Source organism: Phacochoerus africanus, chromosome 2 (assembly GCF_016906955.1).
Source record: "Phacochoerus africanus isolate WHEZ1 chromosome 2, ROS_Pafr_v1, whole genome shotgun sequence".
Taxonomy (NCBI): Eukaryota; Metazoa; Chordata; class Mammalia; order Artiodactyla; family Suidae; genus Phacochoerus; species Phacochoerus africanus.
This window is the reverse complement of record NC_062545.1, coordinates 268,592,638-268,852,515: the sequence shown is the minus strand read 5'-3', so window position 1 is coordinate 268,852,515 and position 259,878 is coordinate 268,592,638. Positions and strand designations below refer to the sequence as shown.

Below are 259,878 nucleotides of genomic sequence, written 5' to 3'. Positions count from 1 at the left end.
TTGCACAAAAGGATGGTCTCCAGGAGCTTCTTCCAGGACCGAAGCTGGGAAACACTGTAGCCCTGGTGAGCTGGGAGGGGGCGGGGGGGAGGGCAGCAGTAAGCAGTCCACTGGCCGCAAAGGGTGGAAACAAAGCGAGGGTCTCCTGGGGTGGGGGTGGGGGGCTGGGATGGTTCCGGGGGGGGGGGGGCGGGGAGAGCACCGGGCCCAGCTTCCTCATATTCTTTGGGCTTCTCAGCTTGGCATTCAAGGCTCTGTGCTGTCACATCTCTGCTGTCCATCATTCCCCCATGCAGCCACCTCGTCCCTTGCTCCCCAAGCTGTTCCCATTTCCCCAGGCAGCATTCCTTCTCCAGACCTTTGGCCATTCTGTCCCTCCTGCCGAGACTGGCCTCCCGCGCCCTCAGTTTGCCATCGCTTCATCCACCCAGCACTTAGGGCAGACCCGCCACCGCCAGGAGCCACGGAAGCTGAGGAGACCCAAATCACAGGTGATTTGGGGGTTGCTTTTGGCAGCCTGGGGGAGCTTCAGGCTGGGAAAGAGCCCTGGTCAGGCACACATGGGTCTCAGAACACCCTAGAAGTGAAATAAAGCCCCACTTGTGTCCTCTTGGCCAGCCTCATGCCACCTGGAAGTCTGGAACCATCACTGATGACAATTTACACCACCCTTTGCGCTCTCACAGATAAAGTCTATGAGCATGAAAATCAGACTCATCCCAGCCCGGGAGGATATGGAGAGTCACACTTTTTGGACTCTATAAAAGCACCAATTTATGGTCCCTTTTCCCCGCTTGAGTCTGGTCCAGGGCCCAAAGTAACTGCTGACTGCCCCATCCCTCTGTCATGTTTGCCAGTATTTGCCTCCTGCAAAATCCTGGGCACCCACCTTCCCTGCTCACCAGACTGGCATTCAAGAGAGATGCGAAGTTTGGCCGCCAGGGCCGGTCCCTTCTCCCCAGGGGGCCAGTGAGGAGTCCCTTTGAGGCTGACGGGCCGGGCTCAAAGGGTTCCCCTCCAGCCGCGCTGATCCCGCCCCGGTTCCCAGCCCGGGTCCTCACCGGCTTCGCTTGGCCTGGAGCCTGTGATCAACCCAACCTCTGCGAAGAGTTTCGAGGATGGAGTCCGGAGTCGGCGGCGGCATCGGCGGCGGCATCTGTGTGCTGCCTGCCTGCCTGCCGGCGGCTCTCAGCCGCACCGACCGGGGCGGGGCGATGGTAGGAGGCCCCGCCCCTCGGCCCCAGGCCATCGGTGCCAGACCCCTGCCAGCCAGCGCGCTCTCGGCTGGGCAGGGGGAGCAGCCGGACCGCGGGGAGTGGGGGGTCTTCAGTCTCTGGAGGGGACCTGTGTCACATATCTCCCTACAACACCCAGGAAAGTCACCCTATTAGAAAGGGCCACCTTATGAGGCCCAGATCCCAAGTAAGTTTGGGAAAACTCAAGGATCCTTGGCTCCCCGGCCCTTCTTAGGCCAGGATGAGGGAGCACCCAGAACCTAGCCTACTATGTGCTCTGAGTTGGTCCCTTCCAGGCCTCATCTCTTTTGCCTTCAACCAGATAGGAGGAAGGGCGGGCATGCCCATTTTCCAGATGAAGACTGAGGGTTTTTATCCCAAGTGAGACAGCTGGCCAGTGGCAGAGCTTGGCCTTGAACTGGGGGCTCTGGGTCTTCATCCAGGTCATTCAAAGGGTAGCACGGGGAGCAGGGGAGAGGCCCTGTTTGGAGGGAAGGGAATAGAAGGGTTTTGGCTTCTAAGGGCAGAGCCTGGGCCAGGGGGAGGGGTGCAGAGGGAGGAGCTCCCAGTATCCCAGCGTGAGAGCTGTGCCCCTGGGATTGGAGGGAGCTGTCCCACCTTGGTGGCGGGGATTCCTGCTGGGGAGGGAGGTCAGACATCCAAGTTCATCTTGACACTGACCTGAGGCATGTTGCATAATTTCTCTGAGCCTCGGTTTCCCCATCTGTAGTGTGTGGATGATAAACAGTACACAACTCCTGGGCCTGCTGTGCAGTTGAAACAACTTTGACTCCATATGTACAAAGCCTGTGGCTTGTACCTGGTGCCTGGCACACAGTCCATTTAGCATTCTTGTCAAAACTTAATCTACACTTGTAATAGCCAGCCCCCAACACAAGGGTTTATTGGGGTTTTTTTTCTCATTTTTTTTCTTGTAAAATATACATAACCAAATTATGTAAGTACACGTAACAAAATTTACCCTTTTGTGATGGTTTTTAAAATTTTTTTAAAGAAAGAGGAGGGGAATCCTCTTTTATTTTATTTTATTCTTTATTCTTTTTTAGAGCTACACCTGGGGCATATGGAAGTTCCCAGGCTAGGGGTTGAATCAGAACTGCAGCTGCTGGCCTGTGCCACAGCCACAGCAACTTGGGGTCCAAGCCATATCTGTGACCTATGCTGCAGATTGTGGCAATGCTGGATCTTTAACCACTGAGCAAGGCCAGATATCAAGCCTGCATCTTCATGGACATTGGTTGGGTTCTTAACTGAGCCACAATGGGAACTCCCTCTTTTTTTGGGGGGGTTGTGCCTGCCGCATATGGAAGTTCCCAGGCCAGGGGTCGAATTGGAGCTGCAGCTCTGGGCCTATACCACAGGCACAGCCACATGGGATCTGAGCCGCATCTGCAACCTACACCACAGCTCCCAACAATGCTGGATCCTTAACCCACTGAGCAAGGCCAGGGATTGAACCCGCATCCTTATGGATCCTAATTTTGTTCATTAACCACTGAGCCACAAAGGGAACTCTCTCCCCTCTTTTTAAAGAAAGAGAGATGATGATACATGGGTGCTCAGTGTGCTCATCGGTCAGCTTTTCTCTAGGTTTGAGAATTTCCAAAATAAAAACCATGGTATGAGAGGTCCCCACTTGGGGCAAAGCTCTGAGCATTTCCCAGGTTCCTGGGCCAGCAGGTCTTGGCTCTCCCATGTCTGCAACCCACGCATCCTCACCCAGCCCAGACTCAGAAGCTGGTGGGAAGGAAAAGGGGGCGACAGAGCCCTTGCAGACTGTGCCAGGAGAGAAGATAGGACTCACTCAAGATAACACAGCGAGGAGCAGGTGGATCCCAGGTCTGCCTCCTAAGCTGGGCAATTTCTCTCTATGAGTGGGCGGGCTTTGTGTGAACCTCAACTCTCCCAGCCTCCTTTGTATGTCTTCTGGGCCTCCCTGCCTCCCTGCCCTACCCCAGATCTGTCCCCTGTAACCAGTTATGACTTTCTCATCAGTGGCAACACCCCTGCCTCTGGGGCCCTCATCCCAGCTCCCTCCCTTCCTTGGGGTCACATGTCCCAGGAGTACCATGGGGTGTGTGTGTATGTGTGTATGTGTGTGTGTGTGTGTGTGTGTGTGTGTGTGTTCCATGGATCCTGAGCAGTTGGGACTGGCTTGGGCCATGGCCCTGCCTAATCTCTCCTTTCCAGAGCCTGGGTATTGTCTGACTGGCAGCCAAGAGCCATTCATTGGCTTTATGGGCAGGTGGCTCTGACAGGCCCCTTGTCTCCATAGACAAGGCCCGGAGGCCGTGGGTGGGTGATAGTCATGGGGTCCCTTGGGCTCATTGTCTGTGTTGACCAGGGAGGGGGCAGCAGGTGGCTGGAGCAGGCAGGGCAGGTGAGGACAGCCAGCATCCTCCTCCCAGGGTCCTGGCCCTGTGCCAGCCCCTCAGCCAAACTGACCACAGTCCAGGGCTGGGAACTTCGGAAGGAGGAAGCCAGCAGCTGGAATGTGTCCACTTTGGAGTCAACACAAATCCCACAAAACTGGAATTTGGCCATCAACCAACTTTTATGTCACCCACCACGTCTCTGTCCTTCATGTCTTCTTGCACCAAAGGTGGGAGACTCTTACCCTCCTTTTGGGGACATCGAAGGTGGCTGTGAGAAGAGCTGTGTGAGTATCGGGGTGGGGGAGCCCCACAACCTGGGCCTATTGTCATTTTTCTCTGGGGAGGACTGGCTTCTGCTCTCCAGGCAGAGTCCCTCCCCCCTCCCCCAACCCCTGCACACCCTGGGTCCTTAGAAACCAGACCAGCCCAGAACCAGCCCTGCCTCCCCTCCTACCTACCCTGCCCTCTTTTCCACTGGGCAGCCAGAGCGTTCGCTGCAAAATTTCCTTCCGCTCCTGGCCCTCCCCTGCTCAGAATCCTTCTGTGGCTCCCTGGTGCTCCAGGAGAAAGTCCAGCCTTGGGCACATGGCTAATATGACCCATCTCTGCCCTCCTTCCTCCCTCACTGTGTCTCTGCCCCCTCACTCGGTAGCCCAGTCTGTGGCCAGAGTGAACATTTTTCCATTCTCACCCCTGGGCCTTTGCACGTGCTGTTTCCCCTGCCTAGGATTAGGGGGACCTGCCCACCACCAGGTCCTTTCTGACTCATTTGTATTCCTCCTTCAGGCATCCCCATAGATCTTCTTGAATGCTTTCCCTGCATCTGAAACTGTTTCAGGAACCTTCTCCCCATGCCCCTGGCCCCCTGGGAAGAGCTCCACAGAGCAAGCACTTTGTGTGGGTTGGAAGGACTGAGGAAGACTCCTGCAGATCTAGACAGCCCCAGACAGACACCTTGTGACTCTAAGGTTTGTGTGTGAGGGTGTGTATGGGGGGGGGGGGCAGTGGGAAGAGGACTCAGCTTAATGGGCTCCCAGGGCCTGACAGTGGTACCCCCAGTTGCGGCCACCTGAGGGTGAAGCAACTATTTAGTGCCAAGCTGTTTAGGGCCCTCATCAGCCAGTGCACAAAGCAGTGCCCCTCCTGCCCCCCACCGCCCACGCCTGTCCCCACCTGTCTCTGGGGCAGCTCCAGAAAGGGGAGCTGGAGACAGCTGAGGCAGTGGCCTTGAACTGGGAGTCAGACCCTCCCTCTCCCCGCCCCCACCCCTCCCCCCTCCCCCCAGGCCCCTCTCTGACACCAACCAGCACAAGGGCGTGAATGACTTCATGTCTCTGCTCTTGGTCTGGGTTTCTGTCTCCTATAACGCGGGGCTCCTCACCCCACTTTAGAGAGAGCGATAGTGAACATCTGGACACAGCAGGTGCTCAGTAAATACCTATTTGTATTAGGTGGGGAAGTGACCTGAGTCTACAGGGCACGTCCACGGCGAGGCCCCAGTCTGCTCTGCTTTCCTCGCACAGCCCGCCCCCACCCACCCCTTTGCTCCAAGCCTAGAAATGTTTTTCCCTTTACCTGATGTGGGAGTGAATAGCTAGTGGGTTCAGATTTTCTCTTGGGGGTGATGAAACAGAGAGAAGAATGCATCAGAGTCCCTGTGGTGTTAAAGGGAAAGAGAGAAAGAGGGGGAGCTGCAGGTAAGAGAGAGCAGGACCAGACCAGCAGCCAGCGCCCTGGCCCTGGAGTGCAGGTGGATGGAGCAGGCAGACCCCAACACATGGCCTGGGACCCCTGAGGCAGGGAAATGGACACGGCCCAGAGTGGGCCTGCCCTCCCCCTGCCAGGTCAGCCTCGGGCGCTCCCCCACCAGCTGGCCCTCTGCAGTGCCCTCGGTTCACTGCATGGCGAGGGTCCTGCTAGAACTCTGCCCACCCCACGAAGCCTCTGATCATGACGGCTCCTCCGAGGGGTGATGAAATGCTCTCAAATGGACTGTGGCGATGGCTGCACAGTTCTGTGAATGTACTAAAAGCAGTTGCATTTGCACTGAGTGAATCGTATGGTATATGAATTACATCTCAGTAAAGCATTTTTTTTTTTTAAGAGCCATATTGTGCAAGAAAAAGTGCTGGGCTCAGAGATGGAGGCTCTGCCTCTTAGGAGCTGCATGGACTTTACGAGCCCAGTTTCCTCATCTGTGACTCGGATCCTGTTCCCCACCCTGCCTTCCTCCAGGAACTGGTAGGACCATAGGAGTAAGTCAGCTTGTAATATGACCTAGAGGTAATTGTAATATGTAATGGTCATATGTAATATGTAATTATAATATGTAATATGTAATTGTAATCTGTAAATATAATATGTAATTGTAATATGACCATTTGCAGTATGGCCATTCCTCTAAAAATGGGTTTCTGACTCTAGATGATGACTGGATAAATCAATGAATACAGACATCACCAGCGATGAAATACAAAGCGAAAGATATAGGGGGAAAATGTTTCTCCTCCCATGTAATTAAAGGAATAAAAACAGCAACTTTTGGGGGCGGGGCTGCACCTGCAGCATATGGAAGTTCCCAGGCTAGGGGTCGAATCGGAGCTGCAGCTGCCAGCCTATGCCACAGCCACAGCAATGCAGGATCTGAGTCAAGTCTGCAACACCTGCACTGCAACTCACGGCAGCGCTGGACCCTTAACCCACTGAGCGAGGCCAGGGATTGAACCTGCATCCTCACAGACACTATGTTGGGTTCTTAGCCTGCTGAGCCACAATGGGAATGCCGACAACAACTTTAAGGTATCATTTTATGATACTAATTCGGTAAAAACCTTTAAAAAGTGGTAAAATGCTCTGCGGGCAGTGTGCATTGTGGTAAAATCGATATATCCCAGATATTGTTACATAGTATAAAATAGCACAATCCTCTTGGAAATCGTTAGGTAATATATTAAGATCAGAAATAAAGAGTTATATATTAACCAAAAATGTTAACATTATTTTTTGGCCATGTCCACGGCATTCGGGAGTTCCTCCAGGGATTAAACCCATGCCACAGCAATGATGATGCTAAATCCTTAGCCGCTAGGCCACCAGGGAACTCCCCAAAATGTTAACATCTTTGATTCAAGTAATTCTACCCTATGGAATTTACGCTTCGGCAGCACCCAACTGAATGCGTGTGAAGATGTTCCTTCTGCTATAATAGATGATACCGAAAACACTGGAAGCTTCCTATGTCCAGCAAATACGTGATGACTTATCCACTTGAAGAAATACTATTATCATTAAAAATGAGAATTATGGAGTTCCTGTTGTGGCGCAGCGGAAACGAATCCGACTAGGAACCATGAGATCGTGGGTTCAATCCCTGGCCTCGCTCAGTGGGTTTAAGGATCCGGCGTTGCCAGGAGCTGTGGTGTAGGTCGCAGCTGCAGCCCAGATCCCGAGTTGCTGTGGCTGTGGTGTAGGCCGGCAGCGACAGCTCCGATTGGACCCCTAGCCTGGGAACCTCCCTCTGCCGAGGGTGCAGCCCTGAAAAGACAAAGACAAAGACAAAAAAAAAAAAATGAGCATTATAAAAACGACATAGGGATGAGGAAACTGCAAATGACCTAACAATAAAAGAAAAAAGAGGGAAGCAAAAATATGTGTGATATAATCGCAACGAACTAAGTGAAACTCTGTGTAGACTGTGGCAGATACTGTTGGGGACCGACATGGCCCTTGTTCCCATTGCCCTTCTCCTTTGTCCTCCAAATATTTGCTTTCTCAGCATCCCTGGAGCTGCGGGTAGCCGTTTTACCATGAAGATGTAAATCAAAATATCCTGGAAGAATTCCAGGAAACATTGCTTTACTGATAAATGGGATTGTGACAGCGTTCATCATCCCCTCCCTCTATCCTCCTTCTGCCTTGAATATAAGGAAGATGCTCAGAGCTGCCGCAGCCCTTTTGTGACCATGAGGCAGCAAGCATGTCAAAAGGCAACCTAGCTGGGATGATGGAGCCACAAGATTGAAAGACCCTGGGTCCTTGACATCATTGTGCTGCCTCCCAATTTAAAAACCACCTGCTGCCAGTCTTTTATATACAAGGAAAATAAACCCGCATTTCTTTTAAAGCATCGTGGTCATTAGTTGTTGCTGACAGCATTGCTAACTGATACGTGGACAAAGACTTGAAAAGACAATGGATGCTGTACAAGATTTGAACTGGGGTTCACATCCTATCTCTGTGTGATTTCAGGCAAGCCACTCCCCCCCTCCCCAGCCTCAGTTTCCTCAGCGGTAAGATGGAGCTAATGATGTCCACGTGTCGGGCTTTGCCAGGCTAGAGGGACGGCTTTGGAAATGCTTCATTAACAGTCAACTGGTATCAGGGTTTAGTCCCTTCAAACTAAAAATCAGAGGAAAGACAAAAAGAGCTAGCGTGTTAGCGGAGGGGAACTAGTTATAAAATTTTTTCCTCTTTTTTCCTCTCAGATATTCCTCAAGGCTGCTCTGGCTCTCTCTCCTCCAGGCAGTGACCCCACTGTGGCGTGGAAGGGTCTAGACCCGAGGCAGGGGGCTGGTTCTCGGTCCCGCGTGGAGGTGGCAGTAGGTGGAGCTCGAGGCTCGCGGCAGAGCTGGGCCCGGGCTCGGGCACTTCACCTGGCCCTGGCAGGCGGGCGGGCGCTGGGGAGGCTCGGCATCAGCGGCTGTGACTCGAGGTAAAAATAATCAGGGAAGGACAGCTGCTTCCTTGTCAGCAACCAAGAGGGAAATAAAGCTCACGTCCCCTCCAGCGAAAACCTGCTCTCCGATTCCCCTGGCTCCTGCCACCAACTGCTCGACGTCTGTGTGCCAATCCAATTTGAACGCCTGCGAGTCACCCCAGAGAGGGCTTATTTTAACTTCATCAAGCGCAGAGAAAAACATCCAGGCTGGAGCAAGTGGCAGAGGAGGTGTAGCTGCTGGGGGCCCAGGCAGGGGCTGGGATCCCGGGCCTGCTGCCCCCTCCGGTGCTTGGACTCGGGTCTCCGCCTTCTAACCTGGTTCAGCTCAAGGCTTGGGGAGCGTGCTTCCCCTGAAATCAAGAGGATAACGTGCCAGCTCAGGAAGTCCTTTCCCAGGTCCTCAGCCTCTCCTATCTCCTCTCTTCTCCAAAACCCTCTGCCAGGGCTGTCCCGGGCTTCCCACAAAGGCCCAGTGGGCGGCTTCTCTTACGGCTCCATGCCTTTGCACACAGCCTGCCTTCCCTTTGTTTCTCTGCCTGGGGGATGTCTGCACATTCTAGAAAGTTCCTAGCCATGCTTCAAGACTCAGCTTAGTGTCAGTGGCTGCCTCCCCCCACCCCCCTTGACCCCCGGCCGGCCAGGCACAGTGAGATGTTCTGTGGGTCCCCCACGATTGGCTATGTCCCTCTTTTCACAGGGAAGTGGGGATCTCCCTACTTCCTTCCCTGTTCCCCACAGATGCACTGAGCCCTGCTCCCCGCCAGGCCCTGTGCTGGGTGCCAGACAGGTGTGACTCCCAGCCAGTCCCCACCCACGTGCAGCACCGCCAAGGACAGTGTTAGCACGAGGAAAGTGTCTGAGGCCACAGGGACAGTGCAGCAACCCAGCTGCCTCCAAATGACAAAGTAAGGAATCACTTTTGTTTGTTTCTTTATTCTTCTTTATTTTATTTATTTATTTTCTGTCTTTTTGCCTTTTCTAGGGCTGCTCCTGCAGCATATGGAGGTTCCCAGGCTAGGGGTCGAAACGGAGCTGTAGCCGCCGGCCTTCGCCACAGCCACAGCAATGTGGGATCCGAGCTGCAGGTTCAATTCCTGGCCTCGCTCAATGGGTTGAGGATCTGGCATTGCCGTGAGCTGTGGTATAGGTTGAAGACATGGCTCAGATCCCGCTGTGGCTGTGGCTGTGGCTGTGGTGTAGGCTGGCAGCTGCAGCTCTGATTCGACCCCTAGCCTGGGACCTTCCCTATGCCATGGGTATGGCTGTAAAAAGAAAGCAAAGAAAGAAAATATAAATGTTTAACTGAAAAAAATGAAAATGATGACAGTAGTTTTTAAATGAATATTTACTTCTTTGCCCGGCTCAGTCTCTGCGCCCTGCCACCTCAGGGGGTCATTTTCATTTGCCTGCACCCTTAGGAGAGAGCAGAGTGTCCCGGGCAGTCTGGAGCTGGGATGAAGAACAAGGACTTTGGGACACGGCTCCCTCCCTGTCCCTGAGTGGGAACAGGGGTGGGTGCTGCCCACCTGTGACCCCCGCCCCTTCCCGAGTCGGTGTGGGGGGGCGGGGGTGGTCTGTCCTGCAGGGGCCGGGCTCTGAATTGGGTGGAGGTAGTTGGTTTTGTGTTGTTTGCATTTGTTGGGGGATTTGGAAAATCTGAAAGTGGCATTGTTTCTTAGGCCACATGAGAGCATCCTGGCATCAGGGAGGCGGGGCCAACATGTCCCAGGCTAAGTCTCCGGCTGGGTGTGGCAAGAGCTGTTGAGGTGGGCCTTTTGGAGGTGGATGGGGAGATGAAGGAAGAGGAAGAAGAGGGGATTCTAGATGTGTGCAGGGCTGGGAGGGAGGGAGTGAAGACAGGCCTGGAGACAAAAATGGGGCCATTAGCATGGTGGCTCAGAGAGGCAGAGCCACTATCCCAAGGCCCCACAGCTGGAGCAGCCAAGATGGGCTTTGACCTGGGCTCTGTCTGCCTCTGACACTCACACTGGTTTCCCACAAGGACCTGGCAGGGCTGACTTGAGACATGCTCCCTGAAGTTGACCTTGGAGCCCTCCACCCTGGTGTCCTTGGGACCCCACACACTGTGGCCTCTAGATAGACTTTTCTTTTCTTTTCTTTCTTTTTTTTTTTTTGTCTTTTCGCCTTTTCTAGGGCCGTACCCATGGCAAACAGAGGTTCCCAGGCTAGGCATCCAATCAGAGCTGTAGCCACCGGCCTATGCCACAGCCACAGCAACGCCAGATCCGAGCCACATCTGTGACCTACACCACAGCTCACGGCCATGCCAGATCCTTAACCCACTGAGCGAGGCCAGGGATTGAACCCACAACCTCATGGTTCCTAGTCAGGTTCGTTTCCACTGTGCCATGATGGGAACTCCCAGGTGGACTTTCTTGAGAGAGGCTGCACCATCTTGCATCCGAGAGGACAGGTAGGGAAGGCCTTCTGTTAAGACTGAAATATTGCAGAGTAGGTGGGGAGTGCCCAGCCTGGGAGTCAGGCAATCTGGGGTTCTCCACTCACTTCCTGGGTGTCCAGCACACCCTCTTCCTATGGAGAATTCTCCTCTGCACCATTTGTGTGATTCCCCTCTGGCTGTCTCTCCTCAAAAGCAAACAGATGAGCAACACCAAGCACGTGAAGAGGAGGCCTGGGGTATGGTTTGGCCATTCCTCTCATGATGTGTGTGTGACCCTAGCTGTGCCATTTGAAGCTCACTAGACGCCTTGTGAGTGAGAAGAGCAGGGCTCCTGGGAGGTGTTGTGGTCACATGTCATGGGGTTGTTTGGCTGCATATAACAAAAAACTCCAACCAAGAATGAGTTAAATTTGCATATTTATTTATTTTTTGGCACGTAAAGGCAGTCTGATGGTGGCCAGTCCCAGGCTCATATAACTGGTGCTGGCATTCAGCCTCACCTCATGGCCCAAAATGGCTGCCAGAGCTCCGGCCATTGCATTTTAGGCAAAAGGAAGGCAGAAAGTGGAGACGAGCAGAAGAGATGTTCTTTCCAGCTGATGACTCCTTGCCTCCTTCCCCCCACTTAGGGAACCTTCCCAGAATTACTATATAATATTTCTATTTACATGCCACTGTTTGCACAGGAGTTTGAGAAAGCTCGTTTGTCACCTGGGCACTTTGCTGCCTCAAATAAAACTGGCCTTCTGTCTCTGTCACAGGCTACATTTTCTGTCCTGTCCATACACAGTGAGAGGGAATAAAGCCACCCGAGAGGAGGACACTCATGGGATAGGAGACAGAATGGAGAGAACCAGAGAGAGGGAGGGGGAGAGAAAAAGAGGCAGAGGCAGGAAGAGATGTAGGGACAGAGAGACGGGGGGAGAGGGGGACCTCGCCGAGTCCTTGAGCAGAAGGGCGCCACCCCTCCACCTCCAGGTTGGGCAGATCAGCACATGCTTCCTTTTCTCAAGCCAGGTTGAGTTGGGGTTCTGTCCCTTGTAACTGGGAGGGTGTGCTGACCCTTAGACAAAGATTTGCCGCCTTTGAGCCCTGATTTTTCCTTCTGAGAAAGAGGGCCCTTTTGCCCACCAGGTGGCGCTGTGATAAGGACTACGTGTGTTAATACCCACCTGCTCTTCCTCCTGGTCCTTCCTCTGGTCCAGCTTCAGGGATTCTGGTCCATAATTGCTGGGGGTTTTTGTGGGCTGAATGCCAAGTTTGACCCAGGGGGCTGACCAGGTTCAGGGGAGTTTTCTGGACACCTGAGTAGTGGGGTGAAAACTGAAGAAGCCCCCAAAGGGAGGCAGGAGTGGAGGAAGAGCTGGAGAAATTCCTGGAGCAAAACCCACAAACAACTACCATCCTGTCAGAGGGGGCTGTGGCCATGGGCACAAGCAGAGGGGCTAAGACCCCTCACCTAAGTGGGCCTGAAACTTGGGGTGGGACCCTGACCCTGGTGGTGACTGCGTGATGGGCAATGGAGAATCAATTTTCAGCTTGGACGCTGTGGTCAGCTCTGCCCAGGCCCCCTCTCCTGCTCCTTCTGGGACCAGCACCTGATGTTCCTTAGGGGAGCCTGCCTTCCCAGATTTGTCCCTGTGGTGTTGGGAGGGGCTGACTCCCCCTCTTGCTCCGGGGGGGGGTGTATGTGCATTTGTTTTCTATTAGTCATAGCAAATGAGCACAAATGTAGCAGCTTGCCACCACACGAATCAATTATCTCACAATTTTGTAGATCAGAAGTCCAGGCTGGCTCAATGGGTTTCTCTGCTCTGGGTCTCATGAGGTTGAAAGTAAGGTGTTGACAAGGCTGCCTACCTTTCTGGTGGTGCTGAGGGTAAATTGCTAGTAAGCCCAGTCAGGCTGTTGGCCAGATTCTGCTCCTGAGTCCCCCATTTCCTTGCAGGCTGCCATTCAGGGGCTAGTCTGTGTCCTATAGGCTGCTTGCATTCCTTCTCATGCTTCTCCTGTGGCCTCCTCCAGCAAGGCAGGTCAATCCCTCTCCTGCTTCATGTCTCTCCATCTTTCCTTTCTGCCTCATTTCTTTGTCTTCTTCTTCTGTCTTCCTCTTCTGTTTTAGGGGCTTGTTTGATTATGTTGGTCCATCTTGATAATCCAGTCTAACTTTATTTTAAAGTCAGCTGATTAGTAACCTGAATTACATCTACAAATTCCATATATCAAGGTGAGAGGGCGATTTTTTGTTTGTTTGTTTTTTTGCCTTTTCTAGGGCCGCTCTCACGGCATATGGAGGTTCCCAGGCTAGGGGTCCAATCAGAGCTGTAGCCGGTGGCCTACACCAGAGCCACAGCAACGCGGGATCCAAGCCACGTCTGTGACCTACACCACAGCTCACGGCAACGCCGGATCCCCAACCCACTGAGCAAGGCCAGGGATTGAACCCGCAACTTCGTGGTTCCTAGTTGGATTCGTTAACCACTGCGCCAAGACGGGAACTCTGGGACTTTTTTTTTTTTTTAAATTAAAGTGCAGTTGATTTACAATGTTCCTTCCATTGTACAGTAAAGTGACCCAGTCACCCATTTTTTTTTTTTTTTTGCCATTTTCTATCAGGTTCTTACCCAAGAGACTGGTTACAGCTCCTTGTGCTGCATAGCAGGTCCCCATCCCCCATCCGTTCTAAATGTAACAGTTGATATCCACCAACCCCAAACTCTCCATCAGCTCCTCCTCTCCCCTCTCCCCTCCAGCAAACACAAGTCTCCCTTCCATGTCCATGATCTGTTTCTGTTCTGTAGATAGGTCATTTGTGCCATATTTTAGACTCAGCATATAGGTGATACCATATGGTGATTGTCCTCTGAAGGTGAAGTGACTTCACTTAGTATGAGAGTCTCTTGTTCCATCCATGTTGCTGCAAAGGACATTAGTTTGTCTTTTTTATGGCTGAATAGTATTCCATTGTATATATGCACCACATCTTCTTAATCCATTCATCTGTCGATGGATATTTAGGTTGTTTCCACATCTTGGCTATTGTGAATAGTGCTGCAGTGAACAGAGGGGTGCGTGTAGCTTTTTTGATGCAAGTTTTTTTTCTGGATATATGCCCAGGAGTGGGATTCCTGGATCATATGGTAGTTCTATATTTAGTTTTCTGAGGTACTTCCATACTGTTTTCCGTAGTGGTTGTACCAATTTACATTCCCATCAATAATGAGGGAGGTTCCCTTTTCTCCGCTCCTCTCCAGTATTTGTGGTTTGTTGACTTGTAATGATGGCATAGGGGAACAGATTTTAAAGATTCACTAAAAAATTTTTAAAGTGGTTCACATGTTTGTAGAGGCTTGGTAAATCTGACATCTGCAGGGCAGGCCAGAAGACTGGAAACCCAGGAAAGAGTTGTAGTTCAAGTCCAAAGTCAGTCTGCTGGTGAAATTCCTTCTTGTTCTGGGGAGGTCAGTCTTCTGTTCCATTAAGGCCTTCACCTGATTGGATGAGGCCCACCCATATTACAGAGGGAAATCTGCTTCACTCAGAGTCCACCAATTTAAATTTTAATCTCTTGGAGTTCCTATTGTTGGCTCAGTGGGTTAAGAACCCGACATAGTATCTATAAGGATACAGGTTTGATCCCGGGCCTCACTCAGTGGGTTAAGGATCTGGCCTTGCTACAAACTATGGCACAGGTGGCAAATGTGGCTTGAATCTCCTGTTGCCATGGCTGTGGTATAGGCTGGCAGCTGCAGCTCCAATTTGACCCCTAGCCTGGGAACCTCCATATGCCACAGGTGTGGCCGTAAAAAAAAAAAAAAATGTTAATCTCATCCAGAATAATATTTTACCAAGCATGTGGGTACTATGGCCCAACCAAGGTGACACATAAAATCAATCATCACACAGTGCTTAGGTGAGTGGTTGAATAACCAACAACAGAAATCAGGAGGGGGTGTCTTTAGAGTTCTGCCTCCCATACATGGGCATATAGGTCAGGCTTATCCACTCGGGGTGTTCCACACGCCTGGCCAAGGAGAGTCATTCTAGGATGGGCACATGACTCAGGTAGCCAATTACTGGGAAAGCCATGCTCTTCCAGCGACGGCAGCCACATCCGAGGAATGGTGGCCATCTCTGCCACAATTTATTATTTATTTATTTATTTATTTATTTATTTAGTCTTTTTGTCTTTTCTAGGGCTACACCCACGGCATATGGAGGTTCCCAGGCTAGGGGTTGAATTAGAGCTGCAGCCGCCTGCCTACGCCGGAGCCACAGCAACACAGGATCTGAGCTGCCTCTATGACCTACACCACAGCTCACGGCAACGCCCGATCCTTAACCCACTGAGCGAGGGATCGAACCCGCAACCTCATGGTTCCCAGTCGGATTCGTTAACCACTGAGCCACGACGGAAACTCCCATCTGCCATAATTTAGAGAGGAGTCAAATGAAAGCAAGACCAGCCCATAGAGAGCAAATCCAAGCATGGGGAAGAGTTCTTGAAGCCATTCTTGTACCTTAAACTAGCCAGCTCTCAAGTCAGCATTGACCAATATTGCTAAAAAACCAATTCTCCAAAAGCCAGTTCAATTTAAAATTATGGTCGGCATTCCCATCGTGGCTCAGTGGTTAAGGAATCTGACTAACATTCATGAGGATGCAGGTTCGATCCCTGGCCTTGCTCAGTGGGTTAAGGATTGGTGTTGCTGTGAGCTGTGGTGCAGGTGGCAGATGTAGCTCAGATCCTGCGTGGCTGTGGCTGTGGCTGTGGCCAGTGGCTGCAGCTCTAATTCGAGTCCTAGCCTGAGAACATCCATATGCTGTGGGTGTGGCCCTGAAAAAAAAATTATGGTCACTTAAGAAATGGGCAGTTTGTCAAATGAATCAAAAGTATCTATGAAGAATTGTTTTTTTTTCTTTTTAGGGCCGCACTCACGGCATATGGAGGTTCCCAGGCTAGGGGTCGAATCAGAGCTGCAGCTGACAGTCTACACCACAGCCACAGCCACTCGGGATCCGAGATGCATCTGCAACCTACACCAAAGCTCATGGCAACGCTGGATCCTTAACCAACTGAGTGAGGCCAGGGACCGAACCCATGTCCTCATGGATACTAGTTGGGTTTGTAACCTGCTGAGCCACAATGGGAACTTCCAAGAATTATTTCTTTTAACTAGGTTTAGAAGCAAGTCCATGACTTCTGCGGCAGAGAGCTACTCATCCATAGACAATCTGTGCCTGGTGCCTAACTGGACCCTAATAGAGACTAGTGACCATGGGACATCGAGTGCTTATGAGATCTGAGCTGTCCCTCGTGAGCTGGTATTTTCTGGTCCTCCCATCATAAGGTCAGTGGGCCCAGCAGTTCATCCTATGGTGAAAATAGTACATTGGCCTTTGGGCCCAAACAGGTCCCAGAGTTGTGGGCCTTGATGTCACTTAAGTCCATTGCAGCTGCTTTTCCCTCAACTCTGGCTCAGGCCTGGACTCTGAGCTTCCTGCCTCCCTCATAAGAACCCGTCTGATGACACTGGGCCCACCTGGATAATCGGGCTAACCTTCCCATTTCAAGTTCCTTAACTTGGGAGTTCCTGTCATGGCTCAGTTGTTAACGAATCTGACTAGGAACCATGAGGTTGCAGGTTCGATCCCTGGCCTTGCTCAGTGGGTTAAGGATTGGCATTGCCGTGAGCTGTGGTGTAGGTCACAGACGCAGCTTGGATCCCACGTTGCTGTGGCTGTGGCTGTGGTGTAGGCTGGCAGCTACAGCTCCGATTGGACCCCTAGCCTGGGAACCTCCATATGCCACAGGTGCGGCCCTAGAAAAGGCAAAAAGACAAAAAAAAAAAAAAAAAAGATCCTTAGCTTGATCTATCTGCAGAGTCTGTTTTTGCATGTAAGGTGTCACTGTCACATGTTGGAGGGAACATCTGTAAGGGGTCTTTATTCTGCCTACCGTGTCTTCCAGGGATGTGACATTCACCTGTTAGTTCCATCCACTGGTTCTGTGATCAGTCAGAGCCTTGCTGGAGGTGGTACAAGTCCGCATGCTCTATATGTCTGTCCACACCCCCAGACCCTCCAGCTGCAGCTCCACTCCGCCTGATCTTGTGGCTCGACCACCGCCTTACTCGGGATGTAGGCACACACTGGGGGCACTCAGAGCTCATTTCTCTCTTGGCTGAAGAATGAAATAAATATAACCTGCTTCGGATGCAGCAACACTCACAGAGTGTAGCATCTGTTCTGCGCTGGCATTTCATTTACTTTTCGCCAACCCAAGGAGTGGGCTTCTGTCTCCTTTATGGACGTGGAAGGCTCAGAGAGGCCAAGAGGCTTGCCCAAGGTCACACAGCATGGAATTGGCAGCTTGGATCTGAGGTCCAGGGACTCCAGTTTCCACCTCCTCCCCCTTCATGAAGCCATAGACGGACCCCAAGTGTGGCAGCCTCTCTTATGTCTGAGTCATTCTTCCCTCGGCCCAAAAGTTTGAGTTCTAGCTAGGTTCCCTTCAAGTTCAACAGGAGTTGGCTGGTGGCTCTTGGGAACAGAAGACATTAGGCTTCCTGTACCGGGGGCCCCCCGGCCCCCCAAACTGCTGTCACCTTTTAATAGATTTCTTGGGGAACGAGTAATTTGTTGCTGGTGCCGGCTCGGCATTCAGCAGGAAGTCCCTGCAGGCCTGGAAGGTCAGCATGGAGCCACTCAAAGACGATGCTGAGGAGGATGCTGGGTCCGTGCTGGCCGCTGAGCACAATCGTGCTGCCAATTACCGCCTGGCCTGCTTCCTGCCGTGGACGCGCCCAGGGCCAGGGCTTTGAACCCTGGCAGGGAGGCCAGCTTCCAGTAAACAACCCAGGGCAGTGGGCAGATTGACAGCAGAGTTGCAGGAGGCTGGCTGGTTGGCTGGCCACTGGTGCTGCTCACTGCTCCTGCTGCCAGATGGATGGGAGCACAGCACCCCCCAGGAGTCCCAGAGTTGGGGCTCAGGGCTGTCTGTGTGTCTGAGCCTCATTCCTGGGTAGAGAGCCTCCTGCCATGTCCAGCAGGGTTTCTAGGCTATCGTTTCTGGGCCACAGAAGATGATTTTTTTTCTGGGTGGGGGCTTGAGTCTGGTCTGGGCCCCTTTCTTGGTCACCAGTCTGGGAGCAAGGATTTGGAGAGAGACCCTACAGAGGGACATCCGTGTCCTGCCTCGTCCTCGCTCCCCAGGAAAGCCTCGGAACTATTGGGGGGGCCAGTATTTTTTGGGTGCCACTGCCAGGCTTCCCACCACCATTTTATTTGGCAGGTAAAAGAAAAGAGGTGTTGGGAGTTCCCGTTGCGGCCCAACAGGTTAAGAACCTAACCTGCTGTATCCTTGTATCCTTGAGGATGTGAGTTCGATCCCTGGCCTTGCTCAGTGGGTTAAGGATCTGGTGTTGCTATGAGCTGTGGTGTAGATCACAGATGCAGCTGGGATCCCACGTTGCTGTGGCTGTGGCGTAGACCGGCAAGTGCAGCTCTGATTTGATCCCCTAGCCTGGGAACCTCCATATGCCGCGGGTGTGGCCCTAAAAAGAAGAAAAGGAGGTGTGGCCCCTGGATGATTTCTTTTGGGTGACGTTCTGGAATCCCGAGGGATTAGAAAGTGGTTGCCTTATGAGGGATCGACTGGAGGAAGCATGGGAGATCTTTCCTGGGCTCGGTGGAAATGTATCGTGGCTGAGTGCGGATTACACAGTTATCGAAACCCACTGTCTCCTTCCAATCTGTTCATTTTACTGTTTGCAAACTCTACATCTGCCGGAAAAGGAGTCAGATTAAAGAAAAAAAAAAGGGGGGTTGCAGGGGCCTGGAGAACCTGGGGACACACACACACACACGCACGCACGCACAGACGCTTGCAGGCCCATGTGCTTTTCCCTCCTAAAATTCCTCAGCAAATTTGTAAAAGGACACAGGGTTTCCCTCCTCTTTGTACAATAACTGACATCCTTCCACATGCAAGGAGAAAATGACAGGATGTGTGATGAGGTGCCCGAGTGGGCTGGTGCCCTGTTCCTAAGTTCAAGGCCACTGGCCCAGTGCCCCTGGAGGGGGGCCATCAATGAAAGCATGGACTGTACCTGCACCTCCTTCAAGCCCTCTGTGGACCCAGAGGGGCATGGCTGTTTCTGTGGCCTGGAAGGCTGGAGGGACCCAGAAAAGGCTACAGTCCATGCCGGGGACCTCTCATGGTGCCAGAAAGCAAAGAAGATCTCAAACAAAGCCCTTCATAATGGGAGGTTGATTTCCTTGCAAGGCACGCCAGCCCTGGATGGGGCGAAGGGAAGATGCCCATTCCTGCTGCCCATCAGCTGGGCGGGCCGACTCAGGGCTCATCTCATCTGCGGCGGTGAAGTAGTTAAACTCCCATCTCAGGCCCCGCTTGCAATGATTGGGATTCTATGGGTCTCGTCAGGGCCCCAGAATTTTCTATGTGCCCCAGGAGGGTCTGGAGAGAGAGGAGGAACCCACGCTGCCCTGCTGCTGTGGCCTCCCCCTGGAGCTGTGTTTCTGTCGCCTGTGCAGCAAGCCTTGGCATCTGGGTGCCCTGGCAGGGCCCTGGTGCCTGGAGCAGCTGCTCTAATTCATGCAAAGGAAGGCGCCCAGGTTTGCCTTGTCTATTTATAGCTTATTTATGAAGAAGGAAAAACAAGGGCCCAGTTGCCTTAGCAACCGAGAGCATCATGGGCTGCTTTCCCTGCAATGGGAAGATGGCCAAGTCTCTTTGTGGGGGGCACCCCCGGATGTGTGTGTATCCTGCTAGAGGATGGGGGTGAGCCTTCCAGGGCCATCCCACGCTGGGCTTCTGGCTGGGGGAGGGAACTGGCCAGGCCCTTGGAAAATCCAGGCTGGAACAGGGGCCATGCGTGGTGGGACCCTCCATTTGGGACACACCCTCCAGGCTCCTGGTGGCAGCGCTAACTCCTGTCCTCTGGGTGCTTACTCTGCCACCTCAGGATGTTTCCTGGCTGTGCTCTGGCACATGCCACTTAGGGCGTTTAGCACAGTGAACTGGAGATGCTGTTCCCAGACCAGAGCCCTTTAAGGCTATGATCTGGCCCAGAGCCTGGCACCAAGGGAGGGTTCGATAAATATTGAACGAACAAATGAATGAAAGGTACGTTACAGGTTACATGCCTATTCTTACTTGGGATGCACAAGGCAAGAGAAACACTGTCACATGCTCTCATGCTACAGATAAGGAAACAGAATAGATGAAGAAACCAGATGAAGAGCCCACAGCTGGGAACTAGATGAGCCTTGCTTTTGGCAAAGCCCCAGGGAACATGGGAACATGGGAATTGGGTTCCAGCTGGACCATCATTGCCAGGGGTCGGGGAAGCTGGACCATCATTGCCAGGGGTTGGGGAAGCTGGACTGTCATTGCCAGGGGTCAGGGAAGCTGGATCATCATTGCTAAATGCTGTATCTGGTCTGGGACTGGGAGACCTGTGATTTGAATTGTGACGCTGCCACTTAGCTAGGCGTGTATCACCTTGAGCCAGTGACATCATTTCCCTGGGCCTCAGTTGCCTCATTATTTATTTATTTATTTTTTAATTTTTAGGGCTGCACCCGCGGCATATGGAGGTTCCCAGGCTAGGGGGTCTAATTGGAGCTGTAGCTGCCGGCCTACGCCACAGCCACAGCAACATGTGATCCAAGCCGTGTCTGCGATCTGTACCACAGCTCACGGCAAAGCCAGATCCTTAACCCACTGAGCAAGGCCAGGGATCGGACCTGCGTCCTCGCGGATGCCAGTCATTCATTTCCACGGAGCCGTGAAGGGAACTCTGGTTGCTTCATCTTTAAAGTGGATCAGTGATGCCTCATCCTTAGGGACTGCCAGCTCCCTGAGAGCAGCACTGGGTCTGTCTCTTGATCCTCTGTTTTCCTGGAGGTTGGCACGTTCTAAGTGCTTAGAATGACCAGGAGATCCTGTATGTAAAGTGGGTTGGAGTGGAGCCTGGTCATGGGGGGCATGCAAGGAATGTTAGCTCTTAACTTTATTATTAGGAAACTGGTGCACCGAGAGCTTCATGGCTCCTCCGAGGTCATACAGCTAAATCCAGAGCGGAAGTGGTAGTTTTACTAGTCGGTCAAGTTTGGTGGTGTTGCGGGATTAGTGGGACTGTGTCCAGGCCCCGGTTCTAGACCAGGGGGCAGCAGTCATATTGGACAGTGAGGCTGAAGCAGGATCTCTGGGTGCCAGGGAGCTGCCTTCCCTACAGCTGGAGGTCGGGAGGCCCTGCCCCAGGCTAAGTGGAGTTCAGGGGTCTTTGGGCTGGGAAGCTCAGGGGCAGATCCAGGCTGCCTGAGGCTCTCTGTCGCCCTCTGCTGGGCTCCAGCTGCCTCTGCTGGGCCACCTCCAGAGGCAGAGGACCCACAGCGCCAACTCCTCAGCTCAGTCTGGGTGTGAAAACCAGACTAAAGAGACCCAGTTAGGAAGACCGATGCCCTGGGGCAAACAGATCCTTCCCTGGCTCCTCCAGCTCCTGCCCAGACCGGAAGGCTGGACACAGGTGCCCCACCACCATCTTCAGAGTGGCCACAGGCTGCCTACTTCCTTTCCTGGGAGCCCCATCAGACTCATCACTATTTCCTGAAACAAAACCTGCCAGGGCTTTTTGTCTGGTTTTGTTTGTTTCACACCCCAAGCTTTTGCTTGTGTGTCTGTCCCTTCTGCCTTTTCACCGCATGTGCTCACACTCTGTCCTTCTGAGCCTCTCGGCTTCTGCAGCATCCTGGCTCCACCCAGCCCTGGGCACCCTGGGCTGTGAGTCCTTCTGGGGACTTCTCTCCTCCCCGACTGTGCACCATGAAGTGTATTAGTTTCTTAGTGCTGCTATAACAGAGTATCATAAATTGGGTGGCTTAAGTAACAGATAACAGAAATTTATCGTCTCACAGCTCTGGAGGCTGGAAGTCTGAAATCAAGGTGTTGGCAGGTTGGTGCTTTCTGAGGGCTGTTCCAGGCCTCTTGCCTCACTCCTGCTGGTTTGCTGCCAATCTTTGGTGTTCCTTGGCTTCATCTCTGCCTTCACATTCCCATGGTGTCGTGCAAATGTCTATGTCTAAATTTCCCCCTTTAAAAGGACCTCGGGGAGTTCCCATTGTGGCTCAACAGAAATGAATCTGATGAGTATCCATGGAGACCCAGGTTTGATCCCTGGCCTCACTCAGTGGGTTAAGGATCAGGCCTTGCTGTGAGCTGTGGTGTTGGTCACAGACAAGGCTCAGATCCCGTGTTGCTGTGGCTGTGGCACAGGTCAGCAGCTACCGTTCCAATTCAACCCCTAGCCTCGGCACCTCCATAGGCTGTGGGTGTGACCCTAAACACACACACACACACACACACACACACACACACACACACACACGGATCTTGGAGTTCCCATTGAGGCTCAGCAGGTTAAGAACCCAACTAGTATCCATGAGGATTTGGGTTTGATCCCTGGCCTCGCTCAGTGCATTAAGGATCTGGCATTGCCACAACCTGCAGCACAGGTCACGGATTCAGCTCAGATCTGGTGTTGCTGTGGCTGTGGTATAGGCCAAGCAGCTGCAGCTCTGATTTGACCCCTAGCCTGGAAACTTCCATATACTGCGGGTGTGGCCTTAAAAAGAAAAAGAAAGAAAAAAAAGAAAAAAAAGGACCTCGATCATACTGGATTAGGATCTACCCTAATTGTTTTAACTTGATTACCTTTGTCAAGGCCTGATCTCCAGACGAGATCAGGTGCATTCAGGGTGGTATGGCTCTAGGCAAGACCCTATCTCCAAATAAGGTCACCTTCTGAGGTACTAGGGACTTTAATATACCAGTTTGGGGGGGGGAGGGAGGACACAATTCAACATATACCTTAAGGAGAGGCAGTTCATCTGATTCATCTTTGTGTTCGATCCCCCAGTGCTGAGCCCAGAGCAGGCATGAGAGAGGCTGATGAATGCTGGAAAGGCATTGCTTCCTTCTGTAATTACTTCCTGACCCCCACAGCAGCCAGGGCACATTGAATTATAACTTTCCTTGTCCAGGTCTGGTCAAGTTGGGACGCTCTCCTCAGGAAGTGGACATCTCTAGAGCAGAACTCATCTTTTTACTTTTTTTTTTGTCTTTTTGCTATTTCTTGGGCCGCTCCCGCGGCACATGGAGGTTCCCAGGCTAGGGGTCGAATCAGAGCTGTAGCCACTGGCCTACGCCAGAGCCACAGCAACGCGGGATCCGAGTCGCGTCTGCGACCTATACCACAGCTCATGGCAACGCCGGATCATTAACCCACTGAGCAAGGGCAGGGACCGAACCCGCAACCTCATGATTCCTAGTCGGGTTCGTTAACCACTGCGCCACGACGGGAACTCCATCTTTTTACTTTTTGACATTCAGCAAAGCAGAAACTTGGTGACCCAGGAGCTACTCAAACTTTTTCATTGGAGAGTCCTGTGGAGGCAGGTGGGTGAGGCTTTATTTTCCTCATTTCACACTCAAGGCCCAGAGAGGTAATGAAAAGGAATTGAACCTTCGGCAAATATTTATTGAACACACAGTTGTGCCAGGCACTGGTTCCGGCTGATTGGAACGCCCTTCAGTCATTCATTCTTCCATTCCTGGTAACAGAGTAGGTGCTGAGTGAATAAGTGAATTAAATAATTTAAATATTTGCTGAAGGAGTAAATGAATTCATCCCATAGTAATTGGGGCTGTGATTTACTTGCTATATAAATTTGAACATGTTACTTTACTTCAATTAACCTTGATTTCCACTGACAAAATGAGTTGAATTGCCTAGGTACCTGTGAGGTTTGTTGGCAGGATGAAAAATGGATGTGCTATTAATAATCATAGCTATTTATTGAGAAGCTGCTACATGCCAGGAGAGACGCTCTCCATGTACAATTTTCAACTCTCATAGCAGCTTTTAGAAGACTCAAATAAGCATAACAAAATTCATCATTTAAAAATATGCAGTTTGGGAGTTCCCGTTGTGGCTCAGTGGTTAACGAAGCTGACTAGCATCCATGAGGACTTGGGTTCGATCCCTGGCCTCGCTCAGTGGGTTAAGGATCTGGTGTTGTGATGAGCTGTGGTGTAGGTCGCAGATGCGGCTCAGATCTGGCGTTGCTGTGGCTGTGGTGTAGGCTGGTGGCTACAGCTTTGATTCAGCCCCTAGCCAGGGAACCTCCATATGCTGTGGGTGGGGCCCTAAAAAGACCAAAAAAAAAAAAAAAATGCAATTCGGTTGCTTTTAGTATATTCACAATGTAGTGTGACCATTACAATTACATACTTTCAGAACATTTTCATCATCCCTAAAAGAGACTGTGTATCTGTTACATTGTCACTCCCTACTATCTCCTCCCCCCATCTTCCAGTAACCACTAATCTATTTTCTGGATGTATGGATTATCCAGAACGGACATTTCACAAACACAGAACAGTACTTTTTATGGCTTTTTATGGCTTTTGTCTCCCTGAGCACAACGTTTTCAAAGTTCATCCCTGTTGTAATGTGCCAATGCTTCATTGTTTTTTATGGCTGAATAAATATTCTGTTGCATGAATGTAGCACGTTTTGCTTATCCATTCATCAAGTTGATGGACACTTGAGTTGTTTCCATTATTTGGCTATTATGAATGATGCTGCTATAAATATTTGTGTGCAAGTTTTTGTGAACATCTGTTTCCAATTCTCTTGGGCATATACTGATGAGACAATTGCTGGGTCTATGTTTAACTTTTGGGGAACTGCCAAATTGTTTTCAAATGGAGCAATTGCACCATTTTACATTCCCACCAGCCACCTATGAGGGTTCCAATTTCTCCACATCTCTGCCAACACTTGTTACTTTCTATCTTTTCGATTACAGCCATCCTAGTGGGTGCCGTGGTATGGCACTATGGTTTTGATTTGCATTTTTCTAATGATGGATGATGGTGAACATCTTTTTTTACAGGCTTCTTGTTCATTTCACAACAACCTTTTGAGGCATCTGTTATCTCCATTTGACAGCAGAGGAAACAAATTCAGAGAGTTGAGAGGATTTGCCCCTTGACGGCAGGTGGTGAGGCTCTGCCTAGAAATTGAGTGTGTGAGAGGATTTGCTCCTTGAAGGCAGGTGGTGAGGCTCTGCCTAGAAATTGAGTGTGTCTGTCTGCGAAGCCTCCTGTAGCCCATTTAGCGGTAGAAACCGCTCTGGTCTGGTGAGCTGGAGGCTTGGTCTCTGCTTGTGTCCTCCTTGGAAAAGTCCTTTTCCCCCACCTTCTCCGGGCGTCAGTTTTTCCTTCCTGCCACTTGGGGCGCTAGACTCCAAACATCTCCGGGCTCCTCTAGGAATCCGTAACTCGAAGATCAATACCTTTAGCGCGAAATTTGCCCCGCCCCTTCAGCTCGAGGTCGCCGGCGGCGCCGGAAGTACTGGGCTCTTTTTGTTTGCTCCCGCCCCCGACCCGGAAGTACCTTTTCAGGAAGATGGCGGCTGTGTCAGTGTATGAGCGACCCGTTGGAGGTTTCTCTTTTGATAACTGCCGCAGGTGAGGCCATGCTCGGGTCGGATTTCGGGCGGGAGCAGGAGTTCGGTACCTGGGTGGGGTTGGGCTGAGGTCTGAGCCGCGAAGTCCTAAGGAAGGGTGGACGGCCGGGCCTGAGGCCCGCGCCCCGTGTGACTCAGGGGAATCAGGGCCTGAACGTGGGTTTCTTCTGAGGCGGGCTCTGCTTTTCCGCTTTACCTGCGCACCTGGACACCTCCATCTCTCTCTCCTTTGGCGAGGTGTGGACCCTCTCAGACGCTCTCTTCACTGAAACATGGGACAGTAGTCTTGTTGGGAGGAGTCAGTGAACAGATGGGTGTGAAAACAAATGCTAGTTATTTTTAATTTTCCTGAGTTACCTATCAGATACTCTTCGTGTCAGGACGGCTTAATATGGACCTGCTCCTCACAGCTTTATTCTCTCATTTGCTCTTAGAAATGCTATCTTGGAAGCTGACTTTGCAAAGAAAGGATACAAGCTTCCAACGGCTCGTAAAACTGGGACGACCATCGCGGGGGTGGTCTATAAGGTAAGCGGGGACAGGATGAGAGCAGCAGCGACTGGAACTAATTACAGGAACCAAGCCGCTTGGCGGCCTTTACTTCTCTGGGCTATGTGAGGAAGGGTTCATATTACGGAGCATTACATCAGGGAAAGGTCTTTTAGGAGAGACTCTTCATCAGTTTTGTGCACTTATCAGCTCTCACTCTGCAGAGTTTTTGAGAGGGCCAGTTTCTTTTCTGTCTTAGGTTATTACTTTAGGAAGCAGGATGAAGTAATGGGAGAACACAAGATTAGTTAAACCATTTAACTTCTTTGCTGCCTCTATTTTGGGCAGGTCACTTTCCTTCTCATGGCCACATTTTCTTATCCATCGAAGGGACATAATAACTCCTGCCCTAAATTGGCGTGAGGGTGAAAAAAAGTAATGGTTGTTGTTGAAGTAGAGAGTGATATCTCTGACAGGAGTTTTCGTTGTGGTGCAGTGGGTTCAGAATCCGATTGCAGTAGCTGTGGTTGCTGCTGAGGTGGGGGTTGGATCGACAGTGGGTGCAGTGGTTTAAAGGATTTAGCTTTGCCAAATCTGTGGCTCAGATTCAGTCCTTGGCGCTGAGAACTTCCATATGCCCCAGGTACAGCCATTAAAAAAAAGAGAAAAAAAAATGACAGAGGTGTCTATTTTAAGGGAAGGATTTCTGCATATTAATCCAAACTTTTCCCATGTTGGCTCTGTAATTTGTAAGGAATTCACTGAATGTCTGAGCCTCATTTGAAAAACAGGAATGATAGTTCCTACCACCTATTGAAGGTTCAACTAATATTTATTAATCGAGCCTTTTCTTGAATTTTGAAAGTATAGCACAATATTTTTAATATGAGTTTTGGCAGGTGGTAAGTAGTTGAGGGAGCAGAGGGTGGTTGGTATTGTTTTTCCTAGATTGTGGTTTGTATATGTCAACTTGTTTAAAAGTATATATATTTTTTAAAATAGGACGGCATAGTTCTTGGAGCAGATACAAGGGCAACTGAAGGGATGGTTGTTGCTGACAAGAACTGCTCAAAAATACACTTCATATCTCCTAACATTTAGTAAGTATTGGTTAGTTTGAATAACTTATATTTTCAAACATCTCAGGGCTAAAATTGAATTTACTATTTGTCCCTTTAAAACCTGTTGTTCAGCCTGTCTTTCCTTTTTGTCTCCCTTAAATGGCATTTCCATCCACCTAAGTTAGCCGTCGTCAAGTTCTCTTTCTCCTTTAGTCATTCAGTTCACTTGGTACCCAGTTCCGCCTTTTGTGTGCCTCTTGAATCCACTCCCTCTTACCCTTCCCTCTGCTAAGGCCTTAGTTCAGATTCTGTTTTCTCAGCTGGACTATTGCAGTTGTCATTTAAATGGCCTCTCTGCCTTTGGTCGTTTCTCTTTTTCTGTTGTTCATTCTTCTGTTACATTGGGTTTGGTAAAATACAGATCTGATTTTGTCTGTTTCCTCTTTAAAACTTTTCAAGAGATTATTCACATTTCCACATTACTTTCAGGATAAAAAAAAAAACTCTAGCATGGTATAAACTTTTGCACAGTCTCACAGGAAACTTTTCATCCTATTTAGCTGCCATCACCCTGTGTTCAGTTATACCTGGACTGTTCCTGTTTCCCTCATGTCCCCTTGCCCCTCATCTCCAAGCTCTCTCACCTCTGCTTTTGCCAGCCCCTCTGCTTAGAAATGCCCTTTCGGGAGTTCTCATTGTGGCACAGCGGTTAAAGAATCCGACTAGGAACCATGGGGTTGTGGGTTCGATCCCTGGCCTTGCTCAGTGGGTTAAGGATCCGGTGTTGCCATAAGCTGTGGTGTAGGTCAAGGACGCAGCTTGGATCCCGCGTTGCTGTGGCTCTGGCGTAGGCTTTTGGCTACAGCTTGGATTAGACCCCTAGCCACGGGAGAGGCCCTATAAAAGGCAAAGAGACAAAAAAAAAAAAAAAGAAAAGCCCTTTCTTCTCTACTCGTACAGTGATTTTACTCTGTTCTTCTTTTTTTTGTGTGTGTGTCTTTTGTCTTTGTTGTTGTTGTTGTTGTTGCTATTTCTTGGGCCGCTCCCGCGGCATATGGAGGTTCCCAGGCTAGAGGTTGAATCGGAGCTGTAGCCACCGGCCTACGCCAGAGCCACAGCAACGCGGGATCCAAGCTGAGTCTGCAACCTACACCACAGCTCACGGCAACGCCAGATCGTTAACCCGCTGAGCAAGGGCAGGGACCGAACCCGCAACCTCATGGTTCCTAGTCGGATTCGTTAACCACTGCGCCACGACGGGAACTCCTACTCTGTTCTTCTAAACCTAACTCATATGAAATCTTTTCTCAAAGATGAGAATTAATTGCCCTCTCCTCCAATTTCCTATGGCATTTTGTACCTATGCAACTATCTTATATTCTCTGAGATCCTGAATTTTTGTCTACCTGTGTCTCCACTCAACTCTGAAATCAAGTGCTGTTGCCGTGTTATATTTTCTTCATTCTCATCACTTTGGAATGATTGGTATCTGATAGTAAATACTTGGTAAATGTTAAACGGCAAGACTTTTAACATGCCTTGCTCTGCCTGTACAGCTTGGCTATATTTCTAGAATTAGTAAAATGTACTCTCTGTTAGAAACATGGAAACTAAATAACTCATGATTTGAAAAGTTCCATCAGCCCCAGAAAATATACTTGCGTATAATTAGATGTGCATCCTTAGTTTCATGTTCACTTAAGATTGGTTAGAATAATAACAGTGCAGATATACTCAAAAACTTCTCTGTACCTGAACATTGTGGACGTTATCCAAGACGCTCCACTTCTAATTGAGTTCTTTGGTCATTAAATTCCAGCTCAGTTTCTAATTGTACTTTTTAGTTGTTGTGGTGCTGGGACAGCTGCGGACACAGACATGACAACCCAACTCATTTCCTCCAACTTGGAGCTCCACTCGCTCTCCACTGGCCGCCTTCCTAGGGTTGTGACGGCCAATCGCATGCTGAAGCAGATGCTTTTCAGGTGAGGTTCCAGGATGGGGATTTCTGTAGCATGTTTTTCTCATGTTTTAGATTTTCTGTCCGGGGAAGCCTGGAAGCTCAAGAAAAAGCATTCAGAAATAACACATTTTATTCCAGGAATCAGTTAGTACTAAAAAGCCATTTTAATTTCATAAAGCTTTTGATAATGCATTTGAATTTATGGGGTCTTTTTTTTTTTTTTTCCCATGAGTGAATACATGTGACTGATTGAGTCATTTCCTGAGGCTTATGGTATTACTGGATAAAAAAACCTTTTTTGTTCATAGTAAGAAAGTTAGAGCTGGAAGGAACCTTTGAGTTCATTTTGTGAACACACACAAACACACATGATTGTTTTTCCTCCCTCTTTTAGGGGCAAGATAAAAATGAAATGAAAAATGCTGTTTGTAGTTGGCTGTCAGTGGGTATAATAACATTAATACCAGGCAGCATTTATCTCTGTCTTTGTACCAGGCCCTGTTCTCAGTATGTGTGCATGATCTCATTTTATCCTTTTAATTCTGAGATGGGGCTTGTAACGTCTCTGATTTTTTTTTTTTTTTTTGCCTTTTAGGGCTGCAGGTACAGCATATGAAAGTTCCCAGGCTAGGGGTCAAATCGGAGCTACAGCTGCCGGCCTGCACCACAGCCACAGCAACACCAGATCTAAGCGTCTATAGCTTACACCACAGCTCATGGCAATGCTGGATCCCCAATCCACTGAGTGAGGCCAGGGATCGAACCTGCGTCCTCATGGATACTAGTTGGGTTTGTTGCTGCTGACCCACTGTGGGAACTCCAACATCTCTGATTTATAAGTTGAACAGAGGTTTGAAGAGGTGCAGTCATTGGCCTGACCTAACCTTCATTCCCTGCTGACTCCTACAGAGTTCCTCCTACTAGTTTTGTTTCTCTTTCTTCCTTAATCACATCATCACTTTGTGTTTGTGTAGGTCTAGATAGTTTTCAGATTTTAAATCCATTTTCTCATTTGCTCCTCATAAAGAGAAGCGAGGCAATGTAGTATGGTGGAAATGGCTTGGACATTTAGTCTTGAGTTGAAATACTGGCTTCTTTTGTGATCTGTCTTACATGTAATAACTACCCTTTCTTTATAGAATGCACATCATGATAATTTTTATTTATTATTCTTATTATTTTTTTGGTCTTTCTCTCTCTTTAGGGCCGAACCCATGGCATATGGAGGTTCCCAGGCTAGGAGTCAAATTGAACCTGTAGCCACCGGCCTATACCAGAGCCACAGCCACACACGATCTGAGCCGCATCTGCAACCTACATCACAGCTCACAACAACACCGGATCCTTAACCCACTGAGCGAGGCCAGGGATCGAACCTGCATCGTCATGGGTGCTAGCTGGGTGCATTAACCATTGAGCCATGATGAGAACTCCGACCTTTTAAAATTTTCTTAGAAAGTTGATCAGAGGCCTTTATTCTGGTAGTCATCATTCATTAAGCAACCTACATGAGACATTTTCTTTTTCTCTGACCCAGGGCCAGCAGCTGCATCCAGGCCTGTGAGAATTAAAGGGCAGCTGGAATAGAAAGCAAAGATTATAAGCTGACAGCTCACAGGCCATATTCAGCTTGTAGAGAAATTTCATTTGGGTCTGTTTTATTTTGTTTTTTGCTTTTTAGGGCTGTACCAGTGGCATATGGAAGTTCCCAGACTAGGGGTCGAATTGGAATTATAACTGCCGGCCTACACCACAGCCACATGGTATCTGAGCCATTTCGGTGACCCACACCACAGCTCAGGGCATCGCCAGATCCTTAACCCACTGAATGAGGCTAGGGTTCGAACCTGCATCTCCATGGATCCTAGTCTGGTTCGTTAACTTCTGAACCACCAAGGGAACTCCCCACTTGGGTCTATTTTAAAAATAGTGGCAGAGTGGAGTTCCCGTCGTGGCACACTGGTTAACGAATCTGACTAGGAACCATGAGGTTGCGGGTTCGGTCCCTGCCTTTGCTCAGTGGGTTAACGATCTTGCGTTGCCGTGAGCTGTGGTGTGGGTCGAAGACGTGGCTCTGATCCAGCGTTGCTGTAGCTCTGGTGTAGGCTGGTGGCTGCAGTTCTGATTCGACCCCTAGCCTGGGAACCTCCATATGCCACGCAGCGGCCCAAGAAATAGCAAAAAGACAAAAAAAAAAATAGTGGCAGAGTTTCCATCGTGGCTCAGCGGAAACGAATCTGACTAGTATCCATGAGGATGTGGGTTATATCCCTGGCCTTGCTCAGTGGGTAAAGGATCTGCTGTTGCTGTGAGCGGTAATATAGGTCATAGATGCAGTCTGGATTCCACGTGGCTGTGGCTGAGGCTGGCAGCTGAAGCTCCAATTCGACGCCTAGCCTAGGAACGTCCATATGCTGCAAGTATGGCCCTAAAAAGCAAAAAAAAAAAAAAAAAGTAGTGGCCAATAATTATAAATTGGGAGCTTTGAATTTAAAATGTGGATTTCCGGCGTCTTTGATAAAATTCATCAAGTAGGTGGAATAACGGGGCAGTAATCTGGAACCAAGTGATGGATGTTGCTTTTAGAAGTGGAAATATGGTTCCGGTCATTCAGTCCTTGCCTGAGTCACTTCCCTGTTTCCTGTCTGGCCCTTGCCTTCCTATGAAATTGTAGGTCTTCACCTGCAAGTGTGGCATGGCCCCTGGGCCCTCAGAAGTGATTATTAGGTGAAATGTAGCTGTGCGAGAAGACTAGTACCATAGATCCCCATGTTACAGCAGAGGATACAAGGGTTAATGAGTCATATGGGCAGGAAGCCCAGTCATGTCTACCCAACTGCTGCTCTGGCTGTACTGAGCCTTTATGTCAGCGATTTCCATTTATTTATGTACGGAGTCATCCTAATCCTGGAGAATTATCACCTATCAAATAAATTCTTCCAGTGCAGTGTGAGAACTTGTAAAAGCACATCTGTTGTCAAGATAATCTGAAGACATTTGTGATTTTGATTTTAAACACAAGGCTCCCTCTGGTGGTTTGCATGGTGCATTACATTTAAAACAATTTTTAAACTGTAAAATTGCAGTAAATTGCATACTTCAAAATTGCTTGCAGTGTCGTTTAAAGCATTTAGCTCAATCTAGCAGATGTTTCTGTTTATCTCTTTAGAATGTTTTAGGAATTCTAAATTCTCTTTTTTCAGTGTTTTATTATTTTTAGTTTAATATACTTTATGAAAGTTAAATTTTATCAAGGTTTTGAGAAGAACACTTAAAAACTTAAACCAAGGTAAATATGGTTCTTTATGTGTTTTGACATTTTTGTTGTTACATAAAGTTAGTCATTAGTATAGGGGAGAGAACTATAGGATTTGACTTTAGAACTTTGGTTCAGATCATCTCTATAGCACTTAAAGTTGTGTGACCTTGGGCTGTTCACCTCACTTTTCTTAGCCTTAGTTTCTTTCTCAATAAAATGAGGAGGATAGTTCTGTCTTGAACTTTTGAGGAGGAAATGAATAAAGAAACAAGGTTTATGGAGTTCCTTTCGTGGCTCAGTGGTTAATGACCACAACTAAGATCCATGAGGACGTGGGTTCTATCCCTGGCCTTGCTCAGTGGGTTAAGGATCTGGCATTGCTGTGGCTGTGGCATAGGCTGACAGCTGTAGCTCCGATTCGACCCCTAGCGTGGGAACCTCCGTATGCTGCAGCTACAACCCTGAAAAGACAAAAAAGACAAAGGGGAAAAAAAAAAAAAAAGAAGGTTTATGACAGTGCCTAGTACAGGGCCTAGATTCCCATTCAGAGGCTGAAAGGAATACAAGGAGGTACTATTTTTGTTATTATTGTACGTTCTCCCCCCCCGCATTAATCCATTTCCTTGTGTGTGAGTCAGCAAGAAGAGAGAGTTTGGTAAATGGAGGTAGACATCTTTTTCCTTATTTAAGCATTACTTTCATCTCTGTAATGGCTAGATGTTGAGGATGTAAGTGATACATGTTCCTTTTGAAGATTGAGTCTCCTTATTGAGTCTAGCAGAAATCTTTTTTTTTTCCCCCAATGGCCACTATTGTGGCATATGGAAATTCCTAGGGCAGGGATTGAATCTGAGCCACACGTGTGACCTGTGACACAGCTGTAGCAACACTGGATCCTTTAACCCACTATGCTGGGCTGGGGTTTGAACCTGCATCTCTGCGGTGACCCGAGCCACCACAGTTGGATTCTAAACCCATTGTACCACAGTGGGAACTGCTAGCAGAAATCTCTATGATGGACTATTCTTTGTTTTAGAAACTGTTTTTATTTATTTTATTTTATTTTATTAAACTTGTTTTTTCTTATGAAATTAATATATAGTCATTGCAGAAAATTTAGAAAATACAGAAAAATCCAAAGAAAAAAATTAAAATTTTGCCATTCAGGGAGAATCATTATTTTGGTTGGGTGTATATACTTCTGGTCTTTTAAATTTATGTATTTGTTCATTCATTCATTCAATCTTTCCTTCCATATTATAAGTGAATATTCACAGTGAAAAAGCTAGGAAGTATAGAAAAACAAAAAAGTAAAGGGATTATTTGAATTTCTGTCACCCATAGGCAGTTTGTGCTAACAGATTACACTATTCAAGATTTTTTCTGTGTTTAATAATACAATTTTGTTCTACAAAAATGAGGTCATAGTTGTGCTTTCTATCCCATAATATAACCTAATATTGTCACCTACCAGTGCATCTCAGATAGTTTCCATGTTGGAGTATTTCAAATAGAAAATAACCTTTTTGTAAATTATAAAAGTAATATATATGGATCATTGTAAAAAAATTCAGACACTAGAAATGAGGAAAGACGGATGTAGATTGCAGCAGACGTTCTGCCACTTAAGCACATACACTGCATCTCTGAGATCTATGATTTTCAGACCTTTTCTGCTATATATATATACTCATTTATGCATTCCCAAAATTGGAATCCTACTGTGTGTTTTTTTGTAACTGACTCTATTCACATAGCAGCATATCGTGAGTGTTGTTCCAATCAGTAGACAAGCTCATCATCCAGGGATTTTACTTTGAGCCTATGGAGGACTTCTGGAGACCTGTAACTCCTGAAATAGTGGGGAAAAAAAAAAATTGTACTATTGACTGGCAAGGGTCCCACAATTTTAATATTTTTTTCTGAGGGATCTGTTCCCTGTAAAAGTTTAAGAACCATTGATGAACATCATAGTTTTGGGTGGACCATAGTAATCTATTTTATTAACCAATTTTTGAACATTGACAATATTGCCTGTTTTAAGGTATTTAAGTTATTATAAGGTATTCTGTGAACCTTTGGAATGTAAACCTTTAGGTGCTTTTGTTATTAATTCTTTAGACTATATTCTTTTTCTTTGTGGTGGTTGTTGTTTGTTTTTTAGGGCCCCATTCGCGGCATATGGAGGTTCCCAGGCTAGGGGTTGAATCAGAGCTGTAGCTGCTGGCCTACACCACAGCCACAGCCATGGCAACATCAGACCTGAGCCGTGTCTGCCATCTACACCACAGCTCACTGCAACGCCGGATCCTTAACCTGCTGAGTGAGGCCAGGGATCGAACCTGCAACCTCATGGTTCCTAGTTGCCATGATGGGAAATCCTAGACTGTATTCTAAAATAAATTTCTAGAAGTGGAATTGCTGGGTCAGAGATACGCACATTTAACATTTTGATGCATATTGTCAAAATTGTCCTTGAGAAGGATTGCACTAAGTTGTACTACCATCAATAGTGTATGAACAGTGTAGCATGGTAGTAAATGATTGGGTAGTGTTCTGCTGTATAGCTTTATTGGCTAACATTGAACAGTTACTGCATTAAACATTCTTGTGCATTCATTTCTTCATATTTGTCTTCTTATATCTTAGAATTAGTTTCCTGGAAGTAGAATTTCTGGGTCAGTTTTTAAGGATTTCGTTAACTTGCCAAAAATGTCTGATTCTTTACGTTTTAGGGCTGCACCTGCAGCATATGGAAGTTCCCAGGCTAGGGGTTGAATTGGAGCTGCAGCTGCTGGCCTGCACCACAGTCACAGCTACATGGGATCCAAGCCGTGTCTGTGATCTGCACCACGGCTCACAGCAATGCTGGATCCCCAGCCCACTGAGTGAGGCCAGGGATAGAACCCGCATCCTCATGGATCCCAGTTGGGTTTGTTAACTGCTGAGCCACGAAGGGAACTCCCCCAGACTCTTTTAAAGGCATTAAACAGAGATTATGTTGTAGCTTGGAACGGAATTAACTGGTAATTACTGATTTAATCTGAACAATCTGTTTGGCAGGCAGTTGGTGTAGTGGATCAGGCATTGGACTAGGGTGGGAGTGGTGGGCCTGGTGATTGTGGCTTCTTAGCTGAGGGATCTAAGCTTGACCCTGCTGCTGGCTCATGTGGCCTAGGACCACTTTCTTCCCTCTTCTGGGCCTCTGTTCTCTCTTAAGGCTGCTTCTAAAATCCTTTCCTGCTCTTTATTTTTTCACTTGTAAATGAAAGATTTGAAGTAATTAATTGGTAATCAGGGGACGTGGGAATTACTGGACTTGATTTGAAGTACTTCCTGATGGGTAGCTATTGTGTCAGACAATCTAAAATTATGACTTTGGTTCTTGTGTTAATTTATTTATATCAGTTTTAATGCTTATATCATCAGGCAAATTCACCATGGATTGGTTTCGTTTTTCTTCCCCCAAAGCTGAAGGCTCACAGTGGAGAACTTTAGATCCAGCCTGTTTATCTAGCATAGCAGTTCTACTGGTAAAAAATTGAACCAAATACAGGGAAATCAATGTAGAGAAGTGGAAAACCAACCAAGTAGAAGGTCCAAAGGAACAAATACCTCTAGAATTCATATCTGTCATAATTTTGTGGATTTACTCGAGGGAAAGGTGTTTTGACACTAGCCGTTTTCCTGTGAGTTTAGGGGTGAGGTTAATAATGTGAACAGCTTTGGTTTAGCAACTCCTCATTGTTGACTTGGAAGGGACCTTATCTGCTAACCCACAAAGAGGTATGACGGGAGGGTACTGATGCTCTTGGGGTAAGCCAGGCTTGGCTCTGTGAGTTCTGGATGTCTTTGGGTTGGTTTTCTCTTCTCTACAGGGAGATTGTAGTGGCCTCTTTTAAAGGAGGCTGTGAGACGAAGATGATATAAAGTACCTCACACGATTTACACTTTTTATTGGTGAATAGTAGATGTTCAAGTGTGTTTGCTCCATTTCCTATTTTTTTCCCATCAGAACAGTAACTCCTTAGTGAAGCAGTAGTAATATAAGAAAAGCTTTCTGTTGTCTGACTCCTCATAACAGCTTTTGGTTAAGTTATCGTGATGCAATGTAGACTCATTTTTTTTTTCTTATGCATGCTCTGATCACCAGGTATCAAGGTTACATTGGTGCAGCCCTAGTTTTGGGGGGAGTAGATGTTACTGGACCTCACCTCTACAGCATCTATCCTCACGGATCAACTGATAAGTTGCCTTATGTCACCATGGGTGAGTGTAACATTTCCCTACTGTTTGAGCATCCTCTTATGTAGCGCAGTGGTCTCTTAGAGATCTAGTCTATTTCCGGCTAGCAGAGGCAGTGCAATACGCTGCTATGATTACTTCTGCAAATACTGACTGAGTTCCTCCTAGGAATTAGGCCCTGTTCTCTGTGCATGGGATACAGCTGTGAACAACATTTAGTTAACAGAGATTCTTGTCTACAAGGAGTTTGTACTTTAGTGGGGGTTGGCAGACAATAACAACTATTATAAATACATTTATAATATGTTAGAAAGTGATAAATCCTAGGAGGAAAAATGAATGCAGGTGATCCTATACTACAGTTACGCAAAATACTAACTTTGGGGGAAACTGAGGCAAGGGTGTATTAAAAATTTGTATTATTTCTTTCATCTGCGTGTGAATTTACAGTTATCTCAAAATAAAAAATTAAACATGGGAGTTCCCATGCATGGCTCAGCGGAAACGAATCTGACTAGTATCCATAAGGATGCGGATTGGATCCCTGGCCTTGTTCAGTGGGTTAAGGACCCAGCATTGCTGTGAGCTGTGGTGTAGGCAGGCAGCTGCAGCTCCAGTTCGACCCCTAGCCTGGGAACCTCCATGTGCCACAGGTGCGGCCCTAAAAAAAAAAAAAAAAAAAAAAATTAATGCCCACGTAAGAGGACTTGAGAGTGTGGGGGCTGGAAGGCAGATTGTGGTGCTGAACAGGAAGGTCAAGGTAGGCTCATGAAGAAGGTGAGGTTTGAGTGGCAGAGGGAAGGCTAGAGAGGACCCTCACTGTGCAAGCAGGCCTGGTACATGCAGATGTTTTTTTTTTTAAGCTAGAGTGACCAGAGGGACCTGACCAGAGGGACTGGAGTCCCTCTTTACCACTTTATCTCTGAGAGATCCTGGGCATTTACTTCCTCTCTGAACCTTGATTGCTTCACCTGCGAAATGGCATCAGTCATACCCACCGTACATCCCCTGGTATAATGGTTAGAAATAATGTGTATTAAGCTCCTGGTCCAGCGCCTGGCCTATAAGTAGTCATTGTGCTTTTTAGATCAGCCTTGTACATTTGTATTTTAGCTCTAAATGCTAGATAAGAGTATTTTTTAAATGACCAAAAAAAGTGATAAAATTATATTGAGAAGAATTGATACTTTCAAGTTCAACTTCCGTGTTAAGTTTCTGGGTGAAGTTGTGTATGTCCAGAAATTCAAACAGGTCATGTGTAGGTGGCCTTTTTCCAGCTATTGCTTACCTTTTTTATTTTTGGCTGCACCCACAGCACATGGAAGTTCCCAGGCCAGTGATCAGGTCCCAGCTGCAGCTGTGACCTCTGCCACCGCCACAGCAATGCCAGGTCCTTAACCTGCTGCACCACAGCAGGAGCTCTCAACCTCTTACATTTTTTGTCTTGGGATCTTGGCTCTGCAGAGCCAGGAATAACTGCTGCCTTGAATAGTTTGGAAATTGCTAGTTGGAGACTTCGTGACACCATTCCATGTAATACACAAGCTTCTTCGGAGATTTGTGTACAGCAGATGTTCCCTGTTTGTGAGAATGATTTCCCCTAGATACCATATGGAGAAAAATTATTTTAAAATGAATATATAGTAATTTTAGAATTGTTCTGAATTGCTTTGTTCCACTGTATTTGTTATCTCCATCAAAGTACTGCTTTTTGTTTGTTTTGTTTTGCTTTTTGGTCACAGCTGCAGCATGCGAAAGTTTCTGGGCCAGGGATTAAACCTGTGCCACGGCAGTGACCCAGGCCGCTGCAGTAACAATACCAGATCCCTAACCCATTGTACCACAAGAGAACTCCTGAAAGTACAGTTTTTATGTCTTCCCATCTCATGTCTTTAAATAGGAATAAAGGCGGAATGGCCTTTTCTCTTAAGTAGTTAATATTCCTTTTTTTAACTTAAAAAATTTCGTATTTGCAGGAAAGTAGCAGTAATGTACAATGAACAGTCTTGTGTACCCTTTACTCATGTATGTTGATTGTTAACATTTTACCACATTTTTGCTTGCTCTCTCATACGTTATTAAATTTTTGTATATGGAACAATTTAAGAGTAAATAGCAGATACCATAACCCTCCACCTCTAAACCCTTTAGGATATTCTCTTGTATTACCTTGATAAAAATCATCAAAATCAGGAAATTTAACTTTATTTCTTTATTTTTGTCTTTTGTCTTTTTAGGGCTGCTCCCATGGCATACGGTTCCCAGGCTAGGGGTCAAATTGGAGCTGTAGCTGCCGGCCTACACCACAGCCACAGCGACGGCAGGTCTGAGCCACGTCTGCGACCTACACCACAGCTCACGGCAATGCCCGATCCTTAACCCAATGAGCAAGGCCAGGAATTGAAATGCAACCTCATGGTTTCCAGTCAGATTTGTTAACCATTGCACCACCATGGGAACTCCTTTTTTGCTTTCAAATGGTAGTAATTTGCCTTAGTATTATCCTGAATTTAGGAAAAGTTGCTCAAAGTGAGTAAAGCAGATTTGTGTCTGGTGCTTCATTCCTGTACCTCTGCTTTGTGCTCTGCCCTGGGGGACAGTGGTCTTGCTTCCCTCCAAGTCCAGTGTTAGTCCAGGGTGATGGCTCCACAGCTTTGAGTTCATAGCGCACTTCTGTTTAGAAATCAGCGCTCTATGCAGTCTGGTTTTAATTCTATGAAAGGTTAGGAAGATTAAGACGAGCAAGACTCAGTAACACCTGATTTTAATACACAAGTAAATTGTTGCTTTGAGGTTTAGTTTGACTGTTCATGTGTTCATTTATTAGCTGTTTCTTGAGTGCCTTTTGTGTAAAAGTACCGTAGCAAACTCTACAGATAGAGGTGAATGTCCAGATCCTTGGTTTCTGCACATTCACACTGTAACGGTGGAGACAGATGTATAAACTGACAAGGGCAGCAGGTACAAAGGCCAGTGGAGGCCCAAGGTAAAAGGGATCACAACTAAACTGAAAGATTTCAGGAAATCCTTCATTCACTTCCTCTGAGCTGAGTCTCGAAGGAAGGATAAGTTACTTTATTCATTTCTCATTTATTTAGCATCTTCTATGTGCTAGGGCCCGTGCTAGGCACAGGGAATATAGTGGTCAGCATAGTGCCTGTCCTCAGAGATGAGAGCCTCATGGGGGAGACAGGAATTAAACAAGTAAATACACATCAGTCTAAAAGAATGCACTGTGCTAAGAGTCCTGGAGGGAAAGGACAGTAATAAGAGAAATAGCAGGAAGGAGTATATGGATAATGGGTATTGGGAAAGTCCTTCATGGGCAAGTGACATGAGAACATTATCTTTTATTTTTTTATTTTTATTTTTTGCTTTTTGTCTTTTTGGGGCTGCACTCGTGACATATGGAATTTCCCAGGCTAGGGGTCCAATCGGAGCTGTAGCTGCCGGCCTACACCATAGCCACAGCAACTCAAGATCTGAGCCGCGTCTGTGACCTACACCACAGCTCATGGCAACGCTGGATCCTTAACCCGCTGAGCAAGGCCAGGGATCAAACCCGCATCCTCATGGATCCTAATGGGGTGTTAACCACCGAGCCACGACGGGAACGCCTTTTTTTTGGGGGGGTCTTTTTAGAGCCACACCTATGGCATACGGAGGTTCCCACGCTAGGGGTTGAATTGGAGCTGCAGCTGCCAGCCTCTTTGACAGCCACAGCCACATGGGATCTGAGTTGTGTCTGTGACTTATACCGCAGCTTATGGCAACACTGAATCCTTAACCCACTAAGCGAGCCCAGGGATTGAACCTGTGTCCTCACGGATACTGGTCCGGCTCGTTTCCACTGAGCCTCCACGGGAACTCTCGAAAAAGTTTTTGTATCAGTGCTTGTAGATCAATATCAAATCTATAGTATAACCTTCATAGTATTACATTATATGAGTGTATCATGATTTAGTGACCCATTCTCCTGTTGATGAGTATTTTAGTTTTCAGATTTTGGTGTACTTATGTAAGTACATCAGATAAATTCCTAGTAGTGGAAATTCTGGGTTAGGGTGTGTGTGTGTGTGGATTGCTTGGAATTCTCTGTTGCAGGCAAGAGAATCGTTGGATGATTTAGGAAAGGAGGACTTAAAAAAAAAAAAAAGATAGGTAGGTGGCTCACTGAATGGTAGGGCAAGACTGGGTGTGAGGCCAAGAGCAGCATCAGAAATAATGCTGCGGGAGTTCCCGTCGTGGCGCAGTGGTTAACGAATCCGACTAGGAACCATGAGGTTGCGGGTTCGGTCCCTGCCCTTGCTCAGCGGGTTAACGATCCGGCGTTGCCGTGAGCTGTGGTGTAGGTTGCAGATGCGGCTCGGATCCTGCGTTGCTGTGGCTCTGGTGTAGGCCAGTGGCTACAGCTCCAATTAGACCCCTAGCCTGGGCACCTCCATATGCCGCGGGAGTGGTCCAAGAAATAGCAACAGCAACAACAACAACAACTACAACAACAAAAGACAAAAAAAAAAGACAAAAAAAAAAAGAAATAATGCTGCGGACAGGGCAGAATGCTGCTGGCTGTACTGGAGCAGGGCCCTGGCTTGCTGCTCGCTCTGCTGCTCAGGCCACCTCTCCTGGAACTGAGTCTTCTTGCCATTGCCTTCCCTGTCATTTCCTTATATGGAAGGGTGGGTGCTTGACTGGGGATGATTGATGAAACTCCCACATCCATTCATAAGGTGGTGGGCTTCCCCAGACGTAGAAAGGAAGTATAGCCACTGGGCAGCCCCCCAAAGTGACAAATGACTGGCTGTACAGTGTGTCTTACCTTTTGAGAGCTGTTGCCAAATTGCCCTCCGCAAAGATTGCACTGGTTTATATTCTGCCAAGAGAACATGAGAATGCCTTTCTCTTACAACCTCACCTCCACTGGGCATTCTTGCCAGTCTGGGAGGTGAAAGATGGGAAAAAGTAACACTTAAGCTGATGATAAGTGGGCATTTGCCACCCTACTCCCTACCCCCAACGGAAGACTTTTCAGGCCCTGTGGTGCACAAGGACCAAGGACCTGAAAGGCCAGAGTTTGCTGAATGGGGGAGGCAAGTCTAGGGGGTGGGGGCAGTGTTCCGTGCTGGGGGCACAGCAGAAGCAATGACATAGAGGGACGAAGATGTATGGATGTTCAGGAGGGTGGAGCAGAGGCAAGACTGGAAAGCTAGGCTGAGAGAGCCCGGGTGATAACGGCAGAGTTGTTTGCTTTTGTTCTGGAGGTTCCCACCTACTGTTTTCAAGCCGGGGTGATAGGCTAAGACTCACTTGTTGGAGCCTCCTGACAGCTGTGGGAAGGGGGATTGGCATGGGGGTAGTCAGGAGGCAGAGAGGGACATTGCACCTGGCTAGAAATGTTGAGGAGTGGATGGGCCCGTTGGCATAGGGGTGTCCTGGTCGTCAGAGGGCACTCAGCCCGGGTTTCTGATCCGTCCTCCCCTGTCGACTTCCCCAGTGCCAGTTCCTTCCTGGCTCTTGAGCGCACTGTTGCAGTAGCTCCTGCACTGGGGTCACCTCCCTCTTGGTCCAGCTCTGAGACCCTTTTCTCCATTTCAGTTCCTCCTTCTCCTGTACCCTAGGCTCTGTGGCAACAGGCCCCTCGCCCTCCCCTGAACTGGCTTTCACACCCCACTCCTGCCGAGCTGCCTCCCTTCAGAACTGTGTTTTCTGCTTGGAGTGTTCCTACTTGTCATCCAAGGTCTAGCCCAGAAGCCATTCCCTCGTGACCGCCTCAGGCTGTTAGCAAGTCCCTCTCCCGGCATTTGGTGTGAAACTTGGTTCTAGGATTTCAGCCTTGTCCACATTTCTGCTTTCCCCGGCCCTTGTCCTTTCTGCCCCTCCACAAATCTGAGATCTCTATCAGTAGAATCTGTGTCTTACTCCCAGAGATTCACGGAGTCCTTTGTGACTCAGGGTATTTTTGAAGGTGAATTAATTTTCTGATTTTCCTAACTTGCTTGTGCCAAAAAATATGTGAAACCTAAACTGCTGTTTATTGTTTGTGACCCAGCAGTTTACAATACCCGTGGAACAGAGTTGGTTTAGATTGTGTGATTGTGTTCCATTTGTGTGACCCCCAGTTGAGCCATAAGAGAACAGCACAAAGCATTGTATATGTGATAGGTCCTTTTTTTTTTTTTTTTTTTTTTTTTAAAGCTTAGAATTATTTTACATTTAAAACAAATTTGGCAGTATTTGCTGGTGCTGTCACATTATTTTCAATGGAAATTCTATGCAAGGGATGCTGTCCTTGCCATTTTATTGATGAGAAACCTGGAACTTAGTTTAGTAACCTGCCTGTTACTGTTGTGCCTGTAAGTGGCAAAGCTGGGATTTGAACCCTTGTCTTTCAGCTCAAGCGAGCCCTAGCTCATCGCAGCTGCTTTGATTTTTATCATCTTACAGATGTTACTTTGTTAAGTTATTAAGCCTTGCTTCTGAATTCTAAAAATATTTATACAAATTCCCGAGGGGCACTTATTTGTTTGGCATATTTTTGACTGCTCTTTGTGCAGATTTTCTATCCTGCATGTTAAAAACAGTATTTACTGAAACAGCTTTATAGTATCAAAGGAGATTTTAGAAAATTATACACAGTTCTGCCTCCTGAAGACAACACGATTTTTGTATTTTGTTTCTTTCTAATCTAAGTCTGTTGTGAAGAGGAGCCCTTTTATCAGAGAATGTGAAGTAAAATACAGTTTTTGTGCTGCCCTGGTTTTGTCTCTGTCATTCTTTGAGTTTCTTTTAGCCATTGTTCACTTGGGAGCAGGGCTTGATGCCTCTCTCCCAGTGGTGGGAGTTGTGCTGGGCTGCCTTTCTTCCCCATGAAGGAGTTCTGGCTTCCCGTGCTGGAGGTGGCTTTTCTTTCTCTCCCCCGCCCCCCCCTTTTTTTTAATTTTTGTCCAGGGTGGTGGTGGCGGTGTGTGTGGGGAGAGCTGGATATTGAGAGAGAACCTGAGAAGTGCCAACATTTGGTGGTTTTTGTTCTAATTCAGGTGACTTATTTTGGGTGAACTACAAACCAAACCTCCAACTATAGATAAAATAGAGGCCCTCGGAACTGAAATGGGCCCAGAACATTCACATTCCCTGTGGGATTGAGACTTTCTGTTAAGTGTGGCACAAGTGAGAAAATGAATATTTAATGTAAATTCTCATGTTTTAGTGCAATTAGGAGTTTTTTAGTATGAGAAATAAAAACAAAACTCTGTAATGAATCTCCCCCCCCCCCCCCGAGTGATTTGACAGTAAGAGCTGGAAGCTACAAATTACCCATAAGACAAGGGTGTCTAAATTTTGTCTACCCATGGGCCTGTGTTGGCCATTAGCCAGGTGCCCGAAGGCTACTCTTAATTTACATAGAATTGAAGACACCTGTCTTGTCTTGCGCGTCTCTAACCTGCTGGCACAGCTCCTTGAGCACAGGGGGCCAGGGGCCTCCTCGCTGAGGGCGTGGCTTCCTGACGGTTTGCTTGAGAGAGGAATGTATCACACTCCTCCTGGTGTGGCCCTCAGATGGCTTCTGTCCTAAAACCTCCTTGTGGATGGGATGTTGACCATGATGACAGCATTGTTCGTCTTTGGAGCAGCTTTGCTGCAGCGCCAGCAGCTGTCGTGTGGTGCTTTACTGGTCTGATCTGCACCGAGGTGCGGTGGGGGCTATCATCCCATCTTAGGGGTGAGGGAATTGAGGCGCAGGGAGGTGCGCGATCTCGCCCTGTGGCTTTCCCCCCTTGACTTTGTTATTGCTGTGACTCGTGTGTGGCATGTGGCCCAGACCAAATGTGATTTGGTCCATTCTCAAAAAAGAAGAACCCCTTAGGTTTCATTTAATTATTTCTTTTTTAAGAAAATAATTTGCCGGAGGCTGCAGGTGATGGATTAGTGTGATGGCATAAAGCCGGGCAAGGCTCTGAGTTTTATTTATTAAGAAAGGGAAAAGGGTTATGAAGTTTTTTTTTTTTTTAATAGACAAAATGTGGGCTCTTTTAATTCTCAGATTAATTAGCTTATTCTTTTAACTTGCCAGCTTTTCTTTATTAGGCAAACTGAAGTAGTGTCAGGAGAAGCTCGGGGACCATCTTTTGCTATTAGTTTGGCAGTGTTCCTTGTAGCAGCATTGGCAATGTATATAAAATTTTTATTTTGCCCACTTATTCACACAGAGAATTAATATGAATGAAATTTCAAGCACGACATTCCTGGCAATGAGGCCCTTGGACAATTTAGGAATACTAACTTAAGGAATAAACATTGATATGCACCATTAGGGAAGGCTTGGGGTCATTGTCAGGGCCGTCCAGGTAAAACTCTATCTCCAGATAAACTGGTTATACAATCTCCTAATTACTGGAATGTACCTCTTAAGTCCCAGTTTACAGAGCCCCCTAGCAATTAGAAAGATTCGGGACAGAGGAGTAAACATACCAGGCATCTCACCTTGTGGGCAAAGACTTGTCTCAGAATTAAGTTGGAACTTGGGAGCATCAGTAGGGAATTCAGACCTGCCATTTTCTCCATATTTTTTATACTAAAGTACAACCTTTGTGCAGACATTTTGTTAGCTCCGCATGACTTGATTTAAAAATTTTTCTGAGCTGGATCAAATTAGTGTGCTACAAGGTGGCAAGTATTTCTTCCACGTCCATTTCCAACTCTGAAATCAGGTGTGAACTGAACAGCACTCTGTTTGGTTCGTAAGTGCGTGTAAGAAGCCTTCGCAAAGGGCGCACGACCTCGTCGCTCTGCTGTTGCGGGAATTCTCTTTCCTGACCGGGGTGGGCTGGGAGACTCTGTGCGGGGTTCTCCAAGTATGTGTCTCCATCAGAACTAGCGTGAGTCTCCGCCCCTGCTCTCTGTGGGTCAGGGGCCGTGCAGTGGTGGGAACCCCGTTCTGGTGGAAGCTTTGTCCATCCAGAGCCGGCTCTTTTGTAACCACCTGATGTATTAACCTGGACGTCTAGAGAAAGAGAGAGAAGCCCTGGCCTCAGTCCCAGCCCTGCTTGACCACCTAAACTCTCTGAGCCTCAAATCCCTCATTTCTAAAAAGAAACAGTGTTTTTTTGTTTTGTTTTGTTTTCTTTTTTTACCTGAAGGTCACAAGGTCATTGAGAGGCTGCGTTGTCAGGTGTGTGAACACACTCTGTGAAAACACCGTGTGCTTTTTCCCTGGGCGTATGTTGCTCTGGCTTCATTTTTTAATTTTTGAGGTAGGGTGGGTGCTGAAAAGAGCTGGTCTTTGCAGTCAGGCTGGTTCAGATCTAAGTCCAGCATGTATTAGCTGTTTGACTGTGAGCGTTGATTTCTCTTTCAGGAGAATGCGTATCTGTTCCATGGGAAATGTGCAATGATTAAGAGAGATACCACATGTAAAAATCTTTGTGTGTAGAACATCGTAGATGTTTGGTGCATGGTGTTTTGATAATTTCAGTGCTGACACATTCTGTGTGTGCAGTTCTGTGTACTAAGATTTCTCTGGCAGGTTCCCCTGCTTTGATTAGTATAAATAAGACGAATTTCAGAAGATTTAAAATGTGCGATGCATGGATTTTGTATCTTAAAATTTATACCACTATGGAATGCCAGGAATAAAGCAACTGGGAACCAAAAGCCCATGAAAGTTGGATTGCACATACTGATTCCTGGTTGTTGCAAAGGTGGTACCAAGCCAATAGATGGTGCCGTTATGTTAGGAAATGAGAAAACATTTACTTCCGCCATTCATCGTGTTGTTTCAGGGAATGTAATAGAGCCAGCCCTTGCCAATTCTTAATCTGTTCTAATTAGAGTGGACTTTGTTCTTGATTCTCTGTAAGAAATATTAAATGTTTCTCTTGTAGATAAACTAGTGAGATATTGAATTCATGCTAGGGTCTTCTTCCTCCTGTTTTTTTTTTTTTTTCCTGTTCTGACATTTTACCGTGAAGTCTTTTCTGACTTGAGCTCAACCTTTAATCTACAACTGGGGAAAAGTCCTTGCCAGGAGTATGTTTCAGAAGTTAAATGCAGTGCACATAGTTTCTAGTCCTTTGCCTTCAACCCTATTTCAGAGAGTGGGTCAGTTAGTTCCTCTTCACCTGCTTTTGTTTCAGAATTGACCTTACTACAAAATGTGCCTTTAGGAGCTCTGTTGTGATTGAGGATCCAGTGTTGTCATTGCAACAGCTTGGGTCACTGCTTTGGCAAGTGTTTGATCCCTGGCCTGGGAACTTCCATGTGCTGGGTGGGGGCAAAAAAAGTGCCTTTATATTCTTTTTTTTTTTTGGTCTTTTTAGGGCTGCACTCGCTGCACATGGAAATTCCCAGGCTAGGGGTCTAATCGAGCTGTAGTCACCGACCTGCACAAGAGCCACAGCAACTCAGGATCCAAGCCACATTTTTGACTTACACCACAGCTCACGGCAACCCCAGATCCTTAACCCACTGAGCAAGGCCAGAGATTGAACCCTCATCCTCATGGATGCTAGTTGGGTTCATTCGCCACTGAGCCACGACGGGAACTCTGAAAGTGCCTTTATATTCTTGATTCTTGTAACCTAGTGCTTTACTGCTTGAAAATCTTTTACTTTCTTCTTCTTCTTTTTTTTTTTCCTCTTTTTTGGCTATACTCTTGGCATGCAGAAATTCCTAGGCCAGGGATCGAACCCGACCTGTTGCAGTGACAATGCCGGATCCTTAACCCGTTGAGCCACAAGACAACTCCAGTCTTGTGCTTTCTTATTGGACATAACCAACTGGAGAGTCGTTTTATGCATCAGAAGACTTTTCATATGGTGGTCGTAGAACTAGGAATTTGCTGGCAGCCAGATCTAGCATTGTTAGCTGTGTGGTTTTGTTTAGATTCCTTTACCTCTCTGGTCTTAGTTTTTTTTTTTTTTTTTTCCCCCTGTCTATAAAAGGAGATAATACTATCTAGTCCACAGATGAATAAAGTGAAAACTATATGTAACAGTGCTTTTGTACATTTTTTTCAGTAAGTAGGATTTATTGCTTGCATATAGGCTCTGTGGACAAGATAAACCTTTACTTAAAATTAAGACCAGATGTGTTTTTTATAAATTTTAAACTCTGTGATCCTTTGTCCTTGAGGGTTGAGGGACAGGAAAACCTGGAAAAGGCCTGCAAAGTGGATTAGCTTGCAATTTGGGAAGTTATTTTGAAATGTGGACCAGAATAAAGGGTGCCTTTGAGGAGTTCCCTTTGTGGCTCAGCGGTTAATGAGCCCAGCTGGGATCCATGAGGATGTGGGTGCAGTCCCTGGCCTTGCTCAGAGAGTTAAGGATCCGGCGCTGCCGTGAGCTGTGGTGTAGGTTGCAGACTAGGCTCGGATCCTGCGTTGCATGGCTGTGGCTATGGCATAGGCTGGCTGCCACAGATCCAATTGGACCCCTAGCTTGGGAACCTCCATATGCCTTGGGTGCAGCCCTAAAATAACAACAACAAAAAAAGGGTGCTTTTGAAAGACCTGTCAGCTCAGATTGCCTTGATCCTGCAGCAGCAGAGAGAAGTGTGCACGCACGCTCCACAGAGGGCCCAGGGAGAGCTAGGTTCCTCGAGGGGCCTGATGATTGTGGGAGACTGATTAAGAGGCATTTTTCATCTTCCATCTTATCCTCCAAACATGGTGTTAGGTGACTCTTATGTTTGAAAGAGAATAGTTTTCTGTCCTCCTACTTTGTGGCATTTCATAAAATACATTCATAAAACACAGCTTTTACTTTTAGGCCTAGATGCCCCAAATGTTAGTCATTTCTTAAGAATAAGTGTTTGTAACCTGTCAGGTCAAGGAGATGTTGCATTTACAATTATAAGAAAAAATCCCTGTTCCCTTCCAGTGGTGTTTTAGATTATTTACTTAGTGTAAAATTTAACTCCTTTTTGACTATATTACATTTAGAAAAGCATCTGCATTTTTTGAGAAGTTAGTTTCTGAATGAAAATGTCGTCAGAAACATTTTAAAATGTTTAAAAATCTATTTCTTAGCAAATTAAATGGACTATTTGTTTTTATTCACTGGGAATAAAAGCTAGACTCTGACATTGAGGTACATTTGCTGATGAAAAGGAGGCATTCTTTCCCCTCACGAGGGGTTTAAATGTAATACTTGGTGCTTACTCAGGAGTGAAAACATCAAATTAAAGTGTTTATGCTGACAAAGGACAAATCTGGATTTCAGCAACCCATGCAAGATTGTCTGATTGCTTAGCCTGCCTTGCCTAGAAGCTCTTGGCCAACCAAGACTTATAATGAAATGCGTGCATACAATTAAACCATTTCCAGTCGGTGTCGGAGTTTTCCGAGCCCGAGAGGAGTTCCACTGCTCTCTAGTGGCTGGATGGGGTCCCCCGGCACCAACATTTGTTTTCTTTTCATAAATCAGCTCTTCACACATTGGCAGTGTTGGCCTCCAGAGTCCACACTAACACCAGGAGACCAGGCCCTGTAGACGGGAGCAGAGTGAAAAATGATCCCTGTCCTTGGGTCTGAGGAGAAACCAGATTTTTGTCCAGGATGAGTGGCCAGTTGACTAACAATGAGCAATTGTGAGTAAGCACTCTGTCAGGGAGAGCGGACACTGATGGATGAGAAAGTTCTCTGTGTTACTCTTTTATCGCTGCATACGTCTTACACCTTGGCAGTTCACGGTGGCAAACAGGTCCTTGGGTGGTTAAGATGGACCACTCCTTAGCAGAAGGAGCAGCTCCTTTCCTGAAAAGATCTGGTTAAATTGATTTGGGGAAAAAGCAGTAGAAATCCATTTCCTGCTGCCTCTCAGAACTTCATGACTTTGAGAAAAGAAATTTTAAGGACCTCTATTTCTGTTAAAGCTGCCAACCCTGAGACTTGTTGAGAATGATTGTATAAAAGAGCCCCTGGAGGACTGGGACCTGTTACTGAACACAAGTTCGTGTGCCTGAAGCACAGACCAGACCAAAACGTCAGAGTCTGGAGCAGAGAGAGGTTCGTTGCAGGGCCATGCAGAGGAAACTTGAAACCCTGAACTCCCTGATGGTTTTCAGGCAGAGGGTTTTGTTTTTTGTTTTTTTGTTTTTTGCTTTTTAGGGCCATACCCAAGGCATATGGAGGTTCCCAGGCTAGGGGTCTAATCAGAGCTACAGCTGCCAGCCTACACCACAGCCACAGCAACCTGGGATCTTTAACCCACTGAGCAAGGCCAGGGAGCGAACCTGCAATCTCATAGTTCCTAGTTGGATTCGTTTCTGCTGTGCCACAATGGGAACCCCAGGGACAGTTTTTTATAGGCAAAATTTGGTGTGAGGGCTTCGGGGCATGTGACTTTCTTCTCATTAGTTGATGGTGAAGTAACAGGGTGATGTTTTAGGGATCTTGCGCTCAGCCTGAGGTTACCATTCTCTGTTAGTGTGAGGGCCTTAGTTCCTGCAGAACTCAAAGATAAGGTTTTGTATATCCTTTAAGGAGGAACCAGTGGCTCAGTGGTTAACAAATCTAACTAGGAACCATGAGATTGTGGGTTTGATCCCTGGCCTTGCTCAGTGGGTTAAGGATCCGGTGTTGCCGTGAGCTGTGGTGTAGGTTGCAGATGCGGCTCGGATCCTGCGTTGCTGTGGTTCTGGCGTAGGCCGGCGGCTATAGCTCCAATTGGACCCCTAGCCTGGGAACCTCCATAGGCTGCGGGAGCGGCCCAAGAAATGGCAAAAAGAAAAAAAAAAAAAAAAGGAGGAACCAGGATCCCGCTTTGATGCTGTTGCTTGATTGCTCCTCCTTTGTTTCTTCTTGCCTTTATTTCCCTGATTAGCAGATGTTTGAATCTGCTCTTTGGTATTCTGGAAGGTCTAGGAGGCTGAAGCCTTTACCCTGCAAATGAGAAATGGGACACGGGAAGATGTATCGTCCTCCCCTTTGTGCAGGGAGGTAGCCAGGGCAGTAGGGCTGCTGTTCTGCACTTTCTGGGGGCATCATTCACCTTGTGCTTGATGTGGTGGTGCCTCCTGGAGCAGCGTGGCAGCCTTGAGGGCTCAGAGGGCCTGAGTGATGTGCTGTGAGAAAACAGAGGAAACAGCGCCGTGCCTCATCCTGTGCATCTGTACATCGCAGTGGGCACTTGGGATGGTTTGTTTGAAGGAATGAGTGGAAAGTTGTCCTTTGGAAAGGTGCATGGGCTAAAGAGCCACAAGACCTAAGTTGGGATCTTGGTCCCCCTTATTGCCTTTGAATTAGCCACACCATGGTTTCTTTATCTGTAAAATGAGGAAATTTTACACCAGGATTTAGGGTCCTGGACCGGAAAGACTCTGAATAAATATTTTCTTGTCCCCAATCTGAGAATTTGTAAGCCTAGACCTTATTAGAAAAAGTGAATTTCTACCTGCTGGCTTTCGGGCCCTTCCTAGAGTGTGACTTAGAGCAGTGGGTTTTAGAAAATGACTTGTCTTTTATAGTTTCTTCAGCTTGTCTGATAACGTAGATATCCTAGAATTGCTAGGTTTGATTGCATACTTTAGTGAACTCTGACATATAAAAACAACATGTTTCATGTTTAAAAAAAATCCCATATCCTTAAGCCTTATTAATACAGGTGTTTTTTTAAATATAGAGCAAGTAAAAGCAGTATCTTAGTAAATTTTTCTTGATACATTTCAAATTTTGTCCTGAATTGTTTTGAGAAGTTAGGTTCAAATTGAACAACTAACGCTAATGTTGATAAACTAAAAGCAAAAACACCCTCAGAGGGTTTAGAAAATGGAGACTGTGTTCACTGTTTTATTTTATTGAGTGGGGCTATTAAAAAATAAATACTTGGAGGAGTTCCCGTTGTGGCTCAGTGGTTGGCGAATCCGACTGGGAACCATGGGGTTGTGGGTTCGATCCCTGGCCTTGCTCAGTGGGTTAAGGATCAGGCGTTGCTGTGAGCTGTGGTGTAGATTGCAGACGCAGCTCGGATCCTGTGTTGCTGTGGCTCTGGCGTAGGCTGGCGGCTATGGCTCCGATTCGGCCCCTAGCCTGGGAGCCTCCACATGCCATGGGAGGGCCCTAGAAAAGGCAAAAAAAAGACAAAATAAATAAATAAAAAATAAATAAATACTTGGATACTTGAATGGCATTGCTGAACAGTGAATGACATCTGTTTAGTCGTTTAAAGTGTTTAACTAAAATCCCAGTCTCATTTGAATTTCTAAGCAAAACGGCACAAATTAACTGTGTCCAGATGTGTGGAAACTGTTCTGCTGAAATGTGAGCAAAAAGTAAGTTAGAAAGCATGCTTTTGAGAGGTGGGGAGTTAAGAAAATAGAGCTGCTTCCATGCTTGCTTGCTAATCTTGATTTCAAGTGTTTACCTTTGTAGTTTAAGAGGCAGCACATGCAACAGAAGCAGTGCTGGACTCTTAAAATTTAGGATGATCAGGGCTGACATTCCCAGATGTGCTTCTTAGCAGCTGTGTGATCTGGACAAGTTCTTTATCTCCAAGATGGAATCTTCTCCTTCTATGAAATGGGACTGCACTTACCTGCTGTGTCTGAAGAGCAAACAGAACTCACGTGACTGTGCTTTGAAATTTTATAAACACCATGTGGACTATGTCTCTTGTGGTCTTTTCAGTAATTTGTTGCCACAGAGTAGACTTCTGGATAGGCGAGATTGGGCTTGGTGCTGACAGGCTCAAAGGACTTCGTTGTTAAGGTTATTTTACTTCTTTTAAAAAATTTTTGGTGCCTGTCCTAAGGAAGCCCTCCTAAGGTGGTAGAGAGACATGGTGTATTTATTTGTGATATTTGATGGCTGTTGTTCCTTGGGACTGTTGACTCATGTGTGGATTGACCTTCTGGCCCCTATATTCAGATTTCAGGAATAAGCTCCTTGCTGCTGCTCTTATACAGCAAGACTGTGGTGGCTGGCAGGGTCTTAGTCTCCCCCTGCCCCCCAATCCCTTCACAATGTTGAATTCTTATTTTCTCCAAGTGTATATTACTTTTTTTTTTTTTTCCTTTTTAGAGCTGCACCCACAGCATGTGGAGGTTCCCAGGCTAGGGGTCTAATCGGAGCTACAGCTGCCTGCATAAGCCATGGCAACGCAGGCTCCAAGCCGCGTCTGCGACCTACACCACAGCTCATGGCAACGCCGGATCCTTGACCCACTGAGCAAGGCCAGGGATCGAACCCACAACCTCATGGTTCCTAGCCGGATTTGTTTCCTCTGTGCCATGGTGGGAACTCCTCCAAGTGTATAGCTTAAAAAATTGTAAATAACGCATGATCTTCGAAGAAAAGAAAACACAGATAAAACAATATATAGCACCACCTACAAATAAGAATAGTTTAAAAAAACTTTCTTCCAGATTTGTGCAATATGTAGTATATAAGCATAGCTGTTAATTTTGCTTTGGAACATGGTTTTCCCTCAGCATATATTATATCATGGACGTCTTTCTTTGCCAAAAAAAAAAAAAGTCACGTTTAATGACCATATATACAGTATTTATTCTCCGTATCTCCTGATTGTTGGTGCTGGATCTTTACATCTACCTCCAGGGTTTTTTCTTTGTTGTTGTTATTTTTGTTTTTTTTTCCTAATTGAAACAATGATCATAATGTAATTTGGACACTAATCTATTTATTTCTTTAGAATATCACTCTAGCAGTAGAATTGCTGGCTTGTGTGTTTGTATAGCTTTGTGCTTTCTGATTGGTGTTTCTAAACTGCCCATTAAAAAAGTTCTATCCATCTGTGCTGCTGCAGGAGTATTAAATTGCCCTTTTTACTACATCGTTGTCAGCACTGGGTGCTAATCTAAAAGCCAAGAAAAAAATGGCTATTTCCTTTTTTTTTATTTTATTTTTTTGGTCTCTTTTCCTTTTCTAGGGCCGCTCCCGCAGCATATGGAGGTTCCCAGGCTAGGGGTCTAATCAGAGCTGTAGCCACTGGCCTACGCCAGAGCCACAGCAACTCGGGATCCAAGCCGCATCTGCAACCTACACCACAGCTCACGGCAACACCGGATCGTTAACCCACTGAGCAAGGGCAGGGACCGAACCCACAACCTCATGGTTCCTAGTCGGTTTCACTAACCACTGCGCCACAACAGGAACTCCACTGTTTCCTTTTTTGCCCCAGTCAAGGCATAAGGAAGTTCCCAGGCTAGAGATTGAATCTGAGCCACAGCTGCAACCTATGCCAGTCACCCGCCATTGTACCAGGCTGGGCATCAAACTCACATCTTGGCAGCTGTCTTAGCTGTGGTAGAGACAACCGCCAGATCCTTCACCCACTGTGCCACAGCAGAAATTAATGGCTGTTTAGTTTCAATTTGTATTTCTTTGATGACTAGTGAATTTGAACATTGTTTCTAAATGTATACATGTCTCAGCTCTGCCTGTTTTTTTTTTTTTTTTTTTTGTAAACTGCTGTGTCCTTTTTCCCTGTTGGTGTATTGGTGTTATTTATCTCTGAGCTCTTTTTAGTTATTAATGACCTGCATGTTGCACATATTTTTCTGAGTTTCAGGGCTTACATTTTACATTTGTTACAGGTGTTAGTCTTTTTTTTTTTTAGCCAGTGGTCTGTCATTAATAAGACAGTTCATTTTAGGAGTGCCTGGAGATGTGGCTTTTGTGGTGTTTGGGCCTGCGCCCCCCCCCCCCCTTGTCCCCAGTGTGGGTGCCCCTCAGAGTCATCTTGAAGGGCTGTGGGTGAGTCAGGCCCTGGCAGTCAGAGATGGGGAGCAGACCGTGCTTTCCGGGACTCACGGGGCTGTCTGTTGAATTCTTTTAATGAGCACTAAACCTGGACAGCCAGGGTGAGGTGGTGCCCTCCCAGGTGGCTGCAGTGGATAGGGGAGGGCAGAGCAGTTTCTGGGCCCCGTGGTGGAAAGAGGGCTGGGTTGAGTACCCGTCCCCCATCCCTGTCTCTTGCCAGTCTGGCTGCTGGGTGGTTTGGGAGTTGCTGGTGGTTGAGCAGCAGATATGTGTGGATGGCGGGAGTGAGCTTGGGGGAGGCGGGGGAGGCAGTGGATGCAGAGGTGAGTCAGAGGGTAACTTGGTAGCCATGACAGCATCTTGCGCAGCCGTCTCTAAATGCCGGTCACCGAATTGTACCTCGTTTTTCTGTTTTAAAGAGCTTTGTTCTGGGAGCAACACTGGCAACTCAGGAACTGTGGGTGGGCTGAAAAAGGCAGACTTGGTGGAGGTTGCTAAGGAGCAGCTACCTGGAAACTACTGATGAGACAGAGCTTTGGTAGAAAAGTGCAGAAATCCAACAAGGGCATTTCACTCCTGTGATACCATAGAGTTCAGACCAGACTAGGATGTATATAAATAGGATATGGTTTCGTGGGTTTCAAGCCTTTCTCCTTTCTGAAAATTGAACTTCCTTTACATTTGAGTTTGTCTTCTATTCAGCCTGGTGTGGTAAGTTAGGCAATAAATGTTCTCTTATACTTTACCAAGGCTTTTACTGCTGTTGTCACTCCTTCAGGGCCAGCTCAGTTTTCCCAGCTCCTACGTTTGGTCAGGTGTACTCACATCAGCCCTGTTCATTCAGTGCTTTGCCCTGTGCCAGAGCCTGCTGGCTATGGGGGATGCAGATGTGAAGGATGGGCAAGTTGGCAGGGAGAGCGATCAGCTCTCGTGGGGGTGCAGTGGTCAAGGAAGGCTTCTGGGAGGAAGTCAGCTGGAGTTCGACAGTTGACTAGGATTCCTGTGCACTGTCAGGAGGGCAAAGGTAGTAGCATGTGCCAAGGTGGGTTAGGCTGGAAATGGCCTGGGCATTTAGGAAATTATTGTTAGTTTGGTGTAGGTAAAATGTCAGGTGTGTGTATACTGGGGAGGAAGAGAGACTGAGGGACCAGAGACCTGTCATGGAAGGTCATGCATGTCTGCTCTGAACTTTATTGTGGCCCATAGAACTTTCTGCTTGAGAGAGTGACATAGGGTCACACCTGAGACGGGAATCCTGCCCTGTGCTTGTTAGTCCTCTAATCCTAGACATGAATGACATAACGTATGATGCGTGACCTTGGTGGGTGCTCAGACAGAATGCTCTCCTTCCTCCCCCTTGGCTGCCTCCTCTCTGCTATGAGAGAAATTCTTTGAGGGCAGGCCTCGTACTCCTTGCTCCTGGAGCTCATCCTGCCTTTGTGGGAAGTCTCTTCCCTCTGATACCCATTTCCTTCCCCTGACCTGCCTGCTGTTGAAAACAGCGGCCCCTGTCTCTTCTGTTTATTCTTTAATGGGAAGCCAGACCATTCAGTCTAAGGTGGCCTTGTCTTTGGAATAAAAAATCAGGGTAAATGTTCCTTCAGAGGATTTCTGCCTTGGTTTGGGGTATGAGTGCCAGATTAGTAGGTTAATGCTGAAATAATGAAATGGCTGAAAGCCTAAATTTGGTATATGGGGAAAATGGGATATGGTATTTAAATGTTTTGTGAGTGACATGGCTGCTGTAATAACTCAGAATTTTGTGGTTTATTGTATATAGTTTTAAGTGGCATTGGGACAATCTGGGAAACTTGAATGGAATTATTTTAAAAAGTCCTGTCTCATTGAGTTTACCGTCTTTTTTCTCTTCATCGGGCCACCTCCTTTTTCCTTTCCCCGGTTACATTGCCTTGAAGTTATGTGAGGATTGGCGTCTTGTTCTCATGCCATTTTAGATGATTGCAGTCATATTTGAAATTCTAACTTTGCTTTTCTAAATAATAGACACACATTCGGAGTTTACTAGAAACCTGTTGACGAAGTCAGTTGGACTCCATTTCCTAGCACTTCTGTGTATTTCTGAAAAGGGGGCGCCAAAGTCCTCCTTTCCTAAAAAGCTAGGAGCAGGAGCTAATTTGCAAGTGATTTAGAAATTGTTTTCAGGAGTTCTCATTGCTCAGTGGTAACGAATCCGACTAGGAACCATGAGGTTGCGGGTTTGATCCCTGCCCTTGCTCAGTGGGTTAAGGATCTGGCGTTGCCATGAACTGTGGTGTAGGCTGCAGACGCAGCTCGGATCCCGCGTTGCTGTGGCTTTGGTGTAGGCCAGTGGCTACAGCTCCATTTAGACCCCTAGCCTGGGAACCTCCATGTGCCGTGGGAGTGGCCCAAGAAATGGCAAAAAGACAAAAAAAAAATTGTTTTCAATGTTGAATTTCCCTTTTTTTCAAGTTTATTGGAGTCCACTTATCTTTGATCTCAGGGGAAGCAGAATCCGGCAGTTTAGCAAGCTCTTGTTTTCCAGAAAACTCCTCGACACTGTGCATGTGCGTGCGTGCAAGTTGGAGTGTGTTGGGGGTTGTGAGGTAAAAGGGGAAGCAGAAATATAATGTAATACGGACCCCTGTGTCCTTTCTTTGTTTACCTCTCCTATACCTTCCAGATCCTTAAAAAAAAAAAAAAAAAAAGAGTCACTGTCTCTGATAATAAGAGAAGCATCGCTACATTAGATAGACACTTTGTACTAAGAGTTTAGATTTAGTATGTATTTCTACTTAAAGAAATTCTGCCTGCAGCATTGTTTCTGAAGGAAAAAGCTTTCGAAAAAGAAGAATTATTGTTTGGGGAGGGAAATACCTTTCATAAAATATAGGATGAAGCTAAGCAGAAGGAAATATATGTGCCTAGGAAAAATAAGAGTAAAATTAATTTACTGTGAAACTGCCAAAAAAAGGATGACCTAGGAGAAAATACAGGGCTAGTGATCTTTAGGGGAAAGATGGCTTTAAGGTAAGTCGGGTTTTCCCTTTTTCAGTAATTGATTACAGTTTTCCACCAAGTTGTTGGTGTTGGGTGAATTGCTGCCTTCCCCTGACCTTTTATAAGGTGTCTTTCTGGCCTCTGGTGTTTTTACCCCTGGCTCTTCACAGAGAGGTATTCTTGGACCAGGTTGAGAAAAGGCAAGCCAGCTGATGGTTTCTCTGCAGGAGCATTTTGTATCTTTTTCCTGGCTTTCCCTTATTTGCAATTTTCTTGTTTCTTTATGACAGAGCTTCCTTTGTTTTACCCGCAAAACCAGTTCGTTTTTTTACTATGAAGTCCAAAGTCCGAGGCTGGTTCTCACCCGTGCCTTAAAACAGAAACTTAGGTTTCTTTTCCCCCTTGAGCCCTAAAACTCTGAGTGTGTGGCTCACAAAACATTGGTGGACTTTGACTCTAAATTCAGACTTTCTAGGATACATATGCTGTGAAATCCCAAGGTTTGATTTTGGTGAATTTGTGTATGTATATATCTGGTCTTATTTGGGTGCACTGGTATTATATCTGTTTAATTTCTGTCTCCTTTCCAAAGGGCTTTTAATATCTTTTTAGCCCCCACCCCCCTTTAAGGAGAAAAAACTGTGAGGAGGGAAAATGGGGTTGCCTTTTTGCTCCCAAAGCCTGAATGAATAGTCATTGCCTGTAATGCCATCTCCCCTCGTCGCTTCCCACTGCTTTAGATGTGATGTATCCGGTGCTGCGAAGGTAATGATCCTCAGCCGCAGCGATATTCCCTCACAGGAGTATCTGTCCTAGTCATCGGGATTACCACGCTCATTGATTTGTGTCTGTAAATCTGCTGTTTCTACCCTTTAAATTTGATCTATAATTGGACCTCCTTAAATGGTTCAGATAAGGTAGTCTGTATTTTCTCAATGCAGCGATGCTGTCAGCTTCTCCTTTTTCATTATACATTCAGCAGACTTGATAAAATCAGCAGGACACCTCATTTGAAACTGTTTAATCGCTGCCTTTTTCCTTTGCTAAACCATTGAGGTGGTCAAGCGATGTACACAAATCATTTTAAATAGAAAATATGGTTTTCTCTGTGACCCAGCTAAATAGATAGTGTTATGCAAAACAAGTTAAAAAGTAATAAATGCCAAAAAAATCTTCTAATTGGAGTAAAAAATTGTGGGCAACTCTATCCTCTCTCCAAAAGTAGCGTATCCTGAAATATCGCCAGGACCCTGTAAAGACAAGATGATGGTTTTCTAAAGATTCTCTGGTTTCTGAACAAAGCAGGTTTACATTTTCAGATAGTGCTGAGCTGCCTTTTACATCCATTCAGAGAGAGGCCATACTTATTTGTAATACCTTTGCATCCTACTTTTGTAGGGAGAAATTCGCTATCTGTTAATATCTATGCAACATAACCTTTCAGCCATTTGCTATTGTGATAATAAATTTTTGTTTCTTTGTCTGCCATTTTGTCTACTCAGCTGTTACTCTTCAAAGTACAAACTAAAAATAATAGCTCCAAATAAATGCCACATAATAAAGTGTTTTACAGTTGTAGCTGGAATAGCCTGGTGGCTGCACTCGCAGTCCTATTACCATTGCTGGTGCTGTAGTTTCTTCCCTGTGTGTCAAGGTGACTTTACCAGGGCCAGCTCATTAAAACAATCTCTTCTTTCTAACTGGCTTGGTATAGTGCTCTATACCCAGCCGCCTGCCAAGGCACAGTTGTGGGGCACCAGAGTCACAGCACTGGGTATATGAAATAATGTGGCATTCACTTTTTGAACAAATACAAATTATCCATAACCTCATTTTCATCCTTCAGGATTTCATGGTGAATAATTTACAGTTACTCTCGTCAGTAGTAGAAGTAGGGCCAGTTGCGGGTTTACCCAGGATAGTGGTAAGTGACTCCGGGCTTTTGAAGAGCAGTGTTTGCCTGCTTTTCGTGGCCCTGCAGTATCAATATTTGCGCTGTACTTGAATGTGGCATTGGGCGTGTTTTGCCGTTTTTGCTGCCCCGAGGTAGACTTGAGGTGGAGAAGCTGGGAGTTGGTAAATATGCTAAAAGCGCATCTTTGTCTTAACAGGTTCTGGCTCTTTGGCAGCAATGGCGGTGTTTGAAGATAAATTTAGGCCAGAGATGGAGGTACGTAAGTCTCTAAGGTTTTATTCTCTTTCAGATATCTTTCTCGTTGTCTGTTGGACCTTGACGGATTGATTACTGATTCCTCCAGAGCTTGTTCAGCCCTCTTGTTGGAAGGTTCTTTGGCTGTGTTTTATACTAAGTTTGCTGAGAAGACTGGTTACCTGGGAAAGCTTCATTTTGGAGTGGCCCTTGCTGTGCCCTTCCTCAGGCTTGAGGAGCCAGCGCTATTCAGCTTTTTGCTCTGGCCTTCTGGCTGGCTGGGAATCTTCTTGGCCTTAAAAGCTGCTGCAGTGTAGATTCTTTCCTGATGCCCCAGCTTTCTGTGTCACGATACCTCAAAACGACAGGTTTTTTTTTGTTTCCTCGCTAAGAACAGAGGAACTGCGTATGTCTTTTCATGTCACACGGACCTGGCCTGAAAATGGGGGCAGTTTGAAAAATCTGGCAGACCGTGGGGACAGTATCATGTGTATAGTGGATTATGCTCAGAGTGTGATGGAACTAGTGTCTCACATATATTTATAAGAGGTTCCTTCATTATGCTTTTCTTGGTGGTGCATGGGGTGGTTTCTTCTGAATGCCATTCCGTGCGAGTCTATTTTAATGAGAGATGAACTTCCATTAAGCAGCCCCCACCCCCACCCCATCTCCAAGAACAAGTTCACTGGTCTTTCGCTGTCATTTTGAAGGAGTGCTCAATATTCCTAAATACTTTTTGGTGCCACATTATTCCTCCGCTGTGCTTTATCCCCACTGCTGAGCCAGCTTGTAGCCACATTACGTCCTGAAGGCAGCCCTTGTCTTCTGTGCTTAGTTTTTGGATAGATGTTAATGTCTTGATGGCAGTATCAATTTGTTTTCAACAGCTATAAAGCTGTTTATGAGTGGTTTACCCTATTCATTTGCAGTAGTGTTTTGTTTAGGTAGCAGAGTGTTCCTGGGAATTACTTTTTGACAGTGCTTTATGCCTGATCATCTTTTTAAGAGATTGCGTATTTAAAAATTTTGTTCTTCTCTAGCTCATTGTCGTTGGAACTCTGAAGGTCTCCGATCTTTAAGTTTGGCCACGTTGCCAGGAGAGCAGAGCATGTAGCGTTGTGGATACCGCTCAGCCAGGAGAGGGGTCTCCTGCCAGAAGCCACTGGGTACTTGAGGACAGCAGACATAAGTGACTTGGTCACTGACGGCTAGTTTTCTTCTTTTTGTTTTTGGCCGTGCCTGTGGCATGCAGAAGTTCCGGGGCCAGGGATCAAACCCGCGACACAGCTGCCACCTGAGCCACAGCAGTGACAGTGCCTAATCCTTGATCCGCTGTGCCACCAGGGAACTCCATTCTTCCCTTTCTTGAATATTTGCAGGAATTAAAACGTGACTAAAGATAGAATATTTAGCTAGGTGTTGTGTACTAGAAACAGTAGTGTCTTGCTCCAATTAAGAACCGTAAACAAGTCCAAGTATCAACTATAAATGAGATTCGGATTCTGTTCTCATTTCTCAATGTGGAAATATAGTCCCACATCAGCATTATTTTCTGTTTGGAGTTCTTATGTACAGAGGAAAAATAAGATATACTAGGTCACTTAAAAAGAAAGAGAAAAAACGATGTCCCAGTCTTCACACTAAGGGAGAGGAAGTCCTAAGTCTCTACAAATCCATTAGAATTAACGAAGGTGCAGGGAGAAAGACTGACGATTTTCATTTAGAAAATCATCTCAGTAATGCCACCTCCTCCTTTAACCACATTAATCTTCTCAAATTTTCTTGAAAGCTTTGTCTATTTCCAATTGATCGGGACATCCATATGTTAAAGAAAAATGAGAATTGCCGAAAAAGTTGAAAGCGTGAGGTATATTAGAAGGGACGTAACAGGGCTGAAGTAGTAGTATTTACTTAGAGTTTGGATTGGAAGTGATTCACAGGCCCATGCATTTCACATTGTGATGCAGGGAAGTAAAGGGAGTGTGATCGTCCCTCCAGTAAACCACCTGATACTGTCAAGCTGAAGATTGTCCCTTCAGTCAGTTTTGTCTGTAACTCAGACCACTTAATGTTCTGTGTTAGCTGGAGACCTTACAACAGGTTGACCAGATTCCCATTTTAGATCGATTGATTAAATTTACAACTTCAAGTGAATGTTTTTTATTCACTGAAGTTGACATAGACTATCAACAACAAAAGTCACCTTTGAAGGAGACGATAGAACTTGCCTCTTCTAAAGTGTGTTTAAAAGTAAATGGAAGGCACAGGTAATACTTTAAAAGTCTGAAAGGATGTTAATAGATAACAAAACTACTGTGAAGACAGGCCACCCTGTTCTCTTTTGGTGAAGATTAAATGAGGTGGTTTCATTGGAAGGTGGAGACTGCTTAGCACAGTTGAAAGGACGTCATTTTTAGTGACTTTGTTGTAAAAGAGAATTCGGTCAGGGTGTCTGAATTTCTGAATTTCTGGTCCCGCATTTGCATAGAGCTCCTGGATACACTCTGGTTTCAAATTTCCAACCTTTTTATTTTCCTTCTTTTCAGGGAGGCTTGCTTTCTTTCTGTGGGAAGAACCCTCCATGACGTTTCTTTCTTGCCTGTTTTGAGCCTGCAGGGCTGGGTGACTAAGGCTGCTTTTTCCCTTCAGTAGGGACAGGATTCTGGCCATGTCTCACACAGCAACCCAGCAGAGCAATTGTGCCTCTCAGATCTTGCATGGATTGCCAGGACAGTAACTGCTACTCACTTCACTGAGAACTGCATTGGGAGGGGGCAGTTTTAGGCTATCGTAATTACGAATTGTTTGCCAAACAGTAATTTTTGGCCAGACTCATGAAACAAGCCTTGGCTTTATTGTTAAATCAATTAGAGAAAGCCCAGTCTTTTTTTTTTTTTTTAACCACAAACCTGTGCCTTGGACAGTGCTGGGCCTGGACTATAGCATTTATGAAATGAAAACTTCCTCTCTCCTTAAAAACCTTTAATGTTTTCTCGTTGTCTTCAGCTGCTCAGTCTGGTATGGTAGCCGCCAACCACGTGTGGCTGGCTATTGAGCACTTGCGCGTGGCTAGTCTGAATTGGAGATGCTGCAAGTAGAAAACACATGCCAGATTGCAGACACGTGGTAACAAAAAATTACGAAATACATCTTGTTAATATTTACATTGATCACGTGTTGAAACAATACAATTTTAACTATATTGGGTTACATAAAAACATTATTAAAATTATTTTCATTTTTTTTAAATGTAGCTACTAGAAAATTCAAAACTACATATGTGGTTCACATATTTCTGTGGGACAAGGCTCATCTTGAACTTGTCATTTGCACACCACATTTAAGGATTCTGCCATGTCTGGGTGCCACCTGTACTGTTATTTTTCTTGAACATTTTCTTTTACATCAGCTCACTGTTTTATAAATTGAGTGATCATTTACATAGAAGAAAATGCACAGATCTGAAGTGTACAGTACAGTGGATCTTGGCATTTGTAATTATCCAAGTAACCATCAGTCCACTCGAGACAGAACATTTCCTTCATCACGGAAGTGCTCCTTCCCGGTCAGTTCCCTGTCCTCTCTTTCCTCCGGCCACTCAGGTTCACCTTTTTAATTTAAATCTATTTTTAAAATACAGTTTGTATCTATGAAATCCTGGGTTTGATGTGTTGGTTATTTTTTCTTTCCCCAAGACACGTGAAAATGAGTGCATACTATTAGTATAAATACGGAATATATTCATGTATCACCATCATGTGTAAGCCCAGGGCTATGCATATGAAGCTTTAGGAAACAGGTCTGCATTCCTGCTCTGCTCCAGCCGCTTTCACCTGCTTGCTGTTCTTTGAATACAGTGTGTGCTTTCTTGCTCTCGAATCCTTGGTGCTGGTGTCTGCCAGCAGTGCTCCCGGTGGCTTCTTCATTTATTCGTGTTCCTGTACTCCACTGTACAAACCTGTCCCATTGTTTCATGACTGTTTTCAGGGGCCTCTCCCCCACTTGCTGAGAGAGGGAGGCCTTTCAGGGCAGAGGTCATGAAATCATCTCTCTTCTTCAGCTCCTGATGTTCAGTACGTGTTTGTTGAGTTGAGACAGGATAACCCTGTGCTGAAGCACAATCTGAGTCATCAAAAACCACCTGGGAAATGGAGGGGACTTTCTCTTCTTCCCATCTGGAAAGTGCTGAACTTTTTTTTTTTTTTTTTTTTTTTGAGGTTACAGAGGAAGATAACTAGTACATTGCTCAAATAATACACAGTATTGGGGCAGAGTCAACAAAGCAAACACCCTGCTAAGTACATAAGAGAAACAAAGATGGGCCAAAGGGCAAATGCTCATCTGGAAGTTATAGGCCAAAAAGCAGGACAGTGAAACCTAGCCTGGGATTCATAAATGGCTAAGATGGGCCTCCACTGTTTCAGTCTGAACCAGTGATTTGCCTCAAGTAAAAGCCTTGCTTCAAGGTTGCAGAGAACCTGCCGGCTATCCAGCTGAACTTGAGGCCCATTAAAAATCTTTAAAAATTCTCATCCACTTGTGGCCTTAACACTGCCTTTCCTAGTTTTGGGATGTTCGTTTTCTTGTTTTCGTCCGTGCCATCAGCCTGGAAGTTCCCTGAAGGCACTTCTCTCTGTGCTTACCTGTTTTTGTTTGCTCATGCCTAGCCTCTTAACTGGTGCATAGTAGGTAGTCAGCCAGTATTTGTCGAACGAGTGGATAAAAAGGTGTCAGAAGCACCTTTCCTTAGTTGTTGCCAGATTTGCCTGCCTTTGAGACAATTTGATAACTTCACCCTCAGTGTTCATAGTACTCAGATTGATAAGAAGGCATAAAGTAATTATACTACTAACTGCTGAAAAATCTCGCTGTGTTTTTATCAGCAGACGTGCTTATTCAGACATTGTACTTGTACATTAGAATAGTCGATTTTGAAATTGTGCATTGACCTAATGACAAGGGGTCAGGTATATTAGAGGGGTTTTTTTTTTGGTGATGATGAATTGCATAGAGCCATTCCCTTAGAATTTTTTTCTCCATTGTTAAGGCTGGCATAAGAACTGAGCCCCCTGCCCTGGTTATTTAGCCATAGGCCAGCTAGATAGGAAATGAATGATACACAGATGGTGGTCTTCTGAGTTCATTTTCCAGTTAAGTATAAGGAGTTTGACCATCGTACCGTAGATGGGGCGTTAGCTTCATGAGAGTATGTATCTTGAAGATTGCTGAAATAAAAATTGTTATTTTTTAGGGTAGGGAGGGAATTAAGGAAATGAATCTGATAACTTAGGATAGTTTTCCTTCCATTCCATTTCTTTGTGAGAAGGAATGTTTTCATTTGGCCCCAGTGAGGAATTTAAACTCTTGAAGATTATAATTCATTAAAATGGGTAGAAGATTAATATTTAGTCTGTCAAGATCAATACTGTCCCCTCTTTGCACTAATTGTCAGAAAGCGTGCGAGGGCCGCTGAAGGGTAGTGGCGTGCGGCAGGACCCTCACATCACAGGGAGATGATTCAAAGGCAAACTGTCCTGCACCCTCTGGTATCGACTTGCAAATTAGCATCTGGAATCTAATTAAACAAGCTTAATGAAAGTAGCAGCTGAATGCTGCTGAAAAAGACAATCAGCTTTTTCCCCCCTCTCTGATACATATTCTGTACTATTGAAGTTGGTCACCAAACACATCATGTGAGCACAGTTAAAAAAATTAGCATTTATTTGAAGAATAGAAACTGTTTTTCATTCTGTTATGCATTTGGCATGCTCTGGCGTCCCAGGAGAGCCATGCCACAGCAGATAGTGCACAATATTTATAAATCTGTGACAGGCAATAATAGCAACTTGAAAAATTCTTTTGCTAGAATCTCAAGTTGAGAGCTGCCAAAAGCTGAGAGGATCAGATCTGCAGTGGCAGCTGCTGTGCCCTACAGTTAGAATTCTAGACTTTGAAGATGCTCAACTTAAAGAAATGAAGACTGCAGGCTTAGCCAATTTTTGCAGGTTTCTAGAGCTCTGGCTCTCTGCCTTTTGAAGATGAGTTGCTGAAGCTTCTACCACTGCCTGAGGCGTGCGAACACCAGCAGGATCTCCCCGCCCCCCCGCGCCCCCCAGTCTTAGTGTGTCTTCAGTTTTAAGTAGCACATGCTTAGTCGGTGCCAACTCCGATGGTCCTTTCTGTGGTCACAGTGCCGGGGGATGAGCTCTTACCCTGTACCCTTCAGAGAGAAGCTCCGAGGATAGACGGTGACGTACACAAGTGCCACTTCAGCTGTCTGATTTACGGAGTCATATTTCATCACTCGGCAAGTGCTGGCCTCCAGAGAAGCCCTTATAGATTGCTGAGGATGTGAGCAGCGATCGCCCTAAAGGCTTGTGGTTACCTTACAAACGTGATGCCAAACATCTAGCTACGGAGGAAACACAACTAATCTGTCATTGCAGGCAGCTATAGATCCACTTTAAATAACGAAAGAGTTGATACCAATATGGTGTTCTGACAGCACATCTTAGAAGTAAGTGTGGCTGTGTGTTTGTTTGAAGTCTAGTAGTAGAAAGGCGCAGAGTTTCAGATTTATTTGTGCCTTGCAGATGGACGGTAGTGTCAGAGATCTGTATTATTTTGATTTAAAGAACATAATCTGTTGAGTTTGGCACCAAGACTGGTTTCCAAAGGGAAACACGGAGGCTGAGTTGAGTGTGGTCAGATGGAAAGGGCCGTGGGAGCTAAGGAGCTAGAGGGTTGGGCTGTGAGTCCCTTTCCCCTGAACTCGCAGCACGACTCTGAGCAGGCCACAGCCCGGCACTCTTCATCCAGAGGATGGGGATCCAGAGACCTGCCTGCAGGTTGCTGTCTGGGGTAGGTGTGGTCTGTAAAACACTTCATACAGTGGCTCCACAAAATTGGCTCTAGAATATGGCTGCTGCTTCTCTTTTTTTAGTAATTCATTAGTAGGATGCAAACACCACATAGCAACGACTAACTTGGTTATTGGTTCTTGCATCGTCTTGGTGATTTATAGCATGATAGAGATGGGTATGATTCTTCTTTCCCGTCTGAAAGCTTAAAATCAGAGATAGGCCTAGCTAGTGGTCAGAGTGACAGTAGGAAAAGCCTATGGAACACATAGCACAGGCTGCAGAAGTATTTGCCTTTTTGCCATGGGGAGAAGATAGTGAAAACACAGTAATCATGATAGCTGATGCTTTTTGAGTGCTTACACCGTGCCAAGCTCAGTTCTAATAGCTTTCTCTGCATTATCTCGTTGACTTTTCAACAATCATGTGGGGTCTGTACTTTGTTATTCTCATTTTTGTAGAGAAGAAAAACAGGGTGTGGGGAGGTCAAATGTCTTGCCTGAGGTCACACAGGCAGGTAGTGCCGGAATCAAGGGTTGAGCCCTGGTCAGTCTGGCCCTCGGATGTGATCAGTCATGATGCCGTCTTGCCTCTTTGCTAGGCCTGTGATTCTTTGTCAACAGAGTGGGGAAGACATCTTATTCCAGGTGAGCGGAGGTGTGGGCTGTTTGGGCTCTTCCTTTCCTCTGATGAGGTCTTGTGAAGAGGGCAGGAAGCCAGACAAATGTCAGAGGAGGTGTGTGAACCTCTTAGGTGAGCTCAGGGATTGGAAGGAACCCAGGAATAGAAAGATGCAAGGGAGGTAGAAATACAGAGATATTGGGAATAGAAGTAAGTCATTTGGCTATGGAAAAATTTTTTTCCTCTCTTTGAATTCATCAGAATTTTTCATATTTTAATTGTCCTCCACTTCAGATATCCTGTGATTGTTTTTTTCCCCCAAAGTTTCAAATATTTACAGGGGAGCTGTTTTTCTCTAGCTGATGTTCAGGTAGCATAGTCTTCTTCAGATTTAGTGATGAGAGTGAGAAGTCTTTAAATGTTGGTGAATGGCATTTGTCCATTTGAGGCAAAGCATGAATAACCTGAAAAAAAAAATACAAAAAATGAGCAAGACTATATCATATTTTAATAATGAGGTGCTCTTTTTTTCCCCAACTGCCAAAACTTTTTAATCTTCGTCAACAATTGTTCTGTCCTCCGTCTTATTTAGGTTGCATCTGTGCGACTCTGAGCTCAGGAGCCCTGACAAGCGGCATATGAATTCTGTATTCATTAGTGATCTTGATCCAAATGCCTCTGTCCCTGCCACGGGGGCTCAGGTGTGGAAGCTGCTGGCTAATCCCACCAGCTGACATTCAGAGGTTTAATGACTCCATGGGAAGGTGACCACTCGCTGGGAGGTTTGCTGGCGGAACCCACACAGCAGACAATGGAGATCAAGGAAGACTATCAGTGTTTAGCCAAAGCGCCTTCCTGTGCGACTCGAATCCTGTTGGCATCAAACAGAGTTTTAAGTAAATGCAAAATTAAAAAAAAAAAGAAGAAACTGACCCTCAATAGCGATCATAAACAATAGTTTTCTTGTCTGTATTGATATTGATGGTGTTTAAGACTGTTTTTCTAGTAGCACTTTTAGTAGGTGTCAGCTTAATAAGCCGAACTTGACTTTTCTAGATTTTTAGATTTTAAGGTTATGTTTGTCTGGGTGCTACACCTGTTTAGGTATCTTCTATGTCTGGGGAAAAATATATATACTTAAAGCCAAAATTCTTCCTTAGGAAATGCTCCTGAGAATCCATGCTGACATTTTTGCTCCTAGTGATAGCTTTTAAAAAATTACTGTGAGAATGTGAATTCTTTGTTTGGACTGGTGACATGTCACTAGATGTTTGGACTTTTTTTAAGGTTGTCTTGTCTGAGAGTGTTGATGCCTCATTCATTTATTTATTTTTGGCCACACCTGCGGCATGTGAAAGTTCCCCAGGCCAGGGGTTGAACCTGCGCCACAGCAGTGACAACACTGGGTCCTTAACCTGCTGAGTCCCCGGGGGACTCTGGGTGCCTTGCTATTTTAATAACAGTGAATAATATTCATTGAGCTGTAGTTTACATGCATACAGCCTACCTTGGCATTTGGTATGTTCACAGAGTGGTACAGCTCTCACCGTGATCAACCACCTTCAAAAGAAACTCCATGTTCCTCCCCTCCCCCTTTACTCTCAACCCTCCCGGCCGCCAGTAACAACTACTTTACTTTCTGTCTCTGCAGCCTTGCATATTCTGGACATTCCTATAATAGGAATCATGTAATATGTCGTTTATGACTGGCTTCTTTAACTTACAGTATTTTCATAACTTTTCATCCTTGGAGTAGCATGTACCGGTGCTACATCCTAATTTTTGTGATGGAATAGTATTCCATTGTATGGGTGTACCTCATTTTATTTACCCATTCATTAGTTAGTGGACTTTTGGGTTGTTTTCACTTTCGGGCTGTGGTAAATAGTGCTGCTGTGGACATTTGTGTGAAAGTTTTTTGTGTGGACATATATTGTCATTTCTTCTTTGGCTGTGTACCTAGGAGTAGAATTGCTGAGCCATGTAGTAACTCTGTGATTAACCTTTTGAGGAACTGTCAGACTGGTTTACAAAGTGGCTTGGTTACTAGCAAGTGTATAAAGATTTTAGTTTCTGCACACCCTTGCCAACATTTATTGTTTGGCCTTTTGATTATAGCTATTCCAGTAGGTGTGAGTTGGTGTCTAGTCATGGTTTTGATGGATTCCTTATTGATTAAGAACTAATGCAAGTGTGGAAATTGTTTATTTTATTTTATTTTTTGGTTTTTAGGGCCGCACCCACGGCATATGGAGTTTCCCAGGCTAGGGGTCTAATTGGAGCTGTTGCTGCCAGCCTGCGTGAGAGTCACAGCAACGCCAGATCCGAGCTGCATCTGGGACCTACACCTCAGCTCACAGCAACGCCGGATCCTTAACCCACTGAGCAGGAGGCCAGGGATTGAATCTGCAACCTCATGGTTCCTAGTCGGATTCATTTCGCTGATTCATTTCCGCTGCGCCACGTCGGGAACTCCAAGTGTGGAAATGTTTAGATGTAACTGTTGCAATATACTTGACACACTTCTTTCTGGATTGGATTTGAGCAGTAGTTGGGACAGTTGTGTATTTAACTAGTGAAAGGTTGCTTTTAGAGCCTCTCCCTTAGGCTGTTTCTGTCATTTGCTTTTGGTCACAATTCCTGCTTGCTGGCTTTCCTTAAGACCTGAAGCATTAGGCATAGTAAATTGTGTCTTTATTATTGGATCAGCAAATGTACTAATTTCCCCTAATAATTTTCTCTTGTATTTAACATTAAAAAAAAGTAGTTTCTGGGAGTTCCTGTTGTGGCACATCGGAAACAAATCCAACCAGTATCCATGAGCATGTGGGTTTGATCCCCGGCCCTTCTTGGTGGGTTGGGGATCTGGTGTTGCTGTGAGCTATGGGTGTAGGTCGAAGATGCGGCTCGGATCCTGTGTTGCTGTGGCTGTGGTGTAGGCTGGCAGCTGCAGCTCTGATTTGACCCTTCACCTGGGAATTTCCGTATGTTGTAGGTGTGGCCCTTAGGAAAAAAAAAAAAAGTTTTTAGAGATGTCAGAAATCCAAGATATAAATCCTGGGGCCCTATATAGAATTATCCCTAGTAGTGATTTCCAGCAGAGTTAAAGAATTATTTTAGGAAGGAATAGATGTTGAAGTTGGCCTTATGGTTCAGAAAGTGATTTGAAGAATTACCCTTCAACCTTTTTTAGGTGGTAAGACACTGTTGGTGGTTTAAAGCTTCTCACCAGTGTCAGATATTTTGAGTTGTCCCCCTTTTAAAAAGTGAGTTTCTTCTCCTGAATTTGAACCCACTGGTGGGCCAGCTTTGGAGAGGCAGAAAAGCACTGCTTGAGTTAAGGTTCCTCCCCTGGATCTCCTTGCTCATTTTCGTTTTGTGGTGTTTTGTAAGGGCAAGACTTCGCTCCCTACCGTATAGTTTGGAACTTCGCAGGTACATAATTGCTTCTCTCCCTTTGATTTTCATGGATTCCTTAGTCTTCCTTGATTTAGAAATGGCCACTTGGGGCCAGGCCTCTGGAATTCAAGAATCAACAAATCTTAGGAAAGTGACCCTGTGTAAATTTGAAGGTCTTTGTTTCTAATTCTTTGAGGAGTAGTGAAAAAACTGCAGATGGTATACTGCCATAGGTATTGACTTTGAGAAATCATTGTTGTTGATTTTCAACCAAAAATATTTCTGTGCAAAAATTTTTCCAGGTCTTCTGCCCTGCTCTGTATACAGTGAATTTCATTTTCTTGTATGATCAATACTATGTAATCAGTCAGCACATGCTAATTGGGTACCAACTGAGTGTGTTACACTTGGTGCTATAATCCAGAGGTAGTATTGGAAGAGGCCATTCTGTGCGATGGTGGAAATTCCTTATACAGCTCTGGGTGAGGTAGATTGAAAACAAGGGATTATTTTACTCTGGTAGATAGGTAATTATTTATGATGCATTTCTTTGGAGCAGGTGTTACATTTGAAATGTTTTCACTTTACATATTTCCTATAGCTGTGAAAGGTAGGGGAAAATATACTATATAGGAGAAATATTTCACAAAGTATGTTGTTGCTTGCTGCACCTGTGGCAAAGATCCAGCAGACAGAATGTAACTGCTTTGTGACCAGAGCGATTCTTTAATCAGAGCGAGGCAAGGGCTGGGGATGATGTTGAATCGAAGTAAATGTTTGGTGACTTCCAGCTGTACAGGTGGAGTTAAAAAGAAGGTATTATTGTTAATATAGTCTGCATCATGATATCAGAAAATGGACTTCTGTATCCATCTCTTAGCAAATCGAATTGCCTTTGCTAGCTTGGTCTCGGGGACATAATTTAAGGTCCTAAAAATGCTTCCCTTATCTAGGTTGTCTTTTTCTGCTCCTCACATCAAGCCAAGATTTGGAATGTCATAGCTCCTTGGGGAAAGAGAGAAAAGAAGCTCTTTTGTTATTTACTGATGTCATTCCATTTTAGAAGTCTTATTTTGTAAAAATCTTGAATCGTAAAAACTTATTGAGTAGTCGCTTTCAAGGAATGATGGGGGGACCCCTCCCCCTTGAATTTTACTATCAAAAGTGAGGCTCTGTGTCACAAATCTAAGAAGTCTTCTGTGGGTAGAGGCTTGCGAGGTCTTGAACAATGGATTTCTACTTTTCTTGTATTTAGGTTGGAGAAATACAAGAAATGAAATATAGGACTGAGTGTTACTGGATGGTAGCTTAGAATCTTATAAGTTTTGCCTTGGCAGGTAATTTGGCATAAATTGTTAATGTAAATCTGGGTTAGTGGTGAAGACGTTATTTTAGTAAAAAAGATAAACTGCTGATTAATTCAGCATAGAACTCAATTACAAATTGAAAGTGTCTCTGCGGGACTCCTGGACCCTAAAGACAGCAGATGTTGAATTGATACTCCAGCATATTTCACGGTGGTATGAAATATTAACATGGTTTATTATACTTGTGTGGTGTGCGATATCAGAAAGGGGGAGGCGGTGAGCATGTGGGTGTGCAAAGCAGCCAGACATTACACATTCACTAACGTATATGCAAGTGTGATTAAGAATTTGGGGGACATTTCTTCTTATTTTTAAAAACTCAAACAGCTCTGTGGAAAAAATAAGTTTAAAATAATGTTTGGGGCTAAATATTTAAATGTGGCACCTATGTACGTTTACATTGTACATGTAAATGAACATAAAAATGGTGAACTTACTGACACAGAATATTTAAATGTTACATGGGAACACTGCTTACAAGAGTAGGGGAACTCGAGGGCTTGAACTGTATTTTAACGAGTTAATTGTAAGCTTTCGTGGGCTGGAAAGTTTTCATGGACTGCTGTACTGTTTTTACCTTCTGATCTAAAACATATGGTAATTTTAAAATGCCTCTATAATTTGCACAGGCAGAGAAGTTTTCATTTCTAGCCAAAAAAAAAAAAAAGCAAGCCCTATGGTTTTCATATATCTGCATCAACTCAAGGGGGGAAAAGTCAGGAAATTTTATGTATCGGAAGATCTGAATAAATGGAACCGCCAATATTTGAAGGGATTGGCAATTCTTAAGAGGCATGAGAATAAAGTTGGCTTACGTGAGATATTTCAAAGCCATTACTACTATTATGACAGTTATTTTTTTTGCATCACAGCCTATATCAAGTCTAGGTTTTGCTAGCCCAAGTAAAAACAGTTCCAAAAATAGCCAAATGATTGTGGTAAAAATGAATGCACCTTGGATACCTCTGCTGTTATGAAGGCTTTTTAAAAAAAAGTGTCCTCAGAACTTCTGAGACACATCAAAACTGGCAAAGGCAATAGAGCAGTGGGCAAGGAAACCAGATGTTCCTTGGTACCTACCCTACCAGAACATATGTATCCCCATGGAGTAGCCCTTAAGGCCTCTGTAAACTTTTGAGAGGTGGTCGTCATTCCAAGATGTGAAGAGTGGCCTTGAACGCTGTTCACCTGAGTTTTATGTCTCTCCAGCCAGATGCCAAGCTGTGTGTCTGACCATGAGGCATGGTTCCTTTCTTAGCGACATTTACAGCCCAGTGGGGTGGACAGACCCACAGCCAAGTACCGAAAGTGTGACATGAAAAGTAGAAGAGTGGTGTGTGTGAGGGGGCACAGAGGTGACGCAGAGGAGGGATTGGTGAGATCTCTCTGGGGGACTTTAAGGTGGCCACAAAAAGCATGTGACTTCTCGTGCGACTTTTTTTTTTTTTTTCTTCTTCTGTCTTGGGGTTTGAGGAAAGGGTGGGGTAGGGAGACCAAAGAGAAAGGTGTGGGGGCTGTTGCTCCAACTTTCTTAGTTGTGTAATCCTGGAAGTTTGGACAGCTGAGCCTGTTTGGAAATAGGAAAACAAAACTCCAGACAGTGTCTAAAGTTATCTGAGTGGTCATCTCCCGAGTCACTGTGGCCTTTTAATTAGCATCCACTCTTCAGTGTGGGACAAGGCCAGGCTTAGCATCCCTGTCCCTGCGTGTGAATATTTAGTTTAGAAAGCTGCCATGTTCCATTAGAGGTGGTTGTGTTTCGGCAGTGGGTGCAGCAACTGTGTAGACTTTTCAGATGTCCTTTGAGATTTACGTTGCAGTGTAATTGGGAGATGCGGGTACTTAGTGTGTTGTGCATGGCAGAATGTGAGATTACCTGCTGTAATGAGACCCCAGCAGCATACCTCAGGAAGGTAGTTAAAGTTTTAACCTTAACAGATAATGTTACTTGTGGGTTTCTGTGAGGTAATTTATAGCACTCTCCCCTAACCCTGCAATTGTGTGGAAACAAAAATTTTTTAAATGATGTGAAGTTGTGCTAAATAGATACTTTAAAATTCCATGCAGTAGTACAGATTTTTGAAAATATTTGCGATGAACGTTGTATCCATAGAACACAGTCACATTCACAGTCCTTGTCACCCTGTCATAATGTTGGCATATAGTTTTTTTTTTTTTTGGTTTTTTTTTTGTTTGTTTTTGAATTGGAACCGTGGTGATTTGGGGATGCTAAAACGATTTAAGGACTCGTTAACTTTGATTCCTTGACAAACACATTAGTTTCCTTTCACCCGGATCAATGGAATTGGGGTGATAGAGGAGTAAGAACGGGGTGTGATGTCTGCATGGGCTTTGAGGACATCTAGGTTTGAAGATCCATTTTTGCCTCTTCTGTAACCCCTGTAGCCCAGGTTGTAAAATAGAAAACTCGTTTGTAAAATGGTACTTGAAGGAAGTAATAGGGAGATCCTACTCGTATATTGGTAGTCAGGCTTAACAAAAGTTTGCTTTCTTATCTATCCTCTGACTACTTTTTACCCCAGAGTGTTGACAGAATTAAAGCGGGGTTGTCTTTTCTTGGTCTGTTTTAGTTAAGATTTACAATCAACAAACGGTCTAATGGGAAAGTTAAGTTAAATGATTTCTTTTTAATTGACATACAAGGTAGTTAAAAAAACAATTTGACTCATTCTGTTTGCTGGGAGGTGTTATACATGTATTTTAGGGAGATGTGAACATTTGAATGTAGTACTGATGCAGTGAATTTGATAGGCTTCTGCTTTGGGATTTGACGAGGGTGCATTCTTCCCTATTAAAAAAAAAATACATCAGTGTTCTACCAAATGTAGCGAGCCAAATGAATGGTGGAACGATAGAGTAGCATTATTTAAACAATATTTTTGCACCTTTGAAGAATTGTCGAGGTAAACTATTTTAAAAAGATAAACCCATGAGTGATGATTGATCAGTTATATTGAAGAGGTAGATAAGCATCATTACTGTGTTTGGACTCTAATTGTTAGGAGATTCTCTTGTAGTGCGTGAAAAAAATCCATGGGCTCTGGAGGCAGACAAAACTATGTTGAATTTCAGGCCTTCCAGGTGTTGGCTGTATGCCTTTGGGTCAGTCACTTTCCCTCTCTGAGCCTTGGTTTCCTGGATTTGTAAAATGGGTGTGAGGGTAGGGCCTCCCTTAAAGGGTTATTTGGAAGAGTGAGTGGAAGAATGTACCTGGCACAGTGCCTGCAAACAGAAAATGCGAGCTCTCTTTCTTCCTCCTTTTAGAATTCAGTTTCTGGTGATGTATAAGTGAAAACGTACTACTTCGTACACTCCTTATTGACATGGCAGTAAGTTCCGTATGAAAAGTGCGCATGTGCACACAGGGTTTTATGACATCATTTTGAATTTCATGTGCATGTAATGGCTCCTTTCATAATTGATTTGCCTTGAACTAGAGATCGAAAAAATAGTGAGTTATCAGTTGCCCGTTGCGTTGGTGGTTCTCAAAGAGTTAAGCTTTTGATAACCGTGTTTGTGAACATCAGAGAGAGGGGGAGAATCAGTCCAGTGAGCAGTCATCATGGGTTTCCTGCATACTGAACACTGGTCTTTTAATCCTCATGACCACCCCGGTGCTAGATGGTTTTAGGCCTCTTTTGCAGATGAGGAAATTGAGACTTAAAAATGTTGAGTGACTTTACCGTGCTGGGGTGACATAGGTCGTAGGTAACCAGACTCAATTCATACCTCATCTGGATCTTCATTCTCTTCAACTTTTGCCTCTGCCTCGTCTCCCCCCCTTCCCCCACCCTCCTCACTGCGATGAGTACCATCAGTACATCTGACAGCTCTAGAAGTTTCCTCATGTCTTTTTGAAAAGCTCTCCTCTTCCCCACCCAAAGAACCTTAAGTAACAGAGTGTGTCTGAAGGCCATGTGTGCCTGGGGTCCCAGGAAAAGGTGGTGGGCCAGGGCTCTCATGGAGAGGTCTCTGAATTAGTAGCACCTTGGGATCGGACTCACCTGCCCCATTTGCCCTCTGCCTCTCTGCTCGGCTTAGGCCTGGCCGCTTCTGCTTCCTCGTAACTTTACCTGGCAGGTGGCCAAACCCTCATGACCATGAATCTCCCTTTCGAGGAGATTCTCTCTCGACGTCTTCCAGCTCTTACCCCCATAGTTAACCAGTCCCTTGTACCACACACCAGAGGCCACATAGGAGTATTTTGAAGCCCATGATATCAGTGAAATGGCGTTTATAGATTGGTTCCGGCCCAGGTCGTTTTTTTCCAGAACAGCCTCAGTATACGTACTTTCACTGGCTCTGCCTTCATCTTGTCCCATTGTGGTGACACCCTTTAGAGTTCCTACTGCAGAATATATAATTGTCTAGAATATAAAATTAAGTTAATTGCTGTCTCCTATCAACCCACCAGAAAAAATAGCTGCCAAGAAGTTATAAAAGGCCATTCTGTGAAGACCGAGTTTGTTCAGTGCTCATGACCGATGCCGGAAGCCCTGGCGGCACTCTCTGCTCCTCCCTCTCCTGCACTCCCACTTGGCTGCTTCCTCCTCTCGAACGTCCGCCTCCCAGTCTTGTTGGTCCTCCCCACTGCTGGCCCAGGCCCACCACCTGCTCTCATTGGGACTCTTATAAGGGTTGCATAGGAGCTGCCCCTGTGACCTAAATAGCAGCTCGCAGCAACACTGGATCCTTAACCCACCGAGCCAGGCCAGGGATCGAACCCCCATCCTCATGGATGCTAGTCAAGTCCTTAACCTGCTGAGCCACAATGGGAAACTCCCAGCCTTGCTTCTTAAAAGCTCTTACCATATCGTACTTGTTTCCCCTCTGGACTCTGCACTCTTTGCGGACAGGTTCTGTGTCTGTTCAGGTCTTATCCCTAGTGTTTGGCACAGTGTGCCCCAAGTGTATTAGGATCCGTTTGCTGAACTAAGCTGATCCGTGTATTTCTTTCAGGGGTTTTGCCGTCATTTGAGATTTGCTTCATCTTTGGCCATCTTTAAACATCCGAGCACAAGGGGGCTGGGCACTTCCTTGGATCTCCTTCCTCATCCCTGTGAGGCCATAGAAGCAGGATCACGAGAGTGACAGTCTCCGTAGCCTACCCATGAGCCCTCCGTCCTGCACTGCTTCCCCAGGCTCCAGACTTTGGAGATACATAGGCTCCATGTGAATGTGGCTCCTTTTTACCTTTGTTGTGACCCAGGGAACAAATTCACTTCATTACCCACCCCACCCCCCATTTCCAGGTGATAGCCCTTGCTGCATCTCCAGGAATTTATTGGCAGAGTTATCACTGACCGCATTGTTTTATGGAGAGAGAGAAATATTATTAAGATCTTATTACTACCTGGGGTGGCTTGGTTTTCATTTGGAGGATTGTTGAACATATTTCTCACTCTGTCTTTAAACCCAGTCTTTCTTTTTTTTTTTTCCCCTGATTATATTTGATTCAGTGCAGCCTTGGAAATTTTATATATTTGTATACACATATGCTGTGAATGCTGATTTCTTCTCCTTGTGGAAAGCAATATGTTCTCATCTCTCTTGGTCCTTATCCCTCTGGAAGCTTAGGTGTTTTCCCTTCCATTTGCTGTCTCAGAATCCAGCAAAACCTCTTGCCCACCACTGATTTTCCCGTGGTGGGGTAGGAAGACATAGGCTCTGGGCAGGCCAGGCACTAATGTGGCACGGATCCCTGCGTCCCACTTACACACAGCCAAGTGCCTTTGAGTGCACCAGCCAGCCTTTCTTGCACCTCAGGGTGTCCTCTGCTGCACAGGCGGTGGTCGTGAGGATTTAACACGTGATGTAAGTGATCGGCTCAGCCCGCGAGATGTGACTGGCCGTGTTGGTTCTCTCACACTCTTGCCTCACTCTTTCTACTCTAGAACTTGCTGCCAATTCTCTTTGTTAAATCTTTGTGTCAGGGACATTCCTGTCCCTTTGTTCCACCCAGTGGCCCTTGGCCAGAGGCATTATCCCCATTCTTCTGACACGGCCCCCTGTGGCTCAGAGAGCATTAAATGCCGTGATCGTTGGTGACCCAGTTTTCCCAGACTTTACTCTTTCCAGCCCAGCGTGGTTGTGCAGCCTTGCACATCTCTCCTAGCGGGGTTGTGTTCAGGCCGTTGCATCATTCATTCCTCTGGGACAGGCCAAGTTGGCAGGGACTCGAACCTGAACTCCCTTTCCCATCCCAGCTGAAAACCTCTTCAATCACTTCTGCACCCCCTAGTGGGTTTGCCCTTTCGTTATTTGCATCGCCCACGTCCTGGGTGCCACAAAAGCTTCCAAGAAGAGGTGGCAGTACTGTTTAGACCTTAAGGACGCAGTCATTCACTCACCCTCCACTCAGGATACACTCAGTGCCAGCTCAACTCAGTTATACCTAACAGTTCCAGGTGTTTACACAGGCGTTTAACTCAAACAGCTCAAGCCAAAAACAAAACTCAGACACCCTTGCTTTTGTCACACAGTCCAGTCGGAAAAAAAAATTAACCTTTTCCGCTGTAAAGTAGGTGGTTATACAGGGGATGCATCAGTTCTCATACGTGGTGCAGTCTCTTACACTGCTTTTGGAGGGACTGTGTAAACACTTTTTAGAGCTCTTTAAATTTTATTCAGCCATCAGCCGTGAGTGACTCCATCAGGCGCTCAGTGGCCTGGTCAGAACCTCAGCGCGTCCGCCAGCCACTGCAGAACATCGCGTTCAAACCTCTTCCTCCCGAGTGCGTGACTGTCGTTGAATGGTCTTGCTCCCTGGTTCCCAGTTGAGACTGGTCCCCTTTTGGAATCCCCCCATTTTGGTATCGATCTGTTTCAGAATTAATCTTCTCTTTTAGTTTGGCAAACCTCATGCATTTGAAGTTGATGTTTCACTTTTTCATTTGTTGATAGCCATGCCAAGCACTGTGCTAGCCGCCTGAGATGGAGATAGCAAGATGTTGGCCCTCTTTTTAGAGTCCAGATTCTTGTCACACCCAGACTTTTATCTGTCCTGCTGCAGAGCATCAGAGCAATAGCACTTTGTGCTGTTTTTTGTTTTTTGTTTTTTGTTTGTTTGTTTGTTTGTTTTTTTGTCTTTTTAGGGCTGCACCCTTGGCATATGGAGGTTCCCAGGCTAGTGGTCAAATCGGAGCTATAGCGCCAGCTTACACCACAGCCACAGCAATGCCAGATCTGAGCCACGTCTGTAACCTACACCACAGCTCACGGCAACACCAGATCCTTAACTTACTGAGCGAGGCCAGGGCTTGAACCTGCGTCCTCACAGATGCTAGTCAGATTCGCTGAGCCACGACAGGAACTCCCCTCTTTTTGCAATCTGAAATTGAAATGACAGAAGATAATGCGGATTTTCCAAGATTAATTTGGACTGCTTCAGTTCTTATTGAGTAAAGTCCTTAGTTTTTAGTAAAGGAGTAACCTGTTATGAACTTAATGGGCCTTGTAGATTTGATAGCAAATAGGAAAATTGATGGAAATTGGGCGGAAGTTCAACTATGATGCCACCCACATCCTTTTTCCCCTATGTAAAGGTGGGAGAGCCACTGTCCCCTGACTCTTGTCATGACGGTGGGACAGAAAGCAAAGGGAGGCATCTGAAATGCCCTGAAAAATAGTGGAGCCAGGGCAGCTCTATTCTTTATGAGAAAGGCTGAATATTTCTTCCTTTTTCAGTCGCCATAACATCACCACCTCATCCACATAAATCGAATGTATTTCCAGCAAATAACCAATTTTTTTTTTGTCTTTTTAGGACCGCACCCACGGTATATGGAGGTTCCTGGGCTAGGGGTCCAATCAGAGCTGTAGCCACCGGCCTACACCAGAGCCACAGCAACGCCAGATGCAAGCCATGTCTGCGATCTACATCACAGCTCACGGCAATGCTGGAATCCTTAGCCTACTGAGCGAGGCCAGGGATCGAACCTGAAACCCCATGGTTCCTAGTCGGATTTGTTTCTGCTGCGCCACGACGGGAACTCCCCTATTTTTTAACTTCCTTTAAAAAATTTTTACGAGTTCCCTTGTGGTGCAGCGGGTTATGGATCCGTTGTTGTTACTGCAGCAGCTCTGGTCACTGCTGTGGCGAAGGTTTGATCCCTAGCCTGGAAATTTCCACATGCCTTAGATGTGGCCAAAAAAAGGAAAATAAAAAATAATTTTGCAAATTTAGTTACAAATTGATTGTTTCAAATGACTTGGCATATATGTGTATTTTCAGATTCCAAAGCTGTATCTAAAATGGTATATTAGGTTTTCAGTCAAATGTATATTTAATGTTTTGCCTGCCCCCAATGCAAGTAAAGCAGTGTTTAGAACGCAAAACCGAACGGTGGCAAGTGGAGGATTTATTTACTAAATTTTTTATTTAGTATTAATTTGATGTCGAACTGACCAGGGTGCCCATTGGCTAGAGGACCTACATTTTACTCTGGTGACATTCCCAATCTAAAAATCACTTAAGTGAGAAGAGAAATTTAATTGTAGCTGTAGACAAGAATAATGTGGAAAAGTTTCTTCACAGTGCTGTTTTGGAGCTGCACCGTAGCGGCTGCCGAGGTAATCTATCAGTTTGTGAGTGTCTACAAAATGCAACTCTCTAGATAACAGGTTTAAAGTAAAGATTTAATACAGCCTCCATCTCCTATGATGTTGCAGTGACAGTTTAAAACTCATTCTCTAAATCTCAGCAGACTTTATAGCTAGCAGTGGGCCAATAGAAAGTTTAATAGCATTACAACACATAAATCATCTTTTAAAGATGCTACTAGTAGCTCCAATATTAAATGCAGACAATCGCCTGTGTTATAAATAATTTATCAAACACCATTTCAGATTAGCCTTCCATGCTGAGTTATTTATTTTAGCCTTTTCTGTACGATTCCTAAGGCACTTTTTGAGAGATCCATTACTGGTCAGTTTAATGAACTTGGGGGTCTGTTTTGTCCCCTCAAGCACTCGGGTACAGCTGTGGTGACCATTACGTGGCCGACGTGGACCTCTTTGTGCCTTTGACAAGTGCTGCGCATTTGTCATGCAGCGGTAAATGGAGCTGCACATTGGAGTCCAGGGACACATTGTGCGCTGCGGTGATGGAGACAAACAGATAGCGCTATAAAGTGCTGCTTGTCACAGCCGACGTGGAGTACAGTACATCACTCTGATTGTAATCTCATTTAAGAAGCAGGGGTGGCCCGGGGGACTGATAGTCCCAGTTAGTTTGGGCTTTGTAGCTATAAAGCAGGAAGTGCTCCTTTTATATTCTCTGAACTTTTAGGGAGTGTGCTTTTTGCTTGGATTAATTATTAGAGGAACTTCTCCACAGCTCTGTGGGAAGACTTGTCAGCAGGTTTGTTTGGACCTCCTCCTCTTGCCTGGGGTTTGGTCCAGGCCGTCAACTGCTTTAGAGAGAAATTGTCTCTAGGAGCCTGCTGGCTTGCTCTGTTAAGTAAGTTACCATTTATTAAGCCGTAGCTATGTGCCAAACCCTATGGTAGGTGCCTTCTGTACTTCATTTCTAATTCTTGCAGCAGTCTTATGATAAATCCTGATGTATCGTCACTGTATCACAGAGGAGCGGCATGAACTCAGAGAGGTGATATGACTCGTGAGGTTGCACAGCAGTAAGTAGGAAACTGGAGATCCAAACCCAGTCTGTCTGCCTCCACATCTGTCAGATGATCTTGAACCTGGGTTGCCCAGCTACCTTGCAGTCACCGGGGTTGTGGTGGTCTTGGCTGAGCAGCTCAAAGTAAAAGAAAGCTGCCGTTGGCCTGGAGGGCCATTTTTCCGATAGCCTGGTTGAGTCTGGCTGCTCTGTCTACACACGGAATCCAAGTTCCCTTGTGACTAGCAACGTAAATCCAAGAACAGCTGGCCAGGGGAGGATGGCGGCCCGGCAGTGGGAGAGAGCCTCACACCTGGGCCTGGCCAGCTGTCCCCAGGCAGATGCTGCTCAGAGCTCAGGTCACTTCACCTCTTCCAGAAAACGGAGGGGCAATACTTCCCTATGAAGAATGAATCCTAAAGGCGGTAACAATGCTTCCTGTATTTACTGCAGGCCAGAGACAGATAAAAATGTGGTGTTTTCCCTCACCTCTTGCTTTTAGTTTGTGGTTTTTCTCGATAGCTTTCCTAAATATGTGGTAGCACGTGTTAAAGACAAGACTTGTTTAATTGTGAAATTCCACTATAAAGAAAACACAGTAAGAATATGCCCAGTAGCATATTTGCATATCTGTCTAGAGTTCTGGGTATGGAAATACTGTGGTAAGAGACCATAGTCGTCACATGAGGCAGTTCCTGGAACATAGTAGGTGTCTGTAAATATTTGTTGAAGACATCAGCTGTGTAAGTAGTTAGACAAAAGAGCCTTAGTAATTTTTACCCGATTCGCCTTTTGAGGGTTTTTGCTGGGGGTGGGGGATATATGAAATAAGACTTTGGATCTGAATATTGCTCCCTCTCCGCCACATTACACTGTAGAAATGTGTAGGTGGTGGTCTCTGGGCGGTTTTGGGAAACAGTGCTTCCCCACTGTGGAAATGACCATCAGAGGGGCTGCTGGTTGGCCCAGAGAGAGATGGGCAGCCACCATCCTTCTCTTAAACTTGCTCAGGTTCTGAAGATCCTTGCTGATGGGGGAACGACACCTGCATCAAGAGACAGCTGTCTGCTGTCCCCGACGTGCCAAGGAGCTCACAGCTGAGTCAGGCTACTTGTGAGCTGGTGTGGTGCCCTGGCATTCTGGCTCTGGAGCCCAGTGGACCTGTCTTACTATTTCCTACTGTGCGACCCTGTGGGCTGTCTCAGCCTTAGTTTTTGACAGTACCAACCTCAGAAGGTGGTTAAGGGCAGGAGTAAAATTGATGATCATCAAAGTGCCTGCCTAACTCAGTACTTGGCACATTATACTAAGTGCTCAGTAAATTGTAAGGTTCACTCCTTTCATAAATCTTCAGCCCTGTGTATGTGAGAGGGAGGTAGGACTGGGGGGAAAAAAAAAGACTTGTGAGATTTCCTTCCTTAAGGAATTATCTTTCCTATAATGGGGAGATGGATGGGGTTAAAAGTATGTTCCCTAATTTTTAAAGACATACTTAAATAATAGCACATACGATAATTTTATGAGTAAATCAGGCTCTACACAGTACCTTTTACACATTTTTAAGTTTCATAAGTTCATCTACTCACATTAAGGAATATTTGGAAAATAAATCTTCCATTCCCATCCCCAAATATAAACTAGTTTGAGAAATTTAAACCTGCGGTGCTGTAACCACTGCCAGCAGGATTTGTGACGTCTACTTAGCGCTGTTGGCTGGCTCCAAGCACCAGCAGCAGTGACAAGAAAGCAAAGGAAATAATAAAACAGCAGAGGAAGGAGGAGAAGAGGAGATGATAGATCAGGAGAAGGATGTAACAAGCAAGACACACACGCACATACACGTTGTTTATTAAGAGAAGCAAGTTGGAATGGGGTTGCATTTGTGAAGTTAGTGGTTGGTTTTTGCTGTCTCTATGGCAGAAGCAGTAGCAGCAGCAACCATCTCCTGCTCTGAGATGCTTTCTTTGCTCCCACCTTCACTGGTTGCTGGTAAGGCCTTTGGCCTCTATAGACTTGGGATTCTCAGCAGAGAATTTCCTATCAGAGGATCCTGTTTGAATGAATCCTACAGGGCTCTATCTGCACAAGAGGATAACTGGTTTCATTGGCCCCACATAGGTACTGCTCAGGAAGTGAAAAAAAAATCTGGTGGGATCAAGATCAGAATAACCCCAGCCCCTGCTGTTGGGTTGCTGAGGATCCCACTTCCAGCAGGGCCTTCTCTATCCTTCTGTGAGTCTGCAGAGGGCGCTCATGTCACTGGCATCCCACTTACTGGCTTAGGGCAGGCAGGGGAGCAGGAGGCCTGAGAGTGATCTCTCAGATCTTCTCGTGACTTGAGCAGTGAACCTGCTCTTTGATGTCAGACTGGAATTTGGGGCCGGGCACTGGCGTTTCTCCCAGGATGTTCCTTTCGTTCACCTTGCATGTATATGGCCCCTCATGCCTGGGAAGGAGCTGAAGTTAATAGTCTCTTCTTTGGGAGATTTTTTTTTTTTGGTCCTTGTTGTGTAAAGAGCTTGAACTTGGCATTTCTCCAGGACTTGCCTTGCTGCTGCTGGTCTTCTGTTTCACTGCCCTGTTTTCTGAATGTCTGGTGTGCACCCTGTCTTCAGCCCTCCCTGAGGCTTTGCTGACCCAGCCGGTTCGCACAGCTCCTTTTCAGTTATCAATTAACTCTCACTACACTGCATTGTAGTTCCTTGGGTCTCTTGATCCTGCTGGAGTCTACACCCCTGCAGGGCAGGGGTCTTGGGGGCTTTGCCCATCTCTGCATCCCTAGCTTGGGTACAGGACCCTGCAAGTGATAGGCCTTCTTTGGATAAGAAATGAATTCATCTACTTGTTCACCAGTAACTGTGGGAGACTTAGACTTGCCCTTAAAGGAGAAATGAAAGAGAGTGATTCCAAAAATGAATCACTTTAGTGAACGTGCATTCTCATTAGTAGGAGGTGATAGAGTTTTTGGGGCAAGAGGTCCCCACCCTTGGCTTTGCCAACATTTCCCCAGAACCATTATGTTCTGGTGTTAGTTTTTTCCCTGTGATATTGACTTTCTTCATTGTGTTACCCAGGAAGCAGATCTCAGCCACTTGGGGACATTTTTGATCATGGGTCTGCCCATGGACCCAGATCCAGCCTACTGTTCGTTTTTGTTTAATGGAGTTTCGTTGGCACACAGTCACGCCCATTTGTTTACAAACTGTCTGTGGCTGATTGTGCTGCCATGACTGAGTTGAGTAGTTATGGTGAAGACTCTATATTCACAAAGCCTAAAATATTTACTACCTGGTCCTTTGTAAGGAAGGTTTACCACCCCCCGTTTTAGGTGATAAATTGCTGTCAGCCCACAGGATTCAGTTAGGCGGTGAGCGTCTGGTGTGAAGCGGTGTGTTGAAGAGAGGGCGTGTGCGGTAAAGGGGCCCTGACTCACCAGCTGAGGAACCTGGGGCAAATCCTCAAGGAGCTTTGAGACCTTTGGTTCATCTCTAAAACAATGCCTGCCTCATAGGTAGGCTCCCCTCCTTTCCCTTCCTGCTCGTGACAGCGCTGTGGACAGCAGAGCAGCCCCTCCATTTGACTGTGGACATTATTGTTCTTTTCTTTCTCAGGAGGAGGAAGCCAAGCAGCTAGTGAGTGAAGCCATAGCCGCCGGCATCTTCAATGACCTGGGGTCTGGAAGTAACATTGATCTCTGTGTCATCAGCAAGAGCAAGCTGGATTTTCTCCGCCCGTACTCCGTGCCCAACAAGAAGGGGACCAGGTAAGTGGAAGAGATGAGATTGTTCCTGTGTCCCCCGACTTCCACGGCCACCTTTGTTAGATTCATGACAGTTGGACAGGATTTTCTTGATCCTCACCCGCATTAAGTAAAGCCGGTATCCCCAAGCCAGCTTTACCCAGCAGACCTTTGATTCATTATTTGCTTTACGATTGTGGGCTGCTGTCAGGTTTAGAAAAGTGCTGTCGTTTGTAAAATGTTGACGGGAAAGGATGGGTGGAAAGAATCCCAGGTAGGGGTTGTGGGGAGAGGTTTGGATCGCTTTCTCTAGTCACTTAAAGACTCCTCTGAATTCTCTATGAAATTCTGTGAGAAGGAACATTTTCCAGGGCAGCCAGCCCGTAGCTTTTCCTCAGGGTGGTTCCAGAGTCCTAAATGGTTATCAACCATTGGTTCAGAGTTAAGAGTCTCTGAGATTTAGCCTCTGGGAGCTACCTGCTGCTTCCTAGCCTGGAGGGAACCTTGCCATTTAGCTTCGTGGCACTGGCTGAGCAGGGGGGGTTGGCCCAGCTGGGAGTGGAGGATAAGATTCTTGTTGATTGGCTGATGGAGCCTGGGGACCTGTACTCGCACAGGTGAGCTGCTCATTTACAGCCCTGTACGGTCCTGACCTCTTCCTGAAGCCTGAACTGCTTCAGGCTGTGGCTTTGTTGCTTTTTAGGGCCGAATTGTGCAGCATATGGAAGTTCCCAGGCTAGGGGTCAAATTGGAGCTGCAGCTGCAGCTGCAGCCTATGCCACAGGCACAGCAACGCAGGATCCAAGCCATGTGTGCAGCCTACACTGCAGCTCACAGCAATGCCAGATCCTTAACCCACTGACTGGGGCCAGGAATCCAACTTGCATCCTCATGGATACTAGTTGGGCTTGTAACTGCTGAGCCGTAATGGGAACTCCTGAGATGTGGCTTCTGAGCTCTGTTCCAGCTGCCTACTCTGAATGTACGCAACAGCATTTATAAACTTGGCTCAGCCAGAGGAGAGGAAAGCACATTATCTCTTCAGTCTCGCTTTAACGCCCACCATGTGTACTCAGCTCTGCGTAATCCACAAGGAACAAAGAGAACATTGAGAGCCAGCAGGTGTTCACCGCAGGGTCAGCCCAGCTTTGTGGAGACCAGTGTGTTGGTGACAGGTAGGGCAGCCCAGCAGCAATGAGCTCCGGCTCGGGTGGGATCTGTCGTTGCCTGGCGTGGTGACTCGGGGCACCTGTCTCAGAAATGATGGCGCTGGACTAGGTGATCTCTAATGAGCCTGAGGACTTCCTTGGGCCCTGGTGGGAAGGGCCTGGGGCTGTGCTGGGAGCACCTTGATGGCCAAGCACCCCTGCGTGGCCCACTTCCCCGTTATTCGCAAGATGCTGCGTGTTCCGAACAGGTCTGTGGTGAAGATGTCAGGAAAGGGGAGGTGATTAGACTGAACACTGCCCTAGGTGAGGATTCCGGAATCATGTCTGAGCCATTGAAAAGTAGTATCTGTGGTTTGCACATGGAACCTGTGCTTAGTGCAGGCGGCCTGGTGCAAAGAGGCGTGAGGCAGCAGCTCATCTTCCTTCCTTGGGATGTAGTCCCTCATCTGTGAAGGAGACAGTAAGTGACAGAACAGAAGGGAAAGGGCCTTGCTGGTTGGTCGTGAAGACCAGTGAGGTGGTGTGAAAGGCGCTGAGCACGCAGCGGGTGGCGTAACCTGCCCTCTGCACCACGTTGCTCCTCCCGACGTGGCAGCGGGCCCTGCCGCAGCAGTGTCCACACTCAGGAACTGAAATGAACTGTCATCATTTCAGTCAGTGACTGATGGGCGCACTTCCTGGGTTAGGGAAACCCATTCCCAGAGGGGCATCAGGGTGAGGACAGAGCCTCACGGCCGGACAGGTGTCCTGTGCCCAGTCCTGGGGTCGGTCTGGCCCATTCCCATTTGTCTGCCCTCAACCCTTTGCAGCCCACTCTTACTTCAGGTAGAGGCCCTCCCTCGTGCTGCCCGATCCCAGGTGCTGTGACCCAGGATGGTGGGGGGAGCTTGTGTGTCCACACATCCTACAGATGTTGCAGGTCAGATGAATCAGGTCCACAGGAGTCAGGTGGGGCTCTGGCTCCAAGACCACAAGCTGCCGAGGGTCTCCTGTGTGGGAGCAGCGAGGGGTGGGGCATCTTCAAAAGGGGCTGCTGCTTTGATTTGTTAAGAGAACGTGGTGGGGACTACGTGACTGTGGGAAGGTTTTGCAGAAATAAAGGCCACCTGTTCTTGGCTGCACAAACTCCCACATTTGCAGAGCTCTCGTACACCTCGCCCGCCCTCTTTTTGCTGCTTCCTGCTCCCTCTCTGAGCACGCGCTTTCCGTTTGAGAGGATGGCTTTTTGAGGAGCATGTGGTTATGGCACAGCCAGCATCCCTCTCTTAGTCCATGCTGGGCTGACAGAAACGTCCTAGCTGTGGACAGGAGAGAGGAAGAGTTGGATTTGTGCGCTTTGACAGTGTTGCGATTCCCGGCCCCACCGTGAAATTAGCAGCTCAAATCTGTACCTCTCCAGACTGCCTTGCGCTCAGAAAAACCTGTCAGATTCATCCTGAGCAAGGTGCTGGTGGTGGTGGGGTGTCCCTGTGGTGCTTTGCTGAGTCTCTACAGGGACAGTTAACTCTCCCTTCAGTCTCCAGAGCTTGGTCAAGAGTCTGCCTGCGGGTCACTTTTATACTGTTTATGCGTCCAAATATTTTTGAAGTGTTTAAGGCAACAGTCATGTCATGCTTGTTACTGTACAAGAGAAGGGCAGTGGCAGCTTAATGAAAGGGCTTGCTTCCTGATGGTTACTGAAAGGTACTTCAGGGAAGCTGAAGCTTGAAGGCAGGTGACCAAATGCTTTCCAGCATCTTCTGGGGATGGTGAGGTAGGGGAGGAAGGTTGAGGGTCCACTCAGTGCTCTGTACTGTCGCTGTGAACGTGCATCTTACCGACCAGGCATCCTGGTCTGTAGCACTTGAGAGCCGAGGAAAGTGAACCTCGGGGCAGCTGAAGCCCCCAAAGGTGGCAGAACTGGTGATCAGGAGGGGCCAGGACTTCAGGCCAGGACGGCTCGCTGCCTGAGCACTTCTCCCCGTCGCCAGCCCTCCATTGGGCCCTTTGGCAGGGACCCTAACTTGCTTTCGTTTCTCTCGCTAGGTTTGGCCGGTACAGGTGTGAGAAAGGGACCACTGCAGTCCTCACCGAAAAGGTCACTGCCCTGGACATTGAGGTCCTGGAAGAAACAGTCCAGACAATGGACACGTCCTGAGTGGTGTCAGTGGACGGCTGATTATTGCTCTGGAAGACGGGGGGCAGTGGAGGCCCCCTCCTGCAAGACCTTTGGCTGGTGTTTGCTGAATGAACCCAATAAAAAAAGAAAACCAAGAGAAGTGGCTGAGGTCTGGGAGCTGTGTGGGTTTTTTGTTTGTGTTTTTGGCTGCTGAGGGCCATCGACCACCTGGCCCTCCCCCCTTCAGGATGTTAATCCCTCCGCGAGTGCTGCTCTGTGTTCAGGTGGCTCTAAGGGCAACGTAACCCTCCCAAGACAGACGTGGCCTCGTTTGCTGCAGGAAGTCAGGTTGCGTTTCTTGGATTCTTCAGACACTTGGAATACTCACCCCTTGTGTGAACATACTTTGTCCTTGTTCAGGGTGGCCCCAGGTGTTCTTGTGTTTGTCTTTAAGGTTGAGTGCAGCGCAGCCCTTTACCCCAGCAGCCACGTGGGAAAGAGAGATGGTTGGTTCTGAGCACCGAGAAAAAGCAGCCAGGCAGACAGCTGCTTTGCTAGAGCTGCATGAAGCTGGGTGAGTGCCACCTTGGCCAGTTTCACGCAAGTCAGAGGAAAGCTTTGGGGCGTACTAGCTCTAATAATTAGGATACGACCATTTCGCAAACACACACCCAGGCCCAGTGAATGACTGGGGGTCCTGGTGGCAGGCAGAATTGTTCTCATGGAGCTGTAGGTGGATGGCATGCAGAAAGCATGTTCACCTGTGGCCAGGGCTGATGCTGCCAAGAGAGACAGAGACACAGTAGGGATTCTGAGAGTCGTAAGCAGAATATTTGCAAAAATTCTGTCCAGAATTGGGAGTTCCCATCATGGCGCAGTGGAAACAAATACAACTAGGAACCATGAGGTTGTGGGTTTGATCCCTGGCCTTGCTCAGTGGGTTAAGCATCCGGCGTTGCCATGAGCTGTGGTGTAGGTCACCGATGCAGCTCGGATCCTGCGTTGCTGTGGTGTAGGCCTGCAGCTCTAGCTCCGATTGAACCTGTAGCCTGGGAATCTCCATATGCCATGGGTGCAGCCCTGAAAAGCAAAAACAACAACAACAACAACAACAACAACAAACTGTCCAGAATCAGAAAGACTTTCAATGGTGAATGCCAGAGAGAAGGGAGGGTCTGACTGTCCCCCCAGTGAGCGTGGCTGGGAGACCTCAGAAGCCCAGAGCCATGGTCTTCCAGTGACCCTACTCTTGGACTAGCCTCCCTTGTTCAACTGCCAGGAGGGGGTGGGGAGGACAATGGAACTATTTAGGACAGCAACTTGGCTGATGATTTATCAAAATTATCTGTGGAGCTTAAAAAAATTCCCAGATTACTCAGAATGTCTGGGGCCTGAGAAAAGTGTGTTTTTAAAGGCGGCTCAAGAAATTGTGCTGCAGTGTGAAACGGTTTTAAAATTACTCATGACTCACCCTTATTTACAGAAGGAACCCCTCTCACCCCATTTTATTTCAACCATGGAGAACAAGTACAAAGCAAAGGTTGCATCTGAAGAAAATCTCTCAAACCTGACAGTGTTACAGTAGAACGGAGTTCACACATGGAAACAGCGTGTGGCCCAGCCCCAGTCCTTTCTCCCCAGGGAGACGGGTCAGAGTGCCCGACCAGGACACCAGTGGGGCGGAAGGGCTTGTGCTCTGTCTGCAGGGCTGAACTGTCACCACGTCAGTGGACGACAGCTTGGGACATCTGAGGATTAACTTGAGTATAAAAACAAAATTCAAGCTATTACCTTCAGAGCTTGCGTTTTCCTTAAGTAAGTTCACATTTATAAATTAGTCTTCACAGTTAATCCTATTTGGGAACAAGAAATAAGTGAACACATTTCCGGTTTCCTGCAGATAATACAGTTGTACATTAACTCTTGACTCCATGGTCCATGCACTTTAGTTTTGTGAAGGGGTGAGTGGCTACCACTTTTGGAACATCTACAATGGGCTAGATAACTTACACATTTTATTTCAAATTCTGCCAGCAACCCTGAAGGTAGATGTCACTAGTCCCATTTTACAGATGAGGAAACAGGCTCAGAGAGGCTAAGAAACTCGCCCAAGGCCATGCTAGGAAGTTGCAGAACCAGAGCTTGTACAGAGAACAGCCTGAGGGCAGAGTCTTTATATTTTTTTGTATCCTATGCTTTCTTCTCACGGAGGAAAACACTTAACACTGATCATGAAATGAACTGCCAGCCTTCAAGCAGGTGACTAGTGCCTGGTACATAGCAGGTGTTCGGGAGAGGATGGCTGAGCCGGACTGCACAGAAAACACTCGTGGCTTTCAAACATGATTTGCCTCCATGCCAGATGCTGGGTTCTCCTCATTGTCATTCCTCAAGTTACACATGTAGATAAAAACATTAGGAAAATCTCCACTCTACTTTTAAAAAATTATTTCCGCTTTCTCCCTTTACAACAGAGTAAATTAAGCACACAGCTTGATTGTTTGGAAAGATTCTAAGAGCTAAACCGAACTTGCTACTAACCATTTTCAAAGGCTCACTACAAATCACACAGCCTCCTGCGATTCTCCTTAGTACAGACCTTGGCAAGTCACTGAGGGACTTATCCTAAAGATTCACATTACAATCCAGATAGAAGGGGTGCGGCAGAGGCTCGCTGAACCACCCACCACCCTTGTCGACAAACCCAGCTGAGCGTGTCCATGACAGTTTAAAGAAAGGACTTTCGAATGTGACCACCAGTAACACGTGACCAGTGCCCCTCCCCCCAGCGGCCCTGCATTCAGCATCTGCGGTGAAGCCCACGCCCCCTTTGGGGAACCTGCGGAACCCTCTTGTCTCGGTTGGTCTCGGCTACCCGGTGGCCACTGTGGCGAGAAGACTCAGGTAAGGCAGAGTGGCGTGGCTTCTGAGGAGGACGCCGCGTCCGCGCTCAGGTGCTCGAAGTCCACACGTGCATCTGTCTGGCAACCTGGTGCACGTATCCGATGTCGGGTCTCTGGTTGGGGTCGGGGTAGATGCACATACTGACCAGTTCTCGTAACTGCAGGGGAGAGAATGGTGCATGTTATTCTTGAGCAGCCGTTGGGGCTCTGTATCCACCCGTTGGACCCTCGCGGCAACTAGGTGAGGAAAGACGCTCAAGGGGGGGGGGGTGGGTGAGTAGTCACAGTCACCAGAGGAGAGCCAGGACCAGGCCTAGGCCTGTCTGACCCCAAAGACCATCTGGGGAGTGGCTGTCTCCAAATAATTGTGAACCTGCCGCTGTCTGCGGGGCCGAGCAGGTCTGCGCATCCAGTGTGCGTGTCTGCGGCTGCTGTCAGTCACACAGATGCCCAAACCAGAGGACGAAACTCGAGGCAAGGGCTTATTGATCATAATAAATGCATTAACATGCAGCAGAGCTGCAGTCTGCCCACCCCCGGCCTCTTTATTGTGCTCATGAAAGACGGGGCTTTTAATTATACAGACACTGAAGGCTGCTCCTGCCTCGGGGTGGGGGAGGGGCACCTTGGGCCTCTGATCCCCTCCATTCTTCTGATAGCCAGAGTGCCAATTATTTTAATGGTAATTAAAATAATGACCTTAAAAAGCCTACATCTTAACTTGCATCACTGAGCTCACTGCAGTTTTTTTCATTTAAATACCTGCTCCTGGAGGGGCTGGTCTGGGCAGCAGCAGGGAGAGGGGAGGCCCTGGATAAGCGGGTTCACGAGGACCTGACTGTACCCAGGGAGTCTGGGGAGAGCATGAGGGCCCTGCGGAGGCCTGGGGTTCTGTGGATGTGCCATGTTTCACTCCTGAGGTGTTCCAGGCTGAGGGGCCTGGGAGAGGGTCCGACCTGTGTGCTGCCTTTTGGGATTCCAGTGCTTTATAAACACTGCGGAGCCCCTGGCTAGATGCAGCTGAGCTTGCAGCTGGCCTGGACACTCCGAGAGTCTCAGGTTTGCCTATGATGAGCGACATTCTCCAGAACCCTACAGTATTCGGGGGATGGCAGCTGTGGTTGGCCTCTGACAGGTTGAAGTGCCCAAGAAAACTGGATTAAGGTAAAGTCTGCGTGATCCGAGTTGCTCATCTGTGCGTAGACCGCACAGCTGGCAATAAGTCCATGTCTGAACATTTAAGAAGAGAAAGTGTCTTATTTCCATTTCTAAAAGGTGATACACCTTCAAAAGTGAGGCATGCTCCAGTGCTAAGAATTAGCCGCCTCTAGAAGCCGCACGTAACTGGTGAAAGCCACGTGTTCCAGGGAGTAGGAGCTCGTGAAGATGCAAGAAATGGCTTCAGAGAGAAGGGGGTTTTATGTGGATTTGCTCATTTCGGCTTCATAACCAGGAGGCAGAGGTCACGGTTCCCATGTATAGATGGGAAACTGAGACACAGAGAAGCTGTCATTTGCTCCAAGTTGTCTGACTCCAGGCTTCTTAAATTCCAACAAACATAATTCCAAATTCAAACAAAAGATGGGAAAGAAAAATCAAATGGAACTATTAACTTGGGGAAGAACTCTTAACTAGTCCTTGCCTTTCCTGCCAGCTTCCACCCCAGTGCCTAAGTACTTCCTCCAAAGGTACACAGAACTCTCAGAGCAAACGCCAGGGGAGGGGGAAGAGATGTGGCAAGGATGGCACAGTGGCTGGTACAGGGTCATCTGAGTCAAAACCCACCTTCATCACCTGCCAGTTATGTGATCGTGGGCCAGTTAGTTAACCAGTCTCCGTTTCCTTCTAATGGCACGGGTGGGGGGGGGGGGGGGCGGGGGGAGGGATGGAACAGCACGTCAGAAACATGAGCTGTTGTTACTGTGAGGCAATGGCCTGTGGTCCTGCAGGGTAGGCCCGCGGAGGGCTCAGGCTCCTTGTCACCCATGAGCACTGACCTTGCACAGAAATAACAAGAATAGCTGCTGGATACTGTGCCTTTTCCCTGTGCCAGGCCCTGTGCTCCATCCAGCGGCTCCTTTGGGTGCGGCTGGCGGCAGGCGTCGGCCTGGCCGCCTGAGCACATCACCTGCGCCCCCCCCCCCCCCCCGATTCTCACACTGATCCTGAGGGGCAGAGTCCAGGATCGCCCCCCGATTACAGATAGGCCACTGGGGACTCAGTTCAGTGGCTCACCCAAGCGAGTGAGCGGAGTGTGCAAACCTATGCATCTGTCTACACCCTCAACCGTGCTGTGCTGTAATCCTGGCATTTCATCCTCCCATTTTATCCACAAAGTCAAAATATAAGCCCTGGTTTCAAGACGAGGGAACCGAGGGAGATGACGCTCGCGCACAGCCCGGAGGTCAGCCCCTGCACCCAGCGTGCTCGAAGTGGGAGGCCAAGGGGCGCGGCGGCGTAGGTCTGTGACAGCACGGCGGCCCGTCTGCTGGCTGTGGTTTCCTGTCATGGGAGCTGAGTGGCCGCCAATGGTGGTGTGGGGCCAGCCAAGGCCCTGCCACCCCGGGTTGTCTGGCTCCTGATGTCTGACACCACACGAGTCTCACGCTCGAGCACCGGGTTGGGAGCCAAATGGGCAGAAGTGGGCTGACAGGCAGCTCCCGCTGCTTGCTGTGCCCGTGCACAGGCCACAGCCCTGCTGTCCGGGGCCGCCCTGGGGTCCCTGAGACCCCGTTGGCCAAATCAATCTATTTCCCGCCCTCCCCCGAGTTGCTTGCTGGGGGCTCCTCCTCCTCTGCCCTGTTAAGGGAGCAGAGCCCTGGGATTTTGGAACCGGCGGCAAGCTCACCTTCTCAGAGTAATGCTCTCCAGGGAGAGGCGGGTAGTCGCACTGCTCAATCTTCTGGCAGAGGGAGAAGAGATTCATCTTATCTCCGTAGAAGGGGCTCTGAAGAGCTGCCATCTGCAAGGAGAGCGGATGAGAGAGATGAGCGTTCAGCCAGAGGTCCAGGGCCAAGGGGGCCGCTCCAGACGGCAGTGCGCTGCTTCCTGGTCCTCATGGCAGCGGCTGTGCAGCAGGGCTCCCCCACATCCTGAGGAGGCTGGGGTTCGAGAGAAAGTGGTAGTTTTAACCTGATCCCTGCTATACAAGCAAATTAAATAGGACAAAGATTTTGGTGACGGAACTGTGAAGACAGCAAGGAAGGGGCAGCTGAAAGCTGAGGGCCAGCTGTGCACAGGCCACACCCGGCCTCTCACACCTCGGCTCCCACAGGGCAGATGGGAGATCGGCTTGGCTCAGCAGGAGTTGTGCTTGGGACTGGTGGGTTCCCCTTGGTGTGCTTACATTTCCAAAAAGCAATTCCAAAGACACCCGTGGGAAGAGGTCTATTTAAGAAACCAGTTTAGAAATGGGAGTTCCCTCCGTGGTGTAATGTGCTAAGAATCTGACTGCCACCGCTCGGGTCACTGCAGAGGTGTGGGTTCGAGCACTGGCCCAGGGCAGTGGGTTAAAAGGGTTTGGCCTTGCCAACACTGTGGTGTAGGTCACAGCCGCAGCTTGGATTCGGTTCTGGCCAGGGAACTTCCGTACAGCATGCATGAGACCATTAAAAAAGAAATTAACTTAGGAAACTATTTACCTAAGGACTAGTATTGAGAGGGGGCTGGAGGGGTCGGTGAGGCATTTCATGTTTGGCTTTCATTCTGGCTGCTCTCACCTGTCGGTTACAGAGCTATTGTGTCAAAGCCCAATGCTCAGGGCCGGGACTGCTGCTGTGGGCGGAGGGTAAGCAGGAGGCCACTCGACTGCCCTTGGATGCAGGGGGCTGGGGACCCTCTGCTTATGGAAGCTCCGGGGCGGAAGCTTCTGAATCCCAGCTCTGCGCTCACTGGCTGTGGCTCTGGCCTTTGCTTTTCCTCATCCATAAAATGGACGAGGCTACGCGGGCGGGGCCAGGGGAGGCGGCGGCTGACGCAGGAGGCGGCAAACCTCGGCCTGAGCCGTCATCCGGCTCCGCCCGGAAGTTCGGCTCTCCTGGGGGCCGCGGAGGGGGCCCCAGCCGGCGCTCACCCTGACGGAACTGCCCGGCCTGCCCGTCTGGAGGGCGCTCAGACGCCCCACTTTTCAGAGCCCCGCCAGGGGGCGCACAGGAGCCCACCACGACGCCCGCCAGCGCCCCCTGCCGATTACTCTGCGAAGGGTGCAACTGCTGCCTTCACGCCTCCCTGAGAGTAATCGCGCCCACCTTCCAGGAGCCAGGCCGGCAGGGCGGGTCTGCTCGGGCTCCACCGTGGGGGCTGTGGGACACCTGAGGAATCCTCGCTCCCCTTCAGGCCCGGAGGGCATACAGCGAACCTGGTCCCCGGGGGAGGGAGGAAGCCGTGGTGGCCCGTCAGCTGTCATTTCCTGGCCGCCCCCCACAACCCCTGTTCACCCCTGTGAACAGGTCAGGCGACCCCAAGAGCAGGGCCTGGCTCCTTCAGAAGAGCAAAGAGGGCTTCAGAGCCAGGCAGTGTCCTTGGGTGTCCAAACGGCCTTTGGGAAAAGCATGGTGGCCTGGATGCAGGGTTCCTCTGACCAGGTCAGCAGTCAGCCCGGGGCCACGGCTGGGCGCTTCCAGATGGGTGTTTAGCCTTGCTTCTCACCTCCCGCCAACCAGGGCCTCGGGCCCCTTTGAGGTGGGCCGAGAAGCTGCCTGGACCACGGAACCTGCCCCTGCGGGAAGGCTGCCAGGAGTGGCCCTGGCACCAGGCAGGGCAGGCTGAGGGCACAGAGGCCCCACACTCTGTGGGCTCCACCAGCCTGACCAGGAACTGGCTTCGCCAACCACTCGGGCCCTGCATTTCTAGTAATTAAAATGAGAACCTCAGGTGCAAAGGGTTAATTGGGCAGTTTCATGAGGACATCTGTTGCCACAGCGGAGAGCAGCTGAGGCTCCAGGGCGGTCACTCCGGGTGATCCGGTGCCCTTCAAATCACGCAGGGGGATTAAGATGGATTTTCCTGGAAAGTGTTTCTGTTCAGAGCAAAAAGGATGTTTCGGCGTTGGCCCCACTGGCACAGGCTCTGGTTTTCCATGAGTCCGACCCGCTAAAGGGGTTTGGCTGATCCTTTCAATGAGCCCACCTGGTCTGACGTGCACAACCTTGCTGTCTGGGACCCTAAAGGGCCTCAGAATGGGGGGGGCATCCCCTTGAGATGTTCCCTCCCTCCTTGCCAGCACCTTGGCTACACTTTCAGAAAAGCAGTGAGCTGTGCTGAGGGGCCCTCTCGGCTTCCCTGGCTCAGAGTGGCTTCTCCATCCACACGGGTGGATTCCAGTGGGAGCCGCGCCCCTGCCTGCCCCCTCCAGCTGCCGGCCAGGGGCCTTCCACCCAGATCAGAGCACTGGGCTGTGAAGGCACCTTGGTTGGGGGGGATGCTGCCTGAGACACTGGGATTAGAACAATTACCCCGGATGCTGAGATCCCCTCGCACCGGCGACCACCCACCTCTGCCTGGCTGCAGCAGAGGAGGAGCTGCTATTTGGACTGATCCTGGCTGCCTCGTTAGGACCACCGAAGCCACGGCTTCAGCGCTGCTCCTTCGATGCAGAGCCTCTCCTCCCCGGCATCACTGGGATGACACACAGCCCGGGAAACAGAAGGGTGTGGGCACTTGCCCTGCCGGGAAGGCTCAGGGAAACTGGTGTGTGATTTAAGATGTCAGAAGAAGGGGACTCGACGCCAAGGGGACAGCGACTGCCTCTGACTCTGTCCCTGTCAGGGCCTCACACATCTATCTCATCACCAGTCTCTCTCCAGCCCGGCCCGGAGGAAAGGCTGAACCCAGAGGCTAGCTGCCAAGCAGTCCCCAGCCCTGCTGCTCCACGGGGAGGGGGCATCCAGACCATCCTCTGGCTCAAGCCAGGAATCCAAAGCAAGCTGACCCCTGGTCATTTCCCCCCCCCCCCGCCCCCTTTCTGGCTGGTCTTGGCCTCCTGGAAGGTGCTGTGAGAAGGCCCTCCATGGAGCTTCCTGAGGTTGGTGCCAAATGAGCCATTTCCTTCAGCTCCCGGCTCAGAGCTGAGCTCCCACGTAAATAAGTAAATTCTGCAGAGCCCAGGCAGCCTGCTGAGCGCCTCCGAGGGGCGTGCTGGGTAATGAAAATAAAGCATGGGGCCTTCCAACAGGCCAAGCTTGGCATCTCTGCTGGGAGCTCCCAGAGCAGAGGAGGGGCTGTTAAAGCCACTGGGGGCTCCCCACAACCGGGTCATCCGCTCAAAGGGGCTCTGGGCAGTGGCCTAGCATCTTTCTCCACCAGCCATGCCTCCCCTGGTGGCTGGAGGGAAGGGGAGAGGCCCTGGCTCCACAAGGACCACCGTCTCTCCCTGGTTCCCATGCACAGGAGGGCGGCCCATCTAGGCCACGCCCTTGCTGTGTGACCCTGGGAAGTCTCTGCACCTCTCTGAGCTCGTTTCCTCCCTTACAGTGGGACTGGCCTGGTGTGAGTCTCGTGATTCTCTCCAATGCCCAGGGCATGCTGCTCCCAGCTGCTGGGCTGCTTGGCCTGTTTCTCCTAGGCTGACCTCTTCAGGACAGAGCCCACTTGGCACCCACCCTGGGGAGGGGGGTGCAGGCCAGGGGTAGTGCTTTGTGGCATCTCCTCACCAGCCATAGGTCAACATCAGCATCTTAAGGTGACCTCAGGAGGTCCTCGGTGGACCCCTGGATGCTCAGGTGGAAGGGGGTGTGGTGGGCTGAATAAAGGCCCCCAAAGATGTTGGGGTCCTGATCCTTGGAGCCGGTGAATGTGTTACCTCATAAAGGCAGAAAGAACTTGGCAGGTGTGATGAAATGCAGGATCCCCCGAGGTGGGGAGTGTCCTTGGTGAGCAAGGTGGGACCCGAACTGTAACCACGGTACCTTTATAAAGGAGCAGAGGGAGAGCTGAGTACGGAAGAGGAGAAGGAGGTGTGCTGACTCAAATGCTACAAGGATGGGGTCACAAGCCAAGGAGTGTGGGTGGCCTTTTCATTCTCCTTGCCTTTAGTCCCGTGAACCTGACTGTGGACTTATGGCTTCCAGAACAATAAGAGAATAACTATGTTATATGAAGCCAACTGGTCATCGGTGACAGCAGCCGTATGAACCCGACACAGGGGGCTCCTGAGACTTGCAGCCCACATGGGGGCTCATGGGAAAGGGCAGGCCGGTCCCCAGTGCCGCAGGTTTTTTGGGGCTGTGTCAGGGGCTCAGGTCCCAGGTGCCCTGGCCCAGGTGTGCAACACGGGGGCTATTGTGCCTCCTGGGATGTGACCTGGGCGGGGGTGGGGAGTCTGTCACAGCTCTCCAAGCTGGCCGCACCACAGGGGGTCCTTCCCATCACCCCGGCCCCGGCTCAGGTGGTCTCCTCCCTGTCTGGGGAAAACGTCCGTTTCTGTTTCCCCAGAAGAGCCCCCGCTGCCTTGTGCCCCCAGAGGGAATGGCATCAGACATGCCTGCCCTGGGGCGATCAGGTTCAGATCAGCTGTCCCCACAGGATTCAGGGGGTTTCATTGATGTATGTCCCTCCCTGGCTACAGGCGGCAGGGCCTCACACACAGCCGACAAATAAATCAGTAAGGAAAGAAACCAGGAGTTCCCGTCGTGGCGCAGTGGTTAAGGAATCCGACTAGGAACCATGAGGTTGCGGGTTTGGTCCCTGGCCTTGTTCAGTGGGTTAAGGATCCGGCGTTGCCATGAGCTGTGGTGTAGGTTGCAGACGCGGCTCGGATCCCGCGTTGCTGTGGCTCTGGCGTAGGCCGGTGGCTACAGCTCCGATGAGACCCCTAGCCTGGGAACCTCCATATGCCGCAGGAGCGGCCCAAAGAAATAGCAAAAAGACCAAAAGAAAAGAAAAGAAAAGAAAAGAAACCAGCACCTCCATGCTGCAGAGCCACCTACAGAGGTTGCTTCTTTTTTTTTTTTTGCTTTTTAGGGCCACAGGTGCCACACATGGAGGTTCCCAGGCCAGGAGTCAAATTAGAGCTACAGCTGCTGGCCTACACCACAGCCACAGCAACACGGGATCCAAGCCGAGTCTGCAACCTACACCATAGCTCACAGCAACGCCAGATCCTTATCCCACTGAGTAAGGCCAAGGATCGAACCCGTGTCCTCATGGATACTAGTCGGGTTCATTTCCGAGGCACCACCATGGGAATTCCTGGACGTTGCCTCTTTAGATGTGCATTCAAGCAACCAAGGCCAAGACTCCAGGCTGCTGGGCCTGGGCATCCTCTGAAGCCGGCGCTGCAGGCGGCATGGGCTGCGTCTGTCTCTAGGGTCAGGCAGAGGCTCGGGCAGGGACCGCCAGCTCTAGGGTCAGCCAGCTGCCGTCCTCCCGGCCCTGCCTTGAGGAGGGGAACAGGGCTGGTCACACCCTGGTGGCCTGCACAGAGGCAGGAAGTGGCTGATAAATCCTGAACGTGGGATGGAAAAGGAAAGGGCCCCCTGGGCCAGGGCAGGACGACAAGCCAAACCTCCCCAGGGTGGAGCTGAAGTCTGGCTTCCCGCTGGCCAAAGCGCAGAGGGAAAGTGACCAGCCACTTTCCTGTACTGGTCAGGGGGCTCTTGGGTGGCAAGGTGGGCAGTAACAATGCCGCAGCGACCAGCCCTCCGCTGCCCAAGGGCCTTCCGAGCCAGGGGCCGTTCACACCTCACAAGAGAGGTGTGACCCCACTACACTCACTCGGGCAACTGAAGCTCCTGGGGGTTGGTGCCGACTGGCCCCGGGGCCCCAGGGCGTGAGTGGGAGCTGAGCTTTGAACTCAGGTTCTCTGATCCAGGTCTGTCCAGGCACAGCCGAGCCCTCCTGCACCCTTGGGGGCCAGGACCGCGCTCACCCTCCTGATCCACTCCAGCCCCCACCCCGGGGGGGCACTGCCTCGACACAGTTGCTCCCATGCGGTGCCCATCAGAGGAGCTCCTCCTACTACAGATGCCCCGTGAGCCCCGGAAGCACAGTCTGCTCCCGGCTCTGATGGCCGGGCCTCACGCACCCACAGACCTGCAGGACGATGCCGTAGGGCACCCCCACTGCGGACCTCCAGGAGGAGGGGGCCCAGGCGCCACATGGGTCACATTGCCACTGGCCTTCATCTTTAACCGCAAAGCCACTGCTCTTAAAGAAAGACACCGTGAAGCTTAGACCTTACAAAGGGGTCAGAGTTTTTGTTTTGTTTTGTTTTTTTGTCTTTTTGCTATTTCTTGGGCCGCTCCCGCGGCATATGGAGGTTCCCAGGCCAGGGGTTGAATCGGAGCTGTAGCCACCGGCCTACGCCAGAGCCACAGCAACGTGGGATCCGAACCGCGTCTGCAACCTACACCACAGCTCACGGCAATGCCGGATCCTTAACCCACTGAGCAAGGGCAGGGACCGAACCCGCAACCTCATGGTTCCTAGTCGGATTCGTTAACCACTGTGCCACGACGGGAACTCCAGGGGTCAAGTTTTGATCTCACAGTCAGCCTGTAACCCAAAAGACCCTGACGCATGGCCACCACGATCCCTATGTGGACCAGCAGTAGGCAGCCTAGTCCTGGAGTTGATACCCACAGGCCATGAGATCAACTCCCAGAGTCAAGAGATCCAAGGAAGCCAAGAAGCCAGTCTCCGCCACTCCCAACACTCCTGGGGGCCCCTCAGCACGGCCCTGAGGGGCGCAGCTGCGGGAAACTTCAGTTCATGGGTTCAGCTCATGGGTTCCTCCCCCCTCCCCCCACACCAGGGAAAGCAGAAAAATACCAAGATTCCAGCATTAAAGCCAAATCATGCCTTGGTGTCTCACAGGCCTGGGGTTTTTCAAAGCCTTTCACGCATCTGGCTGGTGACAATGCCACACAGCTGCTGTTCCCATTTTACAGATGAGGAGACGGATGGGATCTCAGAGCCACCCAGCCCTGGATGGTGCCCAGGCCCAGGGGGAAGGTGTGGCTGCCCACGCAGAGACACTAGAAGGGCTCGGGCCTGCCTCCCTCCCTCCTGCAGCTGCAACAGCTTCACGGCCAAGCGTGCCTTGTCCTCCCCAGGCCCCCAACAATGGCCTCACATACAGAATCTATTTTGGCCCACACGGGTGGGGCTTTAGGAGTTCAGCTGTCTCATGCCTGAGCCTACCAAGTCTCAGAGACGTTTCTGGCCGTCCGCGCGGGTTGGCCACCAGATCTGGAAACGGCCATCTGGTGGCTCCACTTCACAGCTCAGGGGAGAGGGCAGGGGTCTCCAGTGAGACCCACGTTGCTGGGCCTGGAAGAACGTGGAAAGCCCTCGGTGGGGAGGGTTTCCGACACGGGCCCGAGCTGACTCCCGTCCCAGGGGCCCTGCATGGGGCCTGACCCACAGGTAAATGACGAAGAGTGAACAGAATCACTCTGGTTACCAGGGAAACAGGGGCAATCAGATCCCCCCCCCCGCCCCCGCTTGTGCTCCTTCCATCATCAGGGAGACACTGGACTCTCTTCCCACGTCTGAGTGGCCCAAGGGTGACATGGCACCCAACCTGCCACTGGCCACCCCTCTAACCTCTTCCAGCCGACGTTGGGCCAAGAGGCCTGAAGGACAGGAACCAGATGGTATTGATGCCACAGGCAGACCTTGTGCATCCCTGGTTCCCACCGATGGGGCGAGCCCTGCCCCGGCCGGGTGCCCACTGCGCACGCCCCCCCAAATGCCACCGAGCCACGGACCAGACGCTTACCTCATACAGCAAACAGCCCAGAGACCAGATGTCAGACTTGAAGTTGTAGCCGTTCTCATGGATCCTCTCCGGTGACATGTAGTATGGTGTCCCCACTGAAACACAGCGAAGAGATGGGTGCTTATGTTCTGAGCGAGCTCAGCACACAAGGGCAAGGAGGGGAGGGCATGGGGCTGGGAAAAGGCCTGGCCTTGGCCTCACGGGGACACGGGGTAGTGTCCGCTCATCTCTTCCTGTCCCCTCCTCTGTCTAATGGGAGGGCTGGGCCGGACCACCAGCTCCCACGCCGGTAGGGCCCTAAAAGCCCCTGGAGACAGGGCCCCGCCCAGAGCTGGGAATCAGTCTGGGGCTGGGTGGCTGGGGACTGGTGTTTCTGCCAACTGCCCAGGGGAGTGGGACCCAGTGGCCAGGCTCTGGAAGCAATGGACCAAATGTCCTTTAAGGCGATTGCTTGAATCCCAGAAGGGTCCACATGAGGCTCTCAAGAGGGAAAAGAAAAATGCCACTGTGAATGTCACACGTGTTTGCCCATTTTACACATGGGGAAACTGAGGTGCAGAAAAGTGCCAGGACTGAGGTGCAAACCCAGATCTCCAGGCTCCAGAGACTGAGCTCTTAGCCACCACCCTTGGGTACTAGCACCAATCAGCATGTCCAGACTTGGGGCTGGCTGAGATTTCTTAAACAGGACAGAAAAGACACCAACCATACTAGGCGTCTGGGGTTATTAGGAGATGCAAACTATTGCATTCGGAGTGGAAAAGCAATGAGATATTCTGCTTCAGCCCAAGGACCGCTATCTGATTACTTGTGATGGAACATGATGGAGGATCATGTGAAAAAAAGAATGTATATACATGCATAACTGGGTTACTTCGTTCTAGAGCAGAAAAGAATGTATATACATGCATAACTGGGTTACTTCGTTCTAGAGCAGAAATTGACAGAACATTGTAAATCAACTATAATAAAAAATTTTTAAAAAGAAAAGATTAATTGGACTTCATTAAAATTAGGAATTCCAGTTCACCCAAAGACCATTCGGAAAGTTAAAAGGCAAGCCAAAGAAAGACTGGGGGAAGGTCATCTCAACACATACACCCAACAAAGCCCTCACACACAGACTCTACTGTGCAACTTCCATAAATCAATATGTAAACAAGCAAAAGACCAGAAGGGGCATTTCACAAAGGAGAATATCCAAATGGCCAATAAGCACATGAAGTGATGTTATGTTTCTCACTGCTCATCAGGGCAATGCCAAATAAGAGCACAATGATGGGCTATCACCCACCCACCTCAATAAAGTTAAAAACACAAGGTGGGAGTTCCCGTTGTGGCTCAGTGGTTAACAAATCCGACTAAGAACCATGAGTTGCGGGTTCGATCCCTGCCCTTGCTCAGTGGGTTAGGGATCCGGCATTGCCATGAGCTATGGTGTAGGTTGCAGATGCGGCTTGGATCCCCGTGTTGCTGTGGCTCTGGCGTAGGCCGGCAGCTACAGTTCCGATTAGACCCCTAGTCTGGGAACCTCCATATGCCACGGGAGCGGCCCAAGAAGTGGCAAAAAGACAAAAAAACCCCCAAAAAACAAAAAACACAAGGTGGTGATGTACTGGGCAACTGGAACCTCCAGGCATTGCTGACAGGGCCAAAAACTGGTACAACCACCTTGGAGAATTGTTTGGCAGTATCTACTACAGCTGAACACGGTCAACCCTAACTCGGCAATTCCGCTCCTAGGTACATGCCCAAGAGAAATGAATGCTTCTGTCCACCAAGAGACGTGATCAAGAACATGCAGAGGGGAGTTCCTGTCATGGCTCAGTGGTCAACGAATCCGACTAGGAACCACGAGGTTTTGGGTTTGATCCCTGGCCTTACTCAGTGGATTAAGGATCTTGCGTTGCCATGAGCTGTGGTGTAGGGCACAGATGCGCCTCAGATCCCATGTTGCTGTGGCTCTGGCATAGGCTGGCAGCTACAGCTCTGATTAGACCCCTAGGCTGGGAATCTCCACATGCCATGTGTGCAGCCATAGAAAAGACAAAAACAACAACAACAAAACCCAAAAAAACCAAAAAGCCACAAAGAACATGCAGAGGGGCTTTATTCATAATAGCCTGAGACTAGAAACAAATGGTAATCGCCAGTAGAAAGGATAAATTGATGACGTGGTCCATTGACACAACAGAACACTAAACAGCAATGAACAAGAGCAAATCTCAGGTACATGCTGCAAAAGGGATCAATCTCACAGATGCAATGTTGAGGGAAAGCAGCCAGGCACAAGAGAGTGTGCACTCTGATTTATCACAAACAGGAAAAACTACTCTATGGGGGTAGTGGTCAGGAAAGGGCTCAGGGAATTTACTGCATGTATGTCATGTCTCAATTAAAAACTGGAGGGGGCACACTTTTGAAGATCTGGAGCTGGGCAAAGACGGGAGGATTTTCTGAGAGGAGGTGAGCTCCCCATCAACAGAGGCATGCAAGCTGCAGCAGAAGAGCTGATTTCACAGGGCTGAAGAGGGGCCCAGGAATCTGGATTTGCAACCTGAACTTTTGGTATCAGTCTGTTTGGAGGATGACTGTTCTGGAGGCTTTAGGACCGGATTTAAAAAATACATATATTTTTATACAGTTGATTTACAATGTCGTGCTAATTTCTGTTGTATAGCAAAGTAACTCAGTTATATACACATATACATTCCTTAATAGTCCTTTCCATTATGGTTTATTCCAGGAGACTGGATATAGTTCCCCGTGCTACTCAGGAGGACCTGCCTATCCATTCTAAATGTAATAGTTTGCATTTACCACCCTCAAACTCTCAGTCTATCCCACTCCCTCTCCTCAAGCAGCCACAAGTCTGTTCTTGTCCATCGGTCTGTTTCTGTTTTATAGACAGGTTCGTTTATGGCATGTTTTAGATTCCACAATATAAGTGATATACGGCATTTATCTTTCTCTTTTTGACTTAGTTCACTTAGGATGAGACTCTCTAGTTCTATCCATGTTGCTGCAAATGGCATTATTTCATTCTTTTTTATGGCCGAGTAGTATTCCACGGTATGTAGATACCACATCTTCTAAATCCACTCATTTGGTGATGGACATTTAGGTTGCTTCCAAGTCTTGGCTATTGTGAATAGTGCTGCAAAAAACACTGGGGTGCATGTATCCCTTGGAACCATTTTTTTTTTTTTTTTTTGGTCTGGATACATGCCCAGGAGCGGAATTGCTGGATCATACTGGTAGCTCTACACGTAGTTTTCTGAGGCACCTTCACACTGTTTTCCATAGTAGCTGTGCTCACGTACATTCCCACCAATAGTGCAGGAGGGTTCCCTTTTCTCCACACCCTCTCCAGCATGTGTTATTTGTAGACTTTTCAACGATGGCCAATCTGACCAGTGTGAAGCGGTACCTCATTGTAGTTTTGATGTGCATTTCCCTAATAATTAGCACTGATGAGCATCTTTTCATGTGCTTAGTGGCCTTCTGCTTGTCTTCTTTGGAGAAATGTCTATTTAGGTCTTCTGCCCATTTCTTGGTTTTTTTGTTGCTGAGTTGTATGAGCTGTTTGTATGTTTTGGTCGCATTGTTAGGAAATATCTTCTTCCATTCTGTAGGGTGGTTTCACTTTGTTTTTGTTTTTTTTTAAGGTTTCCTTTGCTGTGCAAAAACTTGTTAAGTTGAAGTCCCATTTGTTTGTTTTTGTTTTTATTTCTATTGCCTTGGGAGACTGACCTAAGCAAACATGGGAACGATTTATGTCAGAGAATGTTTTCCCTCTGCTGTCTTCTAGGAGTTTTATGGTGTCATGTCTTAGGTTTAAGTCTTTAAGCCATTCTGAGTATATTTTTTGTCTCCTTTTCCGAAAAATATTTATTATAGTTGATCTGAGTTTATTTTTGTGCATGGTGTGAGGGTGTGTTCTAACTCTGATTTACAAGCAGCTGTCCAACTTTCCCAGCACCAACTTGCTGAAGAGACCATAGGGCCAGATTTTAAAGGACATGTTTGCCGGCCTGGAGCCACCACGTGCATGTGGCTGCTGCTCCTTTGGCCAGGGTCTGTGTAGGCAGCTGGAGCCCAGCGGGGCAGAGGTCGAGCCTGGGATGTGGGCGGACGACCCTGGGAAGGAGGGATGTCCAGCAGGACAGAAACAGGGGGCCCCCGGGAGAAGAAGAGCCCTTTTGGCTGGACTAGGAAAGTGATGGCTTACCCCAAAGAGGGGGGCCCAGACTTCAGGCTGTCAGGGGCCAAAGGGGTTTCAGGGCAACTTAATTTTGCCAAGTAAAGATGTTTTAAAACATCCCCCTCCCCCCGGCCCCTGACACAATCCCAAGTACCATTTAGTGTCATAATATTCTGTTTAATGAGAAAACCCAGTCAGTACTTTACACGGAACTAGATTAGCTATTTGAAAACTTGACCATCATTTTTTTTTTTTTTTCTCATCTCCTTGGAGGCGAGTGAGAAATTCTGACACACCTGACGTGCAGGGGCCGTGAACAGTGTTGGAGACCCGGGCTCCTGGCATGTGCACCCTGGGGCAGGACTTTGTTAGCAAACTGTCCCAGTGCCCTGCCCGGGACCAGGTCACAGCGGGCACCTTCTTTCTAGGCGTCTGCTCACAGAGTCAATGAATCCATCTGCATGTTATCAGATGGCACCTGTCAGGGTTAACACTTTTTTTTTTTCCTTGTGGCTTAAAGCCCTGTCTACTTAACTGATGCCTGCCCAAGAGGGACTCTCTGATTATTGCTTTAGCAGGATACCAAGCACCCTTTGATGGCAACAATCCCTAAACCGGGACAGCAGCCATTACTTAAAAACATGTTCTGAGAAATGGCATCCTATATGCATACTTCACAGCTGAAATCCGGGAGTGAACGGCTTTTCAGCAGAAAGAGCTGTCCGTCAACACAGGAACGAATCTGTGTGAGATTCTGTAAGCAAAAACTGCGACTTCCAGTGGCAACCCCTTGTGTATTTCGGTCACGAGGGAGCCAAAGGAAAATGAATGGGCAAGTGTGAAATGGACGACTTGTCACATCCCAACCACAGGATGAAATGTAAACCATTCTCACACTTCACCGCGGGAACCTCTCAGACCCAACTGTAAGTGATTCCACCGCTCAGGGTGCTGCAGGGGGATGTGCCGATGAGGTGAGAACTGTCTCCCACGCAGAACCACGGTGTGTGTGGGGGGGTGCTGATGGGGTGCACACAGACAGCAGGGGAGGGGAGGAGGTTGGGGGCCCTCAGTGACAGACAGCACCGTCCACTGTCTGGCTGTACTGCATCCCTAAGACCCCTGGCCAAGAGCTCCCACCCCCACCTCCAGGGCCCTCGCCACCCTCAGTCTTATGCTGTCTCATTTTTTTTTTCCTTTTGGTCTTTTTAGGGCCACATCCACCGCATATGGAGGTTCCCAGGCTAGGGGTTGAACTGGAGCTATCGCTGCTGGCCTATGGCACAGCCACAGCCATGCCAGATCCGAGCCATGTCTGTGACCTACACCGCAGCTCATGGCAATGCTGGATCCTTAACCCACTGAGCGAGGCCAGGGATTGAACTTGCGACCTTATGGATACTGGTCAGATTCGTTTCCACTGAGCCATAGGGGGAATTCCTCTTTTTTTTTTTTTCTTTTCTTTTTGGCCACACCCACAGCATGCAGAAGTTCCCCGGCCAACAACCAAACACACCACAGCTGCAACCCCAGCCATCACAGTCACAACACTGGATCCTTAACCTGCTGAACCACTGGGAAAGTCCAACCTCTGCTTGTTTTGTTTTTTTATTTATTTATTTTTGCTTTTTAGGGCTGCACCTGAGGCATATGGAGGTTCCCAGGCCAGGAGTCAAATCAGAGCTGCAGCCACCGGCCTACACCACAGCCAAAGCAATGCAAGATTCAAGTCCTGTCTGTGACCTACACTACAGCTCATGGCAGCACCAGATCCTCAACCCACTGAGCGGCACCAGGGATCAAACTGGCATCCTTATGGATACTAGTCGGGTTCGTAACCCACTGAGCCCCAACAGGAACCCCCTCTGCTCCTGTCAGATGCCCCTGGGTCTCTGCAGAGTGGCTAGGCTTTGGCCTGGGGCTGCCTTGGCCAGGCCTGTCAGAAAGTGAAGGCTTCGAAGAGCTGGTCCCCCTCCTTGGGTCCCCGCACTGGCCACCCCAGCCTGCTCTGGATCCAGTTCACCTCTGGGCCTCTGCCTCCTGGTGAGCTCCTCAAGATCCAGTTAAACTGCCCCCTCCCACCCCCTTGGCCAGGGAGAGCTAGCTGCCCGGTGAGGTCCAGACATTTGGTTTGTCCCTCGGTCGGGGCTCCAGACCCCCCTGCCTCAGCCCTGCCGGGGGTAAAAGCTGTGAGGCGTCGGGAGAGAAAGATGCCACCCGCCCCTTTCCCTCCACTCTCCACCCAGCCTCTCGCTCTTCATTGCTCTTTCTGCTTTTACCCCAGTCTCCGCTGGTCCAAGAGGAGAGAGGCCAACGCCCAAATACGATTTGTACTTGCTTCGAAGGCGCCAGTGCTGCATAAACCAGCCATCATCCGTCTGTCTAATCACCCATCTCTCTATCCATCTATTGCATCCAACGTTAACGGAGGCTTGATGCCGTGCTGGGCCCTCCCAGGAATGAGCCCATCAGGAAGGGGTGAATTGCTTGTCCCAGGAAGTGTCCAGAGGAGCCAGTTAAACAAGGCAAGACTGGACTGATCAGTGGCTGTAGCCAAAACACCTGGAAGATGCAGTTAACAATCTGGACCCATGGTCTAAACCCAGGCCTGTGAAATCGGCATCCTCAGGGCTGGCACGTGGACACCTGCACCTCCTACAAGCTCCTGGGAAAGGCTGGCACGTGTCGCGATCTGAGAGGAGCCGTGCAAAACCTCACCCAGCTGCCCTCCTTTCAGATGCTCAGAAACATCCGTGGACGCAGTAACGAGGGAGGTTTGGCCTATCCCTGCCTGCCCCGGGTCCTCCTGTTCCTGCCTCCGGGCAGCTTCTCGTGTCCCCAGACCCCCTTAGTCTGTGAGTCATAGAGCTGGGGTGCTCTGCCTCATCGGAGGGGTGCTCAGCTTGAGCCAGGGGTATACAAAGCTGCAGGTGCAAACACAGCACCTCTTCCTGTCTGGCCAGCTTTCCCCAGGAGTAAGTCTGTAAAATCTGACTTTTACACTGACAAGTGCTCAAACACGAGGAAGGATAATGTACCATTTGCATGGGCTTTACAGATAAAATGAGAGACTTCGAACAAGTCCCAAGCTTGCAGGGGGCCCTGGAGGATGTGACCCCACACCCCAGGGGGCAGAGACAGGGGGGGAAAAGAGGGAGAAGCTGGCACAGGGAGAAGGCTCCGTGGACCAAGGGCCTGGGGCCTGCCTCTTGTCCTGCCCCAGGGGGACCCTCTGTCGGCCCCTCCGTCGGCCCCTCCAGCAGGCAAGGCAGCAGCAGCACAGTCTCACCAAGATGCTCAGATGTGGAGCAAACGCAGCCAGGGTCTCAAACCCCCTTCCAGCCACCTCCCCACCTGCTCCGGGGGCTCTGAGCCCTGCCCCCGCCCTCTCCTCTGCGGGTGACGGAGCTCTGCATATGAAAGCGGAGCCTAACAAACCCTGACCTTCCCAGCGCCTCTACCTACGACTCCCGGATTTCAAACCGGAAAGATATCAGAGGAGAACGCGGGACCTCAAAGCAGAGGCTGATTAAAGGGCCCCGCTTCCCCAAGATGCACCCGTCCTGTCAAAACAAACTTGGCCGTGTTTTGAAATGCTCGCAGTGTTTGAAACGTGTTCATTAGATATGAAAAAGGCAAGGATTTCACACGAAGGCGAGGCTGGCATCCGTGGGCTTGTGTCTTCCCCAAACGGGGGTTTGGAACACGGCTGGGAAATGGGGTGCAGGTGCGGACACGCATCTACCTGGCGGGTCGGGGCCTGGGTGACATTCCCACCCCCACCCCCCACCCCCCAACAGGCTGCGCCCAGTGGGTCTGACTCTCTGCAACCACTTGCTGGCTGTGAGAACTGAAACGCTCTCTCCCAGCCTTGCCTCCCCCTTGGGGAGGAACACAGGGGTGAGCTGGAGGGTCCTAGGGGTCCTCCCTCCAACCCCGAGGAGCCCTCTCTGCAAGGTGGGGAGAGTCTACCCTCCACACTTAGACATGTGCGTGGAAGGGGAGAGGGTGGGCGAGAAAGGAGGGCAGGGGCAGAACAAGAGAGCAGGCGAGGACCAGATTTGGGGAACTGCAGCCCAGCTTCTTCTGGGCTTGTGACCTACATGAGACCCCATCCTATGAAACTCCCTCTGCGCCCCAACAGCAATCCGACCTCACATCCTGAGGCTCCTCCCCTCCCCTCTGGGCTTCTGGTCACAGCCCTAGGGGCTCCGCCTCACCTGGAGGACTGCTGGCTTAGCCCCGCCACTGGCCTGAACCCCAAGGCAGGGGCCACGTCTCAGCCCCCCCCCCAGCTCCTCATCCTCAGCCTGGCACTGGTGGCCTCCCCAGGTTCTCCCCACTCCCCCCCAACACCAGCTCTTCGGGAGCAACAACCGCCCCCCCCCAACCAGGCTCTCCTGTGTCACCCCTTGGTCATCGAGTCCTCCTTAAATTAATGAATTACCAGCTGACCCTGTGCCGGGCCACACACGGCACTCTGGAGAAGCAGCGACGTTGGGAAAACGTCCTTTTATCCACGTTGACTTGATTCCAGATTGTCTGCATCCGTACTAATGTCTGCCTAGTCTTAGCGCCCACACTGAGAATCTCTGACAGATGTGAGTCTACAGGTGGCAAGATTCTGCAACGCTGCCCGGCACCCCGCGTCTTTCAGGCACTGGCATCTCATCCAAGATGGCTCAGGGAGCCTCGGATGGATGTGCGAAAACTCTGGCCTGGCCACGCCTCGGCCCCCGCGCCCCGGCCTCGCCACCTGACTTCGCCAAGGTGCTCACCCCCCTGCACCTGGGCTTCCTCCCTTGAGAAGGGCTGTGATGCCTCCCGCCCGCCAGGGCGGTTGGAGCCCTAAATGAGGTGGGCCTGAGACGTGATCATTAGATTCTTAGAACCGCTCTTGCTTCGCGGGAAGATGCTAAATGATTCTCCCCCAGCCCAGGCGGTTTGCTCCAGAAGGCGGGGGGGGGGGGGGGCGCCTTCTGGGGGAGCAGCCCCGGCCTGGCACAAATCCTGGCATGGGTGAATGAATGAGCTGGAGTTTGCACCCCAGGCCCAGAGCCATTCCTCATTTGCTGCCCCCTTAAGACCGTTCCCTGTCTGGCACCAGCCCCTCTTGTTCTAATGGTCTGTGACCCTGAAGATGCCAGGGACATGGCAAAGAAGCCAGGACCCGGCCCTGTGTGACCTCCCCTGACCACCCCCCGCCCTGGGGGGTCAGGGGGTGGTGTCAGTGCTCAGAACCTGGGCTCCACCTGATGAAGCAGGCCTTCTGGGCCCGTTGTTCCCAAGTGCCCTGGGCTGCTGGGGTGAAGCAAAGGGTGACCAGGGACCCCTTTGCCTGGTGCTCTGACCCCACACGGAGGGGCACCCGGCCGCTGTCCCGTTCACAGGGGAGCTGGCCTGATGGGAGAAGAGGCTCGCCTTTCCTTCCCTGTGGCCCAGGACAAGCCCCAGGTCCATGGCTGTGAGGTCAGGTGGGTGTCCCGCAGGGCTGCCCACCCCGAGAGCTCGTGGGGCCCCGAGCTCACGTCCTGACACGTGGCGGGCTGGTGCCCTGGAGAGCGGTTGACCCCCAGGGGGCTGCTGTCCCTGCCCCAGGGGGCCAGAGGGACATGGCAGCACAGCCCTGAGCCTCAGTTTCCCCGTCTGTCAAATGAAGACATAATGATGCCTTGCGGGGATAAAGTTTTAAGAAGCAAAATGTTTTTCCAAACATCCTTTAAGCCTTGTCTTTTCTGTTAACCTGCTTCCCATGGTAAATGCAGTGACGACAGAGAACAGAAGGGAAGGGCAGCCTGGGAGGGGCTGAGGCACCTCCAGGCAGCAGTGGACCCCGGGATCAGTTGAGTCACAGGGCCCAGCAGTGCCCATACGCAGTGGGCCCTCGGGAGACAGCTCCGCCTGGCCCCACACAATGCCACCCTGGGACTGTCAGCCTCCCCACCAGTTTGGGCTCCCCAAGAGTGGGGAAGGCTGCGGCATCTCATGGCCCCATCACTTCAGGGGGTCGGCGGCCTGGGAAAGCCCAGTGTGCCCTGATCTCGAGTACCTGACAGGGGTCTTCCCAATCAGACCTGCTCCCCCGGTACCCTGAGAGGTGGTGTGGGACCCCGCACGGGCCCTGGGTGTGAGCCAGCTTCACCTCCCACCCCCGGTGCCAGCCCGAGGCTGCCCTGTCGCTGCTGCAGAGCGGGCAGGGGCTGCTCTCCCAGCCCCACAATTTGTCTTGCAGCTGCTGCCGTTGCTCGGAGCGAGACACTTGCTTGTAGCTTGTGAGCGGTGTGTAGGCAAATCTTTCATTTTTCTTTCATTATGCCGGCGTGTACTGTCACTTAATTTTTATGTATGCAATCCTTCCTGACAAATATGATCTGCTGCCTGGTAATTCGTCTGACGCTCATTCTGTTCCGCGCTCTAATTACGGCTCCTATTCCTGACACCGAGGCAGCCGCTCTGCCACCGCTGGGTACCGCACCTGTCAGCCTGGCCATGGCATGACTAATGCCCTTTCATGCCAGCCTCGTGTTAGCAAATATGGAGGCGGGGAGGGGGCTGCGGAGGGGAGGCAGGAGGAGATGGGATTTGCATAAGCTCTGCCGTGGGTCAGCTGCCTCGGGGACAAGGTGGTTGCTGGGGCGACATGGCTGCCCCCAAAGCATCCCCACATAGTATGTGTGCAGAGATGCGAGGGCTGCATAATTCATACCCCCACACATAGGGTGTAAAGGAGCGTCCACCCCCCAAGCCCTTCCTGAGTCATGATGCACCTGCCATGAGTTCGATCTTCTGCCCCATTGAATGTGTGCCTAAGACTCAGCTCTCTGCAGCGCCTCACTATGGATGGTCCTTCTTCTGCATCTTGGAGACTCCAGGCACCGGGCTTCAGCTCTGCACTGTCACCATTGTGGGGCCTGGCCCTTGGTTCTGGGTTCTGGGTGAGTGTTCTGGCAGCAGGGCCTGGCTGAGCCCCGTGCAGGCCTGTCAGCTCAGTGGGCAAACGGCCCCAGGACGGCTCCTTCCACCCGCCACCCGGCCCGTCAGGCGCTCAGAGGCCTCAGGAAGAGCCTGGCTTCCCCGGGCGGCCTTTTCCCAAGTTCCAATTCCTTCTCATTAATATAATAAGTGCACCAGTCCAAGTCGATAAACTCACACTGTCGGAGGAGCCCGTATTTCTGCCCGTCCCTAATGATGTGAGCTTAACTGGCTCTGACGAGTGCCGCAGTCTCTTCCCTGGCGGGACGGAGAAGGGCTGGGACCTGACTGACAGGGGACAGGAAGCAGTGGCTTCAACTCTTCTCTTTGACGGGTTCCCTTGCATTTCTGGCCTTTTTTGAAGCTCTTTAGCCAGAGAGTCCCAAACTGACGAGACACACTGATTTCCCCAAAGAGAAGGGTCTGAGGGGAGTGGGAAAGGCACGGCTCCCTTCCAGGAGGCAGTGCCTGGGCTCCGGAGGGAGACCGATCCTTGCAGGGCGCCGGTCTTCTGGAAGGAGCATGGGCTCTGTGATGGGGGGGCCTGTACTGGGTCCTGGCTCTGCCGCCACAGGACTCAGAAGAATCGCTCAAGCTCCCCGGGCTTCACATTCCTCAGCGGCATGAAAGAAGGATCCTATGGACTCTGACGTCTGTTTGAGGCCTGGATAAAGTGTCCTGAATGCACGGATTGGGGGGGGGGGGGTCCTTGAACGTCCCTTCATTCTGACCTAGTGGAAGAGCCACGATGTACCAGTTGCTAAAGAGGCCGGGCCAGGAGTCCTCCCCGGTCACATGGAGCCAAGGGTTTCACAATGATCTCACACACACACACACACACACACACACACACACACACACACACACACACACACACACACACACACACACACACACACACACACGCTCGCAGCTGGGAGCTGTTGATCTCGAGAGTCAGCGTGTTTCTCCAGATTGTGTTCTGCACGCCGAGAGCCTCCAGCCATCGGGACTTGTATGAAAAGTGACAGGTTCCACCAGGAAAGTGTGTCTTCGGGAAGCACCTTCGCCATCACCAGAAGGTGCTGTGTGTACTCCTGGCAGCCGCAGGCACTTGGGGACTGGAAGATGGGAACCAACTGGCTGGGCTGTGCGGTGGAAGGAGGCGAGTGAAGGACAGAGTTGTTTTCGAGGGGACCGGCTCCCTCCTGAGTACGGGGCAGCACGCAGGGAGGTGAGCCTCAGGCACCTGCCGCTGCCAACGCTGCTTCAAGGGGCCAGGAACCGGTGGGGAAAGGAGGTGCTCCTGCATGCTGCCCCGCCATGAAACGTTCCCACGGCCCTGATCATAGCGCACAGGGGACCCCATTTCTGTGTTCCTCTGGAGACTCTGCTGGTCTCTGCATTTTTTTTTTTTTTTGTCTTTTTGCCATTTCTTCGGCTGCTCCCGCAGCATATGGAGTTTCCCAGGCTAGGGGTCTAATTGGAGCTGTAGCTGCCGGCCTACGCCAGAGCCACAGCAACGCGGGATCCGAGCCGCGTCTGCAACCTACACCACAGCTCATGGCAACGCCGGATCGTTAACCCACTGAGCAAGGCCAGGGATTGAACCTGCAACCTCATGGTTCCTAGTTGGATTTGTTAACCACTGCGCCACGACGGGAACTCCTGCATTTCTAACTAAACCTAAAACTCTCCATTGTTCCAAGGTTCGCATTCACTCATGAACCCGGCACGCGGACGATGCTTCGAGTGACCTCAAACGCACATCTGACCTCCACACACGTCCGACCCCCCTCCTGGCGAATGGCCCTCAGCACTTCCGCAGTCCTGGGATGGTGCCCGGCCCCTGAGCTCAGCATTCAAGGCTCTGCCTGCCTTCCCTGCCATCCAAAGTCCCTCGACCCTGCTCACCCCATCCCTTCCTCCAGCCCCGCCAGCGCCTCTTCATGCCCCGCAGTTCAGCGACAAAGTTGCCTCTGCTGGGTGAGCACCCAGTCCCCACAGCTTCAAAAGTGCACATTTAAAAGTCAAAACCAGAAACAGTCTCAACATCCCCCAGTGGGAGGAACCAGGCCGAGCATGTTGGCCCAGGCGATGGGACACCATGCAGCGACGAGAAAGATGGAACAGCTGCCCGAGCGACCGCAAAGCCACATCTTCCTGCCCCCTAAGCTGGGCTCAGCCACCCCTTCTGGACCGGACACAAGCGCATGAGGGTACAGGGGTACCCTGGGGCGGGGGGCTTGGTTTACCTGCTGATCTGTTCGGAAGAAAGTCTGGGGTTCAACAAGGCATCTTGCTGCACTAACCAAAGGCAGCATTGGACGGGGCTCGCATCCCCCCCATCATCCCAGACCCTGGGGCACAGACGAGCCCCCTTACCTAGGGAGTGGGCCGCGGTGGTCTCGGAGCTGAAGAAGCGGCCCAGGCCAAGGTCACCGAGCTTCACGATGCCGGTGGCCGTGATGAACACGTTGGCAGGCTTGATGTCTACAGGGGAAGGACACAGCAGCTGGTGTCAGACTGGAGGTGGGGAGGGGCAGGAGGGAGGAGGAGGAGGCCTGGAGGTGGGTGCAGAGGAGGGTCCTTTAGGTGATGGAGGCTCAACCCCCGTCCTGCTCCCTCTCAAGCTGTGGGACTTTGAGAAACGCAGCCTTGGCTTCCTCCTCTGTAAAATGGGTCTAACTTCACAATGCACAGGGCAGCCGTGAGGCCTAGGAGGACAGGGATTTTTGTGCTGTTGTTTCCTCTTTCGAGGCTAGAGCAGACACTCTGTGAAACCTTGTGTAAGAGACACAGGAGGTGCTCAGGGAGGTGACCTCAGTGGTTCCCCAGCAACGAGGGCAGCGCCTCGCACACAGCAGACACTGACAAATGCAGGTGGAATGAATGAATCGAGAAATCAGTGAAGTAAAATCTATGTAAAGCGCCCAGCAGGCTCTTTCCTCACAGCTCAAGATGACTTTCTTTCATTCTTTTTTTTTTTTTTGGTCTTTTTAGGGCCACACCCTCGGCATATGGAGGTTTCCAGGCTAGGGTAGAATCGGAGCTGCAGCGGCCAGCCTACACCACAGCCACAGTAATGCCAGAGACCTGAGCCGCGTCTGCCTACACCACAGCTCACGGCAACGCCGGATCCGTCACCCATTAAGTGAGGCCAGGAATTGAACTCGAGTCCTCATGGACACTGGTTGGGTCTGCTACTGCTGAGCCACAATGGGAACTCCAAGATGATGCCGACTTTCAGAAACACTCATCGCCTCTGCGCAGCCAACTCCTACTAAGGCTTCAAAGCCCATTTTTAAAGTTCCCTTTTCCAGGATGCTTTCCCTCCCTCCCAGGCAGAGCTGGGGGCCGTCCTGGGACTGGCCACGACTGGGCCACCTCCCTGCAAGCTTCTTCACCCCATCCTTGCTGCAGCCTCCTCTGTGCTGCTGCTGGGCTGGCTGGTCTTAGAGGCTAGAGGTTATGTGCCGAGCACAGCCCCTATTCCCTGGGGTTCTGTGTAACCATTTGGTGCCCCCACCATGGAGGGCCCCCTGATGTGGGGCCCAGGTGTGAGAATATGCAGTTGAGCCGAGGGCCTCATGTGTCCAGGCTCTGACCCCCAAAAGAACAGGCAAGGTGCTGGACACCCACTGGCTGGGGAACACAAAGTGGTCCAACTTCTTCATGAGTGTGTCCCCCGCGGGGCCGGGAGGAGCCCAGGGGAAAGCCGTGTCCTGGGGCCCAGCCGTCCCGCGGGCTCTGCCTCCTGGGCCCGGAGTGGGGCGGCCAGCACGTACCTCGGTGCATCACCCGGCGTGAGTGCATGTGCTCCACGGCGCTGCACAGCTGCACAAAGTACTTCCACACCGTCCTCTCGGGAATGAGCCGCTTCTGCTTCTTGAAATACTGCGGTGGGGGAGACAGACAGGCGGACAGGCCTGGGTGATGGGCCAATGGGGAGGGCAGCTGTAGGGTCTGGCCCCACCCTGTCCTCGGCGGGCAGGTGGTGCCTGGCACAGGGCGGGGCGGTGGTTGGGCTGCTCAGAAACCATCAACGTGGAACGAAGGACGCTGGGCTCACACCTCTGCTTACTGGCCCAGACCCGAGGTCACTGGCCCTCCCCACAGGCAGGCTTCTGGGGGGCAGGGCAGGCCTGGCCCAGAGGAGAGGCCTGGACTCATCCTGTAGGCTGCTCTTCATCATTCTCTCTGGAATCTCCTGGACACAAGCCCATCTCCGCCCACTGCCCCAAAGGTAGTTCCCTGTAGGAGTGACTGGGGTAGACGCTGCCCTGGCTCCAGCCTGGCCCAGGATGGTGGCCCAGGATGGCAGCACCCAAGACCCGCCTGGTGGTTAAATCACCCTTCTCAGAGCCGGCAAATCTCAGCACATGTAATCAGCAAGAACCTCAAGGAGGGAGGGTTGACCTTCTTGAATGGACCCCCCCGTTTGTCTATTTATTTATTTATTTATTTATTTATTTTTATGGCTGTACCTGCGGCATATGGAAGTTTCCAGGCGAGGGGTCAAATCAGAGCTGCAGCTGCCAGCCTACACCACAGCCACACCAGATCAAAGCCGTGTCTGTGACCTACACCTGCAGCTTGCAGCAATGCTGGATGCTTAACCCACTGAGCAAGGCCAGGGATGGGACCCACATCCTCATGGATACTAGTCAGATTCTGAACCTGCTGAGCCACGACAGGAACTCCTGGACCCCCTAGTTTCAAGAGGTATCAAGGTACTTTATTGCCTGGAAAATCATACGTAGTGCTCCAGAAAAAAAAACCAAAAAACAAAAAACAAAAAGCCACCCCGGCTGCACTGTGTGAGCTGTAAGGAACCAAAGGTCCTGGAGAAGTAAACCAGGAACAAGCCCTGTGCCAACCGATCAGCATCGCTCCAGGTGCTGGGTTGGGGGACGGGGGGTTCCCCAGAGCCAGGCCCCGGCTGGGGGGTCGGGAGCACGACTCACACACCAGGAACCTGGTACCAGGTTTTTGTTCACTTCAGAGCAACCGTCTTTTCCCAAAGCAGCAGAGGGCAGGTGCACTGGCACAGGGAAGACGGGGGCCCAGGACACACTCCCAGCCTGGGATGGGGGCTCGGGGTAGAAGGCAGGACCTGAGGGCTCGCCTCTGCTAAGCCCCCAGCACATGCGGCCACTGTGCTGGGCCCTGTGCAGGGATGGCTGCACCCATGTCACAGATGAGGAAATTGAGGGCCCCACAGGAGCTAGGAAGGGGCAGAGTCTCGGCTCAAGCCCAGGCCTTCCACCCAGGAAGCCCCGGCTCTTAAGCTAATGATACCAGTAATCACTTGATGAAAGGCCAAGCTCAGAGAGGTTCAGGAACTTGCCCAGGGTCACCCAGCAGGAGCAGCAGAGCTGAGACTGGATCTAGGTACTTCCAACAGTGCGACAGTCACAGTGTTGGAAGTCCCTGGGCCTGGCATGAAAGCCCCCAAAGGCTCTGCCAAGGCTCCATTCTGGGAGGGGGCCTCACGTGTGAGCTGCCCCAAGCTCCCCAGGACCCCAGCACCTCCTTCTCCCCCGGAGGTTACCCCAGGCCCCAGGCCTCTGGGATGGGCCAGGCTGGGGTATTACTTATGCCGTGATGTTAGCTAATCCTCATTACAGCATTTAAAGTGAGCACGCGCACGGCGGTGAGCGGCGATTTTCTAAATGTCACGTCCTATTGGTGCGTGTGACATTTAGCAGAAAGGCGCAGAGTCTCTGGTGGGTTTTGGGGTGGCAGAAGCTCCCGACTTCGCGATCCATCGTAAATAAAGCTGCACCACGGCCATGGTGGTGTTGCTCAGCCCCTGGGTCTGGGGGCCCTTGGGACACAGGGTCAGCTGGCCAGCAGCCTCCCAGGCCAGACCGTGGTGTAGCCCCAGGCACAGCCCTGGCAAGGCCCCTGTTCCCCTCAAAACCTAGGGCGGCTTGAGACGGGGGGAAAGGCCAGGGGAACCAAATTGCCATGCCCCAGACACTGTGCTGGGTGCATTACAGATGGGAAACTGAGGCACAGGATGCCACCCAAGGCCATCCAGCAGTGTGTCTGACTCTGGGTCTTTCTATCACCTGCCCTGCCTGTCCCGCCTGCCAGGGGCGGCACCCAGCCAGGCTCCGCTGGTGAAGGGCCACGGCAGAGGGAACAGACACAGGCTGGGGAAGGGAAGGGCGAGAGGCCCCGTGACCGAGGGAGGGTGTGCGCCCAGCCAGGTGAGGAGGGGGGCTTCCGAGAGAAGTGGGGCCTGAGGCCCCCGGAAGCCGGGCCATTGCCCCAGAAACCCAGGGAGTGACCACCTTGAACCCTGAGCCAGGGCTGTCCCTGGGGAAGCCGGGGAAGGGGTACAGGGTGAAGGGGAGGCGCCCCCACCCCAGGCCAGGCGCAAAGAGTGCTGGGCAACCTCGTGCCTCCCTCCCATCTCTTTTGGCCGAAGGAGCTTGCGTCCTGGCCCCGCAGTTCCCACGCTGCCCTCCCCGACGCGGCCCCTGGGACAGGGGTGGAAAGTGAGGCTCAGGGAGGGAAGGGAGCTGTCATTTGCCCCATCAGCCCTGACTGTCTGACTCCAGCCCTGCTCCATGGTCTGAGAGGCTGTGCGGGGGTCTGGGGTCCGCTGGGGCTGACAGGGTGCAGCGCCCTCCCCGGGGACCACATCCCGGGGTCTCTCCTCCTCCTGTCCTCCCCCCGCAGCCCAGCCCCAGCCCCACCCCCACCCCTTGCTCTGCTGGGCAGCCAGGCATTCTTCCAGGACCCAAAACTGACCAGGCTCACTCCCCAGCATGAGTCTCTGGAAGCCTCTCACTGACTCTGGGGCAAGGTGCCAAATCCTGAGCCTGGACCTGAGGCTCTGGATGGTCTGACCGCCCCTGGCCTCACATTCCCCACCCCTCCCCTTGCCCAGGGCTCTCTTGGACCCAGGTACTGTGTGGACCCCTGGGTTCCCATCCCTCTGGGCTCTGACACAAGCTGTTCTGCCTCTGAGCTGTGTGTTTTCCTCTAGGCTCCATTCAGGTGTCACCTCCTCCAGGAAGCCTTCCCTGGCTCCCGCAGACCCTGAACTTGGCTTGTTCATGCCAGCTCCGTGACTGCTCATCCACAGCTCTGCCCTCCCACCAGAAGGCAAACTCCGTGAGGGCAGCGTGCAGGCCAGCAGCACCCGGGGGTCTCAGCACGGGGGAGAGCACAACAGAGGGTGCTGGATGCATGCATGTTCCGTGAGAGAATGACACGGGAAGGAGAAACAAAGTGTGAAGGAGGCGGCGAGGAAGACGACGTGATATAGCGCATCTGTTTCCACCAGGGATCTGTGTGGAGATTAACTTCCCGGCGAACACATTAATATGTCAACGAAAATATAAAAGCAGGTGATAACAGCTCAAGTAATGCCGCTTCCCGGCGATGCCCGTATTCCTAGGAGCCAAATTTCAGAAGAGCGAATGCTGAGCAATTGCTCAACCCCCAGTGCCAGGTGGGAAAGACAGAATCCATGTCTGGGCCCCATTTGCAAATGCAACTGGGAGCAGGGCAGGAGCTCAGGCGGCCCCAGCCTGGCTCAGGGACAGAGTGGGCTTGGGGGAGGGAAACCCATGACAGGGGCCTGTGGATGAGGGTCAAGCCAGCAGAGGAGGGAGGACCCTGGGGGAGGAACAGTGAGGGGACCAGAGGGTTTGGGCTGGGGCTGGGGGGTGGGGTTGGATAATAGGCTGTGCTGCCTCAGGCAGGTGACTAAACCTCTCTGAGCTTTGCTATCTAAGGACAGCGAGTAATGCATGTGCTCAGGACAGCTGTGGCCCGAAGCAGATGCCCCAGCAGTGGAGCTGCAGTGGTTCCAGAGTTCAGACTCAGGCAGACCTTGCCCTGGGCCCGAGGAGGGCGGAGCAGCTGGGGGCAGACCTGGGATGCAGAACCGGACCTGGTGCTGAGCCTGCCTGCAGCACCTGGCAAGTCGCTCACCCCCTCAGAGACCCCCGGGCCTCAGCCATTATTTGGGGACAAAGAAGCCTCCCAAGGGCTGGAGGGGGGAGTGGTCCCAGGAGGGGTGTCTGGGGGATGATGTCCCCTGGCCACGAAGCAGAGACCTGGGCCACAACCCTGGCTCTGTCCCCACGTTGCTGGGCATCCTCAGGCAAGTCTCTCCCTCTCTCTGGGCTCAGTTTTCCTCTGTATAAACTGAGCCAGCTGGACCCAACGTGACACCTTCCCAGATTCGGTGAGCTGGGCTCCGAGCTACATGGGGTTCTGTCCCCATTCCTTCTGGGAGGCAGAAGGGGACCACATGCCCATGGGCAGGCTGGGGCAGTGAGGGATGGCAGAAGGGTCCTTTCTGTCCACGGGTGGCCTCTCCCAGCAAGTGAGGACAGCGCCTGAGAGGGCCCTCCCTGGGCCACAGCTAGGCCTGTGGACATCGGCTGAACAGCCCTGGGCGGCCCCCTCTGCCTGTGGCCAGAGCGGAACTCGGGCAGCCCCCAAACCGGGCCCTCCTGCCAGGAGCCCTTTTTTTTTTTTTTTTTTGGCCACTTCTTGGGCTGCTCCCACGGCCTATGGAGGTTCCCAGGCTAGGGGGTCGAATCAGAGCTATAGCCACCAACCTCTGCCAGAGCCACAGCAACACGGGATCCGAGCTGCATCTGCGACCTACACCATAGTTCACGGTAACGCTGGATCCTTAACCCACTGAGCGAGGCCAGGGATCGAACCCGCAACCTCATGCTTCCTAGCCGGATTCGTTAACCACTGAGCCACAACGGGAGCTCCCGGGAGCCCTCACCTTGATCATCTGTGAGAGGTCGCCTGCGTCCGCCAGCTCCAGCACGATGTTCAGCTCGTTGTCCTCGATGAATGAGTCCAAATACTTGATGATGTTCGGATGATTCAGTTGCTGCCCAAAGAGAGAGAAAGGAGACGGAGCCAGTGAGAGATGCGACAGCTGGAGAGGTGAGAATCTGAGGGCAAAGGCCGAGGCTTGCAAGGCAGGCAGACCTGGGTGACACTGAGAGAGCCATTTTGCCTCTCTGAGCCTCAGTCTCCTCCTCTGTACAGTGGGCATAAGGTTGACCACACGGAACTAAGACTCAATAGACAGAACCCCCCGCAGCCCCCTGATCTCTGCTCTTCCGTGTCTGCTCTCAGTGTCCATCTCCATCCTTCTTTCTTCCCACTTTCTCAATTTCTCACCCATCCCTTAGGAAATCTGGCCAAAAAAAAAAAAAAAAAATCATTCCTGGTATGTGAGCTGTCGTGACTGAGGTGCTCAGGGCCAAGGCTGGTGTGCACCTGCCAGGACAGAGTCCTCGGGCTGGAAGCCAGCCCCCCACTGGCTACCAGGAGACCCTGGCAACTGCTTATATGTTTACACCAAAATGATTCCAGGATCTGGGGAAGAGAGCGCGACTCTGATGCTGCCCCAGTATGGCCGGCCCATCCACAGGGGCTCCCCATCTGTCAGGTGACAATCGGAGGCTACCTGAAAGCACATTTTCCCCAAGCCTGGAAGGGGCTGGGAGAGGGGTGTGCCTCTGTGCCGTGTGCTGCCTGCACCCAGCCTTGGATTCTGAAACGAGGGGGCCCCTGGGCGGACATCGCACAGCCACGTCACCTCCTCTTGTTCATTCCCTAAGCCAGCCCTGGAGGCTCCTGCAGGGCTCGCCTGCCTGCCCCGCGACTGGCAGCCTCTGCACCAGTCCTGGCGTGAATAGCACAGATGACGTCCCCCAGTGGTCCCTCAGAGAACCGCGTTTCCCTGTTTTGCAGGGACCGCCAGGTGCCCTGGTATATCCTGTCCGCTTCCCCCAGGCAGGCTGAGTTGCGTTCTGGAAAGGGGCTAGTGTTGGGGGGCAGAGGTTATAACCATGGCAACGAGGGCTGCCTCGAACCAGATGCTATGTCCTTCCAATGCATCTAATTCCCCCAACACCTGAGAGGACAGCACGGCTGTCCCCACCCACTTTGACAGATGAGGAAACCGAGGCCCCCAGCGGACAGCAGTTTGCCCACAGCCCCGCACCTAGTGAGCAAAGGGCTACGTCCACCCCCAGAGGCCCCAAAGCCCACAGCCGACAGCACGTAGGAGCACTGCAGCCCCGGGGGAGTCTCGAACCCCCTCCCCAGTCAAGCCCAGTTCATGGCCACGTGGGGCCCTGATCACACATTTCTGTGTCCAGGGACCACACAGGCTGGCTCAGTGCACACACCCTACAATTCTTTCCTCGTGTGAGTGGCACACGTGTGTTCTTGGACACACGTGCGGAGACGGGGTGGGGGATCAGCGTCCCTGAGATCACAACCGGGTCCCGAAGTTGACCATCTCATAAAACTTTAAAAAGGTGACCTTTGATAGTTCTCTGGTGGCTCACTGGGTTGAGGACTCAGCGCTGTCACTCAGGTTTGATCCCTGACCTGGGAACTTCCACCTGCCACGGGTGCAGCCAAAAAAAAAAAAAGTGTGTTTGTGATTTGAAGGGTATATTTGGACCTGTGATAGCTGGAGTTATAGGCACCTCTCTAAGAGCCTCTTGCCTCCAGCCTTGCCCCTGGGACCCATCCCCGCCAGGGGCCACCCCAGTGAGCACTCACAGCTTCCCCTTGGCTCCAGCTCCTGGCTCTTGGTTACTTCAGCCTCACCCCCAATTCCCACGTTCAAATGCTGCATCCTGAGTGTGGCATTCAAGGCCACCATGACCTGTCCCCGAGCCATACTGTTGGGGTTCCTGCAGCAGGCTCCTCTCAGCCTTCCAGATTCTGAGACGGGGGTCTGGCCTCTGAAGGGTCTTCCTGGGGTCCCTGGGTCAGTTGGCATCACTGTGGACGGTCACCATCTGCTGCCCTGTCTAGTCCCCTTCTGTCCGGAAGTCCCCTAGGCAGGGGCCCAGGCCTGACTGCCACCAGCAGCCCCCCCTTTATAGGAAGCTGCCAAGCAAGCTCTCTGTTTCGTGGGAAGAGGGGAGGACACCAAGTCAGCGCCTACTGTGTGCCCTACTGCGCCAGGCCCGCTTCAGATGCGATTTTATTTCATCTTCTCTATTTGCCTGTATCTTTTGAGGCAGGTATTCTCGCCATGGAGCCGCTAGGCAAACTGAGTCTCAGGGAGGTTAAAGCATATGCTTAAGGTCACACAGCCTGTAAATGAGGATGTCAGTGTTTGAACCCAGGCTCCGGGGCCTCCAAATCCCATATGCATTTTCCTCCTCTGTCACCAACTAGTTCTCCGGTGGGATCCTAAGCCCCGGGGAGGAGGGACGGTGGCCAGGAGAGCAGCCCCAGGCTCAGTCTCATCCAGAAAGTTCCGTTATCTCTGACGCTGAGGACCCCAGCGGGGAAGCCAGAGGGGAGGGGAAAAGGGCGACCACAGACGCCACCAACCTTCCCCCGCCGCACGATGGTCCCTCACAGGACCCTGTCCGTCGGCCGTGCCCTGGCTGAACCAAGGACTTCCGCCCGCAGAGGGACAGGCGCATCAGCTACCCCCTTGGGGAGACCCCTCTCCAGCTGTGCACCCTGCCTCCTCCTTGTGGGAGGCCCGGCTAGAGCCCAAAAGGCTGACAACTCAGGGACCAGGATCCTGGGCCCCTCCAGCCCCCAGAACCTGGGGTCACGGGCTTAGCTGTCAATGCTGCCCAGTGCCCCAGGCGGTCTTTGTGGGAGTCTCCCCAGCAAAGAGCATCTCCTGGGGCGGAGGGGGTGGGAGCAAGAGGATGGGGGAGGAGAGAGCACGCTGGGGCTGAATAGCCACATGTGTGTGCCGCCACGTGGGAGTACGAGAAAACGAGGCTGAGAGCAAAGAAAGAGAAGGAGACAGACAGACAGGCAACCCACAGTCCCACCCAACGCCCAGCCTCCCCTGCAGCCACATCCACGGGCCGCCACGTGATCTGGCTGCCTTAGGGCAAGGGCTATTCCAGGCTCTCCCATCCACATCCAGGATGCACGTGGGACAAGGACAGCCAGCCTGGGGGCACTCTGAGGACTGGGCAGAAGTAAGGTGGGAGTTCCCGCCCAGCCACAAGAAAATGAACAAGCTGCTGCCTCCCTAAAGTAAGTCATTTCTTTACCTAATGGGTTAAGGGCTGTAATGGCCATGATGTGGCCCAGCCTGGCCCATGGAAGTGAGGGGCTCCCACTCGGCCCAGGCCACTCACCTTCAGGAGGCCGATCTCCTTGACACAGTCCTGCCTGGCCTTGGCATCCATCATCTCAAATATCTTGGGGGAGAAAAAAAAACAGAGAAAGAGTGGTTAAAACCTAGCACCCAGCACCCCCAGTCCGGGTTCTCCCACCTCCTCGCTGAGGGAACCCTATAAGGACAATGATTTGGGTTATTGAGTTTTTACCAGGTGCCAGGGGCGGTTTTCACTGAATCATCACTGTACCTCCCATGAGGCAGGAGATACGGTCACCAACTTACAGAGGAGGAGAGCGAGGCCCCAGAGAAGTGCAGTGACTTGCTGAGGTCATGCACTGGTAAGTGGCAGGTAGGAAACACGCTTGAAGCCTCAGTCTTCACCTCTGTAAATGGGGCCAACAGCCTGGGCTCATAGGGCGGTTGTGTGGACTGAATAGGAAGAGGGGGTACAGTACACGGCCCCTGACGCCCCAGCCCCCTTACTGTTCACTCCGTGTGGGTCCTCCCAGCACCTGCTAACACACAGGAGGTGGTCCCTGCAGCAGCCCCACCACAGAACCCATCCTGGCACTAAGAACCAACACCAGAGAAGCCCAGAACCGACCAGAGAGGGCCAGCTGGCTGCAGAGCTGCGTCTCGGCTCCCCCTTAGCTCCCTCGGGCCCTGCTGGGTCACCCACCACCTCTGAAGGATGGGATGGTGATCTCTACCTAGAAGACTGTGGTCAAGGTTCGGTGAGCTCTGGCACCACCCAGTATACAGCAGGTGCTCAGCGCATGCTCACTGCTCTTCTCCTTTATGGTTCACAGTGAGCTTCCACAGACACACTCCACCTGATCCTCCCAGAGCCCAGTGGGCGAAGTGGGTACTAATTTCCCTCACTTACAGAGGAAGGGGAGAGAGTGGGGCGGGGAGGGCGAGGGGGACAGAAGGACAGAGAAGGGACAGGGTGAGCCCAGAAGTACAGTGTTTAGACACGAGCGGGCTGCCGTGGGGTTCTGCCCCCACGGAGCGGTGAGCTCACCTGCACCTTCTTCAGAGCCACTGTCTTCCTGTCCAGCAGGCAGGTAGCCTTGTACACCTCGCTGAACTGGCCTCGGCCAATCTTCTTCTCGATCTGGAAGTCGGCCAGCGAGCAGCGAAAAGACAGGGCGTTCGGGTGCCTCTGGAGGGGCGGTACAGAGGGCACTGGTGACGAGCCAGGCAGACTGGAAGGCTGGGACCCGGGGTGGGGGGGGGCAACGCCCCCTCCAGGGTAAAGGAGGGACCCTGATCGCCAGCTCCACTCTCAGAGTGCCCCCGTGGCGCTCTCCGCACCCGCTCCACTGGGTCCCAATGACCCCATTGTGCAGATGGGGCTTCCGCCACAGCACTTGTCACCGGCCCTCAGCATCTGGTCACTCCTCCCATCTCCATCCCCGGAAGGCAGCTCCATGGGGCCAGGGTCTTTCCTGCCTGTTCACTCCTGAGTCTGGCTAGCAGAGCAGGTGCAATAAACATTTAAGGAGGTGACTCTCCCAAGTCACCCAGCGGAGGGGAGGCCCTGCGGGGTTTCACACGCCCCGTGGCCTCCACGTGCAACCGCAGCCCTAAGCCTGCACGTCATCGTAAGCAGCAGCCACGTCCCCTCCAGGGATGGCCATGCCCACCTCAGAGATGAGAAAAGGAGAGTTAAATTTGCAGTCTTACACGCTGAGCCCATTCTTTGGATCAACTGTCCCCTTTCTGGCAATGGGAAGAATCCGGAGACCTCAGGATGACCCACTAGGGACCAGCACTGACAGCCACGATGAAACTCAGCACTTGTTCGGGGATGGAGCCAACAGATGAGGCAGCGATGGCCAGGCACCGCCCCTGCACCACGCCCCCCAAAAAAAACCACACCTGCAAAGGTGCTCTCAGGAAGTGGCCAGGCACACACCCCCCCAAAACACACTTCACAGGATGGCTATGAGGATCCCTAGAGAGCACTGAGCCCTGCACACAGTAGGTGCTTAGTGGTTGCAGTGTGTGACTGATAACCATGGGTGGGGCAGGAGTGGGGAGGTGGCGGGGGGGTGCCCTGAGTGGCTACTCCCCACTTCTGTTTGGGGTCTTTCTGCACCTGCTGAGGCCCAGCTGTGGCCAAGGAGACCCTAAGGGGCACCCTCCTGCCAGGAGGGAGAGATGGAACTCAGTCTCAGAGCCTGCAATCCCGCTACCTCCTTCCCTCAGCAAGGTAACAGCTGGACCCACCCCGACTCCAACGTCTTAAGGCAGAATTGCCTCCTGTAGCAGCAGATTTGAAGATGCTCTGCCTGGGACCAGGGCGGAAGCGAGGGCTGGTGGAAGAGGGAGCCAAGGCTCTTAGCCACCACCTGCCCATCTCTATTAGGTAAAGTTCTTTATTTTTTAGTCTTTTTGCCATTTCTTGGGCCGCTCCTGTGGCATATGGAGGTTCCCAGGCTAGGGGTCTCATCGGAGCTGTAGCTGCCGGGCTACGCCAGAGCCACAGCAATGCGGGATCCGCGCCGCATCTGCAACCTACACCACAGCTCACGGCAATGCCAGATCCTTAACCCACTGAGCAAGGGCAGGGATCGAACCTGCAACCTCATGGTTCCTAATCAGATTCGTTAACCACTGAGCCATGACGGGAACTCCTAGATAAAGTTCTTTAGTAACAGCAAGGGATCTACATACATACTGAGCGTCCACCTAAGACAAGCGGGCACGCATTTACTGAGCACGTACTACAGGCCAGGCACGGAGCAGAATGCGTCCCAGGACCCTGTGAGCAGACACCACTGTCCTCTCCATTTCAGGGAACTGAGGCTTGGAGGGGAGGCTGCAGACCCCACAACGCGTAACGGCGGGGACTTGAACCTGGGACTGGGCGCTCCAGGGATCGTGCGGTCTCCCAACTTGGACACCGCCTCTGCTTTTCCTTCACGACGCCCGTGACGAAGTCAGGCCTCCACTTCCTGCGTCAGCCACCTTGGCTTCACCCTGTGCCCTCATGGGCCTCACAAAAAAGTGGAGTTCCCCCACTCCGAGCCCCCAAACCAAGACTCTGATCTGCCTGGAGCAAGTGCTCAGGACATGTTGGTCGACATGACACGATGCAATGCGCTCAAAACAGCCAGGTGTACAAGGGACTGTATGACGCAGCCACTGTCACTTCTGTGGGCGTAGCTGCGATCACATATCCTCAGGAAAGGGCAACTTTCTTGGCACTTGGAGGAATTACACATGCTCATGAAAATAATGATGAGCTGTCCTAATCGGGCACCTACTATGCGTTTGTTGCTATACTAGCTACTTAAGTTCTGTGATTTAAATCTCCTAACAGCCTGAAAAACAGGCGACATGGGGCAGGGTCCCTCCACCCCACCTGTTTCTTCTGGGGGACCAAGGCTCTGCCAACACGGGGCTGCAAGGGAGACCCCAGCGTGCTGCATGCACCCCAAGGATGTTCCCCAGAGGCCACAGGGGCCGGGCTCCACAGCTGCCCTCCCCAGAAGCTCCCAGAGGATGCGGGCAACTTCCCAGCCGGGCATCGCTGAGACCCCACTGCACATCTGCATATGCAATGACCCAGATTTGCATTTCCTGTCACAACCCATTCGACCTAATTAGAGGAAAGCTCCTGGAGGGGGCAGGTTATGGGAGCAGCAGCGCAGTGGTGAGGGGCACAGCCTGGGCAGGCTCAGGGATGCCACTGCCCTCCCAGGGGTTACGACCCGGCCCTGGCCCTAGGGGGCTTCTGCTCAGGTGGGGGTCACCGCGGGACTCAGGGCTCCTGGGTGCAGCTGCCTGAGCCAGCAGAGTCCTGACCCCATTTTAACTCAGGGGCTTGGACTAGAAAAGGAGAAGCAGACTGAGTTCTTGCCCTAAAAGGCCAGGCCTCTCTCTGCTGCCCCCTTTGAGGCCGTCCTCCCCGCCACCCCCACACACCCAGGTGAGCCCTGGAAAGTTCCACTCCTGCTCCTGCAGCAGAGTGGAGCATGGTCCCTGGAGGCCGGGGTTCAAATCCCAGCTCTGCTACTTCCCAGCAAGCCCTCTGGCTTCGCTTCCTTATTGGTCCAACTGAGAGAAAGAGCGCCCCCTCTGGTGGGCCACTGTTAGGGGTTAAATAAGCTAATAGGCAAATGTACTTAGAGGAGGGGCTGGCACTGAGGAAATGCCCGCATGTGTTGTTACTGTCCCTGGTTTGGCACGGGGGAGGTCTGGAGGACACCAGCACCTACCTTCCAGGACCTGGGGAGGGACGGAGGCAGGGTGTGCCCAGCGCCCAGGGTCTGTGCTACGTGTATTTCTAGCCCTGTGCTCCTTAACTATAAAAACTATAATGAATGTTAAAATATAAGATCAATGACATATCATTTCCGTAACATCCAAGATGCTGGATGTTTCAAATATAATCTTGCTTAGGTCTTCACAGTCCCATTTCACAGATGAGGAAACTGAGGCTCGGGGAGGTCATCTTCCCAGCACCCTCTGGCTACCATAAAGGGGTGAAGTCCTCTTTTGCCTCCCTTTCTAGGCTGTGCTGTGGGCACCAGAGGCCATTTCTTTTTTCTTTTTTTTTTTTTGGTCTTTTTGCTATTTCTTTGGGCCGCTCCCGCGGCATATGGAGGTTCCCAGGCTAGGGGTCTAATTGGAGCTGTAGCCATTGGCCTACGCCAGAGCCACAGCAACACGGGATCCGAGCCGCGCCTGCAACCTACACCATAGCTCATGGCAACGCCGGATCGTTAACCCACTGAGCAAGGGCAGGGACCGAACCCGCAACCTCATGGTTCCTAGTCGGATTCGTTAACCACTGCGCCACGACGGGAACTCCTGGAGGCCATTTCTGACCACTCATCCCCCTTCCCCAGGACGGAAGGGGAAGAGATGGGATAGAAGGGCGAGGAGGAGGTGGCGGTGGGCCCTGGTGGGTGGAGGTGGGGGACTCAGGGTCTCAGAGAGGAGGCGCCTCTGGGAGCAACTCCCTGGGCAGCAGAAGGAATCTGGCGGGATCAGTAGTCAAGGACACAGCCAAGGTCATGGGGCACCTCTAGCTCCAATCACACCCTCCCAAGAAATGGGAGGACAAGATCAGACATAGGGCAGGGAGAGGGGGTGTCTTGGACCACCCTGGCACACCCCTACCCCAGAAAGCCAGGAGAAACCCAGCTCTCTTCCCCAAGTCAGATCAAATTAGGCCACAAATGCCCCCACCCTGCACTAATTTGTGTTTAAAATGTTTGAACCACAATAAACCTCGGCCATCGACAAATCCTTTCTTTCTTTTTTTTTTTTTAAACAGGAGCATAAAACTACATGTTAAAAGAATAAAAATGCATTCGCCCAATTAATTTTCTGAAATCTCATTAAAAAATTTAGCCTGACTAAGTCAGACTTCTGACCTGAATTTTAATCATCTTTACACTGGATGGGTCTTTTTTTCCCTGATATTTGCAATGCATCATTAATTTTAAGGCAACCGTTTCTATGATTTTAAAAAGCACACTTCATCAGAATGACATTTCCTGTAAACGAATTTCACCTTTAAAGACATCTGACATTGCGTGCGGGGAACTTGTAATGGCTTTGGTGTATGTGTACACAGCGATGTGTTTTAAATCTGCACGGTGCACAAGAAGGATGTGATTTACAAAAAGTCCATATTGTCGGACTCTCTACGAGGCCGGCCCCCGTCAGCTCTTCGGGATCTGGCTACTTTCCTATGAAGCTGGTCTTCCTTCTTGCAGCCCTAGTGGCACGAAGGGGCTGGGGGATCTGGAGCCACTCCTGCCTCTGCCCCTCAACAGTAAAACGGACAAGTGACTGCTCCTCTCGGCTTCCTCCCTGCAAAAGGGTGTTCTCAATAAGACCTCCTTCTCTGCACTGGGAGGAGGACAAAATGACCTAAGCGCCAGGCATCGTAATGCAGGTACAGCCCCCACCCTTGACTGTCTCCACCTGGACGGTCTGTCTACACTCAGCTCTGTGCCAGCAGCTCATGGGAATGGTGAGCAAGAGGCCTGAACATGGAAGACGCCCCGATGATGAAACCTCAGGTCATCTCAATTATGGGGGCTCTTCTGGGACGAGCCTCGCTAAACCCAGCTCAAGGAAAGCCGAGTTTAAACATATGGATGAGAGAATCTGGAACCAGCTCCAACATCTCACAAGCAAAGACTTGAAGGGAAACAAACCACAAAGCGCAGCGGCCCCCACCATCAGAGGGCTGCCCATGTCCTCGACCTCCCTCTCCCTCGTCCCTTCAGTGATCAAGGATGAGAAGCTGGTTTCCCCCCCTGGAAGTCTCTGGAATCATCCCTCTCCAGGTCTGGCCCGTTGAAGGCCAAAGTACCCTCTTACCTATTTTCACCTTACTTGTGCCTGGAGCCCCCGCCACCAGGGATGTAAAACCCCAACTCTCCTGCCAACTTAAACCTATGATGGGCTCCCCATTTGCTACAGATTCAATTCCAGATGACAATGGAGATTCCAGGCCTCTCACAAACGCCAGCTGTGCTACCTTATCTAAGCCCCACTATTCAAACACGGATCTCACCCAACTGGTCTTGCACCTGCAGGTCTGGCTCTTTCCTCTTCCTGGGATAGCCTCCTCTCCCTGTTTTGCCCCAAACTCCTGATCATCATCGGACCACCTGCCATCTCCTTTCTAGAGTGTTCCTGGTTGATCCTGAGGCCCAAGCCAGAACCAACCACCCTCGTTCTCTGGCTCCCTCTGCGTTTGTCCATCCCTCCCTGGGTGTTTCCACGTTTGCACTGTCTTGACTTATGTGGAGGGCTCCCTGGCAGCCCCAAGGCAGAAATGAGACAAGTGCCTGGTAAATTTACAGCACTTAGCAAACACTTCTTGCATTTTAATGGCCGTTCATACTTGGTCATTAAATCTCCTCTAACTGCCATCCCTGCTTTGGGAAGAGTTTCATAAGGATTTTGGTCGGTGCCATGAAGACCTGATGCCAACCATCTCCACCTCCTGCAAAGTTATGTGCATTCCTCTCGCTCTGAATAGCGCCGAATATAACTGCACTTGGCACGTCCCGAGCAGGTTTGCAAAGACTTTCCAGATGGAAGACACATTAGCTGGGGCTTTCTCAGACAAGAACACCTTTCTCTTCTTGGAAAGTCATGTGGTTCTTGGTGGGTCAGCTGAGCCTTGTGTCTCATTCCTGATGACACTGTTCTGAGGCAAATCATACAATCATAAACCATCGGGGCTTTTTAAACTCTTTTTCTCAACTTCATTCAATCATTCATTCATTTGAAACCTCAATAAAAAGCAAGCATGGAGTTCCCGTCGTGGCGCAGTGGTTAACGAATCCGACTAGGAACCATGAGGTTGCGGGTTCGGTCCCTGCCCTTGCTCAGTGGGTTAAGGATCCGGCATTGCCATGAGCTGTGGTGTAGGTTGCAGACGCGGCTCGGATCCCGCGTTGCTGTGGCTCTGGCGTAGGCCGGTGGCTACAGCTCCGATTCAACCCCTAGCCTGGGAACCTCCATATGCCGAGGGAGCGGCCCAAGAAACAGCAACAACAACAACAACAACAACAACAAAAGACAAAAGACAAAAAAAAAAAAAAAAGCAAGGATGTTCAGCTTTCCGAAGTATATACCAATTCACATACGATTCTGCCAAGTTCAGCACACATATGCTGACAGCACCCAGAGCTAGAAAGCTCCTTGAAATGAACAAACCACTAGCCTTGGACACAGAAGGTTAACGAAAGCCAGAGTCTGAATGTTCACGCAACTGTTTCTTCTATACTGGGGCTACCTCCAGCCCAGTGCTCTTCAGCTGTGAAAACCAAAATGATTTTTAAAATCTAAGAATAAGGAGTTTCCGTCGTGGCTCAGTGGAAACAAATCTGACTAGTATTCATGAGGATACAGGTTCAGTCCCTGGCCTCGATCCGTACGTTGATGATCCAGCATTGCCATGAGCTGTGGTTGTAGGTCACAGATGCGACTTGGATCTGGTATTGCTGTGGCTGTGGCACAGAACAGCAACTACAGCTCCAAATGGATCCCCTAGCCTGGGAACCTCCATATGCTATGGATGTAGCCCTAAAAGAAAAAAGAAAAAAAAAAAAAGATCAATGATATATCATTTCCTGAACACCCACAATGCTGGGTACTATGTTGGGTATTTAAAATATACCATCTCATTTGCTTCATGGCCCCCATTTTACAGATGAGGAAACTGAGGTCCAATGAGGTCCTTTACCCAATGTCACCCAGCTGGTGAAGGACGGAGTTGGGACCCAAACCCAGGCTGGTCCAGAGCACAGCATTCTTGCCTTCGTGCAGCCTGGCCCTTTCCTCTAAGGATGATTTCAGAGAAACAGCAGTGCCTCCTGCCATAAAGGAAAATGCCTCTGCTGTCAATTTGAGGTGTTTCCATGTCCTGAAACAGGCAGGATTCGAGCTGTGATATCTTCCCAGACAGTGTTTAAATACCCGTGCTGCATGAGACGAGGAGAGAGAAAGTGCCAGGCTGTTTTCATTCTGGCCCTGACCTGCAGCAGCCCCAGTGTCAATGCGGCTGTGCCCTGGTTCTGCGGACCCGGCCAGATGCTGGCGGACCGGGGGCATCTTCCCTGCCAGCCGCTAGCCAATGCCGAGCAATTGTGTCTAATTACACTTAACTATGTCATTCCCTGCTCCCACGTGCGCGAGGAGACACCCGGATGCTGCCGCCGCCGCCACCCACCACCACCACCTCCTTGCCGGGTTCGTGAAATAATTACGGGGCACTCTACTCTGCCAAATGAGGCTGTAATTAACCCTAATTGCTCAAAATGCAACTGGCTAATTCAGGGAGATTAATCAAGGGGGACTCAATTGTTAGTGAATGACTTAATATGACAAATTGCTACATTACCCAAGGAGGCCCCGCTGCCCCCCAGCCATCAGGGAGAGGTCCTGGTGGACGCTGGACCAGCAGGGTCCATGGGCTTCCCGCCTTCCCGGCTCTGCCTCCCCAAATTCCACCCAGGAAACGGGCCCCCGCATCCCAGCCAGTAGCTGGAATAGGGAGTATGAATAGCACAGATCCCTTTGGACACAACACACACTGTCCCAGTTCATATGTCGCCTCTGTGTGAATCCACAGAGATGCCCCCTTCCCTGGGGCTTCAGCCCCAGGGAGCATGGCTTGCTGAGGCTCAGGTACAGAAGGAGGACTTCTGCCTCACCTGCCTCCTTGGCCAGGTACCTTTGGGCAGTGCATGACCTGTGCAACTGTACATGACAACCCTGCCCAAGCAGGTCAAACACCATTCCACCTGAAGTCCTCTGACAGGACTAGGCAGTTAGAAGCCTGACGACCCTTCCATGGCCCAGGAAGGTGGCGCTCTCTGAGTCTCTTCCTGATTTAGGTTTCACGGGCCTGGAAAAAAAGCCAACCCTTGACAATTATTTTTCATCCTTCCAGGCTGCCCACAGGCCCTACAGCAGCTGGCCCTGGCCTCTCTGCCCAGCTCAGCTCGCTCTCTCCTCCAGGCCTCTGCACGCCACTTCCTCCAAGAGGCCTCTCTGGTCCCCTGGTTCGGATCACATGCTTTATGGGACTTCCACTGTGCCCCCACCTTCTTCTGCTTTCTTTCTTGTCTTTCTCTCCCGCTGAGGCTGCTGTTCCCACCCGTGTCCTGGGCAGAGGCACCACCCAGCTCTGCAGGTCATGAACTGGGCAGGCGAAGCCCCGCCCCAGAGGATTCTGTCCAGGACCTGGTGCCCCAGTGGGATGTGATCACGGCCATGACCTGTGCACACGTGGGGAGCAGCACCGAGCAGGGGGTGGGGCGGTGGGGGGAGAAGGCTCCCCAGAAGCAGTGGCATTTGGACTAGGGTCTGGAGGAGTAGGTGAGGGGACCCCAGGCCCAGGAACAGCAGGTGCAATGGCGTGGAGTGCACGAGCAGCTCAGAACCCCAGAAGCTGTCTTCTGAGACGCTGCGAAAGGCTGCCTGGCTCTCCAGAGAGGGTGGGGCAGGTATAAGGAAACCAGCATTCCCAAAGCTCTGCTGGTTCTAGACGAAGAGGCTACAGAGACCAGAGCACAGCTAAGACCAGAAAGGAGGCAGACGGGCTCAGAGTGAGGAAGCCCTTTCTGATCCCATTCCCCTGCACCCCTCACTCTTCTCGGGGACCCCACAACTCCTTCTAGGTTTGTCCTTCTAACCAGCGCTCATCTCTCCGAGTTAAAGCTGTTCCATGCACAGGGAAACCCCAGGAGCGGGAGTGGGGCCTGGCATCCCAGCCCAGAGTCTGGCACAGAGAAGGCAGCTCTGAGGGCTGCTGCCTGAAATGAAGGGCTGATGTGCAGGGGTGAGCTCTCTCCAGCGCTGGGGTATTCAAGAAGAGGCTGCCTGGGGGCTGCCGAGGGGCTTCCGCCAGTGGCTGGGACGCAGCAGCCTCACGGATCTGCGTTTTGCAGAGACTCTCCAAGGCACTGCAGACAAAGGAAGAGGGCTTACCTGGGGGTCAGGAGGGTGTGCGGGCCCTGGGGTGTGGCAGAGGTTGTTCGGGCTCCCTCCGTGGGGCATGTGACTGGGCTGTCCTGCCATCCTGCATGCCAGCCTCACAAGGGCACAGGCTGCAACAGAAAATGAGGGTTTTCTTACACACAGGCCTATTCACTCTCTCTCCTCCATGGTCCCGGGAGGAGTGAAAGATGTACTTTCACTCGCCGCATCTCACGGATGCGCAGGCTGAGGTGCAGAACTGTTAAGCAACCTGTCCACAGTTACCTCGCTCGGAAGTGGCAGGCCTAGGACTTGACACCCCACAGGACACACCATCCCTCCGTTACGCTGTCCCAACTACGTTGCCAGGACTGTCCCCATCAGATAGCAGGGGAAACAGGCTCTGTGCAGGGAAAAGTCTAAACGCAGACCCCAGCCAGCAGGAGAAGCACCAGATGCAAACCCACACATGCCAGACTGCAAAGCCTGTTCCTTCTGCATCATTGTCCCCCATTCCTGACCCCCATTCTCTGCCCCCCCCAAACACATAAACCCAGGTTGGCAGCCTAGGTGGCCAGGAGAAAGAGAGAGAGACCTTGAGTCAGACTGCAAGCAGCAGCTGCAGCAAGGACTCCACATCCCTGTTCTTGCTGGGCCTTGGCGCACCTGACATTGGGAAGTCCAAGGTCAGGGGTCCCACTCATAGTCTTTCATAAACCTCTGGGCAGAGGCAGAGCCCTTGGCACAGGGGAGCAGCCCCCTCAGCCTCCAGGGCTTGGGCTGCCACAGCAGAGACCCCCAGGAGAGTCAAGGATACCAGTCATCAGTTGCCATAGTAACCACAATAGCTGTCCCTGTTAAGCGCCCATCCTGGGCCCAGGACTGAGCTAGAGGCCATCTCAGCATCCCTCCCAGTATCGCTTCCATGGTTGGTGTCATAGGCAGCGTCAGCCGGCCTCTCCAGCAACAAGCACCCGCCCAGAAAGGACGCAGGCTCAGGCTCACAGAAGCAGCTGGAAGGCCAGTGATCCCCCAGAATGCAAGAGGAAAGCCCTCCACTCACCCACCAGCATGTCGGCAGCCCCGAAACCTCAGTGTCCAGGCCAGGCCTGGGCTCCCCCAGGATGCCAGGAAGACACAGGGTGCAGAGCCCCTGAATCAGGCTGCTGTTCCTTCCACCAGACCCTGCCCTGGCTGTCCTGTGGGTACTTCTACTTGATCCAAACAATCCTGAAGGGCTAGCCAGGCTATAGGAGCAGCTTCGTCTATACCCGCTGCAGGGCTAGAGCCCCTAAGAATCAATGACCTGGTGGGTGAATATGAAACCCAGTTCCTGCCTCCGGTGGGGATGCTCTGTGGTATAACTCCCTCCAGAGAAGGACGTGGGGTCTGGGACACGATCTGAGATGGCACCCCTGCTTGTCTGCCTCCCCTATGCCTTCGTGGCTTCCCCGGCATGGCCTCCCCTCAAGGCCTGCATCTGAGAACCTCTCTCTAGATGGACTCTGCCTCTCGCCGCCTTTCACCTAGTCGTCCGCGCCCCAGCCACCCCCACCTGCCAAAGCCCAAGGTGATGGGCCCTGCAACGTGGCCTCCAAAATGGACATGCGCCCCACACAAACGGGGAGTTCTGGGCAGCGGGACAGGAACCCGAGCATAGCGGGTCAGTGCCCTGGAGACCTGGCGCGGATCCCTCTCCTTTCCTCCCCACTGGAGTTGTTTCTGGTACCTGATGGGGCATCATCCTGGGCTCAGGGATGACCACGACACCTGTCAAAGGGTGTCCACCGAGCCCTGAATCGCCTGCTGAGCTAGCCCCTCAGCCTCCCCACCTCTGCCCTCGAAGGCACCCTGAGCCTTCCTAGAATCCACATACTGGTGTCCAGCAGCCGACCTTCGTGTCCTCATGGTGGGCCCAGCTCCTCTCTCAGGCCCCTTTCCTCAGCATTTCGGGGTAAAACTGCTCTCCAGCGGAGTTCCCGTCATGGCGCAGTAGTTAACGAATCCGACTGGGAACCATGAGGTTGCGGGTTCGATTCCTGCCCTTGTTCAGTGGGTTAAGGATCCGGCGTTGCCGTGAGCTGTGGTGTAGGTTGCAGACGTGGCTCGGATCCCGCGTTGCTGTGGCTCTGGCGTAGGCTGGCAGCTACAGCTCCGATTGGACCCCTAGCCTGGGAACCTCCATATGCCGCGGGAGTGGCCCCAAAAATGGCAAAAAGACCAAAAAACAAACAAACAAACAAAAAAAAAACCCTGCTCTCCAGCACACTCAGTGGATGGCAGGATAGAGCAGTGGCACAGTCTGCACATGGCACCCACCTTGGCCGGGCAGGAGGCCCTGGGTGGCTGGGAGCATCCTGCCAAGCAGAGCTTGGGCCAGGGGCTCTCCTCCCTGTGAACCTGCCAGTCCTGGGTCCCCCCGCGGCATTTCATGGGCCTCCTTCCTTCCGATGTGTACTTACCAAGAGGTAGCTCTCCTGCTGTCCCTCTCTGCTCTTATCTCGATGGGGTGTCACGTGGAGGGCATTACAGGGTGTGCCTGTACCTCTGAGGCCTCTCCCCACCCCCACGCTCCTGCCTGTGCCCCAGGGCAGGCCCCGGTGCCAGCCACCCTTTCCACCGAGCCCTCCTCCTCCATGTGGGCCACTGAGGCCGGTCCTGAAATGCAGATGAGACCATAGCCCCGCTTGGCATCTTCCCGCCTCCTGTGCCTGAGCTCCAGCGCCGCTGCTGCCCCCCTCGACACAGTGAGGACCTGGGGACGGAAAGCCCCAGGATAAACAGAAAAATGTGAGCAGCTTCCCGAGGCAGCAGCTGTGACTTAGGGGGGAAAAGTGTGTGACAATAAACCGGATACAGAGGGAACAAAATGTAAAATGCGCATGCATTTCAAGATAAAACCGGAGACTCCCGCAGGCTCGGCAGCTGCTTCGGGCTACACCCCCAGACCCCTCGGGGTGACACGTTCGCCATCCTCTGCCCTTAGGGGGACCTCGGGGGGAAGGTTGGAGGAGAAGTGTCTTCAGCGACAAGACAACGTTCTGTCTTCATCTCAGAAGGCACCAGGCTCGGCCCACAGGCCAGGCCCCTGCGGGACTCGCTCACCAGCCCACCTGCTGCTCACAGACCACGTGGACTGGAACCCACGGCGCCTCCATCTCTGGCTCCCACGTCCTGCCTCCCTCAGCCTCCTGGGGCCAGAGGGCCTGGGTTTGTATCTCGACCCTGTCCCTCCCCCGCTGGGACCTTGGGCAGGTCGTACGGGACAGACACCCAGTAGGTATCTGCCTTTATAATGTCGTTTCCCAGGTCCCCACCCGAGGTGGGATCCAAAAGCTGTGCCCAGAGGCAGCTGCCTGCGGGCTCTCAGGAGCTTACCCTGTTCCTCACACAGGCCCAGGAGCAAAGCAAGAGGGTCCTGGGCTCATCAGAATAATAGTAAATAAGCCAACAACTGTGGGCCCGTATGATACTGGGTCCTACTTACACGCTTCACCTGTCAGCCCAGCTCATTTTAATCCCACCTCCGTGAGACAGGTTTTATCATTATTTTTGTCTTTCCAAGGCCGCACCCGTGGCATATGGAGGTTTCCAGGCTAGGGGTCTAATTAGAGCTGTAGCCACCAGCCTATGCCAGAGCCACAGCCATGCCAGATCTGAGCTGTGTCTGCACCCTACACCACAGCTCACGGCATCACCGGATCCTTAACCCACTGAACGAGGCCAGGGATCGAACCCGCAACCTCATGGTTCCTAGTCGGATTCGTTTCCACTGCACCACGACGGGAACTCCCAGCTTCTATTATTGTTCCACATTACAGACGAGGAAACTGAGGCATGGGGAGGTTGAGACTTGGATCAAATGGATCACAGGTAGTGGAACCAGGACTCAAACCCCTGCCCCTCCCCACAGGCTCTAACCAGCAACACCTCATCTTCCTTTCCGGAGGCTCCCCACAGACAAGCCCCCTCCACTCAAGAATGGGGCATGGAGTTTCCTGGTGGTCTAGTGGTTAGGATTCAGGGCTTTCACTGCTGCGGCCCAGGGTTCAATCCCTGGTTGGGGAACTGAGATCCCACATCAAGCCGCCGCATGCAGCAGCCAAAAAAAAGGAGGAGGTGGCGGTGCTGAGTGGGCGGCAGGGGTAATCCCAGAGCCGGGGGGTCACAAGGGGCCACTCCCCACACAGGGCCTCACGGATGGGATCCCCAGAGTCCTCTTCCTGTACTGCTGTCCACACCTCTTGTCTGCCGATGCCCTGGGGCTTTGGTAAATTACTGCTCCTGAGAGCGGTTCTGCCTGGAATCTAACAAAACCTGCTACACCTTGTGCCTGCGAGGCGGAAGGGCCTTTGTTCCAGGAAAGGACTGCAAGTCACAACCCCCCCGCAGGTGCCAGACAGGGCCACCACTAAGAGGGGGAAGGAGGGGACAGTGAAGGCTCTCTGAGCCTGCCAGTGGCCAGATCTCTTTCAGTTATCCTGGGCGTTGGGTAGACCCATTTTATGGATGGGGAGTCAGGTTCAGAGAGGGATGATGAGTCATGGTCAAGGTCATGTTGAGAGCAAGCCACAGAGGGGAGAGGTGAACCAGCTCTGCCTCCAAAGCCCCTCCCAGGTCCAAGACAGCCACTGCCTTGAGAGGCTCTCCGGGGTGTTGGATTTCAGAGGATTTGCATCCTGTCTGTCTATATCCCACACAGAAACCCAGCCCCTTTACCCTGAAAAGTCCTGCCAGAAGCTCCTTCTTAGGGGGCTCAGATGCAGAAAGACCAAAGCAGAGGGCTGTAGAGGACGAGACGCTGAAAGCAAAGACCCTGCAAGCACTGGGCACCTCCGGGTAACACAGGGAGCTGCGTGTCCCTCTTGGCTCCTGCCAAGCTGCAGAACAATGGGGTCCAGGCTGCCAAGCCCAAGTCAGGGGCCAAAAATCTGTGGAATGTCAGACCCAGAGCCTCAGGCCATGCTCGGCACCACCTCAAAGAGAGCCTTTCTTCTGCAGGGAGCAAGGGTCTGCGTTTCCCTGGCGCTGGTGATGCAGAGGGTGGCTTCCCAGCCCGGGTTCCACACCTGGGCCTGCCTACCAGGTACCCAGAGACTGGAACAGGTTGGGCCCCCAGGGGGAAGGCCTAGGGCCTGGTGGGAGCCTGACTGCCTGGGTTCAAATCCTAGCCCGGCTTCCTTTGAACCACACAGTGCCTCAGTTTCCTCATCTGGAAAATGGGGCTAAGAGTAAGTGTTACCTTTCAGGGTCACTGAGAAGAGTAAATGCGTGAGCAGATGTAAACTTAGAGCCTGGCACATGTGAAAGGCTCTCGGAGGCTTTAGATGCTACCAGTGTTGTTACTGCTAACCATCACTGGGCAGTGGAAGAGGGACTGCCTCCATGTGACAGACACAGGAACTGGGCTCAGAGAGGGATAGGGACTTGCCCAGGGTCACACAGCTGATAAAAGAACGGGGGCTGCTGGACTCCAGATCATGCTCTACTACTACGGCCTCTTTGGGATGGCTCTGGACAAACACCTTCCTTGGAGCTCAAGGGAACTGTGGCTGCCTTTGCAAAGCCCTGGTGTGCTTCTCCCTGCCCGGGCACCCGGCAAGGCTCTCACTAATATGGGCCGTGACCCTAAGGGCTCTTGGGGTGTAGGCTCTGAGGTTTCCCAAGTGGCCTTTCTAAGGTTTTGGGAGGAGTGGTTTCTTTGGCTACATCTGTGGCATGTAGAAGTTCCCAGGCCAGGGATCGAACCTGTGCTGCAGCAGTGGCATCACCAGATCCTTAACTGCTAGGCCACCAGGGAACTCCTGAGTGGCCTTTCTGACCAAGACTGTCACCTGTGCTCACCTCCCAATTTCTAAAACTTCCTCTAGTGGAAGCCCTGTCCCTCCTTTGTCTCCTGCCAAATACCACATCTCCTGGAGGTTGGTGGCTCAGGGAGGCCTTGCCCTCTCAGTGAGAGAGGCCCCAAGACGCCAGGAAGGCTCAGGCCAAAGACCCAGCTTGGGTAGGTTTGGGGGTCTGAGTATCTGTGCAAGTATCTGTCAACACCTGGCCTGGCTTCCAAACCCTGAAGTGGAAACAGGTGTGTCCGCCTGCCCTGGCCTGTGTGTGTGCGCAAGCAGTCAGGACACAGAGCTGTGAGCCCAGCCGTGTTCTCAGTCCATCTGCTGAAGCAGGAGTGTCATGCCCCCTTTTTGGGGGTGGAGCTGGTGAAGGCCAATGTGACTCCTAGGCTGGAAGGTTCTGCCAAGCCCTGGGGAGAACCACAGAGACGACCTGGGACGCTCGGCCTCAGCTGGATGCCGAGCCCTGTGCCTGTTTCTCTGGGGAAGGCCCCTTTTCAGTCCTTCCAGCTGAGGGAACGCTTCACAGGCTGTTTTCCCAAAAAAGAAAACCATCCCAGTGACGTCACACCCTCCTATATATGGAGTGACCCGACACCAGCTCAGGCACCTGGGGCCATTTCTATTCGTCCACCAGGCTCCTGGTGACAGAAGCCTAGGAGGGATGGCCGCTGCTGGGGGCCTTTGGCCAGCCAGGAGCGGAGAGGTGCCACAGGCTGGCATGGCCCAATATACCCATACACAGATGGAGCTCTGAGGCCCAGCAGCAGACCAGGCAGCTCCCAGGCTAGCCCCTGGGGAGGTCAAGGCCAGACCACCTTCAGTATGAGCCAACATTCACGTTAGGCGTCCCCGAGCTGAGTAACGTGACATCTCCCGAGAAACACCAAGAGGTGTCAACAGCCCCATTTTGCAGATGAGGAAACCAAGGCTCCGAGGTGACTCCAACATGACGTGTCAAACTCAGTCCACAAGCGGAAAGAGCTACCGCTTGAACTTGCTCCTCAGACCAGAGAGGCTATGCAGAAGCAGAGAGACGCCAGGGACTTTGTGTCCCAGCACGAGGCCTGGGCAGTACGGAACGTCCCACCCACGTGGACTGGCTGGTGGAAAGGATGCGGTTAACGGCCCATTGCTAGCAGAGCATGCACTGTGTGTGTGCCAGGCACGCACCCAGTGCCATGCATGCCTCGCTCCACCTCACAGCTGCCCTGGGTGGGGGCTGCTATGATCCACGAAGCGCAGGGAAGGAAACGCAAGCTCCGACTGGTTAAGCAACAGGCCCGAAGTCACCCAGCAGGCAGTAGGCAGAACTGACGCTTGAAACCAAGGCTGCCTGACACCCCTAGCCCCTACCTACCTCCTTGGAAAGTGAGTCAGTGAATGAATGAGGCATGGCTCTGGCTGCTGTGTCCTCCCCCCACCCCGGCCCCCCTTCCCTTCTGGTCTTGGGATGAGCAGACGTTGCCCATTCATCATGTGACAGGAAGCAGCCAGATCTCAGGCCAGCATCAAGGGCGCCCGAGAGCTGGCGGGGATGACCCGCAGCTGGTGTCTGGTTTCCAGACTGCTCCTGGGTCCCTTCACCCCCCACCCCCAAAGTCACACTTGCTACTCAGATTCTTTGGCTCCACAAACAGCCAAAGCCAGGCTTCTTCTAAGACTTGGAAACTTGAGCAGGAAGGTCAGTGCAGCCTGAGCAGAGGGGTCCCTCAGCCCCCTCCTCAGGGCAGCAGGGCCTCCCCACTGATGGGCCTGCAGAACCCAAGGCCAGCGGCTGAGGGGTGATGCAGGGCCCACCCAGCTGGCGTCTGCAGCACCCCCGCCCTGCCCTTCTCTTCCAGCCCCTCTCTCCTCACTCCCCGACCCCTATCAATCTCCAGAGGTCCAGGCCCCAGCCACCAAAAGTCCCAGGCACTCAGGACTCACCTGCCCAAACTGGAGCTTCTGCTTGTTCCTCCCAGGGCCCTCATCTCAGCGACGGGGTCTCCTGTCTGCCCAGGAACCCAATCTCGGCCCCCAGACGCCTTGCCCTCCCTCCCAGCCCACACCTGACCTTCATCCAGGCTGCTGATTCTTTCCACAAACAAGCCTCCACTTTACCCTGCCCCCTGCTGGCCTGGCCCCTTCTGGCCGGGATGGGGGTTCCTGGAGTCGCCTCCTACCTGATGACCCGACCTCCAGCCCACCACGGGAGCCCCCCCACAAGGCACAAGTTCCAACTCGCCGCTCTGCACGCACTGCTCCCCAGAAAGGGGCCTGGGTGTGCCCAAGCAAGGCATCCCAAGCTCTAACCAGCCGGTGCCAGCCTGCCCTCCCCAACTCCGCCTCACCCCAGGCCCCTGCATGCAAGGGCCTCTCTCTCCCAACCACACCAACACCCTGGCCCTTCTAGGCCTTTCCACACGCCAGCCTCTGCCTGGAATCCATGACCTCCCACAGGGCGAAGTCCGTCTCCCGCTTCTCCTACATCTCCTGCGTCAGGACTGGCACTTCCTGTGGGGGGTCCTGGGAAAGCTCCGCCTCACCTGAGCCTCGCTTTCCTCATCCTTAAAGAAAAAACAGCTGGACCTCGCAGGCTGGGCACCCAGGGGCAGTCAGCGGTTCCCAGCCCCCTTCCCACTCCATCCGAAGGCATCCGCACAGGCTTCTCCCCTCGAGTCCAGCTTTTGGGGACAAACTGCTTCCTTTGTCACCCTCTCCTCCTCCTCTGCTGGCCTTTCAAGGCGGGGACTGAACTGAGCAGTCATCTCTAAGCTGCCAGTGCCTTGCCTGGGGCCTGGCACAAAGCGGGCACCCGGTGGGGGCTGGCTGAGTAAACTTCGAGCAAGAATCACCTGCCTCCCAGCTCAGGATCCCCGAGGTCTCAGATCAGGCAGAGATCACCAGGCCATTCAAAACACACCACGCCTGCACTGCAGGGCTTCCCTGAGCCTTTTAAAATCGATGCTGCTCCTGCTCACCTTTCACCTTCTCCTTCTCGAGTAATAAGACCCAATTCCAGAAGGAAAAAAAAAAAAATGCAGGAGCTGTAAACATCTCTCAGTTACAGGTGCAATGAGGCATTTGGTTTCCATCCTGGAAAGCCTCTGGCTCCAGGAGCTGGTGGAGGGTGGACCCCGTCCCACCCCCTCTTCAAGGAAGACCCGCGGAGCGCGTGCTCCACGCCAGGGAATGACACCCAGCGCCTCGCACACACCCCCACGTCTGCACTGTCCTCTCATAAGGAAATCGAGGTGCAGAGACGCTGAGTGACTCACCAAGCCCGCCGCTGGTCAACGCGTGCACCTGTGTTCGAATCCAGATCCGCCCCTCTCCAAAGCCTGGGTTTTGATCTCATTTGCCTGGGGCCATCCTTGGAGGCTACCATGGAGCTGGGGGACGCTGGAGTCTCACTCTGCTAGGAGCCTCAGACCACTTAGGCAGACCCACCATCCCAAGGACCCCTGTCCTTCAGGGAAATGAACTTGCTCTCTCCTCAAGGCCTCGGCAGGCTCTGCTTCCCCTGCCAGGAATGAACTGCCTCCTGGCAAACCTGTATCCGCCTTTGGAGACCCACCTGGGGCACCTCCTCCAAGCAGCCTTCCGGGATGCACCCAGGCAATCCGTTCGTTATTCCCAGGCTCCACTGCCCTGGTCTCTGCTCTGTTGCTGCCTGCTCACGTGCTTTCCTCTCCCTCAGATGGAGAGTTCCTTGAGGGCAGAGCCCAAATCACTCACCTCGTGGCCTCAGCAGGTCACAGACGGAGGGCAAGGTGCAGGGCTGTTGACCTAGTACGTGAACACCGGAGGCCAGGAGGGGGAAGCCTGGGGACCAGGCCAGCTCATCCCCGGGGCTGCTGAGGAGAGCCCAGGGTGTGAGGGAACGGGCAGTTTCGGAGCATAAATTCCTCCAAACCCAAGCCCTGTCTCAGACCACAACCACTGCCCTGCCAACCAGATGCCAAGGGAGGAAACCCGGCAGAGCGGCCCTCAGGCAGGTGGAGGTTTCAGTGCTTGTAAAAAGCTCTTCTGGGCTCCCGGAGGACACCCATAAGCCCACCCAGCAGCCTCTACACACGAAGTTCTTTTTTCTTTTCTTTTCTTTTCTTTTTTTTTTAAGGGCCCAACTGTGGCATATGGAGGTTCCCCGTCTCGGGGACGAATCAGAGTTGTAGTTGCTGGCCTACACCACAGCCACAGCAATGTGGGATCCGAGCCGCGTCTGTGATCTACACCACAGCGCATGGCAACGCTGGATCCTTAACCCACTGAGCGAGGCCAGGGATCGAACCCACATCCTCATGGATACTACTCAGGTTCGTTATTGCTGAGCCGCAACAGGAACTCCCACCGGAAGTCTTGAACCCCGACCTTCCCTAATTTTCTGTCCTGCCCTCTTTTTAAGGTTTTTTGAAAGGATGACTATTCCTGGCAGGAGAAACTTCTGAGGAGAGCTCACTGCTCAGATATCAGGAAGGGACCCAGGCAGCCAAAAACCCACTCTGAAGGGAAAAGAATTACTTTTTCTGCTTCCCTGCAGCTTCAAAAGTTCTGGCAAAGCCCAGGATCAGCCAATGTGAAACTGCCCCCAGCCCAAGCTGGCTGGGGCAAAGGGCATGCCAGGCTGATGGCACTGGCCCACTGCCAGCCCCCACTGGGTGGGCAGCCAAGGGGGCAGCGGTGGCAGAGGTGCAGCCAAGGTCAGATACTCTGTGAGTTCGGGCTCTAGAGGTCTCTAGGGCCTGCCTCTCTGCCACTTGCTGGGCACACCCTCGAGGGCAAAGGCAGTGGCCCCAGGTGGCAGAAAAGGGTGAGGGGCTCCCCACAGTGGAGCAGGGCAAAGGCCAGTACCTTGCAAAGTGGCTCCTGAGAAGCTCTGGGGAAGGTCTCGGCTCAGGGTTGAGGGAAGACGCAGCTGCGAGCAGTAGCAAGACCTCCGGGGATCTGGGTGGCCTCTCTGTGCCAGGGCTGGTGAAGGAAGAGGGGCCGGCCCTGACTCCGTATGGGACTTCCCCTGCTCAAGACTGCCATCACCAGCCACTGCCAAAAGGAAACTCCCCCACCACGAGCTGCTCCAAAAATAGCTCCAGCTGCCACCTCCGTAGTGAAAGGAACTTGTCACTGCCACCGGGTGGCCCGCTGCTCAGGGACTAGAATCTGATGGCAGCAGCCAGGGTCAGTCTTGGAGACAGCGTGTGTGTGCCCCGAGCCGGGGAATTTGGAATGCAACCAGGGTCCACTCTGCAATCACCTGGTCCTGCTCCCCCATTCTACCTTCCAGGAAATTGAGGTGGGAGGACAAGAGACCAGCCCACGGCCATGAGCCCAGCAGTGGCAGCGCCTGGCCAGGACCCAGCCTCCTAAAACCACTCCACGCCCACACTGTCAGACCACTGCCCCAAAGCCTCCGTCACCTCCTCACCCCCAACCCAGAACCCAGAACCCTGACAGCAGATGCTGAGATGAAAGCAGCCTGGGAGGGACCAGCCCAGCCCTTGTCTTAGATGCTCCATCCCACCCACCCCCACAGGGGCCAGCGAATGCTAAGAAGCATAAACATCCTTGCTGTCCCTTTAAAAGATTAACCCTTTCAGAGTTCCCCTCTTGGCACATCGGAAACAATCCAGCTAGGAACCATGAGGTTGTGGGTTCGATCCCTGGCCTCGCTCAGTGGGTTAAGGATCTGGTGTTGCCATGAACTGTGGTGTAGATTGCAGATGCGGCTTGGATCCCACGTTGCTGTGGCTGTGGCGTAGGCTGGCAGGTGTAGCTCCGATTTGAACCCCTAGCCTGGGAACTTCCATATGCTGTGGCTGCAGCCCTCAAAAGACAAAAAAAAAAAAAAAAAAAAAAAGCAAGCTTAACCCTTTCTAGTCTCTCTTTTGGGATCTGAGCCAAAAACATTTGTTGCCTGAGAGATGAGAGCCTTGACAGGCGGAGGCCTTGGGTTCAAGTCCTGGTGGCCCTGGCGTGTCCCAGCTGTGTGTGTGCCCCCGTGCTCTCATGGGTAAAACAGGGGCACAAACAGTACGCAGCACCCCGAGCTGTGGAGGGTCCCACAACCTCAGGTGATCCAATGTGCTTAGCCCCGGGCCTGACGCATCACAGAGTCCCAGTCAGTGGAGTTACCCTCGAAGCTCAGTCACATCCTCATTCCGGCCCCACGCTCTCCAAAACCAGGCTGTGGATCCAGGAACTGAGCACTCAGAGGATTCTCACCTTCCCTCCCTCCCACACACCCCCCCCCCCAGCTGGCGTCTCTGCTCAGGGCCTGTGCTGACCACTGGTGACCCCAAGACGACACAGATGGAAACCCCCTTGCTCTTAAGGGCTCACAGGAGAGAAGCCAGCACCACGAGAACGGATAACCACAAGCCAGAAAGAGCACGAAAAGTGCCCGCAAGAAAAAGACTGATGGACTCTCACTTCAGGCCAGGCAAGGTCATGGACAGCTTTTTTTCTCTTTTTTTCCCCTTTCCACAGCCTCGTCTGCAGCATATGGAAGTTCCCAGACTAGGGGTCGGATCGGAGCTGCATCTGCAGGCCATGGGGTGCCACAGCCATGGCAACACGGGATCCAAGGTGCATCTACAACCTATGCCACAGCTTTCCACAAGGCCGGTTCCTTAACCCATTGCGGGAAGCCGGGGATGGAACCTGTGTCCTTTGTGGACACTATGTCGGGTTCTTAACCCCCCTGAGCCAGAAATGGGAACTCTACGGACAGCTTCTTAGAAGAGGAGGAGTCTGGGGTGGCCTAGAAGGATGGGCAGAGTTAGCCCCAGAGGGGAAGGGGATTCGGGTGGAGAGCTAAGTGGGCTCAAAGGCCTGGAGGCTGGGGGACCAATGGGCAGGTGGGAGAACGCATGGGAGCCTCCAGGCCACCCAGCCCTCCACCTCTGAAGAGAGCTCCTGCGGCTGGCACCTGCCTCCTCCTCCTCCAGAACCAGAGCCAGCTCTGCCCTGGGCAAACCAACCCCCCGCGCCCCATCTGCAGCTCGGCCACTGGGACTGACGCAGGCATATGGCAGCTGAGGCCTCGGAGGACACACAGCGCTAGATCCTGGCACCGGGGCTCGGCCACCTGCCAGCACACCTTCCCCACCAGCCGGGCCCAACTGTCGGGCATATGCCAGGTGCCGGCCCCCTTGGTGGTAGCAGCTGGGCCCAGGCCAACCATCCACAGGCCTGGCCCTGGTGCATGGGGCACCCCTTCAGGACTGTCTTCCATGAGCCCACTGAGGTGGGTAGCATCAGTCCCAACCCACGGCAGAGGCTCCAGACAGGCCAGTCAGACCCTGAGTTGGGCACGTCTGCCTGAGCGTTTGCCTTCTGCTTCCGGCCTCCTGTCTACTGGAGAGGAATTCTGTCCAGGGCTCCCACCCAGGACGGGCAGCTCCAGGGAAAACACAGGTTCACAGAGCCTTCCTCTTCCTCCCGGGCCTGGCGGCAAAAACTTCCCAGAAGTCTGCCTTGGCTCTGCTCAGCCTGCGTGCCTGTGTGCACACACGTCTGCCACTGGTCCCTCCCTGCCCGTCCACCTGGGCCACCGAAGAGGCCGGAGGGGCGCTGAGGGGCACAGATGGGCTTGCGAGTCCCACTGGTCACCAGACTCTCAAGGCCCCCCCGGGTCACCAGGAGCCTCCAGCATGACCTCCAGGCAGCTGAGTGTGGCTCGGTCTGCGGGCAACAGTGCCTCCTCCATCCAGTCCTGCCACCCTGTGCAGAGGTACAGGCTGGCACATCATCTCAGCTTCCAGGGCCACATCACGGTGGCCCTGGACCTTCCTGGGTCACATTCTCTGGGATCCTCGCTGACTCCAAGTCGGGCCTGGGAAGCAGGAGGCCATCCCTAATTCCCAGCAGGTGAATTCTGCTCTGAGCCACGACGTGAGTGGTGTGGTGGCCGGGGACTCACAGGGCTGCATGACCTTGGGAAAGTCATGACTTGTCCCTGGGCCTCGTTTTCTCACCTACAACAAGGGTGGGTCTAACTCTGCAGTCTTAGGGGGGCAGCTTCCTGTGCCGACACTTTTCTATGCGGCTGATGGAGGATTTGCGATTGGCTGGGGCACCCTGAAACTGAGCGCTGGAAGCTTGTCTCTACTCATATGCTCATGTCCAGGAGGAAGAGCGGACCTTCTGGATCTGGAACTGACCCTAGAAGACAGCCCCCAGCCCCCTGCACACTGCTCTCCCCACTTGCGACAAGCCACAGCCATGTGCAGGCACAGCTCTGGGGCCTCCCAGCTCCCAGACACACAACCATGGGCGTGGGATGTGTATACACGGGGGTCACACACAGAGCACCCCTTTAGTGCCAGGTACAGGGCCAGATCCTTGAGTGGGGCTGGCGGCTCGTGGGCTCAAAAAGCGACCCTGCAAGGCAGACAGTGTGTCCACTGGACAGAGCAGGAAAGAGAGGCTGGCAAAGTCACGTGACTCGTTGAGAGCGTCCTAGCTGGAGAGAGGCAGAGCCACATGGAAGGGCAGACCTGAGTCCTTGCTCACCTGGACACTCTGCAGCGTACACCCTGGGCTCCTGCCCTCAGGGAAGGGGCAAACGGGGTGGTCATGGGGTGGGTACCAGACCAAGTACTTAACTCAGTTGCAGAAGCATCGAAGGAGCCGCTGCATCCAGCTTGAGCCCATCAAGGGGACTGCAGGGAGGGGGTGGCACTTGATCTGGGACCCGAGGCTCAGGAAGTGTGGTGAGGCAGCCCAGCACAGGCTCTGGAGTCTGAAAGCCCCAAGTTCAAATCCCGCACCGCCTCTGTCCAGCCACACGAGCTTGGATCAGGCCTGTGGCCACGTCTCTGCAGTTCCCTCCTCTGTGAATGGGGAGCCGTGTAGGAGCCACCTTGTGGGGAGGGTTGTTATGAGGACGGAGTAGAGGACATGCAGGTGGAATGCCAGCAGCCCAGGACTATCAGGACTAGGTACACACAAGGGCTCGATAAATGTGGCTGCTGCTACGATTATGATAACTGTTAGCAGCATAAAAACCAGCGTTCCTTCAACAGCAATACTGCCGCCACAAACATTTCTGGCAACCCACTCTGCCCACCCATTGTCACCGTAAGTCTGGTCCTCATTCCCTAGGGGACCCCAGTCTTGGGGCCCACCCCCAGGGAACGTGGCAGGAGGTGACCCTGGCCTCTGGGGAGCTCTGCTTGAGGGGAGGAGGGGAGAGGCCGTCCTGGCTCCTGCCATGTTCTCCGGAAGCTGGGAAGTGATGGCAAAGCATTTTACAAAGTTATCGGGACAATGAACCTGAGCTGGTCCCTCCCCTCATCGTCTCCGTAAAATAAATCTTGGCCCGTGGCTGGTGAGAGACCCTATATATTCACATGACGATCGTGCCTCGTGATCATAGGGCTCGTGGTTCCGGCAAGCAGTGTGTGGCAGGGATGACAGTGGTCCTAGGAGACTCACTATTTTCCAGCGACTTTTATTGTCCATTATATCCCGGCGTTTACAGGGCCCTGCTCCGGGCCTGGCAGGAATAGCGTGGGGCTGGCAGGCCTTAATATTCCCGTCTCGGCGCTGCAGATCTGTCGTCACCTCTCCTTCCCCCCTCCCCAGTCTTTGTGTGACACTGAGAGCCCCGGGAGCCCCAGGGGCGCTGGAGGGAGAGGGCTGGGGCGTCTGGAGGCACCGGCATGCCCACCCAAGCCAGTCCACGCGGTGCTTGGTTCCAGCCTGCTGTCCCAGGCCAGGGGACACTGCTAGCTCTGGGGCCCTCCTTGGGCGTGGGAGGGGCTGTGCAAGGTGGAGGGGTGCCCGGGTGCGCAGGGGATGCTACTCCTGGCTCGCGGGGGCCGCGGGCTAAATTCTCAGGGATTCTGTGAGACATTTATCATGCTGGTTGCCTGAAATCAGGCACAGGAGGACTGTTTCCACTGCGGAAATTGGCAAATGCTACAGATCAAGGCTCCGTACAAATCCTTCCCCCTCTCACCCCTCTGCCCGGGGACCTGTTTGTTAAACAGCAGCACACACTCCAGGACGGGGGAGACCCAGGACGCCAATCGTGAGGACCTGGTGTGAGCCCTGACTTCCTCACGTACCTCTCTTATATTTGTGGGTGACCTTAGGTATAAGGTACTTCTCCTTTGGAGCCTCGGCTTTCTTATCTGTAAAATGGGGACATACCTAAACCCCCCACTCCCGGGGTTGTCGTGAGGCTTAACAGCACATCATGGCAAGCTCCCTGGATGCTGCTTGGTACACAGCAGGTGCTTAATAAATGATACCCACTGTCATTCCTTGATTCAACACTTTCCGGGGCACCCACTCTGTATCAGATACTGCCGGAGTGACAGGGCTACACAAACACCCCACGGGATGATAAATACCAAATGCTTCACATCTGGACAGTTGCCGATTGTCCGCAGAAGGATTTCTAGCCACATCATCTTACGGAGCCTCATGACAACTCTGGGAGGTGGGTCCAGCAGGAATGATGCTGATTTTCGAGATAAGGAAATGGGGGCATGACCTGCCTGAGGCCCCTGCCAGGGTCTAGGGGACCCCTGGCCTAGGATCCTGAGTTCTGATCTTGGCTCCACTGTCTCCCTGCCCCGGGTCCTCCCTCTCCTGGGCCCCAGGCTCCCCACTGGAAGGCTGAGCAGTACTTGGGATGCTGCTGGCTCTGATGGGGTGGGGTCTGCCTCCGGGCTTCCTGGCTTGGTCAAACGTTCCTCTGACCCCCACAGCCAGGCAGAACAACGTCTCAGGCATATGCCTGTGCCCCAGCCAGAGCCCAGGAGAGCCAGGGTCTCGTGAGCAGGCAGAGGACTCCCGTCTGCCTATTTGGGGCCTGCCATCTCACCCGCTGGCAGGGCTCGCCCACCCACTTCGCAGATGAGGAGACCAAAGTTCGGGGGTGGGGTGTCACCAGCCTAGGAGCTGGGCATTCATCCCCTCGGCTAGCAGCCTCCAGAACTCATGGCTGGGGTGTCTGCAGAGGGGACCGCCTGGCCAGCTGGCCCCAAGGGGTTGAAGAGCACTTTGCCGAAGCAGGAGCTCAAGCGGTACAGGCGACTGGATGACTCAAAAGGACCTTTGAAACCAGGAGGTAGGCGGAAGCGGGCAGCATTTCTGGTGGGTTTCACCTCACTTCCTAGAAGGATGCGTCACCAGCCTCCGTTTAGTCAGCCCTCACCCAACCGGCAACGCAGATCCGCACTCTAGGTGGCACGTCTCTGCTCGCTTGTCCCCGAAGCAACTACAGGCCGGCAGGTGGGGGCTGGCAGGTAGGGGCCATCCAGCCTGTCAAGGGAGGGGAGTGGGGGGAACCCTTCTCATTTCACAGGTGGAGAAACTGAGGCCCAGAAAGAGGGCAGGGGGCTGGTTCAGGGCCATACAGCAGGGACAAGTCTCAAACTCCTTTGCCAAGAGGTTACTTTTTCTCTTGGGAGAGGGGGCGAGATAGGGAAGATTGCAAAGGAAAAAGGAGAGGTGGAAAAAAAAAAAAAAAACTAGCAGCTGAACAGAATTGCAACAAGGCCCCCAGCCAGCCCGAAGAGGTTTCCGAAATTCTGTACAGTCTGGATTCTTGTGGGCTGAGGGGTCACGCGATTTCCTCTGCAGAAGGCAGGGTTGAAACAGTCTGACTGAGGGGGAAGGGGGAGGGGGGACATGTCCACGAGACCGGGAATCATGAGTTTCTGCCTGGCTGCTCCAAGGACTTGCTGGGTGACCACAGACGAGTCCCTTGCCCTCTCTGGGCCTCAATTTACCCTTATTCATTTACTCTGCACCAAGTCTTGTTCTAATGCACTTCAGTGACACTGACCCCTTGTATTACATCATAATTATCTCCATTTTACACGAGGGGAAAAAAAGGGCATAAAAAGGGCAGGCGTGCTGTCGGGTACAGGTGGAAGAGCCGGGGTGTAAAGCCAGGTGCTGTGGCTCCAGAACCCGCATTCCAACCATGAGCCACCAGGCCCTCCAGCCTGCAGCAGGCAGAGCTCTGGGGTCCTTCCCGCCCTCAGGGGCTTTGCGTCTGTGGCTGCGATGCCAGCGGGCCCGTTGCTGGCGTCCCCGAACCATCCTCCTTAACTCGGCTGCTGCTCAGAGCTGCCACCTTGTCCGTGAACTCTGATTCCTTCACTTTGCTCAGCAGCCTTTATCAACTGCAGCCCAGGAGACCCTTGGGAAACTCCCAGGTCACAGCAGGCATCGACCCGCCTCTTTGAGCCTCGCCAGGAGCCACGAGTCCAAGCAGGCATGGACGACCCTGCTCTGATGTCCGTTTTGGAGTTTTATACTCAGGTCGGCCTCTGGGACTGCAGGAGGGAGACTGCCATTCAGGCATCCAAGAAAGAGAGAGGGAGAGAAAAAAAAAAAAAAAACATCTATTCATAGCCAGACAGAACCTGCTTGGTGGAAATGATGCTATCGAGGCGACAAGCAGCCCAGCTGTGCAAGATTCCCGAAAAGCCTGACCTGGGAACATCCAACGTGGAAGGCTCAAAGCCTTGGATGGCCACCAAGCTTATAAAATCTGCCTGGATGCGCGACCCGTGAAATTCCTGAGGGAATAAGGTTCTGACCCAAAACCTGGGCTTGTCTTCCAAAACAAAATTCTTCAGACAACAGACATTTTTTTGCCTTCAACAAAGAGACGGCTGATCTCCACTTCACTCTGATCACTGGAGCAAGGCACACTCGTGGTGAGAACGTGCTCCCACTCCAGGCCACGCACTGTGCCACATATTTGGGTCCGCTGGGTCCCTTGCACGGGTGGGCGTTACTATCTCCATTTCGCAGATGGGGAGACTGAGGCTCGGAGAGCCGCTGATCCAAACAGCCGGGCGAGTCTACGGCCATACCACCCTGAACGCGCCCCATCTCGTCAAAGAGTCGGGAGATGGCAAAGGAGGGGGCTGAAATCCCGTGCCGGGCTGGGGTGTAGGGAGGTGGGGAAGGCCCCCAGTGGAAGCTTCTGTCTGCATGATGAAGGGGAGCTCCAGCCAGGCAGAGGCGCAGAGGGAGCTCTGTGGGGTGGGTACCGAGGGTGTCTCGGGCTCTGGACGCCCCCGTGCTTCCCTCCTCATGTGGGAAGCATTCCTGCAGACGGATGGAGGTGGGGGGCCCAAGGGCGGTTAGAATCGCCCCACTGAAGCCACCTCAGTTGGTCTTTCCAAAGACCCCAGGATCCACTGAGTGGGAGTGCTGTGCCGAGCACCCGGGAAAGCTTGCGTTCGAATCACTGCATCGACGCCAGATGATCGTTCAACACCCAGGCAGTCGCTGCCACGCCACTGTTCTATTCCTGGGAGCAGGAGAAACCCTGAATCCACTCATCCGAGGTCTCATGTCTCACCAGAGACCTCAGAAAAACCCCCTAAGAATCCACCAGTCCACGTCCTGTCCTTGAAAGCAGGAAACCGTGTGTCCGAGGCCGTAAAATCGTCTGTTCAACGGCCCAATGGGCACTGGGACCAGTCCTCATCTTCAGTGGGGCTCCTTGTTCAGGGAAAAATAAGGAGTTTCCTAAACCATCATCTAGCACCCAGTGTAACTGCTGCTTCGCGCACCCAGGGTGTGGAAACACGGGGAAAGGTCTGTGTGGTCTGCCCGGGGAGGTGGGGGTGTCTGCTCAGAATAGGAACCTGCCCTGAACCAAGCAGACTGGGGGGGGGGGGGGGGGGGCTCCAGCGGGAAGGCACACATGTGCAAAAGCCGGAGGCCAGGCAGGACGAGCATTCGTTGTGGGACTAGCTCCAAACAACAGTAGTGGCCTCGGGTCTGCAGAGGGGGCGGGAGTGAACACCTGCACACCGAGCCGGTTAAGCAGTGCAAAATCAGGGCAAGAATGTGGCTGCCCAGACTCCCTTTCCAGTGCTCTTGTGCACACCCTGTCTCCCACGGGACCAAGCTTAGTATGATTTTTACTCAATGAGTTTACGTGATGAATCAAAGCCCCAGTCACAGTCCAGCAGCATCCTGCCTCTGCCAACGTTACGTGCTCACTTGACCTCCCCAGCCCTGCCCTGGTGACCCTGGGGAACTTGTCCATGGCCAGGAGGAAGGAAACGCCTACAGAACCTCCCTCTCGAGAGACCCTGCAGGGGGCCATGCCCCAGGAGTGCCATGAGGCTTACATTCCAGGCTCCGAGCCACTCTGTCCTATTTGGTGCGTATTTATTGAGCACCGACGGTGTGCCAGCCCCTGTGCTAGGCACCGGAGGGATGCAGAGAAGGGGGTCGCAACCTCTAATTCACTCGGCCCTTCCCTCATCCTGAAACGGGTAGGGCTGGATGCCCTACTCCTCGGGCCCAGAAGAGGGGTTGAGAGGCTGGTGGAGGCCTGGGGCTTGCTTGCTCAAGACCACCCAGCCGGGAGGTGTCAGGCTGAGAAGCTAAGCCGGAAACATCTGGCTGCAGGGCCTGTGCCAAAAACGATAAGTGTCCCTGAAGGGACAGAAGAGCCTGGGTCCCTCCTTCCTGCCCTGCAGGCTGCCCTTTACCCACAAAGCAGGCGGAGGCCGCGCTGGCAGGCGTCACCCAATGGTAACGGCGGGGCCCTGTCATTACGGGGAGGGGCTGCTCTCCTGGCCCAGGGAGCAGGGCCAGGACCAGCGGCTCCTGCAGGGCGAGGAGAGGCCCTTGGCTCTAAGCCGTCGTGGCCGGTGCCACCGAAGGACTAAACACTTGTATGACCAGTGAGTCTGGGATGCGGAGCATGGACTACGGGGTCAGCGAGCCCCTGGCCAGGTCTCTCTGAGTCTATTCCGTGGGGTTGACATGACCCAGCCCTGGCTGTGAGGATGGCTGCCCCTTCGAGGCCTGGGGTCCTTGTGCACCTCTGTCTCGGGCGGGGATGTCAGCCGACCCCCTGGGTACCCTGTTAACCCAACGCAACAGCCGGAGGCATTCCACCCTAAGGCTCATCAGTGTTCTGTCCAGACTGGCAGGCCCTCCTCCTCACACCCCAGGCCCCGTACCAGGTCGAATACAAAGCTTATGACTACCTGCAACTGGGGACCAGGGCCTTCTTTGGAAAGAGGGTCTCTGCATATGCAATCAAATTAAGACGAGATGGCGTGACTGGATTAGGGTGACTGTAAGCCACAGAAGACCAAGGACTGCCAGGAACCACCAGAGGCCAGGAGAGAGAGGCACAGAACAGACTCGCCCTCGGGGCCTCCAGAAGGAACCAACCTTGCCCACACCTTGATTTTGGACTTCTGACCTCCAGGGCTGTGGGAGAATAAATGCCTATTGTTTTAGGCCACCGTGTGTGTGGGGATGTGCTGTGGAGGCCCCAGGAAGTGAATACACTCCCTGCCCACCCCCGGGGGGCACAGCTGGCCCTCACAGGCAGCCGGGCTTCTCCAGGCACTGCAGGCATCACCCGAGACTCCCTCGGGCTCAACTTCTGTTTCGGGAGCCGCAGAGGAAGTCAGTCAGTGGTTCCCAGGGCTGGGGCTTTCACAGGCCTCAAAGGCTTCCCCCAAGTTGCGAACATGGACAGAAGGTGGCCGACGTTCCCTGACATCTAAAACAAAATTTCCGTCCTGCATAAAGGGACACCTGACAGGAGAAAGCAGCCCATGCCAGACCTGTCCTTCAGTTTTCTCATGTCACCATGGGTCCGCGACCGTGTCACCCAGCCCTGGGTCCGGTCTGGGTCTGGTGTTTGGGAACCAAACTGCGGGCCGCTGTGCCCTGCTGGGTGACTTCGTAACGTCCTGGCCAAAGAGAAGGGAGGCTGGCCTCCTCCACGCTCGGCTGAGTACAAAACGGAGGTTTTCTCGAAACAAACTCATGGACACGGAGAACAGACTTGGCGTTGCCAAGGGGGAGGGGGAGGGGGAGGGAGTGGGACGGCCTGGGAGTATGGGGTTAGCAGATGCAAACTGTAGCATCTGGAGTGGATAAGCAATGAGGTCCTGCTGTATAGCACAGGCCATGAGATCCAATCTCTTGTGGTGGAACATGATGGAGGATAATGTGAGAAAAAGAATGTGTGAATATATACATATGGACAACGGGGTCATTTTGCTGTACAGCAGAAATCGACTGAACATTGTAAATCAACTATAACAAAAAAAAATTTGGGGGGGTCTTTTTCTGGGGCCACACCCCCGACATATGGAGGTTCCCAGGCTAGGGGTCCAATCGGAGCTGTAGCCACCGGCCTGCGCCAGAGCCACAGCAACGCGGGATCAGAGCTGCGTCTGTGACCCACACCACAGCTCACGGCAACGCCAGATCCTTAACCGACTGAGCAGGGCCAGGGATTGAACCCGCAACTTCATGGCTCCTAGTCGGATTCGTTAACCACTGAGCCACGATGGGAACGCCTAACCAAAAATTTTTGTTGCAAAAAGGAGGTTTTCTCCATCTCAGGGACTTGACAAGAATATTCCAGTTAACCTGTGGGTGATTTCAGTTAATCCCCTCTGAGGACTGGGTGATCTCCCAGCCCGAGAAGGAGAAGGAGGAGGAGGAGGAGGAGGAGGAGGAGGGATTCCAGGCCAGTCAATGAGGGAGGATCGGGAGGAAGAGAGGAGAAAAATGAAAAGGAGGAGGGACAAGGAGAGAGAGAGAGAGACACGCACTGACCCTTCTGGTGAAAAGAAAAGCAAATTGCGAAATTACGCAACGGGCAGACATCACGGGCCGGACGGCTCCAGCCCTCTTCAAAGGCACCTCGTAAACCCCGCGCCCAGCCTTGGAGGGAGAGGCCAGATGCCTGCCTCTGTGGGGAGGAGCCTTCCAAACATCTGGCCCCGGTGGCCCGATGACCCAGTGGAAGCCGGTCACCCCTGCAATTCGTGACCACTGCACCCACGTCTGCCCCGTGGAAACCCGCCAGGCGTGCTGGCAGAGCCGCCTGGGGATAAAAATCTGTCTCCGTTCAAGGAATGTGTCTTCGCCAGGAACTCGAGAGCGCTAATCCCATCTCTGAGATGCCCCCAGCGTGGGGGAAACCTCTGCCCAGAGAGCTTGGGCTGACAGCCGTGCCGGGGTGGCCTTGCCGGGACAGCCTCAGATGCTAAGGGCTGACGCTGTTGCCTTCCAGGGCTGGAGTCCATCCCTCCCTCCCTCCCCTCCTGCACACCCAGGCCAGGGGCAGGGTGGGCCCCAGTTCTCAGGAAGCCAGGAAACACACTCTTTTCTGGGCTAAATGCCCAGATTCCTTGAGCAGTCACAGGACACGCTTCTTCTGAGCTGATCCAAAGCCACAAGCGTGGACTGGAAGTTTCTTTGGGCGCCGTGGACCTGCGGGGACCCAGGCGCACCTGGAATTCCAGGCCAAGGGCCCGTCAGTGAGAGAGGCCCCAGCCGGCCCGGACAGGCCGGAGGGCATAGACCTGTGCCCTGGGGGCTGCCTTTCCTTGCCAAGAAAACGAGATTCCTTCATTCCGTCATCCTGTGCCAGGGCTTTCTTGAGAGGCTCACAGGGCCCGGCACCGTGAGAGGCACAGGCAGAGAAAGTCCTGTCCCTCCAGAGGTGTGTAGTCAAGAGACGGCTCCAGACGTGGCAGCAAATAGACACGGTCATTCTAGACACAGTAAGAGCTACGGAGAAAAGCAGCCGAGGCGCGGGCCAGGTGCTACGAATAAGGCTTCAGAGGGTCGCGGGGACAATGAACTCAGATGGTGCAGCAAACGGCTTAGCAAATAATCAACAGTCCGAGAGGAGGAGGGAGGGTCTTTCCTTCCTCCCATTGCACAGGCGGGACGACCCAGGCCACAGAAGAAAGGGCCAGAGCAGGGTGTCTAAGGACTGGCCTGGCTGGGGAGCCTCATCAGCCCGCCTTGCCCAGGGAGCCAAGGGAGAGCCTGAATTCCACCCTGAGCGCTGGTCCTGCCTGACCCCAGTGGACCCTCGGCTCTTTTTTGGTGGGAAAGCCTCTTCCATCCAGCTCCCCCCCCCCCCCGCCCCCCCAGACCATTGACATAGTCTAGGCTTCTCAATCATCTTGCTCCAGGCCGGCCCACAAACAAATGACCCTTCTCCTCCAGCAGGACTGTTCCAACAGGCAATGGCCCTCCCTGAATTTCAATTGGAGGTCCTTCACCTATTTGCTGGAAAATCAAGGCCAAGTTTCAGCACCTCTCTGAGCCTCACTTGCCGTGATCTGAACACCGGAAGCCCTCCCTAAAAAGCTCGCTTGATGAGATGGTGGAGGCCAAAGACCCAAGGTGTGCCTGGCACACAGGAGGCCCACCTGCCGGGCACCAAAGTGGGGTGTGTGTGCTCTAGATGGGGGCACAGTGCTCAGGGGGAGGGAGGGAGAGGGAAGGGGGAGTATGGACCTGGTCCTGGGCTGCCGGGTCCAGCCCTCGGGGAGCTTGGCATCAGAAGGCAAAGGCTAAGGAGAGGGGCCAGTGCTCTAACAGGCCTGGAGGGTCAAAGCCCTGTGAAGACCAGCCCCGCGGCTGATTGGCTGGGAGTCTTGGCCACCATGCTGACCTTTCTGAGTCTCAGTCTCCCTAGATGAGAAGTGAGTTCTGGTGATGTTGAAATGTGACCCCCACCCCACCCCCAAGTATATGAAGTCATCCAGGCAGTATCTGACACCTCGGTCTGCTCGCCCCCATTCATCCATTCAACATAAAAAATATCTGGACTGTATCCCAAGTGGGTCCTTGGGGGTGGGTGGCAGGGTGGGAGGGTGTGGCTGAACCCCTCGGTGGGCAGATCAGTCTCTAGAGCCCCCTGGCATTATGTGGCTCTGAGAGGGGGTGCAGGGGCTCCTGGGCTAGGCTAGGCTCCCCCTTCATGGGAAACGATGCTTGGACAGATCCTGGGAGCAGCCGGCTCACCTGCTGGGTACCTCAGGACCGCGCCACGTGGCCTCGCACCCAACGTGATGCTGTGAGCCCCTCGCCATAGGTCATGTGTCAGTGGCAAGACAGGCTGATAGCTGGGTAGGCCTGGGGAACCTCTGACCCCAGCCCATTTCCCCACCGCACTCAATGCGCCAGAGACAAACATTAAAGCTCAGAACTGCTCGTTTGAACAGCTTCACCTCTGACCCCACCAGACCCATCAACCAATCAAGATAAGAGGAGAATCGGAATTCAACCATGGTAACAATACAATTGGCTCCCCACAAAGCACATTAGAAAACCGGGGTTCTTTGGGGTTGGTAGATGAAAACTACTACATTTATTTATTTATTTTTTGTCTTTTTTTAAGGGCCACATCGTGACACATGGAGGATCCCACGCTAGGGGAACAGTCGGAGCTACAGCTGCCCAGCCTACCCCACAGCCACAGCAATGCAGGATCCAGGCTGCATCTGCGATGACATACACCACAGGTCACAGCATTGCCGGATCCTCAACCCACTGAGCGAGGCCAGGGATCAAACCCGCAACTTCATGGTTCCTAGTCGGATTCGTTTCCACTGCGCCATGACGGGAACTCCAAAACTACTACATTTAGAACGGATGGGCCTTGAGGTCCTCCGTACAGCACAGGGAACTATATCCAATCACTTCGGAGAGAACATGATGGGAAATAGGAGGAGAAGAGGAATGCCTATGCCTGGGTCCCTATGCTGCGCAGCCGAAATTGACACGACGCTGTAAGTCAATTACACTTTGATAAAAACAAGCGAGAAAGCAAGCCGGGGCTCTTGCAGATTGACGAGACTACCTGGAAATGGGGGGAAATCGCTGCATTCCTGGGCAGATGCACTCACAGTAACTCTGGCTTCTTTCATCCCCAGGAAGGAAAAAACACGCAGCAATCCGGATTTAGGGAAGATAACACATCCGTGGCACTTTTTTCCCCTTTCCGAAGCGGCTGCAGCGAGCTTTACATATTTTATCATTTATTCTCACATTGTCCCCAGCAAGTCGGTAGGCGTCGGCCTTGTTTTTCACAAGAAAGCTGTGAGAGAGGCTGAGGGTGCGGAGGTGAGGGGCCTCCTACCCCAACACCCCGACACCCAGCAGGAGAGGGCTGGCCGGGGCGCCCCTGGGCGTGACTCCCCCCCCACCCCCCACCCCCCGGGAGAAAAGCCGAAGGGTTCTTCTGGGGTGGAATTTCCACTTCACGCAGCTGAGAGCTCTGGGGGAGTCCAGAGCAGCATCTACACCAACCTCCCTGTCTCCCTGCCTGAACACCCTCCATGACACCAAACCACTTTCCCCCCACGCCACCAGAAATGCTCCCCAGACCACGCCCCCCCCCCATCAATTTCCAAGACGTCTAGATAAAGCCATCACTCCAAAGCGGAGCAGAGGGTGGCATCTGAGGCTTCCTTTCCTCTGACCCCCGTCCCAGCTGACATGTGTCTGTCATCCACCACAGCGCCTCTGTTTTCTGCAACCACTGCCCCCCCCCGACTCCTCCCCATCCCATCTGCCCTCCACCTAGCTCCCTCCCCACCTGGCTAAGCCTTACTGATCTTCAGGTGCACCCAGGGGAGACAGACCTGGATCAAATCCTTGCTGTGTGACCTTGGATAAGTCACTTGACCTCTCTGAGTCTTGAGTCCACCACAAGAGGAAACCATTTAATGGTGAAGACTAGACATTGAAAGCACAAGTAAACACCTGGTGTCTGCCCTGGTGCAAGAGGAAGTGCGGTAGGAGGAAGAGTTGTTTAAAAAGAAGACAGCTGATAAATAATCACATACTGTTAACTGGTATCTACAGAGGAGGTGCTGGCCATGGGGCGTGGAGCCTCCACCGCAGCCAAGCCTTCCCCCTCTGAACACACTCCAGCCACACGCAGGCCCCTGCTCACAACAAGCAACTGCGAGTCAACAGCCCCTTCAATGTCTTGCAGGAAATTCACTGTTGCTTCCTGATTCTTCTTGTTCCCCCTTATTCTTAGTCTGGCCCTACGGGCCTTGGCCTCACCCCACCTCCAATCCTGCCCCAAACCCAGGTATTGAGTCAAAGGGCAAAGAGCTCACGGCCCCTCCCTCACTAAGACTGGGAATCACTCCCGAGGGGCTCAAGCAGTTGAAGCCACAGTGGAAGGTTCTGGAGAATCTGCAGCCCCAACTTCTTCCCACCCTGACCCAGGGGTCTCCAGGGAGGAGCACAGACTGCAGACACCAAGCCCCTCCTTACCTCTGCCCCAGGCTGCCCATCTCGCCATCACTCACCCAGCCCAGCCCCCACCCCTCGCACCCACCCTGACATCTGCAGCAGCACCCTCCCACGTGGCCACCCCAGTCTCCACACAGGCCACACCTGAGCTTCAGGACCCACTCCCCAACTCAAGACTTTTCCCAATGCCCATCGCCCATAGGACCCTGGGTCATCATAAGATCACTGGATCATCACCCACAGGATCAAACCCTGGATCACCACAGGATCACAGGATCATCACCCATAGGATCAAACCCTGGATCATCACAGGATCACAGGATCATCACCCATACCATCAAACTGGATCATCCTAGGATCAGAGGATCATCACCCATAGGATCAAACCCTGGATCATCACAGGATCACAGGTTCATCACCATAGGTCAAAGTGGATCATCACAGGATCACAGGATCATCACCCATAGGTCAAAGTGGATCATCACAGGATCACAGCCGCGTCATCCATAGGATCAAACCCTTCATTAAGGAGTCACCTGTTAGCAGGCCCACAAAGTGTGTGAATCACAATGTTTCTTCCCCATGGGACAGGTTCTATCTCTCCAGCCAACCCATTTGTCCCCAACAGAGGCCTGGGTTTCAAACACAGTGTTTAAGTCTTGAGTTTCAGCTGTGTCCGTGGTAACAAGTTCTAAGGAGCAAACTCGGGGGGAGGTGGGTGTGCATCACTCCTTCCCCTCATCACTGTCACCAAGGCCTTTGCCGGGCCAGGCCCTGCTGGTGTTGGGACCACAGAGGAACATCAACTTGTCCCATCCCTAGAGAGGCTCCCAGTCCAGGGGACTGACCTGTCAGTGGGCCCCAAGGGACAGGGGACACAGCAGGACAGGGAAGTATAGGGGGCTGTGGGGCTCAGAACAGGGTCTTATGTAGTGTCTGAGGTCTGAGGAGACTCCAGGAGAAGATGAAGTTTGAGAAGCGAGAAGAAAAGCATCGAAGAAAGGCATTATAGGCCAGGAGAGCCTAGAGTTCGGCACAGCAGTGGGATGGGGCCTGGCAGGTGAAGAGGGACAGCCGGAGTGGACACCTCTGAATGCCCAGCCTCCCACCTGTGGGCTCCAGGCTCCGTGTCTGTTACCGCCTTGGTCCCCCCTCGCCATGGTCCCATGAGGGACTTCATTTGAAAGATGAGGAAACCAAGGCTCAGAAAGGTGACGTTACTTATTCCAAGGCAGCCAGCACATTAGTGACATGGAGGAATTTCCATCGTGGCTCAGCGGAAATGAATCCGACTAGCATCCATGAGGACGCAGGTTCAATCCCTGGCCTTGCTCAGTGGGTTATGGATCCGGCGTTGTCATGAGCTATGCTGTAGGTCGCAGATGCGGCTCAGCTCCTGAGTTGCTGCGGCTGTGGCGTAGGCCGGCAGCTGCAGCTCTGATTTGACCCCTAGCCTGGGAATTCGCATATGCACAGGTGTGGCCCTAAAAAGACACACACACACACACACACACACACACACACACAAATGAGTGACATGGAGGGGAGGCCTTGATTTAAACATGTGAGCACCTAAATCTCACCCCTAGAAGTTTAGAAATGTGTTTTTAAAAACATTCACTGTATGAGAATCCCAACTGACAGTTCTTTTGCAGTTTGGCAGGGCCTTCATCAATCCTTCTTTCTGGTATTTGCTGAATTCCCACTGTGTCCCAGACACACAAGTGGTTGTGCCCTCCCCAAGTTCACAGTGTGATAAGGCACACGACCAACAATGAGGACAATGACCCCTGGGGTCAGAGCTCAGGTTGAGAACTGTATTGAGTCTGGTCCCTCTCATTCCTCCTCTCCCCACTCTTGTGCACACAGCAGACATTGCTAATCAATCCCAAAGCCTCCTCAATATGCCCTCTCAGGAGGCCATGACCAATCTATCAGCGCTGGCGCTGGAGGTGACAATGATTGCCATCCCTGCTGCAAAGGGGTGCCTAGGCCGGCAGGCAGAGTAACTACAGAAAGTCCTTCCCCACCTCCCTCCTCCATTCTCAGGGGCTCAAATGCTGGAACTCTCACTACCAGGAAGCCCGAGTGTTCAGCACTGCCCTCCCCCAGCATCACTGCCTATCAGCAAAGCTCCCCCAGATGTTGGCTCCCTCTTGTAGAATCAGGGGGTAAAGCCAGGGAAGGCTGGTGACAGGCATCTGGACTTGGAGTCCTCACTCTGCTACTTCCTGTCACCTCCTGCTGTTCTCCAGAGGGCAGCCCAGGAACAAGAACACACCCCAGAGCTACCACGTAGGAAACAGACGATCCGAAGCAAGTTTCTGGACTCTGAGCTGCTTCTGTTTCATCTGAAAACGGTGCCAACGACCCCCACTCCCCATGACACACTCCAAGTGGCCGGCGCAGGGTCAGACACATGTGAGGGCCCCCGTACGTGCTGCCCCCTCTTCCCTTCCTCCGAAGGTGTGAGTTCAGGGCAACAAGCCCTCTTCTTAGGCACTGGGGCAGGGAACCATCCAGGCCCTGTCCACGCTCCTCTGAGAGATGTCCCAGGGTGGCCTGCTGTCCCCTTTCTCCTTGGCCCCGGCGCTTAGGACCCAAAGAACCATCCAATTGGAAGAGTTTGGTTTTTCTCCGTCTCTCTTTTTTCTTCCCTTTCCCCTCTACGCAAAACTGCTTGGCAGCTGCTCCCGCCTCTGTCCCCAAGGCAGTTCCAAAGGGCCCATCTTGTCCCGCAGAAGTGATGGCGGTAATTCCATTAATGGGAAGCAAGACGGATGGCACCCAGGTGCCCAAAGTGTGCGAGGCGAGCTGAGATGGGCCGCCCCCCCCCCCGGGGGGGTGGGGGAGGAAAGTATTGCCGGAACACACCCTCCTTGGGGGCCTTATTAGGTCTTGAAAGAGCTGCCGCGCTCGCTAAAACCTGCTTTTGCCAGCAGAAGCCTCATTTTACAAATATACAACAACACAAAAACCGTAAATGGCAAGAAAACCCTGAGGATTACGCCCCCCTGCTGCAAGCAAGCCAGGCGGCGAGATGCCACGCAGGGCTCAAGTCTTTAGCCTCGCTGATTCCAGCTTTAAATAAATGGGCCCCAATGCCAGCTCACCATTTTGTGAACACGGAACACGGCTGTTTCTTTGCCGTTTAAGGACGGCTGGCCAACAGTGGGATGGCACCGCTTTGGGAAGCTCTTCTTTCAAAAGGCTTGCCTGTCCCAGATGCCAGGAAACCCTACGGCCCTCGTGTCAGTCCCCCCGACCCCAGATCACACCCACGGGCCCTCATCACAAGCCCCCATCTCTCCCGGCCTCTCCCGCCCTGAGAAGCAGCAGCACCTCCAAAGCAGCCTCACTGTGCAATGGGCGTTCGTTTCCATGGTGACCCAAAGGGCTCCCCACCCCCCACCCCCACCGCAACCCCAGCTGGGGATCAAGCTGCTGCATTGTTCTTTGGGCTTCGGTTTAAACAAATGCAAAATGAGGGTGAAGGCCAAAGCTGGGAAGGACAGTGCCAAAGGGAAGGACACGCAGAGTGAGTGGACCTGCAGTCAAGCTGCCCAGGGCTGTGTGACCTGGGCAAGCCATGGAATCTCTCTGGGCCTCAGGCTCCTCAACCCCAACACGGGGCTAACCCCACCCCTCTCACAGCCCTGGAGCGAAGAGCACATGCAATCCCAGATCACGGGGAAGTGGCCACTTGTCAGGCCAGTTGGAGCATGATGCTCTTTCTAGTGTCAGCACACCCTCCTGCATTCCCCAGCACCACCCAGACACATAGTAGGCTGTTGGCACTGCAGCACAGTGGTATAGGCTATGCGCTCTGGGAACCGAAGGCCCGGGTTCAACTCCTCGCTTAGCCACAGACCTCCTGTGTGCCCTGGAGCAGAACACTCAGCCTCCCTTTCCTCATCTGTAAAATGGGACTGACAGAACCTGCCTCACAGGGTCACCAAGGGGAGTCAGTGTGGTAACACGTGGCCAGAGCCTGCCTAGGGTGGCCTGGGGGACCAGCAGTCCTGAGAGGGAGCAGTTGAGAGTCCTGGGGGAGCCTGAGAAAAACTCCCGCATCCCAAAAAAGACACGGGAGGCAAAGCCACCTGAGGAGGCCACCCCAGGCCCCCTGGGAGAGCTGGGACCTTGAACGACAGGCAGCACGCTAAATCCCCAGCGACGGCCTTCCAAGGCGATTGAGAGACTTCAGGGAGGGTCACTCCACCAAGCAGCCCGGGGACACCCAGCCCTCCTACACCTCCCCCTCACCTAGCCCCAACACCTGGACCAGTGACACTGAACAAACTATGGTTTCTGGTTGGTCTCCCCACCGGAGGGCCAGCTCTGTTTTGTCCCTTCTGCTCAGTATCCACATTAGAACAATCTGCTGGATCGCTGGATGACCAAGCGAAACAAGGACGGGATGAATTCCCTGGGGAGGGTGGCTCTGGGTGGAGTGATTTCTATCATGTCCCAGTGTGGAGAGGTGCTCCTGAGTGTCACAGGTGCCACCAAGCTGCAGTCAGTCCTCACCCCACGATGCCATTAATTATCAACACAATTAACAGCCACCAATTGCTGAGTGTCTGTCATGTATATGCGTGCCTCACAGGATCACGAAAACTCCCCCTGGGACGGGAACTGAAACTATCCCTCGTTTTGCAATGAGACGTCGGAGGCCTTGGTGAGAAGCAACAAGCCAAGGAGACAAGGCGAGGGTTTGCTGCACCCAGCACCTCCCTCCTCCCTCTCTGGGCCTAAAGAAGAGCCACAGAGCTGGCTAGATCTTCGAGGAGCAAAGCGGGAGCTGGAGCCTCTGCACCTGCTCCCTGCCAAGAAGGGTGACTGCCCAGAGGCAGGAGCTGGCAGACAGCAGCGGCTGGGGTCCAGCTCCTGTCCCATCCCACGCACACGTAGTGACCCCGGCCATGCAGCCATGCCTGGGTTTGTGGGAAGAGCTGTGGCTTGGGGGTAGGGGGGGTGGGGGGTCAGCCTGGCCTGGGTCCAAATCTCCATTTTCAAACCATGTGGCTTATGGCTTTGGACCGATGGGTGGCTTCCTGCTCTGAATCTCAGTTATCCTCATCTAGAAAATGGGGTCAGCCTTCAATTGTTGGGAGGATTAACAGATAAAGCACTTGGCCAGACCACTGGTGCACAGTAGGTACTAAATAACACCCGTCAGTTAATTGTCCCAGGCCTCCCCCCCATGCATGTTTTCAAGATATCCACATCCTGTGGCTGCCAGGCCCCCAATTTCGGGGCTGGGAACAGCGTGGGTGGCTGGTGGAATCCAAGCGCCCAGCCCTCTCTGATCTCCAGGGCACCACCTGCTTGGCACTGATCCCAAAGGAGCCAGTCAGCAACCTTATCATTCGATTTCTGACCCTTGTCACTCCAGGACAGGAAGTCAGGGGGATGGGTTTGTCACAGCAATAACATCCGGCAACAACGTGATGGATTGGAGCAGGGAGGGCATGTCCCAGGAGGCCCATGTCCCTGGCGTCATTTGCACGAGAGGCCCGGGTGAAGCGGGTGACCAGCGGGTCACCTGACAGCAGCCACCTCCCCAGGCCAGCGGGCTGCAGACAGTTCCTCCCGGCGGAATTTTCCCTTCCAATAAGACTGGGCCCAACCCCCCATTAAGACCCTGAACAGGGACCTTGCTCTTTCTGAAAGGCTACAGTCCTCCCAGCTTCACAGGCAAGTGACCAGCATTGTCACATCTGGCCCTGTCCTTCGCAGACAGCCCCTTGCTTGGGGTTTCACGCTCTGTGCTCATTCTCTGGAAAGTCTTCACTTTATCTTTGAACTTGTGGTTTTTAAATGAAGTTGGGGTGTGCGGAGTGGGGGCGTCCAGCCTCGGCTCACCAGTGGTCCTGCCCTGCCTGGTCAACTGCCAGCTGCCCAGCCCGCTCCCAGCATTCTCCAGCCTTGGCAGGGGCCTGGGTGCAGGTGTGGGGAGGGTTGGGGTCAGGTGGGTCTGCCCACGGAGCCACAGGATGGGGCCACAGGCATCTTCGAGGGTCTGGACTCACCCTGTGAGTGTCCCTGTGACTAGGGGATCGTGGCATTAAACAGCAAATTAAAAACACTGCGACAGGTGGAGACAGACTGTGAACGGGAGGAAGAAGCTTTCTTCCTGGAGTTCCTGGTGTGGCTCAGTGCGTTAAGAACCCAACTAGTAGCCATGAGGATGCAGGTTCAATCCCTGGCCTTGCACAGTGGGTTAAGGATGTGATGTTGCTGAAGCCAGTATTGCTGTGGCTATGGCATAAGCTGGCACCTACAGCTCCGATTTGATTCCTAGCCTGGGAACTTCCATGTGCTGCAGGTGTACCCCTAAAAGACCAAAAAAAAAAAAAAAAACAAAGAAAGAAAGAAAAAGAAAAGCTTTCTTCCTGCTTTTTGAACAAGGGGGCTTAACATTTTCACTTTGTACAGGGCTCCACAAATTATGTGGCTGGCCCTGCCTTCCACGTATCTATTGATCCCTGGGAACACCCAGGACTCTGCAAAGCTAGAAGACATCGCTTCCGGTCTGAGGCCATCATGCCGAAGAAGCTTCTCGGAACAAGGCTCCTCCACCCTCCCACTCCCTCCAGTCTTGTTCTTTGAAGCCCTATCATTGGTCACTTACTGCCTTCTCGTGGGCCCGGCCTGCTCTCCGGTGGCAGGGATGTGACGATCAGCCAGGTTGCAAAGCAGTGATGAAAAGGGCAGGACTGCTGGCAGCACAGTCAGGCGGAGGGAGCGGGTTCAGCAGCGCAGCAGGGAGGGTGAGGAGGCAAGAGCCGGCAGAGGCAGACTGCTTCCCGAAGGCGTGGGGAGATGGGCAGAAGCCCCTCATCTGAGAGGCAGGGACACCTCTACTCACCTCTCAGGGCTGCTGGAGACTAAGTGGAGTCCCCAGCCTGGCCGGCGTGGGCACGGCAGGGAGAAGGGACAGGCAAAGGCCGGGGCACAGGATAGTCAGCAGCCACTCCCTAAGTGACTACAAAGTCAACAATGAAAAAAAAAAGGGGCAGGAGTTCCCGTGGTGGCTCAGCAGACATGAATCTGACTAGTATTCAGGAGGACGAAGGTTCGATCCCTAGCCTCGTTCAGTGACTTAAGGATCCGGGGTCACTGTGAGCTATAGCTCGAATCGACCCCTAGCCTAGGAACCCCCACATGCCGTAGGTGCAGCCCTAAAAAGACAAAAGAAAAAAAAGGCAGAGGGCTGGCACTGCCAGGCACCAGGCTACAGTGGCTTGATCTCACCATCGGTCTACTCCCAGGGTAGCTGTTTGTTCCTGTGGTTTCTATTCTGGCCCAGCATATTACAGAACTCACCTTTCTTTCTGTACTTTATAAAGTCCAGCTGGTACCGAGCATGGGGTCAAACAGGCTTTTCTGAAAGGACTCGTCACCGAGAGAGCAGAAGTCACAGTGACTAAGAGCTCAGATGGCACAGTCGGCCCACCCCGGCTGTGATCCTGGGCCACCCCTCAGCTGTGGGCCCTGGGGCGGATCGGAACTGCCCCGGACCTCGGTTTCCCACTTATAACTTGGGGTTAATAAAGGTCGCATCCTGGAGGCGTTGCTGTGATGAGGAAAACGAAAGGATGTCGGTGAAGGGGACAGCACGCGGCCGGTGCTCAGCGCATGTCAGCCACTGCCATCACGGCCACGAAACCCACCCCGAAACATCGAAGGGGAAACCGGGGCGTCGCAGGGTGCTTCCAGGGCTCGTGCACGTCTGCTCCCTCCTTCCTAGCATCTGCCGCGACTCTGCTCCGAGACTGCTCTCTCCCCCCATTGTCATGTCACATCAGCCCATAAATATTTAAGCAACATGTCATCAGATTATTATAACATATGATCTATAGCACTGATGTGCTGCAGTTCTGCGCATTTGGGCTGCGTTTTCAGAATATCGAGACATAAAATATTTATGTATTTAGCCAACTACGAGATCTCACATTCTGTCTCAAAATGCTGGGTGGTGGCAAGACGCTGAACTAAGACGCGACGTGTGAAGGGGAAGCCTTGTACTCGCGGTGGTTCCTGGGGCATCTGGATTGTTTCAGGTTCATTCCGGGGATGTCATCGTGCGGCCTGTGGATGGTGGCCGGCCGGGTTTATCACAGCAGAGGACCAGGACCAAAAAGGAAAATCCCCACAAGACAGGACAAGAGTTCAAATCCCTCAGGCTCTGTCATTTCCTTTCCGGGTCTCCCTGGGGATGCGCATAGTAGGTGCTCAGCAATCCTCCTGCAGCCCCGGCCACCGCCCGATGGGCTGCCCCCCAGCTGGGATTCAGTCACATTTGTTTTCCTGTTTCATTCCATCCCCAGCGCCCAGAACCAGGCCAAAGCCGTAGTGGGATCCAGTGAGTGTTGCTGGTTGAATGGCAATTGAAGGAATGAATGCGTGACTAGATAAATCACTTAATTAGCTAATAAATTAATGAGGGATAATGATCCCCTGTCTGCTGGTCCGAATTACACCGTGTAAGACCCTCCTCCTGAGAGATAAAGGCTCTCCAGTAACCCGTAGTGGGCAGGCAAGGGGGTTTTTCTGGGTAATTAAATATCTCGCTTGCTAACATCAGCATATCACAGTGACCATATGTCCCGGAATTTTCAGCCCTGTGCAATTTCAAAGATGCTGCCCCCTGGGCCATTTGAGCATCCGGGAACTTCTCACACACCAGCGACCAAACGGCTTCTTCCAAACTGTCTCTCTGGTACCCCAGTGTCCCTAAAATGCTTTTACAGGCCACTGCCCTTTGGGGCTTTTGGAAACGCTGGTCATGGTGTCCCTGACCTACAGATGACCAATGTCTGGTGTCCTGGGAGAGCATAGAAAGTTGTTAGCCTGAAGTCAAAGTATGTTCTTCGCCTGTCCCCCAAATGCCATGCTGTCACCATCAAGAGTGGGCGGCCCCCACCCTTGTCCCCAGCCTCTGCACAGACAAAAATCCCGTCCTCATTTCCTCTTGGGTTGGCCGAGGAGGCTGGCATTTAAAACAAACACAAAAGACCAGGAAAATTCCTGGGGGAGACGAACGAAGGAAAGGCACACCCACTGAGTCAGGCCAGCCAAGTCCATGCCTGAGAGCCCAGTGTAACTAAATCCGGCTGGACTTGGCTGGACCCGCCAAACGCACGGGGTGGGCTCCCTGTCTCTCTGCCATGTGGTGCCCAGTGGTCCCGCCATCTGGGGATCCACCTGCCAGAGCCACGCCAGCCAGGGGGCTGTTTCCTCCTCCAGTCCAGGACTCCCTGCTCTCTGGGCTGGGGCAGACTCTGGGCTCGCTCTGCTCATTTGCTGCACGGCCAAGGTCTGTGCCCGGAGGTGGCCTGGGAGAGTTAACCCTTTCGCCTTCCCTTAGCAACCCCCAAACGATACACATTCTAAAAAAAATAGGTGCGCTTGGCAAATGCAGCTTAAAGACATGGCACCCGCCCAATCCTACCCAAAGCCCCTCCTCTCCAGACATTCGGGAGCCACCTCTGCAGAAAAGGGGCAAAGGAAGGAGACCCCGAAACTCTGGGAGGTAACCCCCAGGCTTAGGTTCCTCCAGTCTGGAAGAGCCCAAGGGGGGAGTCCATCTCTAAGAAAACATCTCTGCACAGGGGAGGGTTGGCCAGGTGCAACTCAGCCCTTCGCAGCCCACTGGGAGGAATGGGGAGGGGTCCCTGCAGCCAGTCAAGTTTGCCCCCAGCTTGGGAACTCCACAGAAACATTCTTCAAGGATCTCGCCCCTCAGCCACTTAAGACTTCCCATTCATTCAAGAAATATTAATTGAGCACATGCTACGTGCCAGGCGCTGTACTGGACACTGAGGCACCGCTGTGGTCCTCAGACCGAGTTTTACCCTCATGGAGCTCACGTTCCAGTCTGGGAGGCAGATAACAAACGCATGATGTCAGGGACGCATCGGGGCCCTCACGAAAAGCAAAGACAGGCCAGGGAGTGGGGAGTGAAGGACACAGCGTGAATTTTCATAGGGCGGGGAGGGTGGGGTTTCTTTGGAGAAGGGACTTTTTGCAGGGTCCTGATGAAGGCTACGAGTAAGTCATGGGCCTATGAGGAGGAAAAGGATTTGGGGAAGTGGGGACAGCAACTGCAAAGGCCCTGAGGTGGGAGCATGCTTGGCATGTCTGGGGAACATCAGGGAGGCCGTGTGACTGGGGTGGGGTGAGAAGGGGGAGACTGTTGAAAAAGTAAGGCAGCAGGGGCCCCCCACTGCTGTGGCAGCAAAGACCAAATCTCACAGATCCCGGTGGGCTTGGCAGCCTCCTCTCCCACCATTTGCCCCACAGGGCATGCTTTTCCTCCCAGCTGCCCAGGAGGCCCTCTCCCAGGCTCTGGGCCTCACCACCAACTCACAGCCCACAAAACGGGCACTCCCAGATGGCAGCCCTGCCCTCTGGCTCTTCAGACCCAACCCCCACGACACAGGCTTATCACTACCCCAAGGCTAAGAAGGGTAAGTAGAGCCATGTAGTCTGGATTTTCTGCCTGTGTCCTTGTCCATTAAGTGGGCATCATGGCACCTGGGTCACAGAACGAGGGAAGGATGAAGCGAGTTAATCCACGAAAAGGGTGAGAACAGAATGGAACACGTGGTGAGTGCCTGGTACAAAGGGGCTATTCAAGGGCTCAAAGGCTGAGGAAGAGGCAGGAAGTTCCTGGCTTCACACACTGCTGGGGGGGTCTGCCCGCAGCCCAGGACCCCAGTCTTGCTCCCAGCTCCCCGTCCCACGGCCCCACCCACACTGTGGCCGACCTTCCCTTCACCGCAGCCTTCTCAGGCTTCCAGGCTTCCGAGAGGGACCCCGCCTGGCAAACCTCACGTCTCCCTCCAGGCTGGCCCAGAGCCCCTCCTTTCTGGAAGCCCTCCCACTGCCCCAGAGAGCGTCTCAAAGGGGTGCCTACTACAAACTGTTCACATGCACCTAGGAGGGGGTTATGATACAGCTTTTGCCCCTACCAGGTGGTGAGAGGCCCAGGGGCAGGGCCATGAGAGGGGGCTCGGTGCCAGCTCCCAGCAGAATGGCTGCCCCAGAACGACAGGACCTACTTCCCGAGTGAATGGGTGGACAGGGGAGCACGTGCAGCCAGCAAGGCCATATCTGGTTAACAGAGTCGAGTCCCCTCGACCCACGCAACAGTGAACCGTCTGTGTTTCCATGTCAGACTTTTTACCCACAGCCTGAGCCCAGAGGCTGGGGCCAGAGCCTTGGCCTTGAAAGTTTGAGAGAATGGTCTAATTTCAGCCCCAGAGCCCCAGCCTGCGTGGGAGACCTTAGGCTGCTCACAGTCTCTCTCTCAGCCTCAGGCTCCCTGTCTGTAAAATGAGAGGCTTTTAAGCTTTTATTTTATTTTATTTTTGCTTTTTAGGGCTGCATCTGCAGCATATGGAAGTTCTCAGGCACCGCGACATGAGAGCTCACGGCAACGCCGGGATTCCCCAACCCACTGAGCAGGGCCAAGGATTGAACCTGCATCCTCACGGATACTAGTCATATTAGCTTCTGATGTGCCACAACGGGAACTCATGGGCTTTTATTTAATTAATTAATTTATTTATTTGTTTATTTTTATCTTTGTCTTTTGTCTTTTTAGGGCCCCACCCGCAGCATATGGAGGTTCCCAGGCTAGGGGTCCAATCGGAGCTACGGCTGCCAGCCTACACCACAGCCACAGCAACGCCAGATCCGAGCCTTGTCTGCGACCTACACCACAGCTCATGGCAACGCCGGATCCTTAACCCACTGAGCAAGGCCGGGGATCGAACACGCAACCTCATAGTTTCTAGTCGGATTTGTTTCTGCTCTGCCGCAACAGGAACTCCTATTATTTTTTTATTTTTTTTAAGTTTCAAAGAACCCATTCTGAGGATTCCTACTCCATCAACTTCATTTTCGAAGTCGTCATTTTCTCACATATTGAGGTCTTATCCTAGGCTTTTATTTTTAAACATCACAAACTTGTCCTAGCAAATTTTTTTCCACCTAACAAAATTAACCATTTCGTTATTTACCATTTTGTCACGGTAAAAATCAAGTGGCATTTAGTACATTCACAAGGTTCTGTGACTGCAACCTCTATCCTGTTCCAAAACATCTGCATCACCCCAAAAGAAAAACCCTGTACCCGGGAACCAGTTTCTCCCCATTGTCCCCTCACCCCCGCTCCCGATGACCCACCAACCTACTCTCCGTCTCAATGCATTTATAGATTCTGAATATTTCATATAAGAACCTGTTCATAAAATGACTCTCAATGGAGTGTCCGTCGTGGCGCAGTGGTTAGCGAATCCGACTAGGAACCATGAGGTTGCGGGTTCGATCCCTGCCCTTGCTCAGTGGGTTAAGGATCCGGCGTTGCCGTGAGCTGTGGTGTGGGGTCGCAGACGCGGTTCAGATCCTGCATTGCTGTGGCTCTGGCGTAGGCCGGTGGCTACAGCTCCGATTGGACCCCTAGCCTGCGAACCTCCATGTGCTGCGGGAGCGCCCAAGAAATGGCAAAAAGACAAAAATAAAAAATAAAATAAAATGACTCCCGAGCAAAACCTCCTCCCATAAAACAGTGAGAGGAGAAGGGCTGAGGCTGAAGACGGGAGTAGGTTTGACCCCGGCCCCTCCCCTGCCACCCCTCATCCTTAGTGGCCTTTCAGGGAAGGCTCTGATTCCAGGCTCTTTCTTCTCTTTTCTTTTTTGGCTGCACCCATGGCATCTGGACGTGCCTGGATCAAATCTGAGCCGTGGCTTTGACCTACGCCCCAGCTGTTGCACCACAGCAGGAACTCCCCGAGGCCCTTGCTTTTCAGAATTCTAATCCTAAACTTGGACGTCTGAGGCAAATCATTCCAGAAGGTACCTGAGAATCAACGGCCTTGAGCCTGAGGTTGCCGGCCCATTTTCCAGATGAGGAAGTAGAGGCTGGGCCCATGTGAAGGAAGCCCTAGCCCGAGACGACTGCTGGGAGGTGCCGGATTCAGAGCCCTCCAGAGCCCCCTGAGGCTCTCCCCTGAGCACACACACCACGGCGGGTCACGGACGTGAAGATCTGGACAAAGGCCTGCAGAAGCCACCTCGAGAGGCTGGCCACTCCCGGGGGCGGGGGGGCGACGACAAGGATCTCTCCTCTCCCTGAGGGAAAAACAAGCCAGCCCATGGGAACGCTCGTGGCTTGAGAGGGGGCGCCAAACTCCCTCAGCCCTCGGGGGGCAGACCCTCCACGAGGTCCCCGTTTGGGGACAGGGCCACTGGCTCGCTTCCACCTGAGCACAGCCTGCCCCGGGGCCTGGGCCTGTGGCAGCATCTCTGTCAGCAGAGCCCTCGGATGGGGCCCGACGCTGTGTAAATAATTAACAAAACATCTGCCTCGCTCAATAACACACTGTGGCTGACACAGCTCTGGCGGCCTCCCGAGACCCTCCCGCGCCAAGAGGAGGCACCAAAAGCTTACAAGGCTCGCTTTGCTCCGCCGTGTTGGGGGACGGGGCGGATTGGACAGCAAAATACTGATTTCTAACATTTCCCGAAGATGCCCAGGGCCACCGTGACATTTAAGTCCTGCCGCTTTCCCCATGGTCCCTGTCTCTTCCACGGTCTACGGTGAGGGTCACGATCCCAGCAAAGTGCTTCAGTGGCCCCTGGAGGGGCCCCCCTGGCACCCCTCTCAGCCTAGTTTCAGGCCTCGAGATCCAGGGGCCCCAAAGTTGCTCCCACCAAAGAGATGACCTTCCCGTCACTGTGACTCTGGGCTGGTCCTTGGTAATTACATCGTCAAAGAGACGACCTTGGCGTTTCCGTCGTGGCGCAGTGGTTAACGAATCCGACTAGGAACCATGAGGTTGCAGGTTCGATCCCTGGCCTCACTCAGCGAGTTAAGGATCCGGCGTTGCCGTGAGCTGTGGTGTAGGTCGCAGATGTGGCTCGGATCCCCCGTTGCTGTGGCTCTGGCATAGGCTGGCAGCTATGGCTCTGATTAGACCCCCTAGCCTGGGAATCTCCATATGCCACGGGAGCGGCCCTAGAAAAGGCAAAAAGACAAGAAAAAAAAAAAAGAGAGAGAGAGAGAAAGAGAGAGAGAGAGATGACCTTCCCGTCACTGTGACTCTGGGCTGGTTCTTGGTAATTACATCGCTCCGAGTCTCTCATCAAGCGCTTTCGAGCTGTTACTCCCCAAGTGGGCATCGTACCTGCTTCCTCATCTGTAGTTCTTCCCTCAAACGTGATGTGGTTATAATACCGTCCTTGTTTTCCCAATGAGGAAACTGAGGCTCCCAGAGGTGAGCAGGTCTGGGCCTCCTATCTCATGTGGTGCCACAACTCAAGTTCTGGGGCTTGTGGGGGAGCGCCTCCCCTCTCCGGGCCTCAGTTTCTGTCCTGTGCAATGGGCCCGCAGCTCCCCTCTGGACGGCCAGCCTCCTGAATTCCTCCTCCGCAGCTTGGACGGGTCAGAGCCGAATGTGGTTTTTAAAAGCAACCCTGTCCCAAGGTCCCGTCGTTCCTCAGCAGTTAACGAATCTGCCTAGTATCCATGAGGATGCAGGTTCAATCCCTGGCCCTGCTCAGTGGGTTAAGGATCTGGTGTTGCCATGAGCTGCGGTCTAAGTCACAGATGCGGCTTAGATCCCACATTACTGTGGCTGTGGTATAGACCGGTCGCTTTAGCTTCGATTCAGCCCCTACCCTGGGAACTTCCATATGCCGCAGGTGCAGCCCTTAAAAAAAAAAAAAGTAACTCTGTCCTTTTGCAGGTTTCTTCCTGACACTCTCCAAAGACTCTGGGGACACCCAGGAACCAGAGAGGCAGGCCTTGGGCAAAGAGGAGGCACACAAATTCCAACTCCACTGCTCACCTGCCGTGAGAATGGGTTTGAGGGACAAAACCCAGCGGCCTCAGTTGCAACTCAGGGACCTCGGGAAGTTCTTAACCGGCTCTCCATTCACTCGGGTCAAGCACTGCCACCTCCCCCAGCCTAATTTTGAAGTGTGAGGGTTAAACAACTCCGGGAAATTCAGGCCCTGCAGGCTCTCAATGGCAGCTTCCTCCCCCCTCTTCCCCTGGCCAAATTCCTTCACACTCTATGGAATTCCCACATAAAGCCCGCTTTTCTTTTCTGTGAGGTCACCCTCACGCAGATGTCTCAGAGAAAGAAAGGCTGGCTCCACGCGGATCAAGGCCCTTGGAACTGAATGCGTTTCAGAGCCCGGCTGGCCACCTTTCAATTCCAAAGGCCCCTCCCTCGCCACCACCGCCCCCCAGAGAAAGCCAACCCTGGCAGTTGGGCGACGCTGAGTGGGGTCTGGGGTACAGTGATATTGCCCGGAGACACCAAGAAGGCCTGGCCAGAAGACCCGGCCTGTGCCACCAGACCACCCGAGACGTTGTCTGTGGAAAAATCCAGAATTGGAGACAACGCCAGGGGTTGTGTGTGAGGGTCTGTTTCCACACAAGCAAGTTCTGTGAGAGGGACAGATATCAAAATGCTAGACCACGCTCCAAGTTCAAGTTCCCAAATCGAACGTCACAGGAAATTACACCACCAACTGACTTGCCCCCGTGGCAGCTCCTGTCTGGACGTCAAGTCTGAGGAGGCCGTTGGCCTCATTCAGTTTGGGCCAAAGGAAGGGCTGTGTCACTCCGCTCACACAGGGATAGGTGAGGCCAGTGGCCTGACGCTTTCTCTTTAAACGAACATTTTCCCAAAAGGCTATCGTGTGACTCCCCAGGAGTCAGAAATGAGAAAATGTCTAACTACCAAAAAGCCACCAAGGGTCTCCGGCCAGGCATGGCCCTCCGCTCACACCCCACCCAGACCACCTCCTCACTCCAGGAGCACCCTTTCCCCAGAGCTTCGAGTTCTGATCACCCTCAGAGGCGATGGCCAAGGAAAGGCGCATGGCATGTGCAAAACCTCTTCCTAAGAATGATGTCAGCAAAAAAAAAAAAAAAAAAAAGAGAGAGAGAGAGAGATTAAAATGTAGAAACAAGGACTATTTTTACCTCCCCAAATCACAGGCCAGACGGGAGAGAAATCCATCAATGCCAGAAATGTGGCTGGGCCTTCGCACAAGATCTATTATTTCACACCTTAAATTAACGCATCTCAAAGCAATTTGCAAATGTTCATCAATTTGCAGAACACACTGGGAAGGGGGAGAAATACCTTTTCCTTTCCACACCAAAGGACCCTCGCAGGGGCGCCCCACACCCCCGACCGCATGGTCTTCACACATCATATTCCTTTCAAGGACCGTGCGGTATATAAACCGTGATATAAATGGAAATGAGTGGGGAAGAGACTGGCCCGGGACTGAAACGGCAGGTGACAAGCAGCCGATATCGAAAGGATTCTGTTGTCAGATATTCAGAATTGCGGGTCAGGCCCCGTGGGGGCAACTCTCCATCGTCAGGGGTCTGGATGGTGGGCTCTTCCTGAGAGGCAGCATGCCGGCTCACTGCCTCCCCACACCACCTGGAGGTGCCACCTCGTGTTCAAATCTTGGGCGACTCACCAGGGCCCTCCGCTCTCCGCCCTTTCAGCTCCCTGCCTCGGTCTGATCCGAGAAAAGGAAGGGAATATTGTTCTCTTTTTGACAATTGTTTTGACACTTCCCTTCTGAAACCCATCTTTGGCACTTCGAGAGGAGAGAAAAATTGTGAACTGCCGCCCTTTCTATCTGACAGCTCTGGCCCTGGGCGTTGGCCACGGGCACGGGAGGAGGAAGAGTGGAGAAGGCAGAGAGGGCAGTGCCTCCAGGAAGATTTCGCTCAGAAGCCTGCAGGCCAGCGAGGACCCCGGCTGGTCTTAATCCACAGCCGGACAGACCTGGTTTAAAGTTAAGAACTTCAGGAGTTCCCATCGTGGCTCAGTGGTTAAGGAATCCGACTAGGAACCATGAGGTTGCGGGTCCGGTCCCTGCCCTTGCTCAGTGGGTTAACGATCCGGCGTTGCCATGAGCTGTGGTGTAGGTTGCAGACGCAGCTCGGATCCTGCGTTGCTGTGGCTCTGGCGGAGGCTGGTGGCTACAGCTCCAATTGGACCCCTAGCCTGGGAACCTCCATATGCCGCAGGAGTGGCCCAAGAAAATGGCGAAAAGACAAAAAAAAAAAAAAGAAAAAGAAAGAAAAAAAAGTGAAGAACCTCAACTCTGCAATCAGAGATGTGAGTTTTGATGGTGATTTGGCCATCAGCCAGTGTGGGACCCCGCCCGAGTTACTGTAAGCTTCATCTTCTTCTCTGTAAGATCAGGATAACAATCCTGGACCTTCGCACGGTGCCAGACACCTGGGACACAGCCACGGTGGCTTTCCCGGTGCAGTGGGAAGACTATAGGCTCTGCTCAGTCAAGCCTGGGTTCAAATTCAAGGTCAAGTAACGGCCTATCAGCACATGATCTTCAGCATGTTATTCAATCTCTGTACCCTGGGTCCGTCCTCTGTAAAATAGGCATCATGATCGCTCCCATCTCCTGGTGTCGGTGAGTGGAGTGAATGAAACAGGCACTTAAAGCTTTTAGGGGTGTGCCTGGCACATGTTATACCCTCAGACAGTGGTGGCCATGAACCATCAGTGCTACGTTGATAAAATTATGCACATCGTCTCATCTCTGGGCCTCAGTTTTCTCATCTGTGAAATGGAGATAATAACCTCCGCCTCACAGTGAAAATTAAATAAGTGTGCTATGTTGAAACACTTGGAGGCGGGTCCGTGCACCTTCAGAAGGCAGATCCTGGTGCAAGGAAAAGGGGCTAGGTGTGAAGTCAGGCAGGTGACAGGGCTCTGCCTCCACTTCCTCAGCGGTCCCAGGACACGGTTCGCCTGCTCTGAGCCCTAATTTCCTTGTGCATATAAAACCAAAAGCTGGTCTCGGCAGCCTGACTTCTGGGAACAGCGTGGCGCCCAGGACAGTGCCCGGCCCCAGTGGGGACTTCATAAATGTGACTTCCCTTCCCCGCTCCCTGGCTCCTTCCTCGCTTGAAGCCTCCAGAAGTGCCATCTGGCAAAGCCAGGAGCTCATTCGCTCGAAACCTGCGCGGCCCTATCCCCAGACCAACCTGAGCTGCTGCTTCAGTCTGAGACTTTATTTGGTGGCAGCAGAAACTACTTTTTAGTCATTTCCGAAGCAGACGGGACAGCAGAGGCTGACAAACCACAGGGACCATTTTAAATCCTGGGCCTTTCTTCTGGGAAGTTAGGCAAGAACCTTCCCAAATGTTTGCCCGTGGGGCTCTCTGCCAGGGAGTGACTCATTCATGGCTCCCCGCAGGCATATTTTATTTGGGGGTGGGGGATTGAGGGAGGAGGGCCTGGCCTTGCTGGGGGAAGGGAGGCAGCATTTCCAGCACACCCAGAGGTGGGTTTGGGGTTTTTTTCCCTTTCATTTTTTTTTAGGACCCCAAAGAAAAAGAACGTGGGGCTTTTTTGTTTCCTTCCAGCTTTTGTTTGCGAAACGAAGACATCCAAAGTTCACTCCGCGTAAGCTGCAGGGTGTTGGGAACAGGCGCTTCCAGCCGGCTCTGCATCCCTTTCAATGAAATTCTTCTTCCATTAACGCCACGGTTTTTAAATGTGCCTCCAAGGTTCGCCTGCGCACACACTGAGCTCCTAAGACGACATGTTCCCTTCAGAAAGGCAGGTTGAATTTTGACAATCCAGAGGAACCAGGGCGCTCCAGAGTTTCTAAAGTTTGCCTTAAAGCAATTAAGACTTTCGACTGCAGAGATTTCCAACATTTATAAAGCACACACACCAAAAAAAACCTGTCAGTCAAAACTGCAAGGACAGACCCTGGAAAACAGTGTCCCAAGCCTGCTGTGATCAATTTACTGTCTTGGGGGCTCACACTTGGTGCTCAGGCTTGATACAAAGAATCAGATGAGTATCTATCTACTCTGCAAGGCAGGCAGAGAGAGAGACCCCCAGATAATACAGCCAAGTGTCTCTGGGCCCCTGGTCTCCCCAGGGTCAGCCACACCCCAGGCCTGGGGAAAGGGTTAAAATTCACCAGGGCCAGAAAGGGGCAAGAACAAAGCCAGGAGACCCAGAAGAGTATTTAGGAAAATGAATCCAGGTTCTCCAGGGCCAAGCTAAGCAGCCCACCACAGCCCCACAGAGGGGCCTGCCAGTGGCCCTGTCCAGGCCCCGCTGGGCTCTGCAATGTGACCTCTGGCCTCTCCTCCACCAAACAAGGCCCAGCACCCACTGGGTGCTCAGGCAGGGCCTGCTTCTCCACCAGCTCATCACACAGTAAGCCTGGGGGGCGCAAAGGGGACCCTCAGCCCCCAGAGTAAACATACTTGAACACTCCTGTACACAAAGTACACGCTCACAGCCACATGTGCACACTTTTGTCCTCATGGGCTCCTAAGTCCGCACACAAACCACTTGTGGGCACTCACTCGTGTGTGTGCGCACACATAGCCTCAGAACCCACACGTTCTCCGTCACAAAAATGAGATCCCACAAGAAGCATTTGGCACATAGTAAACACTCAATAAATGGACAAATGGCAGCCATGCCCACTCGCCCCACACTCATTCACACCAAACCCCACGATCACAACGCTCCCATGTGCACACGCACCAACTCGGCCACAGGCACGCGCACACTCCTGCGAACACACCCGGAGGGACAGATGGACACGCCGCCCACGCACGCTCCGACGCACGGCCCGGGACACACTCAAGGCTCACGCGCGCCCCGACCTCCCGCGTGCACACCCGCCAGCTCTCCCCCGCGGAGCCTCGGGCGCGCGCGCGCGCGCGCACCCCCCCCCCCCCCCCCCGCTCGGCCCGGGTGTGGGTGACTGCCCCGCCGCCCGGCCCCCGCCCCTTTCCCGGCCCGCGCCGGTCCGATCCGGCCGGGCCCCGGCCCCAGGCCACTCACCGGCTCGCAGGCGGGCTCGGCTGCCGGCTGAAGGACCCGCGCACGGACCGGCGGGCGGCCGGCAGGAGCGGTGGGTCCCACACGAGTTGGCGGCGCCGCGGCCGCACGCTGGTCCGCTGGGTTCCGCCGCCGCCTGCGCGGGCCCGCGTGCGCGCTCCCGCCCCTCCCCGCCGCGGGGCCGCGCCGCCCCCTGCGCTCGTGCGCGCTGCCGCCACGCAGGCTCGGGGGGCGACGGGGCGGCGCCCTCTCCACGCGCGGATCTCCCACTCTCCCAAGCCCGCTTAGCTGAGGACCCCCTCCCCGTTTTCAAGCTGGGGAAACTGAGGCCCAGACTCACCCAGAGAGTCAGGCCTAACATGTCTCCTTCTCAAGCTCTAGACATTTAGGATTAGAGTCTGCAGCCAGTCAACCCCCCTGGACCCCTGCCACGCCTCTTTGGGTGCCCTTCCCCCGACATTGCTCCCACCATAGCCCTGGTCATGTGGATCTCGGCTCATCAACAAGCACTTATTTTGCGCCTGCTGAATGAGCCGCTGAAATAAGCTCCAAGGGTATCTCGATGTGTGAAGGTGCTGGTCCCCGCTCTCAAAGGGCCAACGTCTCTTGTCTGGAGCTCCCCAATTCCTGTGAACCCCAAGACCGGTAAGAGTCAGTGGACGTTTCTGGAAGAAGAGTCTACTGAGGAATGCTTATCACCCCCTCTAAGGAGACAGAGTCCACATGGGGGCCCAAAGGCAGCAGCTCAGTTCCCTGCTTCACTTCCTAGGAGGGCCCTCACCCCCAAAAAGGGGACCCTCCTGGCTCAGACTGTTATTGTATCCACACTTGCTGATGCTTCTCCTCACATGCACAACTGTGCTGTGTCCCCAAGGAGGGCAGGAACCAGAAACTGACGCTGACTGCCTGCCAGCTGCCCAGCTTGGTCAGGGCACGGTCCTGGGCACAGGGGGATGCCCACTGGGCCTCGTTTGCCCAGTGAGTGACCATGTTTCAAGTGGCTGTGATCTATGACAATAACGACACCAACTGAACACCCACTGTGTGCCAGACTCATGGCTGCACACTCTGCCTGCCTGGTGCCATTTGGTCCCACAGCCATTCTATGAAGAAGGCTTTAAGCTGCTTTTGCGCCCATTTTGCAGATGGGGTAAACGAGGCCTAGAACCGATGCTTAGAAAAGCAAAGTCTCTTGCCCAAAGGCACCCAGCTGGTAAGTGGTCGAGCTAGCAGTTGGACCACAGATTGTCTGATTCCAGTGTCTTGTCCCTAATCTAGATGGTGAACAGATCAGCTCTGTGCTGCTGATATAAGGAGGGGCCGACTGCTGATATAAGAGGAACCAGCCCTCCCACAAACCAACCCCGATGAGACAGATCATTCTGCAAACTGGTTAGTTGGGAATCTATTTACAACCTCACGTCACATGATATACTTTATAACAAATGCCAGCTAAATTGAGAGTTAAATATAAGAAATAAATGGTGCATGAAATAATAGGAAAAAATCGAAATTCGGAGATAGTGGGGCCCAGTGGGCATCCCCCTGTGCCCGGGACTGTGTCCTGACCTAGCAGATGGGTGCTATTGGCTGTGTTTGTGCAGCAAACGTTTATTCATTCACTCATTCACTCGGCACATATCTCCAAGCGCCTTCTACTATTCTAGGCACGGGGATACAGTCATGAACAAAATATAGTCCGGACTCTCTTGGGGCCTCAATCTGGGGGTGAGGGTTAGGGGGAGGAAAAGTATCTGGGGATGGCAGGGAAAGTAGGTTTGGTGGAGAAAATAAAGCAGGGAAGTGAGAGGAGAGCCCAGGAGTGACTTTTCATAGAGGTTCCTGGGAGAAGGCCTCTCGGATGTGGTGGTATTTGAACAGAGGCCTATAGGAAGGACTGGGGGAAGGAGGACGTCTGTGTGCAGGACAGGCCCCATGCTCTGAGAACCATCCTGGTACGCTACAGAGCAAGCACCAACATTCCTGTTTGAAGGAAACTTCAGAAGCAGCTCCAGACCACTGAGAAAAGAAGCACCGCCCCCTCCCCCATATCTGTGTAAGAATCTGCCATGTGCAAAGCCCATTCTCAGCTTCACAGAGCCCCTGAAACAGGCACTCCCAAGGTCTTCATTTGCCAGTTCGGAAACTGAGGCTCAGAGAGGTCAAGAGATATGCTACAGGTCACACAGCTAGCCACCATCAGCAGAGACGAGGCTGGCTGCAGGCCAGCTGTTGGCTGCTGCTGCGTGTTAGGGAAATGAAGATGTCCTGGCCAGCCCTTCCCTCCCTCTGGGACTATAATTTAGGGACCGGAGGGGCTGGGACATCTGCTATAGGCTTCTAGAGATAGGAGGGTAGGGCAGCAGGACTGAGGGCACGGGGAGTTATCCCCACCCGGTTTTCCCGGCCTTCCTCTTCCTTATCGCCTACTTCCTTCCCTCTGGCCTGGTCCCAGGGCCCTGGTGACGTGCTGGGGAGGAAAATCAGGTTAAATTCTGCCCAGAGACCCAGCACATTCCCTGCACTACCGGCACCACCCTGGCCAGGGCAGTGGTGGGTAGAGAGAATTAGTACAATACAACCTGAGCCCCATTCAACTTTACTTTTGTTTTTAACGCAAAGGATTTTTTTCTTCGAGTCCCCAGATGAGTCACCGTGAAGAGGTGCTTTGCAAAAAGACTCCCAGAATTAGAATCAATGTCTCCCCGCGCACAGTGCCTGATGCTTCCTCCCACGGTGGCATTTGTGAATCCGATCTGGGAGAAGGACTCTCTGTTCACCCCTAAGAGTTTTAGGCTTAAGGCTGTGTTTCATTATCTCTCTGCATTAGGGGGAGAGGACCTTCTCTTGTGGGGCACCTTGTCCATGCCTGGCTCTGCTTGAGGCTTTTCATCCTCCCAGCATCCCTCGAGGTGGGGGTCAGGATTGCTGTTTTACAGATAAAGAAGCTGAGGCTCAGAGGAGTAACGTGGTTTGAAGACAGCTTGGAATGGAACCCGGGGTTGACCCAAAGCCTGTATGGTTGTCAGCATTTGGGGGGAGTGGCATCGGGAGGGGGGCAGGGAGAAGGAGGCGTGAAATACCAGCATCAGATTGGTTCTTTGAAAGCCCTTTGTCCAAAAGGTCCTTGATGGGTTTCCCCTTGATGGGCATTTGTAGAAGATGCTCTGGGTTTTCCCAGCAACTCTCATTTGTACGGGTCGTCTGGGTGTGATTATTATTATTATTATTATTTGTCTTTTTGCCTTTTCTAGGGCCGCTCCCGCGGCACATGGAAGTTCCCAGGCTAGGGGTCTAATCAGAGCTGTAGCCACCAGCCTATGCCAGAGCCACAGCAATGCGGGATCCGAGCCGCGTCTGCAACCTACACCACAGCCCACAGCAACGCTGAATCCTTAACCCGCTGAGCAAGGCCAGTCAGAGGTCGAACCTGCAACCTCATGGTTCCTAGTCAGATTCGTTAACCACTGAGCCACAACGGGAACTCCTGGGTGTGATTGTAAACAGCATTCCTTTTCACTCCAGAAGTGTTTGCAGGAGTTCCTGTTGTGGCTCAGCAGGTTGCAAACCCAACTAGTAGCCATGAGGATGTGGGTTCAATCCCTGGCCTCTCTCAGTGGGTTAAGGATCTGGCATTGCCGTGAGCTGTGGTGTGGATCACAGATGCAGCTTGGATCCCCTGTTGCTGTGGCTGTGGTGTAGGCTGGCAGCTGCAGCTCTGATTCCACCCCTAGCCTGGGAACTTCCATGTGCCTCGGGTGTGGCCCTAAAAAGTAAAAGCAAAAAAAAAAAAAAAGGGTCTGGATTTAGATGATTAACTTTAGGGTCATTCTGGTTGGTTGCAAAGGCCATTGCATTGGGGGATTCAGATTTTACTTTTATGAAATTGGGGCCCCTTGTCTGCTGGGCTTGTCCCCACATTCTGATGTGTGTATATCTGACCAAGAACTTTCACAAGACTTTACGGGGCTTTTCAGGAGCAGCAGACCCAGCCTGCTGGGGAAGAGGGCAGGATTGAGTCAAAGCTCCCTCCCACCTCAGCGCTGCCCTTCCCTCCCTGCCGTTCCTGCCACCGCCCTCCAATACTTGGCATTTCAACATGTTCAAATCTGGACTCGGAATGAGAACTGTACCTTTCACGTAGGTTTGCTTAATCGACCTCCTCCGTCACACTGTGAGGTAGTGATGGTTGCCCATTTTGCTGATGAGCAAACTGAGACTCAGAGACTGCTGATACCGAACCCTTAAAACCACGGTGCCCCTACATCAAAGGGCTGGCCTTTGTGGCTGCTGAGAGGCATCAGGCATGGAGATGGGGAAGTGCAGGAATGTTATTCGGGCCTCCAAAGGATTCTCATAACCTCATGAAACGCTGGGACTTTGGCCCTGGTTTACTTTCTGGATGACTGTGCCCTCCTGACACTGAGCTGAGCAAGACTTTCTGGCTGTGGCGTCTCTTCTCTCCTCTTAAGGGATGGATTGGCCAGGGCCTTCTGCAGCTGCCCAGAGCCTGGCACAGGGAAGACGCAAGATTCAGGGTGTGACCGGAAGGTCCTGTGTGCCCAAGGCAGTCTCAGGTCATGTCTACTGTCCTAGCAACAATGATGGGGTCCCCTTCCACGCTCAGAAGTGTCCTGGATTGGACAATAAATTATATGGCCACCCTGTTACTCATGCCAAATGAAACAATAACTGGCCAGGTGTGTCAATAACTGATCGTCTCGGTAGGGCACTGAGGTGTGCACTTGTCACCTATGCATTGGCCTTGATAATGGGTATCCCTGTCCCTGATGAGAGTTTATAGACGGTAAAGTGAACATGAGGAGGTGAATTCGTTTGTCTAAAACACAGTTCAAGGGGGCATCCGATGGGTCCAGAATTGTGCTTCGAACCGAGTCACCAGGTCCTCCCCTCGGCCTCCAGATGCCCACATGGCTTTGGGAGCCAAGTGAGGGGCCCAGCTGCCCTTCCTGAAAATCCTGGCATATGTGGCTAAGATGAGTCTCCTCTGGGCCTGAGGCCTCCCCTCTACCCTCTCGGGGGTGGCTGCTCTCAGAGCAGATGGAGGCAAGGGGCCCTCTGGATTTCGGGCTGCCAACACCATCCATCCATTGACCACAGATCCCAAAAGTGAAGGAAGTTCTCTGAAGGAGGAGACGGGCCTTTGGTTGCTGGCCTTCTCAGCCCGGCCCCTGACTTGCTGGCAATGGGTGTGACTTTTCCAGGCATCAAGACATACCAGGATTGTCTCGGGGGCTAGGGGAGGAGGGGCCAGATGGAGACTGGAGGCCTGCAAAACCTGAGTGGGAGTGAGGAGGAAGAGGGCAGGGAATCAGAAAAGCTTGGATGAGGTTTCTTTGAGAAGGGCCTTGCACTGCCACTCCCTTCCCCCAGCCCCAAAGCAGCCCTCTGTGCCAGGAGTGGGAGCAGCAAATATCTACCCCACCATCGGAAAAGAAAATCCATTTTCCCTCATTCAGTGATATTCGGAGGGACCAGGTCTGGAGTGGCCACTGCTGTTTGGGGAGAGTCCCCCAAGGCAGGGTGTATGGGTAGAGGTCACCCAAGAGGAGAGGCAGTGAGTCTGGGGGCTCCAGAATCCCTGAAGAAGGAGGCATGTTTGGGCACTGCTCAGCTTTGGGCTCAGGCTTTGGGTTCTGAGCCGCGTTGCTCAGGCAGACCTAGGCTGGGTCACCATTTTGACCCCACACATTCTGCCTGAGGCCAGTTGCCAAATACCACAACCCAAGCTCTGCAATCAGCACCCCCCAGAACTGGGCTGGGGCCAAAGGCCTTGGCAGAAACCCAGCCTTGGAGCCAATCAGCCCAGGCTTCCAAGCCCGGTTTGCCACCTACTAGTGGTTTGGCCATAAGAAGCTCCTTCACCAACCAGAGCCTCAGTTTCCTCATTGGGAAACTTTGTCACCAGGTTAGGATGAGGTGAAGATACCAAGCCAGCTCCTGGCTGAAAATAATATCAACATCCACCGATTATCAGGCTCAGAACCCGGCACTTGACATTGTACAAGTGTCATTTCTTTTCATCATCCCAACAAGCCGATGAGGTGGGTGCCAGGGTCACTTCCCTTTGCATTATGCATACAGCTGGGTATGTGCTTCCATGTCTCTGACCGACAAAAAAAGGCTCAGAGAGGTAAAGTGACTTGCCCAAGGTCACACAGTGGGGGAATGGTGATATGCAGATACAGTTAGCTGGCACAGCTAGCTCCAGGATCTCATCTGTCAAGTAAGCAGAATGATACCATGAGTCACTTCCTACTTCTGGCACATCTCATACTATATGCCTTTACTGAAAAAGAAAAAGAAAAAAAAAAATCCCTGATGTAGTGTTTGCCAATTTCCGTGGTGTAAAGTACTCCCAACATGGCTGATTTAAAGCTATCAGCACTTCCCTGCAAGTCTCAAATATTTAACAACCTGCTCTTATTTAACAGTCCACTCTCACCAGCCAACGCAAGCCAGCTCTTGCACATCCCTGGGTCCTATCATCCCCCACTTAGACCCTGTCAAGGAGTGGCCCTGGTCTCAGTGCTTTCAGGTTCCATTTTTCTTTGTGAGGGAAGAAGGAAGGCAGCCAGCCTGTACTGAATACCTACTATGTACCAGGAATTATGAATACCCACTATGTGCCAGGAATTATGAATACCCATTACGTGCCAGGAATTATGCTGCTGCATCCAAATCTAGAACTCCCTTTAATTTTTACAATAGCCCTTCAGTGAAGGTATTATGATCCCCATTTACTAGGTGAGAAAACCAAGGCTCAAAAAGGTTATATCCGCTGTCCAAAGTCACCCAGGAAGTAAATGGCAGAGTCAGGATTTTTTTTTTCCAGGGCCACTCCAGTGGCATATGGAAGTTCCTGGGCTAGGGGTCGAATCTCCAATTCTATGCCACAGGCCTATGCATGGCAATGCCAGATCTGAGCTGTATGTGCAACCTATGCCGCAGCTTACAGCAACCTTGGATCCTTAACCCACTGAGGGAGGCCAGGGATCAAACCCGCCTCCCCATGGATGCTAGTCAGGTTCTTAACCTGCTGAGCCACAGTGGGAACTCCCAGAATCAGGATTCAAACCCAGTCTGCCTGACAAGACTCCACTGAAAAGCAGGCTGCGTCTTCAGAGCTCTGGATCTGATAGGAGCAAGTCCTGGCCCATTCTGGGCCTCAATTTCCCTGGCTATAAGAAGGAGTTGGAAAAATCCATTCCTTAACCCTCTTTTCTGGCCTAAATGAGTTATCATTTTAAGGTTCCAAGAGCATAGTGGGGTGGGGGTGGGGGTTTACACCCATGGAATGAATTAATCCCTAAAGGGAAGAGTTTTGCGTGTTGCCCACCTGGGCAGAGGTGGGCGGGAAGGGCATATTTCCCACTCTGCCTGGGACACACGTGCTCGGAGGCCGGGTGGTGCTGCAGAACCTGGATTTGAACTCCAGCCCTCCAGCATCCTGGCTGTGTGACCATGGGCTCATAGTGCCACCTCTCGGGTTGTCCTTGGTCCCGCTTTCGTCTCCCCTGTTATTCTGGAAGCCCAAGGGGCACTGGAGAGTCCCTGATGTGGAAACCTTTGCACCAGGTAAATGTGGCAAAGTCCATCTCCCTTTACCAAATGTTGCCATTCCTTTCCCTCTCTGGCCCTCATCTTGCCAAGTGGATTTAGCATAAGCGAACCCTCTTTTCTCCCAGGCCTGGAAGCCCAGAGCAGCTGAAAGGGGATGGGAAGGCCTGAGGTTTCTGTTTCCAGCAAAGGCAGAGAAGCCGTGCGCGCCCCCCTCTAACTCCCCCACCCGTCTGGGCCCACCTCCCTCTGGCCTGCACCGGCTGGTTGGTCTTCTCAGATTTCTGAAAGCCTGTATTCCCAGAGGAGGCATTAAGGATGGAGGAATGCAGACCCGGGTGTGCCGAGTTGAGGGGGCCGCGTGGAGAGAAGCGGTCTGGGGGAGAACCCCCCCCCCCCAAGCCCCACCAGCTGCATCCCAGCCCAGCCCCCACCAGAGAGGAAGAGAAAGGAAGCGAGAAGGACAGCAATCCAGCAGGCACTCAGAGGAGTTCCTGTGCTTGGGTTTAGGATTCCTGGGTGGGGAGGGGCGGGGAGGCAGGAGGCCCCAGGCCTGGGGAGTCTGGGGTTTTGAGACCACCGTGGATCGGGCCCCGGTGCGAGGGCTCTGTTGGTGAAGATGGAAGGGAAAGGGTATTTACTGAGCAGGGATTATTGTCGGGGCCTCAGAAAGCTCTTTACCTGCAGAATCAGCTGGAATTGGGCCTTCCTACCCCCCACCCCTCCGACCAAGAGCAGGCTCAGCACAGAGTTGCGTCCAAGAAGAAAAGCAACCAACCAGCAAGCAAATGCATGAGATTTAAAAAAAAAAAAAAAAAAAAATCCAACCCGATTCCAATTCCCAAACCGCTGCAAAGCAGAGCAGCTCTTCATTGAGAGGAGAACTAAGCAGCACATCCTGCAGAAAAAAAGTCATCAAGCCAGCCTGTGACCTCATGCCCTCTTCACAGGGAGCCTGCTCCCATCTCTCCCCACCTCTGCAGCTCCTTCCTGATTTCTGCCTCCCTCCTCCTCTCAGGTGGTCATAGATTCCAGTTTCCGCAGGCTGGACCTGGCTTATAGCTGTTTATAACCAATAAACAGTGCCCACTTTCGTGCTCAAAAGTGTCCTGGGAGAGCAGTAAAGTATACACCCGGGAGTTCCTGTTGTGGCTCAGTGGTTAACGAATCCGACTAGGAACCATGAGGTTGCGGGTTCGATCCCTGGCCTTGCTCAGTGGGTTAAGGATCTGGCATTGCTGTGGGTTATGGTGTAGGTTGCAGACGCGGCTCGGATCCCGCGTTGCTGTGGCTCTGGCGTAGGCCGGTGGCTACAGCTCCAATTGGACCCCTAGCCTGGGAACCTCCGTATGTCAAGGGAGCGGCCCTAGAAATGGCAAAAAGATTAAAAAAAAAAAAAAAAGATACAGCCCACCCGCACCCCTCCCCACTGACTTCCAGCGTCAGCAAAGGCCCTGCTGCTGAGCAGATTCAAGCAAAAGCACCCTTCGAAGGCGAGGAAGGGAGCAAGATTCTGACCACTTTTATTGTCTTGACCAGCTCCCCCTGAGTTTTCTCATCCATTCTGTACGGTATTGACGCTGCCATCAAGTCTGCATTCTAGAAATGAGGGAATAAAGGCCCAGAGCTGAACAGTTGCTCCAAATCAAAGATCCAGGACATCCCAAAGTTGCGACGGCCACTTGGCTCTGCCTGAGTCCCAATCCCTCATGGTTCCCTGGAGGCCAGGTGATGTGGCTGGTGGGAGCAGATTAGCTTGGCACCCTCTTAATTTTCAAGGGAGAAATCAACAGGCTTCCTCATGCTGTATGTGGGGACCTTAAGGCCCAGAGAGGGTTTGTGCCTTACTCAAGATCACACAGCACATAAGCAGCAGTGCTTGTGCTGCAAGCAGGCCCCTTATTCCCAAAGCATCCCTGAGTTTTTCCTGAGCGTTCAAGAAGCCTCAGTGTCACTCTGGGACTGGAGCGAAAGCCAGGGGAGCCTGGGGCACTAACGTCTCCACTACCCACTGTGTTGGTCCCACCCAAACACCTGGGTATCTGACTCAGTTTCCTTGTCCAACAGACTCTCTAGAGCCCCTTGACTGAGCCTCTCCTCCTGGCCCACCCTTGTTGGACCCTCTCCCAGGAGAATGGAACCAGACTCCAAGCAATCCTGAGGCCCCGAGTAGATGTCATGGGCCTCAGACAGGAGTAGTGTCCAGACCCTGGAAACTCCCACTGCAGTACCTGTTGGTCAGGGTCCCTGGTGTGGAATGCCACATCAGAAGTGCACCTAACTTAGTCTGGTATTCAGGACCCTTCCTTCTCCTCCCTACCCCACCCCCATAAGCATTTTATTCTTCAGCTATATCTTTCTAGGCACACTCCACTTTTTCTGGCATCTAGCCTTAGCACATGCTCTTCCCTGTGCCTGGAGTGCTTTTCCCCGCACCAGTCGGAAGAACTCTTATTCATCCATCAGAACCCAAATCAAATGCCCCTTCTCAGGACATTCATAGCCACACCGATGGGTCTTTTGGATGGCTTACAGCCTGTGTCCTTTCTGATTGGTCAGGGACCATGACAAGCAGGTTGTTAAAATTTGAGACTCTGCCCCATCCTCTCCCCCTGTGATGTCTTTTCTGACCCTACGCAGCCTCTCCTTTCCACCTCCTGGGCTGTGTTGTGCATCCCTCAGCTATAGCCCTTATCGCACTGGCTAACTTGGTTCTGCCTCCTCCCTAGTCCATGAGCTCCTGAAGGGCAGAGACCATGACTGCTCCATCACGGTACCCTCCCAGGGCCATGCCAGTGCCCAGGTCAGTAGGGTAGCACTTTGGGCACGGGCTCTGCTCCTTAGAAATGACCACTGGGAGCTGGAGGAGCCCCAGGAAACCTCAAACAGCTCCCATTCCTTGATGGGATGGGCTTCCTATGGGCTCACCTATTGCATGTGCTCTCATAATATCTGACAGGTATGGCTTCCACTTTACAGATGGAGAAATCAGGGCACAGACAGGGGAGGAAACTTAGCCAAGTAAGTGATAGGACTGGGATGTTGTGGTGGGGGGGTGGGTAATTGGGGGAGTCGCAGAGGTCAGCACATCCAGAATGCCGTGGATAAGCATCGCCCTAGGAAAGCCAGCTGGTATCTCCCCTGTCAGGTGAGGATGGGGACTGGGATTTGAACTCAAGTCTCACCTAAAGTCCCTGCTCTCTCCATATGGTATCTGAATCCCAAGCAGCCATGGTGGGGACAGGGCAGCATCAACTTGGGGGCCTCTGCCCCCGCCTGCCAGATTCCTGCTTGGGACAGTGAGGGGGGGGCTGAAGTACAGAGACTAACTCCACTGGGGGGCCCCTGGCCAGGAGGCCACATGGGATGGGCTGACCCTTTGCCCTGGGCCCCTCTTCTCAGGCTTCCAAGGCAAGCCTGGTCTTCAACTGCCCTTGGCCTCCATCCCAGGTAAGGATACTAGGAAGCCCTTCTGCAAAAGACTTGGGACTTTCCAGGACAAACCAAAAAGAGAAAACCCAAATGACCCTCCCACAGGGTCACATTAGTCCCAGATGCCATCCGCATGTCTGACCTTTTGTAACCTTCAAGGGAACTGGAAGGTGGCTTGGTGGCACCAGCCCCCAAGGCCTGAGTCTTGAGATCTGGGTTCCAATGCAGGGCTGAATTTGCCCTGTGACCTTTAGCAAGCCACTTGACCTTTTTGACCTTTGTTGGCTTTGTAAATTAAGGGGTTGTTGGAAAAATTAAATGGGAGAACAGGTACGAAGTGCCTAGCATGGGGCTGAAGTTCCCTGTACAAATGGGGATTGAATTGGAGTCTAAGATATCCTTGTGCCCCAGAGAAAGTCCCCTGGCTCCTTCCCCACCAATCTTGGTAATCTACAAATTCCCCAGGTAAGATCAGCACGCCTGCTGCCTTAACAAAATCTGGTTTGACCTTCATGCCCCGTGGGTGGGGAAAGCACAGGCCCCCTTTTCCTCTTCTGTCCAGAGCTCTCTCCTTTCAAGCCCACGTGGGAGGCCCTGGGCCTCCTTTTGATGAGATTGTTGCTTGGGAGAAAGTCCCTGTACCCTGAAAACCGAAGACGTCGGAATCCTACCACATCCCCCTCCACGCGGTTTGGCCTAACTTTTCAGAATTTGGCTGAGCTGCAAACCCAGTCCAATCTATGGAACACAAAAGTCATGCCTGAGGAGCCCCTGCTGGGTCCCTTTAAGTTTGTCAGCTCCCACGTGTGTATGTTGTAAATGGGTCTCCCTTTAGAGAATTTCAGTTTGCATGCAACTTCTCACATGCTCCTGTAGGGCCAAATAAACCAGATCTACTTGTTCTGCAGTCTGGAAGCCACCTGAGCAGGCATTTCCAGTGGAAGCTTCTATCCTAAACTTCATAAATCATGCAGCCAGCTCACACCTAGAATCTCATCTACAACCGACAGGAGAAGCTTACTGCATCCATTTTCCAACCTGAGAAACTGAGGCCCACGGGTTGGGAGGGGTTCACCTCAACTGCTGCATGGATTTAGGGCAGATCAGGATGAGAGTGACTTCCCCTGCTGTCCCCGTGTGCGCTCAAATCTGATCCGTAGTCAGATGTGTTATCCGTTGCCCTGCTGGCCTCCCTGCCCTCAAATCATAAGGCAGAGTTTGTCACTTTTCCTCTGGTGGTTTCTCTTGTTCCAGGTCCCTGCAACCGACAGTGTGAAGTCCCAGTTTCTGAGGATGACAGCCTGGTGTTTTGGCATCTACCGACCTCTCCAGCTCCACTGCCAGCATTCCCCTTGTGTTCCAGCTTCACAGGACGTCTCTTCAGGCCCCCAAATGTGACTTAGAATCATGGCCCAGGCCAAGCTCTCTGCCTCAAAGCTGCTGATGTGGCTGTGGCTGGTGGGGATGTGGGGACAAAAGTTATACATGTGCAAGTGTGCTCTAGGACTAGGCTGGGAAGAAGCAAGCTAGATACCCAAGCTTGCACAGTGTAAGGAGATGGTTCCTGAGTGAGTTAAACATAGATTAGCACGTGACCCAGCAATTCCACTACTAGGTGTAAACTCACCAAATTAGAAATAGGGGTTCCAATGAAAACTTGTACTTGAATGTTTACAGCAGCAGTAATCAGCATAACAAAAGATGGAACCAATCGAAATATTCATTAACAGATGAGTGGATGAGTAAAACATGATACATCCCTACAATGGAATATTACATGGCCGTAAACAAATAAAGTCCTAGTACCCATTACATGTGGTTGAATCTTGAAAGCATTTATGCTCAATAAAAGGAGCCAGTCACAAATGGCCACATAGTATATGAATCCATTTATGTGAAATATCCAGCATAGACAAATCCACAGAGACAAAAAAGAAAATTGGTGATTTTCGGGCCTCGCAAGGGGGAAATGGGGAATGATTGCTAATAGATACGGGGGTCCCTTTTGGCGTGATCAAAATGCTCTGGAACCAGATAGTGGTGAAGGTTCCAGAACATTGTGAATGTGCTAAAAAAAACCCACTGGCTTGTACCCTTTAAAGTGGCTTCAGTGGTAAATTGCAGGTAAGGAAGCAGCATGCCCACACTGGTGCTAACCTGGGCTTGGGGGCCCCGAGGGCGAGCACCTTCTCACATTTTGTGCTCTCAGTTGCCTCACTTGCCTCACTCGAACCCTGGTCCTGGTGTCCACGGCCTCCCAGATGGATGAGAGAATCTGTGTTTGCTCATAGCTTTTCCGCCCACCGCTTCCTTTTGGCAGTTCATGGGCTGATGCAGAATAAGGACATTTGGTAAAAAGAGGCAGAGACAAGGTATTAAGAACAGGAATTGTCTAGGAACAGCCAAGAAATACGTCTGGGCGAGAAGAAAATTATGGAGAAAAGAAACGAAGAGGGAGAGGAAAGAGAAAACTCAATTTTTATTTATTTATTTATTTTTTTATTTCTTATTTTTTTAGGGCTGCATTTTTCTCGGCATATGGAGGTTCCCAGGCTAGGGTTCCAACTGGAGCTGTAGCCACTGGCCTACACCACAGCCACAGCAACGCCAGATCCGAGCTGCATCTGCGACCTGCACCACAGCTCACAGCAACGCCAGATCCTTAACCCACGGAGCGAGGCCAAGGATTGAACCCTCAACCTCATGGTTCCTAGTTGGATTCGTTTCTGCTGCACCACGACAGGAGCTCCAATGGGCTATCCTAGGACCGTGAAAATGAATGACTACGTGGTATCCATAGCAACGTGGACACATTCGAAACAATGATTGGGTATGAAGAAAATCAAGTTGTAAAGGATGTGATGCAGTCTAATGTCATATATGCAAAATTTTATCACGCCAAAACAATCATATGTAATTTTGAACTTTTTTATTTGGAAACAATTTCAGACCAGAGAGAGCTGTGAAATGAAACAAAGAATTTCCGTTTACTTTCAGATTCCCCAAATGTTAGCATTCTACCACATTTTTTCGTCATTCTCTCCCCCATATAAAAAAAGTGTGTGTGTGTATATATATTTATACACACACATATATTTGCATCTGCTTTATCATTCTTCTCCCTCTAATCTCTCACTGTAGGTGCGTAGAGACACACACACACACACACACACACGTACACAGACATGTGGGAGGCATGTTTATGTGCGTATATCCATCGCATAGATAAGATAATATTTTTCTTGGAGCCATTTGAAGGTCAGGGTTGTTGAGAAATGGTTTACATATGAAAAATATATCTTTTCTAAGTGTAGGTTTTGATGACTCTTGAAAATGGAATACAGTTTTGTAACCACCACAGCCATCGAGATAGAGAACAGTTCCATTATCCCAGGAGTTCCCGTCGTGGCTCAGTCGTTAACGAATCTGACTAGGAACCGTGAGGTTGCAGGTTCGATCCCTGGCCTTGCTCAGTAGGTTAAGGATTCCGGCATTGCCGTGAGCTGTAGTGTAGATTTCAGACACGGCTTGGATCTGGCGTTGCTGTGGCTCTGGCGTAGGCCGGTGGCTACAGCTCTGATTCGACCCCTAGCCTGGGAACCTCCATATGCCGCGGGAGTGGCCCAAGAAATGGCAAAAAGACCAAAAAAAAAAAAGAATTTCCATTGTCCCAAAAGTTCTTTGTGCTTCTTTATCATCAGTCCTCATCCCAGCTTCAAGTTCCTGGTCACTACCCGTCCGGTTTCAGCTCCCACAGTTTTGGGTTTTTCAGCACGTTATAGAAACGGAACCATACAGGGTTAGCCTTCAACATCTGACTTCTTTAATTATCATGTTGCTTTGGAGATTTATCCATGTTGAGATTGTTCCATGTTTCAGTAGTTCACAGTGTTTAATTGTTGAGTAGCATTCCATTGCGGGAAGGACTGAATTCTGCTTATCCGACCACCAGTGCTTGAGCATTTGGTTTGGTTCCAGTGTTTGACTCTTCCGAATAAAGCTGCCGTGAATATTCATGTACAAGTCTCTGCGTGGACATGTGTTTTTGTTTCTCTTGAGTAAATACCCAGGAGTAGGATCGTTGGGTCATATATTTAACTCAATAAGAAAACACCAAACTATTTTCCAATGTGGCTGTGCAATTTTGCATTCCTGCCAGCAATGTTTGTTTTCGTTGCTCCACATTCCAGCAGTTGTCGATACTCAAAATTTGAGCCATTCTGTAGGTGTGTCGTGCTAACTCGTTGTTCTTTAATTTGCATTGACCTCATGAATAATAATGTTGAGTATTTACCATCCAGCCTTAGTCTTCTTTGGAGAACTGTCTCTGCAAAGCTGTTGCTCATTTTATTAAATTGAATTCATTTTATTGACTTGTTTGTTTAATTTAAAAGACCTCTCTAATTTCGTTTAAATTCTCGGTGCTAGTTCTTTATCAGACGTTTTCTTCCAGTCTTTGGCTTGTCTTTTCATTTTTTTAACAGTGACTTTCACAAAGCAGAAGTTTGCATTTTGAGGAAATTGAGTTTATCCATTTTTGGTTTTTTATGGTGTGTACTTCCATGCTAAGAACTCTTTTTTTTTTTTTTCCTGCCTTTTGTCTTTTTAGGGCCGTATCCACGGCGTATGGAGGTTTCCAGGCCAGGAGTTGAATTGGAGATGTAACTGCTGGCAACGCCAGATCTGAGCCTTGTCTGTGACCTACACCACAGCTCACGGCAACTCCGGATCCTTAACCCATTGAGCGGTGCCAGGGATCAAACCCGCATCCTCATGAATACTAGTCAGGTTCATTAACCACTGAGCCACGATGGGAACTCCCATTCTAAGAAATCTTGATCTATCAAAGTCACAAATAGATTTTCCTGTATTATCTTCTAGAATTTTCTAGTGTTACCTTTTACATGAAGTCTATGATCCATTTTGAGTTAATGTGTACACATTATGAAAGGTAAAAGTTGAGGTTCAATTTTTTTTTGATATGTACGTCTGATTGTTTCAGCACCATTTGTCAAAAGGTAAATTCAGTCATTCTCCACTGAATCACCTTGATCCGTTTATCAAAAATCAACTGACCATATGCGTCTGGATCAATTTCAGGACTTTCTAGCCTGTGGCGTTGATCCATAGGTCTAAACGTATGTCATGATTACATTGTCTTGCTTATTGTAGCTTTATACTAAGTCTTGAAATAACGTAGAGTGAATCCCCCAATTTCATTCTTCTTTGTCCAAATTATTTTGGCTCTTCTAAGTCCTTTGCATGTTCAGGTGTAATTTAAAATCAGTTTGTTGGTAACTACAAAAAAGCCTGCTGGTATTTTGTTTGAGATTGTGTGGACTCTATTAATAACTGAGGAAGAATTGATATCTTAAAGCACTGAGTCTGCTGATCCATGAAAAAAGTGTGTCCATTTATTTAGGTCCCCTCTGATTTATTTTGGTAATGGTTTTCAGTTTTCAGTGTACAAATTTTATTTCACTAGATTTATCAGTTAGTTTTTGCATGTTTTTGATGCTATTGCAAGGGGTATTGATTTTCAATTTTAATTTCAAAAATTTCATTACTAGTGCATAGAAATACAATTGATTTCTTGGGAGTTCCTGTCATAGCGCAGTGGTTAACGAATCCGACTAGGAACCATGAGGTTGCAGGTTCGATCCCTGCCCTTGCTCAGTGGGTTGACAATCCGGCATTGCCGTGAGCTGTGGTGTAGGTTGCAGATGCGGCTTGGATCCCGCGTTGCTGTGGCTCTGGCATAGGCTGGCAGCTATAGCTCTGATTAGACCCCTAGCCTGGGAACCTCCATATGCCGTGGGAGCGGCCCAAGAAATGGCAAAAAAAAGACAAAAAAAAAGAAATACACTTGATTTCTGCATAATGGTCCTGTATCCAGCAACCTTGCTAAATTTATTTATATTTCTGTTAGATTTTTTTTTTTTTTTGTCGTTGTTGTTGCTATTTCTTGGGCCGCTCCCGCGGCATATAGAGGTTCCCAGGCTAGGGGTTGAATCGGAGCTGTAGCCACCGGCCCATGCCAGAGCCACAGCAACGCGGGATCCGAGCCGCATCTGCAACCTACACCACAGCTCACGGCAACGCCGGATTGTCAACCCACTGAACAAGGGCAGGGACCGAACCCGAAACCTCATGGTTCCTAGTCGGATTCGTTAACCACTGCGCCACGACGGGAACTCCTATTTCTGTTAGATTTTTAGTAGATTTTGGGGATTTTTCTGTATAGATGACCATGTTGTCTATGGATAAGTGAGTTTTACTTGTTCTTTTCCAATCTATTTGTCATTTATTTGTTTTTTGTTTTTGTTATTTTATTGGACATTCCTGAGATAATCCTCACAAAGTTCTTGATGTGTTATTCTTGTCTTGATATATTATTCTTTTTAGATATTGCTGGACTTAATTTTCTAATATTTTATTTTTTGTATGTATATTCATGAGGAATAAAGCTCTATAGTTATCTTACAATATTTTATTATGTTTTAGGTATCATAGAAATTTTAAACTCTATTTTCTGAAAGAGTTTATGCATAATAATATTTTTTTCTTAAGTGAATTTAACTTGGAGAACTTACCAGTGAATCCATCTGGCCCTGGACATTTTTTTCATGGGAAAGGTTTTTTTTTTTTAGCTATTAGTTCCTATTCCTTAAGAGATAGACTAGTTAACTGTTTTTTCTTGAGTCAGCTTTGATAGTTTGTCTTTTAAGGAATTTGCATATATCATCTAAGTTGTCAAATTTTTGGTCATAAAGGTGGGTATAAACATTCCCTTATAGCTTTTTAATGTTCCTAGGATCTACGGGGATGTGGTCCTTCTCATTTTTGATATTGGTAATTTGTGTCTTTATTTTTTTTTCCTCTTCGAACTGGCTACAGATTTATAAATTTTCTTGACATTTTCAAAGAGCCAGCTTGTGGTTGCATTTATTTCCCCCCCTTTTTGTTTAGTTTTCTGTTCATTGATTTCTACTCTTACCTACATCATTCTTAAATTTCTGTTTTCTTGGGGTTTAATTTGCTCTGCTATGTTTGGTTTCTTAAGCTAGCAGATCTCCTTTCTAAGAAGGCGGAATAGAAGAACTGGAGCTCAACTTCTCTCCTAAAAACAACAAAATTCACAAATAAAGGCTAAACATTCTTCACCCAAAGGGACCGGAAACCTTAAAAAAGATATCCTACACCAGAAGAAAAAGAGGAGTCCACATCAAGAGGTAGGAGGGGCAATTTTGCAATATAAACAACCCCATACCTCCTGGGCGGGAAGCCCAACAGACTGGAAACTAACTGGTTCACAGAGACTCACCTACAGGAGTGAGAGTTCTGAGCCCCACATCAAACTCTCATGTGTGGGGATCTGGTACTGGGAGAAAGAGCCCCTGGAGCATCTGGCATTGAAGGCCAGTGGGGCTTGTGTGCAGGAGCTCCATGGGACTGGGGGAAATGGAGACCCCATTCTTAAAAGGTGCACACAGACTTTCATGTGTACTGGGTCCCAGGGCAATGCCCTGGAATCTGAGTCAAACCTGACTGCAGTTCTTGGAGGACATCCTGGGAAAACATGGGTGAATGTGGCTTGTTGTGAGGGAAGGACATTGAAAGCAAAGCTCTTGGGAATATCCAGCAGCGTGCCTTTCTCTAGAGGTGGACATTTTGGGAAAATCTGGCCCCACCCATCAGTCAGCACTGAGAAGCCCCAAGGCAAACAATCCAGGTGGGATCACAGCCCGGGCCCTCAGTAAACAGGCTACCTAAAGACCCCTCAGGCACACAGCTGCCTCTAATCCCATCCAGAGACTAAGCCCCAACCACCAGAGGGATTAGAATCGGCTCCACCTACCAGTGGGCAGCCATCAGCCCCTCCCATCAGGAAGCCTACAGCAAGCCCCCATACTGACTTCAGCCACAAAGGGGACAGACACCAGAAGTAAGAGAGGCTACAACTCTCTTACTGTAAAAAGTCACCACACCAAAAACCTATAAAAATGAAAAGACAGAGAACTATAACTTAGATGAGGGAGAAAGGAAAAACCCCAGAAAATCAGCTAAGTGATGAAGAGATTCAGCCTCCAGGAAAAAGATTTTAGACTGTTGATGCTGAAGATGATGCAAGACATTGGAAATAAACCAGAGGCAAAGACGGATAACTTACAGGAACCGCTGAGCAAAGAGATACAAGATATAAAACTTAAACAAGAAGAGATGCAAAATACAATAACTGAAATAGAAAATTCACTAGAAGCAGCTAACAGCAGAATATAGGAGGCAAAAGAATGAATAAATGAGGTGGAGGACAGATTAGTGGAAATTACAGACGCAGAACAGAAAAGAGAAAAAAGATGAAAACGAATGAAGAGAGTCTCAGAGAACTCTGGGACAACATTAAACACACCAACATCCGTATTATAGGGGTGCCAGAAGGAGAAGAGAGAGAGAAGGGGACAGAAAAAATATTCAAAGAGATAATAGCCGAAAACTTCCCCAACATGGGAAAGGAACCACTCACTCAAATCCAGGAAGCACAACGAATACCATATAAAATAAACCCAAGGAGGAATACACCAAGACACATATTAATCAAACTGACCAAAATTAAAGACAAAGAGAAAATTTTGAAAGCAGCTAGGGAAAAGAAACAAGTAACATACAAGGGAACCCCAATAAGGTTATTGGCAGATTTTTCAGCAGAAACTCTGCAGGCCAGAAGGGAGTGGCATGATGAAAGGAAAAACCTCAACCAAGATTACTTTACCCAGCAGGCTCTCATTCAGATTTGAAGAAGAAATCAAAACCTTCACAGATAAGCAAAAGCCGAGAGAATTCAGCAACACTAAACCAGCCTTACAACAAATACTAAAGGAAGTTCTCTAGGCAGAAAAGAAAAGATAGCAACAGGAAACAAAAATTCCACAAATGACACGGCTCACCAGTAAAGGTATATGTACAGTAAAGATATGAAATCATCCATGCACAATTATACCACCAAAATCCGAAATCATGAGAAGAGGTTGGTACAAATGCAGGACACTGGAGATGAACTTGCAATTAAGAGAACAACAACTTAAAACAATCTCATATACATATAGACTCATATCAAAACTTCAGAATAACTGCAAACCAAAAATCTACAATTGATACACAAACAAAGAAAAATCAACTAAAATACAACACTAAAAATAGTCATCAAACCAAAATAGGAGAGAACAAGAGAAGAAGGAAAGAAAAAAGAGCAACAAAAACAAATCCAAAGCAATTAATAAAATGGCAATAAGAACATACATATCAATAATTACCTTGAATGTTAATGGACTAAATGCCCCAACCAAAAGACATAGACTGGCTGAATGGATACAAAAACAAGACCCACATATATGCTGTTTTCAAGAGAGACCCACTTCACTACTAGGGACACATACAAGTTTCTTAAGCTAGCAGCTTAGATTGGTTTTGGAACTTTCTTCTTTTCAAATATATCCATTTAATACTATAACTTTTCCTCTATTATACTGCTTTAGCTACATCACACAGATTTTGATGTTGTGTTTTTGTTGTTGTTCAGTTCAAAACACTTTCTAATTTTCTTTGTGATTTCTTTCTTTACTGATACATACAGGTATATTAAAAGTTAAAACAAAATCCATAGATGGAAATAATATGTAACAGCTTCCAGATGGGGCTTATCCATGGGAGTGAGGAATAGATGGAAATGGGTTAGTGAAAGTGGTATATATATATATATATGTATATATATACATATTTGTCTTTTTAGGGCCACACCAGTGGCATATGGAGGTTCCAAGGCTAGGAGTTGAATCAGAGCTGTAGCCACCAGCCTACGCCACAGCCACAGCAATGCCAGATCTGGGCATCGACTGTGACCTACACCACAGCTCAAGGCAATGTCAGATCCTTAACCCACTGAGTGAGGTCAGGGATTGAACCTGCATCCTCATGGATTCTAGTCAGATTCATTTCCACTGAGCCACCATGGGAACTCGAAAGTGGTAGGTTTTTTGGGTTTTTTTTTTTTGGTCTTCTTAGGGCCACACTCGTGGCATATGGAGGTTCCTAGGCTAGGGGTTGAATTGAAGCTGTAGCTGCTGGCCTACACCACAGCTGACAGCAACACCAGATCCTTAACCCACTGAGCAAGGCCAAGGATCAAACCTGCATCCTCATGGATACTAGTCAGTTTCCACTAAGCCATGATGGGAACTCCGAAAGTGGTAGATATTAACATTGCTCGCCAACATGTCAGCTCTTGTCTTCTAAGCTCATAAAAGGATGACACTTCACTGCATCTTTGAAGTTAAACACAGACGCATGACTTGCTTTAGCCAGTTAAACATGAGCAGAAGTGACATATGCCACTGACAACTGTAAACATCTAAGAGCAAGTGTTGAATCTTCATGCTCCCTTTCCTGCATGGTGGACCCTGAAGTCTATTAAAATTATACATAGCATCATAAAATGTGGAGCATTCATCAGCCAGGGTTCCTGATGACTGCAATGAATACAACTCTCTCCAGTCAACCCTCACTGGATACAGAGAATGAGAAAGACATAGTCTTTGGATATTTAAAGCTTCTGCTATTTGGTGATTGTTTGTTACTACTACATAACCTACCCTTTCCTGACTAATACAGTGAGCTTTGATTACAAGTTTGGGTTTGGTTTTTCACAAATCTGAAGAAGATTTTTTTTTGTCTTTTTAGGACCACACCCATGGCATATGGAAGTTCCCAGGCCAGGGGTCGAACTGGAGCTGCAGCTGCCGCCATTCGCCATAGCCATAGCAACACAGAATCCAAGCCTCATCTGCAACCTACACCATAGCTCATGGCAACACAGGATCATTAATCCACTGAGTGAGGCCAAGGGTCGAACCTGCATCCTCACGGATACTAGTCAGGTTTGTTACCACCGAGCCACAGCAGGGAACTCCCTTAAGTATTTACTTTTTTTTTTTTTCACCTTTGGCTTTTTAGAGCCGCACCTGAGGCATATGGAAGTTTCCAGGCTAGGGGTCAAATTGGAGCTGCAGCTTCCAGCCTATACCAGAGCCACAACAACTTGGGATCCAAGCCTCAACTTCGATCTACACCACAGGTCACTGCAAGGCCAGATCCCTGACCCACTGAGCAAGGCCAGGGATTGAACTTGAATCTTTATGGATACTAGTTGGATTCACTTCCACTGCACCACAACGGGAACGCCAGTATTTAATTTTTTTTTTTTTAAAGAAATACTAGAGGAAAAGAGGAGATTAAAGAGGAGGAAGAGGCCACTGGGGGGATGAGTTCCTTTGTTCTACCACCTATGTTGTTTTTCCATCTACTCTTTGGGTTGGGTTGGGCACATCAGAGGAGAGCTGCTTGACTGCTGTTTCTGCAGCCAGATCATCACCTGTGAGCAGGTGTTCCTCACCCTCACCCTTCTTCTTCATACCACTGGTCACTATCTGATACATTACATTTTTATTCGTATGTTTATTGTCCCTCATCCCTTAGAAGTAAACTCCTTAAGATCAGGGATTTGATTTCATAACACCAGTGCTTAGAACAAAGCCTGACACACAAAAGCAGCTCAATACCTGTTTATGAAATGAACATATGCAAAAGATGGCTTCCATGGGCCATCTCTACTCAGAGAGGACAAAGGCTCATCTTCTTCCTGTTTCATATTCCTTCTTGCTTGCCCTTCCCCCAAAGCAAACACACTGCAGTTGATGCAAGTGTAAGCAGCTCTTTGCTCAAAGTTCAGATATAACTTCAAAACCATGTTTCTACATAGTGTGCGTGCGTGTGTGTGTGTGTGCGCGCGCACGCGCACTCATGCATGCACATGCATGTACATGCCTGTATCTGTGTGTCTGGGCATGGGATGAGGGGAACTGGGGGCTGTGTAACCATCTCCTTTGACTCCATTGCCTGCCCAGGAGGGGGAGGGACTAAGAACATCTGGAGAGGCGTGAAGCAAAGCACCTTCCCACTCAGACCCTCCCCATAGCCTCAGGAAGCCTAGAGGCACGTTCAATGCAGGGAACGTGGGCCTTGCCCCCGGGGCTGTTGTAAGGACTTTTGGCAACCCCTGTCCCAGTACTCAGCTGCAAAAATGCCCTGGCCGCTTAGGCACAGAGACGCTCTGGCTCCACCAGCCCACGCAATGCCTCAACCCATGTAATTAAACAGAATGACACATGGTGGGAGCTCCCAGCATCTCATGCTCTAATGACACACCTCCTCCCAGCCCACCTCGGTGGCCTGCAAGGCTCTAATTAGGTCTGGCGCCAGCAGGTGGGAGAGCCAAAGGGCCAGGAAGCAAGAGAACCCTGGCCTTGGACTTCATCAACCTATGTGACATGTCCAGTTAGGCTCCTTTTTGACTATGAGGCTTTGGGCAAGTCAGTTCTTTCCTCCACGCTTTCATTTGTTCACCTGTAGAATAGGTTCTATGTTTACAGCACACAGGGCTGTTGTGCAAATTGTGAGTCCTCTCTGCCAGGAAGGCTGCCATTCAGATGGGGACCGGACCTGGTTGAGAATGGCCTGGGGCTTGGGGAGGGTCTTGGGGTGCAGGGGAAATTGCCAAACCTCCAAAGGACAATTTGGCTGAAGTTAGTTCTCCAAAGATTCATTGAAGGACCATTGCCGCATATTGCTAAGGTGACTGATTTTCCAAAAATTCTTTTAAGAAATACTTTTTCTGTTCTTTGTTCTAATATATTCCCTCCCTAGCATTATTTCAGGGACAATTAAATACGGCCAAAGCTAAGGGTCATAAGATATTTACTCGTCTAGTGCATTTATTCTTCTTTTAAAATAATACCCTATGAATATTTTTGCAGAGTATCATATGGGAAATTCTCTTTATAGACTGATTTAAAAAAAATCTCTTAAAAATTAGTTTTCTGTTTCATGAGCACTTAGCATTTGGGGGATTCTTTTGCAGATTTTGCTCAATAGAAAACTCCACAAATTGTGGAAAGTTATTGCTTTGCTCAAAATGTATTTCTTTTAATTATATATTTCTATTTTGATTTCAACTTTTATTAAAATTATACATACATTTTGTTCTGTATGCCATTTCCTGTCTAATCTGGCTTTGCCTCCAGTTTCCAGGCTCTAGTGGCCATTGCTTTTAGCGAGACATAGCTGTTTCTTTTTCCTTTACCTTTATACTTCTAAATAACAGGCTCACAGGTTATTTATTCCTTCTTTCTTAAAATGTTATAAAATATTTTGTTTATTATAACTGATTTTCTTTATTGAGTTAAATGCATAAAACAGCAATGTATATACAGAGGGATTTAATGAATAGTATATACAATTATCTTTAAAAAGTCAGGATGCAAGTTATAATCAAAAGTACGTTTTGGCTAAAGACTCTACTAGAAAACTGTTAGAGGTAATCCATGAATTTGGCAAAGTTGCAGGATACAAAATTAACACACAGAAATCGACAGCATTTCTATATACCAACAATGAAAGATCAGAAAGAGAAATTAGAGAAGCAACCCTGTTTACTGTCACATCTAAAAGAATAAAATACCTAGGCGTAAACCTACCTAAAGAGACAAAAGACCTGTACTCTGCAAACTATAAGACACCAATGAAAGAGATCAAAGATGACACAAATAGATGGAAAGACATACCATGCTCTTGGATTGGAAGAGTCAATATTATCAAAATACTACCCAAGGCAATCTATAGATTCAATGCAATCCCTATCAAATTACCAAGGACATTTTTCACAGAATTTGAACAAAATATTTTAAAGTTTGTTTGGAAGCACAAAAGACCCAGAATAGCCAAAGACATCCTGAAAAAGAAAAATGGAGCTGGAGGAATTAGGGTCCCTGACTTCAGACTATACTACAATGCAACAGTCATCAAAATCGTGTGGTACAGGCACAAAAACAGAAATTTAGATCAGTGGAACAGGATAGAAAGCCCAGAATTAAATCCACGCCCCTACAGCCAACTAGTCTATGACAAAGGAGGCAAGAATATATAATGGAGAAAAGATAGCTTGTTCAATAAGTGGTGCTGGGAAAACTGGACAGCCACATGGAAAAGAAGGAAATTAGAACTCTCCCTAACACCATACACAAAAATAAACTCCAAATGGATTAAAGGCCTAGATATAAGACCAGACACTATACAACTCTTAGAGGAAAACATAGGCCAAACCCTCTTTGACACGAACGACAGCAACATCTTCTCAGATCTGCCTCTTTAAGTAATGATGGTAAAAACAAAAATAAACAAATGGGACCTAATTAAACGTAAAAGTTTCTGCACAGCAAAGGAAACCCTCAATAAAACAAAAAGACAACACACAGAGTGGGAGAAAATCTTTGCAAATGAAGTAACTGACAAGGGATTAATCTCCAAAATCTATAAACACCTCCTACCCCTCAATACTAAAAACACAAACAACCCCATCAAAAAATGGACAGAAGACCTAAACAGACAATTCTCCAAAGAAGACATATAGATGGCCAAAAAACACATGAAAAGATGTTCAACATCACTCATTATTGGAGAAATGCACATCAAAACCACTATGAGGTACCACCTTACACCAGCCAGAATGGCCATCATCCAAAAGTCTACAAACAATAAGTGCTGGAGAGGTGTGGAGAAAAAGGAACCCTAGTACACTCTTGGTGGGATTGTAAATTGGTGCAACCACTGTGGAAAACAGTATGGAGATTCCTCAGAAAACTAAAACTAGAACCACCATTTGACCCAGCAGTCCCACTCCTGGGCATCTATCCAGAGAAAACCATGACTTGAAAAGACACATATACTCTGATGTTCATTGCAGCACTATTTTCAGTAGCCAAGCCATGGAAACAACCTAAATGTCCATCGACAGAGAAGTGGATCAAGAAGATGTGATACATATACACAATGGAATATTACTCAGCCATTAAAAGGAATGAAATAATGGCATTTGCAGCAACATGGATGGACCTAGAAATTATCATGCTAAGTGAAGTCAGCCAGACAATGAGACACCAACATCAAATGCTATCACTGACATGTGGTATCTGAAAAAAGGACACAACGAGCTTCTATGCAGAACAGATACTGACTCACAGACTTTGAAAACCTTATGGTTTCCAAAGGAAACAGTTCGGGGGGGTGGGGAGATGTGCTGGGGTTGTGGGATGGAAATGCTATAAAATCGGATTGTGGTGATCATTGTACAACTATAAATGTAATAAATTCATTGAGTATTAATAAAATAAAATGTTTTTAACAGTACGTTTTGGGAGTTCTTGTTGTAGCTCAGCAGTAACAAACCTGACTAGTATCTGTGCAGATGTGGGTTCAATCCCTGGCATCGTTCAGTGGATTAAGAATCCCAGAATTGCTGTGAGCTGTGGTGTAGGTCGCAGACATGGCTCCAATCTGGCTTTGCTGTGGCTTTGGCTGTGGCCGGTGGCTGCAGCTCCAACTCGACCCCTAGCCTGGGAACTTCCATATGCCTCTGGTGTAGCCCTAAAAAAAACAAAAACAAAAACAAAAACAAAAAAACAAGGACTTTTCTATCCCATATATACTGTTATTTCTTGATTTTCAGGTTTAGATATAATCTACTGTTTTCCTGCTTTGGAAGATAGGAATTTTTTCCCCATTCAATCTCCTTCCCTGCTTCTCCTGGCCTGTCTTCTTTAGATGGTCAGATCATAAATTTTGGTTAGATGAATATTCTGGGTTTATTTTGTGACAAAACGTAGATACTGCTGAGAGCCCAGCCATGCAGAGTACTATGATAGCCTTTCTTTTCTTGGATGTCTTTCTCTTTCTCCCAGAATTTCTCATCTTCCTGGTTTTTGCTTGCTTGTTTCCTAGGGGATCACCCCAGTTCACCCCAAACCCTTCCCCAGGAGATAAGGCCATCAGGAAACCCTTCTAGCTCCTCTTTTTCTTAGAGACATCCACCCAGAGCCTCCTTTAACATTTTTATAAGGTCGTGCTTCATGGGATTAAAACATAATTTTATTTCAACTTATGCCAAATAGGCAAGAATAGTACAGAGAACTCCATGTGCCCTGCATCTAGATACCCCAGTAAGGGAGTTCTCTTTTGCCGTGGCAGATGAAGGAACAAGCGTTGTCACTGAAGCTGCTTGGGTTTCAGGTTGGATCCCTGACCCAGGAACTTCCATGTGCCTTGAGTTTTGCCAAAAAACCCCAGAGAGACACCCCATTCAAGTTTCAGCAGTGGCCCCCACAATGCCATGCATAGTGACCCAACCTGACACTGCATTTTTGTCTCTCCAGTCTTCCTCAGTCTAGAACGGCCCTCCATCTTACTGTTAGGGTCACACTCTTGGTATTTTAAAGATGACGGGGTGGCCCTTTTGCAGAACGTTGCCCACTTTGTGTTTGTTCATGTTTTCTCACGATTATACCCTGATTACATGTCCTGGGCAGGAATTTCAAGGAGCGAGCTGTGCTGTCTCATTGCCTCCTCTCAGGTGTCACACAACCTTGATCTTTGACTCTGGTGGTGCTAACTTTGATCAATTCACTGCTTTATCCAGTTTGCCCACTGTCAAGCTATTTTGTTACTTTAGTAGATAATAAGTATCTTGCATGGGGATACTTCAGCAAGATATAAAAATCCCATTCCTCACCCCATTGACACCCCCTTGTTTTCGCATTCCTTGACACTTCCTACCTGAAATGGTGATCATAATTGCTGCCAAAAGGTGGTTTTCCTTCTGCATTTATTGTTTGGCATTCTGCTCTAAGGCACAGCATTCTCTTCTGCCCATTTATTCATTCATTTGTTCTTTTAGTGATGTGGACTCATGGATTCCTGTTTCATTTGATGGGCTGTGATCCATCACTATCATTTATTTTGATGTTGAAGTTACACCAGATTTGGCCAGAAGAAGCCCCTTCCAGCTGGCTCTTGTGTCCTTTTGACATGTCCCCTCATCCTTTGAGCACTTCTTTAATGTCTGAAACAACAAGATGTCCAGGCTCACCTAGTACTTTCTCTAACCCAGACTGGGAATCAACCTTTCCTCCAAAGAGAAGGATTCATTTTGGGGAGGAGTATGGTATTTTTAAAGTACCATATTCGTGCTAAATGTGCTCGTTCTACAGAAGCGTTGCTACTCCCAGACCTTCTCAGTGAGCAGAGCTGAGAAAACACAAGTGCACACACAGTTTAAACCATGTTTCTCACTGACAGCTCCAATTCCAGTCCAATACCATAGCATTCTTCAGAGCTCCCCTTCCATATTTGTATCCCTTGTTGGTGAGAAACCAGGCTCCTTTAATCCACAGTGGATTATTCATCTGCTCCATCCCTTGTATCGTCCCATCCTCCGGCCACCAGGCTGCTGTCCAAGCCAATGTGAACTTTGACCTCATAAGGGCCACCATACCGCCCACTAGGACCTGCCCTGTGAGTTTCAACTGGATGTGATGACAAAGAGCATAGGCAGGAAAAAAAAAAAAAGAACACAGGCAGGAGGAAAAATGGAAAGAGGAAGGGGTAAGGGGAGGGTGGGAAGGAAGGAGAGAGAAAATAGGCTGCCAGGCAAGGGATGGTTTTTCATAGCAGACTTCTGGGATTTTTCAGGAATATTCACTTTGTCTCTCCCCCATCTGCCTGGTGGTGCCCCTGGAGGGAACTGGAATCAAGACCCCAGGGAGAATGGATCATGTTTCAGCCTGAGCTGCAGAAGTTTTCAGAGGAGGAGAGGATCTGGCTTCCCCTGGGCCTCTAAGGCCTTGCCAATTCACCTCAAATGCTACATGTTGTTAGAAACTTTACAAATTAAAAAGGTTTTTTTTTTTTTTTTTTTTTATGGCCACATTTGTGGCACATGGAAGTTCCCAGGCTAGGGGTCAAATGGGAACTTCAGCTGTTGGCCTATACCACAGCCACAGCAACATGGGTTCTGAGCCGCATCTGTGACCTATACCACAGCTCATGGCAATGCCGGATTCTTAACCCACTGAGCAAGACCAGGGATTGAACCCACGTCCTCATGGATATTAGTCGGGTTTGTTACCACTGAGCCGCAATGGGAACTCCTAAAAAGTTGTTTGTTTTTTAATTGGGAGAAATTTGGTTAGCTCAATAAGTTAGTGATACAGCAAGCTGATCCTTTGATAAACTAACTCAGCCGCGGTGGGGGTTGGGGGATGAAATGCGGTCCCTACTGACAGACTCTGGTGTCCCCTCCATCTAAATCCAGAGTAGCTCTGCTCATCTGCTTTAGAACTACTGAGGTTTTGCCTGATCTTTCTTAGGTTTAGAGAGAAAATTTAGCCTGGGTGCAAGCCCTGCTGGACTGCGGGTTGCCGGGTTGCCGTGTGACCCAGAGTCATCCCCCTGCCTTCCCTGGGCTTCAGCTCCTCATCTGGGAAAGGAGAAGTTAGGTTCCAAGTTCTGTGCATCTTCACCTTGGGTGGGTGGCACATATAGCTGGGATCCAGTGGCATCCTCTTTGGCCGCCAGTTCCCAGGACCAGGGAGAGAGGGGCCACTGTCCCCATCCTCCCCCAGAGAAACAGGTCTGTTGGCTGGGCCTGGGCCTGCAGCCAAGGGGAAACTGGAGACAATGAGCCGGAGGCTCCGGTGCTGGGGCAGGTTGTGCAACTTCCGGCCAGCGCCTGCAAACAAGACTTTGGCCCCAGATCTTGAGGCCCGGCGGGTGGGGTGGGGTGGGGAGCGGCCCTCCCCCTCCCCCAGGACCCAGGCCACCCAGCTTAGGTGACAGAGCTGGGGAGCAGGCTGGGTGCTTTCTCAGTTCCGCAGGCAACCAGGTGGCTCCCGGTCCCTTGAGAAGGGTCCCACCAAGGGGGGTCGGGATACATGCCGCAGGGACGGTGGAGGAGATCCCGTGTGGCCCTGCCTGTGCACGTAGGCAGCAGCAATGTGCCTGCGGCTGTGGTTATTCACAAGGTCACCTGCTTGGGAGCGATCCTGGAGGGTTGTCTGGGCGAGGCTCTGCTCCCATGGGTGCTTGGGATAAATGCACAGCCTGCACGGTGTGAAATGTGTCCGGGTGTTTGAGGGTACTTTGGCAAGCCGGTGTGTGTGTGTGTGTGTGTGTGTGTGTGTGTGTGTGTGTGTGTGTGTGTGTGTGTGTGTGCTGTTTGCATGCATGTGATGAGACAGCAGACTGCATACATGTGAGATTATGCATGTGGACGGGATTCCCCAGAGGTCTGTTTAGGTCTGTGGCTACTCGTAGGTGCTGAAGAATGTGCATGTGGCTGTCTGCCCGTGTATGTGGGCACAATGGTGGGTGGGTATGTCTGCCCATCAGGGGTGCGCATGTGTGCATGTGTCTGTGCACGTGGGAGCCCCTGGCTGCTGAGCCTGTGGGGGTATGATGGTTTGTAGACATGTGTGCTCTCTTTGGTACCCGTGAGTTCATGTGAAGGATAGATGCTTATCCAGGTGCTCATGCAGGACATGTGACTCTGGGGCCTTGCTCCAGCTCATTGCATGTTTTAGCCCCATCACTCTGCAGTCTGCCAATGACTCTGCAAGCTTCCAGCCAGTTTTCATGTCCCACCAGCAATGGAGGGTGAGGTTAGGAGTTTGGGGCTCCTCTTACCTTTGTGGGGGCCTGTGCAAGTACCCCAAAGAAATGCAACTATGGGGAAATTGAGAACCCAGGAATCCTAGAATTTACATTGGTCCCTGGGTGAGGGGTAGGAGGCTTTCACGTGAGAGATGGGACCCAGAGCCTGAGATGGGACCCAGGCAGGAAGAAACTGCAAGACCTGCCACAACCTCCAATCTGACCAGCCTCTGCTGTGGCCTAGAGGCAGGGGGCTGGCTGGAGTGACCTCCACCCAGGACGCTGAAAGAGAAGAAGGGAGGGGGGAGGACCTCTGTGAGTGGCCCCCAATAGGAGTCCTGGCAGCACTGGTGGGGAGGCAGGACCACACCCCTCTACTCCCTCAAAGGAGTCTGCCCCTGGCTCCTTGTTCCTTAAAGAGTGGGGTCCTGGGGCAGCTGTCCCAGCTTGGAGAATGTCTTCATTCCCTTTAGAGCTGTTTTTCAAGTTCGAGGATTTGGCCTGAGTCCTAGGGACGACCCTGAAAGAGAAGGACAAGATAGGCTTGCTAGGAAGTTCCTGTAGTGGCTCAGCAGAAACAAATCTGACTAGTATCCATGAGGAAAGTTTGATCCTTGGCCTCACTAAATGGGTTAAGGACCGGGCATTGCCATGAACTGTGGTGTAGGTCGCAGACACAGCTTGGATCTGGTGTTGCTGTGGCTGCGGTATAGGCCAGCAGCTTCAGCTCCGATTCAACCCCTAACCTGGGAACCTCCATATGCCTCTGGTTTGGCCCTAAAAAAAAAGGTATAGGCTTGTTAAATGCCTGCTTGGTCCAGACCCTCTGCAAGTGTGGCAGGTTGGGGATTTCTTTGCACCTTCACTGCTTTCTTCTTTCCCCTTACTTTGTGCAAGTAAGGAGACAGCCTCACTGCACATAACACACTTCATCTATGCTGCAGGAGACAGTGTTACCACAAGAAAACTTTGTTTGCCTTGGAGCAGGTTCACTGCAAAGAGCTAGAAGAAGCCCTGTCACGTGCCCCAAGAGGTTTGACTCCCACCCTCCAGGATGAAGACTCTGAGCTTGGAGAAGAGGGAGGAAATTCTATGGGAAGGAAAGTTCTGGATGCCTGCTGTAAGAGTCAGGGCCAGTCAGAAAAACAGAGGAACCACTCTAGGTATTTCAAACAGAGGAATTTTAATGCAGGGCACTGATTGCACAGAAGGGGGAAAGGCTGAAAAACCAAACAGCAAACGGGGAGGCAATCCAGTTGGGGCAACGGCAGAAGTAGCTGCCTCTCCTGGGCTGGAGGGACAAATGCAGGCAAGGATACTGCCCACGTGTGGTTTGAATCACTGCAGGAGACACTCGCCAGCCTGAGCTACAGAGGAATGGGTGATTCTGTGGGCACTAAAGACACAAAAGACAGCAGCCAGTGCTGGAAAGACGACATGCCCCCTGCCCTGGCAACCTCCACCAAGCAGAGAAGCAGGTGGGGAAAACCCTGGCTTCTCCCACCCTCCAGTCTCCCACCAGAACTTCCCATTGGCTCAACTTAGCAGGAAGCCTGGGAAAAGCAGTTTGCAGGAGATGAGCAGTCGTGTTTGAAAGCACATGGGCCATGCCCAGCATGCTTTTCCATGATGCACTCTGCAGAGGACGTGGAGGGAAAAGTAAAGAAATACTTGGCTCCATCCCCAGGACTGTGGATATGATTAACTTTTGATAAGAGTCTGATGGACGGCACACACACATCCTTCCCTGCGCCACAGGCTCCGGCGAAGAATGTGTGGCTTTCTGCTATCCCCACCACAGCCCAGCCAACTCAGGACAAGGTTCTCCAGGCTGTGGTTGAGGAAACCAAGGCTTTCGGAAGGGAAGTGGCTTCTCCCAGGCCACCCAGCTGGAAAATGGCAGAGCCGGGACTCACACCCACATCGGAGTTACACCACAGACCCGAGCCTAGGAGAAAAGTGATGAGTCAGGGATCAGGTGCCACTGTTGGGAGCAGATGGTGATGATCAGCCTGGGCTGGGCTCTGGGCAGAATTCTGAGATGGACAGAGGCATTGAAATGAGGGAGGCCAGCGGGGAAAAGAGCCACTGATGGTGAGACTAGGGAGCATGGCGTGGTGGCTAAGAGTGGGACGTTGGAGCCCAGCTGCACACGTCACATCCTGGCTGTGTGACGGATTTTCTCTGTGCCGCATTTCCTCATCTGTAAAGTGGGTGCAATAGTGATAGTAGTACCTGCTTCACGGGACCGTTGTGAGCACCGAAGTTGACATAAGGGTTTGCTGCTGTTATGTGTTGTTTTGATTTTGGTTTTACAAGTGAGGAAATTAAAGAGAGGTGATGCGAGTAAAGGATGATGATGCCATGAGGAAGCAGAACAGGACTGAGGTCCGCCGAGTCGGGGGCATGCTCTTGCACCCCTTTGTTCTCTGCCTGGCCCTCGGGCTCTCTCCTCGCCCTCCTTGGCCCACAGCCCATCACCGCTGTCATGTGGATTCTCTCCACTCTCCTGTTCCACTCTGATAAGCCACCTCCTCCGGCCGACCTCCAGTCTTCCTGATGTCATGATCTCTGGGCAGCAGCAGCATCCCTCCTCTAGTTTCTCGGGGCTTCTAGGCTTGAGACACCCGCTCCTGTGTTAAAACCTAGAGTGGTTCCCAAGGAAGCACTGCCTGATACAATTGTCATCAGCTATTGCAGGGTTCCCTGGACCAGGCCCTCTTCTGTGCTTCTTCCGTGTGTTAACGTGGTTAATGTCACACTAATCTTAGGTTACGGAACCCACTTTACAGAAGAGGAAGCAGCGGGTCTGGAGAGGGGAAGCCGTTTGCCTGAGGTCGTGCAGCTCATGAGGGGCAAAGCTGGAGATTCAAACCCAGAGCCCACGCCTAACCACCTCACTGCACTGCCTTGCTTGCCATTGGCCATCGTGACCTCTAGAAGACATCCTCACATCCGAGACCGGCCCCGATGGCGGGCGGTGGCCTCTGTGACTTCCCTGTCTGGGAAATGCCCCGTAACTGCCCTCAGAGACATGGCAGGGGGATGGTATCTCCCGCAGGTTCTCATCTCCAGGCTGAAGACCCAGTGTCTGGGGAGGGGCGGGGAGGTGATTTCAGGCCCTTCCCCTTTGGGTGCCCTCCTGGGTCCTGGGAAGGCTCCTCGCCCTGGCGTCTCTTCCCATCCAGCCTGTCCCTCCTTGTCACCCCTGGACCCTCCCAGGACCCTCGATGACTCACCCACCCAGCACTTTCACTTCCTCCTTCGCTGGAGGAGGCTTTTGATCTGCCACAGTTTCAGCAAGGAAGCCTGCTCCTTGTGGGCTTGAAAGGCCATGAGGGAGTTCCCATTGTGGCTCAGCGAGTTAAGACCCCGACATAGTGTCTGCCAGGATGTGGGTTCGATCCCCAGCCTCACTCGTTGGGTGAGGGATCCAGTGTTGCCGCAAGCTGTGGTGTAGGTCACAGAGGCAGCTTGGATCCGACGTTGCTGTGACTGTGGTGTAGGCCTCAGCTACAGTTCCAATTTGACCTCGAGCCTGGGGATGTTCATATGCTGCAGATGCAGCTTTAAAAAGAAAAAGAACACAGGGGGAAAAAATGGCCAGAAGGGGCATTCCTGCGCCCAGACCTACAGGGCTGGGGTCCTGCCTCTGTGGAGGGTAGGGAGGGGCAGCCTCCTGGGCCTTCTTGCCAGACACTGGCCTGAGCTGGACTCTGTCCAAATGGTCGGTCACCCCCAGCACCTGTACAGGCTGGCACAGAGGGAGCTGACCTAGAATCTTTAAGCTGAAATTATGCCACTCATATTTTTTGATGGCATTGAAGGGACATCTTCATTCATTCCTTCCCTCAATTTACAAATCTGTCCTCGCCTCCTGCCTACCAGGCAGTCTCCAGTGGACAAAGAAATCAAGGTTTGGTCTCTGCTCACCGGGAGTTGGCAGTCGACTGGGTGATGGGTGGGGTTGGCGGGGGCAGATCCATGAACAGAAAACCCAGCTCTGTATCAAAGCCTTAGGGATATTTCTTTTCTTTTCTTTCTTTTTTTTTTTTTTTGTCTTTTTGCCATTTCTTGGGCTGCTCCTGCGGCATATGGAGGTTCCCAGGCTAGGGGTCGAATCAGAGCTGTAGCCACCAGCCTCTGCCAGAGCCACAGCAACGTGGGATCCGAGCCGCGTCTGTGACCTACACCACAGCTCACGGCAAGTTGCTAGATCATCAACCCACTGAGCAAGGGCAGGGACCGAACCCACAACCTCATGGTTCCTAGTCGGATTCGTTAACCACTGCGCCACGACAGGAACTCCGGATATTTCTAAAATCTCTTCACACAGTTTACCAGAAACGTTTACACGAAATATTTCCTGATGACAACCTGGCTTTCTCTCTCCCCTTAGAGCACCCTATAGCTCCCAGCTACTCCAGCAAGCGGGCGGAGGCCAGCCTGAGAGTTAAGCTTCCTTAGCATCAGTGCAGCCTTCTTGGTGCACATGTGTCGTGTTACTCCGGGGGCACCATTTGCATCCTAGTCTAAGAGGATGGCACCTGGTGAAATGACCCAGCTGTGGGGTCAGACCTGGGTCGCCGTCTCAGCTTGGCCATTGCCTGACGCTGTGAGCTTAAGGAAGCTGGTCCTCTTCTCTGAGCCTTGCTGTACTCATCTGCAAAACGAAGCTATTGATAGGAACACAGCATCATGTTTTTAAAGAATCCAATGAGATCGTCCTGGCTACACAGGCACTCGGTAAACATGAAGCACTCACCAACTGCCAGCTGTCACAATAAATATATTATTATTATTTTTTATCTTTTTGCCTTTTCTAGGGCTGCTTCCCGTGGCATGTGGAGGTTCCCAGGCTAGGGGTGGAATCAGAGCTGCAGCTGCCAGCCTACGCCAGAGCCACAGCAATGCGGGATCCGAGCCACGTCTGCGACCTACACCACAACTCATGGCAACGCCGGATCTTTAACCTGCTGAGCAAGGCCAGGGATCGAACCCGAAACCTCATGGTTCCCAGTCGGATTCGTTAACCACTGCGCCACGAGGGGAACTCCACAATAAATATACTATGAACCATGAGGGTCTCTGGGTATCTGATCCTGTGTACATCTGTGTGTGTGTGTGCCTGTGTGTGTGTGTGCCTGTGTGTGTGTGTGTCTATCTCTGTCTGTCTGACTATCTCTCTAGAGGACCACCAAGGAAGGCTTCCCAGAAGAGGTGACATGGGTGTTGGGCCTTAAAGGAGAAGGTGGAGGGAGTTCCCACTGTGGTGAAGCAGGTTAAGGATCTGCCATTGTTTCTGCAGCAGTGTGGGCCGATCCCCAGCCCAGTGTGGTGGGTCAAGGACACAGGGTTGCTGCAGCTGTGGCAAAGGTTGCAGCTACAGCTTGGATTCCATCCCTGGCTTGGGAACTTCATATGCTGTGAGCACAGCCGAAAAAGGGAAAAAAAAAAGGAGAAAGTGGAGAAGAGAATTTGAGGTAAAGAGGAACGTCCAGACATGATTGGGAAGTGGGGAGAGGGGTCCTCCAGCCTCAGGCTGAGTCAGGGTTGGGCCTGAGCGCCCCTGGGCCCCAAGGCTACAGCCAGGCTGAGGCCTCCCGTTGGGTCTGGGTGGGCGGGGGCTGCCCCAGCTTGGTCTCTGAGGTGCTGGCAGCAATTTCAGGCCTCTCACCTTTCTGCCCCCTCCCGTTTCCGGGCCTTCGCTTCCTTCCCCTGCTCAGACCGCAGAGGCGTTTCAGAGGAAGCTGCTACTTATTTTAGCAGCGATTCCTGGATGCCCCCACCCACAGCTCCCCCTGCGCCCGGGCCCCTTAAGAGGCACCCAGTCATTCTCTGAGCCACAGCTCAGGGCACTCGGGTGAGGAACTTCCTACCTGCTTCCCCGAAGCTGAATAAGGTGGATCTTGGAGCTGGGAGACACGGGTTCAAGCCCAGCCCTGACACTGACTTGCCGTATGATCTCCAAATTCATCTTCCAAGCTCCCATATCTGCATCTGTACTGTGGCACCTGACACTGGGCAGAAACTGCCCTCTGGGCAGAGAATGGGGGCCGGGGGGGGCGGCACTGCCAGCCTCCCTGGGGTCTGGCTGGGAGGGCCTGTGAGAGTGTCTTGGGGAAGAATGGGTTTGAGGAGCCTGAAGCTGGTGGGAACTGAGGTGTCAGCACAAGCATTGTTAGAACCCAGGTGGATGCTGGTCAGTGCAACATTTGGGGTCCAAGGGACGTCCCCAAGAAGCAGGCGGGTGGGAGGGGTTCCTTTTGGCCAGAGGGCTTGGTGGAGAAAATGGAATTCGAGGAAAGCCCTGATGGATTCCTAAAGGGATTTTCCAGGTTGATCATACTGGACAAGCATTCCAGGCACAGGGAACAGCACATGCAAAGTCAAGGAGGCAGAAGCGTGCTTGTGGGGAAGGGAAAGGAGCCAGTCTATGGATCTCGTGGGTGTGGCCAGGAGTAGTACAGATGAGGCTGAAGAATGAGCTTTCTCATTTCTGCTTTTCTTTCTGGGTTCGAACCCCAGGCAGCAAGCAGCTTCAGTCCTTCAGAAGAAGTGTCTGTGAGGGGCAGGTCTGCTTGGGTGCCGGCCCAGGGCACACCTGTGAGCCTCAGCGGGAGGCAGTCCCCACACCAGTCTCTGGTCTGGGAAGCCCCTGGCAAGTCCCTAGACAGTCTGAATCCCTAGAATGGCCCTTTGCTGCCTCCCCTCCTAGTTTTCCAGCTTTGACAATTCAGGGGCCTTCACCAGTTCTGCAGGGGAAGATGTGGGCCTCAGGATCACCCCACTGACCAGCTTCTCTCCTCCCGGGTCAGAGAAAGCTCACCAACCGCCACATGGACACCCCTGCGTCTGTCCACCCTCATGTCCATCTGAGAGTCTCTGCCTGAGATGCTCACCTGGAGTAGATGCTTTTCACGCTCCACTCCCACCCCAGGGAACCTTGGAGGTCTCTGCTCTGCCCTGACCATCCCTGCTGCAGGGGGCACCTTCCCACCCCCAGCTTCCACGCCTCCGCTTTCCTGCCTGGAACTTTCCTTAGTACCATAGCAGCTGGACCAGCTCCTGGCAGGGCACCCAGAAACGCCAGGGCTGGAAATGTCCCGAGGGAAGACCTGGCCCAGAGAGGAGCGATGGGCACTGATGAAATGCCCCAGCTTGCCCATCACCACGTGGACAGCTCTAGGCACCTTCCATGCAATTGCTCAGGGGATCCCCATGGGACAGAGCCCCAAGTAGCCACCGAGTGACCAGCTCATTTTCACACCCCTTCTTGGTCCTTCTCTCTTCCCTGTCACACTTCCCCCACTCCCTCACTCCTACTTCCCCAGCTCACAGCCTCCCAGATGAGCCCCCTGCTCCCCATCACCCACCCTGCTCCTGTTCATCCCCACCCCTCCCCCTCCCATTCATCTGGTCACGCGTTTGCCCAGACAGCACATACTCATGCTGCTCACTTTGCCGGTCCCTGTGCAGGACTAAATGGGCACAGCCTGGCCCCCAAGCTTGCATAGATGGATGTGGACTCCCAGTGTGTGTGTGTGTGTGGGGGGCACTGCTGAGCCCCCGCCCCTACTCGCTGAGCACATGGCAGGCAAGGGCTGAGCTAAGCCACTTCCTCATTGACCCAGGGTTCCCCCATCCTTGGCTTTCTCCTGTAGGTAACTTTCCAAGGAAGGTTCCAGCAGCCTGTGCCATGGCCGATAGGAAGGAAGGAAGGAAGGACAATAGTTAACACCTGTGCTCCCTGGCATGCGCTGCTTGACACATACGAAACGCATTCATCTTCCCAGCGGTCCTCAGCCAAACTCCGTTTTACAGCTGGGGAAAGGGAGGTACCTAGGGTCCCACCCGAAGTGGTTTAGATCATGAGAGACCCTTGGACTCGGCAGTCTGACCTCAGAGCCTGTGGCTTAGCATCTGCGTTTTACTGTTTGAGGACGGAGGGAAGGCAGGAGGGGAACTGATTTGATGCGGAAGAAATGATTCAAATGCACAGGAGGATCTGGGAGGAGAAGGCGATCAGCCTAGAATAACATGCCTGAACCCACACTTCCACTCCAGCGAGCTGTGTGTACACAAAGACCGGTCTACACAAGCTGGTCTTTGTGTGTCTAGCCAATGCAGATGTATCCAGTAAGTGTGCAAATACACACATGCCTTCAGCTCTCGGGGACGTGTTCATACATAGGTGCGTGCATCAGGGCATCCAGAGGCCCCCACATGTGCACGTGTGACCAGGCATCAATACACGTGCATGTTCACAGACAGATGCACAGGCATGCACACTCATTTGCACCCATGCATGCCTCAGCACCCATGGGTGCACACACACAGGTACCTGCAGCCATGGCCCCTGTGCACGACACACACACGGATACAAATGAGTGGCCGGTTCGAATTCTTTGCTTAAAGAAAAAGTTGTGGCTGTATTAAAAATGTAGGACACATCGGCCAAATAATTAAAGTGAGGAGCGAGGCGGTGGGACTTCCCGCCACTCTCTCTCGGGGCCGCCAGTGCTGGGCTGTGCTCAGCGTGGCTTCGTCCTATATATTTGAGGAAGAGGCACTTTATTACAGTAATTTATCACCCCCATAAATGTGGCTCCTCTGTAACGTGGAATAATTTGGGAAGAAATATGTTTTAAAAATTAAAAATGCAGTCGGCATGCGCCCTGTCAGGTCTGCAGGGAGACATCGCAGCAACTCCGGTAACTGCCCGTGTAGCTCTAATACCTACAACTTCCATTATTTAAAGTGTGATTATATTTTTCCTGCTTGGAGCTTTGTCAGCTATAAATAAAATATAAGGGTGAATTGTTGCGGGGCCTAGTAAGCACTTCCATTATTGGTACTTAAGGGGGCTTGGGGATGGAGGGAACGGGCAGGGGGTGAGGAAAAAAAAGGAAGGCCATTTGGGAGCTACCGAGGGGGCCTGGAAGCCAAGCTGTGGGCGTGGGTAGGCCCAGTCTTTTTCTCTGGTTGAGGATCCTTGGAATCCAGAGCGACAGAACCCCATGAACCTCGGCTCTGTTGCCCGAGTCCACCGAGGACCCTAGAGAAAGCCGCTCAAGGCAGTGGCTGCTTGTACGTCTCCCTGCAGGCCTGCCCTCTCCTGGTCTCTCCTGGGACTCCACAGTCAGGCGACACCCAGGGGAGAAGGAGCCTGTAAGGGAACGAGATTGAGGATGTTTGTTTTTCCACAACTAGGAGTTGTTGGTTCTGATCAAGTCCAGGGCTGTGGCTGGATAGGAAAGGGGGATCCACAGGGACTTGTGTATAGGGATGGGGGCGGGGCTTGTTGGCTCTGCGGCAGAGAGCTGGTCCAATCAGAGAGTAACTGGGGAGGGAAGGCCACTCCTCCAAGAACGTCACATGGGGAAAGCAAATGTTTTGTCTGAAAGGGAAAAGGCGCAACTCAAAGCTGGCTGAAAAAGGAAACTGGAGGAGTTCCCTGGTGGCTCAGTGGGTTAAGGATCCAGTGTTGTCACTGCTGTGGCTTTGGTTTGATCCCTGCCCTGGGAACGTCTGTAGGCTGTGGGCACAGTCAACCCCCGCCCCGCCCCGCCCCCCCAAGCTGGAAATCACCTCTTTTTTTTTTTTTGTCTTTTTGTCTTTTGTTGTTGTTGTTGTTGTTGCTGCTATTTCTTGGGCCGCTCCCGCGGCATATGGAGGTTCCCAGGCTAGGGGTTGAATCAGAGCTGTAGCCACCGGCCTACGCTAGAGCCACAGCAACGCGGGATCCGGGCCGCGTCTGCAACCTACACCACAGCTCACCAGATCGTTAACCCACTGAGCAAGGGCAGGGACCGAACCCGCAACCTCATGGTTCCTAGTCGGATTCGTCAACCACTGCGCCATGACGGGAACTCCTGGAAATCACCTCTTTGCCCCTTCCCCTGTGTCTTGCACGGTTCTCTAAACCTGAAAGCTTGGGTTGATGTACTGGCTCTGCCAATTCATAGATACATGACCGAGGGGAAGTTTTGTTTTGTTTTGTTTTTTAACTTCCTTGAGCCTCAGTTTGCTCATCTGTAACTTGGGGCTAACGGCACCCGTTTTCAGGGTTATTGTGGCAGTTAAAGATGCTATCTATAGAGCGTTGGGGTTGCCTCTTGAGCATTCTGGGTGCTCAGTCGTGTTGGTGAAATGAAGTCCGACCCAGGTCCAGCCATCATGCTCTTTAAAATATACCCAAATGAGTGAGGTCCACACAAAACCCTGCACCCAAATGTTTATGGCTGCTTTATTATCCCTGGTTGTCAAATTGTGGAAGCCACCAAGATGTCTTTCCATAAGTGAATGGATAAACACACTGAAATAAACTGTAGGAAGGGAGTGTGATTGTTTAATTAGTATGGCGTTTCCGCTCACGAAAATGAAGAAAGTTCTGGAGAGGGATAATGGTGCTGGTTGCACCGCAATGTGGATGTATGTTAGACCGCGGACCTGTACACTTGCATATGGTTAAAATGGAAAATTCTGATGTTACGTATATTTTACAACCAAAAAAAAAAAAAAGAGCTATTAAGCCATGAGAAGACACGGAGGAAACTTAAACGCACATCACTAAATGAAAGAAACCAGTGTAGAAAGGCTACATAACTGTATGATTCCAACTAGATGACCTTCTGGAAAATGTAAAACTGTGAAGATCGTAAAAAAGATCAGGGGCTGCCAGGAGGGAGGGTGGGAGAGGGGAGGGAGGCGCGAAAAATGATGCGCGGAGGATTTTTAGGGCCGTGAAACTATTCCTGGTGATGCTGTAGTGGTGGATCCAACGTCCATAGACTGCACGACACAAAGCGTGAACCCTAATGTGAACTATGAATTTTAGCTGATAATGCGACTGCATCAGTATGGGTATATCTGCTATCACAAAGGTACCAGGGTAATGCAAGACGTAAATAATAGGGAAAATGAGGGGGTACAGGGGAACTCTGTGTACTTTCTTGTTAAACCTAAAACTGCTCGGAATATCAAAGTCTCCAAAAAAGAACAATTAAAACGAAAGTTCTAAAAATTAATCATAAAAAGCCCTGGGCAGAAGTCAGCCCTGGCCTTTTCTTTGGCACTTGATGCCATAAAGAGCAGGGCTGGAAGGTGTCATAAGCAATGTTCCCCTGGTGGTTTCCAAACCCTTTTTGTTCCCCCCGAGCAAAAATGTATGGGGCCCCCAATACACTTAAAAAGCTCACTCTGACCACAGTAAACCGGATGGGACCAGCAAACAGGTTTGGACTGGCTCAAGCTACGGGCTGTGGGCTGTGGGCTGTGGCTCCCAGAGCCTACCTGCCCACAGGTCCTGGGGCTGGTCTGCTTGAGCCCTGCTGGATCCGGGGAATTCTCCTGAGCTCCATAAACTGATGCAGCTGATTCCCATCTTTTGGAGCTGGTCCTAGCTGGTTGCACTTGTCCTAAACCAGCTCAAACCACTCTGAACTGGCTGAAATTAGCCCCAAACCTACAGTCAAGGGGTGTGTCCCCAAAGAGAAGAGAAGCTGGGATTCCATTTGGGTGACCGAACAGGGAGCTGGGTGGCTCAGGCTGAATCAGGCCAGTGGAGACAGATGAGCACGTTGCTGCTAAGGCTGGAGAGAGCACCGAGGACACAGGCCCCTTGTCTCCTGCCTCAACCCCTGGAGGGCCTCCCTGGAAGCCTAGGGCAGGGAGGAACAGAGGCCATCTGGGTCAGGCTATGATGGGGGGGAGGGGGAGGGGAGTCTCCTGAGAAGATAGGAGGAGGGAAGGATGGGATGGGGCCCAACAGAGGGCTTTGTGTAGAAGCAAGACCCAGGGAGTTCCCTGGTGGCAGAGTGGGTTAAGGATCCCACTTCTGTGGCTCGGGTCCCTGCTGTGGCATGGGTGCAAGACCTGGAGCACGTCCGTGTGCTGATGGGACCAAAGCAGTGAAGATGATGGAGGAGAGAGGCCATAACCCGAGAATTCAAGTCCTTGAAGAGGTGAGAAGGAACAGGACCCAGGGCACAAGTGGCCAGATCGGCCTCCGAGGGGAGAAGAGAATGTGGCCTTTGGGAGTCAGGAAGGAGGAAGCAAAGATGGAGGCAGATAGAGCAGGTCCTCTGGATGGGGCGAGGCTAGAAGACAGTCACAACTCTTGGCACCTGTGCTTTGAACGATGTTTGCAGCAAGGTCATCTACTGAGAGCAAGAGGTGTGGCCAAGAGGGTGGTGAGCGTGAAAAAGGGAAGGTAAGAAAGGGTCACCCCAGGAAAGAGAAACACAGAGGGCTCCGAGGGGACGCTTGAAGTGCCCATTTGACGTCGGTGGTCATGAACTTAGAGTGAAACCTGGCAACTTGGTTGTATGATTTTCCCCAGCAATATTCTCCGCTGTGAGAAGGCAGGGGTGTCCAGAGTCACCAGGGGACCATGATGCTGTGACGCTGGGGCTGATCAAGATGAGAAATGAAGCCAGGAGGGTGTCATTGGAGGGGAGCAGTGGTTAGTGGGTGTGGGGCTAATAGATCAGAAGGCTCCATGAGAATCCAAAAATCACTGCAGTGGTAGCCCTTGAGCAAGGAGCTGGACAGCTAGCAAGCAAGGGTTAAGGTGGGGTGTTTATAGAGTGGGAAACTGAGGCCAAGCCAGGAAGGAGATTTTTTTCCCAAAATCACACAATTATCTGTTGCTGAGGAAGAAACTCCTCGTTCCGGGTCTCTTCCTGAGTCATTCATTCATTTATTCCATACGTTCCCATCAAGTGCCAACTCTGGGCTAAATGCTCTGAATACGGAAGCCAAAGGTTCTGAGTCCTGCCCTCAGAAAATTCACTGCACGTGGATTCTAGATGAATTCATCATCCGTTTACTAATATAAAGTATATATTAAATAGTAACATATACATTTTCAAGCAAAACCAGGCACGGCTATAACCTGAAGTATGGTGCTTTACGAGCTGTGGCATCTTGGGGCAGCGGCTTCTTTTTTTTTCTGCCCACAATTTTGGGGGTCTTGAATTTTTAAAAAATTTTTTTTATTACTCAAATGAATTTATCACCTCTGTAGTTGTATAATGATCATAACAATCTGATTTCACAGGATTTCCATCCCACAGCCCAAGCACATCCCCCCACCCCTCGGGGCAGTGGCTTCTTATCTGTGTCTCAGTTCCTCCTCTGTAAAATGGGGATCCTAATAGCAGCCACCCTAACAGTGTCACTGTGATGAAATGAATAACGATCCGTAAAGGGCTTAAACAGAAATTCAGCTCTAGGTACGCTTTAATAATTTCCATGCGTGTGTATCTTGGGTTCTCAACAGAGCGGCCCCTGGGTGTCCCCACTTGCCAACGGCGTCTGATGTAGGCATCTGTGATTTTCTGCCTGGGGGCTTCCCGTTCACCCAGTTGCACTTGATTATCAGAGGCCAGAAGCACGGAGCTGTGAACACCTCCAGGGGCAGCACTCAAGCCAAGGGTGCAGTCCTTCAGGCAGGACAACTCTAGAGCATGGTCTACTTTGTCAGTGTCCTGGGGAGGCTGAGCCTCAGTTGCCCACCGTGGGCGCTTACTCATCCACACACATGGTACTGCTTTTCCTTCTGTGTATCCCTTTTCTATTTCCTTACTGCTGTTTCCTGAGATGAACTTTAAAATAAACTGGCTGCGGTGTTCCCATTGTGGTGCGACAGACTGGAATCTGACTAGTATCCATGAGGACGCGGGTTCCATCCCTGGCCTCGCTCAGTGGGTTAAGGATCCGGCCATGCCGAGAGCTGAAATGTAGGTCGAAGACATGGCTTGGATCCCACGTTGCTGTGGCTGTGGTCTAGGCAGCAGCTATAGCTCCGAGTTGACCCCTAGCCTGGGAACATCCATATGCTGCAGGTGCAGCCCTAAAAAGCGAAATTGAAATGAAATGAAATGAAATGAAATGAACTGGCTGCTTATACTCCGTCCTTGTCCCAGGGTCTGCTTCTGTGGGCACCAACCAGAGAGGGTTGGTAACACAAAGGGTCCCAGGAAGAGACTCTCAGGATGCACTTCTGGAACTGAATTACTCACTAGCTAGATGGCAAGAAGGGCCACATTGCTGGTGCTGAGTGGAGAGGGGCTCGCCCCCTGTGTGCTGTACCCTGACCTTTGCCAAGACTCCCATCTTATTGGATGAGAGGTGCAGGTGTAGGAAATGCACTGGGTTAGCCAGTAGCTCTAGCACTGATAATGCAAAGGAGTGCAGTGTTGTTTGGCCAAGGTTAACTGCGACCGTCCAGCAGGAACACAATGACAGGCTCGAGTTCGTCCACTATCAACAAGGGACCCCATGCAAAAGCCAGAAAGCTGCCAGGGCAGCACTTACATAGATCCTTTATTCCTGAAGTTGGGGGGGCAGGGTGGGGGCGGCCAGACTGCTGAAAATCAGACCCAAGACCTAATTGGAAGTATTGTGAGGGACAAGTGTTAAATTCCCAGCCCCAGTGGGTCTTTTAGGCTGATAGAAGAGCTGCTGGAGAAAGGCCGGGATCCTGAGACCTGCGATGGGAATATTCGTGTGCATAAGATGGATCAATCTGAACCTCAAATGCCCCTGAACCCTGTGTCCGAGTGGAAGCGGCCGTCCTCTTTGCTAGAGCCCCAGGAGGTGGGAGACAATGCAAAGGTCTCTCTCCTGGGATGGCTGCCCCTCTGGACCGTGTGGATTCCTCCACGACACACTCTGCTTCTCCTAATTGCTGCTCTGATCAGTAGCTAAAATCAGTTCTCGGTGTGATATGAGGGGGTTGGCAAAGAACTGCAGGACACCCCTGGAGGGAATCTGGAAGGTCCTCTCTCAGCACACGGGGGACAGAAGGCAGAACGGGGAGGCAATTGACAGGGGGTGTGGCCCTGTGACTTAGGGGCCCTGAGCCCCTCCTAACGCTGCCAGGGTGGCTCCATGAGGCTTAGGCTGGAAATTGTCTGCAGGGAGGTGGAGATGCCAAAACTGCCTGCCTTGGCAGAGCCCTGGGGAAGGGGTCAAAAGGCTCAAAGGAGTTCCAGCTGTGGCTGAGTGGTAATGAACGCAACTAGTAGCCATGAGGATACGGGTTCAATCCCTGGCCCCCTCCATGGGTTAAGAATCTGGAGTTGCTGTGAGCTGTGGTGGAGGTCGCAGATGCGGCTTGGATCTGGTGTTACTGTGGCTGTGGCATAGGCCGGTAGTTGTACCTCCGATTTGACCCCTGCCCTGGGAACCTCCATATACCGGGGGTATGACCCTAAAAAAAAAAAAAAAAAGCCTCGGAAAGGTGGACATGTGAGAATGGGTATATCATGTGAGACCAGAGCCTCATCAACGGGCTGTCCTGGGGTGGACAGACAGCAGATGAGTGCTGGCTTAAGTCCAGCTCACAGTGGGTCTAATAGGTCCATGGACCCACCCGTGGTCATCTCTCCAGTGCCTCCGTGTGTAATCGGGATGGATATACTCAACAGTTGGCAGAGCAACCCCCACCCCACCCCACCCCCCTGTTTCCCTGCCCTGTGGCGCAAACAACTTCATCATAGGGAAGGCAGAGGAGAGGGCCCCAAACTGTACCCCCACCCCCACCGCAGCCGAGATAGTAAACCAGAGCCGAGCCACATGCTGGGAGGAATGGCAGCAATTAGAGCCACCCTCAAGGATGGGAAGGATACAGGAGCGGCAGCTCCTATGACGTCGCCATTCATTTCAGCCGGGGAGCCCCAGTAAAAACCCAGTGGATCAGAGATGATGGTGAGTCACCATAAACCCAAGTAGGCGGCAGCCCCGACCACAGTTGCCGCTCCAGAACATCATAGCCCCTGGCACTTAGCGTGGCTGGCTATCAAGCTGCAGAAGGATATTTTCCATCTCCGTCAGAAAGCAGGCTCAGAGGCTGTTCGTATCCACCAGGGCCAAGGACAGTCCACTTTCCCTGATTTCCCCCAGAGGAGGTTTGACCTCTCCTGCCCTCTGTCCCTGTGTGACCTGAAGGGATTCAGGACATCTGAGTTGGCAGGGGTGGGGGTGGGGTTGCACTGTGTCAACTAAGGGAAACTACATTTCCCAGAATTCCCTGTCCTGGGCACCTCAGGGGGGTGGGGGTGGGCACAGGACTGGCAGAGACATGGAAGATGGAAGGGAAGAGCCCCTGGAAGGCGGGTATATGGGGTGAGGCTCTGTGGCAGCCCCTGCATGTTGTCACTTAGCTGCGGACTCCTCGGTCAAGGGCAGGAGCCGGAGCTGTGGCTCCTCTGCCTCCTGCTTCTTCTGTGCACCAGGTACTGTTCCAGGCACCAGGATGTAGCAAGACAGGCCACGTTCCTGCTCTTGTTGGGTTTATCATTCTCTTGGAGGTCAGTGAGCAGGACATAAAATGCTTCCAAAACAGGTGTTTCATAGGAAGTCTGCATCCTCACCCACCTCCCTGCACAGGGGGATCCCATTGCTGTGGTTACCGCGGTCAAGTCTTCTCACCTTCCCATCGCTCTGTCTTTCCATCTTTATTCCTCTCTTCTGGGTCTGTATCTGAAAAAAAAAAAAAAGACAGAGAGAGAGAGTCCAGAAAAACACACTCTAAGCCCTTAGCAGTGGTTTTCTGAAGAAATGAAATTGGGAAGGAGAGTTTTCCTGTTTATTTTATTTTATTTCATTTCATTTCATTTCATTTCATTTTTGCCATTTCTTGGGCCACTTCCATGGCATATGAAAGTTCCCAGGCTGGGGGTCGAATCGGAGCTGTAGCCGCCAGCCTACAACAGAGCCACAGCAACGCGGGATCCGAGCCGCATCTGCGAGCTACACCACAGCTCACGGCAACGCCGGATCCTTAACCCACTGAGCAAGGCCAGGGATCGAACCTGCAACCTGGTCGGATTCGTTAACCACTGCGCCACGACGGGAATTCCTCCTGTTTATTTTATACACAACTGAGACAAAGAGAAATTATGTAATGTGCCCAAGATCACACAGCTGGTAAGTGGGAGAGCTGAGGCCTTGTCCCCTGCTCCATTTACACATCCTATTTCCTCTTGCCACCCTTGGCCTCTCTCACCCCTTCCAGGATTGCCTGGCCCTGGATTTCCCACCCAGACTTTCCCCTGAAACCCCCTGTGCTGTCACTGCCTTTGCCCTGGCTCTGCGGTGAAAGGACAGAATTAGAGCTGGCCTCGTGGAGGAGGTGGTGGCGATGGCTGCGGAAGAGAAGTGACTTTCAACTTCTAGGAATAGACTTTGACTATCAGATAGGGCAAGGGGCTGAGTCACCGTCGGGCCCCACAGGCTGGGTTTTAATCAGGTCAGATGGTGACAGTGCGTGGGGGGTAAGTGGGGGTGCAGAGGCTCCAGATTCACTTCCTCTCTCGGAGGCCCAGGCCCTTCCATGCAGTTCCTGCCTTGTGGGTGGAGAGGACTCGCCCAGCTCCTGTCAATCCAGGCCCGTGGCTTGGCCTAAATGTAAATCCTAGGATGTCAAAGCTTCAGGACTGGATAGCCCATTTTGCAGATGAGGCATCTGAGACCAAGAGAGGTCAAGACACTTGCCCGAGGCCACAGAGCAAGTCCAAGTCACCGCTGGAACTCAAACCCAGGCCACCTCCAGAGCCACCCCCTTGCCTTCAGAATGAATGCTCTTCCCCAGCACCTCACTGCCAGCCTGGGGCGCTGTCCTGAGGCCAGTTCCCCTGGGAGTGGCGGGTAGAGAATAGGGCACTGCATGAAGGATATTGTCAGATTTTTTTTTTCGGCTGTGCCCACAGCATGCGGAAATTCCTGCATCAGGAATCGAACTCAAACCACAGCAGCCACCCAAGCTGCTGCAGTGACAATGCCAGATCCTTAACCTGCTGTGCCACAAGCGAATTCCAAGGATATTGTCAGATTAAAGGTGCCAATATATATACAATGGCCTAGGACACAGTAGATACTTAATAAGCGTGGCTTCTGTTTTTGGTAAACAATTGTTTCCTAACTGACTTGGCGGAATCCTGGGCTCTTTGACCCTATCTCAGGGGTCCTGAGTGGGAGGAGGTGAAGAGGGAGACTGAGCAAGTTGAGCTTGGGAGTCCCCCCCATCCTGCTCCCTGTCCCCCACTGCCACAGATTCAAACCCCCTATGAATCACAACATTTCTTTGTCTTAAGTTTTAGAGGTCTGCCTAATTTTTTTTTTTTTTTTTTAATGCTTCTGCTAAAAATCTGGCAGTCCACTACTGCCTTAAGGTTGTCAACCCAGAGAGGACTGATTGGAATCACGGAGAAATAAGAATCGCGGTGCTGTTTTAACAATTAAGTGTTTGACATATGCATTAAGAGATATTACATTTGACTGTCAGTTTCCTGGGGCTGTAGGAGTCTGTGGCTGCACCTGTGGGTTCCCACTCACTCGCTGTGGCCCACTTCCACCCTCGCTGATTGAACCCTCTCCGTCTGGTTGACCGCTGGGCACCCCTATGATTCAGGGAACCCCTTCTCCACCGCTAGGAGGGAGATCTTCTCTAATGTGAGCCAATCACCCTGCTTCCACCCCTCCTGCCTTGGTTGATTAGAACGTGGGTGACAGGCCTATGACACCACTCTGCCCACTAGACAGGAGGAGACATTATGGGGGAGGAGGCGTCTGGGGAAGGTGTCCCCTTTGAGCCATTGCAGAAAAGCTCCTTGTTTCTCCTGCCTCTCCATGTGGCTGTCTGAAGACGTGGCTCCTGGCCCTGCAGCAGTCACCCGAGACCTGAGGGGACAGGCCTGAGGAAAGTGACCCCACCTCCAGCGTCGTCAGCTGTGACTAGGGTAATACCACAAAACAACTGTGTCCCAAACTCAGTGAGTGACACCACTGCTCAGGCTCAAGGTCACGGGTCAGCTGGTTTCCTGTGGGTTCAGCCACTTCAGGCTGGGCTGGGCTGGGCTGGGCTGGGCCCTGGGCTGCAGACTGTGGGTTGGGTTCTGATCTATTCTGCCAGTGGTTATTCTGAGGCCTGGGCTGAAGGGGCCGCAGTGAGCCTCCTCTCCCAGCCGATCACAGGGAGCTCCAGGACAAAGCAACTCCCACAAAGGCTTTTGGGGACTGGGTCACCTTCCAACAGCCAAGGAAAGCCCAGCAGAGCAGGTCAGAAGCCAGCGGCTGTGTGCGGACCAACACATCCAGCCTAGTGCAGAGCCCGTGGACCTGGGAGCAGGCCTGCCCACCTTCAGTTTCCTGTGAGACAGGACATTTTGCCAGCAGAGTGGAGGTTTCTGCTACTTGCAGCTGGGAATGTCCAGTGGCAGTCGGGGTGCAAGGAGGGGCTGCAGGGCCTCGTGGGGAGAATGAATCTTTAGAAAACACGGCTTCTGGAGCAAGCAACAGGATCTGCATGAAAAAGAGCATTGCGGATTTGAAGCCCCCCTAAATCTCCCGGTGAGGTGTGTGCTGCCCCCAGGGAGAAAGCTGTCTTGTGTTTTGAACCAAAGGCGCAGCTTCATCAACCTCTATGTCACATGTGGGCTTAAGCCCTTCCACTGTAGGGACCTCCTGGCTGAGAATAAAGCCATTTGTCACAGACCCAGGAGCTGCCTGAACCTTGGGCGTGGGAGCCTTCAGTAACCCCTGAGGATGGGCCAAGGCCAAGGCCAAGGCAGAGTTTGGGAGGAGCAGAGGCTAGAGTGGCAGACTCAGGGCCTCAAAGGCCAGCCAAGGTGCCCACAGGGCTGAAGAGTTTCACCACCCAGTGGTGGGGGGCGGGTAGGGGGGGCAGAGGCCAGCAGAGGGCAACACAACCCAGACAGATTCATGGCTCCATTCAAATCTCCACTGGGGTCAACCAGAACTACCATGAGGGTGGCAGGTGGGGGTTCGAGGTAGACTGGAGTTCTGGGGTGAGGGGTGGGTTGGGGGGCTGGGTGTGTATCTTCATGTGATTTTTTATTTTCCACCCATAGGCTGATGAGACCTGGACAGCCTTAGGGCATGGGTTAAGATTTCCATGTTGGGAGTTCCCATCGTGGCGCAGCAGAAACGAATCCAACTAAGAACCATGAGGTTGTGAGTTCGATCCCTGGCCTCGCTCAGTGGGTTAAGGGTCCGGCATTGCCGTGAGCTGTGATGTAGGTCGCAGACATGGCTCGGATCTGGCATGGCTGTGGCTGTGGCTGGCAGCTACAGCTCTGATTGGACCCCTAGCCTGGGAACCTCCATATGCCACGGGTGCAGCCCTAAAAAGCCAAAAAAAAAAAAAAAAAGATTCCCAAGTTTAGCACCCACTCTGTTGCATCTCCAGATCTCCAGTGCCCAGCCAGAGAGGATAGGGAACATTCACTCAATGGACGACAACATAATAATAAGAAGAAATATAAAGCAATAGATGCTTCTGTCCACAGGATGTGGAGGGTGTCCCAGGAGGCCTTTAGAAGCACCCAGGGTGTTTGATGTCCTGTAGACACTGGTGTTTCCTGCCTCCCTCCCCTTTCTGCTAGTATCCCCCACAGTATCCAGCCTGGGGGTTGGGTAGCAAAGGCTGTCCACAAGGAGCCCAGCCAGGCTTGGGCATGAGGCTTAGCGACTGAGAGGAGGGTCAGAATTCAGTGGTTTCAATAACTAAGTGCAGGCGCCCTGGTGGGTGTTGCAAATTAGTGATGCGTGTGTGGTGAGGGTGGTGGTGTGTCTCACTGGGTGTGACCACAAGACATCCGGGGACCACACTGGCAGTGGGGGAGGATGGTGGTGGCAGGAGAGGAAGAAGGAGGAGGAGGTAGGTGGGTGAAGACCAGGGGAACTTCTGGGACTTTAGGGAACTCAAATGTGTCATGGTCATTCTGACAAAGGGCCTTGGGCACTCTGCCCACAAGATGTCAAGTAGGATCTTGCAACTGCCTTTCTGGGAGGGGTTTTTGTCACCATTTCACAGATGAGGAAGCTGAGCCTCCAAGAAGGGAAGTGGCTTGTGCTGGAATGAAGAGAATGGGGACACACTGGCAGCTCAGATGACTATGGCCAAAGGGATGGGGGATTCGAGCTTGCTTCAGGTTGAAACCGATTGCTGAGAGGGTCCACCTGGGCAGACAGGTGTGATGAGCATCCCTTGTGCTCCTCTGGCCTCCACCTCCCTTCTTGGAGACTTCCTCCTCCCCCGAGGCAGAGTCCCACAGACCCTGTTAATTTCTCACTGCTCTGCTCTCCTGATGACAGTGGCTGGACCAGGGCTGGATGCTGACTCAAGCTGAGCCCATCAGCTTCTCTCTCTCTCTCTCTCATGATTTTGGCATTGAGATTCAGAAATGCTGGGCTGCCTTTGGGGCTGGTTATTTGAAATGAGTCCTAAACCTGGGTGGTGGGGGGGGGGCATATTTGGCTGCCTGTTCATAAAATAGCAGAGAAAAGACTTGATCCCAGGCTGAAATGTGTCTGTGGGAGAGAGGAGGGAGAGAGAAAGATGAGGGAGAGACAGCTGCATGGAAGGAAAGATAGTGACACAAGGAGAGAGACAGAAAAAGAGAATGAGACAAAAAGACAGTGAGAAGAAGGAAAAGGCAGACAGGGATGTGTTTGTGAGAGAGACAGAGTTAGTGAGACAGACATAGTGGCAGAAGGCAGGCGGGACACCTGACAGCCAGGAGCCTGGGCAAGCTGGGGCCAGCCTCCGTCTGGCTGTTAGAGCCCAAGGAATTTGAGCCAGTCCTGAAACTGCCACCAGAAAGAAATCCAGGGGTGAGCTGTAAACCAGCTCTCTGAACAACAATAGCAGAGCCCTAATTTGTAGCTTTTGCCAATGTCCCTGGTGTAAATATTCCTACCATGGCTACGCTCAAGCAGATCAACAGGGCTGGGAGGGTCGTCCCCAGTGCAGCCAACCAGGGAAACGAGGATGAGGAATAGTTGGTGAGAAATGAACATGCTGGCAGGTGTCCTGGGGAGACCTGGGGAATGAGGAAATGCCCCCAGCTTATCACTAAAGGGCCTTGGCTTGGGTGGACCTCGAGTCTCTGGGCTGCCATGGGCCTGTCCTTGTGTCCTTAGAGGAGCACCCTAGTGAGAGCCGGGCCTGGGAAACAGGGCAAAAACTCATTTCAGGACTCTGGACTGAGAGCAGGGCTAGAATAGTAACAAAGAGGGGGAGATTTCATTCATTCATTCGTTCAACCATGGATGAGCTCCAGCTGTAGCTCCACCACAAAGAACAAAACAGACACTGTCCTTCCCTTCCTTCAGGGAAATTGGAGTCACAAAGTGGATGTGGGTGTGATGTGGGCTGCGGAAAATGTATTGTGAGAAGCTCTGGACGGGGCTGCCCAGGGAAGGAGCGCCAAACCCCAAGTGGGGGAGGGGCACCAAGGAAGGCTGCTCAGGGGAAGGGTCTATAAGCTGAGGGCTGGGGAAGCTCAGAAGTTAGCGGAGTGGAGGAAGGGATGTGGGAGTGGGTGGGGAGAGAGGCAAGAGAAGAGCCTGTGCAAAGACCCCAGAGGTGGAAAGATGGCAGGACATTCAGTCTGGGGGGAGGTTGGGGAGGCAATCAGAGAGTCCATAGAGGCTGCATGGAGTGCTCAGAAGCCATCAGAGGCTTTCAAGCTGGGGGGTGCTGTGATTCAATGCCTCCCTCCCCTTCCCATCATTCCAGCTGTTCTGGAGGCAAAAGAGGGGCAGGGAGACCAGTTACAAATGTCCCAGCAAGAGCTGAGGGGGCTGGAGCTGAGGGAGAAGGGGACGGAGTCAAAACATATTTCAGAGGCAGATGGGGGGGGTGGTTGGGGGCTGAACGAGTCATCGGGGATCCTGGTGAGATTGTTGGTCTGAAAGATCGGGTACCACAGGGGAAAACTGGGAGAGGAATAGGTTGGGGGTGAGGGAAGCTTTTTATGGGGGAGTTTTGCTTTTTTTTTTTTTTTTTTTTTTTTTTTGGTCTTTCTTTAGGGCCACACCTGCGGCATATGGAAGTTCCCAGGCTAGGGGTCTAATTGGAGCTGTAGCTGCCAGCCTACACTACAGCCACACAGGATCTGAGATCTGAGCTGTGTCTGAAAACTGAGCTTAAGGCAACGCTGGATCCTTCACCCACCGAGCTAGGCCAAGGATGGAACCCGCATCCTCATGGATACTGGTCTTGTTCATTACCGCTGAGCCACAAAGGGAACTCCCTATTTTTTGAAGCCAAGCCTTTTGCTCCTTTGGGGAGTTCCCCACCTAGAGAGTCTTGTTGGGAGCAAAGGGCAGGACCAGCTACATAATTTGCAGGGCCCATTGCAAAATGCAGAGCCATATGTTCAAAAAAAAGAAATTATTATGAATTTGTTTCTTTCTTTCTTTTTTTTTTTAAGGGTCGTACCCGTGGCATATGGAGGTTCCCAGGCTCGGGATCGAAGTGGAGCTGTAGCTACCGGCCTACACCACAGCCACAGCCACAGCCACATCAGATCTGATCCAGATGCGACCTACACCACAGCTCACGGCAACTTCGGATCCTTGACCCACTGAGGGAGGTCAAAGATCAAACCTGCGTCCTCGTGACTACTAGTCAGATTCATTTTCCCTGAGCCACAACGGGAACTCCGAAAAATTATTATGAATTTTAGGGAGTTTTTGCTGTGGTGCAGCAGGTTAAGAATCCTACTGCAGTGGCTGGAGTTTCTGCGGAGGCTCAGGTTTCATCCCTAGCGGGCCGGTGCAGTGGGTTAAAGGTTCGGGCAATAGCACAGCTGCGCCTGGGAACATCCGCACGCTGAGGATGAGGACATTAAAAAAAATACACTGTGCATTTTTTAAAACAAGAAAGAAAAGGCAAACAATTATGTAGAGGCCAGTGGAGAAGGAGAATCAAGGGAAAAAATAAGAAGGAGCTGGAAATGTAGAAAACCAGAGGTGGTGGTGGTGTGATGCTAGGTGAAGGAGAGAGGGGTTTTCAGAACAGCCTTGAGTGCTGCTGAGAGAGTGAGGGACCCAACCACTGGGCCAGGGTTGGGGCTTGGGGTAGGGGGATGAGGTCCTTGGGGGCAGCTCTTCTCAAATTTTCATGTGTCCAGAATCACCTAGGGGTCTTGTCAAACCTTGATTTCTGATTCTTCAGGTCCAGGGTGGGACCTGAGATTCCACGTTCTAACAAGCATCACATCAGGGGATACTGGTGCTGCTGGTCCTTGGACCACACTTTGAGTAGCAAGACCCTAGGGCAATGGTTTTCACATTTGGCTGCATAGTGGCAACACCTGGGGAGCTTGGCCAATGTGGGGCACACCTGAGACTCATTAAACCAGTATCTCCAAGGATGGGGCCAAGACACTGGGTGATTTTAAAGGTCCACAGGTGATTCTAATATGTAACATGGGTCAAGGGCTCTTGCTAAGGAGGTTAGAGCAAAAGCCAGTGGTTGCAGGTAGCTCACTCTATTGAATTCTACCATATATATTATTGTTATATTCCTATTATGTACATTTATCCTTATCATTATTTAATACTATTTACCATTTATTGCAATGCATTAATTATCATCAATATCATCATGACGATTGTCATTTTAAAAATAGGGAGTGTCGGTATTTACTGAAGGATTTCCCTCTATCAGACGCTGTGCTATGTGGTTTGCACATGTTATCATATATCACAAATGAAGAGGTTCAGAGAGGTTAAGAGTCTTGCCCATGATGACACAGCTAATATGTAGTGGAGACAGTTTGCAATCTCACATCTCTCTGAATCAAAGTTCTTACCCATTAGTCTATAAGTCTGTGTTTCTCAAATGTTCCTCGTGATAAGGAAGATCTGAAACACTTATTAAAATACAGGACCTTCCTCTAGAGAATTTGAGTTAGTAGCTCTGATCTAGGACTCAGGTCTTTATATTTTGATCCCCAGGAGAATTTTATCACCCAGGTAAACTTGAGAAACACTGCTATATCTACTGATAGGATCGTGGTATATTATTTTATTGTTGACAATATTCATTCCCATCCCTGCAAGGATTTTTAAGCCCCACCCTTGGCCTGTCCCCTGGTGGGTGGGACTAGAGTTCTCAACACCACTGCCAGGCTTGGCAGTGTAAGTTTCTTGGACCATTGGAAAGTGAATGACGTGACACCTGAATGTCTAGCACAAGCCTTGAACACAGTGGCATGCCCTTTTCCCTCTGTCATGACAATGGCATATCCCAGGGAGGGACTCATTCTTTTGCCTTAGCTGCAGAATAAGAAGATACCTGGGGCAGTGCTAACCGGCAGTCCTTGTGAGAAATAAAGATTTGTTGTTGCTAGCCTTTGAGATTTTGGGGGGGCTGTTTGTTAGACAGCACAGCTGACCAATACAATAGCTATTCATAGTATTATGTAGTAATAGTAACATATATTGAGTAATTTTCAATGTATGAAGCATATATATATTTATATATAATCTCCACTTCTAGCAAAAATAAACTGCAAGCTTTGGGATTATTTTCTCCATTTTAGATATGACAAAACTGAAGCTCAAAGAGGTGAGGTGACTGCCTAAAGTCATATGCCAGGAGTGGCAGGGCCACTGTCTGATTCCAAAGCTCTTCACCCTGCAGCTGAACTTTCTTGCCCCTTCCCCTTCCCTCTCTTTTCCACCTCTGCCCTCAGCTTTCTGCTAGCATCGGTCCCCAGTGCAACCTGTTGGCAGAAACAGACATTTGCAATATCTAATTCACTTTAATTAAAATATATTTTAGTGGATTTTTTTCCTGGGACATAACTCATTTTGATGGGAACCCATTGGATTTTAATGGGAAACCTATTAGAGGAACATATTGTGATCTTTAATGAAGCTGGGCTGTGTGGAGAACCACCTACAGGTAATTAGAAGCCCTCCAGGCCCTTGGGGAATAAGGTGAAATGAACTTCGGTTTGTTTAAGACAATTAGTGCAGACAATGATCTGGGAACGAATTAAATGGTCCTTGATTAGGAGCAGCTGTGCAGGTGGCGTCTTCAGGAAAATGGGACACGCAAGTGGGGCTTTTAAGAAAGAGTGATTATTAGTGCTTATCTGTTTATATTGGCAGCCGGCACTTCCGCCAGCCTGTCGGTTTGATCAAGTGGCTCCATCTCCCCACCCTGCCTCTCCACGCTGCCTTCCCTCATTGGTTCATATTCCTCCTGGGTCTGCCAGGTGTCTCAAGGGGCCTCCTTGCCTCTGGTGACAGAGGGGTGCTCCACCTTGGCAGGCTGGTGTCTTTTGCACTCCCGCCAGGAGATGCTTCCATATTGATGGGCACTTCTGCACTGGCAGCATTGGGAATCTCTGTATTCTCAAGGATCACCAATTCTATGCTAGTTAGAATGGGTACTTCTGTGTTTATATATGCAGATATGTTTTTATATTTGGATATCTAAGAGCCACTGTACTCCTAAAAGGAGACGTCGCCCCTAGTCTGAGATGGGCTCATCCCTGCTGGAACTTTGGGCAAATCCTTACTGCAAGGGGAATAATAAATAGTGTGCCAGGAACTTTTATGCTGTAGAGATGAACACGTTTCTCCTTTGCCCTGAATGAGGGCCCTTGCACATTCAGGGAGGGTGCATCTTCACTGGAAGGCTGCCTGGAAGAGGAGACATCTGAATAGAGTCCTGGTGGGAGTTTTCAAGAGAGCACTTCTGTATTGAGGGGGATAGGAGGCACAGCTCTACACTGATCAGAGCAAAAGCATCCGTGGTGGTTGAGCTGGGAATGATTATGATGAAAGAAGGAACGAGTGAGTCTATGCTGGTGGGGAAGGGGTTTCACACAAGCAGAGATGGGTGCTTCTCCATCCACACAAACAGGAATCCCTACATTTGCTAGAATGAGTGCTGCTATAGATGGGCATGTCTATACTACAAGGATGAGCACTTCTATGCTGGCGGGAGTATGGTCCTAGAAAAGAATGAAGCTTTTGTGCTGAGAAGAATGCGAATCTTTTCATTGGGGGGTATAAGTGCTTCTACACTGGTCTCTGATATTTCCTAACTCTTGACCAGTAAATCCAGAGTGATTCCATGGACTTCCTCAATCCTAGACCATTCCCTGAGTCTCAGCTCATGGCACAGAGGTGCTCTGCCCGGAGATGGAGGAGGCGGCCACACTGCAGGTAGCACAGGGCAGGAGAGACAGTGGGAGAGGATGCAGGACTAGTTGCCTACCTGTCCAGGTATGAACTTGAAAGGGAAGAGCCCCCATCCCGGGAGATGCCCAGAATGAATTCCAAGCAAACTTTCTGGTACTCAGAATTGATGAGGCCAGAGAGGGTGGCAGTCAGGAACCCCCACCAACACCAAGCAGCCCCAAGCCCCTTCCCCAATCCCCTCACAGCTCTAGCTTCTGGCAGGGGCTGCTGTGAGATTCCCCATGCAACCCTGACACGGGGCTGTAGCTAAAACATTGGTCTGGCAGTTTTCCCTCTTTAAGTTGAAGTGTGATGTTGGCAGGCAGTGAGCTGTGGTGGCAGGCTGCCAGAGGGAGCATGTGTTGGAAATCCTTGTTCCACGTTGCAGCAATCTGGGGCTCCCCCACCCACAAACTGCTCCAGAGCCAGCCAGCCGTGGGGGCCAGAGCCTCCCACTGATGCGGAGCAGCCCCTGAGATTAGGGGATGGTGAGGCAGCGAGGCTTAGAGAAATCAAGGAGAGAGAAAGACATAAATAGAGAAAATCAGAACTGAGACAGAGCCAGAGAAAGACATAGAAACAGAGCCACAGCCAGAGGCAGAGACACAGAAAGAGACAGGGAGACCCAAGGACAGAAGGATCCAGATCCAAGGAAGACAGAAAAAACAGAATTTAAGGAAGAAAAGCAAGAGAGATTGGATGAAAATGATAGACCGGGTCCAGTCCTATCTCCCCAAATCTCCAGTTATAACAGGAAAAAAAAAGCATTAATGTAAACATATACTACTGTTACAGTTATAGAAATCAAGAAAGAAAGTCTTGAGAGAACCAGAAACTTGGTGGAATTCTTGAAAGATGGAAGGTAGACAGGCGTGGATTGACAAAGGAGCCCATAGCCTAAAACACATGAGGAGGGCATTACTGTGCAAGGAGGGGTGGGGGTTACTCCTGGAATGCTCCCAGCTCAGAGTCAACAGGACCTCAGGATACCCAGAGCAGCAGGGGGACTGGGAAATCATGAAAGTGAGCAACTGAGAAGCTGTACTTAGAGCAGCCAGTCTGCTCCCTCCCTGCTCAACTGTCCATCACTTCTCCTCCACCCACCCACCCCGCCCCATTGCTCATGCTGAAGAGCTGACAGCAGGAGAGTTTACCCACAAGCCACAGCAGTGAGTGGGCATGTTTGGGTCTGAGAGTCAGGCACAGGGGAATCCACTGACACACTGGGAAGTGGGAAGAAGACCAGCTTCTATCACACATTATTGGTGAAACTCCTTCACAGTGATGATCAGAGGCATTGTGGTCAAAACCATCCTTGAGAGACAGGCAAAAATGGATTTTCGAAGCAAAGGTGAGCCAAAACCCAAGAATACCCAAGCAGTTGAGGAAAATCAACACTATGCAAGAGAGACATCAAACTTAACAAAAAGAAGACCTAACACCCAAGGGAATAGACTTAAAGGAGCCAACACAAACAAAAAGAAGGCTTTAAAGTAGTGTAATTACCATTCCTAGGGAGATTGGAAAAACTATCACATCCATAAATTGAGAACAGGCTGTTACTAAAATGAATCACTAAGAGATCTTGAAATTTTAAAATAATTGTTCAAATTTAAAACTTAGTAGGTTGGCTGAATAGTAGAATGAATATAGCCAAAGAGAAATTGGAATAAATTTAAAGATATGCAGCCCTTCTGCCACTTCTAGGTGTATGCTTAGAGAAATTGAATGTGTGTAAGGAAACATGTATCAGAGTGTTCACTGCAGAACTGTTTGTAATAGCGAAAAATTGGAAACAGCCTATGATCCAACAGATTGGATAAACACATTGTGCTTTGGTCATATCATAGAATCCTATACAACAGTCAAAGTGAATCATCTAGAGTGACATGTATCCCAAGGGATAAATTTCAAAAACATAATGCTGAGTGAAACAAAAAAAGCAATGTAGAATGATTAACTGATATAATACCTATTATGTAAACTTAAAACATGAAAATAATAGTATATACAGTTTTAAATGCCTTCACTATAACATGAATGATATACTCCAATAAAATTTACATTAAAAATGTATATGAAAATTTTGTATCCAAAATATATAAAGAACTCTTAAAATGATGTGATAAGCAATACAATAAAAATAGGCAAAAGATTTGCAAGAAATTCCATGAAAGAATATATATGAATGACAATAGTTATAAGATGCTCAGCTTTTCTAGTCATTAGATAAATACAAATTAAAATAATAATGAGGTACCTTTACATATTAAAGTTAAAAAGACTGGCAATACCAAGTGTTGGCAAGGATATAGAGCAACTGGAATTCTCATAGATTGCTGGCAGGAATGCAAAATGGCACAGCCACTTTGGAGAACAGTTCATTAGCATCTTATAAAGTTAAACACACACTTAACATATAACATAGCAATTCTACTTCCAGTTATTTACCCAAGAGAAATTAAAACATATGTCCACACAAAGATCTGTATATAAATGTTCAGTTGTATTACTCAGAATAGACCCAAACTGGAAGTAATCTCAATGTTTATCAACTGGGCAACAGATAAGTGAATTATTGTATAGACATACTTAGGAATACTACCCAGCAGGAAAAACTAATTAAACATTAAATAATGTATACCAAAACATAGCTGAATCTCAAAAATACTAAGCTAAGTGAAAGAGACTAGGCATACTAAACCATGGGTGAATCTCAAAAACTAAACTAAGTAAAAGGCCATGCATTGTATAATTCCATTTATATGAAATCATAGAATAGGTAAAACTATGGTGACAGAGAGGAATGTCTAGGATAGGGTGGGAGCAGAGGATTGATTGCAGGGGGCAAAAGACTACTTTTTTGGGTTATAGTATTGTTTTTACATCTTGATTGTGATGGTGGTTGCACAATTCCATACAAATGCCAAAATTTTTCAAATGGCACACTTAAGTGAATTATACAGTGTAGAAATAATACCTTCATAAAAAGGTAACTAAAAAATCATAGAGACCAGATTCCACATCACTGCTACCCCTGGAGAAGAAAGGAAGGGAATGGAACTGAAAAAAGAACAAAAAGAACTTCAACTGTATTGGCAATGTTTAATTTCTTAAAAATAAAAATATGAAGCAAACAAGACAAAATGTTAATAACTGACAAAGTTGGGTGGTGTGTATCAGTATGTTTGTTACATTATTAATTCTTTATACTTTTCTGTATGGTTGAAATATTTCAAAAAGTTTTTTCCCTTTTATTTTTTTTTCTACTGTAGAGTATGGTGACCCAGTTACACATACATGTATACATTCTTTTTTCTCACATTATCATGTTCCATCATAAGTGACTAGACATAGTTCCCAGTGCTACACAGCAGGCTCTCATTGCTAATCCATTCCAAAGGCAATAGTCTGCACCTATTAACCCCATAAAAATTGTTTTTGAAAGAACAAATTAGTGAGTTAAAAATAAGCTGAGGGGTTCTCTCACATTGTTGTGCAAAATGACTGAGATAAAGGGAATGAAAAAAATAGTTAAGTGACAGAGAGATTAGATACAGAAGTTTCAACATTTATCTAGTATTTAGTAGGAGTTCCATAAGCGGAAGATGGAGAAAAGAAGATATTCAATAAGAGAACATTTCCATTGAAGGAAGGCAAGAGTCTTCAGTTGAGAGGATCAATCAAGTGCTAAACAGATAAATGGAGGAAGGGAGATTCACCCCCTGGACACACAATGGTAAAATTTCAGAGGGAAAAGTCTTAAAAGATAAAGTTAGAGAAAGAGAGAGGGAAAGTGAGAGAGAGTGGGAGCTGCTTATCCTCAGAGGAATAAGAATCAGATTGGCAAATAACTTCTCTTTGGAAGATAATGGAAAAAGATCTTTGAATTTCTGGGGGAAATCATTTTAATCCTAAGGTCCTATACCCAACCCAACTAGCTTTCATGAGTGAGGAAAATGGATATACTCTCTGAAAAAAAATTATTATTCACAGACTCTCTGAAGGAACTACTTCAAGAATGTACTGTCATAAAAGAAAGCAAAAATCAATACGAGGCCAAAAAAGACATGGGATACAGGGAACACAGATTTAAAAAAAAAAAAGAATAGTAAAACTGTGTGGCTAAGTCTAATTTTTAATGGATTAATATAATAGCAGTAGCAGCAGCAGCAGCAGCAGCAGCAGCAATGACAACAACCACCAAGGAACTAAAACCCCAAATGATCTCAGTGTGGAATGCATTCAGGAGTAGGAATGGAGAGTGAAATTGTTCTTAACTTGTTCAAGGAGAGGGTGTAGATAGTAGATCTATACATAGAAAAATGTAAGTTTAAATATGTGTTAAACATTTAAGGGAAGGAGATTATCTTTCTGAGTAGGATATAATAGGCTATATAGTAGGCTTGCACTACATTAACTAGGAATAAAAGAAATAAATTGCAAAACCGTATTATTAAAGATGTCACAGAGCTGTGGTAATGAGGAATAGATGAACTAAAATCCACAGGAGGAAGAGCCCTTCCCAGATGAGTTGGTGATCAGCCTTGAGAGCATTTTCTGATTCTAGGCAAACCTAAGGATTTTGTTCAATTCAGGCTGAGGCTCTACATAAGGAAAAAGAAGGCAGCAAAGCTTTTTGTGATCTTCTAGAGCCAGTAGGGTGGGCAGAATCTATGAGTCCACAATACAATGTGCTGATGGGGCATTTTTTTTTTTTTTTTTTTTAGTTCTGGGGCTTTGTGGGAGATTGAGTGGCTGGGAAAGAAATTATGAAAATGAATGAATGAAACTGGAATGAAATCTGTGCTTTAACAGTGCTTTATCCCATGAGAGGGAGGAGGCTATCACAAACCCTGGTGCTCTCATTATTAAGAGGCTCAAACCTCCAAAGAGAAAAACTGAATCTCTTATAGTCACTTAGGACTCAGGAGACAAAAAATTTCTAGTCTTTTAATCAAAAGCCTTGGGTGGGGAAGGGGGGACATATCCAAAGAACAGGAACCAATCAGAGATAGGCTGAGACTTACTAAAAGTGCAACTCAGTCCTGACCCAGCTTAATCCCTCATTATAGATCAGCTCCCCCCACTCTATCTGCCTCACAGAGGATTGGGGAAACCTTCATCTGGAGCTTCTATGATTCTTTTATATATAATGTGTGCATAACATTTAAAAAAAATTGCTGAACATGTATAAGGGCAGGGAAATGTGGCCAATAATCAATTTTAAAAAACAATAGAAATAAACACACAGCTGAATGAAATACTGGAATTACTAGATAAGGACTATGATTAAATGTTAAATTGAATCATGGAAAAGATGGACAAAATGAATGAAAAGTATTTGAAATTTATGCAAATAATCAAATAAGCATTCTAAAACAAAAATATGAAAACTCAAATTTAAAACTCACTAAATGGGTTTAACAGCAGTTTAGCCAAAGCTAAAGAGGTAATTAGTGAAGTGGAAAAATTGGAAGAAAATATTCAGATAGGTCAGCATGGAGAGAGACAAAGAATGCAATATATAGAAAAGAGACAAAGACATACGGGATACAATGAAAACAGGGAGTATTCCTCTATTTTCTCTATTAAAGTTGTGTAATTGTAGTTCAAGGAGAGAAGAGAAGAAATGGGGCAGAAAATGTATTTGGAGAGAGCATGCCTGAAAACTTTTTAAAGCTAGAAAGGCAGCAGCCTCAAAACACAGGAAATTCAGCAAACTGCAAATAGATAAAATTAAGGAAAAACCACATCTAAGGGCATTATAGACAAAATATTGAGAATAAGATACAGAGCATCTCAAAGGGGAAAAGAGATACAAAAGGGGAAAAGACACATTACCACATTACCTTCAAAGACTTACGGTAAGACTTACAGCTGACTTTTCAATGGAAACCACAGAAGTCAGAAGACAATGGAGTGAAATCAAAGTGTAGGAAGAAAAAAAATCTGGCAACATAGAATGCTACACATAATGAAAATAGTCTTCAAAACTGAAGGTACAGTAATGACATTTCAAATAAATACAGGTTGAAAAATTCGTTGCCAACCCATTTTGCAACAAGAAATACTAAAGAAAAAACTTCAGGCAACAGAAAACTTTCCCAAATTAAGAAAATGATCCCAGATGGGTACATGGAACTGCAAGAAAGAATGACAAATGAAGAAAATTGATAAACATAAGGGTAACAGTTATGTTACATAATATATATAAAATATGTGACAATATCACAAAGTTCAGGATGTAATAAATAGGATTAAATTGCTAAAAAAAATATGCTTGCATCCCTCAGAAAATGGTAAAAGGACTGACTTAGGACCTACAGGTATGGAACAATATTAAGTGGTCTAATATACATGTAACTGGAATTCCAAAGTAGAAAAGAAAGGAGAACTAAGTCAGAAGAGATCCAAAAAGCTCAGAGTACACCAAGGAGGATACTTTTTTTTTTTAAAGAGAGTCACAACATATTCAAACTGCTGAAAATTAAAGATGAAGAGAAAAAAATCTTAAATCTTATGGGTACCAGAGATAAAAGGTACTTGCATACAGAAGAACAAAAATGAGAATTATAGCAGACTTCTATAAACAAAAAGTGCCTAGAGTGATATTGTTAAGGTTTTAAAAGAAGAAGAATCCCTGTCAACAAAGAATTATCTACCTAGTGAGGATATCTTTCAAAAATTAAATTTTTTTAGGCAAACAAAAACTGAGAAAATTTATTACCAGCAGATTCATACTAAAGACATATTAGAAGAAGTTTTTTAGGTAGAAGGAATAAGATACCAGACAAAAGCAGGGAGCTATACTTAAAAATTAATAACAATGAAAATACCATAAACTACATATAAAATTCAATATATTGTGTGTTTACAACATATAAAAAAGTGAAATGGGGAGTTCCTTCTGTGGCACAGTGGGTTAGGAATCAAACTGGACTGGCTCAGGTTGCCGCAGAGGTGCAGGTTCAATCCCCAGCCCAGTACGGTGGTTAAAGGATCTAGCATTGCTGCAGCTGTGACATAGGTCACATCTGTGGCTCAGATTCAATCCCGGGCCCAGGAACTTCCATATTCCATGGGTGAAGTCATAAAATTTTTTTTAAAGTGAAATGTTTGACTAAGTAGCTCAATGGATGGAAGAGAGAAATTAGAATTATACTGTTATATATGATCCTTACATTACACACAAAGCAATATAATATTCAAAAGAAAAAAGAATCAAAATGTTGAATGCCTATTAAAGATATGCATACTAAAGTGTTCAAGGATTGGAGTTCCCATCGTGGCTCAGCAGTTAGTGAACCGGACTAGGATCCTTGAGGCTGCGGGTTCGATCCCTGGCCTTGCTCAGTGGGTTAAGGATCCGGTGTTGCCATGAGCTGTGGTGTAGGTCACAGATGTGGCTCAGATCCTGCATTGCTGTGGCTCTGGCGTAGGCTAGCAGCTACAGTTCCGATTGGACCCCTAGCCTGGGAACCTCCATATGCCACAGGTGTGGCCGTAAAAAGCAAAAAGACTGAAATAAATAAATAAACGAAGTGCTCAAGGATGAAATGTACTGATGCCTGAAACTTACCTTGAAAGACAAAAAATATAAGATAGATTGATGATTTGATATCAATATTATTGGAAGTGGAGGAGTTCCCATCATGGCTCAGTGGTAATGAACCCAACCAGGATCCATGAAGATGTGGGTTTGATCCCTGGACTTGCTCAGTGGATTAAGGATCCTGTATTGCCATGATCTGTGGTTTAGGTTGAAGACACAGCTCAGATTCTGCATTGCTGTAGCTGTGGTGTAGGCTGACAGCTCTGATTCAACAACCAGCCTGGGAACTTCCGTATACCATGGGTGTGGCCCTAAAAAGCCACACACACACAAAAGTGGAAGACCAGCTATCACTCTTTGAAGACAATAAGGGTAGAAAATTCAGAGGAAAATAATGAAAAACTCTTACAAATTAGTGAGAAATTTTAGTAGATTCTGGATATAAGAACAACATAAAGAAATCTATAGCTTTCCAAGCCATTAGTACTAAACAACTGTAACATTTCACAGGAAAAATCCCACCATAATAGTATCAAAAAGTACAAAGTTGACAACTTAACCCTCCACCTAAATGAATTAGAAAAAGAAGAACAAAAAAGGCCTAAAGTCAGCAGAAGGAAGGAAATTATAAAGATCAAAGAAGAAATCAATAAAATAGAGACTCAAAAAACAATAGAGAAAATTAAAACCAAGAGCTGGTTCTTTGAAAAGGTAAACAAAATTGACAAACCCCTGGCCAGACTCACTAAAAAGAGGAGAGAAAGAACCCAAATAACCAAAATTAGAAATGAAAAAGGAGAAATCACAACGGATACAGCAGAAATACAAAAAACCATAAGAGAATACTATGAACAACTATACAGCAACAAGGTTGACAATCTGGAAGAAATGGACAATTTTCTAGAATCTTACAGCCTGCCAAAACTGAATCAAGTAGAAACAGACCAACTGAACAGACCGGTCACTAGAAATGAAATTGAAGAGGTCATAAAATCACTCCCTACAAATAAAAGTCCGGGACCAGATGCCTTCACAGGTGAATTCTATCAAACATATAAAGAGGAATTGGTGCCCATCCTCCTTAAACTCTTTCAAAAGGTTGAAGAAGAAGGAATACTCCCAAAGACATTCTATGATGCCACCATCACCCTCATTCCAAAACCAGACAGAGATACCACCAAAAAAGAAAACTATCGCCCAATATCATTGATGAATATAGATGCAAAAATTCTCAACAAAATCTTAGCCAACCGAATCCAACAACATACCAAAAAAATTATACACCATGACCAGGTTGGGTTCATCCCAGGGTCACAAGGATGGTTCAACATACGCAAATCAATCGACATCATACACCACATTAACAAAAAAAGAGTCAAAAGTCATATGATCATCTCAATAGACGCAGAAAAAGCATTTGACAAAGTCCAACATCCATTCATGATCAAGACCCTCGCCAAACTGGGTATAGAGGGAACATTCCTGAATATAATCAAAGCCATTTAGGATAAACCCACAGCAAATATAATCCTCAATGGGGAAAAACTGAAAGCCTTCTCACTCAAATCTGGAACAAGACAGGGATGCCCACTCTCACCACTGCTCTTCAACATAGTTTTGGAAGTCCTAGCCACAGCAATTAGACAAACAAAAGAAATAAAAGGCATCCATATAGGAAGAGAAGAGATCAAACTGTCACTGTATGCAGATGACATGATACTATACATAGAAAACCCTAAGGACTCAACCCCAAAACTCCTTGAACTGATTAATAAATTCAGCAAAGTAGCAGGATATAAGATTAACATTCAGAAGTCAGTTGCATTTCTGTATACCAGCAATGAAATATTAGAAAAGGAATACAAAAATATGATACCTTTTAAAATTGCACCTCACAAAATCAAATACCTCGGAATACACCTGACCTAGGAGGTAAAGGACCTATATGCCAAGAACTATAAAACTTTAATCAAAGAAATCAAAGAAGATGTAAAGAAATGGAAAGATATTCCATGTTCCTGGATTGGGAAAATCAATATTGTAAAAATGGCCATACTACCCAAAGCAATCTACAGATTCCATGCAATCCCTATCAAATTACCCATGACATTTTTCACAGAACTAGAACAAACAATCCAAACATTTATATGGAACCACAAAAGACCCAGAATCGCCAAAGCAATCCTGAGAAACAAAAACCAAGCAGGAGGCATAACTCTCCCAGACTTCAAGAAATACTACAAAGCCACAGTCATCAAAACAGTGTGGTACTGCGATCAAAACAGACAGACAGACCAATGGAACAGAATAGAGAATCCGGAAATAAACCCTGACACCTATGGTCAATTAATCTTCGACAAGGGAGGCAAGAACATCAAATGGGAAAAAGAAAGTCTATTCAGCAAGCATTGCTGGGAAACCTGGACAGCGGCATGCAAAGCAATGAAACTAGAACACACCCTCACACCATGCACAAAAATAAACTCAAAATGGCTGAACGACTTAAATGTACGACAGGACACCATCAAACTCCTAGAAGAAAACATAGGCAAAACACTCTCTGACATCAACATCATGAATATTTTCTCAGGTCAGTCTCCGAAAGCAATAGAAATTAGAGCAAAAATAAACCCATGGGACCTCATCAAACTGAAAAGCTTTTGCACAGCAAAGGAAACCCAAAAGAAAACAAAAAGACAACTTACAGAATGGGAGAAAATAGTTTCAAATGATGCAACCGACAAGGGCTTAATCTCTAGAATATATAAACAACTTATACAACCCAACAGCAAAAAAGCCAATCAATCAATGGAAAAATGGGCAAAAGACCTGAATAGACATTTCTCCAAAGAAGATATACAGATGGCCAACAAACACATGAAAAAATGCTCAACATTGCTGATTATAAGAGAAATGCAAATCCAAACTACCATGAGATATCACCTCACACCAGTCAGAATGGCCATCATTAATAAATCCACAAATAACAAGTGCTGGAGGGGCTGTGGAGAAAAGGGAACCCTCCTACACTGTTGGTGGGAATGTAAACTGGTACAGCCACTATGGAGAACAGTTTGGAGATACCTTAGAAATCTATACATAGAACTTCCATATGACCCCGCAATCCCACTCTTGGGCATCTATCCGGACAAAACTCTACTTAAAAGAGACATGTGCACCCGCATGTTCATTGCAGCACTATTCACAATAGCCAAGACATGGAAACAACCCAAATGTCCATCGACAGATGATTGGATTCAGAAGAGGTGGTGTATATACACAATGGAATACTACTCAGCCATCAAAAAGAATGACATAATGCCATTTGCAGCAACATGGATGGAGCTAGAGAATCTCATACTGAGTGAAATGAGCCAGAAAGACAAAGACAAATACCACATGATATCACTTATAACTGGAATCTAATATCCAGCACAAATGAACATCTCCTCAGAAAAGAAAATCATGGACTTGGAGAAGAGACTTGTGGCTGCCTGATGGGAGGGGGAGGGAGTGGGAGGGATTGGGAGCTTGGGCTTATCAGACACAACTTAGAATAGATTGACAAGGAGATCCTGCTGAATAGCATTGAGAACTTTGTCTAGATACTCATGTTGCAACAGAACAAAGGGTGGGGGGAAAATGTAATTGTAATGTATACATGTAAGGATAACCTGACCCCCTTGCTGTACAGTGGGGGAAAAAAAAAGTACAAAGTACTCAGGAATAAACTGAACATGAAATATGTATAGCCTCTATGAAGAAAAATGTACACATTTATCAATGTAAATAAAGGAAGATTTAAAAAAGATACACAGTGTGCCTGAGATTATTTTATATAACAAAAATCCCATTTTCCTCAAATTAATTTATAAATTCAATGAAATCTCAACTAAAATTCTAATGAAAATTTTCAAGCTGATTCTAAAATTTATTGGAGGAGTTTCTGCTGTGGCACAATGAAACGTGGCATCTTGGGAGCACTGGGATACAGGTTCAATCTCTGGCCAGGCACAGTGCATTAAGGATCTAGGTAGAAACTGTGGCTCAGATCTGATCCCTGGCCCAGGAATTTCATATGCCACAGGGAGGCCAAAAAAGGGAAAAAAATTTATTAGAGGAGGAAATATATACAAGGATAGCCAAGAACATTTAAAAAGAAAGAAAAAATGGAGACTCTCAGTATAAGATATCCAAATACGAAGTTATACTTATTAGAACATTATGGTATTGATGGGGGAAGATATGACTGGACCACTAAAACACATGAGATTTTAAAAAAAATACTATAAAAATTTTAGAAAAAAGAATATTTTCATAAACTCACGGCAGGAAAATCTCCATTAGGAAAAAAATAAAAAAAAAAAAGCAAACAGTTCCTAAACGTAAAAGATAGACATATATATCACTTTCTGTATGCATCTTAAAAGCTAGACTAAAATTGGCAAGTTAATAACAAACATGCCATGGCTTACTCCTTTTCTACCTGGGGCAGACATCATTCATCAATCTTAGAACAATTTCCTGTTGAACTTTTACAAGGTTTTATAGTTCTCTCCAATAGAGCTCTTTGGGCAGCCCCTACCAGTCCATTACACTTAGCATAAAATGTGAAATCCTTTGACACCCCAGGGATCTACAGTTCCTCCCTGCGGATGTGACCTCTAGGGGTGTTCATGAACTCCCCAAGATAAAAAGCTTTTGTCAGCAGGAGATCATCCTGCTCCCTCAGAGCTCTCCTTGGTGCTGAAAACTGGTCTGCATTTCCCTGTGGTTAGATCCTGCCACTTCCCACCATGGGCATCACTGTTAATAAGGCCCAAATTTCTCAAAGTACCAGAGATGCACCTTGTAAATAAATAGGACCCAGTCTCTGCTAAGGAATGAGGAAAGAACAATTTGGAAGTAAATAATTCTGAAAGGGAAATGTTAGAATTTATCATGAGGTAGGATCTCACAAGATCAGAAACCAGGTAGTTGTGGAAGTCAAAATCAGAGAAGCTGTGACAAACATCAGAGCACCTAGCAAATCATGAGTGAAAATGTGTGCATTGGGGAGGGAAAGCCAATGTTATCAACCTAAAGGATATTTGGGACAGAGTGCACATGGGGCAGGTCTCAGAGATAGGAAATTAGACTCAAATTCAAGCAATGGGGAAGAGGCATGAGAAGTAATTATATGGACAAATTATATGGACAAGAGGCATGAGAAGCAATTATATGGACATTGGTTAAATTCAAGTGGACAGACTCTTGCTGGCTAATCCATACTTAGTTCATCATGGATATTTTTTATCATGTGGCTCAACCCTCTAATCATATCCTTGGACCTTCTGGCATGTCAGCGATCCGGAGTCATCTAATTAGCATACATTCTCTAAGGGACAAAAGTCATCTCATTAGCATAAACTATCAGGTATGGTCTAAGGATATCATCATGAATAACAAAGATCATTCAGGAAAATGTCAAGGATTTGGTGGTGATGTTGCGAAACTCAGCCTCTGTCTGTCAGCGCCAAATACAAACTCTAAGACAGAGTTTTGGGTGAAGAAGAAAGAGATAGCTTTATTGCTTTGCCAGGCAAAGGGGGCCACAGCAGGCTAATGCCTTAAAGACTGTGCCTCCTTTGGGAGAGATTAGGAGGTGGTTTTATAGTTTGGGGAGTAGAAAATAGGGCCATAGGGAGATCCCGCCGTGGCACAGTGGTTAACGAATCCGACTAGGAACCATGAGGTTGCGGGTTCGATCCCTGGCCTTGCTCAGTGGGCTAAGGATCTGGCATTGCCATGAGCTGTGGTGTAGGTCACAGATGGGGCTCGGATCCCGCATTGCTGTGGCTCTGACGTAGGCCAGTGGCTACAGCTCCTATTCGACCCCTAGCCTGGGAACCTCCATATGCCACGGGAAGTGGCCCTAGAAAAGGCAAAAAGACCGAAGGAAAAAAAAAGAAAGAAAGAAAAAAGAAAATAGGGCCATAACTGGGGATCGTAGTCGAGGAAAGCTTGCATTGTCTTTCAAAGCTGAGGTTTAGCGGCCCCAGGACAGGTCCTCCTTCCGAAATGAGGAATGCTTCATCAGGTAGTTTCTTCCATTTGTTGGGGGGTTTGGTTCTGCAGAAAGACTCAAAGATATTATCCATATTCCTTGAAGAGGAACCAGAATCCTGCCCCCAAGGCTGCACTATTGTCTCTTGACTGCTTCTCCCTGGTCTCCGTATCCCCTCCCTTCCCTGAATCGCAACTAGGTCATGGAGGCTGAAGTTTATTCCCTAAAAACAAGAAATGGAGGACACAGAAAGACTTGTGTGCCCAGGAGCCCCACAGGGATCTACTCGGTTACAGTAACCTCCCAGAAACCAGAGACGAGAGCCAGCCGAATTCTTCATCGCACACTGCCCATACCTTCATAAATTGTCCCTATGTTTGGCCCTCCCCAATTTACCCAATATGAGGATGCTGTATCTTTCCTGCTGGAATTCTGACTAGTACAACGAGAGAAACTAAACGTCAATGCAGGGAGTTCCCGTGATGGCGCAGTGGAAAAGAATCCAACTAGTATCTGTGAGGATGTCGTTTCTATCCCTGGCCTCATTCAGTGGGACTGGGATCCAGCGTTGCCATGAGCTGGGGTGTAGGTTGCAGACGTGACTGGGATCCTGTGTTGCTGTGGCTGTGGCCAGTAACTGTAGCTCTGATTCGACCCCTAGCCTGGGAACCTCCATATGCCACGGGTTGGGCCCTAAAAAGCCAAAAAAAAAAAAAAATTCAATGCATCACTTCTGGCACGTCCATCGATACGAATTTAGTTGCCTGGACATACCTAGCTGCAAAGGAGCCTGAAAATACGGTCTCTAGTTGGATGTCCATGTGTCCACTTACAACTCTGCTGTTATGGAAGAAAGGAAGGCTGTGTTTGAGGTAATAAATGACAGTCTGTCACACTGCCTAGGCATTTAAACATCTTAAAATCCTTGCCAGCTTGACTGGCAAAAGATAGTATTTTGTTATTTTAATTTGCAATTTTTTGGGCTCACTAGAAAGGAAGATCATGTTTTCACTTTTTATTAGCTATTTGTCTTTATTTTTTTATTTTTTGTCTTTTGTCCTTTTTTAGGGTCACACCTGCAGCCTATGGAGGTTCCCAGGCTAGGGGTCGAATCAGGGCTGTAGCTGCCGGCCTACACCACAGCCACAGCAATGCGGGATCTGAGCCGTGTCTGTGACCTACACCACAGCTCACGGCAACGCTGGATCCTTAGCCCACTGAGCAAGGCCAGGGATCGAACCTGCAACCTCATGATTCCTAGTCGGATTCGTTTCCGCTGCGCCACAACGGGAACTCCTGTTTGTCTTTATTTTAATGTGATTTAATTTTTAGGTCTTTGGTCCACTTTTCCATTGACTTTTTAGAGAGCTTTATGGACCAAATGAACTCTTTTAGGTTTAAAAAGAATAACTTGGATTTCCTGTTGTGGCACAGCAGTGACGAACCTGGCTAATCGCCATGAGGATTCAGGTCCTATTCCTGGCCTCACTTGGTGGGTTAAGGATCCAGCATTGCCGTGAGCCGTGGTATAGGTTACCGAGGTGGCTCAGATCTGGCGTGGCTGTGGCTGCGCTGTGGTGTAGGCTGGCAGCTGCAGCTCTGATCAGACCCCTAGCTGGGGAATGTCCACATGTCACAAGGGCAGCTGTAAAAATCAAAAACAAAAACAAAACCTCTTCTTTGCCAAAGGAAATTAAAAAAAAAAGAAGAAGAGTTCAAAATTGAAATGAAGAAAGTAAATATAATAAAAAAGACAAACGTCACCAAACCTCACGTTGACCATGACCTACCCCTTCCTCCTGGTGGCTTCCCAGGCACTTGGCCTTGGTCTCCCTCCTCTAGCTCAGGGCTCCACGTGGCAATTTTATGTGCCATGGTCTGGAAGCAGGCAAGTCAAATATACTATTCTGTTGTCAGAGACATGACAAGGCTTTTTTGCCACAAGGGTCAACTCTCCTGTTCAGGTGGGCAGAAAGTGGGCACATAATTTGCAGCCTGTTGCCCAAGCACAGGAGGTTGTCATCACTATTGAGGTCCAGCAAGTGTGGGCTCCCTTGGTGTGGGTTCTCAAGCTGCCTACTTCTGGAGAATTCTGCTTAGCCCAGTCGCCAGGCTGTGAGTCACAAAATACGACTCTAAGGTCCTAGAAACCAAACAGTCCTCTCCAAACAGACAAGGACTGAGACAGGGACTTGGGGACAGGGAGGATAATTGTGAGGTAATCCCAGGAGATGGACACAGGGAGGAGGAAGGCGACAGGGGAGGAGAGCGCCCCTGGGAAGGGGACTCCCTAAGGAAAAGTGGAGCATACACCTGAGCATCGTCTCTCTAAATGACAGGAAACAGAGGAATTTGTCCCCTGGCTCCTGACACCTCCCCAACACAATGGGACCACAAAACTGCTAACTCTCCTACAGGACTCCCCAGCTGCCTTGGAAAAACCCTAAGTGGCCACTACAGCTGCAGGTGACATTAGCGGTAGCACCAGCGGATATGGTGTGGGCCACAAATAGCATAGGCTAGGTGGCCTTTTTTTCAATATGTAAATACCTCGACCACAAACTGAGAAAAAGATAAAAAAGATCCATGTTGTGTTTTGGGTGGGGATCATTCCCAACGCCACTGGAACATCAGACATAAGGGCTGCGGGGAAGGACTAGAAACTGGAACCACACAGGAAGGGTCTCCCAGGGGGAGAGAGGGAATCAAACATAGACAGGGGTGGGGGTGGACGGTGCAGAGGGGGACGCATGGAGTCTGGGCAGCACCTTGACAGGTTGCAACCCTGCTCGCAGGTGGGCAGAGGCTGCTGGTACCGCCCCGGACAGGGTGGCCCAAAGGTAAGACCACATTGTTCCCCACTAAGGATGGGTGGGGTCGGGGAGGGGTTCGGGCCCCATCAGAACACGGTAGCCACAAGCACGCAAAGGGGCACAGCCAAGGATGTTCATCTTGGTGGTGTTTGTTACAGCAATTCAAAAAACTAAGGTGAGCCGTCCAAAGGGCTTGGTTGCAAATCATAGCACGGCCATTAAAAATGAAGATGATTTGCCTACAGCCAACCGAGGACACAGTGTATTGCACTGGCCCAGATCCAGACTGTAGAAACCCTTCAGGCCAAATGGACAGCATTTCTCAACACAGAGATTTTAAGGAAAAGAATAGGACGAAAAACAAACCAAAAAAAAAAAGGGAGTTCCCGCTGTGGCGCAGGGGGAACGAATCCGACTAGGAACCATGAGGTTGCGGGTTTGATCCCTGGCCTCGCTCTGTGGGTTAAGGATCGGGCATTTCCACGATTCAGTGTAGGTCACAGACGCAGCTTGGATCTGGCGTTGCTGTGGCTGTGGTGTAGGCTGGCAGCTATAGCTCCAGTTAGACCCCTAGCCTGGGAACTTCTATACGCCATCGGTGAGGACCTAAAAAGAAAAAAAAGGAAAAAAAAAAAAAAGAACCAAAAAAACCACCACCAACAAAAACAGACAAACAAAAAACAGGTTGAAGGGGGAAGCTATAGATTCAAAGAACTTTTTTTTTTTTGATTCTTCCTAGTCGTGACTTTTATTAATGGAGACTTGCTGATGGGTTATAGATTCAAAGAACTTTAAAGATATGTTGAATTAAAAAAAATGTCCAACTAAACTATTGTGTCTCAGTGTATCTACTAGGGTGATAAAACTACAAAAAAATACAGAAGAGTAATTGACATAAAACTCAGGATGTTGTTCTTTTGGGGGGAAGGAAGCAGTCGTGACCGGGCGAGGCACCAGGAGACATTTGGACGCTGGCCAGTTTCTCTGTCTTGAGCCAGGTGGTGGTCACGTGGGTGTTTGCTTAGAATAATTCATTAAGCTATACATTTGGTGTGGGTTCTATCTCTATGTTTCATCTTCTAATAAAAAGATTTTAAGAGGAGTTCCCGTCGTGGCTCAGTGGTTAAGAACCACGAGGTTGCGGATTCGATCCCTGGCCTTGCTCAGTGGGTTAAGGATCCTGCGTTGCCGTGAGCTGTGATGTAGGTTGCAGACGTGAATCGGATCCCACGTTGCTGTGGCTCTGGTGTAGGCTGGCGGCTACAGCTCTGATTCGACCCATAGCCTGGGAACCTCCACATGCCATGGGAGCTGCCCAAGAAAATGGCAAAACAAACAAACAAACAAAAAAGGTTTTAAGAAAAAGAAGCTGATTTCCCTAAAACCAGGGAAAGGGGTTACTGGAGACATTTAAATACCATGGGAGGTGCTCACACATAACATGTGCAAAAGAAGGTTGAACATTTTCAAGTATATCATGATGCCATTTTATGGATGGATGGATGGGTGGGTGGATGGATGGATGGATGGAAAGATGAATAGACAGACAGGTAGACAGATAGATAAAAGACATAATTATGGAGGAAGATATATCAAAACATTAGGAGCAGTTGATGTCTGGACTGGGGCTTGCTCTGACTTTTGTTTTCTTTCTCCTTTCTGTACATTCTGAATCTCGTACAGTGACTCTTTTTGTTTCCAAGGAATCTTTTATGTCAATGTTACTTTTATTTAAAGATAATTTCCTCTTGGGGCAAAGAAGAGACTAAGGCACATACAGTCTCCGGGCCAACCCTGTGCCAACTGCCCCTGGCCAGCCCTGCCCTCCTGCCTGGCCCTTTGCTGCCTATGGGACTCGAGCAGGCACACCCTGCCCCGGGCATTTCACAGCAGCTCCCGTTTCTCGAGCACTTGCTCCGGGCCTCTCCCTCTGGAGATGGCTTCTTTACTTCTCTTGTCTGCAGCATCAAAAACATCAAGGTTCTGGGAGGGTGGCACGCTAGGAGAAGGCACAGAAGCCCTGTGCCCCCACCCCTGCTCTATACAGCTTTTCCATCGGGCTGTTCTGGAATTATACCCTTTACAATGAAGCAGCAAATGCGAGTATTCTCCTCCTGAGTTCTGTGGGCTGTTCTAGCAAATTATTGGATTTGAAAGAGAGCTCGTGGGACCCCCAATTTATAGCCAGTCGGTCAGAGGTACAGGTGACCCAGGACTTGCACCTGGCATCTGAGGTGGGGACTCTGTCAGCCCTTCAACTTGTGGGATCTGAAGCTAATTCCAGGTAGACAGTGTCAGAATTGAGTTGAGTTCTTGGATGCCAGCGGGGGTCTGGTGAAATGGAGAACTGGTTGTTGGGATCCGAAAACACTGCGGGTTCCCATGTCCGTGTAGAGGATGAGCAAACCAAGGCTCCAACAGATGAAAATAACTTGCCTGCAGTTCAGAAGGTGGACAGACTGAGCAGGAATTCCCATCAGGACTGTCTGAATTCCAAAGTGGGTCCTTCACCCCTGATTTACACGATCCTACCCTCGGGGATTCCTATTTGGAATATTTTGCCTTGTTTTTTTTCCCTTTAATGTTTTGTAATGGCATTTGTAACAGAGGGCCGAAAAGAATCATATGGATGGCCAGTCTTTTTTGGCATCCTAAATACTCCCAAAATGACATATTAGGGGGAAACCCTGCTTTTTAAATTTTATTGGGGGGTGGGGGGTGGGCCACACCTGCAGCATAAGGAGGTTTCCAGGCTAGAGGTCAAATCGGAGCTGTAGCTGCTGCCTACACCACAGCCACAGCAACGCGGGATCCGAGGCACATCTGTGACCTACACCACAGCTCAAGGTGACGCTGGATCTTTAACCCATTGAGCAAGGCCAGGGGTTGAATCCGCATCCTCATGGATATTATTTTGATTCCTAACCTGCTGAGCCACAATGGAAACTCCCAGAAACCCGACATTTTTTTAAAAAAGCTCTTACTTTTCCAGCAGTGGTGTTCATGTCATCTCATAGGAGAACATTGAACTCACACAAGGACCCCAGTCCTCTAAGTGCACGTGGCCCTGCAGGGGCTCCAGGCCCACCCAGCATGGACCACACCCGGGAGTCCAGTGAGAACCGGGGAGTTTCTCTGAGGCTGGATGGGGGACCCCAGGTCCGGCAAGGAGGCAGCCTTGGTCTGCCCCTAGACTCTGGTGAGAACTGATCCACCCCCTAGACTCTGCCAAGGGACACGGAGCTCTCCTGGGAGGCTCAGCTTAGACCAGGTCTTTGTCTGAGGGAGGGTCAGGGCTGGGAGGAAGCTCACAGGTCGTCTCCAGGCAGCAGGGGCAGGTGGGGACTGGTGGATGCTCACAGGTGCTTCAGACTCACTATTCCCACGTCCAGCTCACTCTCCTCCCCTGAACCTGCTCATCTTCCAGTCCCTGCAATCCCTCCACTCCCCCAGATGCCCCCTGGATAGTCAGGACACATCCTCGATTCCTCCCTCCTTGTCCTCCCTCCCCTGTCCCACCCACCGCACCCGCGACATCTCTCAAGTCCTCCCTCTTCTCTCACTGCTGGGCCCCGCGACAGACAGCACCTGATCCAGTGGGCGATCGCCACCTGCCATGCACTGGACTG

At 50.3% G+C, this 259,878-nt stretch overlaps 2 protein-coding genes across 3 annotated transcripts; one reads left to right on the top strand and one right to left on the bottom strand.

Moving 5' to 3' along the window:
- The first annotated feature begins 25,226 nt into the window (after window positions 1-25,226).
- PSMB7 (proteasome 20S subunit beta 7) lies at window positions 25,227-88,243 on the top strand. The gene is made up of 8 exons (XM_047768371.1): window positions 25,227-25,330; window positions 25,764-25,857; window positions 26,821-26,918; window positions 28,724-28,864; window positions 36,255-36,370; window positions 59,153-59,211; window positions 84,689-84,840; window positions 88,011-88,243. The coding sequence occupies exons 1-8, from the start codon at window positions 25,269-25,271 to the stop codon at window positions 88,120-88,122; spliced, it is 834 nt and encodes a 277-aa protein (XP_047624327.1). The 5' UTR covers window positions 25,227-25,268; the 3' UTR covers window positions 88,123-88,243.
- Window positions 88,244-89,559: 1,316 nt separating this feature from the next.
- Window positions 89,560-182,363, bottom strand: NEK6 (NIMA related kinase 6). Of its 2 annotated transcripts, none has more exons than XM_047768368.1 (10): window positions 182,215-182,363; window positions 135,462-135,580; window positions 126,007-126,147; window positions 124,999-125,061; window positions 121,632-121,742; window positions 116,650-116,758; window positions 115,247-115,354; window positions 101,707-101,801; window positions 93,835-93,948; window positions 89,560-91,144 (listed from the first exon to the last, which is right to left on the bottom strand). In XM_047768368.1, exons 2-10 carry the CDS (start codon window positions 135,549-135,551, stop codon window positions 91,034-91,036), a joined length of 942 nt encoding a protein of 313 aa, XP_047624324.1. In that variant the 5' UTR covers window positions 135,552-135,580; window positions 182,215-182,363; the 3' UTR covers window positions 89,560-91,033. The 2 variants fall into 2 exon arrangements, with proteins under 2 accessions (XP_047624324.1, XP_047624325.1); XM_047768369.1 differs by lacking the exon at window positions 182,215-182,363 and adding an exon at window positions 146,126-146,260.
- Between the last annotated feature and the right edge of the window lie 77,515 nt (window positions 182,364-259,878).

Bases quoted from the DNA above. Each gene is read 5' to 3' on its own strand.
- PSMB7 (XM_047768371.1), top strand. From the start codon at position 25,269: ATGGCGGCTGTGTCAGTGTATGAGCGACCCGTTGGAGGTTTCTCTTTT. The intron at 25,858-26,820 runs GTAAGCGGGGAC...TTTTTAAAATAG, and splicing joins TCGCGGGGGTGGTCTATAAG to GACGGCATAGTTCTTGGAGC. The intron at 59,212-84,688 runs GTACGTAAGTCT...TTTCTTTCTCAG, and splicing joins AATTTAGGCCAGAGATGGAG to GAGGAGGAAGCCAAGCAGCT.
- NEK6 (XM_047768368.1), bottom strand. From the start codon at position 135,551: ATGGCAGGACAGCCCAGTCACATGCCCCACGGAGGGAGCCCGAACAAC. The intron at 121,743-124,998 runs GTGAGTGGCCTG...CTCTTTGGGCAG, and splicing joins AGGAGATCGGCCTCCTGAAG to CAACTGAATCATCCGAACAT. The intron at 93,949-101,706 runs GTAAGCGTCTGG...CTCTCCTTGCAG, and splicing joins TGGGCTGTTTGCTGTATGAG to ATGGCAGCTCTTCAGAGCCC.